Source organism: Salmo trutta, chromosome 33 (genome assembly GCF_901001165.1).
Source record: "Salmo trutta chromosome 33, fSalTru1.1, whole genome shotgun sequence".
NCBI lineage: Eukaryota > Metazoa > Chordata > Actinopteri > Salmoniformes > Salmonidae > Salmo > Salmo trutta.
Genome location: NC_042989.1, coordinates 32209070 through 32497427, shown reverse-complemented (window position 1 = coordinate 32497427; position 288358 = coordinate 32209070). Strand labels below are relative to the sequence as shown.

The 288358-nt window shown below is 42.2% G+C and overlaps 5 protein-coding genes across 11 annotated transcripts; 4 read left to right on the top strand and 1 right to left on the bottom strand.

The window, feature by feature from the left end:
- The first annotated feature begins 344 nt into the window (after positions 1-344).
- Positions 345-2596, top strand: LOC115172138 (5-hydroxytryptamine receptor 1B-like). The gene has a single exon (XM_029729306.1). The coding sequence runs from the start codon at positions 643-645 to the stop codon at positions 1795-1797; it is 1155 nt and encodes a 384-aa protein (XP_029585166.1). The 5' UTR covers positions 345-642; the 3' UTR covers positions 1798-2596.
- A 30597-nt stretch (positions 2597-33193) lies between these two features.
- On the top strand, positions 33194-60259 carry impg1b (interphotoreceptor matrix proteoglycan 1b). Its single transcript, XM_029729315.1, has 17 exons — positions 33194-33821; positions 36813-37034; positions 41238-41404; positions 41533-41567; positions 41884-41924; positions 42017-42066; positions 42184-42342; positions 43489-43562; positions 43819-44021; positions 44098-45480; positions 45606-46150; positions 55978-56197; positions 56707-56917; positions 57194-57379; positions 57488-57677; positions 58807-58890; positions 59824-60259. Exons 1-17 carry the CDS (start codon positions 33755-33757, stop codon positions 59905-59907), a joined length of 3921 nt encoding a protein of 1306 aa, XP_029585175.1. The 5' UTR covers positions 33194-33754; the 3' UTR covers positions 59908-60259.
- A 2444-nt stretch (positions 60260-62703) lies between these two features.
- Positions 62704-169679, bottom strand: LOC115172840 (unconventional myosin-VI). 3 transcript variants are annotated; one of them, XM_029730638.1, is made up of 32 exons: positions 169409-169676; positions 151367-151509; positions 133831-133900; positions 132812-132885; positions 132356-132485; positions 132084-132189; positions 127591-127646; positions 127404-127501; positions 127012-127176; positions 125429-125509; positions 120479-120659; positions 114371-114515; positions 107081-107238; positions 106717-106808; positions 105669-105741; positions 101520-101647; positions 96920-97015; positions 96481-96651; positions 94563-94601; positions 94365-94458; positions 94069-94199; positions 93879-93956; positions 93653-93782; positions 92528-92618; positions 92062-92212; positions 87967-88175; positions 87523-87601; positions 77596-77780; positions 72839-72939; positions 70064-70195; positions 64313-64531; positions 62704-64028 (listed from the first exon to the last, which is right to left on the bottom strand). In XM_029730638.1, the coding sequence occupies exons 2-32, from the start codon at positions 151481-151483 to the stop codon at positions 63829-63831; spliced, it is 3780 nt and encodes a 1259-aa protein (XP_029586498.1). In that variant the 5' UTR covers positions 151484-151509; positions 169409-169676; the 3' UTR covers positions 62704-63828. The 3 variants fall into 3 exon arrangements, with proteins under 3 accessions (XP_029586498.1, XP_029586499.1, XP_029586500.1); XM_029730639.1 differs by lacking the exon at positions 169409-169676 and having other exon boundaries at positions 63829-64028; positions 77620-77780; positions 151367-151483; XM_029730640.1 differs by lacking the exons at positions 62704-64028; positions 64313-64531; positions 70064-70195; ... (8 more) ...; positions 94069-94199; positions 94365-94458 and adding an exon at positions 95694-95773 and having other exon boundaries at positions 94565-94601; positions 169409-169679.
- Positions 169680-176514: 6835 nt separating this feature from the next.
- LOC115172839 (collectin-11-like) lies at positions 176515-181661 on the top strand. Of its 3 annotated transcripts, none has more exons than XM_029730636.1 (7): positions 176515-176667; positions 177170-177300; positions 178756-178827; positions 179571-179642; positions 179739-179792; positions 179888-179983; positions 180190-181661. In XM_029730636.1, exons 2-7 carry the CDS (start codon positions 177171-177173, stop codon positions 180597-180599), a joined length of 834 nt encoding a protein of 277 aa, XP_029586496.1. In that variant the 5' UTR covers positions 176515-176667; position 177170; the 3' UTR covers positions 180600-181661. The 3 variants fall into 3 exon arrangements, with proteins under 3 accessions (XP_029586496.1, XP_029586494.1, XP_029586497.1); XM_029730634.1 differs by having other exon boundaries at positions 176517-176667; positions 177146-177300; XM_029730637.1 differs by having other exon boundaries at positions 176519-176667; positions 177146-177300; positions 180208-181661.
- Positions 181662-190611: 8950 nt separating this feature from the next.
- LOC115172838 (doublecortin domain-containing protein 2-like) lies at positions 190612-270679 on the top strand. 3 transcript variants are annotated; one of them, XM_029730632.1, is made up of 13 exons: positions 190612-191174; positions 191335-191383; positions 191707-191783; positions 192113-192244; positions 192555-192707; positions 192829-192886; positions 197265-197424; positions 199009-199109; positions 199383-199499; positions 200512-200613; positions 205137-205215; positions 218439-218493; positions 270502-270679. In XM_029730632.1, the coding sequence occupies exons 1-12, from the start codon at positions 190885-190887 to the stop codon at positions 218453-218455; spliced, it is 1335 nt and encodes a 444-aa protein (XP_029586492.1). In that variant the 5' UTR covers positions 190612-190884; the 3' UTR covers positions 218456-218493; positions 270502-270679. The 3 variants fall into 3 exon arrangements, with proteins under 3 accessions (XP_029586492.1, XP_029586493.1, XP_029586491.1); XM_029730633.1 differs by lacking the exon at positions 270502-270679 and adding an exon at positions 219505-219640 and having other exon boundaries at positions 199012-199109; XM_029730631.1 differs by lacking the exon at positions 270502-270679 and adding an exon at positions 219505-219640.
- Positions 270680-288358: the final 17679 nt, after the last annotated feature.

Here is a 288358-nt window from a genome sequence, read left to right as displayed (position 1 = left end):
CAATATATATCTTGTAACATGGATATTGATGACATAAAGTGAATACATGACTCATATTGACAGGCTGAAAACAGAGCACTATGACCCAGTGGAGACGTGCTCTCCTCTCCAGTAGAACCATTGTGATCAATGCTGCATGTTTACTGTCACGCCTGTCAGAGGCAGGCAGCAGCATCAGCTGTATAAAACCAAGGGTGGAGGTCTCATCACCATTCAACTAGAGAAGGACTGAAGCAGCCTGCAAGACAATTCCAGGCGGAAGGATTACAATGCAAATGGGAAGCTAGCAGTTGCAACATTTGACAGATGTCTGCAAGTCATTGTTCTTTCATTGGTATCAATTTATATTTTGATAACTTTCTATATACCATTTGTTTTGTTTAGATAGCTAAACTGTTAATTGAGAACAGATGTTGCTATACATTTCCAGATAACATTATGGATATTTACTTCAAAATCAACAATTTTACATCAAACATTATAATGGGGTCGTTTCTGCAATGAATGGAAATGAAGAAGAAACGGACACAAATACATTCCTTTCCCAAAATATTTTACCAGATTGATTGAAATGAATTAAGAAAAATTTGGAGACTTGGCGACATAAGAACTGACCACACTGTTTCAAGTGATAAATCAGTGATGGAGAAAAACGCCACAGGTCACCTCGAGCCAACTCCTGCATTATATGGACTAATAATGAATTTCACCAACGATACCTATGTGACAGAATCTTCAGAGCTGGAGGAAAATGAAGAGAGTCTAGCTTATCAAACCAGTTTGGCAGTGATTCTCTTCGTTTTCACACTCGCCACTACTTTATCCAACGCATTTGTCATTGCAACGATTTATCAGTCGAAAAAACTGCACACTCCAGCAAACTTTCTTATAGCGTCTCTAGCTGTCACCGACCTCTTGGTGTCCATTTTGGTGATGCCAATATGCGTCTTGTACACGGTGAGTCACACTTGGACTTTGGGACAAGTTATATGTGACATTTGGTTATCCTCAGATATAACATGTTGCACTGCTTCTATCCTTCACTTATGCGTAATCGCTTTGGATCGATACTGGGCAATAACAGACGCCGTTGAGTACTCCAAAAAGCGCACGCCAGCGCGCGCGGCGGGGATGATCGCGACTGCCTGGGTCATCGCAATCTGCATCTCCCTGCCTCCGCTTTTCTGGCGCCAGGTGAAGGCAGAGGAGTTGACTGAATGTAATGTCAACACGGACCATATTTTCTACACTATTTACTCCACGTTTGGAGCATTCTACATCCCCACTTTGCTGCTTATCGTGCTTTATGGAAGAATATACGTGGAAGCCCGTAAGATCATTTTGAAACAGTCACCCAAAAAGGTAGGGAAAAGACTTACTTCAGCGCGCCTGGTCACGAACTCCCCTGGATCTGTGGCATCGACATCACCTTTGCAGTGTGGAAGACATGATACCCACTCCGGTGACACGGGTTCCTTGGCAAGTGAGAACCAAGTGAAAGTAACCGTGTCTGACGCACTTTTGGAGAAAAAAAGAATCTCAGCCGCTAGGGAAAGGAAAGCGACCAAAACATTGGGAATAATATTAGGAGCATACATTATATGCTGGTTACCCTTTTTCATATACACCCTGGTGGTGGCCACCTGTGAAACTTGTTTTTACCCCGAGTTGTTTGACTTTTTCACTTGGCTTGGTTATCTCAACTCGTTAATCAATCCAATTATATATACCATGTCCAATGATGACTTTAAAAAGGCTTTCCATAAACTCTTGCGCTTCAGATGTTGCAGATCCTGAAAAGATGTCTTCTGTGCCCTATTTTGTTTGAATTATTGTTCTATAGAATACAAAACAATTATTGAACACCTTTATCATACCAGTATCTCTGCACATTGTAAATATGGTACCGGAACTGACCCTGTATACAGCTCACTTACTTCTCGGGCTCTTCTTATTTCCTATTTCTGGGGTGTTTTTGTTCTACCTTATGTTATTTTAGGTAGTACATTGATATTGATACATGCATTGTTGGGTTTAAAGCTTGCGATAAGCGTTTGCATAATGATGAGCTTTTGGGGACCTACATTTTTACGAAGTCGCCAACGTTGCGCAATCCTCAAATTCAGGTTTAATATGTAATACTGCTATACTTGATCCAAGTATAATAAATTGTGAATACAACTGAACAAAATCACAGTTGGAAAATTCTGATTTGTTGTTTGTGTTTTATAAGGGCTCCAATTTGGGGGATATGTTGGCGCGCGGCGCATTGCGCGTTATTCCCAGGGTGACTGACCCTAATGCATTTCATATCCGCTGCACCATTAGTAGGCCGCAGAGCTCTCCAAACCAGACTGGACTAAAAGCATTATTTCTATACATTGGCTAGCTATGACATTGTGTTTTTTTGTTTTTGTTTTGCATACACATGTGTGTACATAGGTCGAATTATCATTTCGTTTTCTTTATAAAACTGTCACATGGAAATAAGGGATGTTACTGTATTTATTCTATCAGGATAAGTGATGGAAATGATTATGATACGATCAAACTGTATTGGTTGACTATTGGTTCACTATTAGCATGTTAAAGATCAGTTGTTCCCAAACACATACCCCCTCTAGCACTAGGGTCAGCTCACTCTCAAATGTTGTTTTTTGCCATACTTGTAAACCTGCCACAGACACACAACGCGATACATTTATTAGACATAAGAATGAGTGTGAGTTTTTGTTACAGCCGGCTTGTAGGAAGTGACAAAGAGCTCTTATAGGACCAGGCCACGAATAATAATATAATAATAATCAATAATTTTGCTCTTTATTTAACCATCTTACATATAAAACCTTATTTGTTCATCGAAAATTGTGAATAACTCACCACAGGTTAATGAGAAGGGTGTGCTTGAAATTATGCACATAACTCTGCAATGTTGGGTTGTATTGGAGAGAGTCTCAGTCTTAAATCATTTTCCACACACAGTCTGTGCCTGTATTTAGTTTACATGCTAGTGAGGACCGATAATCCACTCTCAAATAGGTACGTGGTTGCAAAGGGCATCAGTGTTTTAACAGCGCGATTTGCCAAGGCAGGATAATCTGAGCGCAGAACAAACCAGAAATCTGGCAGTGACTTCTGATTAAATTCAATTTTCACAGAACCGCTTGTTGCAATTTCGACGAGGCTCTCTTGTTCAGATATCGGTAAGTGGACTGGAGGCAGGGCATGAAAGGGATACGTTTCGGGAAAGTACCTGCGTAATTGCGCACCCAACTCACTCAGGTGCTTCGCTATATCACATTTGACATTGTCCGTAAACGTGAGTTAATTTGCACACAAAAAGATTATACAATGCTGGAAAGAACGGTGTCTTGTCCTTGTTAATGCAGACAGAGAAGAGCTCCAACTTCTTAATCATAGCCTCAGTTTTGTCCCACACACAGTGGCGGGCAAGCTGGGGCCAGTTGTACTGTTTGAGGGGCCAGTTACATTAGACGTTATTGTTGTCATATCGTTTTGCATGTGGTACGATACTGTTGTGTTCCGCCTAAAGCCGTCCCTCGAGAAAATGTGTGGGTTAAATTAGTGTTCCGTGTTGCCACTGTCTAATAACGGATGTAAAAAAAGAACGATAGCAAAAATTTGTTTAGTAAAAATGATTTCATACTCCACATTTAGGGGGGCCACAAGGGGGTCCAAAATGGTTGTCACAGGGACACTGCCCCCCCCCAGAACCGCCATTGCCCGCACATTGAATATAGTTACAGAGTCCCTGTAATCCTACATTCAGATCATTCAGGCTAGAAAAAAAACATCACCCAGATAGGCCAGTCGTGTGAGAAACTGGTTATCATGCAAGCGGTCAGACAAGTGGAAATTATGGTTAGTAAAGAAAACTTTAAGCTCTCTCTCATTTAAAAAAAAGTCAATATTTTGTCCCTTGATAACCAGCGCACTTCTGTATGTTGTAAAAGCGTTACATGGTCCCTGCCCATGTCATTGCATAGTGCAGAACATACACGAGAGTTCAGGGGCCTTGCTTGAACAAAGTTAACCTTTTCACTGTAGTGTCAAAAAAGTATTTCAAGCTGTGAGGCAGCAAGAGCCTCTCGGTGGATGCTGCACTGTACCCAAGTGGTGTCGGGAGCAACTGCTTGCACGCGCGTTACCACTCCACTATGTCTCCCTGTCATGGCTTTTGCGCCATCAGTACAGATACCAACATGAGCAGCAGCTACGTTTGGCTACATACAGACCGTTAGTGGAATTCCTGCGAGAGTGTAACTGTTAATGTGATTGGATGTTCATTATTTGACTAGGCTACCTGTATTTGACATTGTGTTGTTATTTCGCTGAACACAAGATGGTTTAATTTTATTTTTGGTAGTGAAACGAGGCTACTCAGGCGAGAGAAAAAACTCACCCAAATGTATATCCCGTTGGAAAATATAAATGGACTGTTTGAAAATGTGAAGAAAAAAAAAAATATATATTTTTATGTGAACCACACTTTTATTTGTCGTAACCCCGACGGCATTGCGCGTACCCCTGGGGGTACAGTTTGGGAGTACCTGTTATAGATCAACTGATGCTCAAACTTGGCTCATGAACAAGTCTTGAGTTACAAGGTGACCAATGTTCTTTAGAACTTTTAAATGAGCCTGTAAAAGCTGAATCCCTGGGATAGTCACAAAGTTAATTGATTGACTGGGTGTGGAAATCTTTTATTAGGGTTTCAAGGAAGAAAGCCAGGATTCACACAACCTGAATGTCAAACACAAACCCAGACTGGTTTTATTGTGGGTGATATTTACCCAATAGACATGACAGCTGATGAATACATTCAATTTTACTGAACAAACATGCAGTGTTTAACAGTGTATGTCTGTATGTGTTGGTGTATTTGAACTGTATGTTCATAAATTTAAGTGTATACATGTCTCTGTTTGTTCTGGCTAGCATCAGCTACAAAATAATTTAATGTCATGAATTACATAAGAGAACCATATCAAGATACAGACAATTAATCAAACCTCTTGGCATTGATTTGTGAAACATTGTGTTCTACAATAAGGCCTAAGGCTTGCCATACATGTGAATATTTGTAAATATTTTTTTGCATTATGAAATGCTGTAAAATAAAAGCTTCTGCAATTAAATACTGTTCCATGAGAGTAAAATTAATTAGAAAAGGAATCTACAAATTTGAAGTATCATATGGTGTTATTACAGTGTAGAGTCCACCATCTGAGGGCACCATTTGATGTGGTGATCACAGTCATGCACTCCCTTGACCTCTGACCTCTGACACTTGATTTGCTACAGCGGAGAGCAGCACCATTGTCAGTGGATGTGCTCCACTGGTGTCTCGTCTGTCATGCACCAATAGCCAAACACACAGCAGAGCAGCGCAGCAGAGCAGCAGAGCAGCAGAGCAGCAGCGCAGCAGCGCAGCAGAGCAGCAGCGCAGCAGCGCAGCAGAGCAGAGCAGCGCAGCAGAGCAGAGCAGCACAGCAGCGCACTCGTGGATTTTCACCAGGCTCATCACGCATGACCGATGAACGTGTCCTGGGAGGATAAGCACTGAATGCAAATATTTCCCCCTATGTTCAATGCAAATGTTTTCCAATAGGGTTTACGCTGTCAATGAGAAGTTCATATGGATCTACATTATGTGGGTGAAGTTGTAATGATTTCAGGTTGAATAAATGGGCATGTGGTTGCCTGCCAATACAATGCTGGGTTGGGCTAACTGTGGGCTAACATTATAATGATGTGCCATGCAAAATGTAGTGTGCCCTTCAGAAATTGGAAATCAGAATACATTTTTCTGCTGGGCTGGCAATGACATCAACGGGAGTGGGTCACAGCTGTTCAAATAGATACGTCTCTGGGCAGTACAACCAGGAGCATGTTTGTATTGCCAAGAATGTGACATGAATAGGAGGACTTACAAGGCCTGAGGGCACGGTTTTTCAAGACAGAAGGACAAACACTCTCTTCGGCTGTTGTCTCCATTCGTGTTTCAACTCAATCTCCCGAATCACTGCAGAAAGCTCTGACTTAACAAGAGCAGAAAGAAATGTGATTAGGTAATAAATGTGATTGGTTAAGATTGGTTAGGGTTGGGGAGGAATGCAAAACCAGTGAACTTGTGTATGAAAATCATGCCCATTTTACACCCTAGGAATATATTCGGAATGAACATTAATTCAACCAAATGATATCTTAAGGGGAACATGTTTGTCACAAAGCTCAGGACCTGAATAGGGATGATAGTTGACCTAGAAAGCGTAGGGTAAAGCTCTGATGCACTAGTCTTGTAGTCAAGTAAGATGGAAGGTTTAAAGACATGTTATACTTCCACATGCAAATGTGTTTTTTAAAGTAACACAGTACATCACATTGTTATTGACAGCCAATGCTAATACCTTATTACAGCTAGTTATATGTTATAATTTATGTTCTATAGCTCAGTGTTCTGGTTCAGTGCTTCAATAGAAAACTAGTCATATGCATAGAGGTTATGGTGGAATGATCAATAAGCACGAGGGGTGAAATGAAGCCATAAAATATTATTATCTTGTATGCAGCTTTATTAACAGTTAATTGTTACACCCTCTTTGTCCTCTGAGGCCTAGGCATTCATCACCCCACAATGGCCTTGCAAAGCTACTGTTGCCTTGCAAAGCTATTGTTGTGAAAAATTAACTTCTGGCTCTAATAACCATTGACTTTGACTAAAACTAGTAAATAATTTACCCATGACATTAAAGGGGCAATCTGCTGTTCAAACAATAACCAAGCGAACGCCCCTGGCACTGATATGGTAAAAAGCTGAGGGATGGGGCTGGAGAAATTGTAACCACTCTCAAAATTATAGACAGAGCTATGGATGCAAGGACTGACCATCCATGAAATAACAAATATGGTTTCAACCATGTTTTAAGGCAATAAAGTGTTTGTTTACAATCACTTTGTTTACAAACAATATAATAAAGCAAGCTTATATTTTGGAATGATTCGGCATTTATAAGTTATATTCTTCAATAACCAATGGGTATATATCATGAATTTACAAGTCCAAAAATAGATGTAGCAATCACAGATTGCCCCTTTAAAGCAGGGAATACTGGTTTTATAATGTGGACAAATGATACACGTAATCTCCAAATGGCAATGACAGAGAACGACAAAAGAAATGACATCACATGAAAGTCACAGCAACAAAACAATGTTCTAGACATAATGCTCTATAGAATGATTCATAGGACATCAAAATAGCTATTTGTGACTTGTTTGGGACCACCATTAAGTCACATAAATCACAAGAGTAGTCAATAGCTATCATCTTGCAAGAGAAAAGCACATCTACTACACAGCGTCAATAGCCGGGTTTGATGCTGCTGAGACTCCAATCATGGGCTTATTTCTTTCCATTTTCTATCCAGGAGAAACCAGAACCACACTAAAAACCCAAATTTGGTTTCTTTCGCAACCAAATAGTGACAAATGGACTGCTGGTGTGATTTCAGGCTTTCTTTCTCATTCATTAGTGTTGTCTATGTGCCTCATGGTAGAGCTACACCTCATAACCCTCCTCGGAGGCGCTTTGTTGGGCTTGGAAAACATAATAAATAAAACATTATGGTCCAAGATGTAAACGATATGGCTGTGAGTGCTCCGGAGCATTTCACCATTTGTTTATCTTATAGCTCACCATTTCTTTTACATTTTAGATTAACTTTATATTTCGAATCCCATTTCAAATCCCACCGCACCTTCTCCGCTATGCAATCTGGTTTCAGAGCTGGTCATGGGTGCACCTCAGCCATGCTCAAGGTCCTAAACGATATCTTAACCGCCATCGATAAGAAACAATGCTGTGCAGCCATATTCATTGACCTGGCCAAGGCTTTCGACTCTGTCAATCACCACATCCTCATCGGCAGACTCAATAGTCTTGGTTTCTCAAATTATTGCCTCGCCTGGTTCACCAACTACTTCTCTGATAGAGTTCAGTGTGTCAAATCGGAGGGCCTGTTGTCCGGACCTCTGGCAGTCTCTATGGGGCTGCCACAGGGTTAAATTCTTGGGCTGACTCTCTTCTCTGTATACATCAATGATGTTGCTCTTGCTGCTGGTGAGTCTCTGATCCACCTCTACGCAGACGACACCATTCTGTATACTTCTGGCCCTTCTTTGGACACTGTGTTAAAAACCTTCCAGACGAGCTTCAATGTCATACAACTCTCCTTCCATGGCCTCCAACTGCTCTTAAATACAAGTAAAACTAAATGCATGCTCTTCAGCCGATCGCTGCCTGCACCTGCCCGCCCGTCCAGCATCACTACTCTGGACGGTTCTGACTTAGAATATGTGGACAACTACAAATACCTAGGTGTCTGGTTAGACTGTAAACTCTCCTTCCAGACTCACATCAAACATCTCCAATCCAAAGTTAAATCTAGAATTGGCTTCCTATTTCGCAACAAAGCATCCTTCACTCATGCTGCCAAACATATCCTCGTAAAACTGACCATCCTACCGATCCTCAACTTCGGCGATGTCATTTACAAAATAGCCTCCAATACCCTACTCAATAAATTGGATGCAGTCTATCACAGTGCCATCCGTTTTGTCACCAAAGCCCCATATACTACCCACCACTGCGACCTGTACGCTCTCGTTGGCTGGCCCTCGCTTCTTACTCGTCGCCAAACCCATTGGCTCCAGGTCATCTACAAGACCCTGCTAGGTAAAGTCCCCCCTTATCTCCGCTCACTGGTCACCATAGCAGCACCCACCTGTAGCACGCGCTCCAGCAGGTATATCTCACTGGTCACCCCCAAAGCCAATTCCTCCTTCAACCGCCTCTCCTTCCAGTTCTCTGCTGCCAATGACTGGAACAAACTACAAAAATCTCTGAAGCTGGAGTCTCTTTCCTCCCTCACTAGCTTTAAGCACCAGCTGTCAGAGCAGCTCACAGATTACTGCACCTGTACATAGCCCATCTATAATTTAGCCCAAACAACTACCTCTTCCCCTACTGTATTTATTTATTTTAATCCTTTGCACCCCATTATTTCTATTTCGACTTTGCACTTTCTTCCACTGCAAATCTACCATTCCAGTGTTTTACTTGCTATATTGTATTTACTTCGCCACCATGGCCTTTTTTTGCCTTTACCTCCCTTATCTCACCTCATTTGCTCACATTGTGTATAGACTTATTTTTCTACTGTATTATTGACTGTATGTTTGTTTTACTCCATGTGTAACTCTGTGTTGTTGTATGTGTCAAACTGCTTTGCTTTATCTTGGCCAGGTCGCAATTGTAAATGAGAACTTGTTCTCAACTTGCCTACCTATAAAGGTAGAAATAATTATTTATGTCACTTGTTAAATCCACGTCAATCAGTGTAGATGAAGTTGAGGGGACAGGTTAAAGAAGTATTTTTAAGCCTTGAGACAATTGAGACATGGATTGTGAATGTGTGCCATTCAGAGGGTGAATGGGCAAGACAAAATATTTAAGTGCCTTTGAATGGGGTATGGTAGTAGGTGCCAGGCGCACCGGTTTGTGTCAAGAATTGCAATGCTGCTGGGTTTTTCACGCTCAACATTTTTCCGTGTGTATCAAGAATGGTCCACCACCCAAAAGACAACCAGCCAACTTGACACAACTGTGGGAAGCATTGGAGTCAACATGGGCCAGCATCCCTGTGCAACGCTTTCGACACTTTGTAGAGTCCATGCCCCGACGAATTGAGGCTGTTCTGAGGGCAAAATTGGGGGGGTGGGTGCAACTCAATATTAGGAAGGTGTTCTTATTGTTTTGTATACACTCTTCAAAAAAAAGGTGCTATCTAGAACCTAAAATGAATAATCGACCATTATGGGAGACAGTGGGAATGGCCTGTCTGACGACGCTGCGACAGGTCCATCCGGCGCCGCCGCAACTTCGGCAGCTGCAACTGGGCCGTCTGATGTCGCCACAATGGGCCCGTCTGACGACGCAACTTCACCAGCTGCAACTGGCTCGTCCGACGCCGCCACAACCGGTCCGTCCGACGCCACTGCAACTGGTCCATCCAACGCCGCCGCAACTTCGGCAACGGCAACTGGCCCGTCACCTGTCCCCTATTCCCAGTGATTAGTAATTGTATAAGTGTGCCCTTGGTTTACCATTGTCCTGTCGATTATTGTTACAATGTCCGTTGGTGCATGTGAGTACCTGTGCTGGGTGTTTTGGGCTTTCGTTCCCTTGTAGATTGTGCAGATGATTACGGGTCTCGTCCTGTGTGTTAATCATTGTGCGCGTGTGTATTAATTCGAGGTACTCCTCGATCTTTGGTTTGGGTTCAACCCTGTGTTTTGTGTATGTGTTTGTTTGGTCTTCGTCTCCCTGCCCTTACACAGCACGCCGTAATTTGGGGCTTAATAAAAAAAACTATTACGCAATCTTGCGTCTGTCTCCTGAATCTCTTCATGCCAACGTGACACCTACATAGGCTCATTCTTATGCTTTGACTTTACATCTCTGTGCTCAGTTGGCATCTTTTACTGTGTATGTGTTAAGAAGAAAGCTTAAATTATCTTTTGAAATTTGATTCACCTTGTTTACAATTATTATTATATTTTACAGTATTATAGCCTGAGAATTAGGAATAGTTGAGCCCCAAAATATCCCAAACCTCTCAATGTTCACATTCAATAAGTGAAGCAGACTTTTCTCCTCAAACAGCATATTCTACAGTTTATTTTTCAACTGCTGTCCAGGGACAAAAATGGCAACTGGCAAATATCATGTATAGCCTACGCTCTCTGGTGTGAATGTCTCACTCTAATCCTGGGATATGACCCAGTCAGTGGAGCTGTGGCCCCTGTGCTGAAATTTGCACTGCAGCTGTCCCCCATGGTGAGTGCCCTTTCACGTTCAATCTCTTTCAGCCCTGGTTCACACACCGACACTGCACCGGTCCAGCCTTGTCCCCACATTCCCCCTGCCTTGGGGTTGTTTTTAGCCTAGAATGCTGCCTCTGTCCTGGGAAGCCCTTCACAGCTTCCCCCCTGCCCCAGACTGAACATTTCTTAGACAGAACAGAACATTTCTCTTTGAGGCAGTAATGATCACCTTTCTGCAACAGTGCACATGCAGTATCATGCTCCTATGGCAAGGTATGAGAGACGCACTGTGAATTGATATTGTTTTTGCAGTAAAGATGCGTCACTGCAGTCCCTGGTTCAAATCCAGGCTGCATTGGCTGTGATTGGGAGTCCCATAGGGCGGCACACAATTGGCCCAGCGTCGTCCGGGGTAGGCCGTCATTGTAAAATAAGAATTTGTTCTTAACTGACTTGCCTTGTTAAATAAAGGTTAAATACATTTATTTTTAAAAGTTTGGTGGTTCAGGACAGTGTTCTTTGAATCATGATCTTTGGGACCAAAAGGGATGCTTCTGTTTTAACCTGGCACTAACAAACTCCATTCAACTAATCAAGGGCTAGATGATTAGTTAATCCGGTGTGTTCGTCCTGGGCTACAACAAAGTCTCTGTAGGTCCTCGGGATTGAAAGATACTGTTGTAGGACAGGAAATAATGGCTGTATAAACAGAAATTCTTGTACGATAGATGCCATGTTGAATGAGTAAACATTTACAAAGCCCAATATGACATTGAACGAGGTGATTAAGGATAATTCTCTGTTAGCTGATGATTGTATGTACCTTGCAACATTTTTATATCTTTGAATATCATCATGCACTGCATAAGAATGAAAACACCCCAGAGAGGACAAACAAATCTTGGACCATGATGACATTTTGGATCAATAAGAGTATTGAGGAATTTAAATGAGGGTTTTCTCCACATCGCTGATGATTCACATATTTTCCATTAACCTTTTGATATCAACCCCAAGAAATGTATTAAACCAGGAATGCTCTCATTGTGATAACAGCACAAATGTCACGGAAGCTATTAGAGAAGAATTATTGACAGACAAAAAGTAATTTTACCCTTTTAAGATGCAGATGGGGATCTGTTTCAATAAACAAGGTTACACTCTGTTTGATATCTTCCAACTGGTATTTGGATAAATTGGTGTTTTGTTGAAACATCAAAACATTTAAAAGGAATGCTTGTGGGTTATAACTTTCCTTGAGTGTAGCGCTCAAGTGCTGCTTGCATTCATTCAAGCTAACATAGTGTGAATAAAAATGTTCATACTTTATGTGAAGATATGTGCACTAACATATTTCATTGGAGATGAAGGCTACGCAGTGTTGATTAATGAGTTCAAGGCCGTCAGTAACAGCAAGAAATTGAACTTGTCGTTTTTTAAAATAATTGTTCAGTCGTAAACTGATTCCTTGCAACGCCAGCTTCAATAATGGATGTGTGCAGTTATGCTTTGTGACACTTAATCAAAAGTCTAGCCTAGTCTTCACCAATCAGCCGGAGTTCCTCCAAAAATGTGTTCACGACTGACTTGACACAAAATGAAGTATCTGTTATTGTCAAGACATTACAGTTTAGATAAATAGCAGAAATTATTGCAGTCGTTGGGCACAATTTGAGCATGATGAAAAAAGTGTATTTCATCCGATGTGTGCTGAGTGTACGATGGTTTACAACTCTCTGCTGTCACGCTGCCACTCTCCTGTCCCCATTCCATCAGACAAGCTCTTAATATGCGCCCACCCCCCACCCCACATGCACACACACACACACACACACACACACACACACACACACACACACACACACACACACACACACACACACACACACACACACACACACACACACACACACACACACACACACACACACACACACACACACACACACACACACACACACACACACAATCCAGGCTGGTCACTAGAAACACATGTCGTTTTTGGATGGTTAAAAAGGTCCCGAGGCTCACGCCCCCCAAAAAACGCGGGCTACACTCACAATTTTAAGTGGCAGATTACTTCCACTAGCTAGCTCAGTTCAGGGTAAAGAAATTATGCCATTTCCGTCGACTGTCCCCCATTCCAGGTCATGCTTCAGGGAGCTAGCTAACAGGTCCCTGAATGTCTATCAAGCTACCCTGAACACCTCTCCTACCTAGAGTGAAACCCATTGAATACAATAAATGTAACTCCAACAGCACCTTGTGAGAGATGAAGGAAGGCTAAACGAGAATGAAAGCATCACACTTCTATAAGAGCATGGCTAAGAGTGTTGTCTATACTGATGCAGCCATGTAGCCAACAGCCACACTGTACTGATACACAGTAGAGCAGTTATCTGTGCTCCTTATGCCTCTCTCAGGTTATGTACTGCTCCCCTGTGGGTTGAAGCTGGTCTGAAGCCGTCGAGCCTCAGTGCCTCGGAGCATCTCTGTCTTCTTGGAGAGAACCAAAACCATGGCCCTGATGGGCTGTCAGCTGTCTGGCGCCTGCCTCCCCCTGCCTGCTGGGTAAATTAGTCCTGCCTGTGGGGAATATGATAAATGGCCTCCATTTTTGCTGGGTTACCAGCGCCACATTCACCCTTCTCAGTAATACGGTACTTCTCTACCTTTTAGAGTACCTCTGCTTACCAGCCAGGGTGGAAAGTTAAAGGAACAGCCATGGGCATGAGTTTGGCCACATTTAGTGTAGAGATGTCCTATTTATCTCTTGGATTTCACTGTCAACAAACCAAGATGTTTGAATATAAAAAGGTTCTTATTTCCTGGGCTAGCCAGCATCACACTCCCATCTCCCAGCACTGAAATAACCTTTTACCTCAGCTCACCACAGCAGCAATGAACTGCCATGGGCAAAGAGTTGGGCCACATTTAAGATTAATCGTATTAATCTCTTAGATTTTATTATCAACAAATATGTTTGGATATAAATACTGGTAGGGGTATTTATATAATGAAATGTTGCCCTTTCATGATGCTGAAGGCTTTGCGGTACTGTGTACTTTGCTACTTCTTTACAATTTGTTGTTGTTCACATAACTCTGACAATAATTGCAAACCAAGACTCCGTTTCCGATAACTGGTGATCACAAATAAATAAAATACCTCAACTTCTCAATCAGGACAACATTTCTTGTGAGCTAACAGTTGTAACAGTTCTGAATAATATTTATTCTACAGACAGAGTTGATTTCATCTGTTTAATATATCCATCACCAGGGGCAGATAGACTAGGAGGCTAGACTATTTCTCTATACACGGTCTGCCACCAAAATTACCATGAGAGCTATTATCATGTTATCTTGGTCAGAGACCCATTCATCTACTTACAGTATAATGGGCTCAATCTCTCTCCCACTGTTTTGATTGGCCTTATTATGGAGAATTTTTGTCCTTTTGCACTCCCTCTCTTTAAACATCTTCATCTTATTTGGGATATTGAAGCAATTTTTCAGCATGAAGGTTAACCTAATTTTGGGGTCATATTATGTTATGTAACATTAATGCACGTAGTGTTTATAATGCACGTAGTGTTTATAATGCACGTAGTGTTTATAATGCACTTAGTGTTTATAATGTACTTAGTGTTTATAATGCACTTAGTGTTTATAATATACTTAGTGTTTATAATGCACTTAGTGTTTATGTTTACATGCTTTAGCACACCGAACATGAGGAGACATCAGAGATATACTGGTTTGGAAGTCAGACTGTGTTTTTGCCCCATCTTCGAGAGAATACATTATTTAGATGCACTTTTTTCTCTCTGCAGGGGTTCTGGTGTTCTGATTTCGTAGAGCTGCTCTGTTTAAAACAAAATATGTTTTCTTTGCTTCACACTGATTTTAAAATCCTTCTTTGAAGACTACACAAAAATAAGAACTTGTGAAAAGACTGGCATGTCTATAGTAAATTAGTTGAGGGCAGATTGAGAGGATGTGTAAAGGTAGGCTGATTACATCATCACTGAATATCAAACTTGAGCACAGCCATGACTTTTTCACACACTAACTTGTCTATCCTTTACTAGCCATTCTCACTGCCATTTTGATATGATTCAGTCCCATATGTGGAGATTAAAGTATGGTAAAATTGCTAAGCATAATTCCTGTGTAATTGTGATGGTATATACAATTTGTGAGACTCCCCTCATAACTGTTATTGAGGCAAACATAACTTAATTTTTCTCATGGGTTTTAACACTCTAAAAATAATTGTCTTATACCTCATTCCAATAAAAAAATCTGAATGAGTTGTTGAGTGAACTCTTTATATCATGGACGAGGACGCAGATGAGAGCGTCGGCATTATGACAGCCAATCAACACCAATAATTTGTAGTCTTTTTCAGGAAGTAGGCTAGACCCAGTACTGCAAAATAGACTCTTTTTGTTTACCAAACCAAAGCAACATGTCCGACAAGTAATAGCTGCTAATGTTCACATACAGATGCAGGAATCTTAATTTGATTACATCAAATTTTCCTATGCATCACAAAATCACGATTGAGATAAGTTTACTGAAAACCCGCAGTTCTCTTTCTCTCCATGCAGGGGCAGTCGAGACATTCGGACCAGTGCCAGCTATCAAAATCATCCTCCCTATTTAGCTCGCTCAAAAAGCACCAGACAAAATATGAATGCATTTCCTACTGCTAATGTAGGCCTATAGATCCTATTACTGCAACATTCAAATGTACATAAATGTATCTGAAATGCATCCATACACATCAACAACCTTAATAACACAAGATAGATATTGGTCTCTACTAGACATACAAGTGTCAAGTCTATCAGAAATGCAGCCGTACAGTAGGCTACACCTCGTAAAACTGACTATCCTACCGATCCTTGACTTCGGCGATGTCATTTACAAAATAGCCTCCAACACTCTACTCAGCAAACTGGATGTAGTCTATCACAGCACCATTCGTTTTGTCACCAAAGCCCCATATACTACCCACCACTACTACCTGTATGCTCTCGTTGGCTGGCCCTCACTACATATTCATCACCAAACCCACTGGCTCCAGGTCATCTATAAGTCTTTGCTAGTGTCGTGTCTTTGGCATCATTAAAACTGAAGACATATTTATCAAATAACTCTCTGTAATTATTATTACGCGATTAACCTGATTAATCATGTAACTGTAATTAACTAGGAAGTCGGGGCACCAAGGAAAATAATTTTCCTAATATAACTTTCAGATATTTTAATTAATATCTGATCAATTAGTCTTCGAATTAATGAATTATTATTTACCTCACTTCAGTATCATTCCAAACGTCGTAAATTGTTGGTTATCTGCGCGAACCCAGTTCTTCACTATGAGTCATCCATACATCAATTGTCTTAAAATCATTTATTTACTAACTAAGTAATTCACAGAAATGCATAACAAACAGTAGATATGTTTACAAGGAAATGATAGGGGAATGTTCCCTAGTGGGCTAAACCGGCATGGTGGCTTGTTAGACAAAAGGGGAGTGGGGGGTCAACTGAAGAGACACTACAGAGTTGAAATATTATAACAATTGAAATGCTAATGCTTTGCACATGAACGCTCACTCATTCGAAAACAATTGCAATCAATATATATATTTACGCTCAGTGTGTCGTCGGGATCTCTGTTGAAAAGTTTGTTTCTGTTGGAGAGTCTGTCCGCCCTCTCTCTCTCTTTGTCGTGGTTAGAATGGATAGTTCAGAGTAACATTCATTCATGTCGTTATAGAATAGCTGTTTCGGCGGTTGCCGGTCTTCGCGTTCAATGATACCGAATTCCTAGCTGCAGACTAGTAATTAATATCAAAGACTTGTTCTTATTCTGTCGGTATCGATAGTCTAAGAGTTTAACCACGTGGTATGGTCAAAAGTTCAGCAAGAGGAAAGCTTGGTCTCCTCTCAAACCTTGGCCATCTCATTATCGAAGTAAGCTGGTCTCCAACCTTTAGCCATCTCGTAATTGAGGTAAGCTCGGTCTCCTGATAGAAAACCTAGGTGGGGGTTTCATTCGGAAGAGCAGAAAAGGGCCTGTCCCATGACACCAGACCATAACTGTGCTCATGGGCGGTCCTCTGATTTAGTTAAACTCCAAAGGGAATTGGAGTTTCATTCATTAAAGAGTCCAAAATCACATTACACAATTTCACAAACAGTTTCATCCTTATTCATTCATTTTATACAACCAGTAGATGTAAGTCACATAGCTGAGGCTATTGTATAAACATGATTATGGTAATGTGGCCGTATTGTCTCTCAAGAGTTTCACAAAATTGTACCAAACGGACCAGTTCGTAGCTGGATTCTTCACTGATCTTTTATACCTTCTCCAGAACATAAATGTTGTTCGGTTCTCCAGTTCTGTGAGGTGGAAGAACTCCTTTGTGTTCTCTATGAAACTCACTCTCTCTCTATACTGTGAGAGGGTCTCCTCATAGGAATTTACGACCTCTTCTGACCACAGCAGCCTGGGTGTGGGAGACAGAGGTAGGGGGATGGTACATAGAAAAGGCTGGTGCAGAGGGAGGGGGTCAACTGTGCTCGCTGTACCCAAAGAGGGCAACGTCATGACACTAGGTAAAGCCCCGCCTTATCTCAGCTCACTGGTCACCATGGCAACACCCACTCGTAGCACGTGCTCCAGCAGGTATATTTCACTGGTCATCACCAAAGCCAACACTTACTTTAGCTGCCTTTCCTTCCAGTTCTCTGTGGCTAATGACTGGAACCAATTGCAAAAATCACTGAAGCTGGAGTCATATCTCCCTCTCTAACTTTAAGCATCAGCTGTCAGAGCAGATTACCGATCACTGTACCTGTACACAGCCAATCTGTAAATAGCACACCCGTCTACCTCATCCCCATATTATTACTTACCCTCTTGCTCTTTTGCACCCCAGTATCTCTACTTGCACATCATCATCTGCACATCTATCACTCCGGTGTTAATGCTAAATTGTAATTATTTTGCCTCTATGGCCCATTTATTGCCATACCTCCCTACTCTTCTACATTTGCACACACTGTACATAGATTTTTCTATTGTGTTATTGGCTGTACGTTTGTTTATGTGTAACTTTGTGTTGTTGTTTTTGTCGTACTTGCTTTGCTTTATCTTGGCCAGGTCGCAGTTGTAAATGAGAACTTGTTCTCAACTGGCCTACCTGGTTAAATAAAGGTGAAATAAAAAATAAAATAAATAAATATACAGGATATGGATATATTCTATATGGAACTACAGCCTACTGTAGCCTATCAAAACTAATTGCCCACAAAGGCCTATAAAATAAGATGTGAAGACCAGATGAAATTGAGAAAAGTGAGGTAGCCTATGGAATGGACTGCAATGGAGCATGAAAAAGAGTGACTCAGCCCATGATCTTTGAAATCTACAGTATATATTATTGAAAAAGAGGACATCTTAAGGTTTCTAGCGAACCTAAGGTTATGAATCAACTCCCAAAATGTTGTTCAATTGTGGTCTGGGGGGGGGGGGGGTCTAGTGGTTAGGACTGTTGCCTTCAGCACGCATATATAGGTCTACCAGGTCACCCCTCTGGCAAAAATAACTCAAACCCCCCGATTGACTTGACTTAGTTACACATTTCAAATATGGACAGTCCAGGGATATTATACCCCTGATCTTGATAAATGACCATACCAGACACTTTTCTTTTAAATACAGTTGTATTTGATGGATAACATAAATAGGAAAACAAATAAAATAATAACAGTAGGCTACACCAACATTAGTTTCTATTCATACAAAGTGTCGGGTAAATTGCCACAGTAGATTTGCTGTGCTAAGCCAGGAAATACTTGTATTCAATTGCATGGAATGCTTGTCAAATAGATAAATCGTCTATCGTCTGTTCAAAAAGGACTAAGTTGTTCTGATGATAATAGCAACCAGAAGGCGGTAATGAGGTAATGAGGTGACCAATAATGGTTGCAATTGAGATCAGCTGTGCGTGTGAATTTAGAACATATTGATGGTTTAACGAGACATCAGCTGGCAATAATCTAGTGCCATCAATAATTGCAATAGGCCACTTGTTATTTGAATATATTCCAATCCATTCTATTAGCCTATCCATTGTCACATAATTAAAGGTGTGAAAACCGATTATAGGCTACTGTTTGCGTTTCCCTGGCTGAGCTAATGAGCTCATTTGGGCCATCAGTTGATTGACAGATGTAGGCCTCCTCTAGAACTATAAACTTTCCTCCAGTGTGGATGCTATGCCATGTTTTATAGTTAGGCTGTGTATAATCTGTCAATATACAGTGCATTCGGAAAGTATTCCGACCCTTTGACTTTTTCCACATTTTGTTACGTTATAGCCTTATTCTAAAATGGATTAAATCGTTTTTCCCCCTCATCAGTCTAAACACAGAACCTCATTATGACAAAGCAAAGACAGTTTTTTAGATTTTTTTTCAAATGTATAAAAAAAACAATAACTGAAATATAAGTATTCAGACCCTTCACTCAGTACTTTGTTGAAGCACATTTGGCAGCAATTACAGCCTTGATTCTTCTTGGGTGTGACACTACAAGCTTGGCACACCTGTATTTGGGGAGTTTCTCCCATTCTCCCGAGTGGCGCAGCGGTGGTGCAGTGGTCTAAGGCACTGCATCTCAGTGCTAGAGGCATTACCACAGACCCTGGTTTGATTCCAGGCTGTATCACAACCGGCCGTGATTGGGAGTCCCATAGGGCGGCACACAATTGGCCCAGCGTTGTCTGGGTTAGGGTTTGGCTGTGGTGTTTGTTCTTAACTGACTTGCCTAGTTTAATAAAGGTTAAATAAAAAAAAAAAAAAAAATATATATATATATATATATATATATATATATATATATGTGTGTGTGGTGGCAGCATCATGCTGTGGGGATGTTTTTCAGCGGCAGGGACTGGGAGACTTGTCAGGATTGAGGGAAAGATGAACGGAGCAAAGTACGGAGAGATCCTTGATAAAAACCTATTCAGGATGTCAGACTGGAGCAAAGGTTTACCTTCCAACCGGACAACAATCCTAAGCACACAGCCAAGACAATGCAGTAGTGGCTTGGGGACAAGACTCTGAATGTCCTTGAGTCACCCAGTCAGAGCTCGGACTTGAACCCAATCGAACATCTCAGGAGAGACCTGAAAATAGTTGTGCAGCGATGCTCCCCATCCAACCTGACAGAGGATCTGCAGAGAATTTTAATAAAAACATTTTTTGTTGAACCTTTATTTAACTTGGCAAGTCAGTTAAGAAGAAATTCTTATTTACAATGACAGCCTAGAAACAGTGGGTTAACAGCCCTGTTCAGGGGCAGAACAACAGATTTTTACCTTGTCAGCTGAGGGATTCAATCTAGCAACCTTTCAGTTACTGGCCCAATGCTCTAACCACTAGGCTACCTTCCGCACCACGCATCAATGTAGGGATGGTGGCAGGTTTCCTCCAGACTTGATGCTTGGCATTCAGGCAAAAGAGTTCTGTCACAGGATCCAACGAAAGTGGCGCCCCTCCTCGGTCGGGCGGCGCTCGCCGGTCGTCGTCGCCGGCCTATTAGCTGCCACCGATCGTTGTTTCAGTTTCGTTTAGTTTGTCTGTCTGTTCCGCACCTGTTTTGTGTATGTCATTAGTGGGGACTTATTTAATGTGTGTTTTCAGTTGGGATTTTGTGCGGGATTGTTTATTGTCCACTCAGGACGGTGGGCCTGTGAATGTAGTTGCTTCGCTGGTTGTATTTTGGATGTTTTTGTATTTTTGTGTTTTGTGCTGGCTGACGTCTCATTTCTCTCTTCGGACCGTTTTGCCCTGTGTTTTGGGTTGGTCATTATTATTACGCGCCCTTCTGTTTTGGCGTGACCAGTTTGTTGCCGGAGAAAATAAAGACCGTATACTTTACCTCTGCTCTCTGCGCCTGACTCCAACCACCACTCCTAGAATCATCTGACAGAATCCCGCACCCCAAAACCTATGGAGTCAGCAGGAGCAGAAGCGCCATCCATGGCTGAGCAGGTCTCCCAACATGCCGGCCTCCTCCACCGCCTAGGCTCGGCCATGGATCAGGTGTTGGCCCGGTTGGAGAGCTGGGAGAGAGGTGCCTCCCCAGCCAGACCAGCTCCGGTCCCTCACCCTACGCACCTATCCACACCCACTGAAGCGGGTGCCGGCGGGATCCGGATTTCACCGCCCAGGGAGTTCGATGGAACGGCCGCTGGGTGCAAGGGGTTCTTGCTCCAACTGGAACTGTACCTGGCGACCGTCCGCCCCCCTCCCTCCGACGAAGAGAGGGTGAGCGTCCTCGTCTCGTGTCTCACGGGTCGAGCCCTGGAATGGGCCAATGCGGTCTGGGAAGGTCCAGACTCGGCCCGGGGTGACTACCCGGAGTTCACCCGCCGCTTCCGGGCGGTTTTCGATCATCCCCCGGAGGGCAGGGCGGCGGGTGAGCTACTATTCCATTTGAGACAGGAGACGAGGACCGCTCAGGATTTCGCATTGGAATTCCGGACTCTCGCCGCTGGATCGGGGTGGAACGAGCGATAGACCACTATAGGTGTAGCCTTCGCGAGGACGTCCGCCGGGAGCTGGCATGTAGGGACAACACCTCCACTCTGGACCAACTGGTGGATTTGTCCATCAGATTGGACAACCTGCTAGCTGCCCGGGGACGTTCCAGTCGGGGCCTGTTCGTTCCGCCTACCAGTCCTCCCGCTCCACAGCCCATGGAGATAGGGGGGGCTGCACCGAGGAGGACCGGAGGGAGGGGTCTCTCTTGCACCCGATGTGGACACAGAGGACACACTGTGGACCGGTGCTGGAGAGGTCCCTCCGGGAGTTCGGAGGGCAGGCAGAGCACCGCTTCGCCCCCCCAGGTGAGTCCGCACCAGCCACACCCAGAGCCCCCTGTCGATCACTTGTACACCTCCGTTTGTTTCCCTAATTTTTCCCCTCACTTCCAGTATAAGGCGCTAGTCGATTCAGGTGCAGCTGGGAGTTTTATGGACCATGGGTTAGCGAAGAGGTTAGGGATCCCCCTGGTTCAGCTGGACCACCCCTTCCCCGTGCACGCCCTAGATAGTCGACCGCTAGGGTCAGGCCAAGTAGGGGAGGTCACAGTGCCACTGGTTATGCAGACGTGGGGGGGTCATGTGGAGCGTCTCAGCCTGTTCATCATTGACTCCCCAGCGTTTCCGGTGGTACTGGGAATCCCCTGGCTAGCCACTCACAACCCCCAGATTTCGTGGAGACAGAGGGCTCTAACGGGGTGGTCGAGGGAGTGCTCAGGTAGGTGCATAGGAGTTTCCATCGGTGCGACTACGGTGGAGAGTCCAGACCAAGTCTCTACTGTGCACATTCCCTCAGAGTATGCCGATTTGGCTATCGCCTTCAGTAAGACGAAGGCGACTCAATTACCCCCCCATCGACAGGGAGATTGTGCGATAAACCTCCAGGCTGACGCGGTTCTTCCTAGGAGTCACGTGTATCCTCTGTCTCAGGAGGAAACAGTGGCTATGGATACATACGTCACTGAGTCCTTGAGACAGGGATACATTCGGCCCTCTAAATCCCCCGTCTCCTCGAGCTTCTTTTTCGTGAAGAAAAAGGAGGGAGGTCTGCGCCCGTGCATTGACTATAGAGGTCTAAATGCTATCACAGTGGGTTTCAGTTACCCGCTACCTCTCATTGCTACGGCAGTGGAGTCATTTCACGGGGCGCGCTTCTTCACGAAATTGGATCTCAGGAGTGCGTATAACTTGGTGCGTATCCGAGAGGGAGACGAGTGGAAAACCGCATTTAGTACCACATCTGGCCATTATGAGTACCTCGTCATGCCGTATGGGTTAAAGAATGCTCCCGCCGTCTTCCAATCCTTTGTGGACGAAGTCCTTAGGGACATGCTCGGGCAGGGTGTGGTGGTGTACATCGATGACATCCTGATCTGCTCCGCCACACGCGCCGAGCATGTGTCCCTGGTGCGTAAAGTGCTTGGGCGGCTGCTGGAGCATAACCTATACGTCAAGGCTGAGAAATGTGAGTTCTTCAAAAGAGCCGTCTCATTTCTAGGATATCGCATTTCCACCTCGGGGGTGGAGGTGGAGTGTGACCGCGTAACGGCTGTGCGTAATTGGCCAACTCCATCCACTGTGAAGGAGGTGCAGCGGTTCTTGGGGTTCGCTAATTATTATCGGAGGTTTATCCGGGGTTTTGGCCAGGTAGCAGCTCCCATTACCTCACTGATGAAGGGGGGGCCGGTGCGGCTACGATGGTCAGCAGAGGCGGACAGAGCCTTTCATCGTCTGAAGGTTCTGTTTACCAATGCACCTATCCTAGCGCATCCGGACCCCTCTTTGCCATTCATAGTGGAGGTGGACGCGTCCGAGGCTGGGGTAGGAGCTGTGCTGTTGCAGCATTCGGGCGTTCCTCCGAAGCTCCGCCCATGCGCGTTCTTTTCTAAGAAGCTGAGCCCGGCGGAGCGCAATTATGATGTGGGGGACCGGGAGCTGTTAGCCGTGGTCAGGGCTTTGACGGTGTGGAGACATTGGCTTGAGGGGGCACGTCACCCTTTTCTCATCTGGACCGACCACCGTAACCTGGAGTATATTCGGGCAGCGAGGAGGCTTAATCCCCGTCAGGCGAGGTGGGCCATGTTTTTCACGAGGTTTAACTTCACTCTCTCGTACATTCCAGGTTCCCGGAACCGGAAGGCTGACGCACTGTCGCGTCTCTACGACACCGAGGAGCGGACCATCGATCCTACTCCCATACTTCCCGCCTCCTGTCTGGTGGCACCGGTGGTATGGGAGGTGGATGCGGACATCGAGCGGGCGGTTCGGTCAGAACCTACTCCGTCGCAGTGTCCCGTGGGCCTGAAATACGTTCCGCTTGATGTTCGCGATCGCCTGATCCGATGGTCCCATACTCTACCCTCCTCGGGTCATCCTGGGGTGGAACGGACAGTGCGGGGCCTGAAGGGGAGGTACTGGTGGCCCACCTTGGCTGAGGATGTCCGGCGTTATGTCTCGTCCTGTTCAGTATGCGCTCAGTGTAAGGCTCCTAGGCACCTACCTCGAGGGAAATTACAGCCCCTCCCTGTTCCACAGCGGCCATGTACTCACCTCTCGGTGGATTTCCTTACGGATCTCCCGCCGTCTCAGGGGAACACGGCGATCCTGGTCGTTGTGGACAGGTTCTCTAAGTCCTGCCGTCTGCTCCCTTTGCCCGGTCTTCCTACGGCCCTGCAGACCGCGGAGGCCCTGTTCACTCACGTCTTCCGGCACTATGGGGTGCCCGAGGACATCGTATCTGATCGAGGTCCCCAGTTTACGTCCAGGGTATGGAAATCGTTTATGGAGAGGCTGGGGGTCTCGGTCAGCCTGACCTCGGGATTCCACCCCGAGAGTAATGGGCAGGTAGAGCGCATCAACCAGGATGTGGGCAGGTTCCTGCGGTCATATTGCCAGGACCGGCCAGGGGAGTGGGCGCAGTTCGTGCCGTGGGCCGAGATGGCCCAGAACTCTCAGCGCCACTCCTCCACTAATCTGTCACCCTTCCAGGTGGTGCTGGGGTATCAGCCGGTCCTGGTGCCATGGCAACAGAGCCAGACGGAGGCTCCTGCGGTGGAGGCATGGGTCAAGCGCTCTCAGGAGACCTGGAACGCGGTCCAGGAATGTTTAAGGAGGGCGAGCGAACGACACAAGGAGAGCGCTGACCGCCACCGCAGTGACGCCCCCGTGTTTAACCCGGGGGATAGAGTCTGGCTCTCGACCCGGAACCTGCCTCTCCGCCTGCCCTGCCGGAAGCTGGGTCCGCGGTTTGTGGGGCCGTTCAAAGTCCTGAGGAGGATAAACGAGGTGTGTTACAGGTTACAACTTCCTTCGTATTACCGTATTAACCCCTCGTTTCATGTGTCTCTCCTCAGGCCGGTGGTAGCTGGTCCGCTGCAGGACAGTGAGGTGCTGGAGGCCCCCCCGCCCCCCCTGGACATCGGGGGGAGCCCGGCGTACACAGTCCGAGCCATCCTGGACTCCCGACGTCGGGTAGGGGGCCTGCAGTACCTCGTGGACTGGGAGGGGTACGGTCCGGAGGAGAGGTGCTGGGTTCCGGCGGTGGACGTTCTGGACCCCCCTATGCTGTTGGACTTCCACCGTCGCCGACCGGATCGGCCGGCGCCTCGCCCTCCGGGCCGTCCCCGAGGCCGGCGTCGGGGACGGCCCGTGGCGCCCCTCCGAAAGTGGCGCCCCTCCTCGGTCGGGCGGCGCTCGCCGGTCGTCGTCGCCGGCCTATTAGCTGCCACCGATCGTTGTTTCAGTTTCGTTTAGTTTGTCTTTCTGTTCCGCACCTGTTTTGTGTATGTCATTAGTGGGGACTTATTTAATGTGTGTTTTCAGTTGGGATTTTGTGCGGGATTGTTTGTTGTCCACTCAGGACGGTGGGCCTGTGAATGTAGTTGCTTCGCTGGTTGTATTTTGGATGTTTTTGTATTTTTGTGTTTTGTGCTGGCTGACGTCTCATTTCTCTCTTCGGACCGTTTTGCCCTGTGTTTTGGGTTGGTCATTATTATTACGCGCCCTTCTGTTTTGGCGTGACCAGTTTGTTGCCGGAGAAAATAAAGACCGTATACTTTACCTCTGCTCTCTGCGCCTGACTCCAACCACCACTCCTAGAATCATCTGACAAGTTCAATCTTGGAATGTTGTTTCTCATGGTCTGAGATTCCAAGTGGGCTGTTATGTGGCTTTTACTGAGGAGTCTGGCCACTCTACCATAAAGCCTTGATTGGTGGAGTGCTGCAGAGATGGTTGTCCTTCTGGAAGTTTCTCCCATCTCCACAGAGGCACTCTGGAGCTCTGTCAGAATGACCATCGGGTTCTTGTTCACCTCCGTGACCAAGGCCCTTCTCCCCGATTGCTCATTGTTGTTAGATCCAAACTTCTTCCATTTAAGAATGTTGGAGAACACTGTGTTCTTGGGGACCTTCAATGCTGCAGAAATGTTTTGGTACCCTTCCCCATATCTGTGCATTCACACAATCCTGTCTCAGAGCCCTACGGACAATTCCTACAACCTCATTGTTTGGTTGTGGGACCGTATATAGAGGGACCGTATATAGACAGGTGTGTGCCTTTCCAAATACTGTCCAATCAATTGAATTTACCACAGGTGGAATCCAGTCAAGTTGTAGAAACATCTCAAGGATAATCAATGGAATTTTGAGTCTCAACGCAAAGGGTCTGAAAACTTACATTACCAGTCAAAAGTTTGGACACACCTACTCATTCAAGGGTTTTTCTTTATTTTTACTATTTTCTACATTGTAGAATAATAGTGAAGACATCTAAACTATGAAATAACACATGGAATCATGTAATAACCAAAATTACCCTGAGTTTTGAGACTTCAGACTACAGTCTTGACAAAGCACAACATGGCTCATTGAAACTGCTGCATCTCAAGGTTACCTTATTGACGCACATACAGTGGGGCTTGAAATTATTGACACCCTTTTTATGTAATCTGATCAAAGCACCGGTTCCAATCCAAGGGCCAATGCTGTTTAGCCAACTCCAGGCGTTTACATTTGTTGGATGACATGAAAATAGACCTCTTTGGCCACGCACACCAGTGGTGGGTTTGGCGTTGAAATGAGAATGCATAAGCAGAAAAGAACCCCATACCTTCTGAAAAATAACGTGCCGGATCTTTGATGTTATGGGGCAATTTTGCTTCCACTGGTCCTAGTGCCCTTGTTAAGGTCAACTTCACCCAGTACCAGGACATTTTTTGCCAAAAACCTGGATGCCTCTGCCAGGAGACTGAAACTTGGCCTCAAGTGGATCTTCCAGCAAGACAATAACCTCAAGCACTCATCAACAGTTATCACAAAATCAACATTTTGCCTGATCTGAAACTCAATGATAACTGAAAACAGTGGTTTGAATTGAAGAGGGCAGTCCATAAGCGCAATTGAATGATATCAAGGATCTGGAAGGATTCTGTATGGAGGAGTGGTCTAAGATCCTTCCCAATGTGTTCTCCAACATTTTAGATTAAGGCTCAGTGCCATTACCCTCGCAAAGTAAGCTATTGAAAGGTATTAAAAACAGTAGAGTCAATCATTTTGGAAATTTGTTTTCATTACTTGTTAAACAAAATATTTTTCTCTGAGGAGTTGTATTCGTATAAAATAATATAATTTCCCAATTTTTTGGAGCATACAATATAACTCAGTATTTGAATTATTTATTTTATACAGTCATTTTTGCTCATCTTTATCAAAGGTCTCAATAATTTTGGACCCCATAATACAATGACGTAATACATAATACATTGACGTAAATTGGTACATAGAGTGCCGATTTTAGCCTGTAAATCTTGGTGGGGCAAAAAGAAAAGAAGTGGAATGCATGCCAGCAAAACCACTACACAACACAACACAACACAACACAACACAACACAACACAACACAACACAACACTAAACAACACTACACAACACAACACAACACAACACAACACAACACTAAACAACACAACACTAAACAACACAACACAACACAACACAACACAACACTACACAACACAACACTAAACAATACAACACAACACAACACAACACAACACTACACTACACAACACAACACAACACAACACAACACAACACAACACAACACTACACAACACAACACTAAACAATACAACACAACACAACACAACACAACACACCACTACACAACACAACACAACACAACACAACACTACACAACACAACACAACACAACACTACACAACACAACACAACACTACACAACAATACACAACACAACACTAAACAATACAACACAACACAACACAACACACCACTACACAACACAACACAACACAACACAACACAACACAACACAACACAACACTACACAACACTACACAACACAACACAACACAACACAACACTACACAACACAACACTAAACAATACAATCATTGCACTATAACTGTGACAAACGGTGCCCACAAACTGTTAGGGCCTACATAAAGCTGGTTCAACAGCAGAGTCCCAACATCTTACCACAGATACACCTGGCTATCAGCGGAGCCTTGTCTGGCAACGAAACAGTTCATTCAGCCTCATTTACTGCCTTTAAAAAAAACATAGCTGATTAAGCTGACTTGCTTAAACAAATGTGGTTTCTAATGACAATTGAGATGTACAAACTATGGCATAAGGGGACGACAAGCGGATAAGAGGCAATCTGTAATTTTAGGCAATTAAGGTCACAGTTATGAAAATTTAGGACACTAAAGAGGCCTTTCAATGCAAATAGTCCGGGTAGACATTTCCTTCATTGTTCCGCAATCATATGGCTTGGGGGGTAGAAACTGTTAAGGAGCCTTATGGGCCTAGACTTGGTGCTCTGGGTACTACTTGCCGTGCGGTAGCAGAGAGCACAGTTCATGACTTGGGTGGCTAGAGTCTGAATTTTTTGGGTGCCTAAATAAGATCTTAATGGTGAATTCTCATGTTTTATTAGTGTTGATGTGATCAAAGACTTTATCAACTTCAAAGGTTTCATCGACTGAGTCTGAAGCAGTCAGTGGGTCAATTGGGGAATCATTGTCTTTTGCACCTGCAGCGTGAAACAATGAAGCTTTACACAAGCAGTTGTTACACTCAGAGAATAATAATCATATACAGTATGGGTCAAGGGATCAGAAACTATAAAAGGTTGATTTCTGTGAGTTATTTGTTTATCCTCCATATCTGATGTATAGGCAACTAGGGAACTTAGTTCACCATTAACGTCTACAGCTCTAGGTTTACTGTACACACTGACCACTATAAAGACTGTAGCGTACACTGACACTATGCCCTCTGGTGGCCCCTGGGCACACCTTAGCGCTGACCATCATCAATGGCTCCAGCGCAATGAGTAGTGGAATGATTCACTGTAATGACTGCAGAATGTGGAATAAGGGGCAGTTGCAAGTAGGCCTAGATGATTGTACCCATTAACATAAAAATAATAATTTCTCACCATGTTAGACATATTGAAATGGCTTCAAGTAAAATCATGCTATTTAAAAGCTTTAAGGAGATAGACCTATCTACTGTCAACCAATACCCTTGTCTGCCAAGCAAAACACTCCATACATTATAAGTCCTAAAATATATAGAAAATTGCCTACAAAAAGTACTTGAAAGGCTTCTTTTCAAAAATCACTTGAAAGGCTTCTTTTCAAAAATCACTTGAAAGGCTTTTTTTCAAAAACTACTTGAAAGGCTTCATTTAAAAAGTACTCATAGAAGCCTATATTGTGTCTATGTACTAATTTACATCAATGTATTATGTATTACGTCAATGTATTATGGGGTCCAAAATTATTGACACCCTTGATAAAGATGAGCAAAAATTACTGTATAAAATAAATAATTAAAATACTGAGTTATACTGTATGCTCAAAAAATTGGGAAATTATATTATTTTATATGCATACAATTTCTCAGAGAAAGATATTTTGTTTAACAAGTAATGAAAACAAATCTCAAAAAGAAGGGGTCAAAATTATTGACTCCACTGTTTTCAATACCTTACCTTGCGAGTGTAATGGCACAGAGCCTTAATCTACAATGTTAGACCGCTCTTCCAAACAGATCCTTGATATCATTCATCTGTCCTCTTCAATTCAAACCACTGTTTTCAGGTTTCAATGGGTTTCAGATCTGGAGAATGGGGTGGAAAAATGTTGATTTTGTGGTAGATTTTGATGTGTGCTTGGGGTTACAGTCTTGCTGGAAGATCCACTTGCGGCCAAGTTTCAGTCCCCTGGCAGAGGCATCCAGTTTTTGGCTAAAATGTCCTGGTAATGGGTGAAGTTCATGATGCCGTTTACCTTAACAAGGGCCCCAGGACCAATGGAAGCAAAATAGCCCTATAACGTCAAAGCACTTTAAAGGCTTCTTTTCAAAGGCTTGTTTTAAAAAAAGCACTTGCATGGCTTATTTTTAAAAGTACTTGAAAGGTGTTCTACCACAAGGATTTCAAGGAAAGTCGGTAAGTTCCCACAACATCAACAAACCGGGAAATTGGATGGTGTCAATGGTGGCTGAACAACTGCCTTATTTGATAAATGAGACATTGAGCGAAACTACTACGAGCAGCATCAAGGATTACTGGTGAGAACATCCAACGTCTGGCCGAACTAGGTGATGAGCTGGGCTGTGGCATGAGAAGACGCCCTACGGCTTTCACTAGTGCTGGTTCAGCAGAGTGGCCAGGCCTCACTGGAGGAGCCTGTTAATTGGAGCTGAGAGGATTGTCTAAAAATGGAAAGTTACGACAGAAGCCGCTGTCCATCTCTCTAATATTAGACCTCAGAGGAACCTAGGGGCCGCATCTACCTACACAAACAACCAGCAAAGAGGTAGTGCAGTGGTCATCTTATCCAGAAGGTTCATGGTAGAGAAATAGGCTTAACTTCAACAAACAAGATAAAGTACTAATGCCAGCCATGTTGATATGGTTCGGTACAGTATCTCTCCCTGGGATCCATTCCCATGTTTAGCTGCTAATGTTTAGCTCATCATGTATTTTTTTTGCAGTGCAGTAGAGGGTCTTTATCGGGAAGAAACAGCTTCAGAGCATCAGTATGAGAGAGCGTTCCCTTCCTTTGATCTCACTGTATAGTCACGTTCCTATGATCAACTCTGTTTCTCTATTTACACAGAAAATGCGTGCGCACGCGAACACACGCGGTTAATATGCAGTGTAGTCAGTCATTCTTTTATTATAGTGGCAGCAGCCTCACAAAATGGCCTCAAGTCTGGTAAAGTAATCACTTCTGACAGCTGGTCAGAGTAATGCTTCCTCCCTGCTGTAAATAAAGCAGACCCCTCTAATTGGGCAATGATTTAAGTCATTGTCCCGTTAGGAGGACAAGTAGGACATGGAAGGATTCATTGCTCTACAGTGTAACATCTCAAAGTGCTCAACATTACAGCTCAGTCAACCAGGTGTGTTTTGTGTCTGTTTTGTCTCTATTGTACAACAAAAGTATTACTGTTCCTGGTATAGAGCTGAAAGAGGATGACTCTTCAGTTTTCATGGGCGTTATGACATTTCATGTCTTCCTACATATTTCAACATGTCCGTTTCTCTGTGTAGGGTTTTAGGTTAAACATAAACAAACCTTGACCCCAACCCAACAACCTCAACCTTCACCTTAATCCTAATGCTAAAGCTAACCTTAAACCGGCTCTTAACTACTGTATGAACCTCATCTCTATCTCAAAACGTAATCCAAAGGAGAGGGGAATGGGTGAATCCAGTGGGGTTAATGGGTGAATCCAGTTAGGTGAATGGGTGAATCCAGTGGGTGAATCCAGTGTGTGAATGGGTGAATCCAGTGGGTGAATGGGTGAATCCTATGGGGTGAATGGGTGAATCCTGTAGGGTGAATGGGTGAATCCAGCGAGGTGAATGGGTGAATCCAGTGAGGTGAATGGGTGAATCCAGTGAGGTGAATGGATGAATCCAGCGAGGTGAATGGGTGAATCCAGTGGGTGAATCCAGTGAGGGGAATGGGTGAATCTAGTGCGTGCATGGGAAAATCCAGTGAGGGGAATCCAGTGTTTGAATGGGTGAATCCAGTGGGTGAATGGGTGAATCAAGTGAGGTAAATGGGTGAATCCAGTGGGTGAATGGGTAAATGCTGTGCTGAATGTAGCTGATCACTCATCCTCTGTGATGGACAGTGAGCCTCCCCTGGAGCTTTCTCATCCCACTGTCACACAAACATGGATGATCACTTTAACTAGGTGATTCCTGCTAGAGCCTGCTTACCCCACAGGCAGTAAGAGTGATCGCCAGTACACTCAGCATGCTTTCTACCAAAGCAATTTTTACTCTCTTTACTTTTTACTTAGAGTTCATTTCAGACTAAAGCCAATGTACTATACTAAACTTGACATGCTATGGTATTTCGGATGGTTGCAAGATATGTATTGACTGGGTGAAAAATCTGTCATGTGCACTTAACCCTAACTGCTCCTGTAAGTCGCTCTGGATAAGAGCGTCTGCTAATGACAATTTTTTTTAAATAAAATGTAATAAAGCACGTACAATTAATTGTTAATGGTAAATACATGTGTAAGATCTGTGAAATTGCATTTTGAAAGCAATTTCCCAAAGCATATCCTGACCAAAAAATAAAATCATATTATGTGAAGCTTCTATAAAATGGCTTGTAGCTGTTATATTGGTTAATATAATATTGGCTTATTGACAGTTAAAAAGCAACGCAAATAGTCGAAAGAGCCTCACGGTCAAAGTTCAGTGTTCCCCTGGATGGATTTGTCCAAAAGAGGCTTATTTACGGCAGTAACATTTTTATAACAGGCCTGGGCTGGTAATCCTCTTGTCGGCTTGGGGAGCTGAGTGGAAACCACCACAGTACAGTTCAGGGTTCAGGTCCACACCAGCCCATTAACAGGAGGCAGGAGGAAGCAACAATAACAGAGCAGCTCTGCCACCTACCCAGAGCAGGGATAAAGCACATTGTGACAGTCTGGGAGTTGGATGTCCAGCAGACTTTTTCACACTGGGCCCCCTTCCATCATTGGGGAACATCCCGCACCCCACGTTCATTTCTATGGGCACAAGCACTGTTCATGACACAAACTATTCACACCCCTCTTCTAGGTGGAGAGAATTTAGCAGGTTTAAAGCTTATTTCCTGCAATTCTACACATTTTGTCAAGGGCAAATGTTCTTGCAATTCTATACATTTTGTCATGTCTAATGTGTACTCGTGATATTTGAGTGACTAAAAAAGTACAACAAAATCTATGGGCAAAATAACCTAAATAAAAAACAGCTGACATGGGCTAGTTGATATGGAATTTTATAAGGTATGCAATGACTAACATGACAAGAGGAACTAATGATGCACTACCCAATTTCCAAATTACACCTTGTGCATTCTACTATTACAACTTTCAAGATGAAGTTTAAAGCCAGACGGATTTCCTTAAAATATTTTTTAAATATCCTACAGCTCAGCAGCCTTGCTTGGCAGCCTGTGAATTTGGCGCATCGAGGAGGATCTGGTGTGAGCTAGCCTGAACAGAGTGAGCATTGTGTGAACAGCACAGACAATCTAGCCTGGTCTGGGAGCTGAGAGACTGAGAATCAGGGTGACAGGGACACTGACTGGACACTATAGGGCCGTAAGTCGATGGGCCCCGCTGACTGACAGATGAGGCTCCATAAGGGCCCTAACAGGATGAGGCGAGGCCACCACCACGTGGCTAGGGAGGGATTACGCTGAGCGAGCAGAAGGTAAACAGATTATTCCCGGAATGGAGCTTGAATTTTGAATCTCATCACCATTGTCACACTTATACCGACAGTGGAGTAACTTGGAGTTCCTTTCCATGCCCCATCACCTTGGCACCTTTTTCAATCCTTCGTCCAGGTCTGCAGGGATCATTGACTGACTCAACGATCAAACCAGGATTCTAACTCCAGTATTCTAACACCAGGATTCTAACTCCAGTATTCTAACACCAGGATTCTAACTCCAGGATTCTAACTCCATCTGCTAAAACCTAACTGGAGCCAAGACAATAGTGAACAACCCCTCTTTTGGCTCTAGAGCCTAGAGACTTTGTCAACAGCGACAATACATTTTTCCTCATGGACTCGAGATAAAGGTTTTCAGAGACTTTCCTTTTGTTTCCAAATGAAAACTTTTTGGCTCTGAAAGGACCTAAACTAGTCCATCATGCATTTGAGAACGGGACTGTTCCTCACCCTATTTCTCTTTACCCTTGCAGCCCCTCGAATCAAAGGTAAGCTCTCACTCCAGGGACCTGTCTGGCTTGTTGTTTTGTTTTCTGTCTCACAGTGTAATTGAAGTGAAAATACAGTTGTGTTCTTTCACAATGATGGAGGTATAGTGTGCATGCTTGAATACAGTACATTATTGATGGGTCAGATCAGAGGGCAGAACCATTGTGACAGTATGGCAATTTTAACAAATTGACTATTTGCAAATCTCTCATTAGAAGTTTATTCATAATGCAGAAGTGAATGGAACCAACTTGAAAGCACAGTGTTTTTTGACAAAGTTTGTGACCTGCTTGCTGCATTACGTAGGAGGACTTCCACAGAGAGCAGTGTGAGCCACTTGACTTCGACCTACACTCAATCAACGGCATTTACAGCTGCTTTAGCCAGCAAATACAGCATCAGCTCATCCTACCTGTCAAACTTCAATCCATGTGTTTTTTTGCATTGATTTGAATATAAATTCCTTTACAAGGTAATAAACCTGGGGGGAAACTGTTAGGCCACATTATACAAGTCACTATTGGCTACATTGAGCTAGTTGATCCCTATGAACACATTAACAAAAATTCTACAAAACTTTTCTATTAGCCGACTTCTGTTGGGTCCAGATTTTGGCTGGATTGTGTCTTTGGTCCGTTCATTATCCCAAAAGAAACAAAGGCATTCTGTTCTCAGTGGCTCTGGACACTAATCTTTTCTGCCTTGTAGCTCTGTTCTGTGAGGCCCTCACTGTGGTGCTCCGCATTAGGGGCCATTTCCCCTGCAAGACCAAATGCTAGTCTATGTGCATTTCAGAATCCCCATTCCTCACTGAGTACATTTCACATGGTGTCTTATTTGTTTTTCAAAATCTTCTCTAATTGGAGAATAAGTCTGGGTTTTGCGGCTAATGGTCCCCATTCCGAACCTAGCATTAGAACTTTGAAGTTTATTAGTGTCCAGTTGGGGTTGAGTGTTTGGGTGGTTGTGGTGGGGGGGGGGAGGGGGGGGGGGTCACCATGTAATTGGCATTGGGCATTGTCCCACTTTGAGACAAACAATGGATCACATTCTTTGCATAAATATCTCTGTAAACGGGCCAAATTGGGACCGGCGGCACCTTTGATCAAAATAAACATTGATTCTTGTTACGGTTGGTATGTGTATGATATCACACTTCAATTAACCCAATGTTTCTGTGACAATGGGAACTGGATATCCAGATACTGGACAGTGAGAGACACAAACTATAATGTTGTGACTAAACAAGCTAATTTTGGGAATTACCATTTCAGACAGCCTTGCCATTGCAATGGATTAAGAGTGTCTGTCTACCGACCAACTCTTCTACTGAGCTTATAGATGGTAATCTCTCAAACAAGACACTTTCTGGCCACCTCTCTGAGGTCAAAGTATAAGTGTTTATATCGTTTACACTGATTTCTTTGTGGCCTCTACTGCCTAATCCCGAGACATGGCAGGCAGGTCAGATGAAGCCCCTAGCCTCTGTTAGGAACTCATTGCGCATGGGACTTAATGTCTTTAAAGGTTAAATGCAACCATTTTTATCTCAATATCAAATAATTTCTGGGAAACAATTAAGTACCTTACTGTGATTGTTTTCAATAGTAAAATAATTAACAAAAATGCTTCTTAGCAAAAAGCAATTTCTCAAACAAGAATTTGGCTAGGACTGTCTGGGAGTGGTCTGAATGAGGGACCTAATTGGATGAGCCAAATGGGAGGAATATGTAACCTGAAAACAAGCTATTATTGGCAGAGAAGTTTGAAACTCTGTTATTGGTGTATTAACTTATACCGCTTGGTGATGTCGCCAGGCAGGCCAAAACCCCATGCCTGCAAAACTAGCTGACATTTTTGGCGGTCTTTTCAAACAGCTCATAATACACTACTATTCCAACCTCATTGAAAAAGATATATAAAACACAGGAAAATCCATTATTTACTGCACTTCCCCTTTAAGAAAGCCTCACTTTGAATGGAGTGACTGTATTCGCTGGCCTAATTTTTTTCATAACACCATGGCACTACCTTGCTGCGACAGACGAGACTGTGAAACGGGGGAAGTGGAGATCTTGTGTTTCCTGAATAGAGTAAAGCCAGCTAGGTCATATATAGCTTTTTCAGCAATTGGGGATCACTCTAATACGGCAACGATCTGAAGGACTCTGAAATAACATTGGTTAGTCATAATTGTTACAGTTAAGGTGATCTAACCTGTTATTGTCCTACTATGTCATTCACAAAGGACCACTGAGCTATAGCTTTGTGTTGAGTCACTGTACAAGGATATCATGTAATTTGAAACAAATGCTGAGCATTGATGACTTTCAATAAAACACTGGCTCTTGACTCCCTTTGAAGATGCTCTGTAACGCAACATGAACTAGTTTCATTGTGCTTCCAAAATTAGACTTAGTATCCTCAGATACTTCACCTTGCCACTTTAGTGTCTATTTATATCCAGTGATAGACAGTCGTCCACTTAAAACACTGGACAGTAGCCATTAGGTACAGTAAAGTATTTTTTAGTAGCTACCATTTTAAATACTCTGAGTCAGTTCAGGTTAGACCTGAGATACTGTTTGGGAAAGAAAGCAGCATACACCTCATGTTTTTTTTCTTCTTACCTATATTTAACCAGACAAACATAGCCAAATGACAAAAAAAGTTGTATTGTTTCATACACGGCTACGTGCAGTGAAATGTGTTGTTTTGCAGGGTCAGCCATAGTAGTACGGCACCCCTCGAGAAAATTAAGGTTAAGTAAGTCGCTCTGGATAAGAGCGTCTGCTAAATGACTTAAATGTAAATGTAAAGTGCCTTGCTCAAGGGCACAGACAGATTTTTCACCTTGTCGGCTTAGGTATTCAATTCAGCGACCTTTCGGTTATCGGCCCAACACTCTAACCGCTAGGCTACACTATATTTAGGCATATTTTGCCAAAAAGGTATGCTAAAGATAACCATTTCTATTGTGTCTTTTGCAGACCTACAGGTCCAAGATTTGTTTGGAATCCGAGATGTCAAGTACAGACACTTCCTAGAGAGTCTAAGACCAGTCAAACACACCACCAATGTCAAAATGATTAAGGACCTGGACAGGCACCGGACGAAGAGGTCGACGTTCTTCACCACGGGGGTGAAAATATGTCCTCAAGAGAAGATGAAGGAGGTAATCTCCAACCATCGGGCCTACTACAAACTTAGAGGTAAGGGCATGATGCTAGCGGCACCAAGGTTGTGGGTTCAATTCCTGCTGGGGTCACATACGCTAAAAATGTATGCACTCCCAGTACTGTCGCTTTAGATAAAAGGGTCTGCAAAATGGCATACAAACTCAGCAAACAAAGGAAACGTCCTCTCACTGTCAACTGCATTTATTTTCAGCAAACCTAACATAAATATTTGTATAAACATAAGATTCAACAACTGAGACAAACTGAACAAGTTCCACAGACATGTGACTAACAGAAATGGAACACCGTGTACCTGAACAAAGGGGGGGGGGTCAAAATCAAAAGTAACAGTCAGTATAACAGTCAGTATATGCACTGCATTAAGTACTGCAGTGCATCTCCTCCTCATGGACTGCACCAGATTTGCCAGTTCTTGCTGTGAGATGTTACCCCACTCTTCCACCAAGGCACCTGCAAGTTCCCGGATATTTCTGGGGGGAATGGCCCTAGCCCTCACCCTCTGATCCAACAGGTCCCAGACATGCTCAATGGGATTGAGATCCGGGCTCTTCGCTGGCCATGGCAGAACACTGACATTCATGTCTTGCAGGAAATCACTCACAGAACGAGCAGTATGGCTGGTGGCATTGTCATTCTGGAGGGTCATGTCAGGATGAGCCTGCAGGAAGGGTACCACATGAGGGAGGAGGATGTCTTCCCTGTAACGCACAGCATTGAGATTGCCTGCAATGACAACAAGCTCAGTCCGATGATGCTGTGACACACCGCCCAGACCATGATGGACTCTCCACCTCCAAATCGATCCCGCTCCAGAGTACAGGCCTCGGTGTAACGCTCATTCTTTCGACGATAAACGTGATTCCGACCATCACCCCTGGTGAGACAAAACTGCGACTCGTCAGTGAAGAGCACTTTTTGCCAGTCCTGTCTGGTCCAGCGACGGTGGGTTTGTGCCCATAGGCGACGTTGTTGCCGGTGATGTCTGGTGAGAACCTGCCTTACAACAGACCTACAATCCCTCAGTCCAGCTTTTTTCAGCCTATTGCGGACAGTCTGAGCACTGATGGAGGGATTGTGCGTTCCTGGTGTTGCCATCCTGTGCCTGCCCCGCAGGTGTGATGTTCGGATGTTCCGATCCTGTGCAGGTGTTGTTACACGTGGTCTGCCACTGCGAGGATGATCAGCTGTCCGCCCTGTCTCCCTGTAGCGCTGTCTTAGGTGTCACACAGTATGCCCAAGGAGCCTGGGCATCTTTCTTTTGGTGTTTTTCAGAGTCAGTAGAAAGGCCTCTTTAGTGTCCTAAGTTTTCATAACTGTGACCTTAATTGACTACCGTCTGTAAGCTGTTAGTGTCTTAACGACCGTTCCACAGGTGCATGTTCATTAATTGTTTATGATTCATTGAACAAGCATGGGAAACAGTGTTTAAACCCTTTACAATGAAGATCTGTGAAGTTATTTGGATTTTTACAAATTATCTTTGAAAGACAGGGTCCTGAAAAAGGGCCGTTTCTTTTTTTGCTGAGTTTAAGTGTGTGGATCTAATGGGAACAGGAAAATATCACATAAATCCTTACAGTATTCATAGCACACTAACTGTAAGTCGCTCTGGATAAGAACATCTGCTAAATGACTAAAATGTAAATAGTCATGGGACACCTTCAGACAGTGGGATGATTACGCTAGTCTAAAAACAGTGGCTCTGAACTATATCCTTTTTTCCTAGAGAGATAAAGCAGTTAAACAGAAAATCTGTCACTAAATTTAACAGTTTAATAAATAATTCCGGGCTTCTAAGTTATGGTTGAGACTTTACAATGTGGGAGAAGTTTGACTTGTGTTACGTACGCCTTTTGGAGGGGTGAACGCAACACCCCACTACATCTCAACTCCCATGGAGTGAAAAAAAAGTATGTGATCATAGGTGCAGGGAAGGACAACTGAGGCAGAGAAAAATACAGTTTACATGGAATGTATTATTACTAACACACGGTAATGTGGGGAAAAGGGGCTGGACGGAACCAAAGTAAAGAAAGTAAAAGTTAAGGAATCCCCTCTCCTACCTTCCCAATTCTAACCTAACCTAATCTTTAGCACCACCTGGCGCGCTAACCAAAAGAGGGGATGGCCGCCCAGGTCTTACCTAGTGTGCATAAACAGGTTAAATACTACAGGTTATGTATGCCTGCAGGCCTCCTGCCTTAAAACTCCCAAGGTGCATTCCCCTTCCACCCCTCTGAAGGAGTGGCTACAAAATAATATTAAAAAAACTTTTGCTGACCTCCACAACAACCAACACAGTACATAGAAAGAAGCTCTCCTCTTTGAGGAAGGAACACTGGCTTTTATCAAGCTGGAGGAGTTGGTAATTGAAGAAACAGCTGTATCCCCTGACGAGAGGGAGGGGTCAGAGCTCCCATCAGTGATGGGGCCGACCAATCAGCTGCTTTAGGAATCCAGGAAGCCATTTCCTGAAATAGACACACATACAAACCCACAACCACACAGAAACTGGGGAACGCAACACTTGTTAATCCCATAGTAATATACAGGACCAGTCAAACGTTTGGACACACCTACTGATTCAAGGGTTTTTCTTTATTTTAACTATTTTCTACATTATATAATAATAGTGAAGACATCAAAACTATGAAATAACACATATGGAATCATGTAGTAACCATAAAAGTGTTAAACAAATCAAAATATATTTTATATTTCAGATTCTTCAATGTAGCCACCTTGATGACAGCTTTGCACACTCTTGGCATTCTCTCAACCAGCTTCATGAGGAATGCATTTCAAACAAGCAAAGAGAAATGACAGTCCATCATTACTCTAAGACTTGAAGGTCAGTCAATTATGAAACTGGCTCTCATGAGGACCGCCACAGGAAAGGAAGACCCAGAGTTACCTCTGCTGCAGAGGATAAGTTCATTGAGTTAACTGCACCTCAGATTACAGCCCAAATAAGTGCTTCACAGAGTTCAAGTTACAGACACATCTCAACATCAACTTTTCAGAGGAGACTGTGAATCAGGCCTTCATGGTTGAATTGCTGCAAAGAAACCATTACTAAAGGACACCAATAACAAGAAGAGACTTGATTGGGCCAAGAAACACGAGCAATGGACATTAGATCGGTGGAAATCTGTCCTTTGGTCTGATGAGTCAACATTTGAGATATTTGGTTCCAACCGCCGTGTCTTTGTGAGACGCAGTGAACTGATGATCTCCGCATGTGTGTTTTCCACCGTGAAGCATGGAGGAGGAGGTGTGATGGTGTGGCGGTGCTTTGCTGGTGATACTGTCAGTGATTTATTTAGAATTTAGAATTCAAGGCACACTTGAACACGTTCAACAAGTGCTCAGCATATGTGGGAACTCTTTAAGACTGTTGGAAAAACATTCCTCATAAAGCTGGTTGAGAGAATGCCAAGAGTGTGCAAAGCTGTCATCAAGGCAAAGGGTGGCTGCTTTGAAGAATCTAAAATCTAAAATATATTTTTATTTGTTTAACCCTTTTTTAGTTACTACATGATTCCATATGTGTTATTTCGTAGTTTTAATGTCTTCACTACTATCCTATAATGTAGAAAACAGTAAAAATAAAGAAAAACCCTTGAGTAGGTGTGTCCAAACTTTTGACTGGTACTGTAGATGTTCACTTAAATCCTCTCATAAGCCCCCGGAAAGTCATGTATTTGCAGATTTTATGCATAGATTCTGTTGCGTGACTGGCTAAATACAGAAACGGAGTGATATTGAGGTGAGGGTATTCAAACGGTGAATATCTCGTGGAAATAATAACTTCACTTTATGAAATGAAAATGCAAGAGAATGTCTCAAAGGCATAAACATATTGGATAATTCAAGTGGTTGTTGCTCCTCATAACAGAAATAAATACAACAAAAGCTTTAAGGCTTTTTGTGATTCATGTTTCTAACATTCCAGACCATCAGGTACATTTCTTTCCCACATTGGGAAGTCACATTTAACTGATACAATATTCAAAGCTGTTCAATCATATTAACGGTATGTGACAAAATAGTTTGTCCAAACCTAGGCCATAATGATTCCATTGTTGAGTCTCATCTTACACGTATACGATAATGAAATGCAAAATATTGACTTGCCATTTAGTCTAAATGATAAGAATTGTTCTCATACAGGTCTTTATTCAGCTGTTCTGATATGTTTGACTATACTTTTAGTTTGTCAGGAAGCGATATGGGAGGCCTTCCGTATCTTCTTGGACAGGGTTCCTAACTCCGAGGAGTACAAACACTGGACCTACGCCTGCCAGCATGGCTCTCTCTGTCTGGACGAGGTGGCCAGGAACTTCAGTAGTACCCAGGAACACATTGACATGGTGGCCAGAGTGAGTACTAAAACCTTCATGCATTCCCATGCATCATAGTAACAAGAGTAACATTGAGGGATAATAACAGTGATGGAGATATAATATGTTACTCTATATTTAAAATGTGGGTGTCGGTTTGTTTTTAGAGAGTTGCTGAACAGGAGAAGATCCAGAAAGAAAGGTAGGTAGGTAGAGAAAAGGTTGTAGAAATGTACTATTTGATTTGATTTAATTGGTAGAAGGCAAAAACAGGTCAACTCAAATAACCCTCCTTAGCTCTCTAAACTGATGGAGCCTGTACATCTGGTGGCCTGAGTTAACATACATCTCTGACCTGACCCACCTTCTCTGTGCATCTCAGCCCAAACAACTTGGGTGACAGGATGATCATGGTAGGATTCTGGACCAAGGCCTTGAGAGCAAGAAACCCCCTTTTGACCTTTTGTACATTTCAGTTTGATTGTAATTGTTGTAAAACATCTATTCTTGATTTCCAGCGGTGAAGTACCAACAGCTGGAGGAACTGCGACCGAGAAATGTAAGTACTCCACATTCATCCATACAGTATGTTAAATGTAATAATACAACATTTTGGAATTAATTAATTAATTCACAATGCTTACTTTGTAGGCTCGAAAACTCCATCAGAACTGTTTAGCATACCGAATGAAGCAGAGGACGTAAGTTAAATCATATTTTCTGAGAGCTACCTTGCCTTGGCTTTATAATCTTCATTGAATGTTGATAGTTTCAATGATGGCCATTGAAAATGACATTGCTGCTTTTGCTTTCCACAGATAACAGAGATTCCAAACATTGTGCCAGATGAGGCGGTTATTGAGGAGCAGATAGTGGAGTTCAGTGTCACCATAGCTGACCCTGGCTACAGTGAACTTCTTCTGAGAGACCCTGCAGCTCCCCAGTACCATGACATCACACGCAATCTCCACGATACGGTGAGGCGAACAGGGAGGAAATGTCCTTTAAAAGTCTTAATAAATACGAACAAGTAAATTAGCCTTTATTGCAGAGATGGGTTTAGTGAACTACACAATGACTAAACTTGACTGAGGCCTGTTGACTCATTTTAGCTCCCAGAGCCAATGCCTAGGCTTTAACTCAATGGGCTAACATAGGTCTTGAGTCACCCAGATGACTCAAGTTTGAAACCTGGTGTGTTAGATTACTAAGACATTCACACATGTAAGAATTTGACTCTAAAGGATTATTTTCCAATTTTTTATATCACATTCTTAAGGTAATACTTTTATTGAAGAACTGATTGTTGGCCACATAATTAGGTAGGTCTTGTGTGGGACAATCCTTAAGAAGCCTCATTGTATATTGCTTGTCAAAGGCATAGATAGCCATTGCACAAAGGAAAACGTGAGCAGTGATTTGAGATAATCACAAGCTCCTTCAGAAAAAACAGTATCGAAAGGATTGCAAAAGTCTTTTGCAGGCATACAACATTTGTGAATGACTATTTATGCCTTTTCCTAGTCTAGAATTTCTAATATGAACCTTTAATTAACTATGCAAGTCAGTTAAGAACAAATTCTTATTTACAATGACAGCCTACCCCAGCCAAACTCTAACCCAGACGACGCTGGGCCAATTGTGCGCCGACCTATGGGACTCCCAATCATGGCCGGTTTTGATACAGCCTGGAATAGAACCAGGGTCTGTAGTGACGCCTCTAGCACTGAGTGTCTTAGATCGCTGCACCACTTGGGAGTCCACAATGAGCTTGTGAGCAAATGAGCTTGTGCTTTTTAAGAAGCTTACGATAAGGATAAATCAAGCAGTGTATTGGGCAACATCAAAGACTGAATTGGATTTGTAACTCCAGAAAGATAAAGTGTGTAAGTAAAGCTCATGAATGATTCCTAGAGAAAATGCATGTCTGTTGACGGCACATAGGTGATCCTACAGTGAGAGATCCATATTATGATGAAAGTTATTTTTCTGTATTGGCTATATCATTTCCATTTGTGTGATGTTATTTTGCTTACAATGATTATTGCCCCAGAGAGAATGCTGCATGAATCGAAGAAAGATGTGTTACCTAAACATAACCGTAAAATGTATTTTCTCCACAGATGGTTCACGTTTTTGACAAACTTCCTGGGTATAAAGATCTTCGTGTTTTGGGATTTCGGTTGGTTGAATTTAGGTAGGTTGGTCAAGGAACTGTGAAAGTACTAACAAGTCAGACAAATCTTTCATTCCATTGAACAGGCTCCATTAGACATACACAATCTCTGCGCAGAGTGATGCTGTCTCATTAGCAAAGGAATAACAAAACAGTGTTCCATTAGTCAGAGGTCTCTCAAACTTTGGCATTTGCTATATTTGCTAAAATTCTTAGATAATGAAAGCTGTCAGAAAAACATACAATTTCCCTAATATAAGCTCTGCTTTGTTGACAGATCTGATGATGTGTCAGTCCGCTATGCTGTGGTGTTTGAGACGAATGGAGAAGACCATGACACAGAATCTAGAACCACTCTAGAACCAGGCACAGGGACAGTTGTTTACACAAACGGGCACAGACTGAAGGATCTGGTTTCCAAGGCCTTGAGCAAAGAGACATCCCTGCCTGTGGACATACAAACACTCAGTTTTGAACCTGGTAAGCTTTATTTAAAGCTCAGGTCAACTGGGATCTAATCTTTGAAGAAATGCTAACTTTTATGTTTTCCCTACAGATCCCACTGTTTCTCTACGCGATGAGTTGGAAGCGACTACCTTGGAGATCTTGCTAGAGGAGGTTGTTGGGCATACTGAAGGTTTCTTACCAACTGTTGCTGTCGGAGAGGAATTTCTTAAAGCATTTACAGACACACCTGAGGAACTCACTGTTGTGCCTTTAGGTGACTCAGTTACTGTTCTTCTCACTGAGGCTACCACTGCCTCCCCTGCCATTGAAGTAACCCCCAATACCCCCCCAGAGGAACTTACTGAGAGTCCTCCCTCAGAAGAAGTAGAGTTGCCTCCAGTGGTGGCTACAGATGAGATGCTTCAGGTAGAGGCTACAGATGAGATGCTTGAGGTAGAGGAGCCTGCAGTGGATGTTACAGAGGAGACGATTGAGGTAGAGGAGCCTGCAGTGGATGTTACAGAGGAGACGATTGAGGTAGAGGAGCCTGCAGTGGATGTTACAGAGGAGACGATTGAGGTAGAGGAGCCTGCAGTGGATGTTACAGAGGAGACGATTGCAGTCAAGGAACCTCCAGTGGGTGTTACAGAGGAGACGATTGAGGTAGAGGAGCCTGCAGTGGATGTTACAGAGGAGACGATTGAGGTAGAGGAGCCTGCAGTGGATGTTACAGAGGAGACGATTTCGGTCAAGGAACCTCCAGTGGATGTTACAGAGGAGACGATTTCGGTCAAGGAACCTCCAGTGGGTGTTACAGAGGAGACGATTGAGGTAGAGGCTACAGAGAGGACGATTGATGTAGAGGAGACTGCAGTGGATGTTACAGAAGAGACATTTAAAGTAGAGGAGCCTCCAGTGGATGTTACAGAGGAGACGATTGAGGTAGAGGAGCCTGCTGTGGATGTTACAGAGGAGACGATTGAGATAGAGGAGCCTGCTGTGGATGTTACAGAGGAGACGATTGAGGTAGAGGAGCCTGCTGTGGATGTTACAGAGGAGACAATTGCAGTAGAGGAGCCGGTGGATATTACAGAGGAGACGATTGAGGTAAAGGCTACAGAGGGGACTCTTGACGTAGAGGAGCCTGCAGTGGATGTTACAGAAGAGACGTTTGAGGTGGAGGAGCCTCCAGTGGGTGTTACAGAGGAGACGATTGAGGTAGAGGCTACAGAGGGGACGCTTGATGTAGAGGAGCCTGCAGTGGATTCTACAGAGAAGGCGATTGAGGTAGAGCAGCCTCTAGTGGATGCTACAGAGCAGACGATTGATATAGAGGAGACTGTGGATGCGACAGAGGACTACCTTTGGGTTTGGCCACCAGTTACAAGAATGGTTGTTACAGAACAGCCTACCACCGAATTGATTACTCTCTTCCCCCCTGAGGAAGATGCTGAGGAGACCCTCCCAACTCTTGAACCTAAGGAAGATGAAGGTAATGTTCTGCTTATAAACCAAGTGGCAAAATTTATGGAAGCATTTTTTGATTTCAATTTCAATCTTTTTGATTGAAATGGATTTGTATGTCATTTTCTGATATTTTTTATTTTATTTAAAAAGGACCCAGAACTACTGAGGCGGCTTTAGAGGAGCAACCAGACGGAGACAATCAAATGATCACCACTACAGCATCTCTACACGTAGAACCTGCATCCATCGAAACATTCACCACTGCTACACAATCCCCAAACATGCCTTTATCTGAGGATGATGTCATCCAAGCAGAGCCTGAGGAAGTACCCTCAGCAAATATTCCCCCTGGACCTTCAGAAGGATGGGACACTCTCCAAGAAGAGGAACCACTTGAGACGGATGTGGATATCTCTAATGACTCGGACATGCAGGAGGATGTAGAAAAGGTAGAGGACGGTACAGAAGCCGCCAATATGCTGGACGAGTTTGGCAGTGGATTAGAAGGCCCATTTGAGTCCACTGCACCCCCAGCACTCACACACATGAACACTCCTTTAATGGCCAGTACTGGAAAAGCCAAAGAAATGGTGGTGTTCTTTAGTTTGCGAGTCACTAACATGATGTTTTCAGAGGACCTGTTCAACAAAAGCTCTCCTGAGTACAGGTCATTGGAGAATACCTTTCTTCAGCTGGTAGGTAAACACATATTTGTGCTCGATATTATCTCTCTGCATGCCTTGTTGTCATACCTGTATTTTTAGCTGCAAGCTCTTGTTTCAAACTGTTTGATAAGCTAATTGTGCATTAAGCAATGGGTGGATGTTTGAAGTGAAGTGAACATTTAAGTAGTCCCAAGTGAATAGGGGCTATTTTTGAAACTAGACAAGTGATGACGTAAGCCTGATTATATTAATTAATTACATTAATTAATTAATTGATACTGGTGCTATATGTTAACAGCCAAGTACATTGGGGTAGAGTTCTCAGAGTTCATCAGAAGACCTGTCCATATAAAAAACTGGCTACATTTTGTTTTACTTAGAACCAGTTCTCTGAGCCCAGAGACTCGCCAAATCCTGGAGCCAGTAAATCTGGGACTGGGAGACAGAGGACGTTAGCTTCAATACCGGTACTTCCATATTGGAACTATTTCTTTCATGTCTCAGAGAGAGCATGGCCTATTTCTTTTCTAAATGTTCTGTACATATCTCAAACATTTATTAGAATCTATCTTAGAATTTGCTTTCATTGACTAACATTTGCCTGCGAGTAGCACTTTACAAAAAGTTACATCTCTTCAACCACTGACTCATTTGTCAACGGTGTTTGGTTAAATGACACATACAGTACCAGTCAAAAGTTTGGAAACACCAACTCATTAAAGGGTTTTTCTTTAATTTTACTATTTTCTACATTGTAGAATAACAGTGAAGACATCAAAACTATAAAATAACACTTATGGAATAATGTAGTAACCAAACAAGTGTTAAACAAATCTAAATATAGCCACCCTTTGCCTTGATGACAACTTTGCAAAGTCTTCGCATTCTCTCAACCAGCTTCATGAGGTAGTCACCTGGAATGCATTTCAATTAACAGGTGTGTCTTGTTAAATATTAATTTGTGGAATGTCTTTCCTTCTTAATGCGTTTGAGACAATCATTTGTGTTGTGACAAGGTAGGGGTGGTATACAGAAGACTGCCTTAGTTGGTAAAAGACCAAGTCCATATTACGGCAAGAACAGCTCAAATAAGCAAAGAGAAACGACAGTCCATCATTAAGACATGAAGGTCAGTCAATGTGGAAAATGTCAAGAACTTTGAAAGTTTCTTCAAGTGCAGTTGAAAAAAACATCAAGCGCTATGATGAAACTAGCTATCAGCTATGATGAAACTAGCCATCATGAGGACAGCCACAGGAAAAGAAGACCCAGAATTAAATTAGTGTTAACTGCACCTCAGATTGCAGACCAAATTAATGCTTCACAGAGTTCAAGTAACAGACACATCAAAACATCAACTGTTCAGAGGAGACTGCGTGAATCAGGCATTTATGGTCAAGTTGCTGCAAAGAAACCAGTACTCAATGACACCAATAAGAAGAAGAGACTTGCTATAGCCAAGAAACACAAGCAATGGACATCAGACCTGTGGAAATCCAAATTTTGAGATTTTTGGTTACAACCGCCGTGTCTTTATGAGACGCAGAGTAGGTGAACGGATGATCTCCACATGTGTGGTTCCCACCATGAAGCATGGAGGAGGAGATGTGATGGTGCTTTGCTGGTGACACTGTCTGTAATTTATTTAGAATTCAAGGCACACTTAAACAGCATGGCTACCACAGCATTCTGCAGCGATACGCCATCCCATCTGGTTAGTGGGACTATCATTTGTTTTTCAACAGTACAATTACCCAGAACACACCTCCAGGCTGTGTAAGTGCTATTTGACAAAGAAGGAGAGTGATGGTGCTGCATCAGATGACCTGGTCTTCACAATCACCCGACCTCAACCCAATTGAGATGGTTGGGGATGAGTTGGACTGCAGAGTTAAGGAAAAGCAGCCAACAAGTGCTCATCATATGTGGGAACTCCTTCAAGATTGTTGGAAAATCTAATTTTCTAAACACTTTTTTGTTGAAACTGGTTGAGAAAATGCCAAGACTGTGCAAAGCTGTCATCAAGGCAAAGGGTGGCTACTATTTTGGTTACTACATGATTTCCAAGTGTTATTTTATAGTTTTGATGTCTTCACTATTATTCTACAATGTAGAAAATAGTAAAAATAAAGAAAAACCCTTAAATAAGTAGGTGTGTCCAAACTTTTGACTGGTACTGTACCTGCAGTTTCTGAAATGCACTTTTAGTAATCAATGTAAAGATTTAACGATTTCTTTCTTGTCTGTTTGTCTGAGTCTTTCAACAATTGTTTTGTTCTATGTTGTTGGTTTTGTCTAAGACAGTGACATTTGCCTTAATTCTGTGCATTCTGCTCAAGTTTTGGTTTATCTGGGTCTCATTTGGTGATAAGAGCTAGCTCATGGCAATGAGGTTTGTTCATAATAAACCATGTCTACGGATGTGTATAGAATTTGTAAGTCTGTCCACCAAGATTTGCCAAAGTTTAATAAGGTAAAGAAAGCTAAGAATGGCTGTTTCAGGTATGAAATGGTGTATAGGTATACAGTGCATTCGTAAAGTATTTTTTTACACATTTCATTACGTTACAGCCTTATTCTAAAATGCATAAAAAAATTCCCTCATCAATCTACACACAATACCACATAATGACAAAGCAAAAACAGTTTTAGAAATTTTTCCAAATGTATTACAAATAAAAAACTGAAATATTACATTTACATAAGTATTCAGACCCTTTACCCAGTACTTTGTTGAAGCACCTTTGGCAGCGATAACAGCCTCAAGTCTTCTTGGGTATGACGCTGCAAGCTTGACACACCTGTATTTGGGGAGTTTCTCCCATTATTTTCTGAAGATCCTCTCAAGCTCTGTCAGGTTGGATGGGGAGCATCGCTGCACAGCTATTTTCACGTCTCTCCAGAGATGTTTGATTGGGTTCAAGTCCAGGCTCTGGCTGGGCCATTCAAGGACATTCAGAGACTTGTCCTGAAGCCACTCCTGCGTTGTCTTGGCTGTTTGCTTAAGGTCGTTGTCTTGTTGGAAGGTTAACCTTCTCCCCAGTCGGACGCCCTGCGTGCTCTTGAACAAGTTTTCATCAAGGATCTCTCTGTACTTTGCTCTGTTCATCTTTCCCTCGATACTGACTAGTCTCCCAGTCCCTGCAGCTGAAAAACATCCCTCATGCTGCCACAACCATGCTTCACCGTTGGGATGGTGCCAGGTTTCCTCCAGATGTGATGCTTGGCATTCTGGCCAAATAGTTCAATCGTGGTTTCATCAGACCAGAGAATCTTGTTTCTCATGGTCTGAGAGTCCTTTAGGTGCATTTTGGTAAACTCCAAGCAGGCTGTCATGTGTGTTTTACTGAAGAGTGGCTTCCGTCTGGCCACTCTACCATAAAGGCCTGATTGGTAGAATGCTGCAGAGATGGTTGTCCTTCTGGAAGGTTCTCCCATCTCCACAGAGAAACTCTAGAGCTCTGTCAGAGTGACCATTGGGTTCTTAGTCACCTCCCTGACCAAGGCCCTTCTCCCCCGATTGCTCAGTTTGGCCAGGTGGCCAGCTCTAGGAAGAGTCTTGGTGGTTCCAAACTTCTTTCATTTAAGAATGATGGTGGCCACTGTGTTCTTGGGGACCTTAAATGCTGCAGAAATGTTTTGGTACCCTTCCCCAGAACTGTGCCTCGACACAATTCTGTCTCGGAGCTCTACGGACAATTCCTTCGACCTCCTGGATTGGTTTTTGCTCTGACATGCACTGTCAACTGTTCGACCTTATATAGACAGGTGTGTGTCTTTCCAAATAATGTCCAATCAATTGAATTTACCACAGGTGGACTACAATCCAGTTGTAGAAACATCTCAAGGATGATCAATGGAAACAGGATGCACCTGATCTCAATTTCGAGTCTCATAGCAAAGGGTCTGAATACTTATGTAAATAAGCTATTTCTGTTCTTTATTTGTAATACATTTGCAAACATTTCTAAAAACCTGTTTTCGCTTTGTCATTATGGAGTATTGTGCGTAGATTGATGAGGAAAAAAAACATTATTTTATACATTTTAGAATAAGGCTGTAACATAACAAAATGTGGAAAAAGTCAAGAGGTCTGAATACTTTCTGATTGCCCTGTATGTCCATATGGGTAGGGATTATGTCCATATGGGTAGCATTATGTCCATATGGGTAGCAGTATGTCCATATGGGTAGCAGTATGTCCATATGGGTAGCAGTATGTCCATATGGGTAGCATTATGTCCATATGGGTAGCATTATGTCCATATGGGTAGCAGTATGTCCATATGGGTAGCAGTATGTCCATATGGGTAGCAGTATGTCCATATGGGTAGCAGTGTGTGCTCTCTTTTCAATTACGCAAGAAGACGAGAGATAAGATGTTGTTATATATATCCTGGTTTAAGTCTTTAAAAACCACAGAGTGAGACAATTATTTACATCAATTGTTTTTTTTTAGGAACATCCAACCATTGTGGACAGCTTAGAAATGTGCTTGGAATCATTTTGATCTTGTGCTCTGTAGCTTTTAATTCTCAATATGCATCACAATGTTTGTATTACATTCTGACTAGTGTGCATGCTTGCTTTAGCTTGCTACATACATTTGAAAGAAGCATTGTGGTAAAGGAACATTTGGTAATTTTGGGTAGTTATTAAAAAAACACAAGCCACATTAAAATATTATTTTCATATGTTGACTACTTATGTGTCCGCGTGTGTGAGTAGGACTGTAGAAGTGAATGAATTGTGCCAGTGGTTGGACAAACTAAATAAGTGGCTGATATTGCTAAAGCAGGAAAGTCTCAGTTGTTTGTGCAGTTGTGGGAGTAAGACTTGCTAAACTCTCTCATTGCTAATTGTATGTGGATTGGTCTGAATCATAGAACCCAATAGACTACTATAGACAATGTTTACCTCAGGGGGTTTCTCACTGAGTAAGAGCCTTTAGGTAATGCTGGTTAGCACAAGCACCACACATATTTTACAAGAGTACTTTTTAGTGGTCTCAATCAGCCTAGTTCAACATAAATCAATTGTGTTTTTGTGTGCACGAATATACAGTTGAAGTCAGAATTTACATACACCTTAGCCAAATACATTTAAACTCAGTTTTTCACAATTTCTGACATTTAATCCTAATAAAAATTCCTTGTCTTAGGTCAGTCAGGATCATCACTTTATTTTAAGAATGTGAAATGTCAGAATAATAGTAGAGAAAATGATTTATTTCAGCTTCTATTTCTTTCATTACATTCCAAGTGGGTCAGAAGTTTACATACACTCAATTAGTATTTGGTAGCATTGCCTTTAAATTGTTTAACTTGGGACAAACGTTTCGGGTAGCCTTCCACAAGCTTCCCAAAATAAGTTGGGTGAATTTTGGCCCATTCCTCCTGACAGAGCTGGTGTAACTGAGTCAGGTTTATAGGCCTCCTTGCTCGCACACGCCTTTTCAGTTCTGCCCACACATTTTCTATAGGATTGAGGTCAGGGCTTTGCAATGGCCACTCCAATACCTTGACTCTGTTGTCCTTAAGCCCTTTTGCCACAACTTTGGAAGTATGCTTGGGGTCATTGTCCATTTGGAAGACCCATTTGCGACCAAGCTTTAACTTCCAGACTGATGTCTTGAGGTGATTTTTTCAATATATCCACATAGTTTTCCTGCCTCATGATGCCATCTATTTTGTGAAGTGCACCAGTCCCTCCTGCAGCAAAGCACCCCCACAACATGATGCTGCCACCCCCGTCCTTCACGGTTGGGATGGTGTTCTTCGGCTTGCAAGCCTCCTCCTTTTTCCTCCAAACATAATGATGGTCATTATGGCCAAACAGTTCTATTTTTTTCCATCAGACCAGAGGACATTTCCCTAAAAAGTACGATCTTTGTCCCCACGTGCAGTTGCAAACCGTAGTCTGACTTTTTTATGGCGGTTTTGGAGCAGTGGCTTCTTCCTTGCTGAGCAGCCTTTCAGGTTGTGTCGATATAGGATTCGTTTTACTGTGGATATAGATACTTTAGTACCTGTTTCCTCCAGCATCTTCACAAAGTCCTTTGCTGTTGTTCTGGGATTGATTTGCACTTTTCGCACCAAAGTACATTCATCTCTAGGAGACAGAAAGTGTCTCCCTCCTCAGCGGTATGACAGCTGCGTGGTCCCATGGTGTTTATACTTGCGTACTATTGTTTATACAGATGAACATGGTACCTTCAGGCGTTTGGAAATTGCTCCCAAGGATGAACCAGACTTGTGGAGGTCTACAATTTTTTATTTATTTTGATTTTCCCATGATGTCAAGCAAAGAGGCACTGAGTTTGAAGGTAGGCCTTGAAATGCATCCACAGGTACACCTCCAATTGACTCAAATTATGTCAATTAGCCTATCAGAAGCTTCAAAAGCCATGACATCATTTTCTGGAATTTTCCAAGCTGTTTAAAGGCACAGTCAACTTAGTGTATGTAAACCTCTGACCCACTAGAATTGTGATACAGTGAATTATAAGTGAAATAGTCTGTAAACAATTGTTGGAAAAATAACTTTTTTCATGCACAAAGTAGAAGTCCTAACCGACTTGCCAAAACTATAGTTTGTTAACAAGACATTTGTGGAGTGGTTGAAAAATGAGTTTTAATGACTCCAACCTAAGTGTATGTAAAATTCCAACTTCAACTGGACATGTACAGTATGAGATTTCAGGAACGTCTTTACAGGATATAGGCAGGATTACAGCTAATAGCATGGTTAATACAATTGGTTCAAGAGCACAAGAGAGAACAAGCTTTCCTCCCAATACAAATAGGTCATAAGGAATTGGTACGTCATCTCATTGTTTACGTTCAGCATTACCATTGCTATTTTGGACAGCCCTGCCTCCTCAAGTACAAACCATAATCGCTTAAGCCCAACAAAGATAAACACTGCTTTCTTTTAGAGGTCTGCATTCATACCAATTGCAATTGCAGCTAATGTTATGAAACTCGTCCGACTTGCCCTACATCAGACGTCTATATTTGGTTTTAAGGCTTAGCTTGAGTTTGGTAGTGGGAAATATTCTTGAATTCCACAGAAGTGCCTTAACTTTGTGTTATGTAACGTCCTCAGCCTTTAACTTCAGATGGATATCAATACAAATTGGATTGCCTGCTCTTACTAACAGGGATCCAGACACTGCAGAGTAGAACGGAAGCTAGAGTACTGGAGGGCAGAAATCTACTGGTGCAGTCTTGAAATGGAACATGTTGTTTAAGTAAGATTTACTTGATATTGTGATATAAAATACATAAAAACATTAGCCAGTCAGCTCATACTAATTCAAATCAAACCAAGTCAAATTTTATTGGTCATATACACATGATTAGCAGATGTTATTGCGGGTGTAGAAAAATTCACAAAAGTTTGGAATACTATAGGACAAATGGTGCAATGCAGGACAAAATGCATGACAATTCCTGGATTTATCTATTAGAAAATTGTGAACTTCTGCTGCATTACTTTTAGAATATTTAATTTAATTTAACTAGGCAAGTCAGTTAATTGACTATTAAGTTATTTTATCATTTGATAAAAAGGTAGAGTTACACAGCTGCACCCAATAAAGTTAACCAGTCTTGTAATTTGAATCAGCTACATATCTAATAAAAACATCCATACTCCATCTCCAATTTTAAGTGGTTGCCCAAACCAGGGATTCAACATTAACCAGTGTGTCCAATTATTCTGCAATAGAATGTTTTCTGCCAAAAACGAATGTGGTCAGAAGTTTGAATTGGTAAGTATTCACAATAGTTTTTGTAAGTATAGTTACATGTATGTTTTGATAATAACTTAACTGTCCTTTAAATGGGCTAGCAAGACAAAGGTCCATAAATGTTTTAATTACTTCAATAGAAAGCAACACTTGGTCAGTCAATGTAAATGCCAGTTATGGCAAGTTCTGACTAATTTCATTAGGTAGTTCCAGTTCAGGCCCATTTAAACGAAAAATCTATTTATGTTAAACGTCGTGCCCCATTTGTGATGTATCCTAGAGCTCCCTGCTTCCCCGTTGTTATACTACTTATTTTACTCCTGTCTCTACTGGTTTGTGTAGCAACCAATAACATTGGAAATGGAGGTTTTAAGTAACTTTATAAAAAAATACTACCCATTTGTTTGATTAGAAAATGTTAACTGCAAAACATTTTCAAGAATTGAGAATATGGTAGGGTGGTTTCACCAGGACATTCAAAAAAGAACCAGTAGATACACGTGTAACATCTAGACAAGTTTAAGCGAGTTTGTCGTGCATCCTGGAGGTTTGTGTACACAATTTAATAAACTCAATATTAAGAAAAACTGTATTTGATGACATAGTGTACTCTAAATAGTATTCTGTTATTTACTCAAATGAACATTGCAAGGTTATTGCTATACGGACCTAGTTTGTGCAAAGCAGGGCGTTAAGACTACAGCACAGTGAGGATTCCGAACTTGTTGGATTTGAAATGCTGAGGCACATGGATGTACCTAAGCAATACCCCTGCTAGCAGCACGTTTGCTGGGGGCCTTATACAGTATGGATCATGGTGCTCTGCGAGGTGAATGAGGTTGTATGAGGCCCATAGGCTGTGTTTAGACAGGCAGCCCAATTCTGATATTTTTTTCACATCAGATCTTTTTCAGGGCTGATCTTTTTGGTCAAAAGACAAATTAGTGAGATAAAAAAGATCAGAATTGGGCTGCCTGTGTAAACTCAGCCATAGTGACCTGGCCCTGGTGATAAGTGGAGTAACCCAGTCAGATACAGCTCCATAATGCCTCTTATCTCTTGGATTACAGGCATTGAACAGCTGCGTTAAAGCACCATCATGTTTCCTTCTCACAGTATTTGGTTTTCCTGTAGTTCTCGCTTGTCTAAATGCAGGTATCTTACTATTGAAGACGAGAGAGCAGCTATAATAGTGATGCTCAAGTCTATTATTCTTGCTGGCAGTCAAGGTCATTTTTTAAATTGCCAATCAGAAACTTTCAATGGACTCGGTAAATGGAGAGATGCCATAGATATGGCAAGAATAGAGAAGTTGACAGATTTGAACATTGTTCTGGTGGATTTGAAAACGGTTGTATTGTTGGTTTTTGTATTTGTTTCATGGACAGATTTTTGTTGACAGATTTGTCGTCGTACAGGTCTCAATGGCCTGGCCTTCTCGGTTTCTTACATTTTAACCTTTTCTCTTTTAAATTTGAACTAACTCAGCCATAACTCCTTACAGAAGGGATACTAACTAATGCAGGGTTTTGTGCTACATTTAGTAATGTTGATAATTTCAAGCCTGTAATTTGCACGGTTATATTGTGATGAATGAGATTATGTATGCATACATTTTATCAGTAAAAAAAATGTGCACTTCTGTTTAAATGACTCCAAACTCACAGTGAGAAGAGAGAGAAATATGGGAACTTTTTCACAAAACATTCATTTGAATTCAAATCTCTTCATTTGAATTCTTATACCCAGATTAATTCACTAGTCCTTCATGGGGATGGCATTGGTGATGCTGATTACTTTCATGTAAAATACTGTATGCCAAATTGGTGTACTCTGTCCCAAATTACCATAACAATGGCCATTACATGGTTTTCTAATTTAAATGGTGTTTGCCATAATGATGTCTTGAGGACTACCATGCCAACCAATACCATTTCCTCCTTAAAACTAAAAGCGAATCAAGTCAGATAGTTTTGAATGTCAACAGAATTACTAGTCAAATTACCGTGAGAGTGGAATCCCAAATGTGAATAAAAGGGAAGTGCTGAAGCATCAAATGTGTGCTCTATACCCATTAATTTAGATAATCTCCCCTCTTTTCCAGCTTCTCCCATATCTGCAATCTAATTTGACAGGATTTAAGCAATTGGAAATCCTCAACTTCAGGAATGGTAGTGTTGTGGTGAACAGCAAGATGAAAGTAGAAAAAGATGTGCCACATAACCTGACACAGGCCGTTCACTGTGTGCTCGAAGACTTCTGCAACGCTGCATCCAAACGACTAGACATTGAGATTGACAGTCGCTACCTGGACATAGAACCTGGTAAGCAATCTCTATACTGGCCTCAGAATGTTCTCACTGTCATAGACAGAAACAGCTCCTATCTAAATGATGGGGGCCCGGAGGATTAATTATACTTCTAGAATGCTCAATCTGGAAAGGTCAAAAGAATGCATGTCACAGCAGCATAACTGCGTTGTCCTCTGCAGATGATGTCAAAAATCATTACTCTCTAGTCTCACAAGCACTTCCCTGGCTAAAACCTCATTACCTGCACCTTATTAAAAACAGACACCTTTATTCACATCAATCAACGTGCCCTCCAGTTTCTCCTTGATCAGTGCTATCCGGGATCCTTGGGACGTCCCTACCCTAACCCCTAACCTTAACTGTTACATTTCAACTTCAATATGGGGTATGGACATCCCAAGGATCTCGGATAACATGTCCATTTATCCTTTGCATGTGAGGACAATGAAGGAACAAATTGGGGAGAGAGAGGTGAACAGCATTTCATTAATGGTAATGAATTATCCTCTTACTCGTTTCAGCTGACCAAGCAGATCCCTGCAAGTTCTTGGCCTGCAATGAGTTCTCCCAATGTGTGGTAAACAGTTGGACCCAGGAGGCTGAGTGTTTGTGTGACCCTGGCTACAGCACTACGGACGGTCTGCCCTGCCAGAGTATTTGTAACTTGGAGGAAGAATACTGCTTCAACGGGGGCCTTTGTGACATCATCCAGGGTCATGGAGCCACCTGCAGGTAGCCACGAGCTAACCGGCCAAACAGAAAGCTACGGTCCTCACTTTCCACCAACTGAAACACTAGCAACATAGCTCTTCTTGATGTTGTCTTGCACTAAAAAAAGATCTATGAAATTCTTCAAGACCTCTTCGGATTCAACAATGCACGTGCCTTGAATCCGAAAGGCATTTTTGACATATTGAGATATACTTTTTTTTTTTTTTTTTTATTGTAGTAGAAGAAACTATAGCCAATGGGGTTGACATTAATCCTGTTTTCTCTCGAACATTTTAGATGTCCTGTAGGGAAATACTGGCACTATCACGGAGAGCGCTGCAATGAGCTGGTGTCGCTGCCTGTAGATCCAGCCATTTTCATAGCCTGCCTGGTGGGAAGCCTCACCTTGGTTTGTGCCATCATAGGCATCTTGGTATTCATAAACAAGAAATGTTTCGGGAACCGAAAGACTGTGACTTTGGTGTAAGCAGGCCTTTTTAACCTTTTTATTTGTTTTAGAGAGTTTTGCTACAATAGCCAGTTGTTGTTTTACAGCTTGGTTATTACGATCTTATCTCCTTTGTGTTATAGGCATACAATTGCTCCCTATGCCTTTGAGAACACATTGAGAGTGAACCCTGTTTTTGAAAATGACGATGGCATCTTGACTCAAGTATCCAGCATAAGTACACCAGCACCCTCGAGTAGTGGTGCTGGTTCTTCCCAAACATCAGAGCAAGAAGCTTTTCGCGCTATTGAAAATATACATCTAAGTATTGAGGTAATCTGTATAGCTCAATTGACCCCATATTCTAAACAAACTAATACCACTAATCCAAACCTTATGCAATCATCACCTAATGTTTTCTAATTCCGTTTATGACAAATAATCCTTTCGATTCACAAGAAACAACCTTCTATCCTGGCTATAGTAAGAACAGGGCTGACAAAACAACAAAAAGGACAGCTTCTTTGCGATTAAAAGTAAAGCTTTAATGAAGTAAAGTACTCACATAGGTTCTGTGGTACATCTCAAAAACTTCCAGAACAGATCACATAACAAAGGCTTAAAACACTCAGAGAGCACGATGCATTGCCTGAGGAAGACCAGTCGGCTGAAACGCGGTGCGTTCTGAGTATTTCTAATATTATCTGTTCTGTTCTTTTTTGAAAATGCACCACAGGTAAATAGAACTTTTCTTCATTAAATCTTTATTTTTGAATCGCCAAAGAAGCTCTCCTTGCTTTTACTTTGAATGATCAGCTCTTCTGCGCTCCTTTTTTTCTTTCCACTCTTATGGGATGGTTAGTTCCTTCAACAAATTCTGAAGGAACGCGTTTCTACTCCATAGTACAGTGAGGTATACTTTCATACACTAAACCCATTCTATAGTATCCTCATTATTCAGTATCCATGAAATTGGATGAACCCTCAATGATACTGTAGAGATTAAAATGTCTGACTGTCTATCAATTCCTAAAATCTATGTGCATGCATTTCAATTCCCCTGCACATAATTGGCCAGATAATATATATATATATATATTGTATTAAAGTGATTTTCTGTAGAGATTCATTGTGGTGAGTCGTGATCAATATACTCCAAAACATCCTTGGTTAATTTGAGGTCAGACATTTGAAGACTATTACAGTAGATGACAGTGTCAACAGGATACTCCATGTCAAACCATGCTGGTGAATTAGTAATAGAACCTTGTAGATGTCCAGTCAATCTCATTATCTTCTCTGGAGCATTAATATTACCCAACCTTCACCCTCAATGATGTCTTCCCTTGAAATTATATTTAGTGCCAAACGCATGCCTGCATACCCCTTTAATGCACTTCTAGTGTGTTCCTTGTGACCTATGAACAGTGTAAAGCTGTGTTTATTTGATACTTTTCCCCAGATCCCCAGACAGCTCTACACAACCAGACCCGACAAGCTAGTCTCTGAAATGGTAGATTTCCATCACTGTATACCACACAATGAGGTAGGGGGGAAAATTCTGATCTTGGGCTCAGTTTGAATGTGTCATATTGTCTAAGGGTAGACGCAGGGTTGGGTAGATTAAACTCTAAATGTAATCCATTGCAGTTACTTGCTACCTTGTCCAAAATTGTAACCATTAACGTAAAAGTAATCCAAGAAGCAATCATATCATTTTTCAAAAGTATCTAATCTGATTACAATTGTTTTTTCTGGTAACACAACTGATTTCGGCGACTGTTTTTTTGTAATCAGATTGCATGTAATCAGTTACTCCCCAACCCTGCGTAGACCTCAGTTGTCCAATATGTTTATATATTGTATTAAATACTTTCTAGGAAAAGCATTTCAAAGCATTAGAAGGTAAGACATTAGTTGATAAGGTTGATTCTGATTTATTACTTAACCAAACCATAGTTTCTAATGCTGTTGAGTGTTCCATTGCATTTCTTCAAATCAAAAAGTTTGATTTAGAAAATGTCAAAGTAAATCACTGGCAGTGACATTGTCCAGCTAACATGAGCATAATTACTTATTAATAGGAATAAAAATGATAATTGCAATATCACTGCATACTAAAATTAAATTATTGAAATGATTGTGTGCAAGATAACCTATAAACATTCATAACATGTATTGTTTGTAATGTAGTTAAATAATATGTAATTAATCTGGACGCTATAATCAGCAGCTTGAAAGTCATTAAGGGATAATTTCACCACATTTAGCACTTATGAATGATTATTTTTTTAAAGTGGGTGTTAATAATGACATACCGGTAAGTATGTACCATTTAATTATTTTAATTGCGTTATATTTATATAATTTCCTACTGTTTGGGTATATTTCATGTGTCAATATGATTACAAATGTTACGTGCAATTTCTGACATGAAATAACATTTGATATACCCTTTTTTCACTTGTCCCCTTTTCAGACGTGGCGACCACCAAATGAGTACCGAACCTGTTGCCTGTTAAGGGCATCAGAAAACGAATGCTTTGAGGTAACTGTTCTTTGATGGCTAATTTCTTGGCACCACGAGTCTTGGTTGCTTTGAACTTGAGCGGTATACTCGAAATATATCTTGTCTCTTGGAAATTCAAGTCATGGCAGAGGACTCATCTATTACTGGAATTACTGCATACATTACATGGAGACGTGTACCTGGAATTGGATGTTACTGGAATTACTGCATACATGGAGAAGGGTACCTAGGATTGGATGCATATTGCAGATGGCGTGTGGATATCACATGCTGGACTAGAAGGTTGTGTTAAGGTATACCCATCTAATTATACACAGAGTATTTTCCTAACATTGAGTTGCACCCACCCCTTTTTGCCATCAGAACAGCCTCAATTCGTCGAGGCATGGACTCTACAAGGTGTCGAAGGCAATCCATAGGGATGCTGGCCCATGTTGACTCCAATGCTTCCCACAGTTGTCTTAATTTGGCTGAATGTCCTTTGGGTTGTGGACCATTCTTGATACACACAGGAAACTAATGAGCATGAAAAACCCAGCAGCGTTAAAGTTCTTGACACAAACTGGCTCGCCTGGAACCTACCTCCATACCCTGTTCAAAGGCACTTCAATATTTTGTCTTGCCCATTCACCCTCTGAATGGCACACACACATTCACAATTCATCTCAAGGCTTGAAAATCCTTATTTAACCTGTCTCCTCCCCTTCATATACACTGATTGAAGTGGATTTAACAATTGCCATCAATATGGGATCATAGTGTTCACCTTGATTCACCTGGTCAGTCTAGGTCATGGAGAGAGCAGGTGTTCGTAATGTTTTGTATATTCAGTGTATATTGAAGGCTAGGAATGTTTTTCAGATACTGTAATCCTTGACAAAGGGTGTTTTTCTTTCCTCACAATGAGGTATTTATTTCCACCTTGATACTCATGGTGGTATCATCACCTTAGATGAGATATTGCATTAACGTTATTCTAACCTTTGTTCAGTGTCCCAAAAAAGAAAATGAATGTAAATGTTAACGCTTTTAACTTCAGTCATGTTGTTTAAAGCAATACTCCTGTGTATGATTTTAGCATAGTGTTGTGTAGATGCAAAATGTAGTAATACATTGGTGTGGAGAAAGTCAGTATTACAGTATACTGCTGTACGACACATTTCCACCAATCACGTGTGTTTTGAGTACAAGATCAAAAACACACTTGATGTGGCTTCCCCCCCCCCCCCCCCCCACCCACCCTTTTACATTTTATAGTGAAAAATAAAGTATTTTCCTACAATATCTGAATTTGTGGGGGTCAATTGGTTATTTCATTAAATTGCTCACAATCAAAATGAATTTTCCATCAACATTGTCAAAGGATTGTTATTTTATGATGATGATTATTAGAATATCAATTCAAAGTCTTTGGCTCTTTACTGCCCTTCATTTGGATCAAATCAGTCAGTCATCAGCCATTTAGGAAGTACAAATCGAAGCAGTGTTGCTATTAATTACAGTATACACAATGGTAAAAGGTAGACTACATTTATTTCCTATATTGCAGTGCAACAATCGGCATACAATAGAAGTTAAATCTGAAATGGAAAAATAGCTACAAAGATTACACTGAGGAACGTGTAGTGTCAACATTATTATTTCACTATACAGAAAAAAATAAACAAGGATATCACTCTCGTTATTAAATTGTTAATAAATGATAACTGCTGGTCCACAATGAGATGACGGACTCATAAGAAAGTCGAATATCAGCAAATCGAGTCAGGTAATCTAGATATCAAACCTGAAGAACAAAATAACACAATCACACTTACAAACCTTCAACATGGTTATAGATGGGTTAGCAGCTAGCTGACATCATCACGAAAAAGATGTACACACGTTTCTATGGGGCAGTCGTCAGTGGTGTTTGTTGTGATTCTGGACGGCCAGATTGCTAGCAAGAATGACAAACTGCCATGTGGGAAATTGTAAGTGGCTCGTTTCATCTTGTTCTTGGTACCATGTCTTGTTTTGAGGTGTTTTGACTGATTTAATGTCAATAATAATATGGCTAGAATTCGCTAGCTAGCTAAACAACAACTAACAATGTATTTGAGAGACAAGTGGTCATTGTGCACATTTATGTTTTCAATAAACATTGGAGATGAAATATAGCTTAAATGTTGTCAACAATTTAAGCCAACACTGTCTGTTTCACCCCATTGGTTGTGCACGCATCAGTTTTGTTGCTAAACCAACCCATCTATTAAAATAGTTTGACAATTGCATTTTTTTAATTTTATATTAGTGATGAACAGAAAGCGCTTGGGAGTTCCCTCTATGAAAATACATTTTCAAATGCCTACAAATCCTATGATTGAAAAAATGTAGAAACTTATTTTAAAGGTCCACTGCAGCTGTTTTTGTCTCAATATTAAAATAATTTCTGTGTAACAATTAGTACCTTACTGTAATTGTTTTCAATTAAAATTGTCAAAAAGGAACAAAAAATAGCTTCTTAGCAAAGACCAATTTTTAAGTAAGAATTTAGCTAGGACTATCTGGGAGTGGTCTAAGTAGGGAGGGGAAAACAGACAATTTGCTGTTATTGGCAGAGAGGTTTGGAACTCTTTTTCTTACTGGTCTATTAACTAATTCACCATGGAAGGCCAAATCTACATCCCACCAAAACAGGCTGAAATTTCAGGCGGTCTTTTCAAACATCTCTTACACATTATCAGAATTTTCACAGTATTATTCCAACCTCATATTGTAGCTTGGAAATATGTATAAAACACAGGAAAATCATGTTTTTGACTACACTGTGCCTCTTTTTCCATCCTCTTTTTCTTTCACCATGACATATTCAGAGATAATAGGTAGAATCTACCGCTTTGTGGCCTTCTCTGTCCCACTATTGTTTGTGGAGATATATTCTGATGAAGGTTGACTGCCGGAAAGCTCAGCTATAATTAAATTACATTTGCATCTGACTGGATGTGTGCAGATACTTTTTCCCTGTTTATCCAACTATGACAAAAAAATAAAATAAATAGAAGATATTCGGAAAGTGTAAATTTTCACAGTACCCCAAAGTGGTTTGTGCTCCACTTAATCTATGAGAGTTGTGGGTTAACAATGACATGCATAATTCAGTATTAGCTAAAATTAAGATGTTATTGTAGATACAGTATAAAAAATACAAAGAAAGTGTAGTAACTAAATGCAACATGTCCCAGCATCACTGCAGCAACAAATAATCTGTTCTATTTGGACAATAACACTACTTATGACCTGCTTTATGCTGAAAAGGTAAACCCTAAATCCTAATTATACAAGATAACATGTCGAAACAATCAGTTATTCCCAGAGCTCATAAAGCCAAATACTTGTAACATTTATTCAATCAAATATAATAGTTCCAACAGTGCTTCGTTTTCATTTAGCAATGAAACAAGGAAGTGCAGCTTTGAAACGTGTCTCAATAATATCAAATAGTTTTAAGGCCTCGTAGTAAAAATGGAATTTAAGCGTAGGCCATTGCATGAAGACGGGATGTATATTGGTCTTTATTTTCACACAGCAAAATAAAGAAACAAAACCAACAAAAATATCAGAAATCTACTTTTAAAAAACACAACAAAGATCTAAGTAAAACTTTGAAATGCCCTCGGGGAGATAATAAACCGTTGACCGAGTTTGGGAAACGCTCGGCTATCTGTGCACGTTTTGGTTTTAGCCCTAACATTAGGGCTAAAACATTTTAGCTCAAAAATGATCAAAGCTTGATCATTAGTGGATTATTCGAATCAGCTGTGTAGTGCTAGGGCAAAAACCGAAACATGTACCCCTTGGTTTGGGAAACCCTGCGTTAGCCTGAAAGGCTGCTATGATAGAGGGTGCTTCTGCCCTTTTCCCTTTATTTATTGCATTCCTACTGAGCCTATGGACATGGGTGGTCCCTCTGGTTCACTGGAGGAGGTTCTGTAGCATGGCTGTGGCATACGTGGGCCTGGCCTGCTTGCTTTCGATGGCGTTTCGCAGGTATGTGATCCCGTCGCAGCGTTCCCAGATCTCCTCAAACTGCCGAGGCAGGATCTCAGCCCCTCTCTTCCGGGTCAGCCCGGTCTCTTCCAGGCTTAGCTCACACATCTCCATGTCGTCTTTCCCTGAGGATGGAGGGAGGGAGAGAGATAGAGAGAGACACTGACAGTCAAAACAGCATTTAATAGGGTAGGGAGAATGTATACACAGAGATTACATATATGATTGAATAGGGATATTTTCAGGACACGTACAAAACCATCTACTTGACACACTCATAATTACTGACCAACTAAATGTAATACCTAAAACATGCACTAATACATACTGCGCTTAGAGTTTCATATTACAAACACATCAATGTACATATCCAGAAGATATCAAAGCTGATCCAGCTGGAGGGACCCACCTGCCACCAGCAGGATGGGCTGCTTGTCTGGGTGCAGTTCCAACTGCCTGGCGATCCAGGGCCCGTCAAAGTGGGCGTACCACCAGCCCTTCTTCTTGTTCTGGGGGTCCTTGTACTGGTCAGCGGGCCGGATGAAGAGAATGCGGAAGTATCGCTGCTGGCGGTTCATGGCCATCTCCTGCTGCTGGGTGGCCGTGGCCCGGGCCGGGTTCTGTTGGGCTGTATGTGGCGGGTTTGATGTCATTATACTGCCAGACTATGATATTATGTGATTACATTTGGAATTAGGGGTGTTTTTGTTTCGTAAGAGGAGCAATCCTGTGTTGGTCCCATGTGGCTCAGTTGGTAGAGCATGGCGCTTGCAACGCCAGGGTTGTGGGTTTGATTCCCACGTGGGACGAGTATGGAAAAAGAGTATGAAAATGTATGCACTCACTAATGTAAGTCGCTCTGGATAAGAGCGTCTGCTGAATGACTAAAATGTACAATTTTATACAGAGAAGAGTCCATTAATGTTTGAAGCAATTTCCTCTCTGAAGTTAAGAGCATGACTGAGTTGAAGGGGTGAATCTTTGGGTGGTGGAAGTAAGCAAAAACATGAAACTCTGAAAATATGAGACATCAAAGATGAGATAAAATACACAAACGCATGCCATGGGGGGAAGCCAGGTAAGCTGCTTACAAGGCAGACTTTCAAGAACTTGCTTCCTGAAGCCAAACCAAAGGCAAAGTAAATGGGACCTTCGAGAAAGCTTTCACATCAATAGAGACATATGCAAATACAGGAAAAGCAACTAAATCTGTCTGTTCCTGGGATGAAAAAGAAATGAAGGGCAAACAAAGGAGACTGTAGCTTTCATGTGCGTAAAGAATACATTTACTTTAAAAGTGTTTTCCAACTGCTCCTGTTTTTGGGGTCCGAGGTGAATGCATCATGCTTGGTTGGTTTCCGGGTTGAGGTGAATGCATCATGCTTGGCTGATTTCCAAGCCCAAGATGAATGCATCATGCTTGACTGTTTTCAAATCAAATAACATTTTATTGGTCACATACTCATGGTTAGCAGATGTTATTGCGATTGTAGCGAAATGCTTATGCTTCTAGATCCGACAGTGCAGCAGTATCTACCAGTATCTGCAGGTAATATCTAACAATTCCACAACAAAACCTAATGCACACAATCTAGTAAAGGAATGGGATGAGAATATATAAGTATAAAATATATGGATGAGCAGTGACAGAGCGGCTAAGATGCAATAGATAGTAAAGAATAGAGAGTGAAGGATACAGTATAGAGTATATACATATGAGATGAGTAATGCGAGATATGTAAACATTCTTAAAGTGACATTATTAAAGTGACTAGTGTTCCATTTATTAAAGTGGCCAAAAAGATTAAGTCTGTAGGTAGGCAGCCGCCTCTCTGTGCTAGTGGTGGCTGTTTAACAATCTGATGGCCTTGAGATTGAAAAACATCTTCTATCTCTCTATCCCAGCTCTGATGCACTTGTACTGACTTCACCTTCTGGATGGAAGCGGGGTGAACAAGCAGTGGCTCGGGTGGTTGTTGTCCTTGATGATCTGTTTTGCCTTCCTGTGACATCGAGTGCTGTAGGTGTCCTGGAGTGCAGGTAGTTTGCCCCCGGTGATGCGTTGTGCAGACCGCACCACACTCTGGATTGCCCTGCGGTCGTGGGTGGTGCAGTTGCCGTACGAGGCGGTGATACAGCCCGACAGGATGCTCTCAATTGTGCACCTGTAAAAGTTAGTGAGGGTTTTCGGTGACAAGCCACATTTTTTCTGCCTCCTGAGGTTGAAGAGGCTCTGTTGCGCATTCTTCACCACAGTGTCAGTGTGCGTGGACCATTTCAGTTTCTCGGTGATATGTACACTGAGGAACTTTAAAAAACCTTCCACCTACTCCACTACTGTCCCATCGATGTGGATGGTGGTGCTCCCTTTGCTGTTTCCTGAAGTCCACGATCATCTCTTTTGTTTTGCTGACATTGAGTGTGAGATTATTTTCCTGACACCACACTCCAAGGGCCCTCACCTCCTCCCTGTAGGCGGACTCGTCGTTGTTGGTAATCAAGCCTACGACTGTTGTGTCGTCTGCAAACTTGACGATTGAGTTGGAGGCGTGCATGGCCATGCAGTCGTGGGTGAACAGGGAGTACAGGAGGGGGCTGAGAATGCACCCTTGTAGGGCCCCAGTGTTGAGGATCAGCAGAGTGGAGATGTTGTTTCCTACCTTCACCACCTGGGGGCGGCCCGTCAGGAAGTCCAGGACCCAGTTGCACAGGGCGAGGTCGAGACCTGGGGTCGAGACCCGGGGTCTCAAGCCTAATGATGAGTTTGGAGGGTGTTGAATGCATCATGCCTGGCTGTTTTCCAGGTCCGAGGTGAACACAACATGCTTGGCTGGTTTCCAGGTCCGAGGTGAACACAACATGCTTGGCTGGTTTCCGGGTCCGAGGTGAACACAACATGCTTGGCTGGTTTCTGGGTCCGAGGTGAACACAACATGCTTGGCTGGTTTCTGGGTCTGAGGTGAACACAACATGCTTGGCTGGTTTCTGGGTCTGAGGTGAACACATCATGCTTGGCTGGTTTCTGGGTCTGAGGTGAATACATCATTCTTGGCTGGTTTCTGTGTCTGAGGTGAATACATCATTCTTGGCTGGTTTCTGTGTCTGAGGTGAATACATAATTATTGGCTGGTTTCTGGGTCTGAGGTGAACACAACATGCTTGGCTGGTTTCTGGGTCTGAGGTGAACACAACATGCTTGGCTGGTTTCTGGGTCTGAGGTGAACACAACATGCTTGGCTGGTTTCTGGGTCTGAGGTGAATACATCATTCTTGGCTGGTTTCTGGGTCTGAGGTGAACACATCATGCTTGGCTGGTTTCTGTGTCTGAGGTGAATACATCATTCTTGGCTGGTTTCTGTGTCTGAGGTGAATACATCATTCTTGGCTGGTTTCTGGGTCTGAGGTGAACACAACATGCTTGGTTGGTTTCTGGGTCTGAGGTGAACACATTTACATTTACATTTAAGTCATTTAGCAGACGCTCTTATCCAGAGCGACTTACAAATTGGTGCATTCACCTTAAGATATCCAGTGGAAAAACCACTTTACAATAGTGCATCTAAATCTTTTTTTGGGGGGGGGGGGGTAGAAGGATTACTTTATCCTATCCCAGGTATTCCTTAAAGAGGTGGGGTTTCAGGTGTCTCCGGAAGGTGGTGATTGACTCCGCTGTCCTGGCGTCGGGAGGGAGCTTGTTCCACCATTGGGGTGCCAGAGCAGCGAACAGTTTTGACTGGGCTGAGCGGGAGCTGTGCTTCCTCAGAGGTAGGGAGGCGAGCAGGCCAGAGGTGGATGAACGCAGTGCCCTTGTTTGGGTGTAGGGCCTGATCAGAGCCTGAAGGTACGGAGGTGCCGTTCCCCTCACAGCTCCGTAGGCAAGCACCATGGACTTGTAGCGGATGCGAGCTTCAACTGGAAGCCAGTGGAGAGAGCGGAGGAGCGGGGTGACGTGAGAGAACTTGGGAAGGTTGAACACCAGACGGGCTGCGGCGTTCTGGATGAGTTGTAGGGGTTTAATGGCACAGGCAGGGAGCCCAGAAACATGCTTGGCTGGTTTCTGGGTCTGAGGTGAATACATCATTCTTGGCTGGTTGGAGCGAGTGGTCATGGTAGTGCACCAGTAAACCCGATGAGGCGTCGTGGCAGCTGAGTCTTATTGGACGGGAGATACAGTAGGTTTTGGAGCCGGGCTTTTTAGAATACTAATTGAATATCTGAAAAGAACAGGCGGGCTATTTATAAAATGTGCATTAATCCTCCTCCATCATCATAAGAAGAGATGACGCAATGGAGACATCCCTGTTTTTACCGTCTAGGGCTCACTGGAGCGTTGCTGCTTTTTCTTGCTTCTATACCATGTTAATACGACAGGAATGCAAATATGTGACATTTTCCCATTTTAAAAGCTTGCCAGGCACATTGGTCAAGTAGTGTTGTCATGATACCAGAATTTTGACTTTGATACAATACAGTTTTAATATCACAATACTCGATACCAAACTGATACCACAGCAAAAAAAAAACAAAGGCATATTTACCAAAGTGACAGAATGGCAATTGATCCAGACAGATAACTCTGCTCCTCCTACAATCGCTGGGCATCGTTTCAGTTCAATATCATTTCATTTGAAAAATGTTTTAGAGACAGTTGATTAATTAATGCATACATGGCTATATAAATTATACACTCAATTTTACTTTGTTTTTTACCAATCTAACTACATAACAGTAATAATTTATTTGAATGGTAAATCTCTATTGATAAACTGGGTAAATCAAGGCCTATTGACAATACAGGTGAATGCATATTCAATAGTAGTCATTGAGCATGCATTGAATTACTGAGCTTGTTTTGGCTGATTTCATTTGGCTTCAGATGACAATCTGCTTCCCTTCCATTTGGGACTTGTGTTGTACTGATCAACATTTGCATAGAAGTATCTTCTTTTAGAAAAGTGTGCCCTGTCTCTTTAACCAGTAAGAACGTCATTGACAAGGCCATAGGGGGCCGGCCCGTCAGAGCCCTATTCACACACAGTTGGTTCAATAGATAATCTTTGGAAGAAAGAGACTGATGAAGTGAATTAATAAAGTTTTGGTGGCAATCAGCTTTGAAATCAGCATATTTTGCGTTATGGTTTGCATATTATCACAAACAAAGTACTAATGTTCTAGTAAGGGAAGTTATCTTACAAAGCTGGAAGCTAACAGTATCTTCTTGCATTGTAACGTGTTCCAGCTGGTAAGGACATTGTTTTGCCAATAGTTTCAACAGTTCTACATGCCGTGTTGCACTATTCAAGTGTGTTAACTTCTGTGCAGCATGCGGGAGGAGCTAACATGATGCAGACTCCTAGCGCAGACTAAGTGGAGCATGAGGGAGGAGCTAACATGATGCAGACTCTCAGTGCAGGCTAAGTGGAGCATGAGGGAGGAGCTAACATGATGCAGACTCTCAGTGCAGGCTAAGTGGAGCATGAGGGAGGAGCTAACATGATGCAGACTCCCAGTGAAGGCTAAGTGGAGGATCAGGGAGGAGCTAACATGATGCAGACTCCCAGTGAAGGCTAAGTGGAGCATGAGGGAGGAGCTAACATGATGCAGACTTCCAGTGCAGGCTAAGTGGAGGATGAGGGAGGAGCTAACATGATGCAGACTCCCAGTGCAGGCTAAGTGGAGCATGAGGGAGGAGCTAACATGATGCAGACTCCCAGTGCAGGCTAAGTGGAGCATGAGGGAGGAGCTAACATGATGCAGACTCCCAGTGCAGGCTAAGTGGAGCATGAGGGGGGAGCTAACATGATGCAGACTCCCAGTGCAGGCTAAGTGGAGCAGGCACGGTGCTTTTGACCTATAAGGGGGACATCGGCTGCGCTGATAGACAGACATGATCCGTGAAACACATTTAACAAAAGTATTGTTTTTCATGTTCTAGTATTGAAAAAGTAGCGAAGTTTCGGGAATATCGTGCAGAAAGAAATAAAAAACAGATGAAAGAAACTGATAAAGAAAGGATGCTACTGTAGAAAACGCAGAGTCCTTAATGGACACATAGTGATAGCGGGGTTAAGCCAGAACGTGTTAATGTCTGAACACAATCCTGGGTTGAGGAGGGCAGTCTACAGTAGCACAACATCCCAGGACGGGGAATCTCACTCACCATAGTCAGTGATAGATTTGGGGGCCCTCTGCTCAGCAGCTGTGTCACGTTTCTTGTTCTTGGATTTCCAGGCGTGGTAGACCTTGAGACGGCGATGGAACTCCTCCCTGCACGCCGCCAGCAGCTCAATATCTACACAGGGATGACAACAGTAAATTAAACATGCTTAAGGTTATAGGAGTAGGCCCTTCTCTTTTATGACAACATTAATGTAATTTCTGTGAAACAAATGTGGAGTATTTTCTATACCACTACCAATAAAATATATACTGAAAAAAAATATAAACGCAACATGTAAAGTGTTGGTCCCATGTTTCATGAGCTGAAATAAAAGATCCCATACATTTTCCATACGCCCAAAAAGATTATTTCTCAAAAATGTTGTGCACAGATTTACATCCCTGTTAGTGAGCATTTCTCCTTTGCCAAGCTAATCCATCCACCTGATAGGTTTGGCATATCAAGAAGCTGATTAAACAACGTGACCATTACACAGGTGCACCTTTGTCTATACAATGCTAGAGGTCTCAAGTTGATGGAGAATGCAATTGGCATGCTGACCGCAGGAATGTCCACCAGAGCTGTTTCCAAAGAATCAAATGTTAATTTCTCTACCATAAGCCGCCTCGAATGTCGTTTTAGAGAATTTGGCAGTACATCCAAAAGGCCTCAACCGCAGACCACGTGTAACCATGCCAGCCCAGGACCGCCACATCCGGCTTCTTCACCTGTGGGATCGTCTGAGACCAGCTACCCGGACAGCTGATGAAACTGTTGGTTTGCACAACCAAAGAATTTATGCACAAAACTGTCAGAAACTGTCTCAGGGAAGCTCATCTGCATGCTCGTCGCCTCACCAGGGTCTTGACCTGACTGCAGTTTGGCGTCAGTGGGCAAATGCTCACCTTCCCTGGCATGCTGGAGAAGTGTGCTCTTCACAGATTAATCCAGGTTTCAACTGTACCGGGCAGATGGCAGACAGTGTGTACGGTGTCGTGTGGGCGAGTGATTTTTATGTCAATGTTTTGAACAGAGTGCCCCATTGTGGCGGTGGGGTTATGGTATGGGCAGGCATAAGCTACGGACAACGAACACAATTGCATTTTATCGATGGCAATTTGGATGCACAGAGATACCGTGACAAGATCCTGAGGCCCATTGTGGTGCCCTTCATCTGCCGCCATCACCTCATGTTTCAGCATGATAATGCACAGCCCCATGTCGCAAGGTCCCAGTTGGCCTGCATACTCAACAGACATGTCACGCATTAAGCCTGTTTGGGATGCTCTGGATCGACACATATGACAGTGTTCCAGTTCCTGCCATTATCCAGGAACTTCACATACACATTGAAGAGGAGTGGGACAACATTCCACAGGCCGCAATCAACAGCCTGATAAACTCTATGCAAAGAAGATGTGTCTCGCCGCATGAGGCATATGGTGGTCACACCAGTTACTGACTGGTTTTCTGATCCACGGCCCTACTTTTTTTTTACGGTATCTGTGACCAACATAAGCATATCTGCATTCCCAGTCATATGAAATAAATAGATTAGGGCCTAATTTATTTATTTAAATTGACTAATTACCTTATATGAACTATAACTCAGTAAAATCTTTGAAATTGTTGCATGTTGCGATTATATTTTTGTTCAGTATAATTTCTGTGCATCAAATGTGGAGTATTTTCTATACCTCCTTTACCAATAAAATGTTGGTTATATCGATATAGTTTGAACCTTCACAACTGGCCCAATGGACAGTGAACAGGTAAGTCTACACTCACATACAATCGTTGCAATGTTTTTTTTAAACAGATACGATATCGATATGGAAAATTGCAAATTATAATGATACAGATTTTCCATATTGGTGCCCATCACTAAGTACACATAATAATATTCAAGGTAATACTCAAGTTTTAATCTGCACCGGTCAGGAAACAACAAACATTAAAATTGGGGGTTGTGGACATAGGTCAGACAGCGAAAATGCGAGGAGAGAAAGCTGTAATAGGATGGGTGTAAATAACTCAAAAGGGCCGTGGAGAACGTAACAAAGTCGTTACAACCCTCCAGATTTAATTTCCATCACAATTAATGCATTAGACAATTAGCCAGTTTCCCATCCATTCATATAGGGGACTTCAGGGCTGCGAACTAAATGAATCGGGCTATTAGCAGAACTGTTGGTCCGGAGCGCTCCCTAACTGCCAGCTGGCCTATTCATCTGTGGATTCAGACAGACGGTAGACTCTCCTCCATGTTTTACTACTGAAACTGCTAGAGAGCAAAACACTATAATCCACCATAATGGTAATCATTTCATCGTCTGCCACCGGACTGCATCCTTATTAACGTAGCAGCTGTGCGTACACTCTCCCGTCGGCCCTGGTCGACATAGAATTCCCGTCAGTTTCGCCCAGCTGCAATCTCCACGAAATTACCCTTTGGCTGTCCCTGAAAACTATAGGAGAAATCACACCAAGGCAGGAAATTCAAGAGCGGGGCGAAAAAAAACATACCACACTTTTGAAGAGGTTACATTACTGAAAACACGACCAGATGTTCAATTATTAACAGAGGGGCTGAATTAATGATGGCGTGAGTGATGGAGGTGCACAGAGCAGGATCAAGAATCTCCCCGAGAGTGCAACACCTTGCCTGTTTCTCCCAGGGCTTTTTCAGAGTAGCATAGTGAATGGATGGGGCCCCATGCTGATAGTAGCCCTTCAGGGCTGGTAGTGGTGAGAAGGGTTGGGGGAAAGTCTTACCGCACGAGGTGTTGATGACATCCCGCAGCTCGGCGTATTTCCACTTGCTCAGGTCGTACTTCTTCACGCCACCGGCTTTAAGTGCCTGCACCTGTGAACCCCTGCAGTCTCGGCAAGCAAGGGAGAGAAGAGAGGAAGTCAATTTAATCGTAATTGAACATCTGACAGGTCCGAGCAGTGGGACGTCTCGGAATCCCAGCTCGGATTGGCGCACCATAGTGCTGTGGTCATGTTCAGAAACTAAACTACTGGTAACAATCAGAGAAGTTATCAAATGATAAGTTGGGAAAAAAGGGGGAAATCTGTCTGTAGGGTAGCCGGACTGCAAGTATATGCCCATTTCACCCTATAACCTACTCCCTAGTCCCCACCAACAACAAAAAAATAAAGTCTGGTCAAAATGTTAAAACGTGTATTTTTCCATGTGTTATACTAAAATCAACTATAAATGCATTGAGCTCATTGTTTGATGAAATAAGACAAATAACTCAAGAGTGAGCAAGAGATCAAGATAACCTGACCATCCTCTTCCCGCTCCTACTGGCTTTCGCAGGTTCTAATGTTTCTCTCTTGAAGTTGCTGGTAATACGCTACACAAGGAATCAGCAATCTTTCATGTGGAATTCCAATTTATCTTCCCATTTCTACCGATCTGTGTGCCAGTTATGGTTTTCATATGCACATTTTTGTGGAACAGTTTAATTCAATTTATAATAACGTCTACATATCTCAAAATCATTGTCATTTATCAAAATGCTATCAAAATCTAAATGAAAATTATACAAACCTAAAAAGTAACTTCTATTGCCATTTCCAACTACATAAAAATAGCCTATAAAACCAACAAATAAAAACATTGTAGCCTGCAGGGAGAAAATATCCTGATTAAAATAAATATTCTATAAATCACATTGGCTACATTGCAACAAATTTGAAACATTGTATCCATTGGGTCCCCCCAGAAGCGGAGCTAGCAAACTTGCAACATTATAACATATTCTGGGCCAGTGAGCTTGGAACAAAGACAGCTGTAGGCTATTTGCGCAAGGGATAAAAAGTAATCAGGTAGGCTTATTTTATGATGTTTCCACTGGATCAGAGAGCTGGAAAGATTTTTCAGATACATTGTCATTCTCAATGGATGTAAAAACAGACTTAATTCGCTTGATGTTTGAGGTATAGAAAACATTACTTTGAGAAGCTCCACAGCTCATTTGCGGTGGCGAGTTAAGCAAATCAGAAGTACTATCAGATCCCAAAATGAGCACATTTATATGCCTACATTTGCAGGCAGGCCAGGTATCCTATAGGCCTAATTCTATGCGTAATCAGGTGCGTGTCCTTATTCAAAATTGACAGGAGTGCTCAAAATAAAAAAGACAGTGACTAAATTGACAAAATTTGTAAGTGGAATTATATAAACAAAAATATTTCTCAAAAGTGTAGCATAGGTTGTGCACTCTACAATGTGTCCACATCGACAACAGTAAAAGACTGGAATAATAACATATTGAATGCATTAACAGAAATAACCGGAACCAAACAAACATTGTAAAACAGAAATTATAGGAATTAATGGTAAATGTACTACTGGTGATAGACGTAATGGAGAATTGATAGACAGTAACTATTCACACAATGAAGTTATGAAAAAATGTATGCGCACAAATTCTGGAGAGATGAAAGTTGTACATCTCAGCCACACTCCGCTTCTTTGAGCATAAAATTAACTTCTTTGTGTAATGTACTTCAGAACGTTCTCTGAATAAACTGTACAGACCTTTTGCAGATGCTGAGTCTTTGCCTAATTATTAAGCCATTGTCTTACAAACCTTGGGAATTAGTCCAAGGCTTATTGATTGTTAATTATTATCGTTGGGATAGAAAAATTCCCATAACAATGGGCCAAGGCTTTGGGACACTGTAGAGGGATCCTCGGGTGTTCTGGTGCTAATCCAATAGCGGACAATAAACTAACCCTGTGGGAGAAGGGCCAGCCTGGGCAGATAATAGAGCGACAGAAAGATGACAGTGGAGCGTGTGGTGGTGACAGCTCGTGGGGCTGAGTGCTGGATAATTGAGATGTCACCCCCTCAAAGTGCTCCTGGGGTAACAGGGATTGATGGTGAGATAGAGACTCAGAGGTGTTGGCCAACGTTGGAGGGATTAAGAGCTACTGTAACAAGGGCTTACAAAAGAGTGCCTACTGAAGATGAGGCGAGCAACTCTGATGGATGTCATGCCTTTAAGGAAGTTAGTTGTGTTCAAAGTGCTATAGCTGTTGTCAAACCACAGCGGACACAAAATCAGATTTTATCCTAAAATAGACACATACACAATCTGATTTCAAGATGCAATACATTTAACAAGATAACACCCTTGGCAAAAATGTCTTCATTTCCCATTGCTCACTAGGATTTTAAACTATTTTATAATGAACAAAACAATAATTTTCGGGAAATTATTTGTTTGATTAATTTGGGTGATTCTGGTGATTGTGTATCTGGCAACAAACCATTTATCGCCATTACCACCAAGCCAGAAGTTGACATTTCCAGGGCCATTTCCTCCCTATAAACACAATAATACCAGTGTACAAAAATGACTGAACATTGTCTCTGAATCATACATATTCATACACAGGTAACTGCCAAAATAAAGGAAACACTTGAGTAAATGAGGGATACAAAGTACAAAGGTTGTTATCGATAAAACGTCACAATATGGTGCAGAGCGTTCAATATGGCTGCTGGGGGCAAGAAGACCCCAGCTCCACTAAAACCATTGATAACTACGTGCCATTTTCATAGGAGTTTAATTTTATAAATATTTGGTTTTATTTTCATCACCTCTTAATGAGCATAGTCAGATATATATTTTTTATTATTCTATGCAAAATGGTGATGTTTTATTGATAACGACCTATTGCAAGCAGGTGCTTCAACAGACGTGTGGTTCCTGAGTTAATTAAGCAATTAACATCCCATCATGCTTAGGGTCATGTATAAAAATGCCCAGTTGCCAATTGTTTTGGCTACCATGATCTCAGTGACTTTGAAAGAGGGGTCTCAAAGGAGCATAGGGGGTTTAAAATGTGTGTGTGTCTCAGTCACCAGATTTTAACCCAATAGAACACTTATGGAAGATTCTGGACTGGCGCCTGAGACAGCGTTTTCCACCACCATCAACAAAACACACAACATATCTTGGTGTCGCATCCCTCCAAAAGAGTTCTAGACACTTGTATAACAAGGCACATTGAAGCTGTTCGCCCTATTAAAATACACTATGTTGGTGTTTCACCTGTATCTGTAATAGTATTCCCTATTAGTCACGGAGACCAGGGAGGCTTCCACTAAGAGCTGTGTGCGCAGCCATCTGATATGTGATGTCAGCGCGTGTTGTGACAGTCTCACACTGTGTTGACACCTGTGAGCGGTGGAAGATGCTTAACTGTATCCCTCAGTGAGCAGTCGTGAAGAAGTCACCTGATGAGCGAACAGGTAACCTGTAGGCCAGGTGTTCAGGAAACACAGATACTACTCTGTTCCAACTGTAACTAACCATGACTAAACCTATCATCTCTATGACCGTAGGTGCTACTGATATCATTACTGGAGTGTTAAGACCGAGTACTAACTAGTTATTAAGTCCTGTCACCAACGGTGGTTAGGAGTTAGTTCTACAGTACATCTCAACTGTGTAGTTGATTAGTTTACAGAGGGGAATGCGCATTGTGTGTTTGTTCAAGTAATTGTGCAAAGCTAGCTATCAAAGATAAAATAGGAATTGAAAATACATATTTTCCATGTCAATAAGAACAAATACAATGTATGAAAAAAGCCATAGAATATACATTGTGAATGCCTGGAGATGTTGATGTCCATCAGCACTGCTACCAGAGGATATGGTATGATTAGACTGGGGCAACAGAAAAACCTTCAGCACTGCTACCAGAGGATATGGTATGATTAGACTGGGGCAACAGAAAAACCATCAGCACTGCTACCAGAGGATATGGTATGATTAGACTGGGGCAACAGAAAAACCATCAGCATGCAACCAGAGGATATGGTATGATTAGACTGGGGCAACAGAAAAAACATCAGAAGCTGATTGGAATGACCTATTATACATTCCTGTTTAGATTTGGCACGCAGTGGTCATGGTCATATGTTTGCGACAGGCTAATTATCAGACGTGCTTATCCCCTGGCCCTGTTGATTCATGCCCTGGGCGGGGAACACAATGGCGGATTGAATCATGACTGGAACGCAGTGTAATTTGGTTCTATCCAATGTGAAGAATTAGATAATTAGCGTATTGTTTATGATGGCTTTGCATGGATTGGTATAATCCTGGATCTAGGTTGATGAAAGATTAGATGAGGTTGAAATGAAGGATTAATGGGTTGTGTTAGGTTACTGGAAGGAAGCAGGAGGCTAAGCTGTTGGCTAATGTCTTACATGACTCTCACTGTGTTTGGATAGAGACCTGCGAAAGACCCATTGCTGGGAGAGTGGAGAACAAGAGGAGGAGAAAAGAGGTTACACATGCATGCAGTGGACAGGCGTAGTCTCCTTATGGACCTAAGAAATACAACAGCTATTTTTATTTGACGTGTTGAATCCTTTCAGCTCCTATTAAAACATTTCTGGGTTAAACAACAACCTTGGTGAGGCCCTGTAAAAACCTAATCTAGGGCTTGAGTATTGACACATGAAAATATAATCATACTAACATACAGAAATACCCACTTGTCTGTCCATCTATATGTGTACCTGCGAAGAATGGGGTCCATCTGGGCCTCGTCGTTGATGAGATCGGCTTCGCTCTGGGCGATCCTCATGGCCAGCTCTCTGTCTCTCCTCTCCTGCTCCAACAAGGCCGATCGCTGGACGTCCTCCTCCCGCTCCAGCGCTATCTGGATGTCCATCTCCGCCTGAACACAAACACACGTTCATCATCGTCACTGCATCATACTTCTCAACATCCCCATCGCATCATCAGGAGTCGTTCATCTACAGGGCATACAATCCCTATATGAAAACCGTTATTGATGTGAAGCATCACTAGAGCAAAGAATAGACTATCATTATCACTAGGCCTCGACTTTCAAAAAGTTGAAATTTAAAAAGTTAGGAAGAGTATTTATTAAATGCCATAGATTCACATTTTCATAGTGATTGACCGAACACGCCACTTTAGAATCTTCAAACACAGCCAGTAAACACAACTCGGGGATGTTGTTCTTCTCACACTTTTCAGGGGAGAAATTCAGAGACCTCTGTAGCCAGATATTAGAGCAGGGCCAGGGGCTGTGCTGGGCCAACTCTACCCCATCAGTCTCTGTCCTGGGGAGCGATGGAGCCTCGATTAGCCCTGAGTGGCAGGAGGAGAACAATAACATGGCCTGCTGTGTGGTAAGGCCTGATTAGATATATTATCCTGGTTGTAGCAGTTGCTAATGAGTCTCTCCCTGTGATTTCGCATCTAGACGACGCAGAAGTGCACCCAGCAGACAGAAGTGCACCCAGCAGACAGAAGTGCACCCAGCAGACAGAAGTGCACCCAGCAGACAGAAGAGCACCCAGCAGACAGAAGAGCACCCAGCAGACAGAAGAGCACCCAGCAGACAGAAGAGCACCCAGCAGACAGAAGAGCACCCAGCAGACAGAAGAGCACCCAGCAGACAGAAGAGCACCCAGCAGACAGAAGAGCACTCAGCAGACAACCGCAAAAGCAACTTAATCAGAGACTAAAGGTCAGTGGGAACTCTTAAGACGTTATGAGGAAGTTGGAGGGCTGTTTATCGGAGGGCTGTTTAATGGCTCGCTGTTTATCGGAGGGCTGTTTAATGGCTCGCTGTTTATCGGAGGGCTGTTTAATGGCTCGCTGTTTATCGGAGGGCTGTTTAATGGCTCGCTGTTTATCGGAGGGCTGTCTAGGTAGGCAGCAAAGAAAGCTGGAGAGGGAGAAACTGATTTTTGCTGTTCTAGACAAATTCTGAGAAGTTGCAGAGGAAACCTTTGAGGTAGGTTGAGCTAAGGCTCTTGTGGACCTAAGAGAGAGGCTTCAGAAACTCATAACTGATGAAAGCTTTGTGTGTGAAACGGACCGCTAAAAGCAACATATATGTGAATATCAATGCTGGGCTGGGTTGAGCTGAAAAGAGCAGACGTGAGTGCTTCTGCTTGAGGTGCATTCATTGACCTAGCGTCAGTACTCCTAGGACTCCTAGACTAGCAGGAGAGCTTTTATCAGGCCTGGGCCTTTACCCCTGGTAGAGACAGTGTAGTGGTGGTGATCTCCAGGAGAGAATCACCAAGGCGATAATAGGAGGGTAGAGGAAGACGCAAAAGGGGGTGGAGAGGGAAAGAATAGGAGGGCAGGGAAAAAGGAAGGGCTGGTGGGTTGAGGGGCTCCAGCAGTCTAAGGCACTGCATCTCAATGCTAGAGGCGTCACTACAGACACCCTGGTTCGAATCCAGGCTGTATCACAACTGGCCATGATTGGAAGTCCCATAGGGCGGCGCACAATTGGCCAAGCATCGTCCGGATGTGGCCGTCATTGTAAATAAGAATTTGTTATTCACTGACTTGCCTAGTTAAAGAAAAACATGATTCCAGGAAAAAAAGGGAGGGCTGGTGGGTTGAGAGGGAGAGAACAGGATTGTAGGGACGAGAGAACAGTAGAGCAAGAAAATAGAAAAAACTGGCGAGAGAGAGAGCGAGAGAGATACATTTTCCACTTAATATTACAGTAACTAGGCTACTTTTCATTTAAAAGTTTTAATTGGTTAGTCCGTCGTGCCCGCTCTCGCTATAATGAACGATATGCATCTTCGAGCGATCTGTTGATAGGATAGGCTCCAAATGAAATTGTATTTGTCACATGCGCCGAATACCTTACCGTGAAATGCTTACTTACAAACCCTTAACCAACAATGCAGTTCAAGAAATAGAGTTAAGAAAATATTTACTAACTAATGTAAAAAATAAATAATCTAAAAATAACACAAGAAAATTACATTACAATAACGAGGCTATATACAGGGGGTACCGGTACCGAGTCAACGTGCGGGGGTAAAGCATAGTGACTATGCATAGATAATAAACAGCGAGTAGCAGCAGTGTAAAAACAAAAGGGGGGGGATGTAAATAGGCAGTATGACCTTTGATTAATTGTTCAGTCGTTTTATGGCTGAAGCTGTTAAGGAGCCTTTTGTGGTCCTAGACTTGGCGTTCCGGTACTGCTTGCCTATGACTTGGGTGACCATTGATTTAATGGGCCGTACGCACTACCCTCCGTAGCGCCTTACGGTCAGATGACGAGCAGTTGCCATACCAGGCGGTGATGCAACCGGTCAGGATGCTCTAAATGGTGAAGCTGTATTATGTTTTGTGGATCTGGGGACCCATGCAAAATCTTTTCAGTCTCTTGAGGGTGGAAAGTTGTTGTCGTGCTCTCTTCACAACTGTCTTGGTATGTTTGGACCATGATAGTTTGTTGGCGATGTGGACACCAAGGAACTTGAAACTCTCGACCCGCTCCACTACAGCCCCGTCAATGTTAATGGGGGCTTGTTCGGCTCGCCTTTTCCTATAGTCCATGGTCAGATCCTTTGTCTTCCTCACATTAAGGGAGAGGTTGTTGTCCTGGCACCACACTGCCAGGTCTCTGACCTCCTCCCTATAGGCTGTCTCATTGTTGTCGGTGATCAGGCCTACCACTGTTGTGTAATCTGCAAACTTATTGATGGTGTTGAAGTTGTGCTTGGCCACACAGTCGTGGGTGAACAGGGAGTACAGGAGGGGAGTGAGCACGCACCCCTGAGGGGCCCCAGTGTTGACGATCAGCGTAGCAGATGTGTTGTTGCCTACCCTTACCACCTGGGGGCGGCTCGTCAGGAAGACCAGGATCCAGTTGCAGATGGAGATGTTTAGTCTCAGGATCCTTAGCTTAGTGATGAGCTTTGAGGGCACTATGGTGTTGAACGCTAAGCTGTAGTCAATGAACAGCATTCTCACATAGGTGTTCCTTTTGTCCAGGTGGGAAAAAGCAGTATGGAGTGCGACTGACATTGCGTCATTTGAAGGGATGGCTAATTTTGGACCCTTATTTTGGACCCAAAATTGTCGCCTGCCTTCCCGCCTTTGGGACAACGACTCCCATTGTTAGTGTGGAGACATTAGCATCTCGTCATACAGATCTCTGGTTGCAGTCTAATTTCTTTACACGGAGGAGGGGGAGAGCATGATGCTTGTGGATTAGCACATCCCATGTAACATAGCTGAATTCAGAAAAAAGTGGGCCATCATATAAAAACTGGGAAAGCTTAATCCGTGTTTATTCCTTGGTCTAACAAGTGAAAATCAAAACTATTGTCACTAAGCCCTTGCAGAGGAACCACATGATCAAAATCATATCACTTCACTCGTGTGACATTGAGGGGGGCAGAGCAAGCTTCCAACGGGGAGCTCACCCTGCGAAGAATACTTTTTTCTATTTTGACGTTAAGGTTATAAAACGGTCATAAACGGTCATAAAACGGCCATATCATCGGACGGGGCCGCAGTGTCTCCTGACCCCTCCTGGCTCAGCCTCCAGTATTTATGCTGCTGTAGTTTATGTGTCGGGGGGCTAGGGTCAGTCTGTTATATCTGGAGTATTTCTCGTCTTATCCGGTGTCCTGTGTGAATTTAAGTATGCTCTCTCTAATTCTCTCTCTCTCGGAGGAGGACCTGAGCCCTACGACCATGCCTCAGGACTACCTGGCATGATGACTCCTTGCTGTCCCCAATCCACCTGGCCATGCTGCTGCTCCAGTTTCAACTGTTCTGCCTGCGGATATGGAACCCTGACCTGTTCACCGGACTTGCTACCTGTCCCAGATCTGCTGTTTTCAACTCTCTAGAGACAGCAGGAGCGGTAGAGATACTCTCAATGATCGGCTATGAAAAGCCAACTGATATTTACTCAAGGTGCTGACTTGTTGCACCCTCGACAACTATTGTAATTATTATTATTATTTGACCATGCTGGTCATTTATGAACATTTGAACATCTTGGCCATGTTCTGTTATAATCTCCACCCAGCACAGCCAGAAGAGGACTGGCCATCCCTCATAGCCTGGTTCCTCTCTAGGTTTCTTCCAAGGTTTTGGCCTTTCTAGGGAGTTTTTCCTAGCCACCGTGCTTCTACACCTGCATTACTTGCTGTTTGGGGTTTTAGGCTGGGCTTCAGCTGATATCAGCTGATGTAAGAAGGGCTATATAAATACATTTGATTTGATAAATAATGCACTGTGCAAAACTGTGATGTAAATACCATGTACTGGTGCATCAAAATAAATAAAAAGTTGCCAATATTATGTTAAAAAGTTATATATTTTTTGTCCCGCTTTATCAACCATAGCTAGCTAAAGTAGGACAGTCTTATAGTCATTTCCAATGGATGAAAGAGATCCAGTGTACTTAGACTAGGCAGGCCTCTGTTTCTTGTAGAACTGTTATCCTGCAGCAAGCAGAACTATAATATTTAACTTGCTTTTCCTGTAGACCTAATGCGAAATGAAAATATGGTTTTGGCTCAGTGTACACAATTGGGTGTGTCATGCATGCTGTGAATATGATATCAACATTTGTCCTTTTTGTGTAATTAGGAAACATCTTGAGGATTTCAGAAATGTATAATGTGTTGGGCTAATATGTTGGATAGATGTTGAAAGAGGTTACAGAAGACGGAAATGCAAAAAGTGCCCCACTTACTTCCGAATTCACCCTAAGTGGTAACGAGGAAATCCACAACTTGGCCTAAATATTGTTTTCTGATACATACATTTTCTTTTGAGTGTTTCACATAGCCAACCACACAGAGTCGTGGCGCATAGTAGGCCATTTACTGTGCTTTGATTGACAACTGAACAGCAAGAGTTGACTAGTTTATAAAATGTGCCTAACTGACTTAATATAGACTGAATAAAGTTGATCTCCTATATCCCTTTGCCATTCAGAAATCATGCAACATGGTTATATATCCATGGTAACGAATTGGGACAAGTAAACCAAAGGATTTCTAGGATGTTGGGCATTGCCAGACAGTGACTTTAAAGTGAGTGACTCTCGTCTCGTGGTGAGGAGTTTTGCCCATAGCATTAGTGAGGTCGGGCACTGATGTTGGGCAATTAGGCCTGGCAAGCAGTCGGCGTAGGCCAGTCAAGTTTTTACACACCGATCTTGACAAACCATTTCTGTATGGACCTCGATTTGTGCCCAAGGGCATTGTCATGCTGAAACAGCAAAGGGTCTTCCCCAAACTGTTTCCACAAAGTTGCAAGCACAGAATCGTCTAGAATGTCATTGCATGCTGTAACGTTAAGATTTCCCTTCACTGGAACTAAGGGGCCTAGCCTGAACTATGTTAAACAGGCCCAGAGTATTATTCTTCCTCCACTAAACTTTACAGTTGGCACTACGCATCCAGGCAGGTAGTTTTCTCCTGGCTCTGCCAAACCCAGATTCGTACATCGGACTGCCAGATTGTGAAGCGTGATTCATCACTCCAGAGAACGCGTTTCCAGTGCTCCAGAGTCCAATGGCGGCGAGCTTTACACTACTCCAGCCGACGCTTAGCATTGCACATGATGATCTTAGGCTTGTGTGGCTGCTCGGCCATGGAAACCCATTTCATGAAGCTGCTGACGAACAGTTATTGTGCTGATGTTGCTTCCAGAGGCAGTTTGGAACTCGGTAGTGAGTGTTGCAACTGACAAACGATTTTTACTCGCTACACGCTTCAGCGGACACATTTTGTGAGCTTGTGTGTTCTACCACTTCGCAGCTGAGTTGATTTTGCTCCTAGACATTTCCACTTCACAATAACAGCACTTACAGTTGACCGGGGCTGCTCTAGGAGGGCAGAAATTTGATGAACTGACTTGTTGGAAAGGATGCCACGTTGAAAGTCACTGAGCTCTTCAGTAAGGCCATTCTACTGCCAATGTTTGTCTATGTAGATTGCATGGCTGTGTGCTCAATTTTATACACCTGTCAGCAACAGGTGTGACTGAAATAGCCGAATCCACTAATTTGAAGGGGTGTCCACATATTTTTGTATATATATTGTATCTCCCAACCTCATAACTAGCTACCAAGAAGCCATTTCAGGCTATCAATCAAGTCAGAGTAGCTAGATTATTTAACTATTTTAGTTGGCATACCTGCTGGCAAGGTTGGTAGACTTTAGAAAAGCAAGCAATTACTATATGTAGTTAGTAACACTCACATTCCTTTCAATCTTTTACCCAGATTTTACAGAGATGCATAGAAGCACATTTAGTTTATTTAAAAAAAGGAAGATACAGCATAATGATTATGGCTCTGGAAAAGTTGTTTCAGGTTTTGAAAAACGCATTCTCCAACTTCCGGATGGGGGGCCAAGCCCCCTTTCGGACCACTGCCCAGCCATCCTCCTGTACTTTGTTTCCACCAAAAATACATTTTTCTCTCAGATGTCAAAAGTGGTCTCCTGATGTGGTTTAAGCATTGTTGTTAACTTAGAAAATCAAATTTAGTGGTTTTCCTATAAAAACAAAGTGTGATTGAGAGGGAAACACAATGTTTTAACACGGGATCGGTGTCCCGTGTTAAAAAAAATTGATAAATGAGGAAGGAAAAGGAATGATGGAGATGGAGAGTTGAGAACAGAAGAAGAATGAGAGGAAAAGGGAAAAAAGAGAGGGGGAAAAGGGGGCCAGAGGCTGGGAATAGAGGGCAGAGGAGAGAAAGAGGGAACAGCATATGGCAATACAAGACAGAAGAAAAGGGGGATGAAGGTAGGAAGAGGGCCAGAGGAAGAGAAAAGTAGAGAATGGGAATACAGGGCAGAAGAGGACAGGAGGGGGAATACAGGGCAGAAGAGGACAGGAGGAGGAATACAGGGCAGAAGAGGACAGGAGGAGGAATACAGGGCAGAAGAGGACAGGAGGGGGAATACAGGGCAGAAGAGGACAGGAGGGGGAATACAGGGCAGAAGAGGACAGGAGGAGGAATACAGGGCAGAAGAGGACAGGAGGAGGAATACAGGGCAGAAGAGGACAGGAGGAGGAATACAGGGCAGAAGAGGACAGGAGGAGGAATACAGGGCAGAAGAGGACAGGAGGGGGAATACAGGGCAGAAGAGGACAGGAGGGGGAATACAGGGCAGAAGAGGTCGGGAGGGGGAATACAGGGCAGAAGAGGACAGGAGGGGTAATACAGGGTAGGAGAGGACAGGAGGAGGAATACAGGGCAGAAGAGGACAGGAGGGGGAATACAGGGCAGAAGAGGTCGGGAGGGGGAATACAGGGCAGAAGAGGACAGGAGGGGGAATACAGGGCAGAAGAGGTCGGGAGGGGGAATACAGGGCAGACGAGGACAGGAGGGGTAATACAGGGTAGGAGAGGACAGGAGGAGGAATACAGGGCAGAAGAGGACAGGAGGGGGAATACAGGGCAGAAGAGAACATGAGGGAGAATACAGGGCAGAAGAGAACATGAGGGAGAATACAGGGCAGAAGAGGACAGGAGGGGAATACAGGGCAGAAGAGGAGGGGGAATACAGGGTAGAAGAGGACAGGAGGGGGAATACAGGGCAGAAGAGGAGGGGGAATACAGGGCAGAAGAGAACAGGAGGGGGAATACAGGGTAGGAGAGGACAGGAGGGGGAATACAGGGCAGAAGAGGACAGGAGGAGGAATACAGGGTAGGAGAGGACAAGAAGGGTAATACAGGGCAGAAGAGGTCAGGAGGGAGAATACAGGGCAGAAGAGGTCGGGAGGGGTAATACAGGGTAGAAGAGGACAGGAGGGGGAATACAGGGCAGAAGAGGACAGGAGGAGGAATACAGGGTAGGAGAGGACAAGAAGGGTAATACAGGGCAGAAGAGGACAGGAGGGGGAATACAGGGTAGAAGAGGACAGGAGGGGGAATACAGGGCAGAAGAGGACAGGAGGGGGAATACAGGGCAGAAGAGAACATGAGGGAGAATACAGGGCAGAAGAGAACATGAGGGAGAATACAGGGCAGAAGAAAACATGAGGGAGAATACAGGGCAGAAGAGGACAGGAGGGGGAATACAGGGCAGAAGAGGACAGGAGGGGGAATACAGGGCAGAAGAGAACATGAGAGAGAATACAGGGCAGAAGAGGACAGGAGGGGTAATACAGGGCAGAAGAGGACAGGAGGGGGAATACAGGGCAGAAGAGGACAGGAGGGGGAATACAGGGCAGAAGAGGACAGGAGGGGGAATACAGGGCAGAAGAGGACAGGAGGGGGAATACAGGGCAGAAGAGGTCGGGAGGGGGAATACAGGGCAGAAGAGGTCGGGAGAGGGAATACAGGGCAGAAGAGGACAGGAGGGGGAATACAGGGCAGAAGAGGACAGGAGGGGGAATACAGGGCAGAAGAGAACATGAGGGGGAATACAGGGCAGAAGAGGACAGGAGGGGGAATACAGGGCAGAAGAGAACATGAGAGAGAATACAGGGCAGAAGAGGACAGGAGGGGTAATACAGGGCAGAAGAGGTCAGGAGGGGGAATACAGGGTAGGAGAGGACAGGAGGGGGAATACAGGGTAGGAGAGAAGAAAATAAGCAAACTGGAGAAGAAAATAAGCAAACTGGCAAATGGTAATGGAGGGCAATGTGGAAAGCAGAGGACTCAGTCTAGAGGGAGCAGGGTAGGTCTGGGAAGGAGAAAGTCAACAGGAGTGATCAAGGGATGACCCACTAGGGAATCTGACGAATGCCAAGACCCTGGCAGTCTCCCTGTGAGACGGGGGAGCAAATGACTTTCACTCAGCGGGAACAGTATTGTAGCTCAGTTGGTAGATCATTGTGCTTGCAAAGCCAGGGTTGTGGGTTCGATTCTCATGACTAAGTCACTTTGGATAAAAGTGTCTGCTAAATGGCATGCATATATCTTATTAGGTTGAAGAAAAAAATATACTTACATATATACAGATTACATTTGTAGAGATATCAGTATAACAAACATGACTGGTAAGAAATCAATCCATTGCTGCTCTATAGTAAGAGACTACAGGCTGCTCCATGGTAAGAGACTACAGGCTGCTCCATGGTAAGAGACTACAGGCTGCTCCATGGTAAGAGACTACAGGCTGCTCCATGGTAAGAGACTACAGGCTGCTCCATGGTAAGAGACTACAGGCTGCTCCATGGTAAGAGACTACAGGCTGCTCCATGGTACGAGACTACAGGCTGCTCCATGGTAAGAGACTACAGGCTGCTCCATAGTAAGAGACTACATGCTGCTCCATGGTAAGAGACTACATGCTGCTCCATGGTAAGAGACTACAGGCTGCTCCATGGTAAGAGACTACAGGCTGCTCCATGGTAAGAGACTACAGGCTGCTCCATGGTAAGAGACTACAGGCTGCTCCATGGTAAGAGACTACAGGCTGCTCCATGGTAAGAGACTACAGGCTGCTCCATGGTAAGAGACTACAGGCTGCTCCATGGTAAGAGACTACAGGCTGCTCCATAGTAAGAGACCACAGTCTACTATCAGGCAAAAGGGTCAATATATGATAAAGTGGGCAGTGTTTGGAGTGTCTTGTAGGAGGAGAAGGGTAACAAAGCTCTCATTTTCCACAAAAAGGGACCTTCAGTAGGGTCACAAACCTGCATAATCTTCTTTTCTTCCTCCCTCCTCTTCCTCTCCTCCTCCTCCTGCTTCCTCTTATGCTCCATCTCCGATTTCCTAATGAGAGGGAGCAGGGACGACAGACGTGGTTAATGCTCTTATACGGCAAAGCACCATGTTACTTTAGATCACAGATGGACATGCATCCTGCCTGATCAATATTCTCAATGACATCATCAAACCATGAACCATGTACAAGCTCAGTCTCATAGCATCAACTCTGGACATATCCGGTTGGGGGTTTCTTTAAAATTGAGAGGTCATCATGCCAATGGCTTCAACCAAAACATGAAGTGCTGCTTTGGTGCACCTGTGCAGGCTTTTATTCTGGCCCTGCACTAACACACTAGATCCAAAAGCCCTCCACTACCGAAATAGCCCACCCCAGTGCTAGCCCATTTATGTTTCGATCGCCCCCTTACTTCTTTCTGTCGTTCTCCTCCTGCTGCCGTTGCTGGTCGTCCTCCTCCCTCCTCTTCCTCTCTCTTTCCATCTCCTCTTCGATGCGCCGCAGCCTTTCCATCTCGTCTTCCTCCTGCTTCTTCTTCTGCATGGAGGAGAGTAGCTGCTCCGAGCTCTTCACCAGCCCCTGGTACTCCTGGTCAATCTCCTTTCGGGTCATCACTGTGGCCTGTAGGAGGGGGCATAGGTCAAAGGTCATAGGAGTGGTGTCATAGGCCTATTACAACAACAAAAAACAATAGGCTAAAACCTGAATTATTTGTACTTGTCTGTCATACAGTATGTCATGGTTAATATTATAAACATATACAGTGCATTTTGAAAGTATTCAGACCAGTTTACTTTTTCCACATTTTGTTACGTTACAGCCTTATTCTAAAATGGATTAAATAAAAAATCCTCAGTAAAAGGCACATGACAGCTCGCTTGGAGTTTGCAAAAAGGCACCTAAAGGACTTTCAGAACATGTGAAACAAGATTCTCTGGTCTGATGAAACCAAGATTGAACTCTTTGGCCAGAACCTCAGACTGGGGTGATGGTTCACCTTCCAACAGGACAACAACCCTAAGCAAACAGCCAAGACAACGCAGGAGTGGCTTCGGGACAAGTCTCTGAATGTCCTCGAGTGGCCCAGCCAGAGCCTGGACTTGTACCCGATCTAACATTTCTGGAGAGTCCTGAAAATAGCTGTGCAGTGATGCTCCCCATCCAACCTGACAGAGCTTGAGAGGATCTGCAGAGAATAAATGGGAGAAACTCCCCAAATACATGTGTGCCAAGCTTATAGCGTCATACCCAAGAAAACTCGAGACTGTAATCACTGCCAAAGGTGCTTCAACAAAGTACTGAGTAAAGGGTCTGAATACTTAAGTAAATATGATATTTAAAAAAATAATAATTTTACATTTCTAAAAATCTGTTTTTGCCTTGTCATTATCAGGTATTGTGTGTAGATTGATGGAAAAAAACTATTTAATCAATTTTAGAATAAGGCTGTAACGTAACAAAATGTTAAAAATGTCAAGGGGTCTGAATACAATGTAGACAACATATGCCTTCGTAGACTAAACTTTGTTAATCGTTGGTTATGATTCCCCAATATGTGCTACTACCATCCCCATTAGCACTGCTGCAGACACAGGAGCGCACCGACTTTAACACAGGCATATGAGAGTCTTTTCAGTGTATGGGGAATATGCTAAAAGTAACATCCAATTCCCAATATCCCAGAATCTCATTTAATTGAACTTTTTCTCATTTAATCCTTGTTTCCTATATAAGTGGTGTAATTAAAACTGTCCGATTCCAGGAAGTGAGAGGGGCATCCCTCTGCAGTGGGCCTGGCAGAAATCCCCTTGTCTGTTTAGGGTTGTGACACCCTCACGATCTATTCAATAAGCTAACCAGAGAGACATCGACAGAGAGCACCACCACCACTGCTACCACTGCTGCCCTGGTCACCTCGGAGTCACACCCTGTCTGTCGGTGGGGGGTATAGGGTGGATTGATTTCCCTGACGTGGTTCAGACAGACACCACAATGGGAAATGACAAGCTGACTTGTTTATGACTATTGTATAATTCAGCTAGCGATGCTACGCTAGGCCCTTAGCGATGCTACGCTAGGCCCTTAGCGATGCTACGCTAGGCCCTTAGCGATGCTACGCTAGGCCCTTAGCGATGCTACGCTAGGCCCTTAGCGATGCTACGCTAGGCCCTTAGCGATGCAACACTAGGTGCGTCATAATGTACTAGGAATAGCATCGGGCGCTGGTGAACACAGAGCAGATGCCAATGGGCTAACAGAGGAGCGCAGGGTCGGGCAGACACACAGAGGTGACTGAACTAGGGAGCGAGGGAGAGAAAGAGAGGAGACTAGACATTTGCTCATGTGAAAAATGTTCTGCTCGGATGCCTGTCATCTAGTCTCCCGAGTGGAGACTGGTGTTTCTAGCACAGGGAGAGGGGAGGGTTCGATTAAACGGGAAAAACACAGTATTTCTCAACCTCTTTCCCTGACGAAATACAGCCAAAATGATGTAAAGTTTGGCAACTCATTTGAGAAATAATTTGAACCACATGCCACCAGAGGTCTCTTCACAGTCCCCAAGTCCATAGCAGACTATGGGAAGCGCACTGTACTACATAGAGCCATGACTACTTGGAATTCTATTCCACATCAGATAACTGATGCAAGCAGTAGAATCAGATTTAAAAACCAGATAAAAATACACCTTATGGCACAGCGGGGACTGTAAAGCAACAAACACACATGATAACATAAGCACTACACACACACACAGAGAGATTTTGTGCTGTAGATATGTGGTAGTGGAGTAGGGGCCTGTGGGCACACACTTAGAGTGATGTGAAATCGGTTATGAATGTATTATAATGTTTTATAAAAATTGTATAACTGCCTTAGTTTTGCCGGATCCCAGGAAGAGTAGCTGCTAATGGGGATCCATAATCAATACAAATCCCTTACCATATACAGACTGGTGTTTATAGCAGAAGAATAGAGGGGAGAACCCTTACCATATTTAGCCATATTAAAGGATTACAGATCAAAACAACCCCAGGAAATGGCTTCCTGACGAGATGACAGGGAGATGAAATGAGATTAGAGAGAGATGCGATGTGATGTGATCAGCGGGATTAGATTAGAAAGTTAAGACATATGAGGGTGTGTTCGTAAATTCACTCTCGTAAATTCAGAGCGTTGTCAGATTGTCCGTTCGTAATTTCAGAGCGTTTTGCTCTCGGAGCATTCAGAGCGCATACTGGACGATCTGGCCGAGGAGTAGGGTTGATCCGAGCGTTCTGACCTCACAACGCAGTCAAGCACCCAAGCTAACTGGCTAAAGTTAGCTAGCTTGCAAGCTACTTCCAGACAAATGAGAGAACACCTCACTCTGGCCATTTTTCTTACCCGAGCAGAGCTGGTTAGGCTATTCTCATGTTATCCAGAGCGTTGGTGACTAACTGTGCTGCTGGCAACAATTAAATTACGCTTTTTTTGCCAAGGTTTACACTGACACCAGCCATATTCAACGGGTGTTGAGCGTTCGTAAATTCATCAGTTATTCTGTTCTCTGGCACACTCAGACAAGAGTGATCTGAAATCAGAGCAGATAGACAGAACTAATTTACGAATGCACCCTGAGTCACCCTGGCCTCCTCGGTGTAGGGTGAAGATGACCCTAGACCAGTGTTCCCAAACTAGAGGCCCACAGGCTGAATTTGGCCCGTGGGTGATTTTATTTGAAGTTTACTGAGCAATTTCCCCCAAAAAATATTGTTAGACATAAAAGTTTGTAAAAACACAAGCAAATCAGCTCCAAGTTATTTAATTTTGGAAATCGGTTGCAAAGTATTCCCACGCATAATAGAGTGATATGTGTATACACATTAAGCAAGGTTTGAAATTATGTTTTAGGCAAATATCTCTTTGGGCTTCTTGTGGTCAATTTGCAGTCTACAAATTATTTGTAATTATGTTTCGGCCCCCTGACCATCCACTCAAGAAAAAAATTGTTCTGCAGCTGAATCTAGTTGATGATCCCTGCCATAGACGCTGGGTCCGTTTTATATTTTCCCCACTAATGGTTAAAGTCCTAGTACAGACCAAAAACATGATTTTCCTGTGCTTTATATGCATTTACACACTATGAGGTTGAAATAATAATGTGAAATTGTGACAATTATGCTAATGCCCTTTCAGTATAAGAGTTGTTTGAAAAGACCGTCTGATATTTCAGCCTGCCTGGTGACATCATCAGAAGAAAAGCCTCTCTGCCAATAACAGCTAGTTTTCAGTTATCCTCACTCAGACAACTCCCAGACAGTCCTAGATAAATTCTTGAATTTTGCTAAGAAGCTATTTTTGTTTATTTTTGACCATTTTAATTGAAAACTAAATCACAGTAATGTACTTAATTGTTAGCCAGAAATGATTTGACATTGAGACAAAAACAGCTGCATTGGACCTTTAAGGTTAGGAATGGGGCAGGGGAAGCTGATCCTAGATCTGTGCCTAGGAGAGCCCTCCTCACCTTGATATTGGCCATGAAGGTGTCGATGGAGACCCCCAGCTCCTGGACCTGCTGGGCCATCTCCTGCTTGCCCTCCTTCAGAGCGCCCACCACCTCGTTGAAGCGTTCCATACGCATCTTCAGGTTACGCACCTTCACCATGCCGTCGACGCTGTGTCCGTATGAGCCCACGCACACACACGTAAGTGTGAGCCCACTCGCACGTGCACATACACACGTACAGTCAGAATACCATGATAACAAAACAATTCAAAAAGCCATCACCCGGATGGATGCATTCACCAAAGCAATATATATTTTCCAAATGCAATACGGTGACAGAGACGGCCACGAGTCACGGCTGAGCTCTCCAGATTGATTTGAACTTCTAACTGCAGAATGTGGAGAAGCCATCAAAAGGCACAGAGTGTGAAGCACTTTTAAACAAAGATAATGTGTGTGCGTGCGTGCGTGTGTGTACACCCACCGTGGCTTATGTTTCTTCTTACAGAGCCACATGCGGACGGTCTTCTGAATCTTAACAAGGGCAGAGGCACGATACTTCATCTTCTCCTTCACTGGGGGGGATAAATTGTCAAATCTAGTCAACATAGTATTGTCAACATATTCTACATTACTCATCTCATATGTATATACTGTTCTATACCATCTACTGCATCTTGCCTATGCCGCACGGCCATCCATATATTTATATGTACATATTCTTATTCATCCCTTTACATTTGGGTGTATAAGGTAGTTGTTGTGAATTTGTTAGATTACTTGATAGATATTGCTGCATTGTCGGAACTAGAAGCACAAGCATTTCGCTACACTCGCATTAACATCTGCTAATCATGTGTATGTGAGCAATAAAATTTGATTTGACTTGATATTGGGCCAATTCACACAGAGATAAAGCCACACACAACTCTTAATAGAGATATTAAGTTTGAATTTTGGGGGGGAAATAAAATGGAAGATCGGCCAGCCATCACAATGCATATATCCTCAGATATGGGATATCCTGACGGTGAAAAAAGCAGGTAACTGGTGGGCCGAGGCAGTCTACAGTTATTACTTACAACGTGATATCATTGATTTTATACTTTACCCTAATAAGCACTGCCGGTGCTGCACTTTGTTAAATGGGAGGGAAAATCAATATAACTTGGCACAGAGGGTAATGGTTCAAGGAACTGCTTTTAGTGTGAAAGATTGCCTCGAGCAATAGAAATGTGAAACATAAGAACTATGGTAGTGGAATACAGCTGCCGGAGTGTGGTAATCAGCGTTCGACTAAATGGAGAGGAAAAAACTATTTCTCAACCTATTGCCCTGTGAAGAATTTGAGCCAAAATGATGTAAAGTTATGACAAGTTTAACAACTCCTGACTCAGCAGAAATCATTTGAACCCTTTTCATTATATTGGCTGTTTTGTTTGAGAAGTTAGTTTGGTCTTTTCCACCATTTCAAAGCCCATGTAGGGACTTTTCATTGTATCGGTCCCTAACAACTAAATCCATTATTATTGTTAACTAGGAGGAGTGCTATTGCTCTACAGTACGTTGTCCAGCTCAGTGCGAGTATGAGTCAGGGGTGTTGACGTACATTTGATGACAGAAAGGGAGCACCACTGGACCTTCTTCCAACGGCTGACGACCAGCCACTGGTTGACCTTCTTCACCAGCTCTGCCAGGTGGTCCGGGTCCGACTTCATGATCTGGTCAAACTCCGCAAACTGACCACGAAGCAGGACATCAAGAGAATTACTCAAGGTAATTTGGCATGTATGACAATCATGCACATAAGAAAGAGAGCTGAAAGCAGTGCTTACCTTCCCAGGGCGGAAGAACACTCTGGTCAAACCAAACTTGTAGTCATTCTCATTCAGCCCCAGCGCTTTGAACAAAGCCTGCAGAGGAACAAGAACAGAAACCACCAGTCAAAGTCTTCTAAGAGTATAAACATCTAAATAATACAAGGTTTATATGAAATGGAATGCTGATCTTGGGGGAGCCACCCACCTTGCAGAAGAGCCTGGGGTCCAGTCGTGTGAGCTTGTCAGGCATGTACTGTTTGTACATGTTGTAGAGCTCATGGAAGGCGGCTCTGGAGGGGAAGCCTCCCTGCATCAAGTCCAGCACTGACACCATGCCTGGTGAGGAAAGGGGAGAGAATGGTGTTTGTGTGTGTGTGTGTGTCCGTAGTAATCTTTATAACGGATAATGAAGTACTGCATTTTTTAAAACTTTTTTAAAATGATTCCGTGAATGTGTTAATAATAGTTTTGCGAATATGTTCTTCCTCTCCTAGCCAATACCTGAACACTGCAACTGAGACAGAATCTGGGCTCCTTCAAACTGGTGGCTCACCATCTTCAAGTTGGGTTTCACACAGCGAATGAAGCTGGAACCCTTTGAAAGACAGGTAAATCATATCTATCAGATGCGATCCCAGGCCAGTTGCTGACTACCAGTGTGAGAGAGAGGACATCAGATATGGCGACACAGATACTCACAGTGCTGCGAAGCTTCTCTAGCAGTACGTTCAACTGGGTCTGTGAAGGCAGGCAGAAAAAGAAGCTTGTTTAATACTTAGTCTGAGTCCCACCACACTGCACAAGAAGGTCCTTAGGAGCACTTACAAACAAATTGGGAATATATTTGACGTTGCACATTAAAAACTGAAAAGAGCATTAGTTATAATGCTGACGTACCCAATAGAAAGTAAGACAGGTGAGGGATAAGTTATTAGTTATTAGTTATAATGCTGACGTACCCAATAGAAAGTAAGACAGGTGAGGGATAACAGCACACAGAAAGACAAAAAAGATCCATGCATGACTCAGGAGGATTCTGCAGAAGATCCATGCATGACTCAGGAGGATTCTGCAGAAGATCCATGCATGACTCAGGAGGATTCTGCAGAAGATCCATGCATGGCTCAGGAGGATTCTGCAGAAGATCCATGCATGACTCAGGAGGATTCTGCAGAAGCCATTTGCATTGTTCTCAATAGGATTTGATTACAACAGTCCTAAATTAAATTGAATGTTTTCGCAAGATATATAAAACATTTACTGAAACTGTGCTATGTAGATACTTTTATGCAACACAAGAGAATGACTGTATGCAAGACCCAACTTGGCAATATTTCACTGGTAATAGTAGAGATGAATATTTTAAAACATAATATATATATTTTTTTTAACTTCGCTATGTTCCCTTCCTCACAGCATTGCATTGCAATAGATTGCCTCACATTGTTTAACTTTTCTAATGTTATTTGATGTTTTATTAATAAAAGCACACCTGTGTGTAATCAAACTGAATAGATCCCGTCTTGTTCTTTTCTCTACAATGCTACACTCAGGTAATTTTGTCATGTCTTACGTGATGAATTATTAATAAAAGCGTCAACTCAAGCATCCCCACACACAAACAGACCATACAGGAAGACAGGTGGAGGAGGAGTATGATAGGAAAACAGCAATGGGTGCTGTGTGTGCGCTGTGTGTGCGCATCTGCTGATGCAGTACTGGGTTATCGAAACAATCAACAGTGAGACAAGTTACCTTCTGTCCCTGGCTGAAGCTATACTTCTTCGTGACTGACTTTTAGCCCTGTGCTGCTTTCTGACTTTTTCATACCCTTTCTCTAGCTGACTTTATCCAACTTTTTCCACAAAGGAAGGATTTCTCAGGAAAAGAGGTGGGAGACTGGAAGAGGCCTACAGGAAAGGAAGGATGAAAGAAGAGTGGCAAGGAGAGCGGCAGGGAGAGGAAAGGGGTTAGAATTTCAAAGGTCAAAGTTGGAAATTGTACACAGTTTTCTCTAACATTGTGTCAGAAAACATCTGAAATAAGCAATAGGAAAAATGATTAGACTACAAACTAAACACCAGGGTCTTATTCTGCATCAAAAAGGAACTTGGGGGACGGCAGGGCCCGTCTGAATTTGAGACAACTTTAGAAGCCCCTATCTTGGCAAATTTCCTGCAAATCTACAATTTCTCCTTGGAGCTGTGAGAAATGTTTGCAGTTTAAAAGCAAATTTCCTGCAGTTCTACTACAACTTTTGCCATGCTGCTGAGAGAAAATGTTGCCGTTTTAAAGCAAATTTCCTGCAATTCAATTATTCTGGCTAATGCTGTGTTCTTTTGCTCAAACATAAATCCTATAGTGATAAATTCATTGGTTTTTCTAATTTTCAATTCTCCCTCACTGTCTTTTATTTTGGTGATTTTTAGTTCTCAAAGATTATATTCTTAAAAAATATTTTACACTGAAAGTTTTTCCATCCCGAAAATGTATTTTCACTGTTTGGACTTGGGCGACCCGAAAAAACACTTACACAAATGAACTTGAACTAGAAGAAGGTATTTTGAAATCAAAGTGACATCTCAGAACCAAATGCTGCTACAGTCTCCTTCCTCACCTTGAATTTGTTGCCCACACTGATAAAGCTGAGTTTGCCAGCCTTTTGTTTGGAGTCCTTGCTGTTGTTGGAGTTCTCAAAAAGCTCCCTCACAAACTTATCCTTGGACTCACACACCAGGCTCTCCAAGGACATATGGAGAGCATCATTATTCTTCTCTACAAACTGGGTCTGCAGACATGCGCGCACACACACACAAAAACAAATACCCACGCATACACAAAACATTTAACAGACTTTGCCATGTGTGATACTGCTAACAAGCTGAGAAGACTATTACCAGCAGAAGCTGTATATTGTAATGAAAACATTTATAAAATTTTTTTTTGAAATGGTTACACCACGTTTGAGATATAATGGAGTACAGGTTGACGTAGTGTTATCAACCAATCATCCAAGAGCAAATGGACATATAACCATGGACGTGCGTGACGGTTACCGTCTCGTAGCACACGGCTCCGGCAAAGTGTCTGACCATGAATCCTTCATCATCTCTGACGTTCCTGTGGACAGCCAGCTTGGACTTCCTAGGAACCTGAAGAGACAGCAGCAACATACTATATTAGACCCTCTTTACATAATTCACATAGTGTCTGTGTACATGTGTTGGTTTGTGTGTGTATGCGTTGGTGTGTGAGTATGTGTTGGTGTGTGTGTCGGTGTGTGTGAATGTGTGTTGGTGTGTGTGTATGTATGTGTGTGTGTGTATGTATGTGTATGTGTGTGTAGGTGTGTGTGTATGTATGTGTTGGTGTGTGTGTATGTGTTGGTGTGTGTGTATGTGTTGGTGTGTGTGTGTGTGTGTGTGTGTGTGTGTGTGTGTGTGTGTATGTATGTGTTGGTGTGTGTGTATGTATGTGTTGGTGTGTGTATGTATGTATGTGTTGGTGTGTGTGTATGTATGTATGTATGTGTTGGTGTGTGTGTATGTATGTATGTGTTGGTGTGTGTGCATGTATGTATGTGTTGGTGTGTGTGTGTGTATGTATGTGTTGGTGTGTGTGCATGTATGTATGTGTTGGTGTGTGTGCATGTATGTATGTGTTGGTGTGTGTGTGTGTGTGTGTGTGTGTGTGTGTATGTATGTATGTATGTATGTGTTGGTGTGTATGTGTTGGTGTGTGTATGTATGTATGTGTTGGTGTGTGTGTATGTATGTATGTGTTGGTGTGTGTGTATGTATGTGTTGGTGTGTGAGTATGTGTTGGTGTGTGTGTCGGTGTGTGTGAATGTGTGTTGGTGTGTGTGTATGTATGTGTGTGTGTGTATGTATGTGTATGTGTGTGTAGGTGTGTGTGTATGTATGTGTTGGTGTGTGTGTATGTGTTGGTGTGTGTGTATGTGTTGGTGTGTGTGTGTGTGTGTGTGTGTGTGTGTGTGTGTGTGTGTGTGTGTGTGTGTGTATGTATGTGTTGGTGTGTGTGTATGTATGTATGTATGTGTTGGTGTGTGTATGTATGTATGTGTTGGTGTGTGTGTATGTATGTATGTATGTGTTGGTGTGTGTGTATGTATGTATGTGTTGGTGTGTGTGCATGTATGTATGTGTTGGTGTGTGTGTGTGTATGTATGTGTTGGTGTGTGTGCATGTATGTATGTGTTGGTGTGTATGTGTTGGTGTGTGTGTATGTATGTATGTGTTGGTGTGTGTGTATGTATGTATGTGTTGGTGTGTGTGTATGTATGTATGTGTTGGTGTGTGTGTATGTATGTATGTGTTGGTGTGTGTGCCTGTATGTATGTGTTGGTGTGTGTGCCTGTATGTATGTGTTGGTGTGTGTGCCTGTATGTATGTGTTGGTGTGTGTGCCTGTATGTATGTGTTGGTGTGTGTGCCTGTATGTATGTGTTGGTGTGTGTGCATGTATGTATGTGTTGGTGTGTGTGCATGTATGTATGTGTTGGTGTGTGTGCATGTATGTATGTGTTGGTGTGTGTGCATGTATGTATGTATGTGTTGGTGTGTGTGCATGTATGTATGTGTTGGTGTGTGTGCATGTATGTATGTGTTGGTGTGTGTGTTGGTGTGTGTGTGTGTGTGTGTGTGTGTGTGTGTGTGTGTGTGTATGTATGTATGTATGTATGTATGTGTTGGTGTGTGTGTATGTATGTATGTATGTGTTGGTGTGTATGTATGTATGTATGTGTTGGTGTGTGTGTATGTACTGGTGTGTGTTGGTGTGTGTGTGTATGTATGTGTTGGTGTGTGTGTATGTATGTGTTGGTGTGTGTGTATGTATGTGTCGGTGTGTGTGTGTGTATGTGTCGGTGTGTGTGTATGTATGTGTCGGTGTGTGTGTGTATGTGTGTGTCGGTGTGTGTGTATGTGTGTGTCGGTGTGTGTGTGTATGTGTGTGTCGGTGTGTGTGCGCGTCAGTGTGTGTGAATGTGTGTCGGTGTGTGTGTGAATGTGTGTCGGTGTGTGTGTGAATGTGTGTCGGTGTGTGTGTGAATGTGTGTCGGTGTGTGTGTGAATGTGTGTCGGTGTGTGTGTGAATGTGTGTCGGTGTGTGTGTGAATGTGTGTCGGTGTGTGAATGTGTGTCGGTGTGTGTGTGTGAATGTGTGTCGGTGTGTGAATGTGTGTCGGTGTGTGTGTGTGTGAATGTGTGTCGGTGTGTGTGTGAATGTGTGTTGGTGTGTGCGTGAATGTGTGTCGGTGTGTGTGTGTAAGTGTGTATGTGTGTTGGTGCGTGTGTATGACTGTGTTGGTGTGTGTTGGTGTTGGTATGAGTTGGTGGGTGTTGGTGTGTGTTTGTGTGTCTGTTGGTAGGTGTTGGTGTTGGTAGGTGTTGGTAGGTGTTGGTAGGTGTTGGTGTGTGTTGGTAGGTGTTGGTAGGTGTTGGTAGGTGTTGGTAGGTGTTGGTAGGTGTTGGTAGGTGTTGGTAGGTGTGTGTTGGTGTGTGTTGGTAGGTGTTGGTAGGTGTTGGTAGGTGTTGGTGTGTGTTGGTAGGTGTTGGTAGGTGTTGGTAGGTGTTGGTAGGTGTTGGTAGGTGTGTGTCGGTGTGTGTCGGTGTGTGTCGGTGTGTGTCGGTGTGTGTCTGTTGGTGTGTGTCTGTTGGTGTGTGTCTGTTGGTGTGTGTCTGTTGGTGTGTGTCTGTTGGTGTGTGTCTGTTGGTGTGTGTCTGTTGGTGTGTGTCTGTTGGTGTGTGTTGATGTTGGTGTGTGTTGGTGTGTGTTGGTGTTGGTGTGTGTTGGTGTTGGTGTGTGTTGATGTTGGTGTGTGTTTATGTTGGTGTGTGTTGGTGTTGGTGTGTGTTGGTGTTGATGTGTGTGTTGGTGTTGATGTTGGTGTTGATGTTGGTGTGTGATGTGTTGGTGTGTGATGTGTTGGTGTGTGTTGGTATGTGATGGTGTTGGTGTGTGTCTGTTGGTGTGTGTCTGTTGGTGTGTGTGTGTTGGTGTGTGTGTGTGTCTGTTGGTGTGTGTCTGTTGGTGTGTGTCTGTTGGTGTGTGTCTGTTGGTGTGTGTCTGTTGGTGTGTGTTGATGTTGGTGTGTGTTGATGTTGGTGTGTGTTGATGTTGGTGTGTGTTGATGTTGGTGTGTGTTGATGTTGGTGTTGGTGTTGATGTTGGTGTTGGTGGGTGTTGGTGTTGGTGTGTGTTGGTGTTGGTGTGTGATGGTGTTGGTGTGTGATGGTGTTGGTGTGTGATGGTGTTGGTGTGTGTTGGTATGTGATGGTGTTGGTGTGTGTTGGTATGTGATGGTGTTGGTGTGTGTCTGTTGGTGTGTGTCTGTTGGTGTGTGTGTGTTGGTGTGTGTGTGTTGGTGTGTGTGTGTTGGTGTGTGTGTGTGTGTGTTGGTGGGTTTGTGTGTGTACATGTGTTGGTGGGTTTGTGTGTGTACGTGTGTTGGTGGGTTTGTGTGTGTACGTGTGTTGGTGTGTGTTGGTGTGTGATGGTGTTGGTGTGTGTTGGTGTGTGATGGTGTTGGTGTGTGTTGGTATGTGATGGTGTTGGTGTGTGTTGGTATGTGATGGTGTGTGTCTGTTGGTGTGTGTCTGTTGGTGTGTGTCTGTTGGTGTGTGTGTGTTGGTGTGTGTTGGTGTTGGTGTGTGTTGGTGTTGGTGTGTGTCTGTTGGTGTTGGTGTGTGTCTGTTGGTGTGTGTTGATGTTGGTGTGTGTTGATGTTGGTGTGTGTTGGTGTTGGTGTGTGTTGGTGTTGGTGTGTGTTGGTGTTGGTGTGTGTTGGTGTTGGTGTGTGTTGGTATGTGATGGTGTTGGTGTGTGTTGGTATGTGATGGTGTTGGTGTGTGTCTGTTGGTGTGTGTCTGTTGGTGTGTGTGTGTTGGTGTGTGTGTGTGTTGGTGGGTTTGTGTGTGTACATGTGTTGGTGGGTTTGTGTGTGTACGTGTGTTGGTGGGTTTGTGTGTGTACGTGTGTTGTGTGTGTGTGTGTACGTGTGTGTATGTGTGTTGGTGTGAATGTATGTGTGTGGGTGTGTTGGTGTGTATGTTGGTGGGTTTGTGTGTGTTGGTGGGTTTGTGTGTGTGTACATGTCTATAAGACCCTCATCAATTTGCATGACAGTATGATTTTACATTGTGCGTGGATACTATTTATAAAAGGATACTCACCTAGCTCTGGTGGTATGGCATTATGATTAATATTATACAACCATAAACAACTGAGAGAATATTCTTCTCAATATGAAAGGGATGATTAATATCACCTAAAAACATCTGCAGCCGGCCCAGTCTAATCCTTTGGTCTGAATTGATACCAATGCAGCATTTCAAACAGGATTTTTACACCTGTTAAAAATGTATAGAAAAAGGAACAAAAGTTCCCTAAGGGAATGGGGCTGCTGGTTCACAATAGCTCTCGTGTTTCACATAGAAAAAGTAGCAGAACGTCTATTATAATACCATTCTGACCCCTCGGCATGAAGATCTGGTTAGACAAGGCAGTATCAGTTGACTAAACGCTGAACCAAGGTCAGTTTAGCATTTTTCAATATAAATGGTTCAAGTTAGGATCCAGGATGGGTAAACTGATCCCAGATACGTGCCTGCAGGCAACTTCTACCCAAAGCTCTCACCGTCAGTCTGAAGTGGTCTTTGTGCTTGCTGTGGATGGCCTCTGCAAAGTGCTGGTCGCTGGGCAGCGGTAGGCGGTTCTCTTCATCCAGAATGTCCAGGATGCCCACCAGCTTGGCTTCCACCAGGTCTATGGTAATAAATAAGATGCATTATTACAGATGCAGTCAGCAGCATGTTCAGTTCAAGTCCAATTGTTGAGATAAGAAAGTTCTTTATTGATCCCAAAGAGGGAAATTAAATGTAAAAAGTCCTGTGCTCCTAATGTTGTAATTCCATCAGCGTTTTTACAAGTTTGTCAATGTAACTGTGTGAAGCCATATGCAAAATGTCTACACTGTGTGGACAATAAAGGTATATTCTATCCTATTCCAGAGAGGAGCGGTCAGTGACTCAATGTTCCTTTTCCCTGGCAACATTGACAACCTTTGTATCTTTCACTGTGCGGTGTGGCCTGAGGCGTCTGGTTTCGCTGTGCGGTGTGGCCTGAGGTGTCTGGTTTCGCTGTGCGGTGTGGCCTGAGGCGTCTGGTTTCGCTGTGCGGTGTGGCCTGAGGCGTCTGGTTTCGCTGTGCGGTGTGGCCTGAGGCGTCTGGTTTCGCTGTGCGGTGTGGCCTGAGGCGTCTGGTTTCGCTGTGCGGTGTGGCCTGAGGCGTCTGGTTTCGCTGTGCGGTGTGGCCTGAGGCGTCTGGTTTCGCTGTGCGGTGTGGCCTGAGCCGTCTGGTTTCGCTGTGCGGTGTGGTCTGAGCCGTCTGGTTTCGCTGTGCGGTGTGGTCTGAGCCGTCTGGTTTCGCTGTGCGGTGTGGTCTGAGGCGTCTGGTTTCGCTGTGCGGTGTGGTCTGAGGCGTCTGGTTTCGCTGTGCGGTGTGGCCTGAGCCGTCTGGTTTCGCTGTGCGGTGTGGCCTGAGCCGTCTGGTTTCGCTGTGCGGTGTGGCCTGAGCCGTCTGGTTTCGCTGTGCGGTGTGGCCTGAGGCGTCTGGTTTCGCTGTGCGGTGTGGCCTGAGCCGTCTGGTTTCGCTGTGCGGTGTGGCCTGAGCCGTCTGGTTTCGCTGTGCGGTGTGGCCTGAGCCGTCTGGTTTCGCTGTGCGGTGTGGTCTGAGCCGTCTGGTGTTGAAATTGGAGGGACAATGCCTTGTTTATCCAGATGTTCATCATAATACGTCCCAGTGAATTATTAATTCAGTACATGATGTTTGGAATAGGATCTGACGGAGGCACACCAATACATTTGCATTATTAGGCACCTGTGCATAAATTGGGGGGAGATTGATGATATATTTAAATGGACATCCAGCAGGTCATTTGCAAGTCATATAAACGTTATTCATAACTCTGTTTGATATACAAATCTAAAATGGTTCACCTTGCCACCAACGAGACGTTTTATCCCATTCACTGGAGGTGGGGTTGTGAAAACACAGGCAGCCTGGCTGAGTTCTCAGTCTCTCTCCCCAATTCAGGGGGTTCAAAGAACACTGACACTCACTCATTACACTGACCGGTTCCATTCAGAGCCCTCAGCGATGGAAACTTCCTGGTTTAATGAAGAGCCAAATGTTGTGGTGCCCTCAAGTCACTAGCACCGGATAAGTTATATTGTTAAGCCCACAGCAGTAGGGAATGAGCCCAAACTGTTTCAGCCAATCTCAGTTTCTGGAAAGTGTGAGTGCTCTGTGGAGGGCTACTTCTCCGTCAGTCTGCACCTCTGCCAGTCTGTATCTCATCTCATCATATCTTGTATGAGCCTTAAACATTACATGCTGACCAGACCGGACACGTCACATGCGTTGCAAAATGAATGTACACATACATGTTATTCAGTCATTGCCCCCACACTGCTCGCGAGCGTCTGTGTGGCCAGGCGCTAAAATACAACTTGGTTCTATTCTATAAGTCCTGCCTCTCCCATCTCCTCATTGGTGTTTAGGAGCATATACCCAGGTGGGTGATTGAAAGATGAACTGACGTCCACACTCCAGTTGCAGGTTGCCAACCGCCATAAAAAGTCCAAAGAAGAAAAAGAAGCCTGAAGGAAGGAGGAGAGATGACGAGAAACAAATTTGGTTTAACGTTTTATCTGTGGATTAATTGTTGGAGTAGAGGACCTTGTGCATTTCAGGTAAAATAACAACCAAATGTTTATATCCCAGGACAAATTAGCTAGCAGCAGCAAGCTAGCTAGCTAAATTGCCATAAATGTTTAATGCTTTTTGACCTGTCCCCAAATTAACATATTTGGATCAGAGTTTGTTCTGATATTTCAACCTGCATAACCTTATCGTGTCTGGTGTGGGGGAACAAAATCAACATGCGCGAGTGGTTTGGCCAGCATGTTAAACATACAGGGATTCAAGTCAATCATATTTCTATATTTCCTCCTGCTGCTGGAGATTTCCACTCCAATCTCTACAACGTGCGCACTCACAATTCTCTTTGCCTCTCCTTCTGTTTGGTTCTTAGAGGCCATCTCTAGCCAGACCCAGATCCCAAATCTTTCCTTCTATAGCCAGTCCAGAAACAGATCACATATATTTCCTTCTATAGCCAGTCCAGAAACAGATCACATATTTCCTTCTATAGCCAGTCCAGAAACAGATCCCATCTCTTTCCTTCAAAAGCCAGTCCAGAAACAGATCCCATCTCTTTCTTTCTAAAGCCAGTCCAGAAACAGATCCCATCTCTTTCCTTCTATAGTCAGTCCAGAAACAGATCCCATCTCTTTCTAAAGCCAGTCCAGAAACAGATCCCATCTCCTTCTTTCTAAAGCCAGTCCAGAAACAGATCCCATCTCCTTCTTTCTAAAGCCAGTCCAGAAACAGATCCCATCTCCTTCTTTCTAAAGCCAGTCCAGAAACAGATCCAATCTTTCTTTCTATAGCCAGTCCAGAAACAGATCCCATCTCTTTCCTTCTATAGCCAGTCCAGAAACAGATCCCATCTCCTTCTTTCTATAGCCAGTCCAGAAACAGATCCCATCTCTTTCCTTCTATAGCCAGTCCAGAAACAGATCCCATCTCCTTCTTTCTATAGCCAGTCCAGAAACAGATCCCATCTCTTTCTAAAGCCAGTCCAGAAACAGATCCCATCTCCTTCTTTCTATAGCCAGTCCAGAAACAGATCTCATCTCTTTCTTTCTATAGCCAGTCCTTACATTATGTTTGACCTTGGAGCCTACAGTACAGGTACAGTATGCATCACCTAGAGACTTGTTATAAAGTGTGCTGTCTCACATATTAAAACAACCAAATAGTTTAGGAGCTGCTCTTGGGGAGTTAGATTATGTGAGAACCAGGTTCTGGGAAATATCCTGGCATCTATGTAGATATACTGTAAGTGCAATATTAGAAAGATTTTGGGGTATGTAAGAGCTCCACCATAGAATGAAATATAGCATAGACATCTCAATGGGCTTCACAGCTTACTGCAGAAGAAATACACAACAAGATCTGTGTAATAATACATAGACCCATTTCCCTCCCAGCTGTGTCATGAGAAGTCGTGAGCGCAGTTCGGCCCCAGAAAGGGGAGTGTTTATGGAGTCAATACAACAACATCCAACTTCAAATGCAGTTCAAGTTAACAAACACGTAATCAGATGTTTATTGTCTACAACATCGCAGATGTCTTCGGAGGATAGAATACCTAGCAAACTACCTCACTTAATGTGTTGTGAAATCTGTTGTGAAATGTAGTCTGAAATGAAATCTGTTGCGAAATGTCGTCTGAAATTAAATCTGTCATGAAATGCAATCTGTTCTGAAATGTAATCCAAAATTAAATCTGTTGAAATGTATAACGGCCTTCATTTTGCTGGACCGCAGGAAGAGTAGCTGCTGCCTTGGCAACAGATCATAGGGATCAATAACAAATACCAAGCCAGCAAGGCAAGGTAAAATATCCCAACTAGAGCTATATAAAACCAGAAGAATAATAACGTGCTGATCATAGCTCTAGTCATCCGTCTTGCTTTTTCATGGTCATCACTCACTTAAGTTTGTCAAGGTCCCATCCCGACATATCTGCATATTGCTATTCTGCTACAGGGCTTTTTGACGCAAGAATGCGTGCACATCACTCGAATGTGACGTCTGCTTGTAAACAAAAAAATGGCTCTATGGAGTAAGGTGAAAATGGTTTGGCAGTGGCACCCACCTATACAGTCCTGGTTGTCGACATAATGAACTTCACTGACTCCCAGTCCCTCCTTCTGATACAGCTCTTGCTCCTGCAGAAAGAGTTGCAAGTCAACACTGAAGTAAGATGTTTCTCCTAACCACTGATGCTGGCTCAGATCTTTTTTAATCCTCCTAATAGGGCTAGTGCATTGTTGGTTAAGGGCTTGTAAGTAAACATTTCACTGCAATTTCTACACCGGTTGTATTTGGCGCATGTGACAAATAAAATGTTATTTAGTGTAGATCTAGCAACACTCATGACTTACTGAATCAAGTACTGAAAATTGCTTTTTATTTCCTTATATTTCTGGATCATTTCAGGCCAACAGACACAAATCTCTGTTTTATCTAGTTCAAACGTTGTGAAAATTCCTTAAAATTCAATTATCGATTGTTAATCGGAGACCTTTGCAAATCAATGAATAAAACAGGAGTCCCCAGTAGAGAAGAGAAACACTCATCTCCACAGACAGAAACATCACCATTCTAATGAATGTAACGTGTAGAGTGACTTCTATGGAGAGATTACATAGGCTGTGTGTGTCTGTGGAGAGACCGCACAAGCTGTGTGTGTCTGTGGAGAGACCGCACAGGCTGTGTGTGTGTCTGTGGAGAGACCGCACAGGCTGTGTGTGTGTCTGTGGAGAGACCGCACAGGCTGTGTGTGTGTCTGTGGAGAGACCGCACAGGCTGTGTGTGTGTCTGTGGAGAGACCGCACAGGCTGTGTGTGTGTCTGTGGAGAGACCGCACAGGCTGTGTGTGTGTCTGTGGAGAGACCGCACAGGCTGTGTGTGTGTCTGTGGAGAGACCGCACAGGCTGTGTGTGTGTCTGTGGAGAGACCGCACAGGCTGTGTGTGGGTCTGTGGAGAGACCGCACAGGCTGTGTGTGTCTATGTGTTGCGTGTGTCACACATCTTTAGCTTGTTGACCGACATCCTCCTGGGTCTTCAGTGGGAGTCCAGAGCTTAAAGAACACTAGCAACCCACCTCCGAGCCCCCCACAAGTCTCCATCAATCACTCACCTCTTTTAGTATGCGCTCGTTGAAGAACTGCTGCAGCTTCTCATTGCAGTAGTTAATGCAGAACTGCTCAAAGCTGTTGTGCTCAAAATACTCTGGGGAGGGGGGAAGTAAGAACATGACAGTGTAAATGATCTGCCACGTCCAGTGTGGGAATGAAGAATGCTCGTCTTCAGGCAGTTACTGGTACTGTATATATCCAATTAAGTCAGTAAAGTTTTTAGAAAGATAAGAGTTTATGTGAGGCCATGCAGGATACAAAAGCCAACCAGATAAATGAATGGTCAGATGGCTAGATTGTTTTTTTTCCTCTGTCAGACAGAAAAGACAGACAGAGAAACTCACTGCTCTAGAACGACATACTTACCAAAGCCAGCAATATCCAGCACCCCAATGAAGTTGGAGGAGGTGTTGAAGGGGAAGCACTGGTTGACCCTCCTGACCACGTGATCGAAGAGGCAGCTGTACACGGCCTTGGCCAGGGCGTCCCGGGCATTGTTTGCCTGTTCCACCTTCAGAGGCACCCTGGGGGGAAAAGACAGCGGGGCACTGAGAAGCCAAAACTGTGACAAGGCTACTTCTTAATACAAATACACAGTTTTAATCAATGCAGCCATTTCTCACACCAGGTTAATGTGCAAAGAAAGTTGGAGTTGTTTCTTAATTAGTATTTACAGGATAGTATAAGTGTGTTATTTTCTAAGACAAGGAGATCCGGAGGTCAAAAGAGACGCTATTAGAAGTGACTGTACTCCCTGAACCCTGGCTCACTCTCATTACCATAGCACTCTCCAACACCACTTGGCTTCAATTATTCAAAGTGGTTGAATAGTTCTTCTGAACTGAACAAGTTCAGCTATGGTGTAGTGCTCCCCATCCTGCACCCAGTCTCATGGCTGGTATCTAACATGGTGGACTGGAATACTATTCAAAATGTATCCTGCTGTTTTTTCTCTCCTGAACAGGCTTAGGGCTGTAGCAGCAGATTCAGAACAAACCTTTGACCTGTTGAAGTCAGGCCCAGATACCATTTCTGCTTACTTCTCACCCCAGTCCTCAACATATTCTCATTTATAATCTAGTCACAATCAGCCTCCTTAAATGGTTCTCCATATAGACCTTAGCCACTCACCCTTCAGATCCTGAGACACCAGCCACTCCAAAAGGCGAAGTGTCTGGTCTAAATGACATGGCCCAGCCCCCTTTCCAGGGCGGCAGGTAGCCTAGTGGGTAAAGCGTTGGGCCAGTAAACAAAAGGATCGAATCCCAGAGTTGACAAGGTAAAAATCTGTTGTTCTGCCCCTGAACAAGGCAGTAAACCCACTGTTTCCCGGTAGGCCGTCATTGTAAATAAGAATTTGTTCTTAACTGACTTGCCTAGTTAAATAAAGTTTAAATAAAACATTTAAAATCCACCAGCTTTCAAGGCACCAGGCTCCCTCCCCTCCCCCCTCAGATACATTATTCATGGTGAGAAAAGACTGAGGCCAGGCTGCATCTGGGCCTGTTGAAATATTAATCCAGCCCTGTTACTCTTGGATGGTATCAATACAGCACCACTGGTTTCCTCCTAGGACCTCTGCTTTCAAATAGCTGTCTAGGAACACTGTGGGCTCTATTCTCGGCTGGCGTTAATAAGGAGGCACAAATGTCAAATGCACGTTAGTTTGCAATTTCGTTGTGTAAAAACTGTCATTTTCCCAGCCCTTACGGCAGGTTCGTCAATTTACCTGTCTAACATCATCTGGCTTGCGTTGAGGTGGGAGGGGTGGTGATGGTAGGCTATAGCTATTTATATATATCTGGAAGCAGTAACGATGAGTGAACCTTCCCACTCTCTTTATATTGGCTCTTTTTCCAGCTCCTATAAAAACAGTTTGAATGTGTGTAAAATCCTACATTGTCTACACCTAATATTATATGCCTACAAGGAGTAATTATGGTGCCTGTAACTGTATTTAGACAGCCTATTTACAACAAGTTGTTTTGTTTTATTAGAATTATTCACTGTCTTTTTAGGTCTTATCAATAGTGAATTTAATTTTGCTTATTGAAAATGTTTGGCCTGTCCATAGCTCAAACATAACACATTTTACAGTAGGCCTATATATCAGTGTGCATGCTATTTTAACAATATATTTCCATATTGAAGCCATGCAATTACTGTTCAAAAACATATTCAGCATATTTGGCAAATATGGGATAGGCCTACATTTTTTTATTTTGTTTCTGTAGGCTATTTCACAAAATAGGCTGTAACGGACTAACATTCGAACTTGAGTTGATGACAACGCAATACATAAAATACAGTAAATACACAACTTGAAGTAACCACACTGTACAGTGCAGTCGGAACATTTTCAGACCCTTTGAATTTTTCCACATTTTGTTATGTTACAGCCTTACTCTAAAATTGAATAAATTGTTTTTTCCCCTCATCAATCTACACACAATACCCCATAATGACAAAGCAAAGGCAGTATTTTTTTATGCTGCAAATTTATGTTAAAAAAAACCCCTGGAAATATCACATTTACATAAGTATTCAGACCTTTTACTCAGTACTTTGTTGGAGCACCTTTTTTGCAGCGATTACAGCATCGAGTCTTATTGGGTATGACGCTAAAAGCCTGGCACACCTGTATTTGGGGAGTTTCTCCCATTCTTCTCTGCAGATCCTCTCAAGCTCAGTCACTTTGGATGGGGAGCATCACTGCACAGCTATTTTCAGTTCTCTCCAGACATGTTAGATCCGGTTCAAGTCCAGCCTCAGGCTGGGCCACTCAAGGACATTGAGAGACTTGTTTCCCAAAGCCACTCCTGCGTTCTCTTGGTTGTGTGCTTAGGGTTGTTGTCCTGTCGGAAGGTGAACCTTCGCCCCCAGTCTGAAGTCCTGAGCACTCTGGAGCAGGTTTTCATCAAGGATCTCACTGTACTCTGCTCGGTTCATCTTTCCTTTGATCCTTAATAGTTTCCCAGTACCTGCCACTGAAAAACATCCCCACAGCATGATGCTGCCACCACCATGCTTCACAGTAGGGATGGTGCCAGGTTTCCTCAAGATGTGACGCTTGGCATTCAGGCCAAAGAGTTTAATCTTGGTTTCATCAGACAAGAGAATCTTGTTTCTCATGGTCTGAGAGTCTTTATGTGCCTTTTGGCAAACTCCAAGCGGGCTGTCATGTGCCTTTTACTGAGGAGTGGTGTCCGTCTGGCCACTCTACCATAAAGGCCTGATTGGTGGAGTGCTGCAGAAATGGTTAAACCACCTGACCAAGTCCTAAAGCAATGAGACTCCCTAAATCTTTCTCAGATTATTTCCAATCACACAAGGTATGACTCCACACACCCAGAAAATACTACTCTCCTCAATGTTTTCCTCACAAATAATCCTGATAGGTATCAGTCTGGTGTTTTCTGTAATGAAATTAGTGATCACTGTTTTACAGCCTGTGTTCATAATGGCTGTTCAGTGAAACGACCTGTCCTGATTTGTCATACAGTAGACGCTTGCTAAAAAACTTAAATGAGCAAGCTTTCGTTCATGAACTGGCCTCTGTAAAATGGTATAAAATCAGCTTGATCCCCTCTGTTGAAGACACATGGACCTTCTTTTTTGATATTTTCAGTGATATTGTTAACAAACATGCCCGAAAAAAAGAAAATGAGAATTCAAAACAGGTTCAGCCCCTGGTTCGACCATGATCTTGCAGAGTTACTCCACCTCAAGAATTGCATTTGGCGAAAAGGCCCGACACACGCATACTTTGACTGGCTCTCGTTCAGGCAAATGATAAATACGTGCACTCAGGCTATCCGGAAGGACAAAGTTAGTTACTTTAAGGAGCAGTTCTCTCTCTGTGGGTCTAACACCAAGAAGTTCTGGAAAACGGTTAAAGACCTGGAGAATAAACCCTCCTCCTCACAGCTGCCCGTGTCCCTTAATGTTGATGATGTGGTTGTTACTGACAAGGAGCACATGGCTGAGCTTTTTAAATCACCACCTCATTAAGTCAGGATTCCTATTTGACTCAGCCATGCCTCCTTGCCCATCCAAAATGTCCTCATCTCCCACCCCTTCTAATGCGACTAGCCCCAATGCTCCTCCCTCTTTTTTCCCTGCCCCGCTACAAAGTTTCTCCCTGCAGGCAGTCACTGTGTCCGAGGTGCTAAAGGAGCTCCTTAAACTTGACCCCCAAAAAAACATCTGGGTCAGATGGTTTAGACCCTTTCTTATTTAAGGTTGCAGTCCCTATCATCGCCAAGCCTATCTCTGATCTTTTTAACCTCTCTCCCCTTTCTGGAGAGGTTCCCATTGCTTGGAAGGCGGCCATGGTGTGTCCTTTATTTAAAGGGGGAGATCAAGCTGATCCTAACTGTTCTAGGCCTATTTCTATTTTACCCTGTTTATAAAAAGTGTTGGAAAAACTTGTCAATAATCAACTGACTGGCTTTCTTCATGTCTATAGTATTCTATCTGGTATCCGCTCAGGTTATGATGTGTCACTGCAACTTTAACGGTCCTCAATGTCACCATTGCCCTTGATTATAAGAAATGTCGTGCTGCTATTTTTATTGACTTGGTCAAAGCTTTTGATACGGTAGACCATTCCATTCTTGTGGGCCGGTTAAGGAGTATTGGTGTCTCTGAGGGGTCTTTGGCCTGGTTTGCTAACTACCTCTCTCAAAGAGTGCAGTGTATAAAGTCAGAACATTTGCTGTCTCAGCCACTGCCTGTCACCAAGGGAGTACCCAAAGGCTAGATCCTAGGCCCCATGCTCTTCACAATTTACATCAACAACATAGCTCAGGGAGTAGGAAGCTCTCCCATACATTTATATGCAGATGACACAGTCTTATACTCAGCTGGCCCCTCCCAGGATTTTGTGTTAAACCCTCTACAACAAAGCTTTCTCTGCCCTTAACCGTGTTCTGAACACCTCCAAAACAAAGGTCATATGGTTTGGTAAGAAGAATGCCCCTCTCCCCACTGGTGTGATTACTACCTCTGAGGGTTTAGAGCTTGAGGTTGTCACCTCAAACAAGTACTTGGGAGTATGGCTAGACGGTGCACTGTCCTTCTCTCAGCACATATCAAAGCTGCAGGCTAAGGTTACATCTAGACTTGGTTTCCTCTATCATAATCGCTCCTCTTTCACCCCAGCTGCCATACTAACGCTGATTCAGATGACCATCCCTTCATGCTAGATTACGGAGATGTAATTTATAGATCGGCAGGTAAGGGTGCTCTCGAGCGGCTAGATGTTCTTTACCATTCGGCCATCAGATTTGCCACCAATGCTCCTAATATGACATCACTGCACTCTATACTCCTCTGTAAACTGGTCATCTCTGTATACCCGTCGCAAGACCCACTGGCTGATGCTTACTTATAAAACCCTCTTAGGCCTCACTCTCCCCTATCTGAGATATCTACTGCAGCCCTCATCCTCCACATACAACACCCATTCTGCCAGTCACATTCTGTTAAAGGTCCCCAAAGCACAGACATCCCTAGGTTGCTCGTCTTTTCAGTTTGCTGCAGCTATCGACTGGAACGAGCTGCAACAATCACTCAAACTGGACAGTTTTATCTCAATCTCTTCATTCAAAGACTCAATCATGGACACTCTCACTGACAGTTGTGACTGCTTTGCGTGATGCATTGTTGTCTCTACCTTCTTGCCCTTTGTGCTGTTGTCTGTGCCCAATAATGTTTGTACCATGTTTTGTGCTGCTACCATGTTGTTGTCATGTTGTGTTGCTCCCATGCTGTGTTTTCATGTGTTGCTGCCATGCTATGTTGTTGTCTTAGGTCTCTATGTAGTGTTGTGCTGTCTCTCGTCGTGATGTGTGTTTTGTCCTATTTTTATTCAATTGTTTTATTTTTAAATCACAGCCCCCGTCCCCGCAGGAGGCCTTTGCCTTTTGGTAGGCCGCCATTGTAAATAAGAATTTGTTCTTAACTGACTTGCCTAGTTAAATAAAGGTTAAATAAAATAAATGGTCCTTCTGGAAAGTTCTCCCATTTCCACAGATGAACTCTGGAGCTCTGTCAGAGTGACCATCGGGTTCTTGGTCACCTCCTATACCAAGGCTCTTCTTCCCCGATTGCTCAGATTGGCCGGGCGGCCAGCTCTAAGAAGGGTCTTGGTGGTTCCAAACTTCTTCCATTTAAGAATGATGGAAGCCACTGTGTTCTTGGACCTTCGACACAATCCTGCCTCGGAGCTCTATAGACAATTCCTTCGACCTCATGGCTTGGTTTTTGCTCTGACATGCACTGTCAACTGTGGGACCTTAAATAGACAGGTGTGTGCCTTTCCAAATCATGTCCAAATCAATTGAATTGACCACAGGTGGACTCCAATCAAGTTGTAGAAACATCAAGGCTGAGCAAAGGCAACAGGATGCACCCGAGCTCAATTTCGAGTCTCATAGCAAAGGGTCTAAATACTTAAAGAAATACCTTATTTACTTATCTATGTTTAATGAATTTGCTAAAATTTCTCTAAACCTGTTTTCGCTTTGTCATTATGGGTTATTGTGTGTAGATTGATGAGGATAATGTTTTACTTAATACATTTTAGAATAAGGCTTTAAAGTAACACAATGTGGAAAAAGTCAAGGGGTCTGAATACTTTCCGAATGTATTGTATTTAGCCATGGAGCACGTTCTGATTGGCCAGTGAGGGGTCAAGCCCCGACACACCTTCAACTTGTTTATTCATCAAAAGACAGCCCTTTCGCGTCAGTTACTGCGCCCATAATTCTTGTTGTGAAATTAGCTAAAATATTTGACACCCCCCTTACCTATAGCGCTACCGCCAGGGCTTAGATTTTAGTGTATAAGAATGAATAAAAACGAATAGTAATTTGTGAATGGCCAGAGATTAATATTGAGTAAGGATAATTCAATTATTGAGTGCTCATTCCACATGAACTTGAATGAAGGGTTGAATTGTGTGTATGGGTTACATCATATAAACAGCTTTATAGCATACTCAAGACTAGATCCACAATGTACCAGACTTAGTTAAGTTTTAAGCTTTTCCCTCTTATGCAATCCATCTATATAAATAAGGGTGGCTAAGCATGTCCCAAATGGGTTTAAGAGCCATCAGGACTATTACTGTCGGCCAGTGCCATAGTTGATTAAACAGTATAGATGTAGCCTATACGATTAGCCCATCTTTAGCCTCTCTACTGACTGGGTCCATCGTAATGAGGAGACGTCAACATACGTAGCATCAAGACAGAGCATTACGCCACACAGTCTCACTGTATGGGAATACGGTATTTTCACCCCTGGCCAACAAAAAGTGTAATCTTTCATATTTTCTCAGCTCCACATACCAGATCCCTGCACTGAATTATGAAACAGCTGAAACTCCCTCTGGCCCATGCCCTCGACACATTGAAACCCTTGAGGGGAGTGAAAAGTGTACTCGTGTGGGAGAAGGGTATGAAATTGGAATTCAGCGCTAATCTTCTTCACCACACCACAATGTTGACCCTGGCCTAAACTAGTAGATAAGGGCATGATGCTAAGTGCAGCAGTAGTGGATTTACAATCAATTAGGATTTGACTATTTTATAGTAAAATGACTGCGAGAAACCAATAAAATCTACTCATCTAATTTAGAGGTATTCTTACTTGATAACTGTTCCTTTGGCGCCCCCTGCTGTTGTGAGCATGACCCTGGTGGTGAGGCTAACTCTCAGGTCTTCCTGGTCCAACCCCAGGAGGTCAGCACAGTAGGCTAGTGTCGGACTGGACTGGTTCATCAGGATGCAGCCGCCTGGAAACACACACACAAGTAGACACGCATATGCACCACACACACACACACACACACACACACACACACACAAATGATTGGTGCGCACACAAAGAAACGGGCAACTTCCATCATGCCACTTCAATTGGATTTTGGATGGATTCTACTTCTTTCTTTCTGCTGCCTAGTGCTTGAATACAGCATCTCATGGTGAACACACGCCACACATTCTGCAGACGTAATGGCTTCATTGCAGGCAGTGAAGTCGGCCTAGATAATGTCCTGCAAAGACAGGAAGAGGGTGTGATGGAGGGAAATGGGCAGATGTATCCATTTCAGAGGAGTGAGAGCACCGTGCGATGTTCCAGGTAATATCTGCTCTCCAGGCAGTACTCTATTACATCATCCATCTTCAGCTTGAATCATGACTTTTCCTATCTGTCAGATGCATTTCAGCACTTCTGGGTCAGTTACATTATAGGAGAGTGGTTTCAGTTGAGCATGTTCTTTTCAATGGGTCTACTTCCAAAGTGGGACAGTGAGACCCGACAGAGAAGAATGTGTCAGCAAGGGGTGGGGAGTAGAGGAGAGGAGACGAGAGGAGAGTAGTGTAGACGAGAGGAAAGAAGAGGACACTAGAAGAGAGGAGACTAGAGTAGAGGGGACTAGAGGAGAGCCGAGGAGACTACAGGAGAGTAGAGGAGACTACAGGAGAGTAGAGGAGACTACAGGAGAGTAGAGGAGACTACAGGAGAGTAGAGGAGACTAGACGAGAGGAAAGAAAAGGAGAGACTAGAGGAGAAGAAAGAAGAGGTGAGGAGACTAGTGTAGAGGAGACTAGAGTCGAGTCGAGGAGACTAGAGTCGAGGACACTAGAGTCGAGGACACTAGAGTCGAGGACACTATTGGAGATTAGAGTAGAGGGGAGGAAAGCAGAGGAGGGGGGACTAGAGAAGAGAAGACTAGAGGAGAGGAGACTAGAGGAAGGAGACTAGAGGAGAGGAGACTAGAGGAGAGGAGACTAGAGGAGAGGAGACTAGAGGAGAGGAGACTAGAGGAAGGAGACTAGAGGAGAGGAGACTAGAGGAGAGGAGACTAGAGGAGAGGAGACTATAGCTAGCTAACGCACTTTCGTATATCGTGCTGTAACGTACAATTGACCTTATTTTAGAGCCCCCAAAATACTTCCAGGTCAACTGTAATATGAATACCATTGTAAAGCACAATTTCTCCCCTTTCCAGCAAAATCAAATGAGGAGATCTTCATGCTGCCCCTCTCTGCATGATTGAAGAAGGCAATGAGCTCTGTCAGGTTTTTAAAAATGGCGGGTTGGGAAGCGAAACCTACGAACTTATCACCTCTAAAATTTCTAATTTATAACACTACAAAGAGTTTATATAATGTGTCATTACATATCTATTTGAAGGTTTGTGTCGAATTTGAAAATCGGGTTTTTGGGCGGCGCTAAAGTCATCTTCAGAAGTAAACTGCGGCTGTCGCGGCTTTTAAGAGTCATGATGGCTTGCAGTGATGACACAAAATGAATGCATTCAGTTGTACAATTGACTAGGTAACCCGCCTTACTGTGTTCCTGTCTTGTTTTGTTTTTAATCTGCGAGAGAAGCACTACACCTGGTGGAGAGAAGCTGTACGACACAGAATGAGTTGCATTATGCGTGCTGTACGTTACGTCATGACACGTCACAATTTAATGTACAGCATCGGAGGGGGGCGTTTTTTCAACAATTCTCCAATACTATCGAGCCTTTACCATGTCAATCAACGCTTGAATAGAAACGTAGTTCACACCCCAGATTTTGATGCCAACACAGTCGCTACAGTCCCATTCGTTTTCATTGCAGCCTCATTTGAACGCCGCAGTTGCGCAAATTTGTACGGAATAGGGTAAGTCAACAGTAGAGGAAAGGAGAGTAGACGAGAGGAGAGTAGTGTAGACGAGATGAGATGAAAGGCGAGTAGGAGACAAGAGGAGAGTAGTGTAGACGAGATGAGGAGAGTTGACGAGAAGGGACGAGAGGAGTGTAGACGAAAGGAGAGGAGATTAGAGTAGAAGAGAGTAGAAGAGACTAGATTAGACGAGACCAGTGGGTGGCGCAAGGTGGCGTGGGAGAACTCTGCGCCTGTATGTGTATCTGCGTAGGTGTGGGGACATTGTAATAGACGAGACGAGAGGATACGAGATGAGAGGAGACTAGAGGAAGGAGACGAGACTAGAGGAAGGAGATGAGACTAGAGGAAGGAGACGAGACTAGAGGAAGGAGACGAGACTAGAGGAAGGAGACGAGGCTAGAGGAAGGAGACGAGACTAGAGGAAGGAGACGAGACGAGCGGAAGGAGACGAGACTAGAGGAAGGAGACGAGACTAGAAGAGACGAGATGAGACTAGAGGAAGGAGACGAGACAAGAGAGCTACAATAATGGGGCTTTCACACCAAACTGGTTTGGAGCGGTTTACCAAATTCCCCCCTTATTTTGGTTTGTTTGGACTGGTGTGAACACACTATCCACACTCGGGAGCGCAGTAAACAACGCACCAAACTCGTACCGGGGTTCGCTGCAGGTGAGAATGCGTTTCGTAAAAAACACAAGGAAAAAAAACAGAGTCACGCAGTATTATTGGCTGTTTGACTGCGAGCATTTGATGAAATGCACGCAGCATCATATCTTGATATGGCTGAAACATTGAGTATAGCAGCACATTTATGAGCGGAGATATAGGCTGCTGAATATAGCCTATTCACGTCGCATGTTGTTGGAAGACCAAAGCTAAAGTAGTATGATGTTCAGGACACACAAGTGATTCTTCTTGCCAGTCATCGATGGATTTAACTTTTCATAAATGCATTTTTGGCCAATAAACAAATTACTAGTGTCATGACATTGCCCTACAGCGAGCACAGTTAAACCACCCCCCCCCCCCCCCCCTCTGCACCAAGCCTTTTCTATGCACCATCCCCCTACCTACCTCCCCCTACCCAGGCTGCTGTGGTCAGAAGGCGGTCAGAAATTCCAAAGGGAATGTCCTGCCTCACAGGCCACAGTTTTGAGACAGAATGGTTTCATAGAGAGACAAAGGAATTCTTCCACCTCACCGGACGGGGGAACCGAACGACATTTATGTTCTGGAGAAGGTATAAAAGATCGGTGAAGAATCCAGCTACGAACTGGTCCGCTTGGTACAATTTTGTGAAACTCAGAGACAATATGGCCATATTACCATACTAAGGTTTATATACTAGCCTCAGCGATGAGACCTATATCTAATGGTTGTATAAAATTTATGAATAAGGATAAAGCTATTTGGAATATATTGAGATGCTTTGTACTTATGTTAATGTGAGAGAATTGTATGTCTGTTCAAAGCTTAACTAAGTCATCGGCACGCCCCCAGGGACACAGACAGGACAAGGCATCATGTGACAGCCTTTTCTACGTTCAGTATATAAGCCCACCCAGGGTTTCTTTCTGCAGACCAGCTTACCTCGAGAAGAGAGAGAGCCAAGGTTTGACCATGCATTCCTCTACTGAACTTTAATCATACCACGTGGTTAAACTTTTAGACTAATGATACCGACAGAATAATAACAAGTCTTTGATATTAATTACTAGTCTGCAGCTAGAAATTCGGTGTCATTGAACGCGAAGACCGACGAAACATCCATTCTATAACGACATTAATGAATGTCGCTTTGAAAGATCCATTCTAACCGAGAGAGAGAGAGAGAGGACGAAACTCTCCAACAAAGATCACGACGACACACTGAGCGTAAATATATATATTGATTGCAATTGTTTCCGAATGAGTGAGCGTTCATGTGCAAAGGATTAGCATATCAATTGTTAATATTTATCAACTCTGTTGTGCCTTCTCAGCTGACCCTTATCACCCTTTGTTTAACTTCTTGAGGCTACCTGGGACGTTAGCGTGCCACCTGTGGCGCACCCTATCAACAGCAGGTGCATTTCAAGAGCGGCAAATTTGAAACCAAATAAATGTACAAATTCAAATTTCTCAAACATACAACTAACTTACAGCCTTTGAAAGATAAACATCTTCTTAATCTAACCACGTTTACCGATTTCAAAAAGGTTTTACGGGGAAAGCATAAAGTTAGGTTATGTTAGGAGAGTACATTGACAATAGCTGTGTGCAATGCATTGTCGATTCAAAGACATGCCTCACCAAAACCATACAATCAGCTAAAATTATGCACTAACCTTTTACAATCTCCATCAGATGACACTCCTAGGACATTTTGTTAGACAATGCATGCATTTTTAGTTCTATCAAGTTCATATTTATATCTAAAAACAGTGTTTTACTATGGCGTTGATGTTCAGGAAATCGTTTCCCTCCAATACCGGCAGTCAAGTCATGACGACAAAATAATTAATTAATATTAGAAAACATTGCTAAAATATTATATTGTCATTCAAAGAATTATAGATTTACATCTCTTGAACGCAATGGACTTGTCAGATTTTAAATTAACCTTACTGGGAGATCACACTTTGCAATAATCTGAGCACTGCGCCAGACAAATACGCATCGCGATACAGACTAACCGCCATGTTGGAGGAATCTAAAATCGAAAATACTATATAAATAATCCATTACCTTTGATTCTCTTCATCAGATGTCACTTCCAAAGAGTCCCAGGTCCATAACGAATGTATTTTTGTTCAAAAAAGCTCATCATTTATGTCGAAAAACCTCCGTGTTGTAGCGCATGATCTAAGCCAGCCGGACTTCACTTCACTTCAAGAACGGAAAAAATATATTTCCGTTCGTTCAAACATGTCAAACGTTGTATCGCATAAATCATTAGGGCCTTTTTTAACCAGAACATGAATAAAATTCAAGGCGGACCATTGGGTTTTCTTTTAAAACGTTTCGGAATGAGAGTACCCACCATCAAATCGCGCGCCAGGGTGAATGATGGACCATCACGTTCCATGGCTCTTATTCGGTCAGATCTCACTGTAGAACACTCAAAACACTTTGTAAAGGCTGGGGACATCTTGTGGAAGCAATAGGAAGTGCCAGAATATAATTCACCCCCTTTGTTTTTCAATGGCATAGGCTCAAAGTCAATTCAACACATCAGGTATCCACTTCCTGTCAGAATCTGTCTCAGGGTTTTGCCTGCCAAATGAGTTCTGTTATACTCACAGACACCATTCAAACAGTTTTTGAAACTTTAGGGTGTTTTCTATCCATATATAATAAGTATATGCATATTGTAGTTACTGGGTAGGTGTAGGAGGCATTTAAAAATGGGCACATCTTTTTTCAAAAAATTCTCAATACTGCCCCCTATACCCTAACAGGTTAACAAGCCGCCATGCCGGTTTAGCCCATTAGGGCACCTTCCTCTACCATTGCTTTGTAACGATACCTACTGTTTTGTATGCTTTCTGTGAATGACTTAGTTTAGTAAATAAATTATTTTAAGACAATTGATGTATGGATGACTTAGTGAAGACTGGGTTCGTGCAGATAACAACAATTTAGGACGTTTGGCATGAGACTGGACGTGAGGTAATAACATCATTAAAACAAGAAGATAATAGATCAGATCTTATAATATATAGTGTTATAATATCTGACAGTTATATTAGTAAAATTATAACTGTGTAATCTGAATATTTTCCTTGGTGTCCCGAACTCCTAGTTAATTACAGTTACACGATTAATCAATTAATCGCGTAATAATAATTACAGAGAGTTATTTGATAAACATGTCTTCAAGTTAGTGATGCCCAAAGACACGACACTAGCATGGACACGTGTTTTTGTTTAGGTATTTTAGTTTGTTTGACATTTGGCAATGTGAAACCAACTGAACCAAATGAGAAAAAAAAATGTAATGTAACAAATAACCAAACTGAATCGAACTATACCTCTGAGCTATGTGTGAAAACTCCTTAAGAGAGAGGTTGTGTAGGTAACTTGACTTACCCGATGTGCTCCCAGTCTCCTCAAAGTCGACGTTGCCCAGGTGCAGCACCCCGGCCACCACCCTGAACAGGTCCAGCTTCTCCGTGTCGTCCAGGCCAATCTTCTTCATGGCCCCGCACATCCTGTTGAAGTCTCCCTGGTCGTCCAGCAGAAGGTCCTTCAGGGCGCCCAGCTTCACATGCTGGAAGAAGGTGAGACTGGAGAGTCAGGATACTGCGCCTGGGCCCATATTCACAAAGAGTCTCAGAGTAGGCGTGCTGGGGACCTGATCCTAGATCAGCACTCTTTGTGAATACAGGCCCTGTACTGGTTAAGGTCAGGAGTCTTTCCAGCATCATGTGGCCTGACTATGGGAAAACTCCTGGTCCCTTGTAGGCTGACATTTGTCGTGTGAGAGCCATCACACACACAGCAAACTATCCTACTATATGAACAAGACTGCAGTGATACAGTAGGCTTCACTGACTGGGACGAAGTGGATTTATGCCCACTCTTCACGAACACGCACATTGTGTAATCTGTCATTACATTAAAATAGCTCATTCTATTTCTCTTATGCATTTTGCCTTTTCTTTCTAGAAGCATTATACTGCACATGACTATATTATTATTTAGCTCCTTTGTTAGCAGTAAGCTACAGTTTACAGTCCTTTGTTAGCATTAAGCTATAGTTTACAGTTCTTTGTTAGCAGTAAGCTACAGTTTACAGTTCTTTGTCAGCAGTTTACAGTCCTTTGTCAGCAGTAAGCTACAGTTTACAGTCCTTTGTCAGCAATAAGCTACAGTTTATAGTTCTTTGTTAGCAGTAAGCTACATTTACAGTTCTTTGTTAGCAGTATATAGTTCTTTGTTAGCAGTATACAGTCCTTTGTTAGCAGTAAGCTACAGTTTATACAACGGGTGGGTCTAATCTTGAATGCTGATTGGTTAAAACTGCATTCCAGCCGGTGTCTATTCCACAAGTTACCACCGGCTAAATCTATGACGTTAAAAACGCCTATTTACTCTGTTCCCTCTGACCGTGAAATAAACACAGCCAGGCACTGTATAAACGTGATCTCCACTATAAAAAGCATCTAGACATTATCTCACATTTCTTTTAGACTAACATTTAGTTTTCAACACCAGAGATTTCTATAAAACTTGCTGTCTGTCTATCCGACATTTGCAACATTGTTTCAATATTCAAATTCAATCTCCAGCTGTCTCATAGTAATGAACGTGTCGGGAGTCTGGACGAGACAGACAGGCACGCAGGCAGCGTTTCTCAGCCGGTCGAAATCATTAATCATCTGGCAATTTTTATGGATCTATACAAAGAAATGTCAATTTAAAAAAGGTGAAACGACGTGCAGCTAGTTTGCAGTCTTTCCAGTTTGAAGTGATTGTGTTAGCTGTGTTGTTGGCTAGGTCCTCTGAGCAACAGTGTCCTGACGAGTAAAGCACATTATCTATGCCAGGTGAAATCCAGCCTCATTAGCTCATTGTTATGGATGTATCCAAATAAACATCACTAGAAAACAGCTTAAACAAATGCTAATGCAGCTACTTTCATTCTGGCTGCACTTTTTGACTTGGCTGTAAGTTAGCTGTAGTTGGCAAGCTAGCAAGCAAGGGATAAGAACGAATCAGGCCTAACAACACTTGTGCCAATATATCCTCCAAACACCGGTTTCTCGAGCATTATCACTTAAATGTACCCTGAATGTACAAAACATTAGGAACACCATGCTAATATTGAGTTACACCCCCTTTTGCTCTCAGAACAGCCTTAATTCACCAGGGATGGACTACAAGGTGACGAAATCGTTCCACAGGGATGCTAGCCCATGTCAACTCCAATGCTTCCCACAGTTGTTTCAAGTTAGCTGGATGTCCTTTGGGTGGTGGAACATTCTTGATAAAAGAAAATGTTGAGCGTGAAAAACCAAGCAGCGTTGCAGTTGACACACTTAAACTGGTGCGCCTGTCACCTACTACCATAACCCGTTCAAAGGCACTTAAATGTTTTGTCTTGCCCATTCACCCTCTGAATGGCACACATACACAATCCATGTCTAGATTGTCTGAAGGCTTAAAAATCCTTCTTTAACCTGTCTCCTCCCCTTCATCTACACTGATTTGAAGTGGATTTAACAGGTGACATCAATAAGGGACCATAGCCTTCACTTTGATTCACCTGTTCAGTCTGTCATGGAAAGAGCAGGTGTTCCTAATGTTTTGTCCCTCAGTGTAGTTTATGCCCAGTTCCGAAGGAAAATGTTTGTATGGAAAAAGTAGTTTCATATAATCTGTTGCACACATCAATGCGGTAATTTACCGGTCTATAGCCTACTCAAGAGTGAAACGTTTCTGTGCAGAGAATCATCGTTAACACCCACGAGCTAGAAACTATGTTTAGTTCATTCTGTTAATGTTTTCCTTTGTTCATACTTCCCACGTTGTGTCGGAGTGCCGTGTGTCCTGTCTGTGTCATTTGGGTTGTGCGTCAGGAGCACGCACATCTACGCACACTGTTATATGTTACTGGGTTGCCGCCATTCGCCGGTTCCATTAACTATTAATGCTATTTAACGTGTGCCAAATTTAAAGAGTACATGGAAATGGTCACATCTGTTGTAGGCAGAATGTATGTGATGAGGTAATTACAAGGAAGCGAGTTACATTTGTACTAGCCAGGTGTTGGTGTTCTATTGCCCTACATATTGGTATGTTCCAGGAAGTGTACCTTGGGCATATATGGGCTTGTTTTGGAGAGTAATTAAGTTCTGTTTTAGAATTCAAGTGGTTAGGCTCCTTGAGCCAGGTACACCCCCAACCTGTAAGAGCTATGGAAGCTACAGGGTAAGCCTGTTTTAAGCTTAGTGCATATTATTTTTTTAACCTTTATTTAACTAGGCAGCCTAGGAACAGTGGGTTAACTGCCTTGTTCAGGGGCAGAACGACATATTTTTACCTGGTCAACTCGGGGATTCGATCTTGCAACCTTTTGATTACTAGTCCAACGCTCTAATCACTAGGCCACCTGCCGCCCTGCCGCATGCAGTTTGTTATTTTGTTTGAGAAGTAAGTCTATTGTCTCCCTGTTTGGTAAATATTCATCGCCGCTAGCACTATTGAACACTGTGAATAAATATGGACACCTTTGCACCAGAACTTTCGGCCGCCTTCTGAATATCTGCCCTTAAGACCGCATCTCTGCGTTACCTGTTTCACACTGACATATCAAATGCTCCCTCTCACTATCCCAGTATCAGAAATCCACCACTGACAGATATAAGCAGAGGTATAGAAAAGTACAGTGGATTTGTGATTTCTGGTTTGAAGGAGGGCTGTAGGAAGCAAAAACAGAGGCACACCAAACCGAATGTCACAGTGTTACGTTGTTCAATACTACTACAGCAGGGATCTTTCTGCTATTGAAATCCCAAATAGTCACCAAAAATATAGATTTGGGATGGAAAAACCCTTTCAGTGTAAACTTAAGACTAAAACCAGATAAAGTATGTAGAAAAGATAATGGAACTATATATATATATATTTTTTTTGTTGTAATAATATAATCTTTCAGAACTAGCAATCACCAAAATAAAAGCGAGACAGCCGGGGAGAATTGAACATGTAAAAAATACATTTATATATAGTATTGATTTTGTTATAATGTTTGAGCAAAGAACACAGCATCAGCCATGGCAAAATGCTTAGAATTGCAGGAAATTATCTTTAAAATTGAAACATTTTCTCTCAGCTTCATGGCAAAATGTCTAGAATGGCAGGACATTTGCTATAAAACAAACAATTTCTCTCAGCGCCATGGAGAAATGTGTAGAATCGCAGGAAATTGGCTTAAATATTTAAACATTTCCACTGACCAAGTCATAAGTATGTATCAGTAACAATATCTACTTAGACTGAGAATACACCACACTGTGACATTCTGAGCCAGATAGAAACTAGACAACCAAGAAAAAAAATGGCAAAGGCCCATCCATGCACATTGATAAAGAAACATGCTCTGCATAATGTCCTGTTTGCACTACAATCCCATGCATGTGAAGCTGAGTCTCTCCTCAGGGTTTACATCGTGACTAATACACGGAGCGTCTCCTACGGAAAGCGTCATCACCTTATTATCCTGCATTACATTGACCCGGGGCAGGGCAAAGAGACGCACAACAACCTTGATTAGTAACATGCCAAGTGTCACGAGATCATTGCTCTCTCAACACACTGAATAGAAGCTGTGAAAAGGTGGTTAATTGTCAAAATGGTAAAAACATAGACCAAATCAAACAGGCCTACATAGGAATATAACAATTCACACAAGAGATTGGCCAGACTTTCACCTGTGCCAATGTTACTATTTCTTTTCCTTTTTTGTGCACAATAAATGTTTAATAAGCAAACAATGATACATGTTCCTACTTTACACAGTGAAATTAATGTATTGGTAATACACCCGAGGGACAAAAATGGTGCGTTATTCTTATGAGAGTTAACAACACAATTAATCACATTTCCTGCATGGGCAAAATTAGAATTATTTTAACATCTTACATTTAATCAAACACAGACCTCAACTAATTCTGAAACAACAAATTGTAATTTGATTTGGATTGTTTTTTGCCCAATTTCCATATGTGCAATAATTTATACTCAAGAGCTTTCTCCCATATCAATGCTTAGTGAGCATACAGTACAATAACATTTGCACCGCAAGTTGTTTATTTCTGAAGACAAACCTTGATACAGTTTTGCAAGAAAACTGTCCCAAAAAGTCAATATATTTATATGACTAAATAAATGACTACTCAGTCCTTAAAGTTCATATTCACATTCAATTCAAAGCCATTTGTGGCCAAGAGGATTTGGAATAAATCAAGCACTAGCAGCTGTGAAGGCCCTGACTGGTCAGAGAGGTAAAACAGAATAGGCTGAAAGGTACAGTACCTCAGGACTCTTGCGATTCTGCATGATCTGTTTGTCTGTGTCCTTGCTGGCAAAGTATCTTGTGCATCCTTGATTCAAATACTACGAAGACAAAGGAGAACACACACAAACAATTAGCATTCAATAAATAATCTAAGTGTAGACAAACCGTATAAGCTAAACTATGTTGGATATGTTTCTAAAATTGAGAGATTTAGATGTCGGCAGAACATTATGACTTGAATGAGACTGACGACGACTTGGAACAAGAGACTAAAAGTGGCTTATGTGCAAAGTGAATGAGGTAGCATTAGGGATAATAGTGCTTTTTCATAGCAGGTCTGGTCGTGTATACCTATCCTCAGCCAGTATGTCTGCTCTCTCAACTCCAGTATTGATGCTAATAAATCATTTGTTTAATTTAGTAATTAATACATCTTGTAGAGTAACAAATTCAAGAACAGTGGCATTGCTTTTGTCATGTTCAATGAACTATCTATTATGTAAAAGTGGCTTCACGGTTGGCTTGGTTTTAATTGCATTGGAATTAATTGCCTCTGTTGATGTGACTGTCTCCGTGGAGACTTGATATAATCGTACTGTGAAAAATACCCAAAACAACAACTATAGTTGTTGAAGCATTGTTATAGTGTTGTTTAGAGTGCAGGTGAAATTAAACAAGGAATTTAGGTAATCCCCTAACACCTTTAGTGTGTTAGTTCTAGAACACCAATCACAGTTCTATTACATCCCAAATCCCATATTCACAAACATGCACTTAGTTACACTGGGGGCGCAGCTGGAACAGAGAAATACCTAACAAATACTAAGTAGGTGCACTCTCTCCACTTTCAGACACAAGTAACAGACTTTAGTTCATTACATATAGCACACATGACATCTAGTGGTCATGTAGAGAATAGCGTAACACCACTGACCAGACATAGGCCTGTATTTGGGTCAGTTGAGAACGTGGTGGAAAGCCTCTGTTGTCTAGGACTACTTTTACACTATTTGGCAGCAAGATTATGTCAAGAGGAAAAATGAAGACACAGTGATGCTGAAACGTTGGTGGTTTACCCAATAAATTACTGGGAATATAGAGTGTGCAACTAGTTATTTTTATAGCATACAGTTTATTCACCATTAGTCAGCACCTCTACACTAAATAATTGTCTCTGGGTGTGTGCCAACTCATGCTTTTTAATGGAAAATGTCCAACTAAAAAAAGAAAAGACACTGGAAAATGTCCACCAATGACACGACTGACGATTCAATGGAGTTTTTCCATTGACACAATTTGCTTCACGGTGGAAGAATTTGGCAGCGGGATCAGTGTTGCTTCATTAGGCAGGGAGAGGAACAGACGACCATTAGGCAGGGAGAGGAACAGATGACCTCCCTCTCTCAAAGAACCCAGTGAGGCATGGGGAACAGGGCTATTTGCAGCTTTCTTTCAAAAGGACTCATCCATCCATTCTCTCAACTTGGTATGCAAAGACTTGATGCTCTCTGGTTACACTCTTCAGTGATACACCGGTCGTGCTCTGTGTGTGTGTGTGTGTGTGTGTGTGTGTGTGTGTGTGTGTGTGAGAGAGACTGACCCTGAAGCTGTCAGGGGAGTCAAGGTGCAGCTTCTGTCTGATGTCTTCAGAGGCTCCGGCACACAGCCTGTAGAAGATGTGGTAGTTCCTCTCCTCTTTACTCTGCATGCAGATCCTTGACTTTTCCAGCAGGTAGTGGGACACGAAGCCACCTACCACATTATTCTGTTACACACACACACACACACACACACACACACACACACACACACACACACACACACACACACACACACACACACACACACACACACACATAAAATGTGGGCCGATGAAGCAACAATGAAATTGGCCAACACACTGCAATGCATTATGTACATTGAATTTGACCAAAATAGTGAAATTCCTTATCATGACAAAAAAATGTTTTCCCACAGAAAATGATGGCTAACCTTTTCATTGAAGTGGATTTCCACAAATTTTCCAAAACGACTGCTGTTGTTATTCCGGACTGTCTTGGCGTTTCCAAAGGCCTCAAGCAGGGGGTTTGCTGAAATTCACAAGCACAAAATAAGTATTTGGGATCTCTTCAACTTTAGAACAGTAAGTATGATTAGGAAGTTATATGTTAAATCCTACCTTCAACAATTCTCTCATCAATATCTTGCCCGGTGCCGTATGACGTTGTTAAATATCTATGGGATGAATGTCAGATGAAGACTAACAACAACGCTACAGTATATGAAGTTAATGTTTGGACATGAGGTGTACTACAGAAACCATGGCTTACTCATTGACAACCAATGTCATTAAACACAACATGCTAAGTTTGGTTAAAGGTAGAATCAACTAGATGACATGGCAAAGAACTGTAACGCTTCACTCACACAGTTACACAATGTATTATGTGTATGTGCTCTTCATGCTGTTTCAAAGTGGTAGCTACAGGACTAGGGCTGTTACGGTGACCATATTACCCCCACACCGGATGTCACGATTCATGACCACAGTCAAATTCCACCTGACCGTTGAGTCCCGGTAATCTACTCCGATGTGCGCTGTAGGCTACATGAATGGCTCTGATACATTGGTATTACCCAACTCGCTAACAACCTCCATTGTCTCTAATCACTCTGACATCAATGCAAATATAATGGAAAATCACATCAAACAATTATCATCAAAACTGTATTAATCTTTTGAAATTCACTGTTAGGCTACATTGTTTGACCTCACTGTGATCGATCAACTTGAAGAAAGAAGTGCAACATGTTGGGTTCGGAGAATATCAAATATACTTCTTCATGTCACTGATGGAGTGCTGAGGTTTAGAGGGTCTACATCAGAAGTTAACGGTTATAGAAGGAAGGTATATAGTGTGTGCAACTAAGCTTGGAATGTGTTGAGTGCAGGGAAGCGATTACATGTGGCAGGAATTGATAAGGGGAGAGAGCCATAGATTAGTGATGGAGGGGGGTTGAGGTCAGGTCACCTTATGGGAAAAAGAAAAGTTTATGGCCCGTATCACTAGTGTCCTGCCTAGAAGTAAAGAACAATGTTTGTACAGATGGGTAGGAGGAGACTCAGTCTATGAGGAATGGTTAAATATCAGTGCTTGTGTGAAAATGTTTTTGTCTGAATGTAGCTGTACTGACCCTCTGGGAAGAATTAAAATTGGTTAAGCTTCATAATGTCCGTTGAGTGTTTTACTCTGAGAATTAGAACAGTGGAAAAAATGGTTGTTGTGGATCTTATTTCAATTCCAAGCAACAAAATGGACAGCTTTTTCTAAGGTGATTATTAATTCAAAACATTTAAGTTGCCGCATGTAAAACACCCAGACCCATATTAGAGCTTATGCCTTCGCCTATAACCCAAGCCCGAATTAAAATAATGATTGTGCCTTTATACAATACATAGCCTAATAGACTACCGAATATTACGCAATGTAGAAAAACATTTTTAGTACATTTGGTCTAGCCTATACAGGGCATTCGAAAAGTATTCAGACCCCTTGACTTTTACCACATTTTGTTACATTACAGCCTTATTCCAAAAATGTATAGTCTCCCCCCATCAATCTACACACAATAGATCTACACACAAATGACAAAGCAAAAAGAGGTTTTTAGAAATGTTTACAAATGTATTAAAAATTTAAAAAGTATTTAGACCCTTTTCTCAGTACTTTGTTGAAACACCTTTGAAGCGATTACAACGTGTAGTCTTCTTGGCACACCTGTATTTGGGTTTTATCTCCCATTCTTCTCTGCAGATCCTCTCAAGCTCTGTCAGGTTGGATGGAGAGCGTCACTGCATGGCTATTTTCAGGTCTCTCCAGAGATGTTTGATCAGGTTCAAGTCTGGGCACTGGCTGGGCAACTCAAGGACATTCAGAGACTTGTCCCGAAGCCACTCCTGTCTTGTATTGGCTGTGTGCTTAGGGTCATTGTTGGAAGGTGAACCTTCTCTCCAGTCGGAGGTCCTGAGAGCTCTGGAGCAGGTTTTCATCAAGGACATCTCTGTACTTTGCTCTGTTCATCTTTCCCTAGATCCTGACTAGCCTCCCAGTCCCTGCCTCTGAAAAACATCCACACAGCATGATGCTGCCACAACCATGCTTCACCGTAGTGATGGTGCCAGGTGTCCTCCAGACGTGACGCTTGGCATTAAGGCCAAATAGTTCAATCTTGGTTTCATCAGACCACAGAATCTTGTTTCTCATGGTCTGAGAGTCCTTTAGGTGCCTTTTGGCAAACTCCAAGCGGACTGTCATGTGCCTTTTACTGAGGAGTGGCTTCCGTCTGGCCACTCTACTATAAAGGGCTGATTGGTGGACTGCTGCAGAGATGGTCCATAGAGGAACTCTGGAGCTCTGACAGTGACCATCATGTTCTTGGTCACCTCCCTGTCCAAGGCCCTTCTCCCCCGAATGCTCAGTTTGGCCGGGTGGCCAGCTCTAGGATGATGGAGGCCCTGGGTTCTTGGGGATCTTCAATGCTGCAGAAATGCTTTGGTACCCTTCCCCAGATCTGTGCCTCAACACAATCCTGTCTCGGAGCTCCACGGACAATTCCTTCGACCTCATGGCTTTGTTTTTGCTCTGACATGTACTGTCAACTATGGGACCTTATATAGACAGGTGTGTGCCTTTCCAAATCATCTCCAATCAATTGAATTTACCACAGGTGGACTCCAATCAAGTTGTCGAAACATCTCAAGGATGATCAATGGAAACAGGATGCACTTGAGTTTAATTTTGAGTCTCATAGCAAAGGGTCTTCTGTTTTTTATTTGTAATAAATTTGCAAACATTTAAAAAAAAAAACGTTTTTTCTTTGTCATTATGTGGTATTGTGTGTAGATTAATGAGGGAAAAAAATATTTAATACATTTTAGAATAAGGCTGTAACTTAACAAAATGTGGAAAAAGGCAAGGGGTCTGAATACTTTCCGAATGTTTTGTAGCACAAAACAAACTCAAGTAATCGCCTTTGAGTATGGCCTGTAATATTATGCATACTGGAAGGACTGGTTACTGTATGCTAAGCTCCAAACGTTCTATCCATTAGTCTGGGAGAACGTAGGCCTATGTGATGCTGTTGGTACATTGATTGTGCAGGGCGGCTAGTTAGCCTACAATTACAGTGAATTTGTATTTGATAGTCTAGTAATAAGGAATTTCCATAATTAATAGGCTGACATTAAATTTAGCTACAGAATGTCTCACCACCATGCGTTTCCATCTCCTCATTCCTTTCTCCAGCGTGCTGCGAGGGACTGTCAACAGTTTAATGAAATTTGTTTTGTTGTGAAAACATGTTACTATCGATGTTCCCAAATAGATTTCACTTGGTTTCCCAAATTAAGCACTGGGTAGCTTCAGGAACAGGGTTGGAGAGCCCATGGCGTGCAGAGTTTGGACAGAATATCACCTGTCGCACAGTGAGAGGCTGGCTGCTCCTCAAACAGTGGTTGAGGAGTAGAGTGAAATAAGGGTTCTTATAAACTCAGACATTTCTATATGCAATCACTTGTGAAAGTTGAATTTTGATGGTTTCCACTAAAAAGAGGATGGTCCCAGCTTTCTACTGCTACTATATGTATTTCTTAGCTGCTAATATTAAGCACATTGCTCCACTGTAAAAGCGGAGTAGCATACCCGGCATGATTGAAAAAGGAACTGGGAAGGCGCAGCCTCCATTCACTATTCAGATGCATATGGAGGACATGTATTTTTTCCCCTGCCACAGTTCCTGCCCATTTGACAATGGGACATTCTAAATCAAATTTCATGTCCTTACTAATATAAGATTAAATTAAGAATAGTTTGATGGGTGAGAATATGATCACTTGAGAGAACAGCGTATTAAGCCTGAGGCCAGGAACAAAGCACAAGCTTTTTTGCAACTTTTACAAATCATAAATATAGTTGCATCATGCAGCCCAAGGTTTGTATAATTCACAACTAATGTTGCCAAATAACTCAATCTAGCATATAAGACCTATTTCAAATAGCCACTTCACTCGCTCGGGAATAGGAAAAATATCCATTCTATTTCATTCAGCTAAGATCAATTATATTCTTCTTACTACAAAATCATAATATAAAATAAATGTCACAGGATTTATAAGCATATATTGTCTGCTAAATGAACTAGATAATAGATTTAAGCATATATTGTCAGCTAATGAACAAGTTAATGGGTTTATAAGCATATCCTGTCTGCTAAATTAACTAGATATTGGATTTATTGTGAAAGTGTGTGTTAAATTGATTTATTAGTCTATTTTTAAATGTAGATGTTCCAAAGGCGCACATCTGCTGCTTGTATGAGTGGAGGCCTGGAGATGCTTAACGTGTTTATGTTAATTAGCGGTCAATTACCGTGAGCCCGGCAGTCATTTGCATGACAGTTACAGGCTGACAAAGTTTCATGACCGTCACAGCCCTATACAGGACCAAAACATTAAGCTCAAGTTTAGCCTTGAGCTTAAGCGCTCTAAGTTGTTGTGGAAATTGCCCCAGTGTTTACTTTGTGCATGCAATGTCATCTTGTTGAGTCTACCTTTAAGATTAGTATGGTTGTCTGTAATAACTAACACGATCATAGTGGTCCTTTAGCTCAAACCTGAGGACAAACTTGGTGTTTTCTGTCTTCCCGGCCCCAGATTCTCCAGACACTATGATAGACTGGCTCATCTTCAGGACTCTCATGTCTCGGTAGGCCTTGTCCGCTGAAAAACCACATCATCAATCATGTAACGGATATGATGCTTTGACAACACCTAGCCTTAATTGAAATGTAACTCAAATATAGCCATTGCTTTAAACAGACTATATTTATGTGCAGAAACCAGGCAGTATAGCAGCCATTGTTGTATAAGAGATATGTGCTCTCACCGATTGCGTAGACGTGAGGTGGTAGAGTGCCCAGGGACCGGCCACGATAAGACTTGATGGTCTCTGGAACGTACAGTTTGGGGATGTCATAGTAAGGGTTCACCGCAATCAAGATGTTGGCCACGTATGTCTGTGTTGTTACACAAAAAAATCATCACATTAGATAGAGCAGTGGTTCTTCACCTTTTTCAGTTACTGTACCACCAAGTACATGTTGCTCTGCCCGAAGTACCCACTCGTGAATTTTACCAATCTATGGTCTCATGAGTCTTCTCAAGTACCACTTGTGGATAGGCCAAGTATCCCAGGGGTCCTAGCTCCTCTAGTTGAGAACCACCGACATTTTCACAACTTGATGAGAAACTAGGCCTATGACCACTAGATGTCTCTCACAGGAAGAGAATGGTCTATCTTCAAGGCCTAGGATTAATGTACCATTGATTTGGAATGTCTTACATAGATCTTGTCTTTACTATACCGCACTCGGACGTTGTTTAAGAGTGTGCCTTCATTCAGGTACATAAGAGAACCTGGAAGAAAGAAAAACAAAAGTCGCTCGTGAGGAAGCATCCTTTAAAAACGTCTGCACATTAAGTTACATACACAAACATTAAGTCCATATCAACTTGAGGATAAAGGAAAGTTGTTTACATTTTAGTAATTTAGCTGACACTCTTATCCAGAGCGACTTACAGGAGCAATTACGGTTAAGTGCCTTGATCAAGGGCAAATTGGCCGATTTTTCACCTAGTCGGCCCAGTGATTTGAACCAGCAACCTTTGAGTTACTGGCCCAATGGCCTTAACCGCTACGCTAACAGGCTGACTACAAAATAAATGTAGAAATCTATATTATTCAATTATTGCGCCAACGAGCGTCTGCGTTGCCAAGGGCTAAAATAGAAGTCATTTCTATTTGTGGCGCAGATCGCGCTGCAAGTCCTGCCTCTCCCATCTCCTCATTGGTTTATAGAAGCAGGTACCCACGTGCCATCTCCTCATTGGTTATACCCATGTGGGTGACTGAAAGACAAACGGGGTCAGTGGCAATAATGCACCTAATTTATGAAAGTTGCCAATCGCAAGAGAAGAAAAAGCCTAGAAAGAGGAGAGACTAGAAACGATTCGGTTGACCGTTTTGTGTGGATTAATTGGTCGGAATAGAGGACCTTGTGCATTTCAGGTAAAATAACAACTCAAAGTTTATATCCCAGGACAAATTAACTAGCAACAGCAAGCTAGCTAAATAGGGCACATTAGCTAGCAAGTGCAAGCTAAATTGCCATAAATGTTTAATGCTTTTCGACCTGTCCCCAAATTAATGTAATTGGTTCAGAGTTTGTTTTGATATTTTAACCTGCGTGTCGTGATCGCGTTTGGTTTGGGGGGGACAAAATAAATGTATGCACGATGGAGCACAATGGTGCACTCGTGCAGCCGGTTTGGGTTCCGTGTAAGTTGCGAGTATGAACTTACAGTTGTCCTCCATATGTTTGTTGACGTCTTCCTCAGCAGGGAACACTTGGTTCATAGGAGCCAGAAAGGTCTGCAACATCAAAAGCACTTGTTACACTAACATCTAAACATTCTCATTAGAAGTCTTCCACCAATTGTCGTGTATATGAATAGCCAGTCCATTTATTCATGTCTCATAAGGGCCTACTGAAAATGTTCTACTTCAACCTGGTCATTAGCAATGCATTAACATACTAACACAAATCAACGTTTGAGTGTTTGTTGTCAAGTTCATCAACTAAGTCTCTGATATTCTCCCAGTAGGCTACTATACAGTCTGAGGTAATGGCAAAACATTGAAAGCAACAAGCTGCTTGTGAGAGAAACAAGGGGAGGGACATGGCAGGCTGATAAATAATTTGGTGGGAGGGAAACAGGATATGAGCTGTGTGTGTGTGTGTGTGTCTGGCTAGTGCTATGAGTTTAGATATGGCTCTGTACTGTTACTGTGGGAACAGAACATTATTTACAACACCCTACACACACCGTGACAGGCCTAAACACACACTCCTGCCCAGTACATTTTATGAGTGCTACGTGTGTGTGTGTGTGTGTGTGTGTGTGTGTGTGTGTGTGTGTGTGTGTGTGTGTGTGTGTGTCCCACTGGCACAAACAGCATGTACGTGAAAATAATGAGCTTTGTGCGCCACGGCACCTAGCTGCCAGCCCAAACAAAAATGGGTACAAAACTTCCTGCTAACAAGACATAGCCAGGATACTGCTCTGACAGAGAATCATGCTGGGCAGAGCTGTGGCTTTAATGAGCTCAGTGAAATACACTCAATGAGCCCCTGTATCCCTTAGTGACTGGTCCAGGGCCTGTTTTGCTGTTAACCAGCTCATAACGGTTTCTGGTAAAAAAAAATACATATACATATATAAAATACTGAGAGTCGATGTCCGAGCCCCCAACGGACATAGCAGGAAAAAAGAAGAAGAAAAAAACATTCCTTACAAATCTGTCAGTTAAACTGGAGATATCTGTGGTGGAAGGTGACAGAGATAGAGTGGTGTTTGTCAGACCATGAGACATCCTGAAAAGCGGTATTCTCACAAAACTGTCTGTAGCGTTCAAACGGTTTGGCCTACAAGCTATTATGACCCCTTTATGGAAAGGCTACACACTAATTCCTCTGTGGAAAGGTGAGTCTCTCAAGAACATATCAGTTATTTTGCTCTAGGACGCCCACAGGCCTCACAAGACTCGTCTGAAGGTCCCCCAGTACCAGCTGAGATTTTTTTATGGAAGTATATATACTATGGAGACTGTTTAGTGTCAAAAATGTATTTAACATATACAAAATGAATACATTCCTGACCTTTCTTATATCTCTCAGATACAGGCCATACATACAGTTCAGATCAAACTTCCTTTAGAGTTTTTTTTAATCTGTTCCATGTAGTGAATTTGTTATTCAATGTGTTTGTATGGGCTAATAGCAGTAAGGCCAAATAAACATTTAATAGATAGATAAATAGATAGATAGAGATATATAAACACATACATACACATTTCAAGGGGTCTTGGTATGACCTTAAAACAATTCCATATAGCTTAGTAGAACCCCCCCCCCAGACAGGGCTTAGACTGTAACAGGTTAAGGATAGAGCATAACCAGGGAGGGCACTAAGAGCTAGCTAACTAACTACTCTGCTGTTAGCTTGCTATACACACACACAGGCTTTTGTTGTTGTGAATATCAGACTCATTCAGTGAAAGCAATGCACTGGGGAGTGACCTAAGGTGTAGTGCAACAGGTGGCTTTTTTTCCTCTAATGATCTTTCTTTCCTGGTAACACAATCACCACACCTGCTGCTCACATGACTTATTGATTGCCTATGTTAGTGACACTGGTACAACGCAGGGCTGTTTTACATACTCTCATATTGCTTACGTTTTACACATCTCTGTAACTCAGGTTAGGGCTGGGCAATATAATTTGTGATTTAGAGTGATATTTCAAAATGCCTGTATCACAAGAATCCAGTTTTATTTTATGAGCATTTATGTCCATTAGTTCTCATGGCTTTTTGATCTCGTCTCCGTCATGCCTCCTGCCCATTTACACACACAAAGCCCCCCCCCCAAGCACAACAACAAAGATGAGATATCACTTCTTCCTTTCTGACGAGCAGTTTCAACACGCTATTTGCATTTGAGGTTTGGTCTAACAGATAAATCGGTCACATGGACACCAAAACACATTAAAATAATGCCTCACTGTAATAGAGGAGAAGTTAAAAAAGTTAACGATACACTTTTTATGTCTCAACTCCTCAAAGTGCGCACAGAGCAGACACTATTAAAACAGGAGCATCAATGAACAATGATTCTGGAAAATGAATACTCAGTTTGTGGCATGCGGCATTGCGGTACTACATAGTGTTAGCAGCATTTTAGCTAAAGACTTATACTATCTCTCTAGTCTTTTATATATGTGCAATAAGCATAAAAAAACAATTATATAAAGGAATTGGCAACTCGTTCTCATTCTGAGAAATAATATGGGCCACTGAATTTCAACATCTGAACAAAGTGGACAGGCTAGCATGTTGTTCAAACAGTTGGAGACAGACAGAAGGGTGTGCTCATAACAATTCAACTGTTCTTCCTTGTTAGCTAGCAAATAGATCCAAGTTGGCTAAACTTAAAATATAAAAAGATTAGCTGGCTACTCACTAGCACGTGGTCTTTTGCTTGAGAGATGTAATTTTCTATGCCTGCTACAAGAAGTTAGTCATTATTAGGGAATGTGTATTATGGATGGTTGTGGTTAGATTTGTAGCAAAAAGGGCATTTTCATAGACCGACTTAAAAACCAGATCAATGATTGCAAAAAAGCAGGTCAAACCATTTGAATAAAATGTAACTATTGGTTGGTCTTATGGTTGTGGAAGGCTTATATTTAGCCTAGATATAATTTCATGAGCCCTGAATTCATTACGTTATTGCTGACTTAAATGTGGTATATTTGACCTTTAAAATTGTACAAATCAAATCAAGCTTTATTTAAATCAAATGTTATTGGTCACATACACATGGTTAGCAGATGTTAATGCGAGTGTAGCGAAATGCTTGTGCTTCTAGTTCTGACAGTGAAGTAATATATAACAAGTAATCTAACAATTCCCCAACAACTACCTAATACACACAAATCTAAAGGGGTGAATGAGAATATGTACATATAAGTATATGGATGAGCGATGGCCGAGCGGCATAGGCAAGGTGCAGTAGATGGTATAAAATACAGTATATACACGTGATATGAGAAATGTAGGATATGTAAACATTATTAAAGTGGCGTTAGTGCATTGTATAAAGTGACTAGTTATCCATTTATTAAAGTGGCCAATGATTGGATCTCAATGTAGGCAGCAGCCTCTCTGAGTTTGTGATTGCTGTTTAGCAGTCTGATGGCCTTGAGATGGAAGCTGTTTCTCAATCTCTCCGTCCCAGCTTTGATGCACCTGTACTGACCTCGCCTTCTGGATGATAGCGGTGTGAACAGGCAGTGGCTCGCGGGGTTGTTGTCCTTGATGATCTTTTTGGTCTTCCTGTGACAGCAGGTGCTCTAGGTGTCATGGAGGGCAGGTAGTTTGCCCCGTTGAGTGAGGTTGTTTTCCTGACACCACGAGTGCCCTCACCTCCTCCCTGTAGGCCGTCTCGTTATTGGTGATCAAGCCCACTACTGTTGTGTCATCTGCAAACTTGATGATTGAGTTGGAGGAGTGCATGGCCACGCTGTCGTGGGTGAACAGGGAGTACAGCAGAGGGCTGAGCACACACCCTTGTGGGGCCCCATTGTTGAGGGTCAGCGAAGTGGAGATGTTGTTCCCTACCTTCACCACCTGGGGGCAGACCATCAGAAAGTACAGGACCCAGTTGCACAGGGCGGGGTTTAGACCCAGGGCCTCCAGCTTGATGATGAGCTTGGAGGGTACGATGGTGTTGAATGCTGAGCTGTAATCAATGACAGGGCAGGGCAGGGCAGTGTGCCATGTGATGGCGATTGCGTCATCTGTGGACCTGTTGGGGCGGTATGCAAACTGAAGTGGGTCTAGGGTGACCGGTAAGGTGGCAGTGATATGATGCTTGACAAGCCTCTCAAAGCACTTCATGATGACAGAAGTGAGTGCTATGGGGCGGTAGTCATTTAGTTCAATTATCTTTGCCTTCTTGGGTACAGGAACAATGGTAGCCATCTTGAAGCATGTGGGGACAACAGACTGGGATAGGGAGCGATTAAATATGTCCGTAAACACACCAGCCAGCTTGTCTGCGCATGCTCCGAGGACGCAGCTGGGGATGCCGTCTGGGCCAGCAGCCTGGCGAGGGTAAACAAGTTTAAATGTTTTATTCACGTCAGCCACAGAGAAGTAGAGCAGGGGGCCGCAGTCTTTGTTAGCAAGCCGCGTTGGTGGCACTGTATTATCCTCAAAGCGGGCAAAGAAGGTGTTTAGTTTGTCTGGAAGTGTGACGTCGGTGTCCGTGACGTGGCCGTTTTTGTAGTCCGTAATTTCCTGTAGACCCTGCAACATACATCTCGTGTCTGAGCCGTTGAATTGTGACTCCACCTTGTCCCTGTACCGGAATTTCCCTTGTTTGATTGCCTTATACAGCACATTTAAGACATGGAATGCAGCGCAATGTGCTTCACAGAACAAAACGAATAAAAAACTATTAAAACAAAAACTATTTACTAGACAAACATGAGGATAAAAAACAAAAGAATAAACAAAACTGAATGATTAAAAGCAAAGCTAAAAAGTGTTTTAAGATATTAAAAATATGTCCACAGTTTTGGCTCCCCTCAGGCAGGCTATTCCAGAGGCTGGGGGCATAATAACTAAAGGCTGCCTCTCCATGACTCTTGGTCCTAGGCTTTGGGATAGTTAAAAGGCCAGTGCCAGAGGACCTGAGGGACCTACTGGGTACATAACTTAAAAGCATGTCTGACATATATTGGGGTGCACAATCAGTGATTGATTTAAAAACCAACAGAAGAATCTTGAAATGAAGTCTAAAAACTCACAGGCAGTCAGTGCAGAGACCTTAAAACCGGTGTAATGTGTGCTCTGTCTGGTCTTGGTCAGTACCCGTGCTGCATCATTCTGTATGTTTTGTAGTTGACCAATTTTTATTTTATTTCACCTTTATTTAACCAGGTAGGCTAGTTGAGAACAAGTTCTCATTTACAACTGCGACCTGGCCAAGATAAAGCAAAGAAGTTCAACACATACAACAAAGAGTTACACATGGAATAAACAAACATACAGTCAATAATACAGTAGAAAATGTCTATATACAGTGTGTGCAAATGAGGTAGGATAAGGGAAATAAAAGGCCATGGTGGCAAAGTAATTACAATATTGCAATTAAACACTAGAATGGTAGATATGCAGAAGATGAATGTGCAAGTAGAGATACTGGGGTGCAAAGGAGCAAGATAAATAAATACAGTTGGATGGGCTATTTACAGATGGGCTATGTACAGGTGCAGGTTAGTTAACACAGTGTCCAAAGAACGGCCAGAGGTATACAGAATTGTGTCGTCTGTGTTGAGGTGGATCAGAGAAATACCAGCAGCAAGAGCGACATCATTGATGTATACAGAGAAGAGAGCAGGCCCGAGAATTGAACCCTGTCGCACCCCCATAGAGACTGCCAGAGGTCCGGACAACAGGCCCTCCGATTTGACACACTGGACTCTATCAGAGAAGTCGTTGGTGAACCAGGCGGGGCAATCATTTGAGAAACCAAGGCTGTTGAGTCTGCCGATAAGAATGTGGTTTCTTGGATATTTTCCTCTGAGTTACGTTCACCAAAAGTGACAAAACTTTGGACCAGTTATATATAGGTCCTAAACCAATTTAGAACTGGACCAGACAGCCCAACCCACCTCTCCAGTCTGTCCAGAAGGACATCATGGCCAATAGTGTTGAACTCAGCACTTACAGTACCAGTCAAGTGTTGACACATCTACTCATTGAAGGGTTTTTCTTTATTTTTACAATTTTCTACATTGTAGAATAGTAGTGAATACATCAAAACTATGAAATAACACATATGGAATCATGTAGTAACCAAAAAAGTGTTAAACAAAATCCCATATATTTCAGATTCTTCAAAGTAGCCACCCTTTGCCTTGATGAAAGCTTTGCACACGCTTGGAATTCTCTCAACCAGCTTCATCAGGAATGCTTTTCCAACAGTCTTAAATTAATTCCCAAATACGCTGTGCACTTGTTGGCTGCTTTACCTTCACTCTGCGGTCCAACTCATCCCAAACCATCTCAATTGAATGGAGGTCGGGTGATCGTGAAGGCCAGGTCATCCAAGGCAGCACTCCATCACCATCCTTGGCCAAATAGCCCTTACAAAGCCTGGAGGTGTGTTTTGGGTCATTGTCCTGTTGAAAAACAAATGACAGTCCCACTAAGCGCAAACCAGACGGTATGGTGTATCGCTGCAGAACGCTGTGGTAGCCAGGCTGGTTAAGTGTGCCTTGAATTCTAAATAAATCACAGACAGTGTCACCAGCAAAGCACCCCCACACAATCACACCTCCTCCTCCATGCTTCACGGTGGGAAACACACATGAAGAGATCATCCGTTCACCTACTCTGCATCTCACAGACACAGTGGTTGGAACCAAAAATCTCAAATTTGGACTCATCAAGCCAAAGGACAGATTTCCTCCAGTCTAATGTCCATTTCTCGTGTTTCTGGGCCCAAGCAAGGCTCTTATTATTGCTGTCCTTTAGTAGTGGTTTCTTTGCAGCATTTTGACCATGAAGGCCTGATTCACGCAGTCTCATCTGAACAGTTGATGGTGAGATGTGTCTGTTACTTGAACTCTGTGAAGCAATTATTTGGGCTGCAATCCGAGGTGCAGTTATCTCTAATGAACTTATCCTCTGTAGCAGAGGTAACTATGGGTCTTCGGTTCCTGTGGCGGCACTCATGAGAGCCAGTTTCATCATAGCGCTTGATGGTTTTTGAGAGTGCACTTGAAGAAACTTTCAAAGTTCTTGACATTTTCCAGATTGACTGAACTTCATGTTTTAAAGTAATGATGGATTTGTGTTGAGCTGTTCTTGCCATAACATGGACTTAGTCTTTTACCAAATAGGGCTATCTTCTGTATACAACCCCTACCTTCTCACAACACAACTGATTGGCTGAAACGCATTAAGGAAAGCAATTCCACAAAATAACTTTTAACTTCTATGGGCTATGTGGGACGCTAGCGTCCCACCCACGGTACACACTATCAACAGCCAGTGAAATATCAGTGCGGCAAATTCAAAACAACAAAATCTCATAATTCAAATTTCTCAAACATACAACTATTTTACACCATTTTAAAGATACACTTCTCCTTAATCCAACCACATTGTCCGATTTCAAAAAGGCTTTACGGCGAAAGCATGAAGTTAGATTATGTTAGGACAGAGCGTCAACAAGAAAAACCACATCCAAGCAGGAGAGGTGTCACAAAAAACAGAAATACAGCTAAAATTAAGCACTAACCTTTGACGATCTTCATCAGATGACACTCCTAGGACTCAATGTTACACAATACATGTATGTTTTGTTCGATAAAGTTCATATTTATATCCAAAAAACCCATTTTACATTGGCGCGTAATGTTCATAAAATATTTTGCCTCCAAAACATCCTGTGAATGAGCACAACAATTTACAAAAAAAATAATCATAAATGTTGATAAAATATTAAACTGTTATTCAAAGAATTATAGATAAACATCTCCGTAATGCAACCGCTGTGACAGATTTCAAAAAAGCTTCACGGGGAAAGCACACTTTGCAATAATCTGAATACAGCGCTCAGAAAACCAAACCAGCAATACAGATAACTCCAAAATGGCGGGTATCTAAAATCATAAATAGCATTATAAATATTCACGTACCTTTGATGATCTTCATCAGAATGCACTCTCAGGTATCCCAGGTCCACAATAAATGGTGTTTTGTTCGATAAAGTCCATAATTTATGTCCAAATACCTCCTTGTTGTTTGCGCGTTCAGTAAGCTACTCCAAATGTAGGAAGCGCACCAAAAATTTCACGACGAAAAGTGAAAAAAAGTTATATTTACGTTTGTAGAAACATGTCAAACGTTGTATAGCATCAATCCTTAGGGCCTTTTTAACATAAAACTTCAATAATATTCCAACCGGACGATTCCAATGTCTTGAAAAATGTTATGGAACACAGCTACCTCGTCACGTGAACGCGTGCCACTGAACTCATGTCACTGAACTCATGTCAAAGCCTGAGTCACCAACTTCCCGGCCTTCTCGTTCGCTCTCTGTTCACTGCAAAAGCCTGAAACAAGGTTCTAAAGACTGTTGACATCTAGTGGAAGCCTTAGGAAGTGCAAAATTAACCCTAAGTCACTGTGTGTTAGATAGGTAATGACTTGAAGACTACAAGCATCAGATGTCCCACTTCCTGGTTGGATTTTTCTCAGGTTTTTGCCTGCCATATGAGTTCTGTTATACTCACAGACATCATTTAAACAGTTTTAGAAACTTCAGAGTGTTTCCTATCCAAATCTACTAATAATATGCAAATATTTGACTCTGGGCCCGAGTATTAGGCAGTTTACTCTGGGCACACTTTTCATCCGAAAATGAAAATACTGCCCCCTATACCTTAAAAAGTTAACAAGGCACACCTGTTAATTTAAATGCATTCCCGGTGCCTACCTCATGAAGCTGGTTGAGAGAATACCAAGTGTGTGCAAAGCTATCAAGGAATCTCCTTCTTCAGATATGCAATTAAAAATTGGTTTTGAAGAAGGTGGTGGGGATAGGATCGATTGTTGACTTCATTAGGCCTTAAATTAAAATAATTTTGGTCTCTAGCTGATTATTTAAGTTGTGATCTCTTTCCTGACCATCGGTGTCAACCAGGGAAAATAAATCCATAGTTCTCCACTTCCGCTCTGCCTTTCTCCAATTTCTCTTTAATTGATTCGTTTCCTCACTCATCCAAGGGGTTCTCCATTTAGATGTGGACTTTTTCAACCTTATGGCATCAATGGTTGCCCTTAATTTGCTATTAAAGTTCAACAAAATCATCACAAGAGGAAGGCAAAATGGGTAGAGTACATTGTTGATACACTCAAAATCTGTACCAACTTCAGAGGTAAGATAGTGTTAATAATGCTTTCAGTTCTACCCTGTGCTATGGGCAACATGGTAGTAAAAAATACAGAGCGATGATCAGATAAAGCAACATCAACAATAGAGAATGTCTAAAGCCCCTTGGTAATAACCAGGTCCAGAGTATGGCCACAGTATTGGGTGGGCTTAGTAACATGTTGGATAAAGTCCAAAAGAGCTCAAAAGATTAATAAATTCATGGGCTTTGGAGTCAGTCTCTTTGTCAACATGTATATTAAAATCACCTAACAATTACTTTATCATAGTTCAAGGACAATAGACAACAGTTCAGAGAAATCAGTAAAGAAACAAACAAAGCTTAGTTAGAGAAAACATTGAGATATACACTGAGGGGCCATTTTGCGAACACAGATTAAGCATGATCCTTGACTAAATTCCACTTTTAAACTGGATTATCTGAAATTGCATTTCTCAGACATGGTTTAAAATACTCTCAGACTTGCCCTAGTCTAGATTTAAAAAGTCTGATTCCCAGAAGGACAATTAGAGTTCATCTAGATCTAAGTGAAGGCTTAAATTAAACCTGGACAGAGGCAGGCTTAACTTCAGATTAATGATGTTGGCTGCCAGGTTTACATTGGCAATGGAGGAGAATGGGTTACCTGGACTATTTCAATGTAGATCAAAAAGCACCACCAAGGCCAGACAGAAGGGCAGTTATAGACATGAGCAAACCACAGAATTATTTTGATAAAATAAATGTGTAGTTCTCCAACACTATTGCACATTGGAAGAGTGCAACTCGTGACTGAAGGATTTTCAAAACTCCTCTGAAGGCTCAGCTTGAAGGAGGACAACAGTGGAATCATAGTTGGTGACTAGGGGTATGCACAGACCATCTTCATGTTTACCCCCCCCCCCCCCCCAACGTTATGCAATAGGACCTGAGCAAAAACGGTACAACCAAGCTCCTATCTGCACCAGAGGTGTAGTAGAGTCATTTCCAGAGTCTCAGAAACACATTGCTCTTTCAACCAAGAAGATGCTGTATTGTCATAATTGCAACAGCAGTGCTTGACAATTACCTCAAACAGCATGTATGCCCAGATCCTCGCATGGAAGAGGATGACCCAGATGTTCCCATGGTTGAGGCAGACAATGACAGCAATTGACAAGCCTGCAGAGATGCTTTTGCTATGCTGCACTTCTCACAACAAAGATAGCTCAAGCTATTGAAGCAAACAATGGCCATGGATAGGTAACAAAAAGGTGTTTAATTCACAAAATGGAAATATCGGGACCCAGAACTGGTTCTAGTTTGAGAAGAATATTGGTACTGCTGCTGCTTCATGTTTCTCTTCTCATCCTTCATAGCCAACTCAACACAAAAGGATATGCTTTTTCATATACCACTCTTCTTTTAAATCCATTAGTTTCTCATGCATGCTCAGCCTCGGTCTTTGTTGCCAGCCCAGGTTAGTGACACAATCTTCTTTCCTGGCTACTGCAGATGTAGCGGGTTGACCTTCATCCTGTTAAAACCTCAAGGATCAAACCCTTTTTTTCCCTTCAATTTTCACCTAAAATGACATACCCAAATCTAACTGCCTGTAGCTCAGGACCTGAAGCAAGGATATGCATATTCTTGACACCATTGGAAAGGAAATACTTTGACGTTTGTGGAAATGTGAAATTAATGTAGAAGAATAACACATTAGATCTGGTAAAATATATTACGAACAAAGAAACATGCGTTTATTTTTATTGTTCCATCATCTTTCAAATGCAAGAGAAAGGCCATACATTCAGAGAGGAGTCTACTGTAAGTGTAATTTAGATTTGCCACCAGATGGCAGCAGTGTGTGCACAACGTTTCAGACTGATCCAGTGAAGAATTACATTACTGCACAATATTTTGTATGAGTCTGCCAGGAGTTTGCCTAAATGTGCCGAATTGGTCAATTGATACATGTTCAAGTACGTAACAATAGAGACCATACAAAAATGCTATGGTAATAAAAAATGTACATTTACACACTCCCAGGAATGTCATCATTAGCTTATATAAGAACTTTCACACATCTAGATGGCCGGGAGGGGTGGGCGTGGAGCCAGAGACAGCAGGTGTTCAAACTGGAGAATCCAGTTCCTACATTTGAACATAAACATTTAATTTATCAAACAACCCTGTACTCCAATTTATCTCTGGGACCCGCAGGATGACAAATCAGAGCAAGATCACTGAATGTAAGTACATTATTTACCTTCAGAGGTGAATGTATAAAACCAGTTGCCGTGATAAATGTGTTGTTGTTGTGCACTCTCCTCAAACAATAGCATACTATTTTCTCACTGTAATAGCAACTGTTAATTGGACACTGCAGTTAGATTAACAAGAATTTAAGCTTTCTGCCCATGTAAGACATGTCTATGTCCCGGAAAGTTGGCTATTTAATACAACGTCATTCTAGTCACATTAGCACACATTAGCAACAACCGTCCCGGTTTAGGGATACCCATCACGTAGAAGTTAAGACAAGTCCCCTTCAAAGCTGTGGTGATCTATCTCTAGAAAATTATTACATGGCTGCATTAGAGGACATTATTTCTTCAAGAGTTGAGTTCATAAAGATACTTTTTATTATGGGAATGCAAGAGATGACTGACAACATTACATATTCCCTGCAGTCCTGGGATGGCACATGTTGAATGAATGTGTCCAACCAAATGATTGCAACGGTCCCTCATCTGAACCGTCCAAATGGTCAACATCGGGGATACCTTCCAGGGGTTGCTGGCTATCAATGATCCCGGTTAACAAGTCCCCCAGCTCATCTGTCTCTGGTCTTACTGGGGGACCTCCACCAGTCTTGAAACGCTCCCTACGAGCAACAGCATTTGGTCTTCTTTAAGTAGATTTGTATGTTTTTCCACAAAAAATTAGAAAGACAATATAGGAATAATACTAGTAATTACGTATGATATTGTTTGTGTCATATTTCTGTAACACAAATACATTTAGGCCCCACTGTGTTGTGTTACACACGAAAACTAAACATTTCAAAGTGACTGATTTGTAAAAGAGGACCGAGCATGCCCCCATTCTCATCGACGGGGCTGCAGTGGAGCAGGTTGAGATCTTCAAGTTCCTTGGTGTCCACATCACCAACAAACTAACATGGTCCAAGCACACCAAGACAGTCGTGAAGAGGGCACAACAAAACCTATTCCCCCTCAGGAGACTGAAAAGACTTGGCATAGGTCCTCAGATCCTCAAAACGTTCTACAGCTGCACCATCAAGAGCATCCTGACTAGTTGCATCACTGCCTGGTATGGCAACTGCTCGGCCTCCGACCGCAAGACACTACAGAGGGTAGTGCGAACGGCCCAGTACATCGCTGGGGCCAAGTTCCTGCCATCCAGGACCCCTACACCAGGCGGTGTCAAAGGAAGGCCCTAAAAATTGTCAAAGACTCCAGCCACCCTAGTCATAGACTGTTCTCTCTGCTACCGCACAGCAAGCGGTACCGGAGCGCCAAGTCTAAGTCCAAGAGGCTACTAAACAGCTTCTACCCCCAAGCCATAAGACTCCTGAACATCTAATCAAATGGCTACCCAGACTATTTGCATTGCCACCCCTACCATCTATGCATAGTCACTAATAACTCTACCTACGTGTACATATTACCTCAACTAACCGGTGCGGCCGCACATTGACTCTGTACCGATACCCCCCTATATATAGTCTCGCTATTGTTATTTTACTGCTGCTCTTTAATTACTTGTTACTTTTATTTCTTATCTGTATTTTTTTAAACTGCATTGTTGGTTAGAGGCTTGTAAGTAAGCATTTCACTGTAAGGTCTACTACACCTGTCGTATTCGGCGCATGTGACTAATAAAATGTGATTTGATTTGAAAAGTGGGCCAACAAAAAATAGAGTATCTCACCTGAAGTTGTTCTAGCGTCCTTCTGTTTACTTTTTCATTTGAGTTGAATTCATTACAAATGGTAGTCCAGGGATTATTATATATTTTGGGGGGGGGTTGATGAATCATGCGGTTTGTTCTCCATAATTGGGTGGTGTCATGACGTTGGCCTGTGCGTAAGGTTTATGACCCCCCATAAATACCTTTCTCCCTTTCCTCTCGCTTGACTCTACAGAAGGAATCTTGAATAGCCTTTGTTAACATAGAGAGTCTGGGAACATCAAAAGGTGGGAGGGAAAGGAACCATATTTCGGTAATCCAACCAGTTGAAAATATGCGTTGGTACTCAATGAATATGATGCCAGATCAGTTGGCGTCTGAGACATTATGACTGATGACAGGACGACAAACTGTATCTTGGAAAGTTATCAGATTCACATGGAATTGTTGTGCAATTTAAAATGTTTAAATATGAAACTATTTGTGAAAAGATTAAATGTAATTTTAGCTTCCAAATGAGAGAATTGGGTTTTCATAAGGTTAAAGCTCTGCTCACTCAGTGGCCCGCCCATGTGAAGAGACATTGGTTATAAACTATGAAACACGTCCTTCTCTCCCCACCTATATAAAGCCCTTGACGAAAATGTAACTTGCTGTTCCGAGGACAATAGGACGACGGTCCATACGTTAAAAGGACTAACATGTCAACTATAGAACTAAGCCAACCTCAGCGTGAGCTTTGGTTGCGAATGGTATAAACTTTTAACTCTTATTCACTCCAGAAGTGATACCTCCTAGCCGTTGAGTTAGCAGCGGCCGCTGTAAACGTGGGCTAGGAAAGGACGGACGACGTATCCAGTCTACCACCCAACGACGATACTACAACGTATCCAGTTTACCACCAGAGACACTCTTCAAAGGACAAGGAAGATCTCTGTTAGGCAACACGGCCTTCTATCTACAACCAACCCATTGAAGCGCAGCTCAGAGTAAATATTTATTGCATTTTCCTTTTCCAAATGGGCGGTTATTTAGAATGCATAAGATTCTGTATTTACGATAGCATAGCTTCTCCCTTTGTTCTTCAGTCCTCCCGCGCTTTCATTCAAGCCCAACTTCGTCTCTTTGTGTAACCAGCCATCATACAGGTTCCGTCCCCCAGGGATGTTTTCTTGTAGGACATAATTAGTAATCAATGTATGATCCATTCTGTGTTTATGTAATTTTGTGTGATTATTTAGGTATTTAGTAAATAAATAATAAAACCAAAGTTTGTATTGCTGATTCAACTTGTTAGCCAGGGTTCGTGAAGATAACCAAGAATTCTACGATGTTCAGATGAGACTGAAATAAGGTGACGATTAATATTGACTGCTATTGATGTAAAAGATTACCAGGTCTTTAAGAGCTTATTCGAAAGATAACAGCTTTATAAACATTATTTCGTGGTGCCCCGACTTTCTAGTTAATTATCTACCTGATTAGCTTAATCAGGTAATATTAATTACAGAGAAATGATTTTATAGAATAGCATGTCATATCACTTAATCCGGCATAGCCAAAGACACGACAGTGGTTTGAGAACTCGCTTCAACAGGCTTTCTTCAAAGTCACTGAAATTCTTTGAATGTTTTCTTTTACCTCCATCCATTGTTTGGTTTAGGTGACTTGCTCCAATGCCACACAATGCTTATGTATTAGCATCCCATTCCTGTTTTTTTTTATAACATCCTCAGGTCAGCACCAAGTGCACACATCGTTAATCTAATCAGGCTTCACAAAGATTAACTGGTTAGTCCCTATTTACCTTAGTCTGGGACTCTAGCCTAGAACTAATTAATCTGAAGTTAAGCAACGTCTCAGAAAGCCATTTTTTTAATCTGAATTAATTTAAGTAGGATTAGCCCAGTCCTGATTTAAATTAAACACTGTCCGCGAAATGCTTCCCACAGCTGTGTCAAGTTGTCTGGATGTCCTTTGGGTGGTCGACCATTCTTGAAACACATGGGAAACTGTTGAGCATGAAAAACCCAGCAGCGTTGCAGCGCTTGACACTCAAACTGGTGCGCCTGTCACCTACTACCATACCCCGTTCAAAGGCACTTTAGTCTTTTGTCTTGACCATTTAGCCTCTGAATGGTACATATACACAATCCATATCTCAAAAGTCTCAAGGCTTAAAAATCCTTATTTAACCTGTCTCTTCCCCTCCATCTACACTGAGTGAAGTGCATTTAACTAGTGACATCAATAAGGGATCATAGCCTTCACCTGGTCAGTCTATGACATGGAAAGAGCATTCCTAATGTTTTGTTCACTCAGTGTATATTGTGAATCGCTATTAAGTTTGGAAAAAAATAAATAGAGAGATGATTTTTAGGCTATATTGCCCAGCCCTAATTCAGGTCTTTCTGAAAGGGGAACCTTCACGGCTGCAGTGTGCCAGTCAAGAATCTAACCCACACTGGTACCAAATCCAGCTCTTCTAATGAACCTACAGTGGGGAAAAAAAGTATTTAGTCAGCCACCAATTGTGCAAGTTCTCCCACTTAAAAAGATGAGAGGCCTGTAATTTTCATCATAGGTACACTTCAACGATGACAGACAAAATGAGAAAAAAAATCCAGAAAATCACATTGTAGGATTTTTTATGAATTTATTTGCAAATTATGGTGGAAAATAAGTATTTGGTCAATAACAAAAGTCTATCTCAATACTTTGTTATATACCCTTTGTTGGCAATGACACAGGTCAAACGTTTTCTGTAAGTCTTCACAAGGTTTTCACACACTGTTGCTGGTATTTTGGCCCATTCCGCCATGCAGATCTCTAGAGCAGTGATGTTTTGGGGCTGTCGCTGGGCAACACTGACTTTCAACTCCCTCCAAAGATTTTCTATGGGGTTGAGATCTGGAGATTGGCTAGGCCACTCCAGGACCTTGAAATGCTTCTTACGAAGCCACTCCTTCGTTGCCCGGGCGATGTTTGGGATCATTGTTATGCTGAAAGACCCAACCACGTTTCATCTTCAATGCCCTTGCTGATGGAAGGAGGTTTTCACTCAAAATCTCACGATACATGGCCCCATTCATTCTTTCCTTTACACGGATCAGTCGTCCTGGTCCCTTTGCAGAAAAACAGCCCCAAAGCATGATGTTTCCACCCCCATGCTTCACAGTAGGTATGGTGTTCTTTGGATGCAACTCAGCATTCTTTGTCCTCCAAACACGACGAGTTGAGTTTTTACCAAAAAGTTATATTTTGGTTTCATCTGACCATATGACATTCTCCCAATCATCCAAATGCTCTCTAGCAAACTTCAGACGGGCCTGGACATGTACTGGCTTTAGCAGGGGGACACGTCTGGCACTGCAGGATTTGAGTCCCTGGCGGCGTAGTGTGTTACTGATGGTAGGCTTTGTTACTTTGGTCCCAGCTCTCTGCAGGTCATTCGCTAGGTCCCTCCGTTTGGTTCTGGGATTTTTGCTCACCGTTCTTGTGATAATTTTGACCCCACGGGGTGAGATCTTGCGTGGAGCCCCAGATCGAGGGAGATTATCAGTAGTCTTGTATGTCTTCCATTTCCTAATAATTGCTCCCACAGTTGATTTCTTGAAACCAAGCTGCTTACCTATTGCAGATTCAGTCTTCCCAGCCTGGTGCAGGTCTACAATTGTGTTTCTGGTGTCCTTTGACAGCTCTTTGGTCTTGGCCATAGTGGAGTTTGGAGTGTGACTGTTTGAGGTTGTGGACAGGTGTCTTTTATACGCCATTAATACAGGTAACAAGTGGAGGACAGAGGAGCCTCTTAAAGAATAAGTTACAGGTCTGTGAGAGCCAAAAATCTTGCTTGTTTGTAGGTGACCAAATACTTATTTTCCACCATAATTTGCAAATAAATTCATTAAAAATCCTACAATGTGATTTTCTGGATTTTTTTTCTCATTTTGTCCGTCATAGCTGACGTGTACCTATGATGAAAATTACAGGCCTCTCATCTTTTTAAGTGGGAGAACTTGCACAATTGGTGGCTGACTAAATACTTTTTTCCCCCACTGTATGTTCAGAGGTTAGCATTACAATATATATTATGTTATTCAGCTACTGACCCAATGATAGCTCTGGAACGTGTGTGGGGAGAGAGAGCAAAATTAAGGTTGTGTGACGAGTATGTTATTATACAAAACATAAAAACAGACACTCATTCCATGGAGGGCCGAGTCGAGTGAGTCGGTTTTTTAGATTTCCTTTAAATTGGAGTCCAACTATGACCTAGACGATTTCCTAACTAATCAATGACCTTTAATGATCAATTCAAAACAAGGGAGAGAAAAAGAAAAAAAAAGCAGGCACCCTGCCCTCCATGGAACGGGATTGACACGTGTTCTAAACTGTGCCGAGTCTGACTGACCTTGCCCTTCTGGTTGAGTGGTTCGATGGCGAGGGTGTCAGCTCCGATATCTACAATCATGCCCAGCTGGAACCCATCGGTGGGGTGGGGCGCCCACACTGGCTTACCATCCTCCATGGCTAACCACAGCTACCTGGTGGGCTCTGCACAACATGAAGAGAAGAGTCAGGAAATAGAAGCCGTATAACATGTATGCCAACAACAAAATACTGAGTTTTCCATTGTGGGTTAGGACAAGTTTAATAAAGTATTACAAAGCTATCTATCTATAGACAGGTCTACCTTCTGTACATCCATGATTGAATAAATATGCTATGTTCCATACTTCCTCCAGATAAACAAGAAGCCTATAAACACAATTGTATGAATGACAAAATTCATCCAACCATGTGAGTACGTGCAACCCGAATGTGTGCTTTTCTTCCATTATCTTGTTATTCCCTTCATGAATGACTGATCCTGTAAATTGGGATTTTCCATTGGGAAATGACAGGACCTACACATCTCTCCAAAATGAGGATTCGCCATTGGGAGAGTACAGGACTAGTGTTGAATATTTTCCTGGTGTTTTAAAAATGTTCCATCCCAACAGTACATTTCTTCTCTCCTTGTTAATCCGGTATTTCCTGCAAAAATTGGAAGTCTCATTCTAAAGCATGATGCATAATAAATAATGCCATCATTCGTAGGCTTAGTATAGCAGAATTGTATAACCACCATTGAGTATGCATGCATGCATGCTGTATACAGTGGGGGGAAAACGTATTTGATACCCTGCTGATTTTGTACGTTTGCCCACTTACAACGAAATGATCAGTCTATAATTTTAATGGTAGGTTTATTTGAACAGTGAGAGACAGAATAACAAAAAAATCCAGAAAAACGCATGTCAAAAATGTTATAAAAGGATTTGCATTTTAATGAGGGAAATAAGTATTTGACCCCTCTGCAAAACATGACTTATTACTTGGTGGCAAAACCCTTGTTGGCAATCACAGAGGTCAGACGTTTCTTGTAGTTGGCCACCAGGTTTGCACACATCTCAGGCGGGCTTTTGTCCCACTCCTCTTTGCAGATCTTCTCCAAGTCATTAAGATTTTCTAATGGGATTAAGGTCTGGAGACTGGCTAGGCCACTCCAGGACCTTAATGTGCTTCTTCTTGAGCCACTCCTTTGTTGCCTTGGCCGTGTGTTTTGGGTCATTGTCATGCTGGAATACCCATCCACGACCCATTTTCAATGCCCTGGCTGAGGGATGGAGGTTCTCACTCAAGATTTGACAGTACATGGCCCCGTCAAATGATGCGGTGAAGTTGTCCTGACCCCTTAGCAGAAAAACACCCCCAAAGCATAATGTTTCCACCTCCATGTTTGACGGTGGAGATGGTGTTCTTGGGGTCATAGGCAGCATTCCTCCTCCTCCAAACACTACGAGTTGAGTTGATGTCAAAGAGCTCCATTTTGGTCTCATCTGACCACAACACTTTCACCAGTTGTCCTCTGAATCATTCAGATGTTCATTGGCAAACTTCAGACGGGCATGTATATGTATTCTTGAGCAGGGGGACCTTGCGGGCACTGCAGGATTTCAGTCCTTCACGGCGTAGTGTGTTACCAATTGTTTTCTTGGTGACTATGGTCCCAGCTGCCTTGAGATCATTGACAAGATCCTCCCGTGTAGTTCTGGGCTGATTCCTCACCGTTCTCATGATCATTGCAACTCCACAAGGTGAGATCTTGCATGGAGCCCCAGGCTGAGGGATATTGACAGTTCTTTTGTGTTTCTTCTATTTGCGAATAATCGCATCAAATGTTGTCACCTTCTCACCAAGCTGCTTGGCGATGGTCTTGTAGCCCATTCCAGCCTTGTGTAGGTCTACAATCTTGTCCCTGACATCCTTGGAGAGCTCTTTGGTCTTGGCCATGGTGGAGAGTTTGGAATCTGATTGCTTCTGTGGACAGGTGTCTTTTTTACAGGTAACAAGCTGCGGTTAGGAGCACTCCCTTTAAGAGTGTGCTCCTAATCTCAGCTCATTACCTGTATAAAAAGACACCTGCGAGCCAGAAATCTTTCTGATTGAGAGGGGGTCAAATACTTATTTCGCTCATTAAAATGCAAATCAATTTATAACATTTCTGACATGCGTTTTTCTGGATATTTTTGTAGTTATTCTGTCTCTCACTGTTCAAATAAACCTACCATTAAAATTATAGACTGATGCTTTTTTTGTCAGTGGCAAACGTACAAAATCAGCAGGGGATCAAATACTTTTTCCCCCCCACTGGACATACAGAACTGACCCTTGGCTCTGCAATCCAATTAGTTTGTGGGATTGAGGTGCAATCAAAGTGCGGAGATGACTGGCTTGTTTACTCATCAACTTCTCTCACTGGTACTGCTGTCAGCAAATGGCCAAAGAGGATTTCAAACCAATTACTTATGTCAGGAGTTCACCTAGGCATTCTGATTGGGGATGTACCAAATGATTGATGTATTAGAATAATTGGATTATGCTTATGTTGTATTAATAGAAGGGGAGGGGTTATAAGACCCCTCCCTCCTTACATTTATAGGGTCCTAGACTACAGATTAACAATATATATACATTATGAGGTTTTAATATTGTTCCACAGTTGTTTTCTAGTTCTCTCTCTCTGCCTTTTATAAAGAGACCCCTCTGAGAAATGTGTGACTGAGACAGAACTCTGCAGGGGAGTGTAGGAGATAAGACTACTCAGACATAACACTATAAATCAACTTGTACATTAACTGCTAAGCTTTTAGATAACACTAAAAGCCTCGTTTATATAGCTGTGTAGGCATGGTTTTGGTCTCATGAGTAAAAGGTAATGACGTAGGCAGTGACATCCCTAAGGCTGGACTTCAGGTTTAGTAAAAGCAACTTGAGACCTTTTCTATTTTGCAGAACTTACTCGGAAACATGCGTGCTATGTTCCTGATTGTCAACGTCTGTCTGCAATTGCATTAATAAAGGTTTTGAATGATTTAATTAAAGATATTGTCATAAAGCTAATTTCACCAATGAGCCAATGATTGACAAGGAACAAGGAAACGAACCCCAACACTTACTATAAACGCAACATGCAAGAATTTCTAAGATTTTTACAGAGTTACAGTTCATATAAGGAAATCAGTCAATTGAAATACATTCATTAGGCCCTATTCTATGGATTTCACATGAATGGGAATACAGATATGTATCTGTTGGTCACAGATACATACATAAAACAAAAATGTAGGGGCGTGAATCTGAAAAACAGTCAGTATCTGGTGTGACCACCATTTGCCTCATGCAGCGCGGCACATCTCCTTTGCATAGAGCTCATCGGGTTGTTGATCGTGGCCTGTGGATTGTTGTCCCACTCCATCTCAATGGCTCTTCAATATGTGTACAGATCCTTGCAACATGGGGCTGTGCATTATCATGCTGAAACATGAGGTGATGGCAGCAGATGAATGGCACGACAATGGGCATTCCTGCAGTCAGCATGCCAATTGCACGCTCCGTCAAAATGTGAGACATCTGTGGCATTGTGTTGTGTGACAAAACTGCACATTTTAGAGTGGCCTTTTACTGTCCCAAGCACAAGGTGCACCTGTGTAATGATTAAGGTTGCAAAGGGTCGGAAACTTTCCGGTAAATTCCGTAATTCTTCCGTAAATTTTCCATGGGAAGTTAAGTACTGGAATTTGGGAATTTTGCTTAAATTCATCAAAAAAGCTAGCTTATAACAGTTAACCTTTTTTGTGAGATACATAAAGCAATTCTAGGTCTTATGGCATATTTTGGTTAAACTATCCCCAATTTAATGGAATTGCAACCCTCTGCATGCACAGTGCATTCTTCCATCACATGTACAGCTGATTCTCAAGATCTTGTACACTAATGAGATGCTATTGAGCCCAAACTACTACACTGTCTGAGCCAAGGACTACATGCTTTCTGGTAAGTTTTGACAATACTGGGTGGGGTGAATATATTTTATGACATACATAATTTTTGTTAACTAGTAAATAGTAGCCTACAGCTAAGTGTGTTTAAATAATTTTTAACTTGCTAACAATTTATGCTAGTTAGTTTTTGCTACGATGTGGGTTTTAGCTTGCTTGAGCCTAACTGAGGAGTGTTAATTCACCTGTTTCCATACATGTTTAATTTTAAAACATGTATCTTACAAAATTAGTTGTTTAATCTAACTGCTTAACTATTTATCTGTACATGGAATTGTATTTTTTATTTTTGATCTTTACAGGAAAAAGCCACGGGTACTATCTGATGGGTGAAGACATTTCACTGCAGCTAATGTAGAAGGAAAAGCTGTGTACATTTGCAAATACTGTGCCAAATCATATGTGAAGAATACAACAAAGATGCAGAATCATCTGGCCAAGTGCATAAAGTTCTCTCAGCACTCACAACCTCTGACAACAGTCCCTCTACTTCTATTTGAGGTGAAAATGATGAATCAGACACCTTATCGATAGCAACAGCTCACGGTCCTCCTGGAATCAGACGTTTTTTTTATTCAATGGAGGAACGTAGTCAGAGAAATGCTGATGAATGTCTTGCTCGAGCTGTGTGTGCAACTGGTTCACCTCTGATGCTCACCGGCAATGTCTAATGGAAGAGATTTCTGAATGTTCTTCGCCCAGCATACACCCCTCCAACCATAAATGCTTTATCTACTCATTTGCTGGATGCAGAGTTCAACAGAGTTCAAGTGAAAGTCAAGCAAATTATAGAGAAAGCAGACTGTATTGAAATCATCTCTGATGGGTGTTCGAATGTTCGTGGGTAAGGAATAATTAACTACATCATCTCCACCCCTCAACCAGTATTCTACAAGAGCCCAGACACAAGGTACAACAGACACACCGGTCTCTACATTGCAGATGAGCTGAAGGCAGTCATCAATGACCTTGGACCACAGAAGGTATTTGCACTGGTGACAGACAATGCTGCAAACATGAAGGTGGCTTGGTCTAAAGTGGAGGAGTCCTACCCTCACATCATACCCATTGGCTGTGCTGCTCATGCATTGAATCTGCTCCTCAAGGACATCATGGCACTGAAATCTCCACCCGGCACAGCAAGAAGAGGACTGGCAGCCCCTCATAGCCTGGTTCCTCTCTAGGTTTCTTCCTAGGTTTTGGCCTTTCTAGGGAGTTTTTCCTAGCCACCGTGCTTCTACACCGGCATTGCTTGCTGTTTGGGGTTTTAGGCTGGGTTTCTGTACAGCACTTTGAGATATCAGCTGATGTAAGAAGGGCTATATAAATACATTTGATTTGATTTGAAAACAATGGATAAACTACAAGAGAGCCAAGGAAATGGTTAGGTATGTGAAGGGTCATCAAGTTATAGCAGCAATCTACCTCACCAAGCAAAGTGAGAAGAATAAGAGCACCATTGAAGCTACCTAGCAACACCTGTTGGGGTGGTGTTGTCATCATGTTTGACAGTCTCCTGGAGGGGAAGGAGTCTCTCCAAGAAATGGCCATATCACAGTTTGCCGTTATGGACAGACCCATCTGATTTTTTAAAATGTTTTAATTTAACTAGGCAAGTCAGTTAAGAACAAATTCTTATTTGCAATGATGGCCTACCTGGGAACAGTGGGTTAACTGCCTTGTGGTAAGCAGCCTGAAACTTTAGCAGTAGCCATTGCATGGATTGAGGGAGACAATGCCATCCTGTCTGATGTTCAGACTCTGCTTGCAGATGTAAGAGAAGAAATCCGTACTGCCCTGCCCACTTCACCGTTGCTCCAAGCAGAGGAACCTGCAGTTCTGAAATACTTCAAAAAGTGTGAAGACTTCTGCCTGAAGCCCATACATGCCACAGCGTACATGTTGGACCCCAAGTATGCTGGCAAGAGCATTCTGTCTGGTGCAGAGATCAACAAGGCCTATGGTGTCATCACTACCATGTCTCACCACCTTGGCCTGGATGAGGGCAAGGTTCTTGGCAGTCTGGCGAAGTACACTTCCAAGCAAGGGCTTTGGGATGGAGATGCAATATGGCAGTTGTGCTAACAAATCTCATCAGCTACCTGGTGGAAGGGACTTTGTGGGTCAGATGCTCTTTCCCCTGTTACCTCCATCATCCAAATTCCATGAACATCAGCCGCCTCAGAGCGCAACTGGTTCTTGTTTGGGAACACACACACCAAAGCACACAACAGGCTGACCAATACAAGGGTTGAAAAATTGGTGGCCATCCGGGCAAATTTTATGCTTTTTGAGCCTGACAACAAGCCATCCTCAACAGGGTTGGAAAGTGACAGTGAAGATGAGGCCTCAGAGTCTGATGTTCAAGAGGTGGAATTGAGGAGGTCCAGGGAGAAGACATGGAAGCCTGAGAGGAAGACAACCAAAGCTTTATTTTCTAGACTATCATTTTATGTTGAAAACGTTTTTGGGAGATGCGATGGCTCATTGGGGATCATTCAATATTCCCTTTTGTTGTTCAGTGAAATCATTCCATGTGAATAGTCAACTCATTTAATTAAAGTTCAATTTGTAACTAAATAGTTTTTTTTTCTATTGAAAGGATTTAATAATTTGCAATTATGTCTACTTATGATAAGGTAAAAAGTTTATGTTTCTGTCTCCATATGGTATGGTAAATATATCCAATGCAAAAAACATCTACATTTAAATGGTATTAATATGCATATATTGCTGTTAATTCCCACGGAAAGTTTCCACTGAATATTCCCCAAAATGTGCAACCCGAGTAATGATCATGCTGTTTAATCAGCTTCTTGATATGCCACACCTGTCAGGTGAATGGATTATCTTGGCAAAAGGAGAAATGCTCACTAACAGGGATGTAAACAAATGTGCACAACATTTCATACAAATAAGCTACATAATTTGTGCTCTTTAAAGATTGACAAAACTGAAATCAAATGTTATTGGTCACATACACATGTTTTAGCCACAAGCACACTTCAACATCAAACAGTACAGTGGAGGAGCATTTTGTATGAATCATAATTATTATTACTTAAAAAAATGGCCACAATGTTTAAATTCAGAGATGCTACGCTATAGCATTATAACATCTATATAATCACTGCATCATTTTGTGTTCTTTGCTTATGCCATATTGATAGTGTTACACCAAAGTAACAGACACAGCTTATCAAATTAATCATCACAACAAACCAGCCACCTAATACAGGTCCCATGTGGTTAGCTTCGACTGGAACATGTAATCCTCTTACGGCTCCTAAGCCCCAACGGAAGTGAGATATTTGTGAAGACTGTTGAAGTGTAATAAGGTGTGGTCAGCAGTCAGCCCTTGAAAATAAAAAACAGTCTGAGGGGAGATGCACAGACGTAGACACCAGTGCGGTCATGGAGGAGACCAGGGTTCAAAGGTTAAGGTGTGTTTCCTGGAACACACATACCTCCTGCCTGCTTCTAGCTTCCTGTTCCCTCTATAGAAGAGAGGATATGGAAAATACATCGGGATATCTGCTCTGCTGCAGTCTGACCGGATGTAGGGAGGAGTACAGTGGTGCCGGGTGTGTCAGTGGCCAAGCAAGCATTACAACCTAAATGAGGCCATACACGGCTCGTCAGAGAACTTGTTTTTTTTCTTTGCGGGGCATACTAGCAAAATCTATTATTGTACAGAACGAAGAGCATTCATTAAGCACATTATCATTTTGCCTAGTGCAGCATTTCCCAAACTCGGTCTTAGGGACCTCAAGGGGTGCACGTTTTGGTTTTGGCCCTAGCACTAGACAGCTGATTCACAACAAAGCTTGATGAGGTGGTCATTATTTGAATCAGCGGTGTAGTGCTAGGGCAAAAACCAAAACCTGCACCCCCTTGCGGTCCCCAGAACCGAGTTTGGTAAATGCTGGCCTGGTGCATGAGGACATAGGTCTCCAAGCGTAAATATTTTGATGGTTCTGTTGATAACAAGACAGAATTATGCCATTTCAATCTTTTTGTGATGCTTATTTTATGGTAAGTGAAGCATCATGGCATGCACATTACTTTAGTTCAACCTACTTCCTAGCTTTGTCCAACAGCCATTGGCTGAAACTAGGTAGCTTTATTATGTCTAATAAATTTAATGTGTACACATTAGAGGTCGACTGATTAATCGGAATGGCCGACTAATTAGGGCCGATTTCAAGTTTTCATAACAATAGGTAAATCGGTATTTCTGGCCACCGATTTTTCAACCAAAAAAAAAGTCATGTTTAAATTTTTTTTTTTACACCTTTATTTAACTAGGCAAGTCAGATTAAGAACACATTATTATTTACAATGACGGCCTAGAAACGGGGGTTAACTGCCTTGTTCAGGGGGGATTCGTTTTTGCAACCTTCGGTTACCAGTCCAACGCTCTAACCACCTGCCTTACATTGCACTCCACAAGGATTAACAGGCTGACTACCTGTAACGCGAGGGCAGCAAGAAGCAAAGGTAAGTTGTTAGCTAGCATTAGACTAATAAAAAAACTAACATAATCACTAGTTAACTACACATGGTTGATGATATTACTAGTTTATCTAATGTGTCCTGCGTTGCATATGATCGATGCGGTGCCTGTTAATTTTCATTGAATCACAGCCTACTTCGACAAACGGGTGTTGATTTAACAAGCGCATTTGCGAAAAAAGTACTGTCGTTGCACCAATGTACCTAACCATAAACATCAATGCCTAACAGGAATATTTAGACTTAGTCATCTGTTAGATAAAATACGTAACGGTTCCGTATGTCACTGAAAGAAAAAAACGTTTGTTTTCGAGATGATAGTTTCCAGATTCGACCATATTAATGACCCAAGGCTCGTATTTCTGTGTGTTTATTATATTATAATTAAGTCTATGATTTGATAGAGCAGTCTGACTGAGCGGTGGTAGGCAGCAGCAGGCTCGTAAGCATTCATTCAAACAGCCCTTCGCTGTGCTTCAAGCATTGTGCTGTTTATGACTTCAACCTGGGTGGGTATAATTTGTGGAACGTTCCAACAGGAATCTATTCCAAAAACTTCGTAAATAACAAGGTTTCCAAAAAACAACGCATACAAAGTTGTATAGCGGCAGAATAAGATACCGGGTAGGGAGTGGTCTATTTCATTGCGTTTTTCACTCATCACGTTTATTCTGAAAAACGTCTGTCCTCACATGTCTGTTTGCCTATGGACAAACATTAAGAATAAGCTACGTGGTGAGTTGATGCCTATTCGGCAGCTAGTTAGCTAGGTTTGTATGCGTTGCTACTTTGTATGCGTTGTTGGTTGGCAACCTTTTACTTTACGTTTTTTGGAACAGATTCCTGTTGGAACGTTCCACAAATTATACCCACCCCTTCAAGCCTATCAACTCCCAAGATTAGGCTGGTGTAACCGATGTGAAATGGCTAGCTAGTTAGCCGGGTGCACGCTAATAGCGTTTCAAACGTCACTCGCTCTGAGACTTGGAGTAGTTTTTTCCCTTCCTCTGCATGGGTAACGCTGCTTCGAGGGTGGCTGTTGTCGATGTGTTCCTGGTTTGAGCCCAGGTAGGAGTGAGGAGAGGGACGGAAGCTATACTGTTACACTGGCAATACTAAAGTGCCTATAAGAACATCCAATAGTCAAAGGTATATGAAATACAAATCATATAGAGAGAAATAGTCCTATAATTCCTATAATAATATAATAACTACAACCTAAAACTTCTTACCTGGGAATATTGAAGACTCATGTTAAAAGGAACCACTAGCTTTCATATGTTCCCATGTTCTGAGCAAGGCACTTAAACATTAGCTTTCTTACATGGCACATATTGCACTTTTACTTTCTTCTCCAACACTTTGATTTGCATTATTTAAACCAAATTGAACATGTTTCATTATTTATTTGATGCTATCGGGGTTTTTTGGTCCTCCAATAATCGGTATCGGCGTTGAAAAATCATAGTCGGTCGACCTCTAGTACACATGCATACTTCTTACCTGACAGCTTTAATCACATGTTGACATTATACGTTTGGATATTTAGCCAAATTTTGGAGCATTTATCAATCCAATACTAGCTACATTTACCAAATAACAGCAGGCAGGCTCGAGCTAGATAACGTTACCTTTAGCCCTGAGCTATCACTAAACAGCCCAATAATAACCTAGCTATACAAATGGCAGGCATTAGCTATACAGCTAGCGTCTGTAGTTAGAAAGCAAGTTATAGCATTGTGAGACACTTCAGGTCGGTTTATACTTGGTCTAACGACATGTCTGTAGACAATTTGAATGCGACAAGTATCGCTGGTCAAAACATTAAATTTTTACTCCGTTGAAATGTCTTTAGACAGTCGCTGCAACTGTCAGTTTCCTTGTCGCACAGACATGCAATAAGTTAATGTCTCCGCGACTGTCGCAACTAGAGAATGACCAATAACCCGAGCCGCTATAAAGTCGGGCAAATATTGCTCTGCACTTGCTCGCGTTGTCAGATATGACATTTGCTACTAAGCTATAAATGTGCATTGCCTTTGAGCTAGTTCTCATAGTAGCTTCAGCAAGTGATATGAGTGATGGAGAGAGATGTGAGGAGAACTGAAAAGGAACAGAGTTACAGCCTCACTCTATCCAATCATAGCAGTAAGATCAAGTTACAACTCGCCCATTTTTACAACGCACCCAGTTCTTGACAGAGAGTTGAATGAGCCAATCGAGTCTTCCTGGCAGCTGAATTGTTTAGATGTGCCCTGGCAGCTGAAAAATATGCACTGAACAAAAATATAAAACGCAACATGAAGTGTCCCATGTTTCATGAGGTCAAAAAAATAAATAAAAATGTTCTATACGAAATAAAAAGCGTATTTCTCTCAAAGTTTGTGCACAAATTTGTTTACATCCCTATTAGTAAGCATTTCTCCTTTGACAAGATAATCCATCCACCTCAGGTGTGGCATATCATGAAGCTGATAAAAAACATTAACATTACAAAGGTGCACCTTATGCTGGGGACAATAAAATGTGCAGCTTTGTCACACTACACAATGCCACAGATGTCTCAAGTTGAGGGAGTATGCAAATGGCATACTGACTACAGAGCTGTTGCCAGAGAATGTAATGTTTATTTCTCTACCATAAGCTGCCTCAAATGCCATTTTAGAGAATTTGGCAGTACGTCCAACCGGCCTCACAACCGCAGACCACGTGTAACCACGCCAGCCCAGGACCTCCACATCCGGCTTCTTCACCTGCAGGATCGTCTGAGGTGGGTGGTGGGGATTATTTTTGTCTGTAATATCACCCTTTTGTGGGAAAAAAAAGATTTCTGGATTGGCTAGGCCTGGCTCCCCAGTGGGTGCACCCCTGCCCAGTAATGTAAAATCCATAGATTAGGGCTTAATGTATTTCAGTTGACTGATTTCCTTAGATTTTACTGTTAGAGTTCATATAACAAATTGTTGCATTTTGCTTTTATATTTTTGTCCAGTATATATACACTCGATCACGGAAAATGACAAAAAAATACTAGTTTCAGAAGCATCCGTGATCAGAAATCATGACGATGATAATTTTATATTCTCAAACTAACAGCAGTGCCTATATGATGTCCTTCCACACAGTCGTGACATGCTGGAGTGATGCTTCTATGCAAATGTGGATAAAAACATTTCACATAGTATATTCATATGTATATATTCTTATTCCATTCCTTTACTTAGATGTGTGTATTAGGTAGTTCTTGTGGAATTTTTTGATTACATGTTAGATATTGCTGCACTGTAGAAACTAGAAGCACAAGCATTGCGCTACACTCGCAATAACATCTGCTAACCATGTGTATGTGACCAATAAAATTGTATTTGATTTTTAAAATAAGTCCCAAATCTGTAGCACCACAGACGACTGATGAGCCAAAACAAGCTCAATGCCATAAGCATGCACACACTCCTACTGTATGTGAGTAGGCCTATGCCATCTTAAAATATACCCAGTTTCTCAAGAGATTTACCACTCAAATAAAAGTATTACCATTATGTTATGTAGTTAGATTACTTCGTTTTAACCAAAATGTATTGTTTGATTTTTAAAATGTGTGCATTAATGCATTCATGGGTTTCTGGGGAAATGTCCTAATTCAATGATATTGAATATTGGCAATCGGACCAAATCCATCTGTGATGAGACGGTGCAGGAGTTCTAAAATGTTCCGATAGAATGACCTACTTTTATTCCGACACACTCATAACACGAGTTCTTTTCTGTAAGCTCACCATCATTACCTTGTAAATAATGATGCAAACTGGAAACCACATATCATTAGGCAACATTTATTGCAGCTGAGGATTTTAACAAAGCAAATTTGAGGAAAACGCTATTGAAGTTCTATCAACACATTGACTGTAGTAATCGCTCTGGAAAAACACTGGATCACTGCTACTTCCCCTTTCGAGACGCCAACAAAGCCCTCCCACGCCCTGCCTTCGGCAAATCAGACCATGACCCCATTTTGCTGCTCCCTTCCTATAGGCAGAAACTCAAACAGGAATACCCGTGCTAAGGTCTATTCAACGCTGGTCTGACCAATTGGAATCCATGCTTCAAGATTGTTTTGATCACACGGCCTGGGATATGTTCCCGGGTAGCCTCTGAGAATAACATTGACGAATACACGGATACGGTTCATCAGGAAGTGAGTTCATCAGGAAGTGTATAGTGGAAAAGGTTCTGTGACTATTAAAACCTACCCAAACCAGAAACTATGGATAGATTGCAGCATTCGCGGAAAACTGTGGTGCACACCACATTTAACCATGGCAAAGTGACTGGGAATATGGTTGAATACAAACAGTGTAGTTATTCCCTCTAAGGCAATCAAAAATGGCAAAAACGTCTGCACAGAGACAAAGTGGAGTCGCAATTCATCGGCTCAGACAAATGTGGCAGGGTCTACAGACAATCACGGACTACAAAGGGAAAACCAGACATGTCGACAAACAAGGACTTCTTGCTCCCAGACAAGCTAAACACCTTCTTCGCCCACTTTGAGAAAAACAGTGCCCCCGACGCGGCCCAATCCCAAGGACTGTGGGCTCTCGTTCTCCGTGGCCAACGTAAGAAATTGCAACGTGTTAACCCTCACAAGGCTGCCGGCCCAGACGGCATCCATAGCCGCATCCTCAGAGCATGTGCAGACCAGCTGGCTGGAGTGTTTCCGGACATATTCAATCTCTCCCTATCCCAGTCTGCGGTCCCCACATGCTTCAAGATGTCCACCATTGTTCCTGTAAGCAAGAAAGCAAACGTAACGGAACTAAATGACTATCGCCCCCGTAGCACTCACTTATGGGATCATGAAGTGCCTTGAGAGGCTAGTTAAGGATCAAATTACCTGTACCTTACCGGACACCCTAGACCCACTAACTTGCTCACCGCCTCAGTAGATCCACAGATGATGCCAGCACACTGCATCCTGCCCTATCCCATCAGGACAAGACGAATACCCATGTAAAAAATACTTAATTGACTACAGCTCAACCTTCAACACCATAGTACCCTCCAAGCTCAACATTAAGCACGGGACCCTGGGTCTGAACTAGAGGTCGACCGATTATGATTTTAACGCCTATACCGATTATTGGATGACCTTTAAAAACGATACCGATCGGCCAATTTTTTAATTTATTTATTTATTTGTAATAATGACAATTACAACAATACTGAATGAACACTTATTTTAACTTAATATAATACATCAATAAAATCAATTTAGCCTCAAATAAATAATGAAACATGTTACAATTTGGTTTACATAATGCAAAAACAAAGTGTTGGAGAAGAAAGTAAAAGTGCAATATTTGCCATGTAAAAAAGCTAACGTTTAAGTTCCTTGCTCAGAAAAAGAGAACATATGACATGAGTCTTCAATATTCCCAAGTAAGAAGTTTTAGGTTGTAGTTATTATAGGAATTATAGGACTATTTCTCTCTATACGATTTGTATTTCATATACCTTTGACTAGATGTTCTTATAGGCACTTTAGTATTGCCAGTGTAACAGTATAGCAGTCCCTCTCCTCGCTCCTACCTGGGCTTCGAACCAGGAACACATCGACAACAGCCACCCTCGAAGCAGCGTTACCCATGTAGAGCAAGGGGAAAAACTACTCCAAGTCTCATTTCACATCGGTTACACCAGCCTAATCTTGGGAGTTGACAGGCTTGAAGTCATAAACAGCGCAATGCTTTGCGAAGGGCTGCTGGCAAACGCACGAAAGTGCTGTTTGAATGAACGCTTACGAGCCTGCTGGTGCCTACCATCGCTCAGTCAGACTGCTCTATCAAATCATAGACTTAATTATAATATAACACACAGAAATACGAGCCTTAGGTCATTAATATGGTCGAATCCGGAAACTATCATCTCGAAAACAAAACGTTTTTCCTGTCAGGAACCGTTCCGTATTTTACCTAACGGGTGGCATCCCTAAGTCTAAATATTCCTGTTACATTGCACAACCTTCAATGCTATGTCATAATTACATATTAACTAAACATGCAGATTTAAAAATATATACTTGTGTATTGATTTTAACCTCTTACATCTAGATGTTCCGCTAGCGGAACACCGCTCCAATATCCAATGATAGGGCGTGGCGCCAATTACAAATACCTCAAAAATCCCAAAAATTAAATTTTTCAAACATATGACTATTTTACACCATTTTAAAGACAAGACTCTCCTTTATCTAACCACATTGTCCGATATCAAAAAGGCTTTACAACGAAAGCAAAACATTAGATTATGTCAGGAGAGTACCCAGCCAGAAATAATCACACCCATTTTTCAAGCTAGCATATAATGTCACAAAAACCAAAACCACAGCTAAATGCAGCATTAACCTTTGATGATCTTCATTGGATGACACTCCTAGGACATTATGTTATACAATACATGCATGTTTTGTTCAATCAAGTTCATATTTATATCAAAAACCAGCTTTTTACATTCGCATGTGACGTTCAGAACTAGCATACCCACCGAACACTTCCGGTGAATTTACTAAATTACTCACGATAAACGTTAACAATAAACATAACAATTATTTTAAGAATTATAGATACAGAACTCCTCGCGGTGTCCGATTTTAAAATAGCTTTTTGGTGAAAGCACATTTTGAAATATTCTGAGTAGATAGCCCGGCCATCACAGGATAGCTATTTTGACACCCACCAAGTTTGGCCCTCACCAAACTCAGATTTACTATAAGAAAAATTTGATTACCTTTGCTGTTCTTCGTCAGAATGCACTCCCAGGTCTTCTAGTTTACACCCAATGTTGTTTTGGTTCCAAATAATCCATAGTTATATCCAAATAGCGGCGTTTTGTTCTTGCGTTCAAGACACTATCCGAAGGGTGACGCGCCGGCACATATCTTGACAAAAAAATTCAAAATATTCCATTACTGTCCTTCGATGCATGTCAAACGCTGTTTAAAATCAATTTTTATGCGATTTTTCTCGTAAAATAGCGATAATATTCCGACCGGGAGACGTCGTTTTCGTTCAAAGACTGAAAATGTAAAATGGACTCTTCACGTGCACATAGGCACCCATTTCATTGTTCTCGGATCGACCACTATCCAAATGCGCTACTGTTTTTCAGCCAGGGACTGCAGAGTCATCATTCACCGTTCTGGCACCTTCTGAGAGCCTATGGGAGCCTTAGAAAATGTCACGTTACAGCAGAGATCCTCTATTTTCCATAAAGAGGCTATAGAAGGCCAAGAAATGGTCAGAGAGGGCACTTCCTGTATGCAATCTTCTCAGGTTTTGGCCTGCCATATGAGTTCTGTTATACTCACAGACACCATTCAAACAGTTTTAGAAACTTTAGGGTGTTTTCTATCCAAATCTACTAATTATATGCATATTCTAGTTTCTGGGCAGGAGTAATAACCAGATTAAATCGGGTACGTTTTTTATCCGGCCGTGAAAATACTGCCCCCTAGCCCCAACAGGTTTTAACCAAGTGGATTATTTATCTTTTAACACAAATAAACCCATCCATTTAAGCTAGCATTCTCAATTTTTTTCTTTCAGCCTTTGAATGAATACAACGTCGCCCAGTTGGAATATTATCGCTATTTTACGAGAAAAATAGCATAAACATTGATTTTAAACAGCGTTTGACATGCTTCGAAGTACGGTAATGGAATATTTTGACATTTTTTGTCACGAAATGCGCTCACGCATCACCCTTCGGATAGTGACTTGAACGCACAAACAAAACGGAGATATTTGGATACAACTATGGATTATTTGGAACCAAAACAACATTTGTTATTGAAGTCCTGGGAGTGCATTCTGACGAAGAACAGCAAAGGTAATCCAATTTTACTTATAGTAAAATCGGAGTTTGGTGAGGTCCAAACTTGGTGGGTGTCAAATTACCTAGCCGTGATGGCCGGGCTATGTACTCAGAATATTGCAAAATGTGCTTTCGCCGAAAAGCTATTTTAAAATCGGACACCGCGATTGCATAAAGGAGTTCTGTATCTATAATTCTTAAAATAATTCTTATGTATTTTGTGAACGTTAATCGTGAGTAATTTAGTAAATTCACCGGAAGTTTGCGGTGGGTATGCTAGTTCTGAACATCACATGCTAATGTAAAAAGCTGTTTTTTGAAATAAATATGAACTTGAACAAAACATGCATGTATTGTATAACATAATGTCCTAGGAGTGTCATCTGATGAAGATCATCAAAGGTTAGTGCTGCATTTAGCTGTGGTTTTGGTTTTTGTGACATATATGCTTGCTTTGAAAATGGCTGTGTGATTATTTTTGGCAGGGTACTCTCCTGACATAATCTAATGTTTTGCTTTCGCTGTAAAGCCTTTTTTGAAATCTGAAAATGTGGTTAGATTAACGAGAGTTGTCTTTAAAATGGTGTAAATAGTCATGTATGAGAAATTGATGTTACAGCATTTTTGAGGTATTTGTATTTCGCGCCACGCAATTCCACTGGCTGTTGACTAGGTGGGATGCAAGCGTCCCACCTAGCCCAGGGAAGTTAAAAATTGTCATCTGCTTTTAATAAAGCAGTACAATTTAATGTGGATATGTTTGGGGAAAAACATCTCCCCTCCAGTGGGGCAAAAAAAGGGCCGTACATCAAAACATCACGGCGAGAATATTCAATGTAATTTGGTTCCGATATTTTATTTATTTAATTAAAATAAGATACCTACACTTTAGCTTTTAGGAGTTCATTACTCAAATTTCTAAATAAAATGCACTTTGCCCCATTGCAGGGGGCGTTTTGCCCCATTGCAGGGGGCGTTTTGCCCCGACAGTGGGGCAAAACACACCCTTTCTATTTCATTAATTAATTCTGCCCACCTATCTCTCTTAAAAATCTGTTTGTCTAAGGATAGCCAGTACGCACACCATACCAAACGTTGCTTATTTCTGTCAGTAAATATACCAGGGCTCTCCATCCCCGTTCCTGGAGAGCTACCCTCCTGGATGTTTTCGCTCCAACCCCAGTTGTAACTAACCTGTTTCAATTTATCATCCAGCTAATTACTAGAATCAAGTGCGCTAGATTAGGGTTGGAGCGAAAACCTACAGGACGTTCGTCTCCAGGAACAGGATTGGAGAGCACTGAAAGAGATTTCCCCCAAGTTATCCTACTGTATGCTATTTGGAGCACCGACAAAGTGTGATCTCGCCCGACAATAGAATGAAAGTTGTCGCGGTGACATCATGAACAAACGTTACCGACATGTCACTAGACCAACTGTAAACTAGCCTTTTCACTCAGAGAATTTGTTTAACCAATGCAAAGCGAAATACAAATGAATGCATATTGTATCACTATTTCGACTAATAGTTGCTGTAGCTAGCGATCTCTCACTGTTAGCAAACTGTGTTCGCTCCATCATAACATATAGCTAGTCCCCCTCCCAGCTAGCTACGAGCTAACAAGTGCAGCCTACTAGTTAGCTAAATGGTTTGCAAGATATCAAAAAAGTGAGGGACTTACAACAATGTATCCCTCAAATGTTACGTCTGTGTTCTTGATGTGGCTCAACGAAAACGGGTTCAATTTCCCGCATACAGAATATCCTTGAGACAATATCCGAGCTTTTTCTCTTGGTACTCTGTCCAGCACTTAAACACAGCAGCAGACAGCCTCCCCAGAGCGGAGCAGACTTTAGTCCAGGCCAGCTGGGAGGCAGAGATGACGTCACTGGGAATAAACTTTCCAAGTGCAGGTGCAGCCATGTACAGTAACAACCATCATTCTGCTCATCATACCTGTAGCATAAAAGGTATACGTTCTATTAGTTGTAACATGACTTGATAGTATTTGAATAAGAATGCAGATTGATGATTATCTATGTTGAAGGATATTTTATTTACACTTGATAACAATACAATCACAATAGTTACACACCTTTGTTGAAACATGCAAACTTCAGACCCATAAATATTTGAAGCTAGTCATTTAAAACTTTATGAAGACATCACATGAAGACATCCTATCCCCCATTGAAAGTCAACACTGGGTTTGTAAATCTAATTTGGACATCTGATACCCATTGTATCACATTCCCCATAGGTAGAACGGGTGTAAACATGACATGCAACATTTACATGTTTACTTTCTTTGCTTATGCTATAGTCCTGTCCTCAGTGTCCAGTTTACACATAAAAGACAAATGTACACCTAATACAGCACAATGCTGGCCAAACAGTTGTTTAGGCCTATATTTTTTGCAAGTCACATTTTCTGGGTAACTGACCACAAGGGTAAACCATTGGAGGAATGAACCTTTATCCAATTGACTGAGGTTAGTGAGAACATCTTATTGGACAATAACCTGAGGAAGAGTGGCCACTATGGCATATTTATTGCCTTACCTTCTTACTTCATTTGCACACAGTGTATACAGATTTTCTATTGTGTTATTGACTATACGTTTGTTTATCCCATGTGTAACTCTGTGTTGTTGTTTTTGTCGCACTGCTTTGCTTTATCTTGACCAGGTCGCAGTTGTAAATGAGAACTTGTTCTCAACTGGCCTACCTGGTTAAATAAAGGTGAAATAAAAGGTCAACATGAGGCTGAGGATAGAAGGAAAGGAAAGCATCGTCTTTCAGGGAGGGACTGTGACATAACTGGAGAGCTGAGCTGTTACACGGAGGCTGTGCCAGAGGAACAATTTAATCAGATTAATAGAGCAGTACATCTGAGGCTGAGCTCCCATTGGCTCGGTTGAGCCCACAGACAGTCATGCAAGCCAGGCTAGACTGGGGAATCCCCCAGCCAGAGATGGGCGTGACCAAGGGACTAGACAGAGCACATGATGAAACTGCAGTTAAATCAATATCCCTTCTAAAGTGGTTTGAACACAATGTACCAAAAGTCTTGTTTTTGCATAGGAAACGGGTTGTTGCCTATCTGCTTCATAAAAGGACCACTAAACAAAACTTGGTACTTAAAATATTCACTTTAATACTTTCTTACACTTCAAATTAAATCATAACAATACCCACTGATCATCTTTGAGTGTTTTTAGGACATTTCATCTAAAGTTAACATTCATTATTAATTCACTCCAGATGCTAGGCTTCTTGCTCAACAGATTGGCAATCCAACAAAGTGTCCCTCACAAATAATTCAAGTGCTAGAAGAATTAAAGCTAAAAGGTTCCCTCTTTGAAGAGACATTTGAAAATGTACAAAACATGTTATAATTCAACAGACTCATATGTCTCTGACATATTTTTGAACAGGACATTAAGAATCAACCGGAGCCATTTCTAGAACAAAGCTCCATCTGCACTGAAATTCTCCTTTTAAGTGATTTTACTGTGATGCGACAATAATGGAAGAATCATACCACCATCCTATCAACCAATAAAGATTGAACAACACAGGTACTTAACAGTCACAAGTACAGCCCCTCCAAAAAAAATCTATAAAAAATTTCTTAAAAATACATTTTAAAAAGTTGGCATATATACAAGAACAGATTGGCTGTACCTGTACACAGCCAATCTATAAATAGCACACCCGACTACCTCATACCCATATTATTACTTACCCTCTTGCACATTCATCATCTGCACATCTATCACTCCAGTATTAATGCTAAATTGTAATTATTTTAGCCACTAGGGCCTATTTATTGCCTACCTCCCTACATTTGCAAACACTGTACATAGATTTTTGTGTTATTGACTGTACGTTTGTTTATGTGTAACTCTGTGTTGTTGTTTTTGTCGCACTGCTTTGCTTTATCTTGGCCAGGTCGCAGTTGTAAATGAGAACTTGTTCTCAACTGGCCTACCTGGTTAAATAAAGGTGAAATAAATAAATAAAAATAACTGAAATCCAGTGAGACACAGGAACTAAAGGTGCTACAGTGCCTTCATTAAGTATTCACACCCCTTGACATTTTCAACATTTTGTTGTGTTACAGCCTGAATTTAAAATTGATAACATGTTGATTTTCTATCACTGATTTACACTCAATAACCCATAATGTCAAAGTGGAATGTTCACAAATTAATAAAAAATGAAAAGCTGAAATGTCTTGATTCAATAAGTATTCAACCCCTTTGTTATGACAAACCTAAAAAGGTTCAGGAGTAAAAATCTGCTTAACAAGTCAGATAAGTTGCATGGACTCACTCTGTGCAATAATAGTGTTTAACATTATTTTTTTAAATGACTACCTCACCTCTGTACCCCCACTTACAGATAATTTTATAAGGTCCCTCAGTCAGCAGTGAATTTCAAGCACAGATTCAACGACGAAGACTAGGGAGGTTTTCCAATGCCTTGCAAAGAAGGGCACATATTGGTAGATGGGTTAAAAAAAAAGCAGATATTGAATATCCCTTTGAGCATGGTGAAGTTATTGATTACACTTTGGATGGTGTATCAATACACCCAGTCACTACAAAGATACAATTGTCCTTCCTAACTCAGTTGACGGAGAGGAAGGCAACCACTCAGGGATTTTACCATGAGGCCAATTGGGATTTTAGAGAGGCTGGACTGAGGGCTTGTAGGCCTGTTGTAAGACCCAGATACAGACAGTGTCGAAGTAACAAAAGTATATTACTAAAACGGGGGCAGGCAAAACGACAGGTCAAGGGCAGGCAGAGGTCAGTAATCCAGATCAGAGCCCAAAAGGTACACAACGGCAGGCAGTCTGAGGGCAGGCAGAGGTCAAAACTAGAAAACAGGAACTAGAAACAGACAAGCGCAAAGGGAAAACCCCTGGTATGCTTGACGAACAAAACAAACTGGCAACAGAGAACACAGGTATAAATACAGAGGGTGGATAAATGAGGGGAGATGGGAGACAAGCACAAAGACAGGTGAAACAGATCAGATCACACACACACGGCAGGATATATGCTTTGATTTAAACAAAATACAAAAAAGGCTAATAGTTTGTTAACACCATCTGCTCTACTTCGCTCACGAAACAGTAATTCAAGATGATCGAAATGCATAGGCTATTCCCAATCAAATGATTGGCATACTGATGCAGTTTCACAGGTAAAACATGAATAATTATAGTTCATGATTGACAGTGACGATGGCCTATATAGGTAACTTGGTGTTTGAGTAAATCTGGAAACCTGCTCCAGGAGAGCTACCATCCTCCTATCATCATTCCAACCCTAATCTAGCACACATGATTCTAATAATTAGCTGGTTGATAAGATAGAATGGGGTTAGTTACAACTGGGGTTGGAGTGAAACCCTACAGGAACAGGCTTGGAGAGCCCTGTAATGATAGGCAACCTCTGTCGGCACAAACTTTGAGGAAATGACGACATAATTTACATATTGTTTGCGCCCCCTCATCTAAAATATAAATAGCACTATACCAATGCAAGTCAGATCTGTGGTAGGTCTGTAGCCGTGAGGTGTGTCTGCTGCATGTGTTCCCCCCTGGCTTCATCCATCTGAGCAGAAGCCAAAATGCAACCTTCCTGTGCTCATTATGAACTGGGTAAATAAAGGACCTTGAATGACAACACCATGGACAACTCCTTTTTACAACCGGAGACTTTGTGCTGGTATTTTGATCGGCCGCTGACCACATTTGAGTCTTCTCTATTTGCATTGTTTCATAGCCTACACTTGGATTAGCCTACCCCTGTAATTCATTAAACTTGACTGGATTATTTTACCTCACCAGCATTACAATACAACGTATACTATTCACAATTTCTGCAATAAACAGATGTATTGCGGCACTATAGTTTTTTGGGGGATGTGTTACAGAAGGCTATATTGGTCCTTTTATACAGGACTAGTAAAGGCCAAGTGAACTACTTGATTTATTTAGATATTAAACAAAATTGCAGAAACAAAATAAAAAAAATATGCTGGAAATGGAACTCATTTGAATCCTGGTCAGGAGAAAAGGAAAATATATAAATGTTCCCTTTCAGATCCATTGCAATCATCTAAAACATAAATCAAATGTAGGACAAAATGCTTACCATTCTTCCCAACTTCACCAGACACTGATGCGGCTAAATCCAAACTATGTTTACAATGCCGAGTTTATGATCAACTAGACTGTATTCTCCTCCTCACTCAACTGAGAGGTGCTGCTGCTGCTTCTCTATCAGACCCAAATAAAATAAAATCAAATTTATTTATATAGCCCTTCTTACATCAGTTGATATCTCAAAGTGCTGTACAGAAACCCAGCCTAAAACCCCAAACAGCAAGCAATGCAGGTGTAGAAGCACGGTGGCTAGGAAAAACTCCCTAGAAAGGCCAAAACCTAGGAAGAAACCTAGAGAGGAACCAGGCTATGAGGGGTGGCCAGTCCTCTTCTGGCTGTGCCGGGTGGAGATTATAACAGCACATGGCCTAGATGTTCAAATGTTCATAAATGACCAGCATGGTCAAATAATAATAATCATAGTAGTTGTCGAGGGTGCAACAAGTCAGTAACACAAGAGTAAGTGTCAGTTGGCTTTTTCATAGCCGATCTTTGAGAGTATCTCTACCGCTCCTGCTGTCTCTAGAGAGTTGAAAACAGCAGGTCTGGGACTGGTAGCACATCCGGTGAATAGGTCAGGGTTCCAGCAGGTCTGGGACAACAGGTCTGGGACAGGTAGCACGTCCGGTGAACAGGTCAGTGTTCCATAGCTGCAGGCAGAACAGTTGGAACTGGAGCAGCAGCACGGCCAGGTGAACTGGGGATAGCAAGGAGTCATCAAGCCAGGTAGTCCTGAGGCATGGTCCTAGGGCTCAGGTCCTCCGAGAGAGAGAGAGAAAGAAAGAGAATTAGAGAGAGCATTTTTAAATTCACACAGGACACTGGAAAAGACAAGAGAAATACTCCAGATGTGACAGACTGACCCTAGCCCCCGACACATAAACTACTGCAGTATAAATACTGGAGGCTGAGACAGGAGGGGTCAGGAGACACTGTGGCCCCATCCGATGAAACCCCCGGACAGGGCCAAACAGGGAGGATATAACCCCACCCACTTTGCCAAAGCACAGCCTCCACACCACTGGAGGGATATCTCCAACCACCAACATACCATCCCGGGACAAGGCTGAGTATAGCCCACAAAGATCTCCGCCACGGCACAGCCCAAGGGGGATGTGACCATAGACCCATGGGGGTGGGGCACACACTGAGCTCCTTCATGGCCGACCACAGCTCCTCTCCTCCCCTTCCGTCTGAGCACACGCTCAGCCTCCCCTCTTTGGTGAAGTCGCAGTCTGGAGCCGCTGGGCCTGGCCGACCCTTGGTGCTGCTGCCCTCGGGGCTGAAGAACAGTGACATGGGGTTGGGGGAGGTGTAGTCCATCAGGATCCTCTTGTCCAGGTCGCTCTCTGCCTCCTCCAGCCAAGTTGGAGACACGGGCTCATGCTGGGGGTCATCTAGGCCAGGAAAGCAGATGACCGCCAGGAACCAGTGTCCCCTGGGGTAAAGAGGGTGTTTGACATAATTTTTCTATGATTTTACTGAGTTACAGTTCATACAAGGAAATCAGTCAATTGAAATACATGTATTAGGCCCTAATCTATGGATTTCAAATGACTGGGCAGGGGCACAGCCATTGGTGGACCTGGGAAGGCATAGGCACACCTACGTCAAAACAATAAACATTATGTCAAGGATAGGATTTACTCTACAGTAGGCTTTTTCTGAAATGGCAGTGAAGTAGCAATTTACCTGAATTTTCTAGGAGATAATTTTATTTTCCTTGGGCTATTTCTCCATTTGAAGATGTAGCGCACAGTCATTCCTATAATACATTACAGATTTGAGATTGACAAACGTTTGAAACGCTTAATTATGTTTTAAATAAGGGAATATTTCACCATTGGGCATTATTCTGATAAACTACAGCAGAGGCAAATCCATGTTGGAAGATTCTGCTTTGGACAACCACTCCTGGAGGGTACCTGGCTCACCAAGAAGTACTCACCACTTTCAATGACAAAGACTAAGACAAACGTGGCTAGCCAGTTCACTCGCTAACTTGACTTGGGTTGCGTCACATACACATATATTATTGCTGGATGACGTAACTTTGACTGTTCATTCATTCATTAATTCATCTAGCAAATACTAGCCTTGTTTCATCCCAGGACATATCTACAATGCTGAATATGACAGATATGATTCGCACGAACACCTGCGACCACCTGTCCATGAGTAGAGAGTTAATTTATGAACCAATAACATGGTCGAAAATTACTAACTCCGCTCATCAGAAGCACCAGGCCATGTAAAATGAACTCAAATATAGTAACGTTCAACGTTGATTCTATGCGGGGCAATCAGCGCCTCAGATGTCGCGTTTTGAAATTAAGACGAGATTTTCTATTGGACAAATTCAGTTTGGTCGCTCCCCGTTTCGTTCCGTTTGCTCTGCTTGCTTCCGTTTGGTTCCAGAGTAAACGGTAAACGATTTCCGTTGCAAAACGTTTTGCTACAGACCAAACATTTTGCAACGGAATCGGACTAATGAATACACCCCAGATGAGGCTGATGTCAGTGACCCCCACACTTTCCCATCCAATTATCTCTGAGACCCCAGCTGCCCCTGGCTTTATCTGTGAAACTGTTTATGGAAGGCCTTTCACACACATTTTAGGGTCCTGAGGAGGAAAAACAAATATTTTGAAAAGACCACCAGTGTGCAAGCCCCTGTTAACTCACAAGGACAATTTGGGAAAATCCTCAAACTGAAGCTACTTGCTGCTTTGGGGATCTGGAAAACAACACAAAAGGTAGGTTAAATGTAGAATTATTGATGTGACTCCAGACCCACATGATTTGCTGTGTATGCCATGATAAAGCAAGCTTGGTAAAACATTTTTTTGGGGGGGATGTTGTTTGTCTGTATGCGATCCGTCACAACACTTTGTCTTGTTTCATCTGGAATGTCCCAAGGCACTTTAAGGGAATTTAAGCCAGGGAAGAACATTTGGTCTTAGGTCAGGAAAAGTTGTCAATCACATTGTTTTGTACTGAGTGATGTGATAGTTGATTTGAGTCTAATATCAGTTGTTGTGATGTACTGTATGAAAGCAAACTATCACATAGGCCTGAAGAATCATTGCTCATATCTGCAATAATTGTACCACGGTGCCAACCATGACATTGTATTTTCTCAATTGTCTGCCAATCAGTCTTACCTCGGCTCTCCTGGTGTCTCTTTGTGTGTGTGTTTGCCAGTCAGTGAATATCTAATTAAATGTCTTTCAGTCCATCAACCCGTCCATGTTGCAGGATGAGAGCAGAGGAGCTGATGCCTTGTGTTCTTATCACTCTGCTGGGGCTGACCCTGATGGAGTCAGCTCATGGACAGCACATGTCAGACGAACCCTGCACCGTCCAGATCCTCATCCCAGGACTCAAAGGCATATACACTGAGTGTACAAAACATTAAGAACACCTTCCTTATATTGAGTTGTACCCCGCTTTTGCCCTCAGAACAGCCTCAATTCGTTGGGCATGGACTCTACAAGGCGTCGAAAGCATTTCACAGGGATGCTGGCCCATGTTGACTTCAATGCTTTCCACAGTTGTTTCAACTTGGCTGGATGTCTTTGGTTGGTGGACCATTCTTGATACACACAGGAAACTGTTAGGTGTGAAAAACCCAGCAGCATTGCAGTTCTTGACACACTCAAACTAGTGCTCCCGTCACCTACTACCATACCCCATTCAAACGCACTTAATAAAAAATGTGGTCTTGCCCATTCACCCTCTGGATGGCACACATACACAATCCATGTCTTAATTGTCTCAAGGCTTAAAAATCCTTCTTTAACCTGTCTCCTCCCCTTCATCTACACTGATTGGAGTGGATTTAGCAGGTGACATCAATAAGGGATCCAGTTCCAAATGTTTTGTAGACACAGTAGAGCCCCGCAGTAGAGGTGTCATAATACCCATAAAATCTAGCGGTCAAACAGGGAAATGGTTCCAAATGTTTTTCCAACATTACATTTTCCCATACAGTGTAGGGGATTTTAGAAACTATTTAAATAAGGGCTGTGTTTTGTGTAGGCTTACCCTGGTGTGATGTTTGGATAACCGTGTAAATCTCTCTCAACCAAGGTGACTTTTATCAATATATTCGGCTCTATTTACACTGATTCGAAAATGCTATTTAGCAGCAAAGTATACATCATGGAAAACGACAAATCCCTGCACATCATCTCTAGCTGACACCTTTGCTAACAGGTATGGTGTCAATTTCAAACTTGCACAAGACAGTTCACAGAATTGTCCATTTATAGAAATTTAGCCAATTTATTAATTACTACATTTAGCTAACATTAGATAGTTAATCCAGAGATTCTTACCTTTGCCACGATTCGGCAGTCTCGTCCAGATCGTCATGGCATTTGTAGTTCTTTATGATAGCCACATTAGCAGCTAATTAGCATTTCATTTTTGGGGTGTAAATACAGGAGAATATATTGATAAATCACCTTGTCCTAGAGAGATTTACACGGTTATCAAAACATCACACCAGGGTAAGCATGCACAAAACACAGCCCTAATTGAAATGTTTCTAAAATCCCCTGTGGGAAAAATGAATGGTGGAAAAACGATTGGAACCATTTCCCTGTTTGACCACTAGGGTTTATGGGTATTAGGACTCAGACTGTGGTACTCTATACACTCACGCCTTCATAAAAAATGAAAGAATATGAAAACCTCCTCAGAAAACACATAGGGCTCATATCATAGGATTGCAGTGTGATCACTGTTTGTCAACAATAGTAACATAACATTCCAGAGTTGTGAGGTTGTTGATTCATGAAGTTTTTTTTGATCTGTGAAGCTTTCTATCCATTTGACAGGAGAGCCAGGAGAAAAGGGAGAGAAAGGGGCACCTGGGAGACCAGGAAGAGTGGGTCCACTAGGGGAGATAGGTAAGCATCCATCTTTGAAAACAGAAACAAATACAATGTGCAGTATTCTCTCTGTACAGGTGATATGCTTCATCCCTCACAATATCACAACATGTTGATGACTCATCTATGGAGGCTTGGGAAACTTGAGAAATATATTGATTTTACATTTATGAGTGGTCATTTTTTCAGTTTCAGAGAATGCTGAGGGCAGTTTGAGAATTTGGTTGTCATGAAAATCTGTTTAAACACCCCTTCTGATTGACCTTTGGAAAAGGTATTTGGATAACCCTTTGGCCTCTCATTATGGTGTCCCATTACATTTGTGGACAAATGTATTTTACAAGAGATGAAACCATACAGATTTTGTTCAAAATGGTTTAAAATAATCATATTTCCTTTAAGAACATGATTCTAGAGTTTATTTAATTGGACAGTTATTGTCTATAAACTAGGGTAAAGATCACAGTATGCACTGACAAGAATTTATCCTACAGGATGTTGTGATCTGGTTACATCACTGCTAGGCAGTTCAGAGCAGCAAAATGTTTACTTTAGGTCAGAGGTTGTGTGAGAAACGCTACCCAGAATCCCCTGAATTACTGACAGGTGCTGACTGCAGCTGTTGATGATGAATGATGCGGCTGACATCGAAGACAGATTAAATGCTCACGTGGAGGCTTTGTTATTTAACCCAATTATTAATTTGATTCTGAAATCAGTCACAAAAAACTCTAGTTACAGTAACACATGTATCCCTGCAGGACATACTGGAGTTAAAGGACACAAGGGTATTATGGGACGTTATGGGAAAATGGGCCCCTGTGGAATCAAAGGTAGGAATAAAAAAACAGAAGAACATGCATTTACAATAGTGTTTTGGGATGCATTACCATATTTCCCATGTACTTTGACAATGTTTCCACACTCAGGTTTAAAAGGAGATATGGGGGATCCTGGGCCAATGGGCCTGAATGGTGATCCAGGTACAACATGTATTTGTTTGGGGAAACATTACAGGTCTAGTTAACAATAAGTCCACAAAGAGTATGGAAAATATGCATTCCATTTGTCTCATCAGGTGCTCCATGTGAATGCACACCCCTGAGGAAGATGATTGGTGAGATGGACATCCTAGTGGCCCAGTTATCCAATGAGATGAAGTTCATCAAAACTGGTACGCTTTTAGGATGTCTGGTTTATAGTAAAATATGAATGTTGAATTAGGAATTTCCAAAGAGTAACGCAAAGGCAAAGACATCAGTTTCCTTTCAGTATCACTCTCATCTATGACCATTTGGCTTTGTTTGCTTCCATTCCACAATGTGAATGCTGGGTATAAATGTCAGTGTGATTATAGAAATACAAGTGCTCATTTTTCAGCACTGCCCTCCCCTGCAGCTGTCGCCGGCATCAAAGAGACCGACAGTAAGGTCTATCTACTGGTCAAGGAGGAGAAACGCTACACAGATGCAGAGGTCTATTGTCAGGGAAGGGGTGGACACCTGGCCATGCCCAAGGACGAGGGGGCCAACGCAGCCATCGCTGGGTACATCACTGAGGCGGGCCTGAGCCGGGTGTACATTGGCATCAACGACATAGACCGTGAGGGCCATTTCACCTACGTGGATCGCTCCCCCATGAGCACCTTCAGCAAGTGGAGGGAAGGAGAACCCAACAATGCCTACAGTGACGAGGACTGTGCTGAGATGGTGGCGGCAGGGGATTGGACAGATGTGGCCTGCCATCCCACCATGTACTTTGTGTGTGAGTTTGACAAGGACAGTGTCTGAGGGGCATTTGGAGAGTGGTAGTGAGTTGGAAGGGCAAAGGCCTTATTGGAGCTGCATGACAGAGAGCGGCTATAATCATAGAGAAGCCTTTTATAGTTATACAGATGATGTTCAGTATGTAACATTATTTTGATACAGCTGCATTTGTTTAATCACCCACCAGTGCTAAATATCATTGTACAGTTTAGAATATTGTGTATAGAATACTGTGTATACACTTGTGTAAAAACAAGGTTTCTTCTCAGTTTTTCAAGAATTCAGCTTTTTTGACTTGAAAGTTTGAATTGAATGGATGCTGTTTTTATAAACCTTTGCATTGAATGGCTACAGCAATGTTCCCTTTAATCTCTTGATCTGATTATTTAAAAAAATGAAAGATATAACACATATTATTTTTGGGGGTCTGTTTCTTGTCATTATTAGTCATTCTTTTTTAAACAAATATTCACCATATTTTGTTCTGCAGTACTGAATATTGAACGTGAAAAATACTATATTGCTTTAATATGGACCATGCAAACTCAACAAAGTAGTGAGTAACTGTAGATGCAAAATGTTACCTAATACATGTTGGAAAATACACAAACATGTCTTGTAGTATGTTCATATTGTTGGTCCTTTATCTTTTTATGAAAGTCATTTCTTGGAATGCACACTTACAGGAACTATAGACAAGCTAGCTATGTAGGTTGGCATAGAGTAGTTGGGGATGGGCTTGAAAGTGTTTGTGAGGTCTGTCAGATGTCTTGACTTCTGCCATGTGCCTTGACTTCAATGATGGTGCAGAGTTCATGTAGCTGAAATTATCCAGATAATTAATGGTTTCTGGTATGTTATGGGATATTCATCAGCAAAAACAGAAAGAAATAAGCTTTTGGGACATATCATAATGTCTGTTTTACCAATAGGCTTTCAACGACTGAATGCAGTTTCTATTCTAAAATATGGAAATGTATGTCCTTTTAGAAGAACAGTGTCCTCAGGGATGCCGATGGTGAAATATGTGGTTTGGTATTGCTCATTTGCCTGTAATGTACAACATAAACACTGATATTAATAGTAGTTCATTTATTTTTTTATTTACAAGTTGGTAAACTAACGCTATGTAACTGTCCTACTGGTGTATTTTGTAGGCTACTGCCACCTAGTGGCTAATAGTGAAACACTCCTACCACTGTTCACTTGATCTCCTCACATAAGATAAGAAAGACACAAACCAGATGTGGCTATTTCTAGGAAACCAAAATATAGTGACACCACATTCAATTTCAACCGGCATACCTTGCATGTGAACCTATTAACTTATATAGACTAACAGGTTTATGATGCTTGCAGATCATCTACAATTTCATTTAAAAAAATCCAGTCCTTACAATTACCTTTTCCTCTCAATGTTTATAAAATATTTACCATGTTACTCTATAGGCATACCTCTTATTTTATTTAACTAGGCAGGTCAGTTAAGAACAAATTCGTATTTACAATGACGGTCAAACCCTAACCCAGACGACGCTCGGCCAATTGTGCGCAGCCCTATGGGACTCCAAATCATGGCTGGTTGTGATACAGCCTGGAATCAAACCAGGGTCTGTAGTGACGCCTCTAGCACAGTGCCTTAGACCACTGCGCCACTCAGGAGTCCTGAATTCGACCAGATACAGAAGCAAAAGGTCTGTCTGCACATGATGCAATCTGGTGAAAACATTTGAAAAGATGTCATGACCTTAAGGAGTAATTGAAAGGTAAGACACAAAAATGACATGTGATCAGAAAATTGTAACAGTAATCGTTTGCAATGAAGACCCGATCCAAAATCTATTATTCTGTAGTTCAATCTAACAACAGATCACCTTATTGTGATAGATTATGAGTGAGCAGCATTGGTAATCTCCTTCTGTCAGGAGCTGACAGTCTTAATAGGGGAATATTCATGTTGGAATGGTGCCCCTGACTGGAACTCCATATATGGGCATAGCTGTCTCATCTAAAACATATGTTGGAATGGGGTCCTTGCAGGTACTCCATATATGGGCCTAAAAGGAATTCATTTTGTGGGCATAGTAAATCGTTTGCGAAATGATTACACCTGAGCTCATTCTGAATCAAGAGTTTTTAGGCTTGCACAGGTTGATTTTCATGAGGTTGTCAATTGATTATGGATGCTTTGTTACCGTAGCAAAGATTGCTGCTTGATAGGATCCGATAGGCTGTGTAATAGTGCTTTTAAGACTGCGCCTGTTGATACCTTACAAGTGTAACTATCAGAGGGTTTTTTTGGCTGGAGGATTGGAAACAAGGTAGTGGAGTAGGGTCTCAGGGATCTAGTAATCAGGCCATCTGTGGCACTGGGAAATGTTCTTTCCTAGGCCTTACGTGGATTTGAATTTGATTGAGGAATAGGTGTGGTGTGACGTTGGTAATGTGAGTACACAAGTAGATCAGATTATTTGTAATAATTTGTTTTCCTTTTTGACAGTAACAGGGTTAGGAGTTCTGCCAATCCAGCACCTGTTAATTGTTGAGTTCCAGACGGATAAAAATAAAGGTGTGGTCATACCTGTGGTCCCGTGTCTCTGTGGTGGTACACTGGGGGAGATGTTGCCAGAAGATTCTGACCCTACTCTTACGCTTGTTTACACTGAGCTGCACTGGGGTCTGAACACAATGATGGTTACTGTGGAACTGGTGCTAGATCTGGGTTGGAAAATGTACTTCAATGCAGGGATGGAATAAGCCACTGTACTCCAAATGTTATCTTTATCCACACTGAAACATTGAGATTGAAATACTGCAAATGTTTTGGGAAACTGCCATTTTCGCTCTCCTGCAAGCTAGACACCACAGCCAATGGCAGTGTCAGCCAATCAGCTCCTTAGTAGTTCAATGTGATGTGCCATTCCGTAATGGCTACTGCTAGCTAGCATGAGGATGAAAAGGGCATTTTTCTGGAAAAACTAGCAGTATTTCAATTTTGTCACTTTAGCAGACACTCTTATCCAAATTTTTATTTGTCACGTGCCGATTACAACAGACCTTACAGTGAAATGCTTACTTACAAGCCCTTAACCAACAATGAATACAAGCCCTTAACCAACAATTAAATACAATTTTTAAAATGCAGTTAAACTATTTACTAAATAAACTAAAGTGTGTGTGTGTGTGTGTGTGTGTGTGTGTGTGTGTGTGTGTGTGTGTGTGTGTGTGTGTGTGTGTGTGTGTGTGTGTGTGTGTGTGTGAAGAAAAAAAAAAGAACACAATGAGGCTATATACAGGGGGTACCGGTACCGAGTCAATGTGCGGCTGTATAGGTTAGTCGAGGTAATTTTGACATGTAGGTAGGGATAAAGTGACTATGCATAGATAAAACTGTGAGTTGCAGCAGTGTAAAAACAAAGGTGGGGGGTGTCAATGCAAATAGTCAGTGGTGTAAAATACTTAAGTTCTACTTAAGTAGTTTTTTGGGGTATCTGTACTTTATTTTTCCTATTTAGACTTTTGCAACTTTTACTACACTACATTCCTACATAAAATAATGTGCTTTTTACTCCATACGTCCATACACCAAAAAGTACTCGTTACGTTTTGAATGCTTAGCAAGACAACATGCCTGGTCATCCCTATTGCCTCTGATTTAGCGGACTCACTAAACACAAACGCTTAATTTTTAAATGATTGAATGTTGGCGCGTGCCACTGGCTAACCGTAAATAAAAGAAAAAGAAAATGGTGCCCTCTGGTTTGCTTAATATAAGGAATTTGAAATTAGTTATACTTTAACATTTGATACTTAAGTATATTTCCAACAAAATACTTTTAGACTTTTACTCAAGTAGTATTTTAGTGGGTGACTTTTACTTGAGTAAATTTCTATTAAGGTATCTTTACTTATGCTCAAGTATGACAATTTGATACTTTTTCCACCACAGCAAATAGTTCAAATAGTTCAAATTGTTCAGCAGTCTTATGGCTAGGGGGTCGAATCTGTTAAGGAGCCTTTTGGACCTAGACTTGGCACTCGCAAGCTGCTTGCTGTGCGGTAGCAGTCTATGACTTGGGTGACTGGAGTCTTTGACCATTTTTTGGGCTTTCCTCAGACACTGCCTAGTACATAAGTCCTAAATGGCAGGAAGCTTGGCCCCAGTGATGTACTGGGCTTTACGCACTACCCTCTGTAGCGCCTTACGATCGGATGCCGAGTAGTTGCCATACCAGGCGGCAATGCAACCGGTCAGGATTCTCTCGATGGTGCAGCTATGGAACTTCTTGAAGATCTGGGGACCCATGACAAATCTTTTCAGTCTCCTGAGGGGGAAAAGGCGTTGTCGTGCCCTCTTCACCACTTTCTTGGTGTGTTTGGACCATGATAGTTTGTTGGTGATGTGGATACGAAGGAACTTGAAATTCTTGACCCTCTCCACTACAGCCCCGTTGATGTTAATGGGGGTGTGTTCGGCCCTTCTTTTCCTGTAGTCCACGATCATCTCCTTTGTCTTGCTCATGTTGAGGGTGAGGTTGTTTTCCTGGCACCACACTGCTAGGTCTCTGACCTCCTCCCTATAGGCTGTCTCATCATTGTCGGTGAACAGGCCTACCACCATTGTGTCGTCAGCAAACTTAATGACAGTGTTGGAGTCGTGCTTGGCCATGCAGTCGTGGGTGAACAGGGAGTACAGGAGGAGACTAAGCATGCAACCTTAAGGGGCCCCCGTGTTGAGGATCAGTGTGGCAGATGTGTTGTTGCCTACCCTTACCACCTGTCGGTGGCCCATCAGGAAGTCCAGGATCCAGTTGCAGAAAGATGAGTTTAGTCAATGAACAGCATTATCACATAGGTGTTCCTTTTGTCCAGGTGGGAAAGGGCAGTGTTGATTGAGATTGCATCATCTGTGGATCTGTTGGGGTGGTATGTACATTTGAGCGGGTCTAGGGTTTCCGGGAGGATGGTGTTGATGTGAACCATGACCAGCCTTTCAAAGCACTTCATGGCTACCGATGTGAGTGCTACGGGGTGGTAGTCATTTCGGCAGATTACCGTCGCTTTCTTGGGCACGCGGACTATGGAGGTCTGCTTGAAACGTGTGTATTACAGACTTGGTCAGGGAGAAGTTGAAAATGTCAGTGAAGACACTTGTCATTTGATCGGTGCATGCTCTGAGTACACGTCCTGGTAATCCGTCTGACCCCGCGGCCTAGTGAATGTTGACCTGTTTCAAGGTCTTGCTCACATTGGCTACGGAGAGCGTGATCACACAGTCATCCGGATCGGCTGGTGCTCTCATGCATGCTTCAGTGTTGCTTGCCTTGAAGTGAGCATAAAAGCCATTTAGCCCTTCTGGTAGGCTTGTAGTCCGTAATAGTTTGCAAACCCTGCTACATCTGACAAGCATCAGAGCCAGTGTAGTAGGAGTCAGTCTTAGTCCTTTATTGATGCTTTGCCTGTTTGATGGTTCGTCTGAGGGCATAGTGGGATTTCTTATAAGGGTCCAGATTAGTGTCCCACTCCTTGAAAGCAGCAGCTCTAGCTTTTAGCTCAGTGCTGATATAACCTGTAATCCATGGCTTCTGGTCACTGTTGGGACGACGTTGTCGATGCACTTATTGATGAAGCCGGTGACTCAGGTGGTATACTCCTCAATGCCATTGGAGGAATCCCGGAACATATTCCAGTCTGTGCTAGCAAAACAGTCCTGTAGCGTAGCATCCGTGTCATCTGACCACTTCCGTATTGAGCGAGTCACTGGTACTTCCCGCTTTAGTTTGTGCTTGTAGACAGGAATCAGGAGGATAGAATTATGGTCAGATTTTCCAAATGGAAGGCGAGGGAGAGATTTATACGCGTCTCTGTGTGTGGAGTAAAGGTGTTCTAGAGTTTTTTTCCCCCTCTGGTTGCATGTGACATCCTGGTAGAAATGAGGTAAAACGTATTTGTTTGCCTGCATTAAAGTCCACGGCCACTAGGAGTGCCGCTTCTGGATGAGACATTGCGCACCAGCTGTTATTGACAAATAGACATACACACCCACCCCTCGGACGTAGCTGTTCTGTCCTGCTGATGCATGGAAAAGCCAGCCAACTGTATATTTGCTGTGTCGTCATTCAGCCACGACTCGGTGAAACTTAAGATATTACAGTTTTAATGTCCCGTTGGTAGGATAGTCTTGAATGGAGGTCATCCAGTTTATTCTCCAGTGACTGCACGTTGACCAATAGAACGGATGGTAGAGGTGGGTTACCCACTCGCCGATGAATTCTCACAAGGCACCCTGATCTCCGCCCCCTGTATTTCCTTTTTTTCTTCATGTGAATGATGGGGATTTGGGCCTTGTCTGGGAGCAACACTATATCCTTCGCATCAGACTCGTTAAAGAAAAAAGCTTTGTCCAGTTCGAGATGAATAATCGCTGTTTTGATATCCAGAAGTTATTTTTGGTCATAAGAGACAGTAGCATCAACGTTATGCACAAAATAAGTTACAAACAATGCAACAACAAAAAAACACAAAATAGCACAGTTGGTTAGGAGCCCGTAAAATGACAGCCATCCCCCCGGTGCCATTCTTCCATCCAGAGAGATTTACAGTAGTGAGTGCGTACATTTGTGTACTGGTCCCCCACGGTAATCAGTCCCACAACCCTGCCATTGCCAGCACCATGCTCTACCAACCGAGCCACACAGCACAACAGTGCAGATGTTCAATGCAGATGTACAGCGCTCTGGAGCAGGTTTTGATCAAGGTTCTCTCTGTACTTTTCTCCGTTCATCTTTCCCTCGATCCTGTCTAGTCTCCCAGTCCCTGCCGCTGAAAAACAACATGATGCTACCACCACCATGCTTCACTGTAGGGATGGTGCCAGGTTTCCTCCAGATGTGACGCTTGGCACTCAGGCCAAAGATTTCAATGTTGGTTTCATCAGAAAAGAGAATATTGTTTCTCATGGTCTGAGAAACTATAGGTGCCTTTTGGCAAACTCCAAGCGGGCTGTCATGTGCCTTTTACTGAGGACTGGATTCTGTCTGGCCAATCTACCATAAAGGTCTGATTGGTGGAGTGCTGCACAGATGGTTGTCCTTTTGGAAGGTTTTCCCATCTCCACAGAGGAACTCTAGAGCTCTGCCAGAGTGACCATCGGGTTCTTGGTCACCTCCCTGATCAAGGCCCTTCTCCCCCGATTGCTCAGTTTGGCCGGGCGGCCAGCTCCAGGAAGAGTCTTGGTGGTTCCAAACTTCTTCCATTTAAGAATGATGGCCACTGTGTTCTTGGGGACCTTCAATGCTGCAGAAATGTTTTGGTACCCTTCCCCAGATCTGTGCCTCAACACAATCCAGTCTTGGAACTCTATGGACAATTCCTTCAACCTCATGGCTTGGTTTTTGCTCTGACATGCACTGTCAACTGTGGGACCTTATATAGACAGGTGTTTGCCTTTCCAAATCATGTCCAATGAATTGAATTTACCACAGGTGGACTCCATTCAAGTTGTAGAAACATCTCAAGGATGATCAATGGAAACAGGATGCACCTGAGCTCAATTTCGAGTCACAAAGCAAGAAGTCTGAATAATTATCTAAATAAGGTATTTCTGTATTTCTGACCTGCCTTACAACAGGCCTACAAGTCCTCAGTCCAGCCTCTCTCAGCCTATTGCGGACAGTCTGAGCACTGATGGAGGGATTGTGCGTTCCTGGTGTAACTCGGGCTGTTGTTGTTGCCATCCTGTATCTGTCCCGCAGGTGTGATGTTCTGATGTACCGATCCTGTGCAGGTGTTGTTACACGTGGTCTGCCAATGCGAGGACGATTAGCTGTCCGTCCTGTCTCCCTGTAGCACTGTCTTAGGCATCTCACTGTACGGACATTGCAATTGATTGCCCTGACCACATCTGCAGTCCTCATGCCTCCTTGCAGCATGCCTAAGTTACGTTCACACAGATGAGCAGGGACCCTGGGCATCTTTCTTTTGGTGTTTTTCAGAGTCAGTAGAAAGGCCTCTTTAGTGGCATAAGTTTTCATAACTTTGACCTTAATTGCCTACCGTCTGTAAGCTGTTAGTGTCTTAACGACCGTTCCACAGATGCATGTTCCTTTATTGTTTATGGTTCATTGAACAAGCATGGGAAACAGTGTTTAAACCCTTTACAATGAAGATCTGTGAAGTTATTTGGATTTTAATGAATGATCTTTGAAAGACAGGGTCCTGAAAAAGGGGCCTTTCCTTTTTTGCTGAGTTTAGATACTGTTGTACCTGTTTCCTCCAGCATCTTCACAATGTCCTTTGCTGTTGTTCTGGGATTGATTTGCAGTTTTCGCACCAAAGTACGTTAATCTCTAGGAGACAGAACGCGTCTCTCTCCTGAGCGGTATGACAGCTGCGTGGTCCCATGGTGTTTATACTTGCGTACTATTGTTTGTACAGATAAACGTCGTACCTTCGGGCGTTTGGAAATTGCTCCCAAGAATGAACCAGACTTGTGGAGGTCTACAATTTTTTTTCTGAGGTCTTGGCTGATTTCTTTTGATTTTCCCATGATGTCAAGCAAAGAGGCACTGAGTTTGAAGGTCGGCCTTGAAATACATCCACAGGTACACCTCCAATTGACTCACATTATGTCAATTAGCCTGTCAGAAGCTTCTAAAGCCATGACATCATTTTCTGGAATTTTCCAAGCTGTTTAAAGGCACAGTCAGCTTAGTGTATGTAAACTTCTGACCCACTGGAATTGTGATACAGTGAATTATAAGTGAAATAATCTGTCTGTAAACAGTTGTTGGAAAAATTACTTGTGTCATGCACAAAGTAGATGTCCTAACTGATTTGCCAATACTAGTTTGTTAACAAGAAATTTGTGGAGTGGTTGAAAAATTAGTTTTAATGACTCCAACCTAAGTGTATGTAAACTTCTGACTTCAACTGTATCTAGTTTCTATCTCTCCTTGAAGTCTTGAACGTTGATACTCTTATCCATTTAACCTCTGGAATTCAGGCAAAGGATTATCATTGTTTAATTCGAGATTGTCTCAACAACACTATTTTAAAGATTCAACAGGGCATCTAAAATGAAATCATATTGTAAACTAAACCCAAATTCAGAACAATGTTGTATATGCATGGCACAGTTCTTTGATAAAGCACAGTATGATTTGTCCCTTAAGCCATTAATAATGAACACAGAGATGATGAATTATGCATCCCATTGACCAGGAGAGTGTCTGGCAAAAACCAATTAGCTGCTGTTGTAGTGGTGAAATCTCTGGTTACCTCTGCAGTAAACAATTTGGACAGCACTGACTGAGGGGAGGGAACATTGCCAGGTTATTCGGGTGGAAAAAGTCATAACCATGTCCATGTCCATGGGTGGAAAAACTCCCACCTATTAATGTAATTATGGATTCCATCCACATGCAATCATTTAAAAAATGTAATCAAAAGTCTGAAAGAAGTTTAACAGTTAAGATTGCATATGTTTGTAATCTATAATGCAATTCAAACTGGTAGGCTATTTGTTCAGACATTTTGTGATTTCAGGCAGATAGTCCTACTGCTACATCTGATTGGTAAAATGTAGTATACAGTTAACACTTTGGCTGATCTGAAAGACCAAAGTAATAGCAATGACCACATTTGACCACATTATGAACTGAACACACAAGTGCCTACAGAAGTTGTTTCAAGTGCCTACAGAAGTTGAGGGCCCAATGTGCCATCATGGCATGGTTTATATTATGGAGAAATTATCTGTCACACATTGTTTCTTCTCACCTTTAAATGTCATTGAGCATTTTCAAGAATAACTTTAGAAATGCAACTTGGAATTCAAGATTTACAAAATGAATGGATAAGATGAATACTGAAGCATAGGCTTGTTGTGCTTGATGTGGTCATTTTTGCGGGATCCTACTTGATATACTGTATCATTGTATGTGGCCCATGGGTCACCAAGCATTTCTGGAGAACGCGCGCTTTCCCCCCACAGGTTTCCTTGGAAACACATCCAACAACATAAATTAGATTGGTGGTAGCCGCAAGGCTAGACAGCTTTTGAAAACAGAAACAACACGGTTAACGAGGAACAACAGCACGTTTGTTGACCAGAAACATCTGTAACGAAGGATAGGCTTATTGATAGGATGCGCACCCAAGTGGACGTCTGTCTCATCTTCAGATATCTATTTCTTTGCGAGAATAATCTAATTCACTAGTTAACGTTAGCTGGCTAACTACTAGCTAACTCTTGCCATTTTGACCTCGGTTCTGGAACGTTGTGTGCCACGGTTGTGACCACATTAACATGTCTGGGACTTCAGGTAGAGCGGTGCTCCCTCAACCTCCAACAAAAACTATTGTTGTCTACAGGAATGGGGATGCTTTCTTTCCTGGACGAAAGTTTGTTATAAATCAACGACAGATGTCAACGTTTGACAGCTTTTTGAGCTCTGTCACGCGTGGGGTTGAGGCTCCTTTTGGAGCGGTCCGAAATGTTTACACTCCAAGGGAAGGGCACAAAATCCATGACCTCGTCAATTTGCAGCACGGGGAGAGATATGTTGCAGCCGGAGGAGAGCGTTTCAAAAAGCTTGAGTAGGTACACTGTAATTAGCCGGGAATTATAAGGCTGATGTTATTGTTAGACAGCCTTGTTGTTGTTGCTGGTGCAGCCAGCCATAAATAATCATGTTTAATGACTAGCTAAACCAAAATGCGTGTAATTTGTAATGTAATCTACTGTTTTTCATTCTAGTTATTACCATATAACAACGAAGAAACCACAGAAAAAGAAGAATGAACAGGTAAGGCCACTAACTATACCCTCATCTTTTTGCCTTTTTAAATGTTTTATCACAAAGCTTTTTGAAAATCATCCATGTGTATGTTTGTTGCAAATTACTAATTAGCCTAATTGCTTTCGACTTTAACTGAACAATGGAACTGAATTTGATACCATTCTGGCCACACCATGTCTTTGTCAGTAAAGGAATGCATGAGCACCTCTGAAAGATAGGCCTAGGCTATCAATGTTACATTCACACAATCATTTTACAGGATTGCAAGATTCTTGGTAATAACCATGTAATACAATAACCAGCTTTATTTTTGTTGTTTGAAATTACAGATCCGACCTGTAGTTCACAGTAGAATAGTTGTTTCTGCTCGCTGGAGGAAAATAATAAACGAGTCATGCACTATCAAGTGAGTTTGGGTTTCCAAGTGTCCTACAATCATATTGTGCTGTTGCAAACATTATTGTTTGCAATGGGATGTAGGGAATACAAAATAGGAAAGAACTCTTTTCACTTGTCTTGTCATTCTATAAATGCCAAAACTAAGTAGGCCAAAATGTTTCTTGTGTCACATAATACTTAAGGAGATGTTATTTATTCTACTTTGTTAGATTCTATTGATTTATGTAGGCTAGTCCTACAACATTTCTGATGTTGAAAATGTCAATGATCTTAACCATGTTGAAATCGCAAGCCCATAAAATGGTACTGTGTTTCATGTGTTTTTGTATTTTGTAGTGTTTTTACCAATGGAGATGTGTTGGTTCCTCCAGCTCGGATACTGATACCAAAGTATACTCTCACAAACTGGGAAAGTGTCTTGGCCATGGTGACCGAGAGGGTACATCTGCGCACTGGTGCTGTGTACAGGTAGGAAACAACTAATAATATCTCTTTATGTTATAGATCATCATGTTTTTAAATTAAATGAAAAGTCATCCAACTTGTAGCGTTGACCTCATTTATGATTTACATAATCACAAAATTAGTGTTGTTTTTCGTACCATATTGAAAGGGCACACACTTAATATGTTGTGAAATCTGTTATGAATGTATTGTAATGTTTTTTAAAATGTGTAACTGCCTTCATTTTGCTGGACCCCAGAAAGAGTAGCTGCTGTCTTGGCCATCCATAATAAATACAAATACATGTTAATGATAGCTTTACTTTGATAACTAGACTGTGCACATTAGATGGGACTACTTTACTTGGGCCAGTGGAGCTAGAGAACAACCAGTACTATGTTGCTGTGGGAGCTGAGAAGTTCCGCTTCTCGCCATACTTCCAGTGGGTCCCCAGCAGAGGAATCATCCGGGACAACAGTCATCATGCGTAAGAAAAACGATTTATTCCTCTCCAGAAAAAGAAAGAATTCAAGTTTATGGAAGTTTATGTTCTGTTGGTTTCATTCAGATTATGGTGTTCTTCTTACTAATTAGTAGATTTTCCTTAGAGTCAACAATGACAGTCTCCCAGTCCCTGTTCCCACAAGGAAAGGTAAACATGCAAAAGTAAGTAGGCCTACTGTGCAGCAAAAGTATACTAGTATACACCACATACAGTACATGCTTGTATTAACCTCCCCCATGAAATCATTATTTTCAGTCCAGGAGAAGCGAGAAAGAAAGACCTCCACTAAGAGTTCCATTTGAAAAATATCATGTTTTATCACCCTGAACTAAGAAACAGCTGTGATCACAGTTTATCCTGCAATAATTTTATTTCAAGGACATAGTGTACAGTATCACTGGAAATTGTCTTCACGCTTAGAACAGTGAACAATGTAAATGTTTTCTGTTGCGTACAGCATTTCAATGAACATTTCCAGGTTGTGTTGTTCATGAGCCTTGCCGTGTGGGGGAGGCATTGAGTTACCATTGCCTTCCACTTTGATAGGTAACAGAACAAGCCTGGCTGTTTAATCAAGTAACAGCGAGTCTCATAGACTGAACATATTAACCAATGGACCATGCTGACAAAAAAACTAAACAATTTGAATTCCTCCAGAACCGGGACAATTTGAATGCTGATTAGTAGACGTTGAAACGCATTGCAGTGATATGAGAACTGCACAGGGCCCAAGATGAGCGCCACACACATACAAACAAGTGAAGAAGAAGAGAACATGCACACTCAATGGACAGTTAGAGATCAGGCTATATGGGGAGATATTGGACAGCTGATTTCTCTAACTAAGAAAAATGACAGTAACAGCATGGCATGTGTACATTTTTTCTGATATAGAAAAAGCTCCATTTTTTTTAAAGATACACTATGCAGAAATCGCTCCGCCATTTCCTGGTTGCATTTTTTAAAATAGTTTGCCTAATTTCCGTTTATATGACAAAACAAGAAAGTATAGTGTAGAGAATCATTGTACCATCTACACCGCTGTAAAGGGTGCGTACTGGTGGCAGAGAAGTCAGGCGCAGGAGAGCAAAAACATTTGTTCCAACGGAGCAGTTTAATAATAAAAAACACCGTAAAATAGAACAAACAAACAATGGGTAACAAAACCCGTCACACACCAGAATACGTGCACAAGCACTTACAATAAACAATTCCGGACAAAGACATGGGGGGGATCAGAGGGTTAAATACACAACATGTAATGATGGAATTGAAACCAGGTGTGTGGGAAGACAAGACAAAACAAACGGAAAAAGAAAAGTAGATCGATGATGGCTAGAAGACCGGCGACGCCGACCGCCGTACGCCGCCCGAACAAGGAGAGGCATCGACTTCGGTGGAAATCGTGACAACCGCTGTGAAATATATTTTCTATAACCAAAAATATTGTATTGTCAGCTGTTTGAAGCTGGTGTACAAAACCGACTGTAAAAGACTCAAAAACGAAACTTAAAAATGGAAAGCATAGAAATAGCTCATATAGAACAGATGTACCGCTTCTTAGACTTGCTTTCAATGAGAATGACAGATCTAGAAGTCACATTTCTATGTGAATTTTGTCACTTCACCCAAAAAGTCAGGTCAGGTCTCCCATATTGCAGCTTTAACACTTGAAGTGCTGTCTTGTTTTCAAACTATTATAATGCTTTATCAACGTGATTGAAATGGTAAGAAAAAAAGGTCAGTAACAGCAGAAATGTGAATTGAGTTACCAGAGCTTCTTTTGCCATGTTTGTTTTGGAAACATTGTAAGTGGTCATGCATGATTGTGTCAATTTATGTATTTTTTACCACTTTTTCTCCCCAATTGGTATCCACAAAGAGCACTGTTCATTCCACCAACCAGTGTAATTCTGTTGTTATTATCTGCCGTATTTCATTGACCTACACAGAGGGAGAATGTCCTTTTATTATACACCAGAAGGGGGAAGCAGAGACAGCGTTATGTCCTCTCTATCCCTCAGCCAGGGTTGTCACCAGTTACCACAGCCACAAAGTCAAAATTGTCTATATTGTAAAATTTCTGGAATGCTTTTTGGTCTTAATTTAAGGTTAAGGTTAGGCATAAGGTTGTCAGTGTGGTTACGGTTAATTTTAAGAAGATACATTTTAGAAATAGGCAGGGTTTAGCCATAATTATGACTTTGTGGCTGTGGTAACTAGTGACGACCCTCAGCCATCTCATCCATTATTACTCATTGACTGGAAACGCTACCATACTTTTATGCTCCCCCATCACCTTACCCCTCATGAATTCCTAAATAGGATTTTGACCTGTTAATGAGGACGTTTCAGAAACAAGATTAATGGCAGAGAAATTGTCCACTGTAGTTAGATCTGTCAGCTGTTTAGCTTACTGATACACATACATTTATAGTGTTGTGTTCCTCATTTATTTTGGTTTGACCTCACGAAGCGACACGCGACCTGATTTGAAATGCCTGTAAAATCTCTGTAACATCCCGTTGTGGGCTGGTGTAAAATGTAACCTTTCTCGGGGCTCTGCAACCTTGCTTTGTGAGCCAGCAGAGCGTCTCAATCATTTAGTACTGTACAGGGGCAGCTGGAGCACTGAGTAGTCACTGAAGTCTGCACTGAAGGCTCTGCTTGCAGCATGTGGCATTGACAGTATAGTGTGTCCCCGTTGGCAGCCTAGAGGCTGAGCTAGTTGTCTATGTGTGATGATGACCAGAAAACAGGATTTGTTGGAAAAATGTATTTCCTGCATTGAGGTCCATTGAGCACTGTAACATAAGTGACGTCACACCGGCGCAAGTAGACGCAGTCACCTGGCCATATGAGAAGAACTCAGCGGACGACTCAGGGAGAGGAGCTGGAGTGCTCCCCTGACATCACCAGGTGACATCATCACCCCTTTCGAACTGTATCGTTCCCATCCCATGTGACCTAATTCCGAGGAAGTGGTGATGCCCAGCGAGAAGCGTTACACCCTAGTCGCCTGCTGTTAATCTGTCTTCCCACTGAGGACCAGGCACTGGGAGTGGCTCTGGCTCTGATCCTATACAGTGGTTGGAGGTTGGCTGCTGCTGGCTCTCTCTCATGCCGGCCCCCGCTATCATATCGTACTGTCCTCCCGTTGACTCCTCCACTCTGCTTCTTGAGAGGGCCAGAGATTACACGCCAGCCGCCCTCTTGGGTCCTTCTCACACTGATTCCACACGACTCAGGTCTCGGCGGGGCCGATAGACACTGTCGCCCCACAGGACATAGAAGATGTGTAATGCCAGCGGAAAAAGAAGCAGCAGCAATGACTTCAGCAGCTTTTTACATTGCTGAATTTTGCAGTTGTACTGTACTGTACTCCCAGAGCTCTTAACTGCACTGGTAGTGCCCCTCCTCTCTCCTTGAGAAGGGCACTTTTTCTGCTGATTTAAAGAATTAGCATTTTTCTCCACAAGGCTTTAAAGATAAAAGTGTTTACCTTTTTTTATATTTCAGATGGGTTGTAAGATTTGTTTGTGGTCTTTTCAATACAAGCTATAATACATCACTCTGAACTTTCCTTAACTGAATATCCCAGGCAAACTGCAGTCTTTTCATGTTGTTTTATTTTTGTCTCTAGCCCACCAACAGCTGTATAAATTCAAAACAACATCAACACAGACTTGGCCTTTGCATTAAAGAAAGCAAACAAGTAGAAAAAACAGCCACGCTATTCCCCAAACCACATGTTAACGGGATGGCAAACACCATTGCCCGGAGTGTGTTCTTGTGTGGAAGCTTTAGCTCGGTACGCTGGCCCTCCAACCAGCCTTGGGATCGAGGCTGAACAAAAAAAAATCTGAAAAGATTATGTCTGCTCTTCCTTTTCCTCTCAGAGGGAGACAGAGCTCACCTTGCTACCTACAAAGAGTCTGAGCAGCCTACTGTCTCAAGCATCACTCTGAACTCAGCTTCCCACTCACACCCCCCCTCTCCTCTGTCTCTCTCCCTCCCCCTGTACTTCCCCACCTCTCCTCTCCCGCCCAGCTCCCCAGCCCTTTTTTTAATCAATAACCGTCTGCCGTCTTCTCTAAGAATAAGTTATTCCCTGCAACTCCCTTTCCCTTTAAGCTTGTTGGGATTTTCATTGTTTGATCTGGCTTGATAAATAAGATGAATGCCGTTAGAAATTCATGGCTGCCCTGTTTCATCAATAAATTATTAGTTTGCTGTGCTCCCCAGTGATTGATAGGTTCTGCATGGGATGTATTGGAACCAAATGAATTCAATACAGTGGGAGTCACTGGGGAGCCACAAAGCATATCAGCTCATGAAACATTGAGGTCAATGGAAAATGTAAAAAACAAAGAGGGGAAGAAAGGAAAGGGGGTACAAGTTTTGTACTAAAGCACATTAGACGTGTAACACAACATGTTTTAGTCTTTGAAAATAACAAGAAATAGATACATCTCAGTGAGAAAAAAAACTTCTGTGGGCTTCGGTTCAGATTCGATCCATGGTCTTTGCTTTGTGTAGTTTGCTAACACAGGCTCTGGAGATGACCTTGAGCACACAGCCAGGGGCCATCCCAAGAACGCCACAGAGTCTTACTTCTACGCCAAGCCAGAGAAAGAGAGAGAGACAGCCAAACAACAGAGGCAGGTGTCCAGACTCCCACTTCTTTACACAACGGGCGGTAAGTAGAGCATTTCCTATAGAAATGTCTTCCAATGTTTCATGTGTGTATCACTGTTTCGCTACGCTCCACGTCTCTGTTCCTCGCTCTCTGTGATATCAATTGAACCTGTTGTTTTTGTTGAAGGGAAGATTTTCTTAGCACTCGGTGTGTGCATGTGTGTATACAGAGAAAGCAGAGGCATGTGGAAGTGTGAAGAGCTTTCTTTGAATTCCCAACCTGCTCTCCAAAATCGACTTTGTACATCAGGGGAACAGAACAGGTTTTCAGCCTTAGGAAGAATGTAACTCTTTACGCTGTGAATATTAAACCGAACAAAACTTCAAACACTATCCAGTGTTCTAAATCATAGATTCACTCAATCAGGCCATTTTGTTGAAAATGTATCCAGAAAAGCCTTGTTAACTATGCTAGGAAAACAAAATGCTGAGTATTTTCTCTTGATGGGGGAATCAAAACAATCATAAGTTATTCATCACAATAATATAGTGGAGAGATCATAAAGCTGACAAAATCCTCTGTTAGATTGATGGTATTTAGCATTGCGGCAATTACACAGTTTGATTGTGAAACGTAAGCTATACGATACATAGTAATTGCACCAGTGGCCTTCGACGCTCAACTGTTCAATAGTTATTATGCCGGTGTCTCTTTACAGTGTCCGGACCAGAGATATACCATGACATCATACAATGAGTAATTGCCACCGTTTTAGCATCCTGCCATCATTTCACATCACACATTACAGCTGAGCCAGCAGTATCCTATGTGATGGAGTTGAATTTCCTTTCCTCCAATCACGTTGGGACAGCGCATTAGCGCCTGACTGGCTGTCTACATCCCCTGCAGACCTGGTTATGAGAGAGCTCCTCTCACAAGTCTCTGGCCACATTTTGGACACTTGATCATCCCCTGGGGGCAAGAACCCTCCTCCTCATTAACTCATTACTAATGGTTGAAAAAAATCCATAGGCTTCCTCTTAACTACATCAATCTGGCTTCACACACAAAAGCATGCATGCATGCAAACACACACACACATCACTCTTACCGCACAGGGACAATCAGGGCCTATCAGGCAGTGGCTCGGAGCACTGTTGGCAAGCATTCACTGTCAATCGCAGGAGAGGAGGCAAAGCTTTCGGCAGCAGATTTTCATCACTGGCTTTTCTTCTGAACTTGATATGGAAGGATTGATCCACGCTGCACTCTGTGAAATCAAACACCGTCACACCGTGCAACATGCTTCAATTTGGCGACGTCCTACAGTAGTTGGTTGTCTACGACGAACACACAGTTCTTGGTCCATATGTTATTTTAAACACAGACACAATTCTATTTATTTACTACCAAAGGACAGTGTTGTGTGCATTACTCAAATGCATCAACAGTCACTGTCAGAAACTACTGTAGGAACATATCCTCACACAGGGAGGACAAACTTGTAGTGGAGAAGTCTTGGCTTACACTTGGCTTGCAATCTAAATAAATAAATAGTTTGACATGATCACTTCTGATGTGAAGGAGAAATGGGAAAGAGAAGGAAAAAGAGAAGAGGTAATTGTGATCAATCACTTTTCTTAGAAGGCAGTGTGTTCCGTGCGAAAGACAAAAGAAGTGAAACTGTGGGAGCTGCTGAGGTCCAGGAAGATGGCAGAGTGACGGTGGACCTGCCAATTGACCAGGTAAAAACCAACCTTCATGATCTGCAATACCTGTAGTATATGGGCATGAAACTTATGCAATGACTACCCAAAGTGGTTGTTCTGTAGCCTGGTCCCAGATCTGTTGTTGCTGTCTCGGTCAAAACTCCATATGGCCAAACAGACAGATCTAAGACAAGGCTAGTTGTAACTGACCATCAACAGACGACAAGACCAGTAATACAGATGTATTGGGCAACTGTATGTTGAGCGGTAATTACCTAAGAGAGGGTTCCACTTCCATTCCCTGCCCAGGTTGAGGCCAAGGTAGTCCAGGAGGAAGAGCAGTATGTCCGGAGGAATTCCAGGCCGGCCGGTGAGACCCAGAGTCCCTACAAAGCCTTCCTCCAAGGCTCTGATGCATCCAGGAAGGTCAGTGGACTGGACTGCCACATGGACAGTGCATGGCATTTTGGAATGAAGGGAATAAATTAATTAATTCATAAATGAATGCATGGAATGGAATTGAAGAGGCAACTCCGGGATGCTGGCCTTCTAGCCAGAGTTGCAAAGAAAAAGCCATATCTCAGACTGGCCAATAAAGAACACAGACACTGGACAGAGGAACTCTGCCTAGAAGGCCAGCATCCCGGAGTCGCCTCTTCACTGTTGACGTTGAGACTGGTGTTTTGCAGGTACTATTTAATGAAGCTGCCAGTTCAGGACTTGTGAGCCATCTGTTTCTCAAACTAGACACTCTAATGTACTTGTCCTCTTGCTCAGTTGTGCACCAGGGCCTTCCATTCCTCTTTCTATTATGGTTAGAGACAGTTTGCGCTGTTCTGTGAAGGGAGTAGTACACAGCGTTGTTCAAGATCTTCAGTTTCTTGGCAATTTCTCTCATTTCTTTAGAACAAAAATAGCCTGACGAGTTTCAGAAGAAAGAGTCTCTGTTTCTGGCCATTTTGAGCTTGTAATCGAACCCATAAATGCTGATGATCCAGATACTCAGCTAGTCTAAAGAAGGCCAGTTGTATTGCTTCTTTGGTCAGAACAACAGTTTTCAGCTGTGCTAACCTAATTGAAAAGGTTTTTTTTAATGATCAATTAGCCTTTTAAAATGATAAACTTGGATTAGCTAACACAACGTGCCATTGGAACACTGGAGTGAGTGATGGTTGCTGATATTGGGCCTCTGTACGTCTATGTAGATATTCAATAAAAATTCTGCCGTTTCCAGCTACAATAGTCATTTACAACATTAGCAATGTCTACACTGTATTTCTGATCAATTTGATGTTGTTTTAATGGACCAAAAATGTCCTTTTCTCTCAGAAACAAGGACATTTCTAAGTGACCCCAAACTTTTGAATGGTAGTGTTGATAGGGGTTTAACAAGAGTTTTCTGTGTGTGTGTGTGTGTGTGTGTGTGTGTGTGTTCCAGGCCTCGGCCCCCTCTTCTGGTCACGGGGAGTCAGGTAGAGGCACTGGTCTGACCAGCTCCAGAGACGGAGAACTAAAGTCACCTCTGGAACCTGAGGCACAGGTACACACCCAACACACACTGAGCTTATCTCCTGCTAGCAGAATGAACAGAGTGATGCCTACTAGACTGGGGAAATGCAGCATTGGCCCATCTTATTATACAGCTTGTGTTAGATCCTTGTCCCTCGCATATTCTAGTTATTATGTAGGTCATAAACAACAGTTAGAGCGCTGTGTATACAGATGTTTCTGCATGGATGTGTGGTTTAGTGTCGCATGGTATACCGGTACCACGGTAATATCACGGTACCAAAATGTTATGATACCAACATTTTTAAATGCCGTAGTACCGTTTCATATGATACAACCAACTTTTTCAGCCCTACCGATTTAAAGAACCTGCTGGCGCCTGTTAGAAAATGTTTATAAAGTCAGTTTTGTTTATAGATTCAGTTTAATTGAAGCAACAGCCTGTTGTATGAGCAGGTCTAATAATATCCACTTCACTTTCATGCGCACATCACGTGGCAGCTGTAATCAACCAGCCCTCACTCACCTGCTTCCCTCAGCATCCCCTACCAGCCCTCACTCACCTGCTTCCCCTACCAGCCCTCACTCACCTGCTTCCCTCATCATCCCCTACCAGTCCTCACTCACCTGCTTCTCTCAGCATCCCCTACCAGCCCTCACTCACCTGCTTCCCAAGCATCCCCTACCAGCCCTCACTCACCTGCTTCCCTCAGCATCCCCTACCAGCCCTCACTCACCTGCTTCTCTCAGCATCCCCTACCAGCCCTCACTCACCTGCTTCCTTCAGCATTCCCTACCAGCCCTCACTCACCTGCTTCCCTCAGCATCCCCTACCAGCCCTCACTCACCTGCTTCTCTCAGCATCCCCTACCAGCCCTCACTCACCTGCTTCCTTCAGCATTCCCTACCAGCCCTAACTCACCTGCTTCTCTCAGCATCCCCTCAGAGAGGTTAAAACATGACCCATATTACCTGAAAGGCCTTCTTTTCTTTCTATCGGGAGTCGCACGCATTTTATATAATTTCACAAACCATGTCGCAGGCTGTTTAAAACTAATCCTGGGTCGCTAATTATTGGTTGATAACAAACAACATTGTTCAGTCATGATACCTAGCTAGCTAACAACCTGGTAACTTGACAGTAGTTTTAGGCACATTTGATTTATACAGGAAGAAAGGAAAAGGGTCTGCTACTCATAAGATGTGCTTCAAAAGGTAGGATTCATATCGGCATAATGTAAGTCTAAACTATATCAAAAATCAATTTCTTTCTGCTGCTCCTTCAATTCTGTTTGGTGCCCAATGTTTTAAAAGTAGGGAGCAGTGTGTGTGTTTGTGTTTGTGGGAGAGAGAGATTGGTGTGTTTTCATGAGAGTGAGTGAGACAGAGTGTGTCAATGTTAACTGAAGAGTAAAGGTTTCATGCAGTGTTTTCCCCTTACTGACAATGATATGCAGATCATTATGCATGTATATTCATCCTTCCAATCCTCCAGCCAAATTTTCCTTAGGGAGTTTTTTTAGTCGTTCAGTTTTTATTGTTATTCTTTTGTTTTTTATCCTCTGATGTTTGTTGTGTACTAAATATTTCCGTTTTTATTTTCATTGTTTTTATTCGTTTTTTTCCTATGAAGTACATTGTGTTGCATTCCATGTCTGAAATGTGCTGTATAAAGAAAGCTTGATGTGATTTGATTTGAAATCACAGGTAGGCCTTTTCAAATATGAGAAAATCATCCATTCTATGCAGTATTCTGTTATACACTGAACAGTGTGAAGTTGAATTCAATGGGTTGTATTGAGTAGAAGTGTGAATTTCAGTGACAGGTTTTTGGAGAGTGTTTAGAAAACGTGAGCAAGCGTCCGAGGAACAGGGCGAACAGGATGCTAGGCCACAAAAAAATGTTGACCATGGTATTGCGAAAACTACTCGGTATCGTGATACTTGGCCTGGTATCGTATTGTTTCTAGAAATTGTACTCATTTAAATACACTTATTCTGGTCTTATAATCTTTAAAGGAATTAAAATGGGGAGCCTCGTAACAGTGATGAACGTACACAATACTTGGGCGATATTACTATTCCATGCAATTGCATTCAGCTTTGGAAATGAGAAGATATTGAGTCTTATTTAGGCAATCAATAACAGTGAACATTTTGTTTAATGAAAACGATCATTTCAGCCTATGGTAATCACACTTTAGAGAGATGTTTTGGTGTGATGATGATTCTTGCAGTGGTATGCACTTTTGTAATAAAGATATTCTTATCAAAATCATTATTGACTTCGGGGGAGTTATTACCCTGTTAAGGACCCTGTTAAAGATCACTAGCTTTATTCATTACTTATCGCATGTACTCATGAATGAATATTGCTGAATCAGAATGGCTATAGATTCCGGGAATGACCATTAGATAATGGGGAATAAGGATATCTGGACTCAGCTAATTTGTGGAGTTATCTCACCACCACTGCACCAAAAAATGTTTGACTTGACTTGCTGCAGCTGACAAGAAGTCAGTCTAATTGTAATTTGGGTATTTACACTTCTGTCCAAAATTCAATAGATACATCTACAGTCAGTGGTTTGAAGTAGGGTTGGATGAAATTAACTATAGCAGTAAAAAATATACTTTATTTTATTAGTGTTAGCACAGGGAATTGCTGCTTTAAAAGCAAGGTTTGACTTCATGAAGTTTATTGTCGTAATTAGAGAAAACCCGAAGCATATTAATGTCACCCCTGGTGAATATATTTAATGTGTTTTGTAGCTACATTTTATCGGCTGAGGTTTTTATTGGAGATTATAATACCAATATTATTTATGGAAGCTTTGATAGCAGGTCAAACTCAGAGCTGATATTCTGGCCAAACAACATATTAATATTACTAACTTCTCTCCCTTTCTCTCTCCCAGTCTCCTTATGAAGATAAGCAGAGTGTTTCAGTCTGTCCTGCTTCTTCATCATCTAGTGTGAATGATAATAAAACACTATGGCTATGACTCATAGTTGAGCTGAGTTTGAAATAGATTACATCCCAGTCTGGCCACGCTTGTGAAATACCTCTCATGCCATATATATTGATGACCAAATTCAATTACATGATTGCATTCTCAGCCAAAATCTCTTCCCCTCAGTTTAAATGATTCATTGCATTGGATTTAAATAGTGAATAGTTACAGTGGCAAGGTAGAGGTAATATTAGAAGGACCTCCGCTAGACAACATAAAGAGTTATTCGAATCAGCATGTTTGTCTGTCTGCCAAATGGTGACACACAATGTCTCTTGGGCATGACAACAGACTGCTGCAATAGACTGATGCGAAGGACAGAACAGGGCAACCATCTTATTTTTTTATTTTTTTATTTAACCTTTATTTAACTAGGCAAATCAGTTAAGAACAAATTCTTATTTACAATGACGGCCTAACTACTGAAGTAGTTTGTTCATGTTTGAGAGCTTGAGCCGATCACAGACTGAGCGGACTGACTGATCTACAAATAATAACGAGCAGTTATTTTGAATCCAAGGTGATTTGTAGATCAGTCATTATGCAGACGCCGACTGCAATGAAGTCGATCTCAAACATGATCATTGCGTTAAATTGACATGAGTTGTTTCTTGATGGGTCTTTTGGAACACCTTCAGTTGAACATACTGTCGAATGTGTTCTCCTTATCTATATACAATTTTTCTTTAGCCTAGAAACAATGTAGAAATAGTTATGGTCCGCTGACTGTTCATGCATGTTGAACAAAGGTAGAGTTGAATGAGCTTGTGTAATTGTCTGTTTTTAACAATCGTTTGTTTTGATTTAATGATATTTGCTGATTTATCAGCCGGTCAGCTAAGCATTTTTTTCTTAATTAATATTGTTAGAAATGCCAATAGGACTAGGCATGTTTTATCAGTCGTCTTCCTCTTAAGAATTTTGTGATAAGAAATCAAATAGTTATCGATCTTGCCATCGACCTCCACTATTCTTTACCAATGCAATTCCTTTTCATTTGTCTTGTCCTGTTTTCCTGCCTACAATTCCCCTAGCTTCTTAGGTTCACTATTTGTAAAGCTTCTCCTCTCATGCAAGGTCAACTATAATCAACCCCAGACAATGTCACTGGCTTCTGCAGCAACCAGGGTATTCCTTTGGGGCTCTTAGGGCCCACTGCATTCTACCATTCAATTACTGTTCATTAGACAGTGTACAGCCATTAATCAAACTGAGATGTTCTGCTATTCTTCAAAGGGCCATTGAACCAGGGAGGAAAAACACTGGCTGTTTATCCTTGTTTCCTGTTCTGAGATACTGTAGGAGCACAAAAAAGACACTCTGGGATTCCCACTCGATATGTCTGTTTTAAACTTCTCCTCCACACTACAGCCTCGGAATGTTAGATTAATAAACAGAGCGTGCTAGAGATATACCGTAGTATTAGGAGTCAAATAGATCATTTGGAGTAGTAACTTGACAGATTTAGTGAATGCTGCCCATATGCATTGAATCTGCCTGGATATGATATGAGGAACTGATTTATGTGCCTGTGTTCCAGGAGACTAAAGAGGAGGTGGAGGCGGTGTCGTCCTCAAATCTGTGCGGAATACGGTCACGGATGTCCAAGTTCTTCAAGGGTAGGTTAATCAAAGCATAGTAGCACCACAGGCTAATCGCCCCACGTTTCCTCCTCAACACAAATGAACATAATGCGACCATAAGAAACCATAAAGAAACAACTAATACTCTCAGCGTTACCTGGTTTCCCCGTTGGCATGTCACCTAATCCTCAACTGCAGCTCTGCACATCTGGGAGAGCTACCGTACTTTATGGTTACCTTGTGGTCGAGAGGTTGAAGTTGCGCTCCCCCATATCACATTACTTATTTTAGTATTAAAGTTGCACTCTACAGAAATCGCTCTGCCATTTCCTGTTTGCTAAAACTCTAATAGTTTGCCTAATTTCAGTTTATGTGCCAAAATAAGCTAGTATTGTGCAGAGAATCATTGTATCATCTAAACCGCTGTGAAATATATTTTCCATAACCAAAAATGTTGTTGTTTCAGCTGTTTGAAGCTGGTGAACAAAAACAAAAGTAAAAGACGCAGAAACAAAACTTAAGAACGGGAAGCATAGAAATAGCACACATAGAACTTACACTACATGAGCAAAAGTATGTGGACACCTGCTGATCGAAACATCTTCCAAAATCATGGGCGTTAATATGGAGTTGGTCCCCCTTTGCTGCTTTAACAGCCTCCACTCTTCTGGGAAGGCTTTCCACTAGATGTTGGAATGTTGCTGCAGGGACTTGCTTCCATTCAGCCACAAGAGCATTAGTGAGGTCGGGGACTGATGTTGGGCGATTAGGCCTGGCTCGCAGTCAGCGTTTCAATTTATCCCAAAGGTGTTCGATGGGATTGATGTCAGGGCTCTGTGCAGGCCAGTCAAGTTCTTCCACACCGATCTCGACAAACCATTTCTGTATGGAACTCGCTTTGCTGCAACGGCAGCATTGTCTTGCTGAAACAGGAAAGGGCCTTCTTCAAACTGTTGCCACAATATTGGAAGCGCAGAATCGTTTAGAATGTCATTGTATGCTGTAGCGTTTAGATTTCCCTTCACTGGAACTCAGAGGCATATCCCCAACCAAGAAAAAAAAAACACTAGACCATTATTTATCCTCCACCAAAATTTACAGTTGGCACTATGCATTGGGGCAGGTAGGATTCTCCTGGCATCCGCCAAACCCAGATTCGTCTGTTGGACTGCCAAATGGTGAAGCGTGATTCATCACACAAGAGAACGCATTTCCACTGCTCCAGAGTCCAATGGCGGCAAGCTTTACACCACGATTGGCATTGCGCATGTTAATCTTAGACTTGTGTGCGGCTGCTCGGTCATGGAAACCCATTTCATGAAGCTCCCGAAGAACAGTTAGTGTGCTGACGTTGCTTCCAGAGGCAGTTTGGAACTCAATAGTGAGTGTTGCAACCAAAGAAAGAAGATTTTAGCACTTGGCGGTCCCGATTCGTGAGCTTGTGTGGTCTACCACTTCGTGGCTGAGCCACTGTTGCTCCTAGACTTTTCCACTTCACAATAACAGCACTTACAGGTGACCAGGGCAGCTCTTGCAGGGCAGAAATTTGATGAACTGACTCATTGGAAAGGTGGCATCCTATGACGGTGTCACGTTGAAAGTCACTGAGCTCTTCAGGAAGGCCATTCTACTGCCAACGTTTATCTAGGGAGATTGCATGTCTGTGTGCATTTTTTTTTTACACCTGTCAGCAACGTGTGTGGCTGAAATAGCAATCCACTAATTTTAAGTGGCCGCTTCTACTTGAAAGCTTCTTAGACTTGCTTTCAAGTAGAAGGATAGATCTATAACTCACAATTGTATGTGAATTTGGTCAGTTCGCCCAAAACGTTACATATTGCCACTTTAAACGTAGATTATTCACATACGTTTTACTTTTACCCATGTCATCTGTAATCATGTCTCCCCTGACAGATATTTTGATAGGTGGGAATATAAGACTGGTCTTAGTTTAGTATGACTGTATCTTCTCAATTATTGCGTTTTGGATACAGTATTTTAAAATTGGTAGAATATAATCTATCTATCGAGCAAAAATGTAAATAACTTTTTTCTTGAATATGACTTCAAATCATGTGTATAAACACAATTTATGATTAGAAAGATATACCATGACAGAACGAGACCTAACGGTACCATAATGTAACGAGACCTAACGGTACCACAATTGAACTAGACCTAACGATACCGTGACAGAACAAGACCTAACGGAACCATGACAGAATGAGACCTAACGGTATGGCAGAACGAGACCTGACGGTACCATGACAGAACGAGACCTAACGGTACCATGACAGAATGAGACCTAACGGTACCATAATGTAACGAGACCTAACGGTACCACAATTGAACTAGACCTAACGATACCGTGACAGAACAAGACCTAACGGTACCATGACAGAATGAGACCTAACGGTATGGCAGAACGAGACCTGACGGTACCATGACAGAACGAGACCTAACGGTACCATGACAGAATGAGACCTAACGGTACCATAATGTAACGAGACCTAACGGTACCACAATTGAACTAGACCTAACGATACCGTGACAGAACAAGACCTAACGGTACCATGACAGAACGAGACCTAACGGTACCATGGCAGAACGAGACCTGACGGTACCATGACAGAACGAGACCTAACGGTACCATGACAGAATGAGACCTAACGGTACCATAATGTAACGAGACCTAACGGTACAATGACAGAACGAGACCTAACGGTACCATGACAGAATGAGACCTAACGGTACCATAATGACAGAATGAGACCTAACGGTACCATAATGACAGAACGAGACCTAACGGTACCATGACAGAACGAGGCCTAACGGTACCATGACAGAATGAGACCTAACGGTACCATGACAGAACGAGACCTAACGGTACCATGACAGAACGAGGCCTAACGGTACAATGCCAGAACGAGGCCTAACGGTACCATGCCAGAACGAGGCCTAACGGTACCATGGAAAAACGAGGCCTAACGGTAACATGACAGAACGAGACCTAACAGTGCCATGATAGAATGAGACCTAACAGTACCATGATAGAACGAGACCTAACGGTACCATGACAAAACGAGACCTAACGGTACAATGACAGAACGAGACCTAACGGTACCATAATGGAACGAGACCTAACGGTACCATGACAGAACGAGACCTAACGGTACCATAATGTAACGAGACCTAACGGTACAATAACAGAACGAGGCCTAACGGTACCATGACAGAACGAGGCCTAACGGTACCATGACAGAACGAGGCCTAACGGTACCATGACAGAACGAGGCCTAACGGTAACATAACAAAACGAGACCTAACGGTACCATGACAGAACGAGGCCTAACGGTACCATGACAGAACGAGGCCTAACGGTACCATGACAGAACTAGGCCTAACGGTAACATGACAAAACGAGGCCTAACGGTACCATGACAAAACGAGACCTAACGGTACCATAATGGAACGAGACCTAATGGTACCATAATGGAACGAGACCTAACGGTACCATAATGGAACGAGACCTAAAGGTACCATAATGGAACGAGTGCCATCGTAGAATGAGACCTAACAGTACCATGATAGAACGAGACCTAACGGTACCATAATGGAACGAGACCTAAAGGTACCATGACAGAACGAGACCTAACGGTACCATGTCAGAATGAGACCTAACGGTGCCATGACTGTACGAGACCTAACGGTTCCATGACTGTACGAGACCTAACAGTACAATGACAGTACGAGACCTAACAGTACAATGACAGAACGAGACCTAACAGTACAATGACAGAACGGGACCTAACGGTACCACAATGGAACGAGACCTAACGGTACCATGACAGAACGAGACCTAACGGTACCATGGCAGAACGAGGCCTAACGGTTCCATGACAGAACGAGACCTAACGGTACCATGGCAGAATGAGACCTAACGGTTCCATGACAGAAGAAGACCTAACGGTACCATAATTGAACAAAAGCTAACAGTACCATGACAGAACGAGACCTAACGGTAACATGACAGAACGAGACCTAACAGTTCCATGACAGAAGAAGACCTAACGGTACCATGACAGAACGAGACCTAACGGTACAATGATAGAACATGAAACTCTCCTATGTCGGAGGATGTGCCTCATTCCCAGTTCAAATAACTTTCTCTAATTGGCCACAAACCATAGGCTGTAGGAGCAAGACCATTCAGTGGTCCAGATGTGTTCCAGCATTTGCCATCATCCCGTGAGAATTCCTTAAATGACTAAAGGGAGAGAGAGAGAAAGTCCGGGTCCTTCCATATGGTTATTTTCTGTCCCTGATCTGAGGTAGTACAGATTGTCACGGGTACCAAGAACTTCACTACATCCTGTGTTGCTAACAGCAGGCACCCATCTCACTCACATGTAACCACGCTGTCAGCACACAAGGCAATTTACAGAAGCAATCTCATCCCCATTTATCTCAAATCTTTTCTTTATATTCACGTTTCTTTTATATTGACTGGACTGGAGGTCTGGCATGATGAGAGAGATGGGAATTTCAGCAAATTGATGGAAATTATGTCCTGTTAAGTTTGCCTCTCTGTTTGGAATGGAGATATTCCCATTAGGGGTCCTTGGAATCGTGACTTCTCATCATTGGCATTGTGAACTCTAGACTCGTCCTTATTATACGTATGCACATTGCTGTTTATTGTCCTTATTTCTCAATGGGACGGAATGGCTCAGCTATAGGCTACTGTATGCCCAATATTCACAACATCAACAGATCTGTTCAGTAGCTCCATGCCACAACCACTTCAGAGCTAGTGCAGTGAAGGGTAATTTTTAAATACAGGAAATACATGGGATCTACTGTCACAGTAAGGGAAATCCAACACTGCCTGACTGCTTTGTATCAAAACTATACGTCTTGTCTGTGCAAATATTTGTCCTCAATGGGAATTTTCCAGTTGGTAGAAATTGGTTGTTCTTGAATTGCGGTGGCATTTGGGCATGGCATTTTGGGAAAAATATACATATTTTTTCTCATGTTCTTTATTTAATTGTATTTGGGTCCATCTTCCCATTCTACATCAACTAATATGGCATCTTAATGACTTTAAATAATGTTAACCATTATGATAACATTGTGCCACCAGTAGGTGTAACACGAATGATGGCAACACCTGAGAAATGTTTGGTTATTGAGGTTTTTCTTAAATGATGCTGAAATCATTAACCCTTTAAAAATGATTTACTAGATTGATATGATGAATAATTTTGCTCACGATGTAATTTCTGTTAATTTAAATGGACTAACACCAAGTGACACCAAATTGTCAATGGAATCCTCAAACGTATGACATACTAAAAGGGTGTACTTAGCTAATAATTTCTTTAATATAGACTCCTTCCCCCTATTGTCACACCCTGGTCTGTTTCACCTGTCTTTGTGATTGTCTCCACCCCCCTCCAGGTGTCGCCCATCTTCCCCATTATCCCCTGTGTATTTATACCTGTGTTCTCTGTTTGTCTGTTGCCAGTTCGTCTTGTTTGTCAAGTCAACCAGCATTATTGTTCTCTGCTCCTGCTTTTCCCAGTCTCACTTTTTCTTGCCCTCCTGGTTTTGACCTTTGCCTGTCCTGACTCTGAGCCCGACTGCCTGACCACTCTGCCTGCCCCTGACCCCGAGCCTACCAGCCGACCTGTACCTTTGCCCCACCTCTGGATTATTGACCACTGCCTACCCTGACCCTGAGCCTGCCTGCCATCCGGTACCGTTGCCCCACCTCTTGTTTACTGATCCCTGCCTGCCTTGACCTGTCTATTGCCTGCCCCTGTTGGATTATTAAACCATTGATTATTCGACGTGTCTGCATCTGGGCCTTACCTTGATACTATATAACAGTTTGCCACTGGAGGGAATGCTTAAGGTCCTTCTATATCTTTGTAATGAGTCATTTTCAAGTCGGTAACACCAATGACAAAACCGAGGGACAGACATACTAGTAAAAAAATTGAAAATATAGCCTTCTTTGTAAAGTGTAAAGTGTTGGTCCCATGTTTCATGAGCTGAAATAAAAGATCCCTGAAATGCTCCATATGCACAAAAATCGTATTTCTCTTAGATTTTATGCGCACATTTGTTTACCCAGTGCCCTTCTCCAACTTGCTACTACGGAGGAGAGAACAGTGGAGACAGGAGAGACCAACTCTCAAGGAATACGTCTTTGCACTCATCCGTCTGATGCATTCCACCCCTATATTCCATCCCAGGGACACAATGCTTAATGACAGGGTGGCGGATTGTGTTCCCTGAAATGCGTACACCAACTGATTGACAGAGAGCGCCGGGCCCTCTCTATGCACTTATCTTCTCAACACACTGGAACATCCAGCTACTCCCCTGCGCGATATCAGAGAAGACCGTTGTCCCGGGAAACATCCTCGCATCTGCTACACCAGTGCTGTCCCCTTAGTGTATCCCAAGTAATTTCCACCAAAGTGGATGACTAGAACACCGAGCAGTTTGTGTCACTTCATGCCTTGCTCTCCAAGCCACCTAATGTGACAGTCAGTGCATTCGTAAAGTATTCAGACCCCTTGACTTATTCCACGTTACGTTACAGCCTTATTCTAAAATTGATAAAATCATTTTCCCCCCTCATCAATCTACACTTAATACCCTATAATGACAAAGCAAAACATTTTTTTTTACATTTTGGCAAGTTTTTGTAAAAATAACTGAAAAATGACATTTACATAAGTATTCAGACACTTTACTCAGTAATTTGTTGAAACACCTTTGGCAGTGATTACAGCCTCGAGTCTTCTTGGGTATGACACTACAAGCTTGGCGCAGCTGTATTTGGGGAGTTTCTCTCATTCTTCTCTGCAGAGCCTCTCAAGCTTTGTTAGGTTGGATGGAGAGAGTTGTTGCACAGCAATTTTCACGTCTCTCCAGAGATGTTTGATCGGGTTCAAGTCCCGGGCTCTGGCTGGGCCACTCAAGGACATTCAGAGTCTTGGCTGTGTGCTTAGGGTCGATGTCCTGTTGGAAAGTGAACCTTCGTCCCAGTCTGAGGTCCTGAGCTCTATAGAGCAGGTTTTCATCAAGGATCTCTCTGTACTTTGCTCCGTTCATCTTTCCCTCGATCCTGACTACTCTCCCAGTCCTTGCCGCTGAAAAACATCCTCACAGCATGTTGCTGCCACCACCATGCTTCACCATAGGAATGGTACCAGGTTTCCTCCAGACGTGACGTTTGGCATTCAGGCCAAAGAGTTCAATCTTGGTTTCATCATACCAGAGAATCTTGTTTCTTTAGGTGCCTTTTGGCAAACTCCAAGTGGACTGTCATGTGCCTTTTACTGAGGAGTGGCTTCCATTTGGTCACTCTACCATAAAGGCCTGATTGCTGGATTGTTGCAGAGTTGCTTCTCCCATCTTCACAGAGGGACTTTTGTGCTCTGTCAGAGTGACCATCGGGTTCTTGGTCACCTCCTTGACCAAGGCCCTTCTCCCCTGATTGCTCAGTTTGGCCGGGCTGCCAGTTCTAGGAAGAGTCTAGGGGGTTCTAAACTTCTTCCATTTTAGAATGATGGAGGCCACTGTTCTTGGGGACCTTCAATGCTGCAGAAATGTTTTGGTACCCTTCCCAAGATCTGTGCCTCAACACAATCCTGTCTCGGTGGTTTTTGATTTGGCTTTATTTTTGTTCTGACATGCACTGTCAACTGTGGGACCTTATATATTTTTTTCTTTATTTTTATTTCACCTTTCTTTAACCAGGTAGGCAAGTTGAGAACAAGTTCTCATTTACAATTGCGACCTGGCCAAGATAAAGCAAAGCAGTTCGACAACATACAACAACACAGAGTTACACATGGAGTAAAACAAATATACAGTCAATAATACAGTAGAAAAATAAGTCTATGTACAATGTGAGCAAATGAGGTGAGATAAGGGAGGTAAAGGCAAAAAAAGTCCATGGTGGCAAAGTAAATACAATATAGCAAGTAAAACACTGGAATGGTAGATTTGTAGTAGAAGAAAGTGCAAAGTAGAAGATAGAGATAATGGGGTGCAAAGGAGCAAAATAAAATAAATAAATACAGTAGGGGAAGAGGTAGTTGTTTTGGCTAAATTATAGATGGGCTATGTACAGGTGCAGTGATCTGTGAGCTGCTCTGACAGCTGGTGCTTAAAGCTAGTGAGGGAGATAAGTGTTTCCAGTTTCAGAGATTTTTGTAGTTCTTTCCAGTCATTGGCAGCAGAGAACTGGAAAGAGAGACGGCCAAAGGAGGAATTGGCTTTGGGGGTGACCAGAGAGATATACCTGCTGGAGCGCGTGCTACAGGTGGGTGCTGCTATGGTGACCAGTGAGCGGAGATAAGGGGGGACTTTACCTAGCAGGGTCTTGTAGATGACCTGGAGCCAGTGGGTTTGGCGACGATTATGAAGCGAAGGCCAGCCAACGAGAGCGTACAGGTTGCAGTGGTGGGTAGTATATGGGGCTTTGGTGACAAAACGGATGGCACGGTGATAGACTGCATCCAGTTTGTTGAGTAGGGTATTGGAGGCTATTTTGTAAATGACATCGCCAAAGTCGAGGATCGGTAGGATGGTCAGTTTTACGAGGGTATGTTTGGCAGCATGAGTGAAGGATGCTTTGTTGCTAAATAGGAAGCCAATTCTTGATTTAACTTTGGATTGGAGATGTTTGATGTGAGTCTGGAAGGAGAGTTTACAGTCTAACCAGACACCTAGGTATTTGTAGTTGTCCACATATTCTAAGTCAGAACTGTCCAGAGTAGTGATGCAGGACAGGCGGGCAGGTGCAGGCAGCGATCGGTTGAAGAGCATGCATTTAGTTTTACTTGTATTTAGGAGCAGTTGGAGGCCACGGAAGGAGAGTTGTATGGCATTGAAGCTCGTCTGGAGGGTTGTTAACACAGTGTCCAAAGAAGGGCCAGAAGTATACAGAATGGTGTCGTCTGCGTAGAGGTGGATCAGAGACTCACCAGCAGCAAGAGCGACATCATAGATGTATACAGAGAAAAGAGTTGGCCCAAGAATTGAACCCTGTGGCACCCCCATAGAGACTGCCAGAGGTCCGGACAACAGGCCCTCCGATTTGACACACTGAACTCTATCAGAGAAGTAGTTGGTGAACCAGGCGATGCAATCATTAGAGAAACCAAGGCTATTGAGTCTGCCGATGAGGATGTGGTGATTGACAGAGTCGAAAGCTTTGGCCAGGTCAATGAAAACGGCAGCACAGTATTGTTTATTATCGATGGCGGTTACGATATCGTTTAGAACCTTGAGCGTGGCTGAGGTGCACCCATGACCAGCTCTGAAACCAGATTGCATAGCGGAGAAGGTGCGGTGGGATTCGAAATGGTCGGTAATCTGTTTGTTGACTTGGCTTTCGAAGACCTTAGAAAGGCAGGGTAGGATGGATATAGGTCTATAGCAATTTGGGTCAAGAGTGTCCCCTCCTTTGAAGAGGGGGATGACAGCAGCTGCTTTTCAATCTATGGGAATCTCAGACGACACGAAAGAGAGGTTGAACAGGCTAGTAATAGGGGTTGCAATAATTTCGGCAGATCATTTTAGAAAGAAAGGGTCCAGATTGTCTAGCCCGGCTGATTTGTAGGGGTCCAGATTTTGCAGCTCTTTCAGAACATCAGCTGAATGGATTTGGGAGAAGGAGAAATGGGGAAGGCTTGGGCGAGTAGCTGTGGGGGGTGCAGTGCTGTTGACTGCAGTAGGGGTAGCCAGGTGGAAAGCATGGCCAGCCGTAGAAAAATGCTTATTGAAATTCTCAATTATAGTGGGTTTATGGGTGGTGACAGAGTTTCCTATCCTCATTGCATTGGGCAGTTGGGAGGAGGTGTTCTTATTCTCCATGGACTTTACAATGTCCCAGAACCTTTTTGAATTTGTGTTGCAGGAAGCAAATTTCTGCTTGAAAAATCTAGCCTTAGCTTTTCTAACTGCCTGTGTATATTGGTTTCTAACTTCCCTGAAAAGTTGCATATCACGGGGGCTGTTTGATGCTAATGCAGAACGCCATAGGATGTTTTTGTGTTGGTTAAGGGCAGTCAGGTCTGGGGAGAACCAAGGGCTATATCTGTTCCTGGTTCTACATTTCTTGAATGGGGCATGCTTATTTAAGATGGTGAGGAAGGCATTTAAAAAAAATAACCAGGCATCCTCTACTGACGGGATGAGGTCAATATCCTTCCAGGATACCAGGGCCAGGTCGATTAGAAAGGCTTGCTCGCTGAAATGTTTCAGGGAACGTTTGACAGTGATGAGTGGGTGTGTGCCAAATCATGTCCAAATCAATAGAATTGACCACAGTTGGACTCCAATGAAGTTGTAGAAACATCTCAAGGATGATCAATGGAAACAGTATGCACCTGAGCTCAGAGCAAAGGGTCTGAATACTTATGTAAATAAGGTATTACTGTTTTTTATTTTTAATACGTTTACAAAGTTTTCGCTTTCTCATTAGGTGGTATTGTGTGTAGATTGATGAGAAAAAATATATTTTATCAATTTTATAGTAAGGCTTTTTAACGTAACAAAATGTGGAAAAAGTCAAGGGGTCTGAATACTTTCCAAATACACTGTATGTGTTGTGTTAAGCACTGATTTTGATTTATTTAACCTTTATTTAAACTAGGCAAGTCATTGTATCCATGATTAGTGTCATCGATTGGACATTATATTTTGTTGATATGTTTTTTATGGGAAATTACTTTGTGATTTGGTGGTTCTATTTCCGTATTTTGAGATGCTACTCGTTGAGATAAACATCAGCCTCAACAGGGAACAAGTGTTTTTAAATTTTTTTTTTTTTTTTAAACATAACCCTATGTAAATAGTTCATGGGTAGGCATGTTGATTATTTGTGTGTTTTTCAGGAGATTTTCTTTTTAAAAGAGATCAGGGAAATGTTTTCCAGTTTACTCCATATTGGCTTAAATTCAGGGTTTTCTCTTCCCTCTAGAAAATCAGCTGTTAACATTAAATACTAGTAACTACATTATTTCTGTTGTCATTTGTCATTATTGGGTATTTTTACTTTACTTGTATTGCTGTGTTATGCTGTATTATAATTTTGTATAAAAATGTTGCATAATCACCTTCCGGTGTAAAAACCATAGAAATTAAAAACAAAAAGTGAGAAGTATGCCCATGCTCTACCAAGTTTTTCCAGCACACAGCTTTGACCTATTACAGTAGTTATGTTGGACTATTACTTTAAACAATGTGTATGCAGGTTGCTTAGGATTCAAACAGCCTAATTCATACGCTTCAGTGGAATAATGGACTACATTGTCCTGCGATTAAATTAATGTGTATACTGTATATATCATTAGGCTGTATGTATTTTTACATAAAAGCCTATTGTAAATAAGTTTTATTGTAGCCTCACCATCTTTATTGCAAAAATAAATACAAATACACACATAACTGTAAGCTACATATTAATTTAACAGAGTTAATAAACTGCCCATTGATCAGCACAGCAATTGATAAAACAGGAACATGTTTGCAGACCAAGTGTTTCTGAGTTTATGCCAATATTACACGGGTAAGCAACCCACCATCACCTGGTGTTATGTTGGGCACATACTGACCCAAAAAAGATCAAATATACTGACATGTATTGCTAAATCAAAAGGTTTAAGGAAATAAAGGCAGGCACTACATTACTATAATAATAAAAAAGCATGATGGTCTTATCAGTATAAAGGTAAAGCTTGTTTTCATATAATAATAAAAAAATATATTGAAAAAGGTAGCGGAATGGTATTAGTGTGGTGCGTGAAGAATATATACGGTAGAAATCACATTATTGTGGGTGCACTTCCTTTAAGAGTATGAATTAGGCTGTTTGAGAATGTTTGACTCCTAAGCAACCTGCATACCCATTGTTTTAACCTATAATAGACCAGCATAGTTACTGTAGTAGGTCAAAGCTGTGTGCTGGAAAACTTTGGTAGAGTATTGGTGGAGTAGGCATTGGGGTGTTCATGTGAATTTCCTTTCTTTTTCGACTTCAGACCAATAGCTACTTCTTCCCACTTAAAACATAGTTTATTTTGTATTTTTTGTATTATTATTACATTATTTTGTTCAATTTCTAATATAAAAAATAATATATAGATATCTCTAAATGCCTAAAACATGTCTCTACAACTTTACACATCACTACAGGGACAAGTCAATTTGCTTACCCCAAGTACTTTAAACAATGCATAAGCATACAATTTTGCAGTATAAAGGACTTGCATTATGTTTTATCAATATAAGCAAAAACATGTACAATGTGTAACTCTGTAGCTGCACCCCCCCTGTATATATTTTTATTTTTTGCTGCTGCTGCTCTTTAATTACTTGTTACTTTTATCTCTTATTCTTATCTGTATTTTTTTTAAAACTGCACTGTTGTTTAGGGGCTCGTAAGTAAGCATTTCACTGTAAGGTCTACACCTGTTGTATTCGGCGCATGTGACTAATAAAATTTGATTTGATTTGAACTATTTGTCATTTTAAAGTGTTTTTCATGGTTGCAAATTCAAGGGACGCAAGTACCACCGCAATTCAAGAATGACCCAAATAGGAAACCTTATTCAGTTCAGCAAATGTAAATATACCTTCAAAGTGCTTTTTCTTATTTGCTTCCGGGTTGGATTAGGTATATGGCCTCAATACTAGGGCATTCTGTCCTGGGTTTCCATGTATAATAGTAGACACTACAGTGTTCATTTTGCTGGAGATTCTCCTTCAAAAGTTATTGGCAACATGAACAATGATCTGTCTATGGATGGTGATTATTAGAGCTTCTGACAGAAGTTGTAAAGCATTGTGATTGATTGGCGATATGAGATGTGTGCAGTCATGGTATATTGTCTCCCTTGCATGCACACACTACATGCAGTTGTGTGTCACAGATAAGTTATTCCACGCAACCAAATGAATGTGTAGTAAATCATTTGTCTGGACCCGTGAGTATTCTCGAATGACGACCTTTACGCCTATTTGACTTTTACTCTTATTTATGTAAATCACATCTGTATTGTTCTGTTGTTCAGGGTGTCATATTCATCGAAGGTCATGATGCTACTGTTTATTTGAGACAAAAACATTTTGTTTTTTACAGTATAACATTTTACAGTATAAAACATGTTTTCTGTTAATGCTCCAATGGTTGTAACTGAGTCCTTTTTCTCTTCATTATTTTTCTACAGAAAAAAGCAAAAAGTGACCAGCTTCCAGACCAAAATGCCATTTATTCAGTCAGAGGTAGGTTGTGTGCTTATGTTAGCATTTTATATGTTATTAATTCCAGTATGCATTACATTTACAGACATATTGTTGGTGCCATTCATATGTAAAATATCCAGCGAATTTATCAAATTGTTGTGAAGCCGTTCCACAAAAGAGTTCATGTTATTTGTGACACACTAGTAATTGCATGTTCCATGGGTATTTGAACACACAGTCCATTTCACAATATGCCTTTTCATACTCATTCATCCAAGTTGAGTACTGGTTTATGCTCAGAGCAAATAATATCCCTATGGAATTGAATACTTCTTCCCATTCATCATATACATGGCATGAAAGGCCCTTCAAAGCAGCTCCACTAGCAGTATGTTTTCAACATGGAAATATAAAAAGTCCCAAAGACCGTGTGTGGAGAATCTGCCATTGTGATGTGAGGAGGAGAGAGGGGATGTCTGTGTGTGACCTCAGCTGCCATTGTGATGACGGGTCCCTGTGAAGTGCACCACTGGCCAGTTACACGTTAACTTTGATTGCCAGTTTGCTCTGTTTGCGGTCCACTTTGAACTGCATCTCGAGATGAAAGCCAACCTTGTCCAGTGTGTCCATACATTGTGTCTACAGTTATAGCTCTTTATTGCAAAAGAGCTGGCCTCCGTCCCCGCAGGAGGCTTTTTGCCTTTTGGTAAGCCGTCATTGTAAATAAGAATTTGTTCTTAACTTACTTGCCTAGTTAAATAAATAAATAAAAAACAATTGGCTCCAGGCGCCATCAAGGGCCTTCAAGACTTTAGCTACCATGCTGCGATGAGCATTATGTATAATGTATCATACAATGAATCTCAGACATCAGCCCCATCTCTGTTCCTTCATTTTAATTGAATGCCATTTTTTATTTCTCCTGTTGACAGACTGTGTGGAAAACCTATTGTAACGACGTATGGCTTGGTTGTGTGGATGCACTTTGATGTGGGCGGATCCTGTGGTTCTGAATGTATCAGCATCTCTGTTTTCTCTTGCCCTATACAGAATTCTAAGAGCCAGAGTCAGAGAGTCCTGTAGTAACAGGAGCGGTCGAGGACAGCGTACCCCTTACGAGACCCACACGTACGAGATTAAAAAGTGTTATAAACCAAATAAAAATGTTTGCGTCTTGACAGCCCCACCGTGGATATATATGGCCTCTTATTCCACTGTATTGCGTAATTATGTATGGTCTATGAATATTGCATGGCGCGTCACACTGAGCGCATGGTAAAATGCCTAATTGCAGAGTTTAATTATTAAGAAGCAAAGGTCCTTGGCGGGTTACACAGAAGCACTTTTGATCAATTATTTTTGGTGTTTTTTCTGATTAATTATTTTTGGGCTGGTGCCTCAGCAGACCTAGTGGACAGTGTAACCGCTCTTGAGAGAGACTTAGCCTCCTGTGGAGAGGAATTACTATGCTGATTAAAATCCGGTGGAATCAACTAAAAACTAATGATATTGAAGTGGTCGAGGGGATCAAGCAAATTTAATTCCTCTCAGTCAAGGCTATTAAAATACAGAGGCACCTTGATGGGGAGAATAAGAGCTGCTGGTATTGAACCTCAGGGCACTGGTTTAATTTGTCCATGTAACATGAGAGAGAGATAGAAACAGTGGTGTTTGCCTGAGTGCAGAGTAACCTACACTGAGTGCACAAAACATTAAGAACACCTTCCTAATATTGAGTAGCACTCCCCCTTTTGCCCTCAGAACAGCCTCAATTTGCCGGGGCACATGGACTCTACAAGGTGTCGAAATCGTTCCACAGACATGCTGGCCCATGTTGACTCCAGTGCTTCCCACAGTTGGGTCAAGTTGGCTGGATGTCCTTTGGTTGGTGGACCATTCTTGACACGCCTGGCACCTACTACCATACCCTGTTCAAAGTCACTTCAATCTTTTGTCTTGGCAGTTCACCCTCTGAGTGGCACATATACATAATCCATGTCTCAATTGTCTCAAGGCTAAAACAAAAATGTTCAATCTGTTTCCTCCCCTTCATCTACACTGACTGAAGTGGATGTAATTAGTGACATCATTAAGGGATCATAGCTTTCGCCTGGATTCACCTGGTCAGTCTATGTCATGGAGTGAGCAGATGTTCATAATATGTTGTACACACCCGTGTATGTTGTAAATATAATGTATTTCCTGACACTGTCCTGAGCAATACTTAGCAATCAAGGACAGAGAAAGGAAACCACCTTAGAGCAGTTTTCCAACACCAACGTGGTAAAAGCTGTAGATTATATCTGCACATGAAATGAAGACTCCTGTGGTAATTTTGTATTTTGTACTGACTTACACTATTTCCCGCCCCAAATGAATAACGTACTGTACAGGGGTTGTTCTATTCCTTATTTCCACAGTGGTTGGAGGTAAGGCATTACTTATTTTCAAGTCTTTTCACTTTTTGGTGAACTGCAAGAGCCCATCTAGTCCCTTTTGAACATCCATTAGCCTTTTCACTCTGTCATCAAATACAAAATAAATAGAAGCCACATTGAACTATAATGGAGGTCAAATTTGAGACAACAGCTGTTTTGAGAGCCCCTTTTTTTCACAGTTAGCTCATGTTGCAACTTTAAAGCGTATCTCCTATGACTATAAAATAAGAATCATGTTGACAGCTGACCCGTAATACTCAGTGCCACACAGTATCCACAACAAGCTACTTCAAGCTACGGCACTGTGAACACTACAATAGCTTCAAACTCTGAGTAATGGATCAAAGAGCTCCTGCAAAATGCATTGCAGTCTCGCACTCCAGTCAAGCTTCTTTTTGCAAGACCAGCACAAATAGATGAATAATTGATCAGGATCAATGAGAGGATTACTTAGAGTGTCAAGCACTGTGTGTTGTGGCTAACTCTCCTATACCCTGTCTGTCAATGACGTGCCAGTCTTCTTATAGTCTACAGGGTACCTAGACATGCAAGACATTACCTACTGTATCTATCTACTTCCTTTGTGTGTTTTTGGACAACCAACTATTCTGTGACAGGGCTCAAGGCCTTGTTTGAGTTGATCCAGTAAGTCAAGGAACTGCTCCGTAGGGAACAGTTTGAAGACATCCTGACAGAATGTTTGGTTGTTGTGGTTTTCAGGTTTGACCTGAAAGGGATTTTGGAGCAGGATAACAAGAAATAGAATCATGACAAAAACCTAAGGGCAACACATTTGTTAAAGTCAACATCTAACCAAGGCTTTTACTTAAACAGATCACTGGGTGACTGATTCACTCAGTTTACTCATCAATACATGGCCGCCCGCGGGAAGATATTTTGGATTGGTCGTGCTTTCGTCATGTTTTTTTCTCCGCTCATACAGGAGTAATAAAGGCCTAGTTCTCTCATTTTGTGGGTTGTTTTGTATATATATTTAGCAATAAGGCACGAGGGGGTGTGGCATATCGCCAATATACCACGGCTAAGGGCTGTTCTTAGGCACAACAATCAAATCAAGTTTTATTGGTTACATACACATGGTTAGCAGATGTTAATGCGAGTGTAGCGAAATGCTTGTGCTTCTAGTTGACAGTGCAGTAATATCTAACAAGTAATCTAACAATTCCCCTACAACTACCTAATGCGGAGTGCCTGGGTACAGCCCTTAGCTGTGGTATATTATCCATATATCAAACTCCCGAGGTGCCTTATTGCTGTTATAAATTTGTTACCAACAGAATTAGAGCAGTCCAAATAACTGTTTTGTCATACCCGTGTAATGAATACTCAAGGAGAAAAAGTATAGATTCACGTGCAGAGTGCGGCAGGTGTTTTTTTCACCTTCACAGAAGGCAGGAATCGTGGTCACAGGCAGGCAATGGTCATTCACAGGTAGGCAAACAGGCAGCTGAATCAAAACTAGGACTGAAGGTTCTCATGAACGAGCTAGAAAAAAGGCTTACTTAATTACTTTAAAATTCAGAAAGGATGTTTCTAAAAAAATACATTGACACATTTCGGTTTTCTCAATGACATTCAATTCAGCATTGAAAAAAAGCACGTTTAAGTTTGTTCCACCTGAGCGAGTCTTCTTCTAATACCTCTTAAGGGGAAAGTAATCAACAATTAATCAGATTACTTTACTGAGTTTGGGTAATCCAAAAATTACCTTAATGATTACAATTTTGGACAAGTAACTAGTAACTGTAAGGGATTACATTTAGAAAGAAACCTACTGTGTGTGAGTGCACGCGTGTGTGTTTGTGACACGCGCATGTGTTTTACAGTAGCTCTCTGAAGGGCCTTAAGTGGTCCTCCTAGCAGGCGCTCTTACAGTATTACAGTGGCTCTCTGAAGGGCCTAAAGTGGTCCTCCTAGCAGGCGCTCTTACAGTTTTACAGTAGCTCTCTGAAGGGCCTAAACTGGTCCTCCTAGCAGGCGCTCTTACAGTTTTACAGTGGCTCTCTGAAGGGCCTAAAGTGGTCCTCCTAGCAGGCACTCTTACAGTCTTATAGTAGCTCTCTGAAGGGCCTAAACTGGTCCTCCTAGCAGGCACTCTTACAGTTTTACAGTGGCTCTCTGAAGGGCCTAAAGTGGTCCTCCTAGCATGCGGTCTTAGTCTTACAGTAGCTCTCTGAAGGGCTTAAAGTGGTCCTCCTAGCAGGCGGTCGTATGGTCTTACAGTCCCAGTCAACTGACATCATCCAGAGCCACCAGGAGCCACTTCTTTTTTCCATCGCTCTCTTTCATCCGGCGAGCTACTGCTAATGGCTGGAGGCTCAGCTAAAAGCCCCCAGTGTGATAAGATGTGAGTCTGAGAGAGAGACAGTATCATTGGGCCAGCTACAGTATGTACTGATTATTCTGTGATGAGGAAATGGTCTATAAATAAAACCAAATGGAAAAAGGCTAGATGATATCATCCCCAGATTGCTGAGTACAGCGACGGGAGAGGGAGGGGTGTGTGGGGAGACAGCGACTTCTCTGCTTCCTCAAATAACTGGACCTTATGGTAGAAGTTAAAACTGGTGTTAGTATGGCTAGTTAGTAGCATTGGGAATCATGGGAGGTAGTATTGTAATAAATATAATCAAATCTTTCAAGGACATTCCACCTATCCATAGAAAGTGTTTTGACAGTAGGCGACAAATATACATCACAATATATACATGAGACAGTAATCTTCCTAAATTTATGATGAACCTTTTGAAGTTCCACCTGTAGCAAACCAGGGCCATGTTCAGTACGAAAACATTCTCGACGTGGCAGATAGAAATACCACAAATAGAGCCAACGTGATTCCTTATTCTACATGTCAGAGATGCATGTTTGTTCTAAATAGTACATTTATATCTGAACGTTCCAAAACATTGCGTCCTGCTGAATGGCACCAAAGTATGTGGTCCAATCAATGTGGGTGGTGGGCCGCGTGCACCTCCTAATTGGCCAAGTTCAAACAGGTGAGGTTTGATAAACGTTTGCCTTTAGGGTTCTTAGACGGTGCATTTTGCCAAGAGAGTGGTGGTCTTGCAGACGGAGATATTCACAGGCGTACTACATGCCCTCCCCCCCTCTAGTTTGTCTTGCTCAGCTTCTAATGATGTCTGCAGAGGGAGCCACTGGTCCAAACAAGGCAACAGTAAACATCTATTCCCCTACGAATGATGCAGCGCCCCCCTTGAGCCAATCAGTGTAATTTGTAAATGCTGCATCTCTATCGGTGTCACGACTTCTGCCGAAGTCGATGCCCCTCCTTGCTCGGGTGGTGCTCGGCGGTCGACGTCACCGGTCTTCTAGCCATCATTGATCAGTTTTTCATTTTCCATTGGTTTTGTCTTGTCTTCCTACACACCTGTTTCCAATCCCATTAATTATATGTTGTGTATTTAACCCTCTGTTTCCCCTCATGTCCTTGTCGGTGATTGTTTGTGATGTTATGTTACATGTGTTTTTGTATCGGTGTGCGACGGGTTATGTTCACCCATGTTATTTTGTACTTTGGTTTTGGAGTTTGTTTTGTCATTAAATACTCCAGTCTAACCAATTTGGTTTCTCCTGCGCCTGACTTCCCTACCACCTACATACATGATTACGTGGATAAGCTAGACTCATATCCCTGAGCATGTGTGTCATATTTCAGCACTCTGAGTCAAACAGATCAAGAGATATAAACATATGCCTGTTATAGTGCCACCGTTGGTTTGCTGACAACGTCACAAAAATTATGAGCACGCTTCAATGGGGCAGAAGTCTGTTAGTTGTTGTGATTTTTGATGGCCAGATAGCTACCAACAATGAAAAAAACTGCCATGTGGGGAATCGTAAGTGACTCGTTTCAGCTATATGGTTTCATCTTGTTCTTGGTACCATGTCTTGTTTTGAGGTGTTTTGACTGATTTCTTGTCAATTCTTATAGTACCAGTCAAAAGTTTGGACACACCTACTCATTCAAGGGTTTATCTTTATTTGTTTGACTATTTTCTACATTGTAGAATAATAGTGAAGACATCAAAACTATGAAATTACACATATGGAATAATGTTCAGTAGTAAGCAAAAAAAGTGTTAAACAAATTCTTCAAAGTAGCCACCAATTGCCTTGATGACAGCTTTGCACACTCTTGGCATTCTCTCAACCAGCTTCATGAAGAATGCTTTTCCAACAGTCTTGAAGGAGTTCCCACATATGCTGAGCACTTGTTGGCTGCTTTTCCTTCACTCTGCGGTCCAAACCATGTCAATTGGGCTGAATTCTAAATAAATCACTGACAGTGTCACGAGCAAAGCACCCCCACACAATCACAACTCCTCCTCCATGCTTCACGGTGGGAACCACACATGCGGAGATCATCTGTTCACCTACTCTGTGTGTCACAAAGACATGGCGGTTGGAACCAAAAATCTGACATTTGGACTCATCAGACCAAAGGAAAGATTTCCACCAGTCTAATGTCCATTGCTCGTGGTTCTTGCCCCAAGCAAGTCTCTATTTCTTATTGGTGCCTTTTAGTAGTGGTTTCTTTGCAGCAATTTGACCATGAAGGCCTGATTCACACAGTCTCCTCTGAACAGTTGATGTTGAGATGTGTCTGTTACGTGAACTCTGTGAAGCATTTATTTCGGATGCAATTTCTGAGGCTGGTAACTCTAATGAACTTATCCTCTGCAGCAGAGGTAACTCTGCGTCCTCCTTTCCTGTGATGGTCCTCATGAGAGCCAGTTTCATCATAGCTCTTGATGGTTTTTGTGACTGCATTTGAAGAAACTTTCAAAGTTCTTGACATTTTCCGTATTGACTGACCTTCATGTCTTAAAGTAATGATGGACTGTCATTTCTCTTTGCTTATTTGAGCTGTTCTTGCCATAATATGGACTTGGTATTTTACCAAATACGGCTATCTTTGTATACCACCCCTACCTTGTCACAACACAACTGATTGGCTCGAATGCATTAAGAAGGAAAGAAATTCCACAAATTAACCTTTAACAAGGCATACCTGTTAAATGAAGTGCATTCCAGGTGACTACCTCATGAAGCTGGTTGAGAGAATGCCAAGAGTGTGCAAAGCTGTCATCAAGGCAAAGGGTGGCTACTTTGAATAATCTCAAATATAAAATATATTTGTATCACTTTTCTACATGATTCCATATTTGTTATTTCATAGTTTTGATGTCTTCACTATTAGTCTACAATGTAGAAAATAGTAACATTTAAGAAAAACCCTTGAATGAGTAGGTGTGTCCATTCATTTGACTGTTTCTGTATATGGCTAAAACTAGCTAGCTAGCTAACCAACAACTGTAACAATGTATGTATGTATTTGAGAGACAACAAGTGCTCCTTGTGCAAATGTAATAATGTTTTCAATTGAGACGAAATATACAGTCGTGGCCAAAAGTTTTGAGAATGACACAAATATTAATTTTCACAAAGTCTGCTGCCTCAGTTTGTACGATGGCAATTTGAATATACTCCAGAATGTTATAAAGAGTGATCAGATGAATTGCAAAGTCCCTCTTTGCCATGCAAATGACCTGAATCCCCCAAAAACATTTCCACTGCATTTCAGCCCTGCCACAAAAGGACCAGCTGACATCATGTCAGTGATTCTCTCGTTAACACAGGTGTGAGTGTTGACGAGGACAAGGCTGGAGATCACTCTGTCATGCTGATTGAGTTCAAATAACAGACTGGAAGCTTCAAAAGGAGGGTGGTGCTTGGAATCATTGTTCTTCCTCTGTCAAACATGGTTACCTGCAAGGAAACACGTGCCGTCATCATTGCTTTGCACAAAAAGGGCTTCACAGGCAAGGATATTGCTGCCAGTAAGATTGCACCTAAATCAACCATTTATCGGATCATCAAGAACTTCAAGGAGAGCGGTTCAATTGTTGTGAAGAAGACTTCAGGGCGCCCAAGAAAGTCCAGCAAGCGCCAGGACCGTCTCCTAAAGTTGATTCAGCTGCGGGATCGGGGCACCACCAGTACAGCATTTCTCAGGAATGGCAGCAGGCAGGTGTGAGTGCATCTGCACACACAATGAGGCGAAAACTTTTGTAGGATTGCCTGGTGTCAAGAAGGGCAGCAAAGAAGCCACTTCTCTCCAGGAAAAACATCAGGGCCAGAGTGATGTTCTGCAAAAGGTACAGGGATTGGACTGCTGAGGACTGGGGTAAAGTCATTTTCTCTGATGAATCCCCTTTCCGATTGTTTGGGGCATCCGGTAAAAAGCCTGTCCAGAGAAGACAAGGTGAGCGCTACCATCAGTCCTGTGTCATTCCAACAGTAAAGCATCCTGAGACCATTCATGTGTGGGGTTGCTCCTCAGCCAAGGGAGTGGGCTCACTCACAATTTTGTCTTAGAACACAGCCATGAATAAAGAATGGTACCAACATATCCTCTGAGAGCAACTTCTCCCAACCATCCAGGAACAGTTTGGTGACGAACAATGCCTTTTCCAGCATGATGAAGCACCTTGCCATAAGGCAAAAGTGATAACTAAGTCGCCCGGGGAACAAAACATCAATATTTTGGGCCCATGGCCAGGAAACTCCCCAGACCTTATTCCCATTGAGAACTTGTGGTCAATCCTCAAGAGGCGGGTGGACAAACAAAAACCCACAAATTCTGACAAACTCCAAGCATTGATTATGCAAGAATGATCTGCCATCAGTCAGGCTGTGGCCCAGAAGTTAATTGACAGCAAGCCAGGGTGGATTGCAGAGGTCTTGAGAAAGTCTTGAAGAAGGGTCAACACTGCAAATATTGACTCTTTGCATCAACTTCATGTAATTGTCAATAAAAGCCTTTGACACTAATGAAATGCTTGTAATTATACTTCAGTATTCCATAGTAACATCTGACAAAAATATCTAAAGACACTGAAGCAGCAAACTTTGTGAAAATTTATATTTGTGTCATTCTCAAAACTTTTGGCCACGACTGTAGTTTACATGTTGTCAACAATCTAATCCAACCTCGTCTGTTTTGCCCCATAGTTGTGCATGCATCGGTTTTGTTGCTATACAACCAACCAGTCTATATGTTGAATGTTGACATTTTGTTTATCAGTTCTGTCTACGATATCGTGTGACTAACGTACGAACAAACGTACGAACAAACGTACGAACAAACGTACGAACAAACGAATGAACAAACGTACAAACGAATGGATGAAGACAGATCAATAGTCCCCTCCCCTATTTCATTGTGGGGAACAATTAAAGTCTGCAGAGGGAGCCACTGGTCCAAATGACCTCCCTCCCTCTCTCTCTCTCTCTCTCTCTCTTTCTCTCGCTCTCTCTCTCTCCTCTTCTTCCTTCCTTTTTCTCAACTCAGGGCAGGGTATCTCAGAGTTACTGTCCTTAGTAAGATACATTGATCCTGGTGTTCCAAGGGTAGATGGTCCTTATTGTTCCTCTGTGTGTCATCCAGTACACATATAGACTATATTAGCATCCAGCCTGCTTGTCAGAGCTGATTGACATTGCTGGGCCTGGGGGACAGTACAGTAGCCTTAGTCTACCACGTCATTGCATCTGTGCAGTGTTAGTAACTAACTGCAGGAGTGGTCACTCCTTTTGGGGGGAGATAGTAGAGTTGTAGAGTAGGCTGTATAGGACATGCAGACATGCAGTGCTCAAACACATTATAGTTCACTGATGGATTCTCTTTCGCATTCAATAGAAAAGTTATTGTGCAAAAGGCTGGATGAGAGGTGGATTTAAAATGCTGAGACAAATGGATTGATTTAAAACCTCTAGTACTATGAACTGTACTTGTTATGCTATATAACACGTTTATATATTCTATTTGGTGTTGACAACATGTAGAATGTTGCATGATGCCCTCTTAATTATGTAAGCATTTTGACTGATTTTCACCATAAGGGTTAGACTGTTGCCTTGCTCAGCATGCAGTTAACATTTTCACACCCTCCCAATAATACCTCTGATTGGCTACCATTTTGCATAATATGTTTTTGATAGATTCATTTCATTGAATCACTGTGATAAACTTTTATAACAGCTATCATTTACCTGCAGCATGTGTAGACCTCTTTAGGAGATTTACGCTAGATTTTCGGCGATGATCTAAGGCCTATAAATCACACAGCATATATAAATGATATCCCAAGTCCCCAGCTATATTTCCTTTGTGGGGTGCATATGTAAATTTAGCCAGCCCCAGGCGGTCATATGATATGCTATGCTCTGTGAAATTGCCATCTTTGTCTAGAATGCCTACCCCCAACCACTACCACCATTACCTTCATTTCAATCTCAGCATGCAATCGGAATATCGTCCCTTAGATATTCCTAACAGATCTAATGAATGTATTGCCCCAAAGGTGAATGCCATAATTGATTAAAAACCACAATGTTTTCGCCTTGGCTGGGTGCTGAACGTGTGGAGACATCAAAGTCGTGCAGCACGCCACGCGCCGGCTCTATTTCATCCTGTTTAATGAGCAAACGGCGAAAGTGCTTCTGGGTCACTGTGGGAACATGCCCGGCGAGGTCACTTCAAAGGCGCGATAATGAAGGATTAAGTGTAAATCACAGTGATGGTTTTGTCCCTGCGTTACATTTCCCACTGTCTCCATGCATTTGATTAACAAATCATTGCAATATGATCTGGTAAAATGTGTCCTCTGTCATTTTCCTTGTCCATCTTACTCTTCATAAATCCAAAATATCCAGATTAACGGATACACAAAGTGGGCAATGGACTTTTTATAAAGCCCTGATGATGGTGATGAAATATCCTTTCTTTACAGCCCTATATCTCTTTGGTGTATTCATATTTTAATGTATTGCTGTGCTCGCTTCCTTAATTGCCTCTTAGGGGGTTGTTGTCAAATGATAAGGACAGGATAGAACAGAAGTGTTTTCAAAATAGTGGCCTCCCACTTTATCCATCCAGTCTGTTTTAGTGCTCCTTTATCCAAGAGGAGTGGTTGACAGCAGGACAATATGGATATATTACATATCTTACCCATGGTCCTCTCCTTCAGTGTGTAACCCTGACCATCTCTCACCTTGGCCCTTCCAGAGTCCTTCTCGTTAGGGGGTTGTCCATAAGCGCAGCTGAAGTGATTTATGCACCTGTAGGCCCTCCGAGTGCACTCTACCAGAGAGCCACTCTTGTCAGCAAACACCCCAAATGATATGAGGAGGCTATACCCTTGAAGGGGTTTCTTTAAAAAATAGGTGTCTCTTGGGATAATTATTCAGTCAAGTGGTTGTTTATGACACGTCTTGATAAAGTGTCTAAAACTATAATGGATTTAAGCGTTGGTTATGACCAAGGTCAAAGACATGGTCAAGGTTTTTAAGATGGTTCTAAAACATTACGGGCGTTAATCCGGATCAGCTGTGATAGTAATCTTTACATTTACACCTATAAACCACGGCAACAGCATTTATATTCCAGGATACATGGCATGTTTGACAGTTTTAGCTTCGCAGTGATTAGTGGAGGTTGTGACAGGCAGCTGAGATTGGGCAGTCTCCCTGGCCAGAGGGGGAAATCAGGCTAATTTAGCTGCAAGCTCTGAGGTGGCTCTCATTTCACCTGAGCCCTCTAATGTTTAATTGGCCTCATTATGTAATTAACTTAGAAAATGTACCTCTTCTCCTCAAGGGCACAGCGTTAAACAGTAGCAGACCAAGAGGCGTCCCAAAGTCACTCCATTACACACCACAGTGTCAGCATGTAGGCCTACCGATGTACTGTAGGATCTTAATTTGATCAATCTTTTGTTGCTGAACATTTTCCTGCACAGCAGGAAATACAAACTTGGAGTGTATTCAAAGGCTTCTAAAGTTTGGAATTTCCACTTTAAAATGTCAGAATTGATTTGCCCTAATGAAAAAGGTATCAACTCCTACAAAAAATGTATATTCATTTTAATCCACATAATAATTCCCATTTCCTGTTGCTGCAGGATTATTTTCCTGTTGTAACAAACTGCCTCAAATTAGGATCCTGCATCTGTGTATAAGAGCTGCTGCTGGACATTGGACCTGAAGTTTTAGGAACATTTACAAGGTCTCAGCAATATTGTTTTGGACGTGTAGCTACTGCTCTTTGTTTTGTTCTCTATTCCCAACAGCTTTACCCTGTGATAAATGTGTTATATCAACCAAATAACCGATAACAAACCTAAGGAACTGCAGCACAAGTTGGAGCTCAGGCTAGTTCTATATACTGTAGCTACTGCAGGAGAGTATGTTCTGTAATGTAATACTGATGTCTTCTGGCCCTATGGAGAGTGTAGTGAATTTGTGTGTGTTGGTTTAGGATTTTTGTTCTACAGTCATCGTAACAAGGACAAACACTACAGTAGCGTCAATGGCACCCCTAAACCGGCAGACCTAAGCACACCATATTGTCAAAGATCCTTGAAAGGTTGCAGTCTTGTCTGATATTGGTTGCATATACAAAAAAAATCTCCTTTGGAGAATAAAACAAATGAATGATAGATGAAACAAAAAAGGCCACGATATTAATCTGTGTTGCCGTCATTGAATTATCTGTCCTCTGTGAATTCGCAGATGAAATGACAAAGTGCCAATTTAACCAATTCACTTGTTATTCGCCAGCAAAGTTATTGGGGTGCTTCCTGTTTTAATGACCACTGGCACAGTTCTGTGAAAGCCCAGCGACGGGGGCTGGAGAAGAACAGCTTTACAAATGGGATCCATCATTTTTCATGCACAGAGTGACATCCTCCCGTCAGCCAGTTTCGCCCCAATAGCTTCTCCCCGGGATCATTCATATCTGCATTAGAGACCTTTGTTAAAGGTCTCATCTAAATGCATTGAAAAATGCCTTGCTCTCCTGTGTACTTCCAGCTGAAAAAGCAATGGGTTGGTTGTGTGTGTGTCTGTCTGTGTGTGTGTGTACGTGCTCGCAGTGCTGAAATTTGCTGACTTTGCTCAAAGTTAGCACTGGGCCAAAGCAATATGGTGTCACTGAACCCTGGCTCAAAACAACAAGGGGAAAACAACAACCAAAACAGCATATGGGCTTTTAGAGGACAGGGTTCTCACAGCAGTGCATACAGGTACAATTGAGCAATGTATTGTCAATTTAAGGAAAAGGCCTAGCCTATTATTTGTTTTAAAATTGCTCCAACTTTTGCATTTACAGCACAGCAAGTAATGTACCTGTAATGTAATGTACCAGATGATGTAGCGAAATGCTTGTGCTTCTAGTTCCGACAGTGCAGCAATATCAGTAACAAGTAATATCTAACAATTTCACAACATATACCCAATTCACACCGGTTTAGGGGTAAAGGAATGGAATTAAGATTATACAAATATATGGACAAGCAATGTCAGAGTGGCATAGATTAAGATACAGTAGAATAGTATAGAATACAGTATATACATATACGTAAAGTGACATTATTAAAGTTAGTCAAAGTATGAGGGGTAAATTTAGACAAAACATGATAATATAATGAGGAAAAGTATATATTTTTTTATCATTGACATGTAAAATAAGACTATGAATATGCTCAGTGTCTTAAATAATATTGATTTGAGTAGCTACCCATTAACCAAAACACTACAGAGGCACTTATTTTTATTTGACTAAACCCCATCTCAAAAGTATCTCCTTAAATTAGCCTATACTTGATAAATGTGTTATATCAACCAAATAACCGATAACAAACCTAAGGAACTGCAGCACAAGTTGGAGCTCAGGCTAGTTCTATATACTGTAGCTACTGCAGGAGAGTATGTTCTGTAATGTAATACTGATGTCTTCTGGCCCTATGGAGAGTGTAGTGAATTTGTGTGTGTCGGTTTAGGATTTTTGTTCTACAGTCATCGTAACAAGGACAAACACTACAGTAGCGTCAATGGCACCCCTAAACCGGCAGACCTAAGCACACCAATGTACCTGTAATGTAATGTACCAGATGGTGTAGCGAAATGCTTGCGCTTCTAGTTCCGACAGTGCAGCAATATTGGTAACAAGTAATATCTAACAATTTCACAACATATACCCAATACACACAAATCTAAGTAAAGGAATGGAATTAAGAATATATAAATATATGGACGAGCAATGTCAAAGCGGCATAGATTAAGATACAGTAGAATAGTATAGAATACAGTATATACATATAAGTAAAGTGACATTATTAAAGTTAGTCAAACTATGAGGGGTAAATTTAGACAAAACATGATAATATAATGAGGAAAAGTATTTTTTTTAAGTCATTGACATGTAAAATAAGACTATGAATATGCTCAGTGTCTTAAATAATATTGGTTTGAGTAGCTACCCATTAACCAAAACACTACAGAGGCAATTATTTTTATTTGACTAAACCCCATCTCAAAAGTATCTCCTGAAATTAGCCTATACTTGACAATGACTCTGCTTTTCCCTCTGATCAAAATGAGAAATTTGCTGTTACTGCCTCTCTATTTCCCAGAGCAGAATGAGACAGAAGTGATCAAGTGTTCATCTGCGTTCTAAGGTAATAATGTCACTGTCTAGCCACCATTTCCTCTCCTATGTAACAAGTCTATGGCTTAATTTCCCCTCTGATGAAAGCACCCTTGAGCTTCAAGGGGCCTCACTGATGCACTTGATTTGAAATTGCCCCAACCTCTCTGCCCACTAATTTCACAACACTTAGAAGTACCTGTAGCCACTGTAAAATACCACATAAAACCCCAACCCTGCACTCAGACAATCAAATAAAACAGTTATATATAGGATGCAAATGTATGTCGAACATTTCATTAGGATGAACTAGGTAGTTAGGCTATATGTTCTGGCACACTTGGAAGATATATTAAGAATAGTAATTAACAAACCTGATAATTCAGAGTATCCTGAAATTGACTAATAATGTGGTGCTGGAGGACATCCCTGCATTAGGGTTCCATAGGGACCCCAGGAGGGCCTTCTTCAGTAAATCCTTAACATATAGTTGTGCCATTTGTACAGTTTGGCCATGTTATCCCTCTCACAACAATATTGAAATCCACTTTCAAATGACATTTGAGTTAGTATTTTATCTTGACCGTATTCATATTATCACAATGGTTACTCGTTACATGGATGGTAGTTTGTCCGTAAATGTTAACAATGTTTCCAATTTCACTAGAATCATCTCGCATTGACAGTCACGTCCTTGAAATGTTTTTGAAAAAAGCTCTCATCAGAGTTTGCGAAATGCTGTTAGTTTTTCTGTTATAAAAAAGAAGAGATTAGCGTCAATGGTTACCAACAATAATCACCTGCTTTGTAGACAATAAATGTAAGATAAAAAATATACAAATAAATGAAAAACCTGAACATGCATCAAAAGAAAGGATAAAGTCATCCTCCGCTTCTATTTTGAATATACTCATCAGCACTTTACTACTTTATCATGTGAGGCGGAAATATCCTTTTTGTTTTTTTTACAGCCACAACTCCAACAGAGAACATCCAAACACCAAAACTTGGAGAGAGGTTGGATGAGAAATCAGTGCAAGGGTCACTGACAAAAGAAATGGGGTTTTACCCAGACCGTGTGCCTCAATACACAACTCTCCCAATAGCTCTGTACTAAAGGTAAAGGCACAGGCTTACAGCCATGTCCAACCTATCATTATTCCTCATAAATCCCAAAGTAGCCCAGTCCACTGCCTCTGACAGCATGACTGATGAGTTTTCTGTCGTGAATGTCAAGAGAAATGGTCTCCCGCACCTCATCTCCCCAGTTCTCATTGTGTGTGAGACTTTGGGTTTTATGGAGAAATACAGCCGTTGTGATGAGCATTTCTCGGCGATAATGAAGGTTATGTTGATGTTGCTGTCAGGTTCTTACCAGCAGGCTGGGCCCTGTGTGAAGACATTGTCCATTCAGGCATTTCCTCTGCCCATATGTATTTATTTATCTGAGCCCAGGGATAAATAAGCATATTTATACATATTTCTATATTTACATTGTGTCAACGTGGTTATCTAGCACCGCCTTCACGCATGAATAGAAATATCAAGAGGTAATCAAGTCAAATAGCACCTTTATCAATGCTATTCCCATATGAGAAACTGCGTATTCAAAGCATTTCCCCCGTTCTCCTATGTTCCAGATCTGTCACGTCCTGACCGGTAAAGGGGTCTTTTGTCATTGTAGTATGGTCAGGGCGTGGCGTGGCGTGTAGTATGGTCGGGGTTTGTTTTGTGTGTTTTGGGGTTTTTGGTCTAGGGGATTTTGGTTCTAGTTTTCATTTTCTATGTTCCGTTTTCCAGGTTTGGCCGAGTGTGGTTTCCAATCAGAGGCAGGTGTCTTTCGTTGTCTTTGATTGGAAGCCATACTTAGGCAGCCTGTTTTCCTTTGGGTTTTGTGGGTGGGTGTTTTCTGTATAGCCTGTGTGCCTTATGGAACTGTTTCGTCGTCTGTTTATTTTGTTTAAGTGTTCACTCGTAATAAAAAAGATGAGCACTATACCCGCTGCACCTTGGTCTGTCCTTTACGACACCCCGTGACAGAACCACCCACCTAAAGAAGACCAAGCAGCGGGGTAAGGAGCAGGAGAAGCGTGGAGACAGATGGACTTGGGAGGCGGAACGGTGATTCTGGGAGGAGAAGTTAAGGGAGCTACAGGAGCCTGAGAGGCAGCCACCCCAAAAAAATTGGGGGGGCACACGGGGAGTTGGGCAGAGTCAGGGTGGAGTCCTGAGCCAACTCCCCGTGCTTACCGTGGGGAGCGGGTGACGAGGAGAGCACCGAGCTACACAGAAATGCGCACGGTGTCGCGCATACGCACGCACAGTCCGGTGCGGTCAGTACGGGCTCCGCAGCGTTGCCGGGCGAGAGTTGGCCGGCAGCCAGGGAGAAGTGCGCCGGCGCAGCGCATGCTGCGCCAGCGCACTGCGTGGAGCTGGGACCGTCTCCTTGGTCCAGCTTACCCTGCGCCTGCACTACGCACGGCAGCCCTCACTCTCCAGCACAGCCCAGTTCGCCCTGTGCCAGCGCTCCGCCTGTGCCGGGCTACAGTGACCACTCAGCCAGGACGGGGTGTGCCAGCCCTGAGTTCCAGACCGCCGGTGCGCCTTCACGACCCAGTGTGCCCTGTGCCTGCTCTGCGAGCCCAGTCTCCTGAAAGTCTCCCCAGTCCGGGGAGACCGGTCCCAGCTCCACGCAGGAGGACTCCAGCAACGCTCCTCAGCCCAGAGCCTCCAGCGACGCTCCTCAGCCAGGAGCCTCCAGCGACGCTCCCCAGCCAGGAGCCTCCAGAGACGCTCCTCAGCCTGGAGCCTCCAGCGACGCTCCTCAGCCCGGAGCCTCCAGCGACACCTCTCAGCCCGCAGCCTGTTTTCCTTTGGGTTTTGTGGGTGGGTGTTTTCTGTATAGCCTGTGTGCCTTATGGAACTGTTTCGTTGTCTGTTTATTTTGTTTTGAGTGTTCTTTCTAATAAAGTAAGACGATGAGCACTATACCCGCTGCGCTTTGGTCTGTCCCTTACGACGCTCGTGACAAGATCCTTGCAAGTTTTGCTCAAGTTTGCTTTGCATCCATCCTACATCTTTGTTATCCATCATGTAGCTAGCTAGTCTGTGTAGATTATTACACTATTTTTCATTAATGTTTTTTAAGTACATTTCACCTGAGCTAAACATGAGATGCACATTTGAGATGAAATAAGATGAACATCTCTTGATTAAAGGTTTACCCAGCACAACACAGTAGCTTAACCCATGTTTTGAATATCCCACTGATTTCACGGCCACCTGATCAAAGATAGTGCTCTCAGAAGGGCTGTAGTCTTCGGAGGCTAATGTAAGGATTTGACTTATTCCCCTGCACCCTTTTCACGCAATAGCTTGCCAGCGGATCCTATGGATAATGAGAGCTGAGCCAGGTTTTAGCAATGGCTATTAGCCCCAGCAATTGCATATCTATGAAAGCTTTCATCAGGTGATTATGTGCAAGGACTTGACAGCTTTCCTTTGAGATTAGTCTCAGATACCTTTGTTAGATGGCAGTCTGCACAGATCGTTTTTTTCCTGAAAGAAAGTCTCCCTCAGCTCTTAGGTTCTTCTTCTGGGGCGCTGTTACACAACTGATAGGAATCCGGGCAAAAGTGTTTGTTGACTTTGAAAAGAGAGAGAGAGAGAGAGACAAAGAAAGCGAGACAGAAAGAGACAGAGAGAGAGGGAGTGCAGCTCAGCGCTGTGGTAAATGTCAAGGATGATGAGATCGGTCAGGCTGGCAGCGCTGTTGCTATTAAGACAGCAGTTGGCCTCGCATGGCATCATCACAAACTCTGAGAACCGCAGTGAGACCCAATAATGCATGCTTCAGAGACTTGCTCCTCTCCGAGTCCCGCTGTGTTTCACCTGGAAATTAGATTCACATGTTATCTTTGAGAACATCCTCCCTCATCACCCTGATGCCAGCGTCGGAGTAGGTAAGGGTCAGGTGCCCCACTGTGCTGCTGTTAAAGCAATTAGAAATGGACTCAGGCTTTAGAATGTTGTACAAAACATTTTACTTTGTGGCTAGATGAGGGCTTCTGAAACGATGGACTCGACAAAACTTTCAGAAAATACACTTTCTTTGTTTTTCAAGTTCGTGTGGCAGCTATGGCACTATCTTCTAAACAATGGACCTAGAGTTGCATACAATATTGTGCAACTTCAACATGATCTAAATTGTGCTGTTAGTAAACATAAAACTACAAGTTACTTTCAAAGAAAGGATACAGAAAAATCTGAAGAAGTGTTTATCCTCACTATTGCACAGAATCATGCTGGCACCTTTTCATAAGGTAGCTGCTCGAGCCAGGCTTTATCTGTTTACTGAGCCTGCATAGGATTCGTTCATGAGCTGTGTGCTGGCTAGCCTTTCATATGCGTGCCTCTCATTGGACACTTAATCAATAGCTGTCATCTCCAAGTCATCCTTCAAAGTAGACCCCGTTCTCAGCCTGCCCCATAATCCGTCTCCATATAGAGCTATTTGAATTTGTATTACACGTTAAGAGGACCTTCTTTACCATCAGACAACTTAAAGGATTGTTTAAGGACCTTCAGTATGTAGTTTCATAAGCACCAGACCTGCTTTATAAAAATCTATACACTGCCTGAGGTCCTGAGGCAGCCTGGTGACAGAGGAAAGAGGACGTGTGGAGAATCCTAGTTCTCGCACCTAGTCCTCCCACCCAAAGGCAATTTCAGTGTCTCGATTTTTCTGATTGTTTTGTAAAAGCGTTTTTTATTGGTGTTTTTCTCCAGCTCCTGTCTGTCTATTTGTTTTGGGTTTAAGGAGTCGACAATCATTTCTGGCATTTTCCTCATGGAGGAGAGTGTTTATAAGGCGTTTCTAAAACTGACCTACTCCAGACTGCAGAGAAAGCAACGAGTCCGGTGGTCGCTTTGGATTCTGAGTGAGTGCACTGCACTCCAACATCACTGGCAATGGCTTGTGATTGTACTCTGTGAGTTTATCTGAAGTAAGCACTGATCGTATTCTCAAGGCGAATTCTGTAAAGGCATTCTTCCAAATGATTGTTCTGTGTAGTTTGTGAGTTTATCTGAAAGAGCACTGATAGCATTGGAGACACAAGCCCTGTATACATTCTGTTTAAGTGAATATTTTGTTTTCAATGTACTCTCAGTTCCCTACAACACAGCGGTCTCTGCAGTATCAGATGTTCACTGATCCGTCGACCCGACACAGTTAAAGAAAACTGTTTTCCAGAATAGATCGTTTAAATCTGAATGGAAGACTAATTGGAGGTCATTGGAAACGAATGCTCCAATAGTCATTGGTGAGTTGCTCTGCCTCCACCACAGAACCCTAGAACACAGAACCCTAGACCACAGAACCCTAGACCACAGAACCCTAGACCACAGAACTCTAAACCACAGAACCCTAGGCCACAGACCCTAGACCACAGAACCCTAGACCACAGACCCTAGACCACAGAACCATAGACCACAGACACTAGACCGCAGAACCTAGACCACATAACCCTAGACCACAGAACCTTAGACCACAGACACTAGACCACAGAACCCTAGACCACAAACCCTAGACCACAGAACCCTAGACCACAGACCCTAGACCACAGAACCACAGACCCTAGACCACAGAACCCTAGACCACAGAACCCTAGACCACAGACCAAATATCCTAGACCATGGAACCCTAGACCACAGAACCTAGACCACATAACCTTAGACCACAGAACCTTAGACCACAGACACTAGACCACAGAACCCTAGACCACAAACCCTAGACCACAGAACCCTAGACCACAGACCCTAGACCACAGAACCACAGACCCTAGACCACAGACCATATATCCTAGACCATGGAACCCTAGACGACAGAACCCTAGACCACAGAAGCTTAGACCACAGAACCCTAGACCACAGAATCCTAGACCACAGAAACCTAGACCACAGAACCCTAGACCACAGAGAGAGTAGAGGCAGGCTGCCTGTCAATCAACCAGCGTTTTGCCCGCGTCGCCCCTTCATTTAATCACTGTTTAATTACTGCCATCCCCGGAGGAGCTCTGCTGGGTTCGGTTTTGGAGTTTTCCCTCTTCTTCTCTTCCCTCTCCTCCGTCTCTCGGCGCGTATTTAGCCCTCGGACACTCTCTGAAGCAGGCCACTCGGTCTCTAAAGCCTCAGCAGTATTTCAACCTTACCTCGGGGCCTCAGCACATCTGCTGATGATAATGTCAAGGGCAAGCAAATATGCATATGTGTGATGAGAGTTGCCCGCAGGAGGATAGGGGAGCCCAGCGAGCGGATACTGGGACAAGCTTGGAAATATCTTGTATTAACTCCTCCACCTCCTCCAACCACCTTTCTCCACCCCCACCTCCTCCACCTACTCCTTCTCCTCCTCCTCCACCCCTTCTACACCTCCTCTTCCTACCCATTCTCCACCACCTCCCTCCCTTCTCCACTATGCTACTGTACTACCACTCTCATGTGTGAGGATGATGTACTATGGCAAATCATCCACTTACAATCACTGTTGGAAGGCCAAGATGGGGGATGGGTGAGGGGAACAGGTTCATACCGGTACTGTATAATACACCCATATCTACACCCATATCTATGCCAAACGCGTTGGACATTTGGCAGTTGGATTACCAGCTCTACCGCGGTATTGTACATGTACACGGCCACAGTGCCCGGGGAATAACTCACGTTTAGCTCTTAAGCTACAGCAATCAATATAAATTTAGCATGGTAATGATCATGCACTGGGGGTATAACTCTCCAGTGCCCTGCCTCTTCTCCTGGTACATACTGCTGCGGTAGGAGACTACACAATCCCAACAGGCTCAGAGGCACTGACATACCACAAACCCCCCACAGCCCCTGCAAGGGGGCCCCCAAAACACCCCTTTCCACCCCAAAAAATGAGTCACCAATCTCCACAGATAGCATATTTCAATACCAAAAATGTTTAGAATGACAGGAAATTAGCTGTAAAACTGCAACATTTTCTCTCAGCCTCATGGCAAAATATGTAGAATAGCACGAAATTTGCTTTAAAAATGCCAAATTCTCTCAGCCTCATGGCAAAATATGTAGAATAGCATGAAATTAGCTTTAAAAATGTAAAATTCTCTCAGCCTCATGGCAAAATGTGTAGAATAGCAGGAAATTTGCTTTAAAACTCTTTGCCCCATGGCAAGTTTTTGGACTGAGTGTCTCCATCCATCGCCTTGAAGAGGAGTTATTTTTTTATTTGTTGTATTAAAGATACCATTCCTGTGTCTGAGGGACACACACAACGACACTCTTAGGAAAAAGGGTTCAAAAATGGTTCTTTAGCTGTCACCCATAGGAGAAACCTTTTTGATTCCAGGTAGAACCCTTCTGGGTTCCATGTAAACTCAGCAAAAAAAAGAAACGTCCTCTGACTGTCAACTGCGTTTATTTTCAGGAAAATGTGTAAATATTTGTATGAACATAACGAGATTCAACAACTGAGACATAAACTTAACAAGTTCCACAGACATGTGACTAACAGAAATGGAATAATGTGTCCCTGAACAAAGGGGGGTGGGTAAAAATCAAAAGTAACAGTCAGTATCTGGTGTGGCCACCAGCTGCATTAACTACTGCAGTGCATCTCTTCCTCATGCACTGCACCAGATTTGCCAGTTCTTGCTGTGAGATGTTACCCCACTCTTCCACCAAGGCACCTGCAAGTTCCCGGACATTTCTGGAGGGAATGGCCCTAGCCCTCACCCTCCGATCCAACAGGTCCCAGACATGCTCAATGGGATAGAGAGCCTCTTCTCTGGCAATGACAGAACACTGACATTCCTGCAGGGAGGGTACCACATGAGGGAGGAGGATGTCTTCCCTTTAACGCACAGCTTTGAGACTGCCTGCAATGACAAAAAGCTCAGTCCGATGATGCTGTGACACACCGCCCAGACCATGACGAACCCTCCACCTCCTAATCGTTCCCGCTCCAGAGTACAGGCCTTGGTGTAATGCTCATTCCTTTGACGATAAACGTGAATCCGACCTTCACCCCTGGTGAGACAAAACCGACGTTGTTGCCTATGATGTCTGGTGAGGACCTGCCTTACAACAGGCCTACAAGCCCTCAGTCCAGCCTCTCTCAGCCTATTGCGGACAGTCTGGGCACTGATGGAGGGATTGTGCGTTCCTGGTGTAACTCGGGCAGTTGTTGTTGCCATCCTGTACCTGTCCCGCAGGTGTGCTGTTCGGATGTACCGATCTTGTGCAGGTGTTGTTACACGTGGTCTGCCACTGCGAGGATGATCAGCTGTCCGTCCTGTCTCCCTGTAGCACAGTCTTAGGCGTCTCACAATACGGACATTGCAATTTATTGCCCTGGCCACATCTGCAGTCCTCATGCCTCCTTGCAGCATGCCTAAGGCACGTTCATGCAGATGAGCAGGGACCCTGGGCATCTTTCTTTTGGTGTTTTTCAGAGTCAGTAGAAAGGCCTCTTTAGTGTCCTAAGTTTTCATAACTTTGACCTTAATTGCCTACCGTCTGTAAGCTGTTAGTGTCTTAACGACCGTTCCACAGGTGCATGTTCATTAATTGTTTATGGTTCATTGAACAAGCATGGGAAACAGTGTTTAAACCCTTTACAATGAAGATCTGTGAAGTTATTTAGATATTTATGAATTATCTTTGAAAGACAGGGTCCTGAAAAGGGACGTTTCTTTTTTTGCTGAGTTTAGAACCCTCTGTAGAAAAGGTTCTACATGGAACCCAAAAGGGTTCTCCTATGGGGACAGCCAAATGACCATTTAAGGTTCTAAGATAGCACCTTTTTTCAGGGTGTAGGGCTCTGTTCTGCTTCACTATATGCCCCTACTAGGGATTACTAACGGAGCACACACAGACAAACAAGGCTGTTTAGAGACAGCACCATTTGCAAATGGAAGTGCCTGTGAGTGTGTGTTCCTCCTTAGACCTAGAGAAGGCAACAAGGGGACATTAGCTTGTGTTAAGCATGTAAATGGGACAAAGTCAATGCGTTAAGGTGTGTGTGAGTGTGTGCGTGCATGCGTGCGTGCGTGCGTGTGTGTGCGTGCGTGCGTGTGTATGTGTCTGAGTGATGGACAGATGAGATGCAGTCTCTGTGGAGATGGAATGTGATGGCTATCACTCAGTGTGTGTGTGTGAGAGAGAGAGAGACAGCAGTGGCTCCTGGGTTCAGTCGCCAGTGTTGACAGGTTTATTATTGTGGGTTTCTTAGTATGGATGGATATGTAGTCAGAACATGGAAGCCTCAGTGTTTTTCCATATTTCATACATGATGGATACCAACACAACACAAACATCTGCTGTTCTATTCTGTGAATCATTTAGCTAGTTTTCTTAGTGGATTCATTTATTTCGATAACGACACAAGAAAATAAGTGAATTACGTTAGTAGTTAACTAGATGCGTTACAACCCCTGCCTCATTCAAATCTACTTTATATCCATTAACCATTAAGTCAGTGTACATTTACAATGGCTAGGCACATTTACAGCCCCCAAGAACCCAAATTGGCTGCAGATTTGTGTCAAGACTAATTCCGTTAGACCAGTGCGCCAAAGGCCGAATGCCTAGCCAGGAAGCGAAGGCCCTTAAAACCTCTTACATGTAAAGTCCCCTTACGTGGTTCTGGTACCGGTTCCGATCAACATTTCAGATTTAAAATTGTCTGTAGACACCGTAGAAATGGCTTGAATTGAGCTGTAGCCCTGGTTCTCATGAACACAGGAGTACTGTATATCTCTTCCACCTGTCTGAAGTAGGATGTGAAATCTGACACCACTTAAAGCTGGTATGTCCCTCCTACCATTTCATTCGTCTTTCCGACTGTCCATCAACTCCTGGCTGAATCATATGTCAGAGCCCCTGACAAAGCACATAACTGGAATCCTTACTTTGAAGTATAGCAGGTGAGAGTGGTTTCGTCACTCTAGCACAATCAGAGATCAATTTATTGCCAACTTTATCAAAGTAATCTAAAATATATCGTAGATTTTAAACAAAAGGCACTTTTTTTCACATGTAGCAAGCAAAGTGTTTGTGTTGTCCAATCTACATGGTAGTAGGTGACTCAGACAGACGATATAGTAGGTATGCATCTAGTTAGTCTATTACTCAGCGGTGCCGGCGGTAGCTCGCCTTGGCCTCCTCACCTAATTGGCTATCAATTTAAAAAATGTTTAATCATCTGGGACTGGGATGGAGAGTGAGTGAGTTTTTTAAGATCAATAAACAAAAGGCAAGACCAAGTGGTGCACAAAAACGCCCCCAAAATGTTTTATCTGATCAAGCTTGTGTCAAATTACCGAAGATAACAGCATCAGCAAAGCTACTACATCGTCCTTGACTGATGAAACACCATGGCAGCTGGAAGCTAGTAGGCCTTATGCAGAAGCTGGCTCTAGCAGCCTTCCAGTTCCGACAGAGACCTCACTACCAGGCCCGGCAATGACAGTGGCCTTGCTCCTCCTCTTCTTCGTCCCCTCGAGAATAGAGACAGTTGCTCTAGTGAGACTCTCCTCATCCTCTCCCAGAAAACCAAGCTGTCGACTGCCAGATACCCAGCGGCGCTCATGAGAGCGACCCCCCTTCTGTGAACACTGGTAAACCTAGAGAGATGAGACGAATAGCCCCGACAGCATGGAGTCCGAGTTTCAATGTGTAATATAGATAGGCTACCAGCTAAATACTGTATATAGCTATAGATAGGCTAGTAGGCCATCTGCATTGTCTGCATTATTAAATAATCCCTAGTGAGCTGTTGTTTTGATGGTGGACTGGTTGTATTATTTGGCATTAATAGACTGGTTTTCCCCAAGCTTGAGAGTGCGGGAGGACTGCTAAACCTGTGAGTACAGTTGTACAGTGCATTCAGAAAGTTCAGACCCTTTGACTTTTTCCACATTTTGCTACAGCCTTATTCTAAAATGTATGAAATAAAAAAAAATCCTCATCAATCTACACACAATACCCCAAAGTGAAAGCAGGTTTTTAGACATTAAAACATTTATTAAAACATAAAAACATAAATACCTTATTTACATTTGAAGTCAGAGGTTTACATACGCCAAATACATTTAAACTCAGTTTTTCACACTTCCTGACATTTAATCCTAGTAAAAATTCCCTGTTTTATTTTAAGAATGTGAAATGTCAGAATAATAGTAGAGAGTGTAACGAACCGGCTCGAAGCCCGTAACAAAAAGGAAGACGACGTGGAGATAAGGAATAACAAAATATATTTATTAACTAAAGTAAAACTAAATAGTCAGTCAGTAATCAGTAGTGTAAGTGAGTGGTTGCGTGCATAAATGTGATAATGAGGGGTGTTGAAAGGTGCCAACGAAAACAAACAAAGACAGCCACAAAATTGCTACAACCAAAATGTATCAGTGTCTGCATGGAGAGAGTCTCCTCAATGAATGGAGAAGAGGTGCATTTATCCTGGGACACACCCGAGGCCAGGTGTGTCCCATTTCACTGACGACCCTCCCGGCTCCACCCACCGACATCCTATTAAGGAAAACAAGAGCAAAGAGAAAAAAATCAGCAGTCAGAGTGGGAGGGTCGTCACAAGAGAATGATTTATTTCAGCTTTTATTTCTTTCATCACATTCCCAGTGGGTCAGAAGTTTACATACACTCAATTAGTATTAAATTGTTTAACTTGGGTCAAATGTTGAGGGTAGCCTTCCACAACCTTCCCAAAATAAGTTGGGTGAATTTTGGCCCATTCCTCCTGACAGAGCTGGTGTAACTGAGTCAGGTTTGTAGGCCTCCTTGCTCGCACACACTTTTTCAGTTCTGCCCACACATTTTCTATAGGACTGAGGTCAGGGCTTTGTGATGGCCACTCCAATACCATGACTTTGTTGTCCTTAAGCCATTTTGCCACAACTTTGGAAGTATGCTTGAGGTCATTGTCCATTTGGAAGACCCATTTGCGACCAAGCTTTAACTTCCTGACTGATGTCTTGAGATGTTGCTTCAATATATCCACATAATTTTCCACCCTCATGATGCCATCTATTTTGTGAAGTAGAGCACCAGTCCCTCCTGCAGCAAAGCACCCCCACAACATGATGCTGCCAACCCTGTGCTTCACTGTTGGGATGGTGTTCTTCGGCTTGCAAGCCTCCCCCTTTTTCCTCCAAACATAACGATGGTCATTATGGCCAAACAGTTCTATTTTGTTTTCATCAGACCAGAGGACATTTCTTCAAAAAGTATGATCTTTGTCCCCATATGCAGTTGCAATCCGTAGTCTGGCTTTTTATGGCGGTTTTGGAGAAGTGGCTTCTTCCTTGCTGAGCGGCCTTTCAGGTTATGTCGATATAGGACTCGTTTTACTGTGGATATGAATACTTTTGTACCTGTTTCCTCCAGCATCTTCACAAGGTCCTTTGCTGTTGTTCTGGGATTGATTTGCACTATTCGCACCAAAGTACATTCATCTCTAGGAGACAGAACGTGTCTCCTTCCTGAGCGGCATGACGGCTGCGTGGTCCCATGGTGTTTATACTTGCGTACTATTGTTTGTACAGATGTATGTGGTACCTGCAGGCATTTGGAAATTGCTCCCAAGGTTGAATCAGACTTGTGGGGGTCTACAATTTCTTTTCTGAGGTCTTGGCTGATTTGTTTTGAGTTTCCCATGATGTCAAGCAAAGGGACACTGAGTTTGAAGGTTGGCCTTGAAATACATCCTCAGGTACACCTCCAATTGACTGAAATTATGTCAATTAGCCTATCAGAAGCTTCTAAAGCCGTGACATCATTTTCTGGAATTTTCCAAGCTGTTTAAAGGCACAGTCAACTTAGTGTATGTAAACTTCTGACTCACTGGAATTGTGATACAGTGAATTATAAGATAAATAATCTGTCTGTAAACAATTTTTGGAAAAATGACAAACCGACTTGCCATAACTATAGTTTGTTAACAAGACATTTGTGGAGTGGTTGAAAAACGAGTTTTAATGACTCCAACCTAAGTGTATGTAAACTTCCGACTTCAACTGTACGTATTCAGACCTTTCGCTATGAAACTCGAAATTGAGCTCAGGTCCATCCTATTTCCATTGATCATTTTTGAGATGTTTCTACAACTTCATTGGAGTCCACCTGTGGTCAATTCAATTGATTGGACATGCTTTGGAAAGGCATACACCTGTCTATATAAGGTCCCACAGTTGACAGTGCATGTCAGAGAAAAAAAACAAGCCTTGAGGTTGAAGGAAATGTCCGTAGAGCTCTGATACAGGATTGTGTTGAGGCACAGATCTGTGGAAGGGTACCAAAACATTTCTGCAGCATTGAAAGTCTCCAAGAACACAGTGGCCTCCATCATTCTTAAATGGAAGAAGTTTGGAACCACCAAGACTAGAACTGTCCGCCTGGCCAAACTGAGCAATCGGGGGAGAAGGGCCTTGGTCAGTGAGGTGACCAAGAACCCAATGGTCACTCTGACAGAGCTCCAGAGTTCCTCTGTGGAGTTGGGAGAATCTTCCAGAAGGACAATCATCTCTGCAGCACTCCACCAATCAGGCCTTTATGGTAGAGTGGCCAGGCGGAATCCACTCCTCAGTAAAAGGCACATGACAGCCCGCTTGGAGTTTGGCAAAAGGCACCTAAAGGACTCACAGACCATGAGAAACAAGATTCTATGGTTTGATGAAACCAAGATTGACCTCTTTGGCCTGAATACCAAGCGTTATATCTGGAGGAACCCTGGCACCATCCCTACGGTGAAGCATGGTGGTGGCAGCATCATGCTGTGGGGATTTTTTTCAGCAGCAGGGACTGGAAGACTAGCCAGGATTGAGGGAAAGATGAACGGAGCAAAGGACAGAGAGATCCTTGATGAAAATCTGCTTCAGAGTGCTCAGGACCTCAGACTGGGGCAAAGGTTCACCTTCCAACAGGACAAGAACCCTAAGCATGCAGCCAAGACAAGGAGTGGCTTTGGGACAAGTCTCTGAATGTCCTTGAGTGGCTTAGCCAGAGCCCGGACTAATTTATCATCTCTTGATAGAGACCTGATAATAGCTGTGCATCAACGCTCCCCATCCAACCTGACACAGCTTGAGAGGATCGGCAGAGAAAAATGGGAGAAACTCCCGAAATACAGGTGTGCCAAGCTTGTACCCAAGAAGACTCAAGGCTGTTTTTGCTGCCAAAGGTGTAAAGGGTCTGAATACTTATGTAATGTGATATTTCAGTAAAAAAAAATCTAAAAACCTGTTTTTGCTTTGTCATTATGGTATGTAGATTGATGAGGGGGAAAAACAGTTGAATTCATTTTAGATTAATGCAGTAATGTAACAAAATGTGGAAAAGGTCAAGGGGTCTCAATACTTTGCGAATGCTGTATATATAAATAAAAGTTATTGGTTACTGAGTAGTATGCTGTTGCATTGAAAATTTATTTTACAAACTGCAATGTTTGAATTTCCCAGAGACACAGGAGAAGAGTACTTATTTGGTTTGTAGTTAATCCATGAGGTGCTCTTTGATCTTGGGATGAAATACTATAGAACAAAAATGTGTTGATACTGGATAGTGAACAATACGGGAAAAGCCTTTGTGCAAAACAAACTTCCCGAAGTAATCAAGGAACTCTCATGTTGTTGAAAAATGAAAAATCCTTTATTGTTTTTATGCATAGCAAGAATTTAAAAAAAACACAGAAGAATTGCAGCTACAACAGCCTTCATCATGGTGACAACTGTCACAAGTATTGCCGTGTTGAAGGGAGGACCAATACGCAGCAGGAATGTGGATGCTCATCTTTTAAATAGATATAAAGCAGTATACACAAAAAAACAAGAACGAACAACGAAGGACAGTATCGCAGGCTATACCTAGCAGTGCAAAAAACAACTACCCATGAAACACAAAGACAAACACACCCTACTATATAGGACTCCCAATCAAAGGCAACTCAACACACCTGCCTTCAATTGGGAGTCCAACCCCAATTAACTATACATAGAAAAACAACCCTAGAACCTATACCAACCACTAACACACCCCACTACACCACACACAAAACCCCATAATACAAAACAAATATACCTCTGCCACGTCCTGACCAAATATAATACAACTAATACCTAAATATTGGTCAGGACGTGACAACAACAAAGAATAGTGGACAAACAGTTGTCAATCCCAACTCTCACAGGAAGTGACTCAAATCATTACCATATGTAATTGATAAAGGAAAAAACTTGGACGAAAAAACACAAAAAACAAACATTCAAGATGCAAAGATAATCAAGATAAATGTGGCATAATGAAAATGCTATATAATAAAAGGAAAACACAAACTATTTACGCATGAACTCATGTTACTAAACTTGTTACCAAAAAAAATGGAGAACAACAAAATCAACCACATATCTTTTACAGGAAGGGAGAATAATACATTTCCTAATTTAGACCTGGCAATACAGTGGCACTTAGTTCAAAGATACAGAACGTTTCGCGTTGTCAAATCAAAATACTGTAACATACACACTATACACACGCACGCCTGGATTCTGTGTTGTAGTAGTGGATGGATGGAACACACTTAAGGTGTTGTGAAATGTTTCAAATGTTTATTATAATGTATATTACTGCCTTAATTTTTGCTGGACCCCAGGAACAGTAGCTGCTGCCTTGGCAGGAACTAATAGGGATCCATAATAAATACAAACATGTTTCCAATAAAGCAAAGCTATAGGCTTCTACAAGCACTAGCACCACATGATCTGATAGCCTATCGAAGTATCAATTTCAGAACCATGGACACTTTGTGAGTGGCTGATGCATTAAATACGTTTTTTCTTTATGGCGGGGAAGGGGGGGGGGTCTAGACTTTGCGGGGGTCCAGAGAAATTGCGTTATGCCAGTGTCAAGAGAGACCTTTAGCAAATATGCATATTGTCTCTAACACTAAACATACAGTTATATGGAAGGTGAAATCGTTTTATAGTTTGATTATACTATATTTAGAAAGCATATAATTTCAAACCTTATTTATACAGTTTTGTTGAATAGGAATATTCATATTTTCATATTTGTATCATATTTGTACTGTGTACTTGAGCTTGTGTCCTCAAAAGTGACTACACCTCAGCAATTAATAACTATTTTTACCAGAAAGGTGAGATTTGAACCTTTCTTGAAGTATGCAGAATTACTAGTTATTGTTTATGACCCTCTCATGATAAATAAATACTTTTGGAGATTACGTAGATTACGTTTTAGATTACATTTAGTTACATTTAACTGCTTAATGCAATTGGCGACCTGCTGTCCCTGACGTTAACAAAGATAGAACAGGAAATTAAACCCTCACTTTCCAATTGTAATGAGATCGTATCCATCAGGCCACTGTTTACCCCGCAATCAGATCAAACGATCAAATTGAAGCTCAATCAGGCTCGCGCTCCTCACAATCTCTGCAGCCCACCGGCATCACTCTTCTAAATGGATGGGAAATAGAATGGGATTTAAATAAAGACTCTATATGTTAATGGTGATGAGGTTTAGAGTTCCCTGGTGCTGTACATTCTACGGAGAGAGAGGAAGAGGAGAGACTGCTTAGTGGTCTGTGTGTCTCTTGTGAGAGTTTGTGGAGCTAATGTAATATAAACGTTAAGACTTCATTTTTAATGCTTTACAAAGTGCCTGACCAACATTCAACATGTTGACCTAAGCAGAAAATTTGGCACACACACACACACACAGCAACAATTGGAGAGTGACCACTAGAGGGGAGTAGCAACACAGAGGATGGGCCAAGGCCAGACAAAGCAGCCCACCAAGGGGTTACAGAGGAAGAAATACATTATCATTCATTTCAGTTCTCTTTATGATTACTGAGTTTTTTCTGTGTCTCCTTTAAGTCTATCATGTCTAATATAGATAGATAGGTAGAATAATAGTGAAGACATCAAAACTATGAAATAACACATATGGAATCATGTAGTAACCAAAAAAGTATTAAACAAATCAAAATGAGATTCTTCAAAGTAGACACACTTTGACTTAATGACAGCTTTGCACACTTTTGGCATTCTCTCAGCCAGCTTCATGAGGTATTCACCTGGAATGCATTTCAATTAACAGGTGTGCCTTGTTGAAAGTTAATTTGTGGAATTTCTTTCCTTCTTAATGTGTTTGAGCCAATCAGTTGTGTTGTGACTAGGTAGGGGAGGTATACAGAAGGTAAAAGACCAAGTCCATATTATGGCAAGAACAGCTCAAATAAGCAAAGAGAAACAACAGTCCATCATTACTTTAAGACATGAAGGTCAGTCAATACAGAACATTTCAAGAACTTTGAAAGTTTCTTCAAGGGCAGTCGCAAAAAACACAAGTTAATTTGAATTACCAGCCTCAGAAATTGCAGCCCAAATAAATGCTTCACAGAGTTCAAGTAATATACACATCTCAACATCAACTGTTCAGAGGGGACTGCGTGAATCAAGCCTTCATGGTGGAATTGCTGCAAAGAAACCACTACTAAAGGACACCCATAATAAGAAGAGACTTGCTTGGGCCAAGAAACACGAGCAATGGACATTAGACTGGTGGAAATCTGTCCTTTGGTCTGATGAGTCCAAATTTAGATTTTTGGTTGCAACTGCTGTGTTTTTGTGAGACGCAGAGTAGGTGAACATATAATCTCTGCATGTATAGTTCTCACTGTGAAGCATGGGGGAGGAGGTGTGATGTGTGGGGGTGCTTTGCTGGTGACACTGTCAGTGATTTATTTAGAATTGAAGGCACACTTAACCAGCATGGCTACCACAGCATTCTGCAGCAATACGCCATCCCATCTGGTTTGCGCTTATTGGGACTATCATTTATTTTTCAAACAGGACAATGACCCAACACACCTCCAGGCTGTGTAAGGGCTATTTGACCAAGAAGGAGACTGATGGAGTGCTATATCAGATGACCTGGCCTCCACAATCACCCGACCCCAACCCAATTGAGATGGTTTGGGATGGTTTGAACTGCAGAGTGAAGCAAAAGCAGCCAACAAGTGCTCAGCATATGTGGGAACTCCTTCATGACTGTTGGAAAAGCATTCCAGGTGAAGCTTGTTGAGACAATGCAAGAGGGTGGCTACTATGTAGAATCTAAAATCTAAAATATATTTTGATTTGTTTATCAATTTTTTGGTTACTACATGATTCCATATGTGTTATTTCATAGTTTTGATATTTTTGATGTTCTACAATGTAGAAAATAGTAAAAATAAAGAAAAACAGTTGAAGTTGGAAGTTTACATACACTTATGTTGGAGTCATTAAAACTCGTTTTTCAACCACTCCACAAATTTCTTGTTAGCAAACTATAGTTTTGGCAAGTCGGTTAGGACATCTACTTGGTGCATGACACAGGTCATTGTTCCAACTATTGTTTACAGACAGATTATTTCACTTATAATTCACTGTATCACAGTTCCAGTGGGTCAGAAGTTTACATACACTAAGTTGACTGTGCCTTTAAACAGCTTGGAAAATTCCAGAAAATGATGTAATGGCTTTAGAAGATTCTGATAGGCTAATTGACATCACTTGAGTCAATCGGAGGTGTACCTGTGGATGTATTTCAAGGCCTACCTTCAAACTCAGTGCCTCTTTGCTTGACATCATGGGAAAATCAAAAGAAATCAGCCAAGTCTTATTCATCCTTGGGAGCAATTTCCAAATGCCTTCCAAATGTACGTTCATCTGTACAAACAATAGTACGCAAGTATAAACACCATGGGACCACGCAGCCGTCATACCGCTCAGGAAGGAGACGCGTTCTGTCTCCTAGAGATGAACGTACTTTGGTGTGAAAAGTACACATCAATCCCAGAACAACAGCAAAGGACCTTGTGAAGATGCTGGAGGAAACAGGTACAAAAGTATCTATATCCACAGTAAAACGAGTCCTATTTTGACATAACCTGAAAGGCTGCTCAGCAAGGAAGAAGCCACTGCTCCAAAACCGCCATAAAAAGCCAGACTACGGATTGCAACTGCACATGGGGACAAAGATCATACTTTTTGCAGAAATGTCCTCTGGTCTGATGGAACAAATATAGAACTGTTTGGCCATAATGACCATTGTTATGGTTGGTGGAAAAACAGGGAGGATTGCAAGCCGAAGAACACCATCCCAACCGTGATGCACGGGGGTGGCAGCATCATGTTGTGGGGGTGCTTTGCTGCAGGAGGGACTGGTTCACTTCACAAAATCGATGGCATCATGAGGGAGGGAAATTATGTGGATATATTGAAGCAACATCCCAAGACATCAGTCAGGAAGTTAAAGCTTGGTTGCAAATGGGTCTTCCAAATGGACAGTGACCCCAAGCATACTTCCAAAGTTGTGGCGAAATGGCATAAGGACAACAAAGTCAAGGTATTGGAGTGACCATCACAAAGCCCTGACCTCAGTTCTATAGAAAATTTGCGGGCAGAACTGAAAAAGCGTGTGCGAGCAAGGAGGCCTACAAACCAAACTCAGTTACACCAGCTCTGTCAGGAAGAATGGGCCAAAATTCACCCAACTGATTGTGGGAAGCTTTTGGAAGGCTAGCGTTTGACCCAAGTTAAACAATTTAAAGGCAATGCTACCAACTACTAATTGAGTGTATGTAAAATTCTAACCCACTGGGAATGTGATGGAAAAAGATAAAAGCTTAAATAAATCATTCTCTCTACTATTATTCCCACATTTCACATTCTTAAAATAAAGTGGTGATCCTAACTGACCTAAAACAGGGAATGTTTTACTAGGATTAATTGTCAGGAATTGTGAAAAACTGAGTTTAAATGTATTTGGCTTAGGTGTATGTAAACATCCGACTTCAACTGTACTATACATACAAAAGTATGTGGGCACCCCTTCAAATTAGTGGATTCGCGGATTTCCGCCACACCCGTTGCAGACAGGTGTATAAACAATGCACACAGCAATGCAATCTCCACAGACGAGTACCATATGGCTGTCTGACGGACTAATCTGGTTTTGTCGGATGCCAGGAGAACACTACCTGCCCCAATGCATAGTGCCAACTCTAAGGTTTGGTTGAGGAGGGATAATTGTTTGGGGCTATATTTTATGGATCGAACTAGGCCCCTTAGTTCAACCGAAGGAAAATCTTAATGCTACAGCATACAATGACATTATAGATGTCACGTCCTGACCAGTATAAGGGGTTATTTGTTATTGTAGTTTGGTCAGGACATGGCAGGGGTGTTTTTGTTTAGAGGGTTTCGGGGTTTGTTGGGCTATGTTCTGATTTAAGAGGGGTGTTTGTTTAGAGTATTTCGGGGTTTGTTGGGTTATGTTCTTGTTGGTCTATTTCTATATTAGTTCTAGTATGTCTATTTCTATGTGGTGTTTGTTGGGTTGACCTTCAATTGGAAGCAGCTGCTCCTAGTTGCTTCTAATTGAAGGTCCTATTTAAGAGGGGTGTTTTTTCTATGGGATTTTGTGGGTAGTTGTTTCGTGTATAGCTTTTGTTTTGTTTTTCCTTCTTTCTGCCAAATAAAAAGATGAGTATACACATTCCCGCTGCATTTTGGTCTAATCAATACGACGCCCGTGACAATAGATGATTCTGTGCTTCCAACTTTGCAGCAACAGTTTGGTGAAGGCCCTTTCCTGTTTCAGCATGAACATTCCCCCGTGCACAAAGTGAGGTCCATACAGAAATGTTTTGTCCAGGTCAGTGTGGAAGAACTTGACTGGCCTGCCCTGAACCCAAACTCATCGAACACCTTTGGAATGAATTGGAAAGCCTACTCTGAGCCAAGCCTAATTGCCCAACATCCGTGCCCGACCTCACTAATGCTCTTGTGGCTTAATGGAAGCAAGCCCTCGCAGCAATGTTCCAACATCTAGTGGGAAGCCTTCCCAGAAGAGTGGAGGCTGTTATAGCAACATAGGTGGATCAACTCCATATTAATGCCCATGATTTGGGAATGAGATGTTTAACGTGCAGGTGTCCACATATCGTGTATCTACCTCAATTACCTAGTACCACAGCACATCGACTCGGTACTGGTACCCTGTATATACAGCCACGTTATTGTGCATTTATTCCTCATATTATAATTGTTCTATTATTTATAATTTTTTTCTCTGCATTGTTGGGAAGGGCCCGTAAGAATTTCACTGTTAGTCTACACCTGTTGTTTACGAAGCATGTGAGAAATAAAATTGTATTTGATTTTGATTTGAGGTTGCACTCAAGAGAGGAAACAAGTGCTCTGTAGCACCATGCAGCTCACTAAATTGCTCGTTCAGCTAATCAGAATTCGACTGGAATACAAAATTAGTTGAGAGCAATTGAAGACAGATTTCAGGGTATCTATCTGGATTCCTACCCCACTCCGGCTCTTTGCTGTAATTTATGGGGAATCTTATAAACATTTTTTATAAAATGTATAATAGTGGGATACTTAAAAATGAAGTCTAAAAGGCCCTTGGATGCATTGAGTAATTACTGTGAGAACTACACTACCCATTTAGTTTCCCCTCTTGAAGGGTCAGGTATGGTGGAGCTTGATGTACTCATATTCATGAAAAACTGTGCATGGGGGACATTAACAGCATCTGTTCAAGATAAGTAGTTTGCAGTCCAATTACACTCATCCTCGGCAAGATACACATTGAGCGTCTGCTCCTCCCTGAAAAAGGTTGATTAAAGAGTAGAGTAGTAGGAAGTAACTAGGAAGTAAGCCCACTCCAGATGGATAAAACCACTGATTAATAAAATATAATATCTCAAAGCAGTGTTGTAGTACTCTAGTACAGGACTCGGACTTGGCTCGGACTCATGACTAGTGACTCGACTCGGACTATATCAGTGGTGACTCGGACTCGACCACTTGTGATTATCTTTGCATAATTTAATATACTTGGTACAACAACAAATGTTATAGAGCTGTATAATCTATTTAGCCTTACAAGTGTGCAACACTAATTAAATGTAGCTTATTCAATGGTTGGACAGCAACTTTAAGCACTAGGGAAGAGTGGGGTAAGTTGATTGCCCCACCCCTTGTTTCTAGGAAACCATCAACAAAATGAATCATGTGACCAAATATTTAGGAAGAGGTCATCATTTCATGGAGTCTGTGAAGGAAGAAACCACATGGAAAAAGTGGCAAGCTAGGTCCAAAAACAGATTTTCACAAAGTCAAATTATTAATTGTGCTTGTATCTAAACCAAAGTACATTGTTTTGTTCATCATTTGGGGTCTCTATAAGCTACAATATGAGGTCCTAAACCTAGCATGAAAGTGCATCCTTGTAGCTGTGTAGACTAATATAGTCAAAATGTTTGCCTTGGGGTATACAATGTGTCATGCATATGAACTCAAGTTAGTGCATTTTTATTGTTACAGAGCAGACATCATCATGCCCCGTGTATACAAATGTAAAACAAGCAGGGGTCTAGCCCCCCTCGAGGTTCTTTAGAGAGCAGCTAAGGAAGTGAGAGAAGGGAAGAAGTCCATTTGAGCAGCAGCAAGGGAGGAAATAATCGACTGAATGACACTAAAGAGGTACACTGACAAAAAAGGAAGCGAGCATGTACCTGTGCGAAGGAGAGGCTATGATAGAGTAGCAGAAGAACACAACATATTTTCTGATGACTTGGAGTCTGAGCTTGATAAACATATCAAGAATCTCGCGGACCAGTTTAATGGGCTTAGTAGTCTCAAATGCAGAGAAGGTGCCTACAAATTGGCACATCGAAACAATATCCCTGGCTTGTCCTACTATAGCTCCTCCCACTAGCCTCCTCTGCCATGAATTGAACTTTGGCCGACCAGCACCATCCCCCACTGTCACAGGACACCATCACCCACTTACCCCAAGGTGGCTCAACTTACCCTATCCCTATGCTCAATTTATACCATATCAGGGGTAAGTTGTGCCAAGTGACCACTTTTTTTGAACAAGTAATGTTTTAAAAACTGTTAACATGATTTCTGATTATTTTCAGGGATACACAACATCCTGAAATATATGTAGATATCTTTGTTAGAAAAAATACTATATTTCCTTGACGCAGTGATGCTGAATGTAACAAATGGTCCAACATACCCCACTCTACCCTACCAAGGGACTTGTGACTTGACTCGTGACTCTAGTATAAAGGACTGGGACTTGGACTCGAGCACTAGGGACTTGTGACTTGACTCGTGACTCAAGTATAAAGGACTGGGACTTGGACTCCAACACTAGGGACTTGGGACTTGACTCGTGACTCGAATATAAAGGACTGGGACTTGGACTCCAACACTAGGGACTTGAGACTCGACTCAGACTCGAGGTTTAGTGACTTGACTACATCACGATCTCAAAGTGTGTTAGATGATAAAAAACACTTATTTGAAGGAATCCCGCTGTTCTATATGTGTTTTTACATACAGCATATTATGGCGTGGAGTGTATGAATCCTTGCTCAATGTTCATGTGCCCACTATTAAAGTCAATAAGACAATTATACACTCCGAGTTGTGACAATCAATAAGCATTATTTAAGTGGTTGGTTTAGGATTCTGTCAGTAGTACTTTAGTGTACGTTGAACAATTTTATTTTTATTCATCTAACTTATTTTTCTTAAAACTGCATTGTTGGTTAAGGGCTTGTAAGTAAGTATTTCACTGTAAGGTCTACACCTGTTGTATTTGGCGTATGTGACAAATAAAATTGTATTTGATTTGAAATCTATTTTAAATCCAATATCATGTTCAGTCTTTGCCCCGATAGCACCATTCCGTTTTCATCCTCTCATAACACATTCATGTCTTACAGTTGCCTATAGTGCAAACATCAGGAACATGGTCAATTTGGCACACAGCAGTAAGACTGATGTTATTTCCCCTAGGACTTGAAATCAGACGTTTTAATGATCCTCCAGGGACTTATTTGGCAGACTAACATCCAAGCTGACTATATTGTAAACTCACTGACTGCCACACTGCCTACCAGAGAAAAAAAACACCAACGTCAAACTACCGTCCTATCCCCCTAATACACTGTGATATCAGGATATTTTGAGAAATTATCCATCTTAAAGTTGTCATCGGCCCCAGCGATCACATTTAAAGTGTGATTACTGTCCCAGTCAAATGTCAGTAGTGATGAAGACCACAAAGAAGAGCATGACGATTATTAGTCCCCAAAGCCTGGAAGGTATAATATGTTCCCTTTCTCTCATTCCGGGATGCGTTTTCACTCTCCACTGCTTTGTTATGCCTGTCTGCTTCCAGCGTGTTACGCTGTAAAGAGTCCCCCTGCGACCGACAGGTGTCTGGTTCCTATTCCCAACAGCAGACGTGCCCTACTACTACCAGAGGCAGATTGTCCGTCTGAGCGAAATTATATATATATATATATATATATTGTTTTAATACCAGTGCAGAGGCCTTTAGTGATGCATTCTACAAATAATGATACAACAGCAAAAGAATGATAGAGTAGTATTAGCCATTTTTTATTTACCTAGGCAAGTCAGTTAAGAACTATTTCTTGTTTACAATGATGGCCTACACCTGCCAAACCCAGATGACTCTGGGCTAATTGTGCGCTGACCTATGGGACTCCAAATCAAGGCCGGTTGTGTTGCAGGCTGGAATCGAACCACGGTCTGTAGTGATGCTTCTAGCACTGAGATGCAGTGCCTTAGACTGCTGCGCCACTTGGGAGCCCCTTATGAGAGAAGGCATCCATATGGTATGATTTCTCTGACAATTTAGAGACGATTTATTCTAAATTGCTGCATGGATGCATTGGGCGCTTCAAGGCAACTCATAGATGTTTTAAATTAATGAGGTCACTATTGGGCAAAGACAATGACTGACTACAGCAAAGACAATGACTGACTACAGCAAAGACAATGACTGACTACAGCAAAGACAATGACTGACTACTGCAAAGTAGTTAGAGTAGTTTCTGGCAGCTTTAATTAAAAGTTGATGTTTATTTGACACAAATGGATGGATTTTAATTAGGCTACACATTATCACTAGCTCATTTGATTGGACATGTGAAATAGATGCTTATACATTGGAACATACGTTTTCTAGTACATTGAAAACCAATTTTCTTATAGACATCTGTAATAGTGGGGTTAACCTCAGGGTATAGTAATGTGATTAGCATAGGAAGTCATTCCACCTCCATTACACAATGGTGATAGAAACACAAGAAACTGATTAGGTACGAACAAGCCTTTTGTTCATTTATATTTCATATAGCATATGAAATAGTAATCTGACCCATACAGTAGTTCACAATGGCTGATAGAACCAAACCGGCCTACCTACTACTTTTTTAGTCCAAATGTTTAATTTCAAAATAATCATTGATGGCGAGTGCCTGAAAATGTATAGGTCTAACCCATTTACAAAATACATTTGCACTAATAAAAGCTTAGGGATCAAATATGGGCGACAGTATGAACATTTTCTTCTTAGATATCTTAGATCAGCCCAGTCAATCTAACGTAATGTGATGGGTATTACGTACTGACTGTATACTGTATATTTGTCATATAAAATGGCATGCTTTTAGAAGGGAATCATAAAATATAATCTGTGTTTGACAGCAGAGTGACGTTGGTTGAACCCCATGCATTAGACATGTTAAGTTCCGTCACTTTCAATATAGTCTTTACTTTAGCTAAGTAGCTAACACATCACTTCTCATTTTAAGCATTTATGAGATCATTCGCTTAATTTTGATATTTTGAAATATTCAGCAGACAAAATATGTCACAAGCGCCTTATGAGTAAGTAACACATATCCTCTCTTTTTAATCACTATATAATTGGAAGGAATAATATCTTAGAAGTGCCATATATTCTTTGCGGTAAACATCTGTTAGACTGCCGTTGCCATGTATAGAGATAGCCATAGCTGCACAGTGGCGTCTGATTCCCCGTTGTTCTATATTGCCCCAGCAAGGTGAATGAGCATACTGACATCCATTGACTTTGACCCTCCAAAGACATTTACATAAAGAAAACACAAACCCAGTCTGTAGATGCCCTCATAAACATGACACGTGTGACGTGACTGTCAGACTTGGACAATGTCACTGTCACTTTGTGTATGTGTGCGTGTGTGAGAGAGAGAAAGTGTGTGTGCCTCTATGTGTGTGTGATGTGTCTGTCAGATATGGGTTGTGTCAGTGTGTGTGCATGCACGTGTGTGTGTGGTCGCGGTGTGACAGCAGCCTGGGGTTTAATTGGCCATCTTAAATATTCATGGGGACGTTGGGTGGATAAATGAAGGTATAAGCACACTGTGAAATCTCCAATAGGTCAGGTGTCGTTGACTCCTCTGGATCCAATTTACTGTATGATCTCACATACAGTCGAATGTCAATTAATATGTTAACGGCATTAAAATAAACTCTAATGGCGTTTATGCAGTAATATAGATTGAGATGGGTACACTAAGACCTCAGGAAAAGACATTGCTTCAAAAATGAGCTGCTTTTTAGAAATGTATTTTATTTTAATGTGAATTGCTATTTCAACACCTCTTTCCCTCTTTTCACTCACTCTTTATCCATCACACAGTAGTCCCAACTACACAGTAGTCCCAAGAATACATCCAGTGATGTCCCAGTCTTCAATCCACATCAGCGCTAGCTAGCTCTTTTGCGAAGGTTAGCATTCCAACTCCTCCATTTTCATCACTCTCTTTTGTGGGTTATTTGACAATAATTAACCCTGAATCCAACAGAGACGGGTCACGGGGAGATTGATGGTCTGGTCGGCCCACAACACCTGTTCTACTAGGAAGCTCCCAGTTACCAAAACATGACCGCCCGAGCCCAGTGCAATAATGTCAAAGACAAACACGCACACTGTTTGTTTTGTATTGGTCAATGGTGTGACCACAACCTCTGAGCGTGGTCATTATTTCAACTGGGACTGGGCTGTTCTAGGGGGCATGCACCGGAGGAACTGTTGTCCAATTAGAAGAAGTGGCCATTGGCGCTATTATGTCTACAGATTTTTGTTTTGCAAAGCTGCCCTTCTTGAACAGGTCTCCCTTGAGAAAGACTTCTTCTGAACTCAATGGCACTTCCTGGTTAATTACAGGTTAAATAAAATGGAGGAATATATTGTGGTGTCTAAAGGTGCAGTGGATCCCATAAAACTGTAATCTTGGTCTATAAATTCTGTTGATTGCAATTGGTTCACGTTTCCCGGCTAAGACAATCATCATGATGTTTAGTTTCTTGGCTCTCAAACGTACAATCACCCAATCTGTGGATAAATAGATGACGATGATGACTGAACTGCATGTCCTCTAGTCTACCACCACACCCAAACCCCTGAAACTACCCTAACACAATTAGCTAGCCTAGCTCTGTCTTGTGCCAATGTTTATCGAACAGTTTTGCGCTGCGGATGATTAATGCAGTGGAAATAGAGCATCATGCTCATGACGAATGCATTTATAGACTGCACACACAGCCTCCATTCTGCCGAAGAGGTTAATCTACTCTCCCTTCATCTCACCTCTCGCCTCCATAGTACGTAGCTAGGTGCCTGGCTGGTCTGCCAGCACAGCGAGGGTAATGCGTGGGCCTCTTATCATGTTGAGTTGAAAGAAATCGATGATAGGTTGAAGGGAATTGATAATAAGAAGATTGTGGGAGCTGTACTCTTAGATTTCAGTGCAGCCTATGATATTATTGACCATAATATGTTGTTGAAAAAATGTATGTGTTATGGCCTTTCAACCTCTGCCATATCGAGGATTCAGAGCTCTCTATCTAATAGAACACAGATGGTTTTATTTAATGGAAGCTTCTCTAATGTTAAACATGTAAAGTGTGGTGTACCGCAGGGCAGCTCTCTTGGCCATCTACTCTTTTCTATTTTTACCAATGACCTGCCCCTGGCAATAAACAAAGTCTGTGTGTCTGTGTATGCTGATGATTCAACCCTTATGATTCAACCACAGCTAGTGAAATCAATGCAACCCTAAGCAGAGTTTGACAGTTTTAGAATGGGAGGCTAGTAATAAACTAGTCCTGAACATCTGTAAAACTATGAGCATTGCATTTGGTACAAATCATTCCCCATGTTCTAGATGTTGGGTAATGAATAATGTGGCTGTTGAGCAAGTTGAGGTGACTAAATAACTTGGTGTTACCTTGGATTGTAAACTTTAATGGTCAAAACATATTGATTCAATGGTTGTGAAGATGGGGAGAGGTCTGCCCGTGATAAGGAGATGCTCAGATTGACACCACACTCCACAAGGCAAGTCCTGCAGGCTCTAGTTTAATCTTATCTTGATTATTGTCCAGTCATGTGGTCAGGTACTGCAAAGAAGGACCTAGAGATACTACAGCTGGCACATCTGCATGTCTTGCACTTCACTGTAATCAGAGGGATAATATCATTATCATGCATGCTAGTCTCTCTTTGCTAAAAGCAGAGGGGAGAGTGACTGCATCACTTCTTGTTTTTATAAGAAATATTAGTGTTGAAAATGTTGTCAAATTACACCTTTCACAGTCTCCAAATCCAAAACATATTCAAGAAAACGTGCAGTATTATATAGAGCCATGATTGCATGGAACTCCCTTCCATCAAAGATTGCTCACATGAACAGCATGTGAAAAAATAAAAGATAAAGCAACACTTCACCGCACAATTCATCTATACCTACCCAATGTTTTTACATCTTTGAGGGGAGTGTATGCGAATGGCCAGGGCTAGCAAGAAATGGGATGCAAGTTTAGGATAGGATATCGATTGCTTTGCTTTCTAAAATCAAAACAATTCTGAACTGCAGAAATTACTGCAATACTGTTAATATATTTAGATCACTTTTCATGTCATTTTGGCCAGCTAATAGGCATACCTACTGATCAAGCAACATCGAAAGGAGTATGAACCTTTTATGAACGTTACTCGTTAGCTCCGGCGTTCGACTACTTGTAGACAAAATCTAAATCCGACCAATTCATAACTACATTGTTGATTGGAAATGACAAACTTGTACTAACTAGCTAGCTAATTATTATGTGTTTAAACCAGCCTGATTCATGTATCTGTAGCATGTTATGTTGAATGGGCAAAGTCAGCTGCAACACTCAGGTCAGGGAAGTTCGAGCAAGCGTTTTCAAATTGGGTATGCTAGTTAAATGTCAAAATATCCTTGGAAATTAACTGTTTTCCTGAAGTAATAATACAATAGTTTTACATTATATTAAAGTAAAGGGTTTAAAGCACAGGTGTCAAACTAATTCCAAGGAGGGCTGAGTTTCTGTTTGTTTTCTCTCCTCCCTTGTACTTGATTGATGAATTAAGGTCAATAACTGGTAAGGAACTCCCCATCCTGGTTGTCTAGGTCTTAATTGAAAGGAAAAACCAAAAACCTTCAGACAATAGGCCCTCCATGGTATAAGTTTGACACCCCTGGACTTGAAAGTATTCAAAACAACCAAAATCGAAATTTCCACAAAAACTGATTTTTGTTGCATTATCCCAACAATGAATCAGTGTCCAACAAAAAATCGTTGCAGAGGGGGTTTCGGGGGGAGAGAAATAATTAAATGCAGCAAAGTGCTGCGGCTTCTGTGGAGCTTCATGAGTGACTATTGTCGATGTGTGCAGAGGGCCCCCACAGGCCTATTATTTGGGACGGCAGGTAGCCTAGTTGTTAGAGTGTTGGGCTAGTAACTGAAAGGTTGCTGGATCGAATCCCCGAGCTCACAAGGTAAGAATCTGTTATTCTGCCCCTGAACAAGGCAATTAACCCACTGTTCCCCTGGTAGGCTGTCATTGTAAATAAGAATTTGTTCTTAACTGATTTGCCTAGTTAAATTAAATAAGTGTTTCATTTTTCATAAACAGAGGAACCACCAAATCCACACAACTAACAATGTACCCCAAAGCAGATGTACAATGTTGTTAATTTATGGAGGACTGAGCGAAACAGGCAGATGGAGCAAGAGAAGGTGGAGGCCTGTTGTGGGACTCTCTGTTCTCACCTCACACACTGAAAACCACACTGGCACACACGGTATGCACACACACGCACACATATACAGGCGCGCACACTGACACACTCATGCTGGCATACGCGCAAACACACACACACACAAACACGCACAAATACACACACAACTCCTTAGGGTTCGACCGGACCGGTTTTAGAACCTGCAGTTTATTGAACTGACTTCATGCAGCTGGACATGGGAGAGGCTACAGGGAAGAGTCACGCTTCATTCTGGCTAACCATATGTATGCATGAATATGCATGTGAATCTGTCGTACAGACAACAAGCGGGACGTATATGATGCCATAGGTCACTAATGTGAGGCGTGGAAGTGGCTCTCTGCTGGGCAGGCATCAGAACGCGTGGGTGGACTGAGAATCATGGAAATGTAGTCCTTGACTCACTTTTGGAGGACAAGGTTGATTGAGAAATTTTACCACTTATGATTTTGCTGAGAGTTCGAGGAAGCATCTTTGTTATATCGGGATAAAGTAACAAACCGGCAGTATATAATAAAAAAAGATGATATATCATATATATAAAGTATGTATATATATTGTATTGTCACATACACCGAATAAATGTACACTGAAATGTTGTTTTGCAGGGTCAGCCATAGTATTATGGCGTCCCTGGATCAAATTAGGATTACGTGCCTTGCTCAAGGGCACATTGACCGATTTTGACAATGGACATCTCAAAGGTTGGATAAGACTGTCCCTGTGTTGAATTTGTACAATTTACTATAAACTGCACATTTTGAGTGTTGCAGGAATAACAAACGATCACGTAAATGTTCCTCAAACTACACTGTACTGTTTTTTTTCTCCCTATTGTGGATAGGCATTATTACATTTTTTTCTGAGGATTCAAGCTGAGACTCTTATTTGCCACAGACTATTGGTTTGCATTACTGGTGTACAACAACTGCTGCAAACATTGCAAAACTACTTGACTGAATCATAGCCTTGTGTCAGGGCACAGGGTTTTTTCAATTGGCTCATTGCTAAAACGTGTCTCATCAGATTCTGAATGCTTGAAGAAAAACCTATCTAGCTACCACACCAGGCTACTGTAGCACAAATATCCCCATCTTGTTAACTATTTATTTCCAGTGACATTAGCCTAGCATTACGCCCAATGAAAACACATGTGTCCCCCGGCATGCCCCAGACTGCACTGTCCCACAGTCTTTCTGGCGTAAATTCCCCGCTTAAAATTTCATGATCTCCGCACTGCAGGATGCCACTTCCATCATGAAAGAGCCCTCGAACCTAATAACCGTAACTATTCTGGCAGAGCTATCAAAAACCTATTTGTTTCAACAAAAACCCAGTTTCCCCCCAATGCAATACTGGGTAATAATACTGGATAGGTTTTAAGAGCAATGAATTGTGGAATTATCATTTTCTCCAATCCCTTTCCTTTCTTTCTCATTCACGCTCTCTTTCTCTTTCTTTCTCTCCCTCTTCTCTCTCTATCCCCAAGATCATTATATTAAACACTTAATTATTCATTGGTAATGCCTGTCATGGTGAAATATTCTCCTCTGCCAATCTGAATGCATCAAACTCCCTTTCCCCTCCCCACCCGAGGTTAATGGCAAAGCCCCCACTTGCATTAGCTGGGCTAAATGCGGTGCACCTCATAAGTCAAAGTTCCCTAAGTGAACAGTAGAAGAAGTCTCAGGCCGGGACAACCTGTCTCCTTCACAGCAGGAGGTCAATGAGATCATCCATAGGCATGGGCTGGCTGGACATGGCACACACAGGTTCCAGATCACACCCTTATTGTCTTCTCTTTAGTATGGCAGACCCAGGTAGCATGGGGAGATGGGATTGGGTGATTGGTCATGGGGTGAGTAAAGGGAGGACAGAGGAGGCGTGCTCTATTTGACAGTACAGCCTGCCCATGTAAGGGACCCTAGGAACGGTGCTATGACTAAATGATGAGAAGAATGACATTAGTAATTCCCACGAGTATCTGCAATTCGGGCGGACATCAACAGTATTAAACAGATTAGGGGAAATAGTGATGACAAGAATCTCGCAGGTCTGATGGGAAGATGTATTGGGGGCCCTTATATTAATACACTCTGGCGGGGCAATATTTCCCAAGCAAATATGCAATGTTAACAAAAATGATAGTTTTGTGCACTTAGCAAATTGCATGTTGATTACATCTCCGAGATACTGCTGAAATGAAATGCACTTTATCACTGGTTAACAGGGTATTACACATAATATAAAACCCTTACGGAATAAAAATGCATGTATTTAGGTGTGTGCCAATAAAGGAAAACGCTGACACCTGGGTAAACATTTCACCAGCATCGCATATTTTTTCACAACAACTAAAATGAGCACCAGAAACAATACATTTAATTTTGAAGTCCAAAGAGTCCAAAGAAAATGACAGGAAAAGAGGCAAAGGGTTTGATTTGATTTGAAAGGGAAGCCAGAGATTAACAGTTTGTCTTAAAAGCCGATATTGATCATTATTTTATCCACTCCTATTACCTGTTTAAACATGTATGACTTCATGTCAGCACATTATTAAGGCCGCCAGCTAAATCCACCCTTCATGCCTAACCTTTCTGGCCTGATACGAGCTACACCATTGGGGCATCTGGTAGAGGTTCTGTAGATAAAAAACAGTTAATTGATTGTTTTACACTGGGTTTCAGCAACAACATGCTTGCATGTGCAACTGCATCTCAATTAGCTGAAAACTCACATGCCCACCTAATTCCCTCTCCTACATAAAACTTTTTAATCATATTTCAAGAGTTTAGAATCACGTCACTTAATTTGTGTACTTATGACTTAAAAAACACTCAGCACCTGCGTTTCAATTGAATCCATGCCTCCAAATCAATATTATCCACCTTATACATTTTTACAGCGTCTGAATATCACTTCCATACTATGCCGCTCATTAAGAAAAGGACGGCGAGAGAGAGAGAAACGGTGGAATCCCTCGGGGCCCACAAAAATACCACAGCTCCCGTAAATAATTTGTTTGTTAATAGCATCTTTTCACAGTTGACTCTCCCCACCACCGGGCTAATTTCGGGGCCATCTCATCTCATTAGAGCAGGCAGGGTCTAACTAAGATGGCACCATGACAAAACAACAGTCTGAAGCTGCTCAGGAGTAGAAACAGGTGGGTGTGGGCGTCCCAGCCTGGCAGCAGAGAATAGTTTTTTTCTTGCTTCTCTCTCTTCCTCTCAATTCAATTCAATTTAAGGACTTTATTGGCATGGGAAACATATGTTAACATTGCCAAAGCAAGTGAAGTAGATAATAAACAAAAGTGAAATAAACAATAAAAATGAACAGTAAACATTACACTCACAGAAGTTCCAAAAGAATAAATACATTTCAAAAGTCATATTTGTCTATATACAGTGTTGTAACGATGTGCAAATAGTACAAAAAGGAAAATAAATAAATATAAATATGGGTTGTATTTACAATGGTGTTTGTTCTTCACTGGTTGCCCATTTCTTGTGGCAACAGGTCAGAAATCTTGTTGCTATGATGGCACACTGTGGTATTTCACCCAGTAGATATGGGAGTTTCTCAAAATTGGGTTTGTTTTCGAATTCTTTGTGGATCTGTGTAATCTGAGTGAAATATATGTATCTTATATGGTCATACATTTGGCAGGAGGTTAGGAAGTGCAGCTCAGTTTCCACCTCATTTTGTGGGCAGTGTGCACATAGCCTGTCTTCTCTTGGGAGCCATGTCTGCCTACGGCGGCCTTTCTCAATAGCAAGGCTATGCCCACTGAGTCTACATAGTCAAAGCTTTCCTTAAGTTTGGGTCAGTCACAGTGGTCAGGTATACTGCCTTTGTGTACTCTCTGTTTAGGGCCAAATAGCATTCAAGTTTGCTTTGTTTGTTTGTTAATTCTTTCCAATGTGCCAAGTAATTATCTTTTTGTTTTCTCACGATTTGGTTGGGTCTAATTATGTTGCTGTCCTGGGGTTCTGTGGGGTCTGTTTGTGTTTGTGAACAGAGCCCCAGGACCAGCTTGCTTAGGAGACTCTTCTCCAGGTTCATCTCTCTGTTGATGATGGCTTTGTTATGGAAGGTTTGGGAATCGCTTCCTTTTAGGTGGTTGTAAAATTCAGCGGTTCTTATCTAGATATTGATAATTAGCTAATTCTGCTCTGCATGCATTCTTTGGTATTTTACATTGTACAGACCACACAACCATAAAGGGCATAGGGTTCTATAACTGATTCAAGTATTTTTAGCCAGATCCTCACTGGTATGTCAAATTTTACGTTCCTTTTGATGGCATAGAAGGCCCTTCTTGCCTTGTCTCTCAGCTCGTTCACAGCTTTGTGGAAGTTTCCTGGTATGTATAGTTTTTTGTGTGCTCTAGGGCAACGGTGTCTAGATGGAATTTGTATTTGTGGTCCTGGCGACTGGAACTTCTTTGGAACACCATTATTTTTGTCATAGTGAGATTTACTGTCAGGGCCCAGGTCTGGCAGAATCTGTGCAGAAGATCTAGGTGCTGCTGTAGGCCCTCCTTGGTTGGTGACAGAAGAACCAGATCATCAGCAAGCAGTAGACATATGCCTTCAGATTCTAGTAGGGTGAGGCCGGGTGCTGCAGACTGTTCTAGTGCCCTTGCCAATTCATTGATATAAACAGTTGAAGTCGGAAGTAACTCAGTTGTTCCCAATTCCTGACATTTAATCAGAGTAAAAATTCCCTGTTTTAGGTCAGTTAGGATCACCACTTTATTTTAAGAATGTGAAATGTCAGAATAATGGTAGAGAGAATGATTTATTTCAGCTTTTATTTCTTTCATCACATTCCCAGTGGGTCAGAAGTTTACATACACTCAACTAGTATTTGGTAGCATTCCCTTTAAATTGTTTAACTTGGGTCAAACGTTTCGGGTAGCCTTCCACAAGCTTCCCACAATAAATTGAGTAAATTTTGGCCCATTCCTCCTGACAGAGCTGGTGTAACTGAGTCAGGTTTGTAGGCCTCCTTGCTCGCACACGCTTTTTCAGTTCTGCCCACATATTTTCTATAGGATTGAGGTCAGGGCTTTGTGATGGCCACTCCAATATCTTGACTTTGTTGTCCTTAAGCCATTTTGCCGCAACTTTGGAAGCATGCTTGGGGTCATTGTCCATTTGGAAGACCCATTTGCGACCAAGCTTTAACTTCCTGACTGATGTCTTGAGATGTTGCTTCAATATATCCACATAATTTTCCTCCCTCATGACGCCATCTATTTTGTGAAGTGCACCAGTCCCTCCTGCAGCAAAGCACCCCCACAACATGATGTTGCCACCCCTGTGCTTCACGGTTGGGATGGTGTTCTTCGGCTTGCAAGCCTCCCCCTTTTTCCTCCAAACATAACGATGGTCATTATGGCCTAACAGTTCTATTTTTGTTTCATCAGACCAGAGGACATTTCTTCAAAAAGTACGATCTTTGTCCTCATGTGCAGTTGCAAACCGTAGTCTGGCTTTTTTATGGCGGTTTTGGAGCAGTGGCTTCTTCCTTGCTGAGCGGCCTTTCAGGTTATGTTGATATAGGACTCGTTTTACTGTTGATATAGATACTTTAGTACCTGTTTCCTCCAGCATCTTCACAAGGTCCTTTGCTGTTGTTCTGGGATTGATTTGCACTTTTCGCACCAAAGTACATTCATCTCTAGGAGACAGAACGTGTCTCCTTCCTGAGCGGTATGACGGCTGCGTGGTCCCATGGTGTTTATACTTGAGTACTATTGTTTGTACAGATAAACGTGGTACCTTCAGGCATTTGGAAATTGCTCCCAATTATGAACCAGACTTGTGGGGGTCTACAATATTATTTTCTGAGGTCTTGGATGATTTCTTTTGATTTTCCCATGATGTCAAGCAAAGAGGCACTGAGTTTGAAGGTCAGCCTTGAAATACATCCACAGGTACACCGCCAATTGACTCAAATTATGTCAATTAGCCTAACAGAAGCTTCTAAAGCCATGACATCATTTTCTGGAATTTTCCACGCTGTTTAAAGGCAATTGTTGGAAAAATTACTTTTGTCATGCTGATGTCTAACCGACTTGCCAAAACTATAGTTTGTTAACAACAATTTTTTGGAGTGGTTGAAAAACGAGTTTTAATGACTCCAACCTAAGTCTATGTAAACTTCAAGACTTCAACTGTATGTTGAAGAGGGTGGGGCTTAAGCTGCATCCCTCTTTCCACAGCTCTGTGGAAAGACGTGTGTGTTTTTTGCCAATTTTAACCGCACACTTGTTGTTTGTATACATGGATTTTATAATGTCGTATGTTTTTCCCCCAACACCACTTTCCATCAATTTGTGTAGCAGACTCTCATGCCAAATTGAGTCAAAGTCTTTTTTGAAATCAACAAAGCATGAGAAGACCATGCCTTTGTTTTGGTTTGTTTGTTTGTTTGTCAATTAGGGTGTGCAGGGTGAATACGTGGTCTGTCGTACAGTAATTTGGTAAAAAGCCAATTTGACATTTGCTCAGTTCATTGTTTTCACTGAGGAAATGAATGAGTCTGCTGTTAATGATAATGCAGAGGATTTTCCCAAGGTTGCTGTTGACGCATATCCCACGGTAGTTATTGGGGTCAAATTTGTCTCCACTTTTGTGGATTGGGGTGATCAGTCCTTGGTTCCAAATATTGGGGAAGATGCCAGAGCTAAGGATGATGTTAAAGAGTTTAAGTATAGCCAATTGGAATTTGTTGTTTGTATATTTTATAATTTCATTGAGGATACCATCAACACCACAGGCCTTTTTAGGTTGGAGGGTTTGTATTTTGTCCTGTAGTTCATTCAATGTAATTGGAGAATCCAATGGGTTCTGGTAGTCTTTAATAGTTGATTTTCTCTCTCTCTCTCTTTCTTCTCTCTCACTCTTCTCTCTGTTTTTCTTCTGTCTCTATCGCTCTTCTTCCTCTCTCTTCAGGTCCAGTTGGAGATGATGCCATCATGCTCTTCGCACCAACTCTCTTTCACGAAATCCAGCGTATGGAAAGTCTTATATGTTTTCAGCTGAAGCCACTCATTGTCTTTGGTCTCTTCGGGGAATAGTGTTGCATCCTTACAGTAAATAAATACATGGAAATATATTGCATACTTTAGAAGACGACCAATCGGTTAACTTTTTTCAAGAGGCTATGCTATGGAGGCAGTATACTTAATGTAAGGAACAGGGATGAAGTAATGTAGGGGCTTGGTTCAGTGGCACACCAACAACCATTGTGGGCTGTTTAATCTCCGTTAATGTGGTCACACAGGTTTAAGTCATTCATCAGCCCCTAGGATGATGCAATTATTACCTTCTCCCTTTACTGATGCTCCCTTTATTTCATGTAGAAAACAATATTTATTGGCTACTGCGATGCATTCATTTTCGACTGTGATCTTGTACTAAATCACCTTGTGTGTAACCTTATAATGATAATGAGCGCATTGTCTAATACCGTAGTCATATTACTCACTTCTCCTCCCTCTGTAACGCTACACGCTAACCGTAAGGCTGATTTCTCAGGTCATATATAGCTATATTTACTGTCACAGCTTACTTAAATAATCACTTGCACGTCGGAACACATTATGGCCCTCTGTCAAGGTAATATCACATTGTCAACGCTGTTGGGAAGCAAATATTAAACCATAGATCAATGTTTAACAATTTATAAAGGACTGAATGCGAATGTCACAGTTTCCATTACTAGTTGCCTTTGGCTATATTATAATATTTTAATTCCGCATATCAGGAAAAAAGCTTTTATCATTATTGTTTTTTTTATGTCTAAAAGGATCATGGCAACATGTATTATGTACAGTATGTCTGTTTAAATGAGACATGGCACTGATTGAACAATTGTGCCCCATACCTTTGCACACAGTTGGCTTGTTGTCGGGCAGAGTAGAGTAGATGGGACATGGTAATAATGATTTCCTTTGATGTATTGCCATGTTGCTTGCAACAGTACAGGATCGCAAGTTCCTACAGTAAATTGAGTTTTCTGATGTGCCTGGTGTTCCTACAGCCTTCAGGGCGGGTAGGTAGTCGGTAAGGGAGTGCCTTGGGTAATGTTTCCTTCCTGATGGCCTGATCCAAATCCTATACCCCTGCTGTTGTGCATGAGTGGAGAGAAGCTCCTATCCTCCCCTATATTCACCTCCTTATCATAGGTGATCTCACTCTGGGCCCAATGAACCACTTGTTGGAAAATCCCTCCATCCCTCCATCCCTGATCCTGAGTCAGGGGCCTGGTGGGTGCGAGGGGAGGCGACGCCCCCCTGTTTGCCCATGGGATCAAGCAGGATCAGCGGTTGCTGACTGGGCGCTCTGCCTGCTGGCCGCTGGGAACCTCCAAGTGAATCTGATTAGTTCTCTATGGAAGAGGCGTTGGAGACGGGGTCAAAGCATGGCAGCTCGGATTACCTTGGAAGAAGAAGAGAAAGGTTTGATAAAAGAGGCATTTGTCTCTCTCAAACCCTCAAACAAGCAGTTGTGGGCTAACAAGGGGTAAAATAGACAGATGTGGAGAGAAATCTCAATTTCCCCTGTCAAATCAGCATGATACCTGGCCCGGTATTTAATTGGTCGAGACACCTCACCTAATCCCCGAGTCGGTCGGCTCCTTGGAACCTTGGAGCGGCGTGGCCCTTAAGCTCCATTCGTCAATGAGGCAGACAAAAGAGTCAAAAGAGGGCCTCTGCTTTGAGCTCTAATCCAATTAGAAAGTTGATAAGGAGCCTGAGTAGAGTTTCACTTACTTAAAAGTGCACATGAACTCTGGGCACCTCGTTGACCTTTGGTGACCTCAGAGAATGGCATCTTGTTAGAGGCACAGCGGGTCCCTTATGCTGGATCTTCCTCTGACCAGAGGAGGGGGTGTGAGAAGGATGCTACAACAGCTGTATTACCATCCAAGATAGAAGTGCTTCTAAGAGTGTTGGAGATCTCCTGATACTTGTGTAATGGCACACTGTTTGTTTTTCACTTAAGTGCAGTTACCTCTTTTTAATACACTTATGTAAATACAACAAGACACTTGGTGTTAAAAAATATTTGTATGGCACTTCAGGGATTGTGTGTGTGGCTAAACTGATTTATTCATATTTCTTTCTAAACAGGATTGTGATTGCTTTAGGTGATTACATTGCAAGTAAATACATAAATATTTATTATTGCTTTTAAGACATTTTAAGGCTCTATCACGCCTCAGGAGAAGAAGACCCAGATGCAGACAGTTTCAAAGTAACAAAAGTGTATTACAAAAACTGGGGGGCAGGCAACGAACAGGTCAAGGGCAGGCAGAGGTCAGTAATCCAGAGCAGAGTCAGAAAGGTACAGAACGGCAGGCAGTCTCAGGGTCAGGGCAGGCAGAATAATCAAAACTGGGAAAGCTAGAAAACAGGAACTAGAGAAAGACAGGAGCATGGGAAAAACTTTGATATGCTTGACGAAACAAAACAAACTGGCAACAGACAAACAGAGAACACAGCTGTAAATTCACCGGGGATAATGAGGAAGATGGGTAACACCTGGAAGGGGGTGGAGACAAGCACAAAGACAGGTGAAAAAGAGCAGGGTGTGAAAGGCTAACCATTCTCTTTATTCATATTTAAAACTGGCAGGCGCTACATACAGTCAAAGTTAACGCAAGACTAAAAAGTGTAACTTTTTGATGTGAGAGTACTATTCAAACTATCATCTTGTTATTGAGATGTGTCAGGCCAAAGACCATTGGCCTAAGAAATAGTTCCTAAATGTTTGCCTAACAGGGGGCACTCCCTGGGTCTCGTAATATTCCCAGCTAGCGATCAAACAACGAAATGTAATCAGCGCTCCCAGTCTAACTTCACATAAAAACGTGTTCCTAATATAAAGTTCATTTCTATGATTATTAAAGCAAAAGATTATCTTATGAATATTTCATCTCCACCTTTAATAGCGCAAAAATGAAGAATACAACATTGCCTCATGTAGATCACCACTGTCTGCACTATTGTACATTACACACTGAATTACAAGACAGAATATCTGTACTTTAGGTTTTGCTAATTAGCACTCTGTGATGGTTAAAGCATGACTTGGGGCCTCTTGACTAAATTACATAGGCCTTCATTAGGGGAAACATTCCCAGTGTTTCTAACACAAGCCTATATTACGTGCAGTACTACTAGAAGGTAGTAGCTTGTTAGACATGTGGTTGTTTAGGGATGTTTGGTGATAGTTGTTTAGGGATGATTGGTGATATTTGTTTAGGGATGATTGGTTGTAGTTGTTTTTGGATGATTGGTGGTAGTTGTTTTTGGATGTTTGGTGGTAGTTGTTTAGGGATGTTTGGTGCTAGCTGTTTAGGGATGTTTGGTTGTAGTTGTTTAGGGATGATTGGGGATATTTCTTTAGGGATGTTTGGTGCTAGCTGTTTAGGGATGTTTGGTGCTAGCTGTTTAGGGATGTTTGGTGCTAGTTGTTTAGGGATGTTTGGTGCTAGCTGTTTAGGGATGTTTGGTGGTAGTTATTTAGGGATGTTTGGTGGTAGTTGTTTAGGGATGTTTGGTGGTAGCTGTTTAGGGATGTTTGGTTGTAGTTGTTTAGGGATGTTTGGTGCTAGTTGTTTAGGGTTGTTTGGTGGTAGTTGTTTAGGGATGTTTGGTGGTAGTTGTTTAGGGATGTTTGGTGGTAGTTGTTTAGGGATGTTTGGTGGTAGTTGTTTAGGGATGTTTGGTGCTAGTTGTTTAGGGATGTTTGGTGCTAGCTGTTTAGGGATGTTTGGTAGTTGTTTAGGGATGTTTGGTGGTAGTTGTTTAGGGATGTTTGGTGGTAGTTATTTAGGGATGTTTGGTGCTAGTTATTTAGGGATGTTTGGTGGTAGTTGTTTAGGGATGTTTGGTGGTAGTTGTATAGGGATGTTTGGTGCTAGCTGTTTAGGGATGTTTGGTGGTAGTTGTTTAGGGATTTTTGGTGCAAGTTATTTAGGGATATTTGGTGCTAGTTGTTTAGGGATGTTTGGTGCTAGTTGTTTAGGGATGTTTGGTGCTAGCTGTTTAGGGATGTTTGGTGCTAGTTGTTTAGGGATGTTTGGTGCTAGTTGTTTAGGGATGTTTGGTGCTAGCTGTTTAGGGATGTTTGGTGGTAGTTGTTTAGGGATGTTTGGTGGTAGTTGTTTAGGGATGTTTGGTGGTAGTTATTTAGGGATGTTTGGTGGTAGTTATTTAGGGATGTTTGGTGGTAGTTATTTAGGGATGTTTGGTGGTAGTTGTTTAGGGTTGTTTGGTGGTAGTTATTTAGGGATGTTTGGTGGTAGTTGTTTAGGGATGTTTGGTGGTAGTTGTTTTAGGGATGTTTGGTGCTAGTTGTTTAGGGAAGTTTGGTGCTAGTTGTTTAGGGATGTTTGGTAGTAGTTATTTAGGGGTGTTTGGTGGTAGTTGTTTAGGGATGTTTGGTGCTAGTTGTTTAGCGATGTTTGGTGCTAGTTGTTTAGGGATGTTTGGTGGTAGTTATTTGTACCCCTCTGAGAAAGGAGCTCAACATATAGCAGCCTTGTGGATTTCCATTTTGAAATTATGAATAATTTGACTTAAATTGAATTGCACACTACAAAATCCACTGCTATAGCTATTGACAGTGCAACTAGTTAACTGTCAGGGTGACATAGGGAAACACATCTTAGTTGGTAGAGAAGGGAATGGAAAGACAACCATGTCAGCCATGGTCATTATTTTCTTCATCAGAACGACTGAGTAGGTAGCATTTATGACCTGCATACAAATACAAACAAGCTACCTCGGTAAACAAAATATAATGGACTTCACATTTCTGTTTGACACTGTTTCTAGATGGATCTCATTGGTTCTGATTTAATTTATGTGTGAAGACTAGAATGCAAACCTAAAAAATATTATTGGACATAATAGGCATACAAATTGACTTTGGAGACATGGCAACCCTCTTGCATACAGCCTTGCAGCAGTACTCCATTAGTACTGTATTGTATCCCTCATAGCCATGTTTTAATTCTATTGTCCCTTTCGTTATTGTTATTAGCGTGCATTTCTTCTATTTAATGTCCCTGTATGCCACTGTGATGAGAGGTATAATTGTGTGCCAATCCTTAAGAAAAATAACACCCTTAATTATTCTGGTATTATAGTTATGCTGGCGATTAACGCTTGACTTCACAATTACGTACTTCATTTGATTGCTTTTAGCGGCGGAATGCAATAGGTTGTTTGCTATCGACATCAAGCATTGCACAGTTATATATTGAGAGGAGAGGCAATGTCAAGGTTGAATACTCAGCTATCAGGAGTTAGGCTACAACTACAGTGAATTCAGAAAGTATTCAGACCCCTTCACTTTTTCCACATTTTGTTACGTTACAGTCTTATTCTAAAATGGATTAAATAAAAAAATGTCCTCATCAATCTACACACAATACCCCATAATGACAAAGCAAAAACTGTTATTTAGACAATTTTGCAAATAAAATAAAAAATATATGAAATATTACATTTACATAAGTATTCAGACCCTTTACTCAGTACTTTGTTGAAGCACCTTTGGCAGCAATTACAGCCTTGAGTCTTCTTGGGTATGACTCTACTAGCTTGGCACACTTGTATTTGGGGAGTTTTTCCCATTCTTCTCTGCAGATCCTCTCAAGCTCTCTCAGATTGGATGGGGAGCGTCACTGCACAGCTATTTTCAGGTCTCTCCAGAGATGTTAGATCGGGTTCAAGTTCGGGCTCTGGCTGGGCCACTCAAGGAAATTCAGAGACTTGTCCCGAACCCACTCCTGCATTGTCTTGGCTGTCTGCTTAGGGTCGTTGTCCTGTTGGAAGGTGAATCTTTGCCCCAGTCTAAGGTCCTGAGTGCTCTGGAGCAGGATTTCATCAAGGATCTCTCTTTACTTTGCTCCGTTCATCTTTCCCTCGATCCCGACTAGTCTCCAAGTCCCTGCCACTGAAAAACATCCCCACAGCATGATGCTGCGACCACCGTGCTTTACCGTAGGGATGGTGCCAGGTTTCCTCCAGACGTGACGCTTGGCATTCAGGCAAAATAGTTCAATCTTGGTTTCATCAGACTGGAGAATCTTGTTTCTCATGGTCTGAGAGTCCTTTAGGTGCCTTTTGGCAAACTCCAAGCAGGCTGTCATGTACCTTTTACTGAGGAGTGGCTTCCGTCTGGCCACTCTACCATAAAGGCCTGATTTGTGGAGTGATGCACAGATGGTTGTCCTTCTGGAAGTTTCTCCCATCTATACAGAGGATCTCTGGAGCTCTGTCAGAGTGACCATAAAGTTATTGGTCACCTTCCTGACCAAGGCCCTTCTCCCCATTTGCAAAAAAAATCTAAAAACCTGTTTTCGCTTTTTCATTATGAGGTATTGTTTGTAGGTTGATGAGGAAATGTTTTTACTTAATCCATTTTAGAATAAGGCTGTAACATAACAAAATGTAAAAAAAGTCAAAGGGTCTGAATACTTTCCAAATGCGCTGTATCTCGTTCTTCTCATCCTCACATCCATACACAATAGAGGCATGCAATACTGTGAAACTCCCAAATGCAGTAAATACATATTTAAATGATTTTTCAAAATGAGTGGGCAGGGAGGGTAAGTTGCAATGTCAGAGTAAGCCAATGAGTGTGATGTTTTTGAAGACTTTATCCTTGATCCCTGCATAAGCATTCACTTCCCTCATTAGGTCATTATACAGTTGAAATTCTTCAACCTTTAATACGACAGATTCTTGACACCTTAAGACGAAGTTGGTGCTGTACTGTATGGCTGCCGTCTTGCGAGCTCCGACCAAACTTTGCTAATTGTAAGTACGCTATTGGCACTTGCCCTAGAACTGACCCTGTATATAGTTTAATTACTTTCTTGTGTTCTTATTTCTATTTCTCGTGTGTTTTTGTTCTACTTTGAATGATTTTTTTATAGTAATGGTGATATTGATTACTGCATTGTTGGGAAAGAGCAAGCAAGAAAGACTGTACTAGTGCACGTGACAATAAAAACTTGAAACTTGAAACACCTACTCACATACGTACCTCATGAACTATGTGTCTCATAGGAAATCCTTTGATGTGGAGAAAAATTATTTAGAAAAATCCTGATTTACACCTGACCATAAACTATGTCGGCTATAATAACCCAAATCAACGTATACCAATACCGACCGTAAAGATGAACCTAACAAGTAAGTGACATTGTATTTTATATGTTGCTTTAATTCAATTCAGACCTAATTATACTGTGGTATACACCTGGCACTTGCACCCCACTACAACATTCCACAATGTTTAATATCTTTGGCTCGGGCATCAAAGGCTGGTTTTGATGGTATTTGGCATTGAGCTATCTTAGAATGGGCCACATTAAAAAGTATCCCTCTTGATCTCCACATAAGAGGATATTCTAAGTATTTTCAATGTCAAAACCAACACCCGATCAAAATTATGAACATGTAGAGATTAGTAGGAGAGGCTGAGAAAACATGCCAAAACACAGGTAAACAAAAAATTCATACCTGAAATTTTAATATACAGTAGGAAATGCATATCAAGTAATGTATTAGCGCTTTAGCTGTTCCCTTGCCTGCATGAACTCTCATCCCTTTAGCTGTTCCCTTGCCTGCATGCACTCTCATCCCTTTAGCTGTTCCCTTGCCTGCATGAACTCTCATCCCTTTAGCTGTTCCCTTGCCTGCATGAACTCTCATCCCTTTAGCTGTTCCCTTGCCTGCATGCACTCTCATCCCTTTAGCTGTTCCCTTGCCTGCATGAACTCTCATCCCTTTAGCTGTTCCCTTGCCTGCATGAACTCTCATCCCTTTAGCTGTTCCCTTGCCTGCATGCACTCTCATTCCTTTAGCTGTTCCCTTGCCTGCATGCACTCTCATCCCTTTAGCTGTTCCCTTGCCTGCATGCACTCTCATCCCTTTAGCTGTTCCCTTGCCTGCATGAACTCTCATCCCTTTAGCTGTTCCCTTGCCTGCATGCACTCTCATCCCTTTAGCTGTTCCCTTGCCTGCATGCACTCTCATCCCTTTAGCTGTTCCCTTGCCTGCATGCACTCTCATCCCTTTAGCTGTTCCCTTGCCTGCATGCACTCTCATCCCTTTAGCTGTTCCCTTGCCTGCATGCACTCTCATCCCTTTAGCTGTTCCCTTGCCTGCATGCACTCTCATCCCTTTAGCTGTTCCCTTGCCTGCATGCACTCTCATCCCTTTAGCTGTTCCCTTGCCTGCATGAACTCTCATTCCTTTAGCTGTTCCCTTGCCTGCATGCACTCTCATCCCTTTAGCTGTTCCCTTGCCTGCATGCACTCTCATCCCTTTAGCTGTTCCCTTGCCTGCATGCACTCTCATCCCTTTAGCTGTTCCCTTGCCTGCATGCACTCTCATCCCTTTAGCTGTTCCCTTGCCTGCATGAACTCTCATCCCTTTAGCTGTTCCCTTGCCTGCATGCACTCTCATCCCTTTAGCTGTTCCCTTGCCTGCATGCACTCTCATCCCTTTAGCTGTTCCCTTGCCTGCATGAACTCTCATCCCTTTAGCTGTTCCCTTGCCTGCATGCACTCTCATCCCTTTAGCTGTTCCCTTGCCTGCATGAACTCTCATCCCTTTAGCTGTTCCCTTGCCTGCATGAACTCTCATCCCTTTAGCTGTTCCCTTGCCTGCATGCACTCTTATGGATCAGAATTTTCTATGGATTCCATATTATATCGTATCAATGACTTCATGCTATAGCCATTTGAACCACGCCTTTAGCTAAAACATCCAAAAGAACAGAGAATCCCCAAGGCTACAGTCAACAACACCATACCATGTTGGAGAGAACATGACATGAATGCTGTTTGCTTGCCAATGTTATTACAGGCCAAATTGGGTTCAGATATTGCTAGTTAGCACACCAGATGCTGAATTCAATAAAACACTTTCATTATACCTGATGGAGGAGGCGAAACAGACAAGTGAAGGGTATGAGCCAACATTCAAATGAAAACAAGATCAATACACACTGTTCACAGATGTTCATTTACATTGTTTACTAACTACCATTTCACTTACTATTTCACTCCTATTTATTGTCATATAAATGGCTAGGGACTGGGGCGTGAAATTGATCTAAGGTGACGGTTGTGCTACTGTAGTGTATCCAAATGAAATTCTCTAGATTAATGAGCGGCTGAAATGTAGAGGTTATTTGGGTTAGACCCAAAGGTTTAATTGCTAGGGAGGGAGAAAGAAAGTTGATGGAAAACAGTTTGCACTCCCTCAGTAAGTTTTTCAACCTGAACTTGGAGTGATATAGTGTCTGTATGATAAAGTGGCAGCCTGTATGATAACATTTGGAGTCGGGTGCTGCTACAGACTAGAGGCGAGTCCTGGGGTGTAACGTTGTATGCTGAGAGTCGGGAAGTGAATACATTTAATTAATAAATGAACAAAACAAGAAATACAAACAGCGCAGTGACATGAAACAGCAACAATGACGACTGGGGAAGAAACCAAAGGAGTGACATATAAAGGGCAGGTAATCAAGGAGGTGATGGAGTCCAGGTGAGTGTCATTATGTGCGTACCGCTGGTGACAGGTGTGCGCCCTAACGAGCAGCCTGGTGACCTAGAGGCCAGAGAGGGAGCACACGTGACATGGGGCTTGGAGAGGCAGGGATTAGGTCCAGCTTTAAAGAAAGGCCTTTATTAAGATTATTAAGAAAGGTTCATCCTTTATTAAAAATATATATTTTTGCTTTTATACAGATTAGAAAGTCTAATTTCTGACTAATTGAAGATGAAACTTTGCTTAAAGTACCGTTCTTTCTTAAACAAGCCATACAAAGCGGGTTACAAAGCTGATTTTCCTCCAGAAAAGATAGAAGAAATATCACAACAAATATTATGGTTAAATTCAAATATACTCATTCATAAAAAAATTATAAATTAATTTTTTTTAATTATATTTATTAATGATATTATGAATAGAAATGGTGGAGTTATGTCACATATGCAGCTATTGAAAATATATGTGAACGTCTGCTCAATCCAAACTTACAACTGACTGATTGCAGCATTACCACAAAAATGGAGGAGGCAAGTGGAAGAGGGAGAAGGTAGGGAACTTGGCTCAAAATAATTGGTATAAATAGAAATATATACCAGTTTCATTTGAGGACAAAAATGTTAACAGCTGCACCATACAGGTTGCAAAATAAATGGGAAGAGATGTTCGATGTACCGATTCCATGGCACATGAACTGATACAAAAAACAACACTTGATTCAACACTTTGAGTTTTTCAATTTAAATTACTATACAAAATTCTGCCACCAGCAGAATGCTATATATAGGGCATACAACAATCTCAGCTCTGCGAAGAGACAATCACTAGATCATTTATTCTGGTCTTGCCTCTATGAAGCTTGTTTATGGTCACAGGTTCAGGAGTGGTTAAAAAAATCACAACGTTCACTTAAAATTAACCTTACAAATAGCAGTGTTGGGAGATTTGGAAAGCCATAGTAAATCAATCAATAATATAATAATACTTGTAGGGAAGTTTTTCATCTTTAGCACGCAATCTGTAGATAGTATGCGATTAGAAAGGTAAAAAATGTATGTAAAACATCACAGCACAATTGAAAAATATATGGCACAAGGAAACCAAACGAGGGTGGCCAATGGTGATAGGTGGGATGGGTTGAGAGTGACTGAGGGTTGGGATTAAAGAGTTTATGTTCGATAATGTATTATTGTTATGTGATTGCTGTATATAAAAGTACCATGATTGTAAAATGTATATGTAAAATGTGTATGTAAAATGTACAGTGCCTTCGGAAAGTACGTGACTTTTTCCACATTTTGTTACGCTACAGCCTTATTCTAAAATTGATTAAATAACAACATTTCCTCAGCAATCTACACACAAAACCCCATAATGAAAAAGCAAAAACAGTTTTTTAGAAATGTTTGGCTATTTAAAAAAAATGGGCCTTGGTCAGACCAAGAACTCGATGGTCACTCTGACAGAGCTCAAGAGTTCCTCCGTGGAGATGGGATAACCTTCCAGAAGGACAACCATCTCTGTAGCGCTCCACCAATCAGGCCTTTATGGTAGAGTGGCCAGATGGAAGCCACTCCTCAGTAAAAGGAACATGACAGCCCGCTTGGAGTTTGCCAAAAGACTCTAAGACCATGAGAAACAAGATTCTCTGGTCTGATGAAACCAAAATGGAACTATTAGTCCTAAATGCCAAGCGTCACGTCTGGAGGAAACCTGGCACCATCCCTATGGTGAAGCATGGTGGTGGCAGCATCATGCTGTGGGGATGTTTTTCAGCGGCAGGGACTGGGAGACTAGTCAGGATTGAGGCAAAGATGAACGGAGCAAAGTACAGAGAGATCCTTGATGAAAACCTGCTCAAGAGCACTCAGGACCTCAGACTGGGGCCAATGTTCACCTTTCAACAGGACAACGATCCTAAGCACACAGCCAAGACAACACAGAAATGGCTTCAGGACAAGTCTCTGAATGTCCTTGAGTGGCCCAGCCAGAGCCTGGACTTGAACCCGATCGAACATCTCTGGAGAGACCTGACAATTGCTGTGCAGCAACGCTCCCCATCCAACCTGACAGAGCTTGAGAGGATCTGCAAAGGAAAATGGGAGAAACTACCCAAATACAGGTGTGCCAAGCTTGTAGCATCATACCCAAGAAGACCCGAGGCTGTAATCACCGCACTGAGGATGGGAAACTCTGTCACCTCCGATAAATCCACTTTAATTGAGAATTTCAATAAGCATTTTTCTACGGCTGGCCATGCTTTCCACCTGGCTACCCCTACCGCGGTCAACAGCACTGCACCCCCCACAGCTACTCGCCCAAGCCTTCCCCATTTCTCCTTCTCCCAAATCCAGTCAGCTGATGTTCTGAAAGAGCTGCAAAATCTGGACCCCTACAAATCAGCCGGGCTAGACAATCTGGACCCTTTCTTTCTAAAATTATCTGCCGAAATTGTTGCAACCCCTATTACTAGCCTGTTCAACCTCTCTTTCGTGTCGTCTGAGATTCCAAAAGATTGGAAAGCAGCTGCTGTCATCCCCCTCTTCAAAGGAGGGGACACTCTTGACCCAAATTGCTATAGACCTATATCCATCCTACCCTGCCTTTCTAAGGTCTTCGAAAGCCAAGTCAACAAACAGACTACCGACCATTTCGAATCCCACCGCACCTTCTCCGCTATGCAATGTGGTTTCAGAGCTGGTCACGGGTGCACCTCAGCCACGCTCAAGGTCCTAAGCAATATTGTAACCGCCATCGATAAGAAACAATTCTGTGCTGCCGTAGTCATTGACCTGGCCAAGGCTTTCGACTCTGTCAATCACCACATCCTCATCGGCAGACTCGATAGCCTTGGTTTCTCAAATGATTGCCTCGCCTGGTTCACCAACTACTTCTCTGACAGAGTTCAATGTGTCAAATCGGATGGCCTGTTGTCCGGGCCTCTGGTAGTCTCTATGGGGGTGCCACAGGGTTCAATTCTTGGGCCAACTCTTTTCTCTGTATACATCAATGATGTTGCTCTTGCTGCTGGTGAGTCTTTGATCCACCTCTACGCAGACGACGCCATTCTGTATACTTCTGGCCCTTCTTTGGACACTGTGTTAACTAACCTCCAGACGAGCTTCAATGCCATACAACTCTCCTTCCGTGGCCTCCAACTTCTCTTAAATTCAAGTAAAACTAAATGCATGCTCTTCAACAGATCGCTGCCCGCACCTGCCCGCCCGTCCAGCATCACTACTCTGGACGGTTCTGACTTAGAATATGTGGACAACAACAAATACCTAGGTGTCTGGTTAGACTGTAAGCTCTCCTTCCAGACTCACATCAAACATCTCCAATCCAAAGTTAAATCTAGAATTGGCTTCCTATTTCGCAACAAAGCATCCTTCACTCATGCTGCCAAACATACCCTTGTAAAACTGACCATCCTACCGATCCTCGACTTCGGCGATGTCATTTACAAATTAGCCTCCAATACCCTACTCAATAAACTGGATGCAGTCTATCACAGTGCCATCCGTTTTGTCACCAAAGCCCCATATACTACCCACCACTGCGACCTGTACGCTCTCGTTGGCTGGCCCTCGCTTCATACTCGTCGCCAAACCCACTGGCTCCAGGCCATCTACAAGTCCCTGCTAGGTAAAGTCCCCCCTTATCTCAGCTCACTGGTCACCGTAGCAGCACCCACCTGTAGCATGCGCTCCAGCAGGTATATCTCTCTGGTCACCCCGAAAGCCAATTCCTCCTTTGGCCGTCTCTCCTTTCAGTTCTCTGCTGCCAATGACTGGAACGAACTACAAAAATCTCTGAAACTGGAAACACTTATCTCCCTCACTAGCTTTAAGCACCAGCTGTCAGAGTAGCTCACAGATCACTGCACCTGTACATAGCCCATCTATAATTTAGCCCAATCAACTACCGCTTCCCCTACTGTATTTATTTATTTATTTATTTTGCTCCTTTGCACCCCATTATTTCTATTTCTACTTTGCACTTTCTTCTACTACAAATCTACCATTCCAGTGTTTTACTTGCTATATTGTATTTACTTTGCCACCATGGCCTTTTTTGCCTTTACCTCCCTTATCTCACCTCATTTGCTCACATTGTATATAGACTTATTTTTCTACTGTATTATTGACTGTATGTTTGTTTTACTCCATGTGTAACTCTGTGTTGTTGTGTGTCGAACTGCTTTGCTTTATCTTGGCCAGGTCGCAATTGTAAATGAGAACTTGTTCTCAACTTGCCTACCTGGTTAAATAAAGGTGAAATAAATAAATAAATAAATAATCACTGCTAAAGGTGCTTCAATAAAGTACTGAGTAAAGGGTCTGAATACTTATGTAACTGATTATTATAATTTTTTTATAGTCCAGGTCTGGGAGGAGATCCCTCAGGAGACCATCCGCCACCTCATCAGGAGCATGCCCAGGCGTTGTAGGGAGGTCATACAGGCACGTGGAGGCCACACACACTACTGAGCCTCATTTTGACTTGTTTTAAGGACATTACATCAAAGTTGGATCAGCCTGTAGTGTGGTTTTCCACTTTAATTTTGAGTGTGACTCCAAATCCAGACCTCCATGGGTTGATAAATTGGATTTCCATTGATTATTTTTGTGTGATTTTGTTGTCAGCACATTCAACTATGTAAAGAAAAAAGTATTTAATAAGATTATTTCTTTCATTCAGATCTAGGATGTGTTGTTTAAGTGTTCCCTTTACTTTTTTGAGCAGTGTATATATATATAGAAATATTAAAGAAAGGTTTTCACCACAGTGTTTTGTATGCAGGTTGTAAGTAATACACACATTTCAAAATATTCTAACCTTTATTTGTTAGAGATAAAATGTGAAACAACTTGACATGTTGACTTGTTCATCTTCATGTAAGTGTATTGCCATCATATGTTTTATATTGCCTGCTGTGGCAAATTGAGTTACCTTCTCAAATAATTCTGCAATTAGATTAGAATTTAAGCATTGCTCGTGATGTAGAATGTGGTTACATCAAGTTGCACTGTAGTTTATCTAAAACCATCAACAAAACACAAAATTACCTCTAAAACTTAGGCACCTGGAGCATTTGTCACAATGCATGGTACTGTTAAACACAGCCACCAGTCATCAACCGTGCACCAGAACATTCATCAGACTGCAGTGTGGACTTACACCGCCCAGTATGAGACACATTGATAACACTGACGTCAGTTGGAGTCCAATCTAAATCTAAATTGTGCCCTACCCCCTTAGTTCTCCAATAAAATCTATTTCCTGTTTCCCGGGGCCTATTTAAGGTCTATTTGGACTCCATCTCAGTGGTCCCAGTCAGTGCTCTGTCTGTCTGCAGCCCTTTAGCCAAGTCTGAAGCCTCTCTCCTCTCCGCTATATCTTCTCTCTCCTATATCTCCTATCTCCTCTTTTCTCTCTCCTCTCGTATATCTCCTCTATCCTCTCCCCTATATCTCCTCTTTCCTCTCTCCTCTCCTATATCTCCTCTCTCTTACATCTCTCCCCTATATCTCCTCGCTCCTATATCTCCTCTCCCCTTTCTCCTCTCCCCTATATCTCCTCTCCCCTATATCTCCTCGCTCCTATATCTCCTCTCCCATATATCTCCTCTCCCCTATATCTCCTCTTTCCTCTCTCCTCTCCTATATCTCCTCTCTCTTACATCTCTCCCCTATATCTCCTCGCTCCTATATCTCCTCTCCCCTTTCTCCTCTCCCCTATATCTCCTCTCCCATATATCTCCTCTCCCATATATCTCCTCTCCCCTATATCTCCTCTCTCCTCTCCTCTCTACTATATGGGCGGCAGGTAGCCTATATGGGCGGCAGGTAGCCTAGTGGTTAGAGCGTTGGACTAGTAACCGAAAGGTTGCAAGATCAAATCCCAAATCTGTTGTTCTGCCCCTGAACAAGGCAGTTAACCCATTGTTCCAGGCCATCATTGAAAATAAGAATTTCTTCTTAACTGACTTGCCTTGTTAAATAAAGGTAAAATAAAAAATATATATCTCCTCTTTCTGCCCCGATCATGCCCATTGATTACACTATCCCGTCGGTGAGCTTTTCCAATATGTACTGGAGGTCAGGCCTTGGCGTCCACTCCAACCAGAACAAAATGAGGGAAGCGATTTTACAAACTGTACTACTTTTTACTTCACTGACCTAAACCAGTGTGATATCGTGCATGGCATTAGCAAAAAAAGTAGTTCAGCTCCAGTGAAGAATTCTTGCTCTCAAAGGATTCGTGGCGCTAGTCAATTTCTTCTTCGGTCTTTTGTAGTTTTTTTCATGCCCTATTATTGCAAGTCGGCAACCTCAAGGAAAAAGACTGGAGCAGATATCTACAGCTTAATTGTAACATTTGGGCTTTAGGGCCTACTTCCTTTTGATAAAAAAAAATTAAAAAACACAAGTACTTCTGCCTTTTTCTAAGTATACTGACCATGATTTAAATGTGCTAGATTAAACTTTACTCAGGGAGTCCTTTTAACTTAAATACTAGCCGTTCCTATGATTTAGTGGAATTACAAGTCAGTAGTAGCTAGGTTATTTGACCAAATAGAACAGTCTGTCTTCAGTGATACCTGGATGATACATAAATAAGTTTGTGGATGTCACAGGAGGCTGCTGAGGGGAGGACGGCTCATAAAAATGGCCAGAACGGAGCATATGGAATGGCATCAAACACCTGGAAACTATGTTCTTGATGTATTTGATACCATTCCACCCGTCCGCTCCAGTCATTACCATGAGCCTTTCCTTCTAATTTAAGGAGCCACCAACCTCCTGTGGTGGAGCTGTTGTATCCTCTCAGGCTTCTCTAGCTCTCCATTTCGAACGGAGAGAAAATGGTTAAATGCCACTAATCCTCTGTCTCCAATGAGCAAGTGATTTATCATTGGTCCTGACAATAGGTAGCTTGTTTATCTTCCTTAGATATATCTCGAACCGCAGGTTTCTTTTCAGACCAGGAAGTGTGGCAACTTGACAAGTTGAAATGTGGCCGTAATTGTCTATCCTGCATATAAAGTTTGGTATAATGGAAATAGACCCATCTCGGGATGTTTTCCAGCAAAATGACCTAATTTACTGTATTGACATTATTGACCTCTGGAAGGGGAAACGGATTCCTGTGACCTCGGCCAGAAAACATATGAGAGGATCAATACCATGAGGTCACAGTTCACTCTGCTCCCAACTGAGGTTGATTGCGGAATGAACTCTATTAAAAGTTTCCAAAGCTGAAAAGTCCAACATTATTTGGTTCGGATGAAGGAGAGCACAAGCAGGAAAACCCTAAGGTACATTGATAGTAATGGAGTTTGTCTTTGTCACTTTAATTGAAGGTGCAACCAATCCGATGAATGCAGGGAGTTCTGTGTGGCTGGAATTTGGTAAATGGAGTGAATGCTCCAAGATGAAAGACTTGATTAACTGTGAACTTCAGTAAAGGTTACACTCTGTTCAACCAATGAACACACAGTCCGGCAACGTGCTACAAATTGACAGCCGTCCTTTCATTAATTTAAACAAACCAAGCACTAATGTATACACTTTAGTAGAATGCACTTGGAACTTTTGGTAAATAATGTATGCATTATGTTATTTCTGTAGATTAGTTACTGTACATTTGGTCTACATTTGTGGGGGGGACATACAGTATACTAGAAACTTCTAGGCTACAAACACTCATTTTCACATGAGTGAAGAGCATATGGAATGAAACTAGGCCTATAGTCACCACATAAGTTCTATGTGATTTGATTGTAAGGCGGGGGACGTAATTGCATTCACAAATAGCACCCCTAATGAAGGCTAGGCATTCCGGATGGAGTATCCTTCTGCTGCCACTGTGTGTGTTCTCCCATTCCCCACAGCTCCACAGCCTCATCAGTCACCTCTCCCTTACCTCCCTCTCCCTCTATCCCCACCCCCTAGCCAAGACTCACTTTTCCTCTATTTACCCAGAAAAAGCTATAATGGGTCTCTTTGTGCCATTGACGGCCCCTCAGCCATGACGGCTGGCCCAGTCAACAGAAAATATTTTTTTTCTTCTCCCCTTTATTAGGAGTTGGCTTCAATTAGCCAAGTTACAGTATTTTAATGAATGTCCTCGGTGACCTTCAGTCTTCGGTTCTCCTTTAAATGACTTAGTTTTGTCTGATGGTTTGCTTTAGAGTTGAACTGTTGGGGGGGGGGGGGGGG

What these genes read in the sequence shown, in the direction of transcription:
- LOC115172138 (XM_029729306.1), top strand. Translation starts at nt 643, where the DNA reads ATGGAGAAAAACGCCACAGGTCACCTCGAGCCAACTCCTGCATTATAT.
- impg1b (XM_029729315.1), top strand. Translation starts at nt 33,755, where the DNA reads ATGCATTTGAGAACGGGACTGTTCCTCACCCTATTTCTCTTTACCCTT. An exon ending in CACGCAATCTCCACGATACG is followed by an intron (nt 42,343 to 43,488) that starts GTGAGGCGAACA and finishes TTTTCTCCACAG; the next exon opens with ATGGTTCACGTTTTTGACAA. An exon ending in TTTCGGTTGGTTGAATTTAG is followed by an intron (nt 43,563 to 43,818) that starts GTAGGTTGGTCA and finishes CTTTGTTGACAG; the next exon opens with ATCTGATGATGTGTCAGTCC.
- LOC115172840 (XM_029730638.1), bottom strand. Translation starts at nt 151,483, where the DNA reads ATGGAGGATGGTAAGCCAGTGTGGGCGCCCCACCCCACCGATGGGTTC. An exon ending in ACCCCAGGCTCTTCTGCAAG is followed by an intron (nt 93,957 to 94,068) that starts GTGGGTGGCTCC and finishes GTTCCTCTGCAG; the next exon opens with GCTTTGTTCAAAGCGCTGGG. An exon ending in CAAATCTATCACTGACTATG is followed by an intron (nt 64,532 to 70,063) that starts GTGAGTGAGATT and finishes CGCCACATACAG; the next exon opens with CCCAACAGAACCCGGCCCGG.
- LOC115172839 (XM_029730636.1), top strand. Translation starts at nt 177,171, where the DNA reads ATGAGAGCAGAGGAGCTGATGCCTTGTGTTCTTATCACTCTGCTGGGG. An exon ending in GGGCCTGAATGGTGATCCAG is followed by an intron (nt 179,793 to 179,887) that starts GTACAACATGTA and finishes TTGTCTCATCAG; the next exon opens with GTGCTCCATGTGAATGCACA. An exon ending in GATGAAGTTCATCAAAACTG is followed by an intron (nt 179,984 to 180,189) that starts GTACGCTTTTAG and finishes CTCATTTTTCAG; the next exon opens with CACTGCCCTCCCCTGCAGCT.
- LOC115172838 (XM_029730632.1), top strand. Translation starts at nt 190,885, where the DNA reads ATGTCTGGGACTTCAGGTAGAGCGGTGCTCCCTCAACCTCCAACAAAA. An exon ending in AACGAGTCATGCACTATCAA is followed by an intron (nt 191,784 to 192,112) that starts GTGAGTTTGGGT and finishes TGTATTTTGTAG; the next exon opens with TGTTTTTACCAATGGAGATG. An exon ending in ACTTCTTTACACAACGGGCG is followed by an intron (nt 197,425 to 199,008) that starts GTAAGTAGAGCA and finishes CACTTTTCTTAG; the next exon opens with AAGGCAGTGTGTTCCGTGCG.